This window comes from Ambystoma mexicanum, chromosome 14, assembly GCF_040938575.1.
Source record: "Ambystoma mexicanum isolate Mex_15411 chromosome 14, UKY_AmexF1_1, whole genome shotgun sequence".
Lineage (NCBI taxonomy): Eukaryota > Metazoa > Chordata > Amphibia > Caudata > Ambystomatidae > Ambystoma > Ambystoma mexicanum.
The window spans coordinates 176,453,062-176,741,419 of NC_090940.1; the positions used below are offsets into that span (position 1 = coordinate 176,453,062).

General features: G+C 46.5%; 1 protein-coding gene across 1 annotated transcript; it reads right to left on the reverse strand.

Annotated features, from left to right (window-relative positions):
- Window positions 1-16,669: 16,669 nt before the first annotated feature.
- CHP1 (calcineurin like EF-hand protein 1) lies at window positions 16,670-241,724 on the reverse strand. The gene is made up of 7 exons (XM_069638857.1): window positions 241,454-241,724; window positions 218,740-218,812; window positions 124,242-124,322; window positions 79,446-79,573; window positions 62,617-62,678; window positions 61,776-61,898; window positions 16,670-19,036 (listed from the first exon to the last, which is right to left on the reverse strand). The coding sequence occupies exons 1-7, from the start codon at window positions 241,518-241,520 to the stop codon at window positions 18,983-18,985; spliced, it is 588 nt and encodes a 195-aa protein (XP_069494958.1). The 5' UTR covers window positions 241,521-241,724; the 3' UTR covers window positions 16,670-18,982.
- Window positions 241,725-288,358: the final 46,634 nt, after the last annotated feature.

A 288,358-nucleotide genomic window follows, 5' to 3' on the forward strand; every position in this document is an offset into this window, starting at 1 on the left:
CGCCACCAAAAAATGCTCATGTGTCCTCCCGGCCGGTGGCCAGGGTCTACTTGGCTCTATTGCTGGGGTGGGGTTGGATTTATACACAATTTGAGGGATTTGGGCATATCCTCAGAGAAAATAACAGCTGCTCAGTAGCACCTGCGGCTATTTTCTCTCAAATATTTCTAGCAAGCGTGGCAGGCATATTATCCGCAAGACAGTTTACATTTTTGTTGTCCAAAAAATTATGATGGGTGTCAGACTCAGGAGTGAGCGTTGCTGCCCCGCACGCTGGCGCGCGCTCCCGCTACTGGGCTGTGGTGTGCAGCAGAAGCACGCGCGCCCATGTAGGGCGCACCAAGGCGTGTGGCCTTCTGTTCACAGGTGAGTAAGGGGTTGGGGCACAGAGTGTTACTGCCACGGGTTTAGACACATTTTTTAATGCGCTCTTACTTCCCACTCTTATAATTTAATGATTATATAATGTGGAAAATACATGCAGATCGTATGTGCACATTGCCTCTGGACGGCAAGGACACCATAGAGATGCTCCTCGCGGAAACTTCATAATACATCATTGCATGCCGATAAGGCACATTTAATTGCATTTGAACGAGTGATGCGTCACATCAGATTTTTCACAATGCAGTCAACAATTGGTGATAAAGGCCTAACTTGTTTTCATAATTTCATTATTTACAATATTAAAAATTAACCAACAGTTCTGCCCATGGGCCATGCCTCCAGCAGGTTCTGTGTACCCAGTTTATCTCCCACAACAACCCCAGGCAGTCTCCTTCCCTCCCCTCTGCACAGCCTCAGGAAGAAACCTTCTTCTGTGCCCTCTCCCTGACCCCCCCCTCCCCTCCAAAGTCCTCCAGTTAAGGAACAAGTTACTTACCTGTAACTGTTGTTTTCCTGCATGGGTCTGGCATGGATTCACATGCTCATGAATATTCCCCATCGTCAGGCTGGGAATCCTCAGTAAAGAAAAAAAAAATCAGTTTCCGTTTCGTTTCTGAACTGTCTTTCTCCTAATAACCAATCACTGGTCTCTGGGTCATACTGCCCCCAGCCAATGACTGCCCTCTTCCTAAGCCCCTCTGGCAGCCATCTTCAGATTTGGTAGCATGTAGAGTGGCAGTAGGACCATGAGAAGAGCCGCAGAGCGGTAGGAGGGAGGGTTCGCATGTGAATCCATGCCAGACCCATGCTGGAGAACAACAGTTACAGGTAAGTAACTTGTTCCTTCTCCAGCATGGGGTCTGGCATGAATTCACATGCTCATGAATACAAGAATACATAGCAGTACACACATGCACAACCACGGGAGGTGGCAAGGCTCAACATTAAGCATCTCTTACCTCCTCACCAGGCCCACCTTCAGGCGAACAGGTTGCGCAGCACTGCCTGGCCAACTCTGGACTCCTCCCTGGAATCCCGGTCGACGCAGTAGAATCTTGTGAAGGTGTGCGTCAACCTCCACGTAGCAGCCCTCCAGATGTCCAGCAGGGGCACACCAGACAAGAATGCCGTGGTAGCAGCGATCGCTCTGGTTGAATGGGCTCTCGGACAGCCGGGCAACGGAACGGGTGACAGTGCATGATGCAGCCGGAGAGCCATCTGGAAATGGAAGCCTTCGAGATGGCCTACCCTTGGTTCACAGGTCCAAAGATCACAAATAGCTGTGATGTCTTCCGAAGGGTCTTCGTGCGGTCCACGTAGAACTTCAGCGCTCTAGCCACATCCAGCGAGTGCAAAGTCCTCTCGGCCAGCGACGAAGGCGACGGGAAGAAAACAGGTAACACCAAGGGCTCGTTAAGGTGGAAGTCCGATGGCACCTTGGGCATGAATGAGGGGTGCATCCTCAGCACTACCCTCATCTCGTGGAATGTCAGGTATGGAGGTATACAGGAAAGGGCCTGGATCTCCCACTCGTCGTGCAGAGGTGATGGCCACAAGAAACGCTGTCTTCCACGACAGGAACTTCAACGGTGCCAAATGCAGAGGCTCGAATGGCTGGCCCATGAGCCTGCTCAGCACCACGTTGAGCTCCCACGCCGGGGCCGTGGCCTTCACCGGCGGGAATGACCGGAACAGTCCTTTCATGAACTCCTTCACCAGGCGAGGGGACCACAGAGATGATCGCCCCAAAGTTCTGGTGTAGCGGGAAATCGCTGCTAGGTTGATTTTGATGGAGGCATGAGCTAGCCCCCGCCTTGGTCAGCGACAGTAGGTACGGCAGCACTTGCGGGGCCGTAATCCATAGAGGGTTAATCTTCTGTGCATGGCACCAGACAGAGAACCTCTTCCATTTGTGTCCATAGCACTTGAGAGTCGAGGACGCCCTGGCCTTTGCAAGCACCTCCTTGCAGTCTGCCGGGATATCATACCCTCCAAATTCTAGTACTGCAGGAGCCAGGCCTGCAAGTTCAGCGACCCCTGGGTCGTGATGGAGGATGGCGTCTCCTCTGGCGAGACGGTCCGCGTCCGTCGGCAGTTTGACTGGGGGGGGGGGGGGGGGGGGTGAGGGGGACGCGGACATGTGCAGAAGGTCCGGGAACCAGATCTGCCTCAGCCACGCTGGTGTGACAAGAATCATCCTGCACAGAACCGTCTGAGTTACAGCAGCAAGGGCAACGGTGGGAACGCATACAGGAACAGGCCGATCCAGGGGAATGAGAAGGCATCGCCCATGCTCCCCGGCTGGGGAAACCTGCTGGCGAACCTCTGGCACTTGGCGTTCGTCACCGTCGCAAACAGGTCGATCTGGGGATTGCACCATCGTTGGAATAGGAGATCCACTTGATCTTGCCAGTGTTCCCACTCGGGGCACGAACGCAGCTCCCTGCTGAGTGAGTCGGCGATGATGTTCTTTATTCCTGCCAGATGGAAGGGTACCAGAAACATCCCTTGGGCGACGGGCCAGTGCCACAGATCCTGGGCTTCCTTGGATAGGGCTGGGGACGTGGTGCATCCCTACTTCCGGATGTAGTACATCGTGGTGGTGTTGTCGGTGAAGATCCTTAACACCTTGCCCTTGAGGGACAGAAGGAATGACCTGAGGGCCCAGAACACGGCTCGGAGCTCCAGGACATTGATGTGAAGTGACCTCTCCTCCGGGAGCTAAAAGCCTCTTGCGTGGAGATCTCCGGTGTGCGCTAACCATCCCTCCAGGGAGGCATCCGTTGTCACCGTCTCCTGATGTTCCGGGGTCTGGAAGTCCATCCCCGCCGCCAGATGCGCGCGGGAGCCCCACCTCCAGATCGCTTGGTGGAAGGTCTCGTTGATAGAGATCCTGTCTTCGAAGCTGCCCGCCGCTTGCATCCAATGGGCATCGAGGAACTCTTGCAGTGGACGCATCCGCAGCCTGCACAGGCGCACGAGGTAGATGCACGAGGACATCATGCCGAGCAGGGACTTGATGGACCTCACTCTGGCTGCGTCCATGGTTGACAGCCGTTGCACCTTGCCAGGATGGCCTTCGTCCTTTCCTCCGACAGAGAAGCCAATTGCGCTACTGTGTCGAGCCTCGATCCCAGGAACAGAGCAACTTGCAATGGCACCAGGTGAGATTTCGCTAAATTGATCGAGAATCCCAGATCCGCGAGCAGTTGGACCGTCTTCGCTGTGTGCACGATGGCGAGTTATCTTGTCTTTGCTCAGATGAGCCAATCGTCCAGGTAGGGGTAGACGTGGATCCCCTATAGGCACAGCCGCGCCACCACTAGTGCTAGGCACTTGGTGAACACCCTGAGCGCCGACTTCAATCCAGAGGGAAGGGCCTTGAACTGATAGTGTCCCCTTGGACCACGAATGGCAGGAACTTTCAATGTCCTTTTAGAATGGGGATGTGAAAGTAGGCATCCTCAAGTCCAGCGACGATAGGAAGTCACCTTCCTCCAGCTGTCCCAGCACGTGCTGAAGGGTGACCATCCGTTTTTTCTGGGACTTGATGTACGTGTTTAGACGACTAAGGTCCAGAATGGGCTGCCATCCGCCGGTCTTTTTCCTTACGAGGAAGTATCGCAAGTACACTCCGGAGCCCCAGAACCTCTTCGGGACGAGTTTGATGGCTCCCCTTTTCCTGCTTGGCCGCCGCCTTGCCGCCTTGGCCTCCTTGGTGACGATGAGATCCTCCTGTCTTGCCGCGTCCTCAGTTGGCCTCCTGAAACGAGGAGCAAGCTGCCTGGCGGTACGAGGAGCCACCGCCGAATCCTTTGGAGGCACCTTGCTTGCCTCCGGTGTTCGCAAAGGACGGCTGCCGCTGTTGTAGAACGCCCAAGGCCCGAGCCATCTCCGTGTCTGCCTTGATGGCCTGCAGTGACTCATCCACTGTCTTGCCGAACAGGTTGTTCCCGTCGAAGGACATGTCCAGAACCCTGGCCTGACGTCCAGGTGGAAATCGGTCGCCTTGATTCAGCCGCGCCGACAACGGCAAACGCTGTTGCCCATCTGGCGAAAACCGGTGTCAGCAATGTCCGTGGCCACCGTAATGGCATAGTCCGAGGCCACCTCGCCTTCCTGTAGGATCTCCAGGGCCTCAGCCCTCTGGTTGTCTGGGAGGAAGTCCAGCAGGGGAGCGATCTTAAACCACAGCTCCCTGTCGTAGCGTGCCACAATCGCGAGGGCGTCGGCCGCTTTAATCGTCGTTGCTGCAGACGAGATGACCCGCCGTCCCATGGCGTCCACTTTTTTTCCCTCGCCGTCCGGCGGGGAAGTCTAAGTTGAAGCTGTTGCCCCCACCGCTTTCTTCTTGGCTGCCGTGGAGACAACCGAATCCGGGGACGGCTAAGCCCTAAGGCACATGGGGGCGGAGTCTGGGACCTGGTACTTCTTCTCGTACTGGTCTAGCTATAGACAGGTTCTTCAGGAGCGTCAGCCCCTCGTCCCAGATGTCGTCCAGTAATGGAACTGAGAGGACAGTCTTCCTCTTGGCCTCACACCGTTGGTAGAGGAACCCTTTCTTCGTCTGCTCTTCGGGGCAGAGCTGGAAATGCTTGGATGCCCTGGCGATCATGGCGTGGAAAGAGCCAATTTCGTCGGGCGGGGAGGCCCGAGGGGGTGGTAAAGGAAGGTCCATTCTGTCGTCACCACCGTCATCATCCGTCCCCGTTGTCGCCGTCTCCGTTCCCGTCTCATCCCTCGGCCCAGGGGAAGGAGATGAAGGCTGAGAAGGCCGTGAGGGCTGGAAGGAGGGGGACGGGGGGAATGAGTTCTCCTCCGCTTGCTTGGTGGGCTGGTGGTAAGGGCAACCTTGTTCTTATCTCCGTACATAAGGCCTGAATCGCCATCAAGATTGCTTCGGAGTGGTCTTGTGGCATAGGCACCGGCTGCGACGGGAGCGACGGTTGGGGAGCAGGCTCCGTCCCCTCTACAGCTCGTGGTTCCTCGTCAGCACCGCCGTCGCTTTCTTCGTCCGCCTCGTCGGGATCCCTCCCGTAGGACCGGACCTCCTCGACCTTCTTGTTCAGGATCTTTGCGACGCCAGCCAGCTCCTCTTCAGAGGTGGTATCTGTGTCCGTAATGGCCACCGGGCCCCCCTCTTTTTCTGCCTGGGGTTTCACGGGGGTCTTATTGATGGGGTGAAAAAAGGATTCCCTCCGTGGTGGCAAGGAAACTCTAGGCCCCGAGGTCGCCTCCACTGGGGTAGCCTCCGCAGGCTTCGCCAAGGCCGCCACGACTTCCTCGATCGAGGCCTTAGCCGGGTGAATCAGGGCCTTTGCGACTTTGGGCGCGCCTGAGGCCTTCACCTTGGGGGGAGGGTCACCGCCTCGCTCCCCCTCGGCTGTCTTCATCGGGATCAACCAGGGCTTCTCCCTAAGCTTACCCAGGTTCTCTGATTTCCTCTTCCCCAAGCCAGAGCATTGGCTCGTGGGTGATGGCGTCGGATATAATGCGCCCTGCTTGGCAGCCAACAAGCCCGACCGATCGGCGCTCCTGGTGCCTGTGGACTCATGGTGCTTAGCCTTTTGTTGGGCCCCCGTCACCGGATGCCCTCAAAGGTCTTAGAAGACCATTCAGACTTCTTCTCACCTGCTGCTGGGCTCTTCCCTGCCAGCCAGTTCGTGAGTCGGATATGACGATCCTTCTTAGTCCTTCGGACATGCTCTTGCAAAACACACAGTCCTTCTCCACATGCGTTTTGTCTTCGTGAAGGCAGTAGAGGCCTCGAGAATGGTCATCCACCTTGAAGACATTCTTGTCATGATGCCTACCTCCAAGAAGCCAGGTCCGACCCAGCAACCCCAGAGGCAGGCATCATTTCCCCCAGGGGAGTGCCAGCGGGCCCAAGCTGGGGCCCTTTGGACACAGTCCTGGGGCCCTTTGGACACAGTCCTGGCGCCTTAGGCGCCAGGCTCATGTTGAACCTCTGTCCTGGCGCCAGGCTCATAAAACTATACATGTGTACAAGTGTTTTAATGTGCACTTACCTGATGCAGACCATGCTGCCACATCCAGGCCCTCTTGAGGCCTGAATGGAACTACTTTACCTGTGGGACTACTTTCCACCCGGGTGTGGTCGGGGAAGGATACATACCTAATCGGAGGAAGGATACACACTTGGAACTTCTTCCAAAGCTATTTAAACCACACCCGATCAGCAACTCACGCTTCGCGTTGTTCTGCTCCTCGCAGCTGGACGCTCACCGTGTCAGCTCCTGCATCTGGACCTCAGCCACGCCTGTCAGTATCCTGGGTCACCTGCAAAGGGAGACAAAAGACCTTAGCTGCTAAATCAGCACCACAGAGACATCACACCGATGATCCTGAAAAGGAAGACATCATTTTAAAAGCATTTCGCTACGATCGCTGCAGCGCTGCATTTCACTCACCTTGTCATGACTTTAGTCAATGGGTTTTTTTTTTTTAACTTGTTCTAAGCCATCTTTACTCTTTAGCAACTATGTTAAAACTAACAGATGCCTGGTCATTCTATGTTCCCTCTACCAGCTGGCAAGGGCCTGCCTCTATTTATTTCTGCAAGTTAAATGATATCTAGAATTCAATTCCTTTTAATCTTGTATGCAGTTCCCTAATATAATTTTGATTACACAAATCGCTATGTAAACGCACTTGGCAATATGTACAAAATCCTTACAGATGCAAGGTAAGCAAAAACAGCATGATTGTCAAAATTGCAAAATGATTACATGGCAGATGAGAAAAATGCATGCTTTAAAATCGTTTGCGTTGCACAGTTCTCCACAGCACCAAAATGCAGGTAAGGTAAGACACTGTGATTGGTGGGCTGTCCTAAATTCTAAAAAGTATTTCTTGATAAACAGGTATATGTGGAATGGTACCGCCTGGAATGTGCAAGGATTGAGATGTGCACCATGGGTGAAAAGGGTAGTGTACCCAAATGTTGAATATAAAATTCTGGCATACATTACGGTGCATGTGCGCCATACAAAAATGTGCAGTATTGTACGCAGACCAAGCGGAGCAGGGGTTGCGGGGGTGTCCCCCGCTTCCATTAAATGGAAAGTGGGGAACTAGAAAGATATATATATATATATATATATAGAGAGATAGAGAGAGAGAGAGAGAGAGAGAGAGAGAGAGAGAGAACAAAATAGCAAAAACAAAAAAGGACACTGCAGCACCAGCTCCGACCCACGTTAGTTGGTGGGAACTGACGTCACAGAGATATAGGGGAGTCGGTGGCACACAAGTGTGCCGCCGTAGGGAAATGGTGATGAAAAAGGTAAGCGGGTATGGGGAGTAGGTGATCTGTGATCACTGCGCCTCGCTGTAATTGCACTCTGCATTTTTTTTTGGCAGCACAGTAGTCGCATAGGTCCGGTGAAAAGCAATTGGTTCTTATTGGGAGCTCCACATCACTGGTTATCTACAGGGCCAGACAGAAAATCTGCAGTGCCACCTCTGAGGAAAGTAATCCACTCAACGGTATTGATGGATTTCACATCAGTGCACTTTGTCCTCTTCAGGCAACACATCTGTAGTCCAAAACCCCAAAGCATCTGCAAAGTCCATGACACTACCATTAAGATAAAAAAAATATAAGATTGTTGCTGCTATTTTTCTTGATGGCAGGCCTCGCAAATACTTAAAAATCACACTCGACTTGCAGGGCTAGTTACTTCTTTTATGTACTCTACGTAAGGGAAATGCAATTGCCCCATGGTGATGGGTGACAAAATAAATTATCAGTGATTTCTGTAAAATGGTAGTCACTTTAAGCACACTACATATGTATCGCCATGCTGCCACCCATATGCCAGTCCTATACAGTGAAACTTGTATTTGCCATTTACTGTAAAGTTTGTTTGCAGTAATCGTCTAAGTTTCAAACATCCCCATATTCGTCAGCAAGGTAGAGTACCATCCAAAAAGAGCTCGCCCTCCACGACTATGCGATTGGGCGAGTAGATTTTACAAGCCCTGGATAGACGAATAAAAGCACTCACTGATAGCTCCCCCATCCCTGCGTAGTCTGTGCCCCTTTCCACAGTGGTGTCTCTTTTCCCTGCAACCGTTGAGATATTTACCCTACAGTCTGCTTCCCCGGCAATCTTTATTTTCTACCACATTCACCTTCCCCTGCAGACAGCCTCTCCTAGTCTCATTATGCTGCTGCATTCTCTTTGCCTTGCAGCACTTTGCCTCCCCAGCAGGTTTGGTTTTTCTGACCTCCACCCACCCCGAAACCTCTCATAACGTTAATGGACCCTGAATGGGTACTAACGCCTCTGCAGACTCCTCTTTACCCTTTTGTCCAGGGTTGGACTGGCGGTATCGGTTGATCAGCCACTGGCCGATGACCTTTGAGGACCTGGGGTCCGGTTTTTCATGAGGCCACTTCTGGGCCATTTTTTTTTTATTATTAAAATGTTTATTAAAACATATGCAGACTCAGTGTGTCCGCTGCAGGCCGTGCAGCCCGAGCGGAGCCATTTCTTGTTTTTTAATTAATTTTTTTATTCAATTGTTTGTTGATGTTTTCACTTTGAGTCACTCACGAGATGTACAAAATGGATTGGCTCAGGCTGCCGATTCCTGCTATCGAGCTGACCGTGTGTGTGCAGTGGGGGCCTGGGCGCGGCCCGAGCAGCTCGCCTCGGCAGAGGCGCCGGAAAGGGAACTTCCACTCTCTCTGGCAGCAGGGGGGGGCCAGGGGCTGGAGCCTAGAGGATCTGGTCCTGGAGCATAATTATTCATCAAAGCAGGGTAACAACACACACGTTGTTACCTTGCTTTGATGATTTGCATGCATGATGCAAATGTTGTAGGGCCGCTGCGAGGCCGGCGGCCGTGCAGACACTGAATCAGCGCTGCAGTGGCATGCTCCTGATTGATGAAGTGCTGCTAATACGAACACCTACTGCAGCAGGAGGCTGGCTGGCTGCTCGCTCCGGCTCCTCCTGCCTGCAGGGCTGGGCTGTCCCCAAGTTCACAAGTTGTTTTCAACTTTGCAGGAAGTAGCAACTAATTTGCTGCCCTGCAAAGCAGAAAGCAACTTGTGCTCTGTGCTGGGGGCCGACACAGACTCCATGCCGCCATTTCTGGAGTGGTGTACACGTGACTCTCTGAGAGGATATTAGTGGGCCTCCTCCTGACACTGGGCATTATTTTTTGCCCACAATGAGGCAGCCAGCAGCAGTGCCACGAGTGACGACACGCACGCAGCACTGTACAGCCAGGCACTAGGGTAAGGTGGGGGCATGGAATGGGGTGAGTTTGCACAGGGGGTAAGTGTTGGGAACATGACTTCTCCAGCATGAGGTCTGGCATGGATTCACATGCTCATGACTATTCCCCGTCGTCAGGCTGGGAATCCTTGGTAAAGACAAAATCAGTTTCAGATTCGTTTCTGAACTGTCTTTCTCCTAATAACCAATCACTGGTCTCTGGGTCATACTGCCCCCAGCCAATGACTGCCCTCTACCTAACATCCTCCTCCTCCTCCTCCTCCTCTGGCAGCCATCTTCAGATTTTTACCGCACGTTCAAGTGTTGGGAGTCCTCGTGCTATAGCTCTCGGGCTTTTACTGCATTTTGTGATTTTTCAAAGAGTTAACCTCATTTTTTCGGTCAATCGAGCCTCAAGCTCCACCGTTTCTACTTCCGATCAACGGGGACCCGTTTCGGAATTTCCTACGCCCCTCAAGGGAGCAAGGTTTTCATCGAGTTTCGCTTCTTGGAGGATTACAGAAGATCTTTGAGGCCTACCCCGTGTGGACATGGCCCAGGACAAAGGAAACATGACGCCCGGATCCAAGCTGTTCAGGAGCTGCCCTGGATGCGGATTACAGAATTGTAACGCTCACCTGATTCCCACGGAGGCGCAGTGCTGATGCTTCTTCAATGGTGAAGCGCAGGACTCTGAAGATGGACAGGAAGGGCCCCTCTACTCTGGCTTCTCCGGCTCGCAGGAATATTCCCCTGTGCGTGAAAAGGGAGTATTACCTACTGACTGAGTTATGCTCAAGCCTCCCACTCTCATCCAACCCTCCACGATACCCTTCCACGATTCCCCGTGAAGTCTCACCTTAGGGTCAGGAAGGATTAGCTCTCCATCCTGCTTCTGATGCAGGGGCGCGTTGACACCCAGTTACTTCACTGGATTGAGGATTGAAGGGAGTTCAGGTAAGCTTGACTATTCAGGTAAGGCTCTGTAAAAGTTCTGTTGCAAGTTCAAAAGTCCAAGCTTAATGATAATGTTCATTGTCTTTTTCCCCTTAGGGGCCGGGGTTCGGAATGCCGGAGATATGGCGCCGACCCGAAGTGAAACGTGCTGTTCCAGTAAATGACAGGTAAGTTCTGGATGAGCGCTCGGGTAATGTCGGGTAGACAAGCGTTTTTAGACGCGATAGAAATCAGTTACCTACCTACCTACCTAGCTGCGCAGGGGCGAATGTTAAATGTTTGTGATGCATTAGAAGTGCTAAATGTCCAGACCAACTCTCAAATTGTTAACGGACAAATTATCATAAATACCTTTTCTACCTACATTATGCTAGCAGTAATTGCATATAAATCGTCTAACGTCAAATGTCATTAGGATGGATTAAATCTTGACAGTACAATTATTACGGGAACAATACACGTTCATAGTCACCTTCTTATTCATTTTATTGGAATTTTGTCCAGTGATGGCCCTACCCTGAGGGTCTTGGAGCACCTTACAAAGTTCATATTGTCAAAAGGTCAAACAGAAGTTGCAACATTTATTAGGACAGGATAAGAATATTAAGATAGGCCGGCAATGATAGGGAAGGTGGTGTGGCTAGATTAGGCGAAGGGAAATAGGTATGTCCTGAGGCTTTTTTTTAGAAAAGTGGTGATGAGGGTGTGGGAGTGAACAGATAGGGTGTTCCAGGCTCTGGGTGCCCAGGGGTAAATGCTCGTTTGTGTGCATTCTAGTGTACATAGTGAAACGTGCAGGAGATTTTGGCTGACTTGTCTGGTGTTTGGGTGGGTGGTGGGTTTCAGTTTGTTATGAAGGCAGGGCGGGGTTTGGTGGCCGATCTCTTTGTATACAGTGCATTGTCCTTTGAAAGTAAATCTCTGGCATATGGGGAGCTAGTGGAGTTGTTGAGAGCTGGGGTGATGTGTGAGGGTTTGGATCCGGGATGAGTCTTGCACCTTCGTTCTGTTTGGCTTACAGGGGGGGGCAAAGTTATTTGTTGGTGAGACCAGTGAGGAGAGCATTCCCATAGTCCAGTTTTGATAGAAGTGCTGAAGTCGTCAGGGGAAGGATGCGTCTTACCTTATATAGCAGGTGTAGATTGCATGTCTGGTCAGGGTAACTACGTGGATGTAAAGGTGTGGGTTTAGGAAAGGCCTAGGGATTTGACAAGTGGGGAGAGGGCTATGTGTGTTTATCTGTGGCAAGTTCTTAGATCCAGTGTGTGAGGTTGGGTTTGTGCCTGGGGTGGGGGTGGATGAGGAGGTATTCGGTTTTGGAAGGGTTGAATTTAAGGAGGTGGGTGGTCATCCAGATGGTGATGGTGGAGAAACCACATTTTAGGGTCTGGAGTGGAGGGGGATGAAATGTTGAATTATTTGTGGCTCTGTATTCTGGTGGAAACAGAAGTTGTTGTGGCTGCTTAAGGTCAGTGGGATTCAACATATAAAGAGGCTGGGAGACCGGAAGGATCCTTGTGGAACCCGATCCATCGCAGAGGTGGGACTGATGATTAGGGTGCACTTTGGCTCCATGACTCCCATCAGTGAGAAAGGAGGTGAACCTGTCTAGAACAGTGACGGAGTGTTTCGTCCTGTGGGATAGTATATTTAAGAGAATGATGTGGCCGATGGTATTGAAAGCTGCAGAGGTGTCGAGGAGTATGAGGAGGGCTGTGTGTACTTTGTCAGTGAGGTTGTGGTGGTCATCAAGGATGTGAAATGTAGCAGTCTCTGCTGTGGCTGGGTCGAAAGCCAGCTTGGATGGGGGGGTAAGGAGGTGGTTTATGGTGATGTTTTGGAGTTGGCTTGCGATGAAATGTTCCACGATTCTGGTGAGGTATAGTAAGATAATGATGGGGCAGTAGTTTTCCAGGAGCAAGAGGTGGAGGGATGGTTTCTTGAGGAAGGGGAATATTTGTATTTTGAGTGTGGAGGGGATAGTACTATGTGGAGAGAGGTGGTAATGTTGACTTGGTGTGGAGCCAGTGTGGTGATGCAGTTTGTTGCGACTCAGCGTGGGCATGCATCATCCAGAAAGTGTGCTGGTTTTGCTTTTGCCATGAAGGTGTCCCAGTCAATAGGGTGGAATGTGACATTTATTGGATGGGTTGCGAGTTGGAGGTGTTGGGACTGCAGAGGGGTGTCTTGTATGAAGTTTTGCTTTTTTGAGTTGATGTAGTCCATTCAAGAGTTACATAAGGAGGTGGATGGGTGGGGGTATGGAAGGTGTGGGCGATTGTTTGGAGAGTGACGTGATGGTTTATTGGGTTTTTGTTTTTTGAGGTGGGGCTAGTTGAACTAATGCCTGGGGGGGTGGTGGAAGGGGGGGTATATGTAGTATTACGGCTGGGTCTTGTGGTGGGCCAAAGCTAGGACTCTGACAGCTTGACATGTTTAACAGACCAGTTTTACTAACACAATAAAGAAAGTCCCCCATCTAGCATTACTGCTACAATGGGGTTCCCCATCGAAGAAAGTAAATACCAAAAGGTGCTTGTCAGAACAGCTTACATAATACAATACTATGCTTTGGCCAAACCTGAACTACCTAAATGTCCCTACAACTTCAAATAAAGGAAGCAAAAGTAATACTGATAAATATTCTGACTTCGTTGGTTTGTTGGGTGGTGCTCGACTCCATCCTACTAAATTTATTTCAAAACTTACTCCTCAGCTTCCTGGGTTTTTTGCTTCTCGTCACAGTTGCAACAAAGTCTGCTAAAAGTGAAATAATTCTTCTATGGTTTGTCTTCACAGTCTTTATAATCCACAGAAGAACAACTTAAATCTTCTTTCGAGACTCACAAATTGCTTTATTCATATAAACAGGACAAGATGCTGGGTCCTTACATATACACTCTTGACAACCTTTACAAGTGTACGTCCCCTTTGTTTGATTAGGTTTTGTAGCATTGAAGGTAATTTTTGTATACGCTTTGGCTCTCCCTTTCAGAACAGTTCACATTGGGGGAATTTCTGGGCGTCTCCTGTAGACCTATGGATTCTGCTTACCAGTGTTGATTAAAGTTCTTATGCTTTTCTAAATAGCTTTCATTATTTGGCCGACTCTGCCCTCTGTGTCCCGACCCCATCTCTCTTGCTGGCGAACAAGCCAGGTCGCCTAGACCCCTCCTTTTGGGTCTTCTCTGCTTGGTTTGACTCGTGCCTACCTCTGGGTATACTCCCCTGGCTCTCCCCTTTTAGGATATTTATATTGTGCTCTGCTTTCTAGGGATCCTTTTAGTCGTGAGGGATATTGGTTCCCCTTCGTCAGGTCTTCTCTGCTTGGTTTGACCAACACCCACTTCTTGGATTTACCCTTCTGACGTATCTAGTTTTGGCATTCTGAACTTCCCGCGGCTTGTTGTAGAGCTCAACCATCATCCTCCCGCTCTGGCTCACACACTGCATTCCTGCTGTTCCGAGGTCTTCTCTCCCGGAGGGCCGGTCGCTCAATCAGTGGCAGGTTTCCTTCTCAGGATGCAGATTTCATTTTTTACCACCGGGAGCCTGTTCTCCAGCATGCCGGTCTTGCACCAGGTTGGTGTTGAGATGACCCTCGGATAGAGCCAAGAGCCTTGATTCTGTGGCACTACTAGGCTGGACAGAGGCTCAGCTTCACCTTACCTAGATGGCCCTACAAAGCTGAAACACGTGTCTGGGATTGCATATGCTAGTCTTGTTCAGAGGATAATTGCCTGGCATTTCGGGGCTGGAATGCCCTTGTGGGTGGGACCAAACTGATCTGCAAATTGATATTTTTCCTATGTGAATGGTTCAATGAGCAGAAACGTGGGTGTAGACCCTCCGGAGTGGAAAACATTCCAAAGAACAGGTTGTTAGAAACCAGGTTCATCCTCAGTAGAGGGGAACCCACACTCTTGTTTACTGTGTCTGTATTTGGTTGGGTGGCAGGGCGAGCATGAAGGGGATCGCAAAATGGTCAGACAACAATATCCAGAATCGATTTTGCACAGAGATATGTTTGCAAGAAAGCACAAAATCAGGGGTGTTGCCAGCTGTGTGTATGGGGTAAGATGTGTTGGTGAGTTGATACGGATGAGCAGTGCGAGGATTTTAATCATTATAGGTTTGCTGTCTCAATGGGAAATGCCTGGGTTGAAATCACCAGGGTAAATATTGGTGCAGGGGGAGCTGTGGTTGTTAGTTATGAAGTCAAACCATTCCGTGTGGAAATTGAGGTTGTGGGTGGTAAATGAGGTGGATGAATGTGGGGCGCAGGTGCGATGAGGGGAGCAATTGGGAGATTTTGTTTTTATAAGCCATTAAGGTTTCATAAGAGGACCCTCTTGGCTCCCTGCCCTGAAGGCTGGGTCAGTCTAGAGGACTGCTCCTCTGACTATGCTCTGCGTAAGAGGAGAGAGTCTTGCTTGCACATGAGACCGAGAGGCTCTTCCCTACATGCTTTCATGGGGTTCATAGTTAAGCATTGCAAAATGCTTTGACAATTATTAACATACTAAATGTGGAAATTGAAGGCTGAAAAAACAGAGCAACGTACTTGTCATGGGTCACCCCAATCCGACGGAGTGTCTCGTCCCTACAGAGATCATTTGTGTTTAAAAAGGCATAGTTTCGAGGCTGCTATATAAATTGTGGGGAGCCACAGCCTAAGATTTGGTGCATGTTAGTTTGTTCTCAGGCCTGCCCTGATTTGAAGGTTAAGCTGCTTGGGCAAGGAGAGGAGACAACATCTAGGTTATAAATAAAGCCTTTGACGGCACAGCCATTTTTTGATATGCAGGCCTGTACAGAAAAATTAAATCTTACACAGAAAAAATGGCTAAAGCAGCATTTCTCAAAATCTAGTAACTTCACATGCTGTTCGGAGCAATGGCAAAGATTCAAAGGGGACCTCTAAATGGATAGTCTTCACTCAATATTTTCTATGGAGTCTTTTCTAAACAAACCACTGCAAAGACAGTTAAAAAAAATAAAAATTTAAAAAAGTGCAGAAATGGTCATAAATATAATTATGACTGCTTAAATTTAATTATCAGGCACAGCAAATTCTTTAAAATCCTGCTAGGCTTGCAGGTCGAGCAACGTAGGTTTACCTACTTGACCTCTGAAATGCACTCGACACATGGCGACCTGTGCCAAATTTTACTGGCTTTCTGTAAAATAGTGCATTTTACCATAAGCCTACTTCACGTTTGGCGCCCTTCTGCCACCCAGGGGCCAGTGATCCACAGTGAAACCTTTGACATTTACTGCAAACAAACATCCCTGAAATGTACTGTACCCACCAGCACAGTCAAGCATACTTTGCTTCATAAAGAAAATGCGAGCGGTCGAGCAGATTTTGATAGGCCAAACTATAGAAAATTCAAATGGCGGTGTTCATGTGAAATGCTTCGAGGAAGAGGAATTGAGGTTTCATGGGATCTCCTTCCTCTTCTGTGCGTGTTTCTTCACTCACCAAATCGGCACTTCCATTTTTGAGAGGCATTTGTATTTCATGTTGTTTGTACTTGCCATATGGAGTTATAATTTAAGGTATGTGTTAATGCATTTATAGAGCGCTTTCAGCAAAGCGATGCAGAGAGAATTAAACAAAAACAGATAAACAAGGTGGTGGATGAGATTAGAGTGGCAAAGGTCAACACGAGGGAAACAGTAGATGCAATCTAAGGATGCAAAAGGTAGAAGGGAGGGAGTGCTGAGCAGAGGGGGCATTACAAAGTGTGGAGTCAGTAAGTATAAGGGGGGGGAACGTGATTGGACAGAGGAAGCTCAAAACAATGGAAAAAAGAGGGAAACATGATACATAGGGCAGAGGGATACTGTGAGCACATTTAAAAAATAATGCAATGTATGGCGTAGTACATGCACCAAAGGAGCAGCTCAGCTGGCGCCATACATTACATACAATGTAATTGGGGGGCGGAAATAAGCCACCCTCATATCTCTCCCCATTAACACCACACAAGCTCACAGGAAATCTACTTCTTTAAAGACTTAACACGGTTTGCACTCCCAACACCTGATTGAAGTCCCATTCGGCCAGCAACTGTTTAAATAGAGTTTTATTTCAGCTAGTTACCGTGTTTAAATAAAATATGATGGATTGAAGCATTTTGGCGTTCAATCGGATCGGGCATAAGGCACGGCTCTTATTACAAACATTTTTTTCTGCAACACATAACATTTGTATGGTATGTCTGTATACTTTCAAAAAGCAAACAATGTAGACTACCAAATTAACATTTATATTGGCCTGTGCGTCCTATTGGTTCTTTTAAAAGTTCCTATTTAGCTAAGTGGTGATGAAAATCTGCATATTTTTCCATGAGTAAAAACAGTGTCCTATATTTTATTTCCTAATGTTTTCCAACTATGCCCTCCATCAGCAGCTTTGAGACATGCAGTGAAAAAAGAAGGGGCAATCCGATTATTGCAATTTTTACCTGGTGGAAAAATGTGTTAACATTTGCAGTAACTAATTACCCCATTTTTTATTAAATTACCTCAAAACTCGTATGCAGGGCCTTTTGCCCGTTTAATCCACTCCCAGTTTTGCATTTTGGAAGGTGATTTTTAACACATTCATTGCCAGAACAAATTCTACTTTTTTTCCTCGAGTCCCTCTCGGTTTGCACAGTTTAATTGGAATGCCAATAGTGTCGTGTCTAAAAACCTAGACCCCACACTTAGCCCTTCACTTTCTTCTCAAATGGAGGACGCCATCTCCAAAGCGGTCCACAAATAATCCTGTGTTTGTGGCAAAGCTGGTCTAGTCTACCATACAAAGTTAAGACCTCATTCTACAGCCAGCAGAACAGAACCTGTCCAGTTTGGACCGGAGGAAGAAACAAAAAAGAAAAAAGAAAAATTGATTTTGGCAACAAAACATCATTATGTTGCAACAACTCAGTTGCGAAAAAGGTTTGATCCATAAATGGAAAGACAGTATCCCAGCAAAAAGCAGCAGGCATCACCATCTCCAATTCAATACAGTAGTGAGGCCAGGGTGAGGTCTAGAGCAAAGCACTTAACGCCTTAGTTGGATGCCCAGCTTTCAGGCAAAACAAGCAATCTCCACCACAAATAACTATAGAAATAGTATTAGAAAGTACATTGGCACAACCAAATCAATACAGAACACAGCATTATCAGGGTAATCTGCTTTTCGCACTGTTCAAAATTCCCCCTTCCCGTTTAATAAACTGTCATTTACTCACACCAAAAACAGATTGTCGCTGATCAACTACTGGTCCCAAGAAAACCATGGGACAGAGAAGGCCCCTCACAAGAAAGATCAGTACAAGCCTTCACAAACACCAAGGGAACAGGTACTAGTGACAAAGTGCGCTCCTAGAGGAGACGTGTGCATCGAAGATATCGACGTTCCCACAAAGTACTCGGTTTTACTTCCTGTGGGCATAGAACACAACCCTATTCATAGGATATAGAGCTCTTTCCCAAACCTGTGTTGATAAATATACTTTGCCGAGTAAATCTTCACGATGGGCCCACAGTGCAGGAAAAGGAAGGGCACTTGCTAGCAGTAGGTCTCAAATTAACGAAAACCTCTAAATACTAGCGCATTAATGCAGGCTAAATAGTGTTTTGGGGTTTGCATATTTCATAAAAGTTCAGTGTTTCCACGTGGGATATTCTGCACTGCATATATGAGGGTTTTTATCCTCGCCAATTTCTTTGAGTAAGGCCTATGTGAAAGTCAAGCACCCTGACCGTGCCTAGTTTCAGCTACCATTCATTTGCACTGCAGCTGTTTCTAACACTCATTCATTAGCAAACATAAAATGAGAGCCTTGGACATCACAAAGACATTTGAAAAAAACACATTCATCATCTGCCCAATAAAGAAATCATCATCAGGTAAGCGCTACTTGGGAGGGGGGGGGAGGCCATGCTCGTGAAGGGCAAACATTCCTTATGCGTTTTACAGTTTTTCTTTTTACCACAGACATACTACCTATGCTCCAGATGCAGAACATGGATGTGGGCGCATTAGAGTTACTTCCTACTTCTTTCTGGATAACCAAAAGGAAGAAGCAGCCTTCCAAAGGAACTACTCGATAGACCCCTCATAGTTCTACAAGTAGTGGTTTTAGGAGACCAGCACTTGTGCGCGAGAGCCTCTCGAGAGATGGTTCAGCGCACATTTTCTAGCACCAAGTCTCTGGCTACCTTGTTGGCCTCAAAGATGACAGGTTGAAATGTTCAAATTTAATGGTGCGATGCGTTTCAAATTAAAGGCTTCTTGGTCTGGCAAATCAGACAATGGAGAGATGAGGTGAGGTGGCGGCAGAAGGCTTTCTTCCCCGGTCATTGACACATGCGTGGATTTCCTTCCATCAGTGTAGGAATCGGATACTCATTTTCTGTTCAACATCCACCTTCTCCAAAACCTAAAAAAAAAAAAATAGAAAATTGACAAATACCACGAGGCTGGGTTATTTCAGAAATTCACTCAGTACTAGAGTGTCAGTGCTAGACAAGTCAAGCTAATCCCAAACATGAAATGCTCATAGTTCCGGCTTTTTTGAGTAATGCACCAAACGAAAATGTAAATCCCCAAAACCAAAACCTAGAACCCCGCCTTTCCATCCCCCAACCCCCTTCATTTAGCCGAAATGTGCATCAGCCATCCTTATATACAATTGCCAAGTTCACCACAATTCGGCAGGTAGTTTACAAAGACTACTGAAAACAAGCTTTATTTGTGACACACCTATAAGCATCTATAATTAAAGTTGGTTATATTTATAAAACCGTTACCTTACGAAACGTAAGTTCAGCCTAGCGAGGTAAATCAGAGTCTGTGTTCTAAAAGCAGGGTTCACAGTTAAGTGCCTCGGTAGGTGTTTAATTTAAAAAGTCTCCCTAAAAGAACAATGGACTCAAGCCAACATGCAAGTTCAAAAAGTCAGACATTTTTGCAGAAAGAGTTTCTCAAAGAAAAGGTGGTTCCCCTAAAATTCCAACACATTGAGAGGCCCCAGGAAGACATTGCTGACCAGGACTCCACTGCCCGCTGCCAAGGAAGGGCAATGTTAGAGATTAGACTATATGCCAACTGCTTCCCCACAAGTTGGGTGAGGGTGGAAAGGGGGGGGGGGGGGGGGCACCAAGAGTAGTAAGTACACCTGGCCGCGGAACCTCAATTCGGACAACTACACCACAGGTCATTAGAAAATGCTGGGGACCACTACTTATGTTTTTGGTCAGGTTGCATGCAGTCCAGGCGTTGTAGGCGCAGTGGCTGAAGCAGGTGTTAGGTTTGGGTATGCGTCTGGTAGGTGACAGTTCTGATCTCCCAAAGTGGATGTGGCTTCAGATATTCACCATCTGGACAGAAACGACTACCATGCGCAACAACCACCAACTCCCTTGACAAAAGGATTACCCCCCCTCCCCACCCGCACACTGCATGAGCAGTATGTGGGTGAAGGCACCATGCTCAGGGTGTCAGGTGGGCTTGGCTGTTAGTGGAGATTTAACACAGGCTCCAGATAGGCCCATTTTCGCAGTAGAGAACAGATGCTGCAGGAGATGAGGTTCTTGGGCAACAAGTTGAGGAGATGCCAAATGTCGATCTAGGCAAATGTGTCCAATGTAGCACTTAGGCCCACCAGGCTGCAGGCACACTTCCCATGTTTCACTGACAGCGGGACAGGACATGGGACTGGTTATGCCCACTACTCTAGGGAGAAGATCTTCCCTGGTTGCAGACGGTCCAGATGTTCCACAGTGGTTGGCTTTGGTGATGCTTGTTCATGAGCAGCAGACGTTCTGCTTTCATATGCATGGTCTTCGTTCTTCGGACCCTTGGTTCCAGTGGGTGACCTCCAGAAACTATCCAAAAATCCTGGCTGGAGGCTGCTTCAGCCCACCAATTGGAAGAATCTGTGCTATTCAAATGGCTAGTGGCTTTCCAAACAGACAACCAGCTGCCTCGCGTCTGCCTAGCATTAAACCACCCCTAGGTGAAATGTAGATAGGGAACGGACCATCTCAATCCCAGTTTCAAGCTGTTCCAGTCACACACACTACTAACCAGGAATCCAAGACTGGATCCTGTGAAAGTGCATTACTTTACATGGGGGTTTCCAGCCTCAGTGAGCAAAGGACAGGACGCATACTTCGAGAAGCAGCCACTCAGTAAATACTGGAATTGGCTTATTGCTGTAAAAAAAGATTGTGCAGCAGAAAAAGAAATGTCCAAACACGGTTTGCACCATTCCAGTGAAAATCTTAAAAAGGTAACAAAATATACTAAACAAAAATAGAAAGGGCAGTGTCCCTGTAACACCACACAGAGTGGCTTGTGTTACAAGGTGCCTTAGGTACCAAATGGTACCCCCCCCCCCAAATCCCCAAAGTGCGCTGAACAGGTAAGTGTGGCTAAAACAGCCTCCCAGCCCAAAAGGAGCCAGAATACTAAGTCAAAGAAGTATATGATGGGGTTTTCCATTGAAAATCAATGTAGAAATTGTTCAAAAGGGAATAATTTCCCTAGCAACCACTTAAATAACATTTACTACATAAAATTGCAGTTTCTTCAATTAAAACTACATGCCAAAATGCAGTAGAGTAAACCTTTTCACACCTTCAAAAGCTTACAAGGAATAGTGGAGAGAAGATTAAATAAACTCCAACGTCTAAGAATCTAGCAATAAGTAGGTGAAATAACTGCCTCTCCAATATATTCACAGCATGGCTGGTTTTACAAAATAAAGAAAATAGCTTAGTTTCAGGACTGACCAAAATTGTGCACCTCACAAGTTCAAACAGGATACCCATCCAGTCAAAAATGGAATACAAAATTAAGTTCCACAGGCTCTGCCAATAATTACCTAGAAGAATTACACAGCGGAAGAACAATTTAAATCTACAACAAAAGTAAAAAAACTGACCCTTTTGATATTGGTCTTGGGAATGCAGAACTTCATACCAGTGGAATTTCGTATCCACGTCACCAATTTGTATCATGAACATAATTCTTTTTGCGCAGACTCCCAAAGAAATTCTGGTTGTAACATTGTTTCAATGATGGGGATAGGAAAGCAGTAATAGAGAGGACAGGTCTTTAGAAGTTGCGTATCAGTGCAAAATGCATATGACAATTATGCAGGAAGGTACATAATACCAAAGCATCTGAAACACTGGTGTTGGATGCCTTAAGGCCGATAGGGAAGACACCAGTCTGGTGTCTCAGGTGACCAAGATACATTTCCTAGACCAAACCGCCCTCCCCCAGCACCGCCGTAAAAAAAAAGGTGTCCAGCTGCCTGCGATATTCTTCAGTGTGGGTTACGGTTGAACATGCAGGACAAAAGAGGATGTTTCAAGACCTTAATTTTCCAGTCTAATGGGATGCAATGATTGATGGGACAGAATTTGCTCTGAGTGCGGTGGTATTTTAAGGCTTTTATTTCATGCTCAATAGCCAAGCACTCTAGTTCTACGACAGCATTGTTTTTCTCCTCTGTTAACAGCATGTGGCGAATATGTGGGTTGCATTGCTCGTGGCCCATTCTAGCCAGAGTTCTGTGCCCAAGCCTACTTTGGATGAGCTGGTTTGTAGAATAAACTTCAATGTAAAGTCTGCCATGACCAACCAAGGGGACTGCATAATGCAGGGGACTGAAAGGCTCTTGGCACAGACGGGTCCCAAGTTAGCCAGGAAGGCTGGTCTGATTTCAACTGCTCTGTAAGGGGTCCCACTTCTAGTGGATAATCTTTGAATAAACCTTGAATAGTAGCTCACCAGACCTAACAAGGCCTGTAGAGTTCTTTCTTGGTATCCGGGTTAGGCACTTTTTGAACTGCAAGGCATAAAATAAGCAGTGTCGCATAGCAATTTGCTATGCAATTCTGAAGGTTTGCTAATCAATTTGACACTTGTGTAGCAAAGCTTGCTATTTAAGTTGCCATGTTAATTCAAAGCACAGCTAGCCCTTCATTCTTCTTTTCTCTGTTCACTTCAAGTGCTAATGGAGAGAAAGTGCAGCAGTAATCATCTCCTCCACTCTTAAGTGGCCTGTGTGGGTGTGCTAGGCAGAAATGAACCAGAAGTAATATGGATGATGGCTTAATAAAAGTACCACTAAAGCTAACTATATCCTGTCTGGCAAAGACCAGTATGTGTTCACTTTATATATTTTTAAAAGGCAGTCATGCAATTCCATTCCTAAAAATGTAAATTACATAATGCATAAGTATAGTATTGACACTGTAAAACATTACATTGTCTCCATGCATTACAGTAAAGATTGGGTTAGTGTATCTAAATCTATATTGAATTTTGATGAAGATGCATCATATTGACAAGTGAACACTTCTGAAAATGTACATGATCACACAAGCTTTTAATGGCAAACCTAGTTCTGTAAATTGCTGGTTGCATACATTTGTGCAATTGCTGCTCGACCCATGCGCTGATACATACTCATTCACTTTCTATTGTATCAGCCTTTTGCTTTATACTAGCTACCCTGAAAGCGAGATGACAAACTACAATATGACATTTGGCACCTAGTCTGGTGTGCTTTTTAGCACTCACATAGCACTTTATGACGATTTGCACAATACAATCCTTTGGTACTATTTATTCTCATCTAGATTGCATAAAAAGTATAATTGGAAAGAAATACAGCTATTACCCCTGACTGCAGCAGGGCACACTTAATGAGGCTTAGTTAGAAATGTATGCTATTCTATAGTTGTACTCGCTCTTCAAATAGATAAATTATTCGAGTTTTAGGCAGCACCAAAGTTGTATGCGATTTACAATGCATTTCGATTCGTTTTATGATCTATCATGTGTCATTGTGATTTTTTTATACCATTGTGTGTAATTGATGAATAGAAAATATGAATATGTAACTTCGTACTGACCGAGCCGATCCCCTTTCTGAACGCACACCAGAGTCGGATTGATTTCTCTTTCTATTAGTATTTTTCTGTGCGACTACGTTCTTTGGTTTTTTGATTTCATACGCTCCCCAGGTCCACGATGAAGGGGTCAGCCATCCTTTGGTTCTAACACAAACTACAATATTACACCTAGCCTGCCCAGTTTTATGCTCGCTACGCATCCACTCTGCGTAGTCTCCCTTCTTTTCTCTTACATAATGAATACACAAAGCTGACTAGATGTTTACACAAAGTAGTGATCAGCATTTCCATCCAGTTGCTACATCTAACAATCTACTGCACTACCATACACCGTAGCAGGCATCCAGAGCTCAATGTGCTTTATAATTATGATTGAATTATATATTTGCACCTTCAGGAGACAGCGGGCCAAGCTTTTTTTTATCATTATCTATTTGTGTCCCTTCATCAGCTAACCCTTTACAATTTACAGACCCTCATTCGCGGCACAATCTTTTCGCCCACTCGCATAGTCAAGTAGATTTTATGAAGGGTTAGTACCATTTGCAAGGGATGTTTGAAAATTTTATTTAACATGTACTTTGTTTGCAGTAAACTTCAAATACAAGTTTCACTGTACATAGATGGCCTCTGGGTGGCAGCAGTGTGCCAACCATAAAGCAGATTTGTAGTGACATGCACAATTTTACAGATATTGCATTTGTTGTCATCCGTTGCTATGGGTTGAGTGCATTTCTCTTATTTTGAATAGGTAAAATAAGTTACCTGACCTGCAGGTTTAGCTGAATTTTAAATAATTTGCACGCTCCAACTGTTTTGACTAATGTCTTATTTCATCTGTATGCAAAAATGCTGTATTGTTGTTCATTTCATGTATACAGTACAAATAACTTCTGCCGACATTAACAATATTAGTACAAGATTGCTAATCAAATGGGTCTGTTTGCTAATGAATACAATTTTAGTTAGTAAACTCTGCTAATTATTTTTTGAAATCTAATTTATGCCTTGAACGGTGGTGCTTTTCTGCTTGGAGTAGCCTATACTTCACTGCACACAGAATGCTAGATATTTTAAAAAGGATTGTGCAAGGTGACATTTCGCCGTTAATTAATCTTTTATAACCAAGACCAGTCCTTAAGTGCAGGACTGGGATTCGAACCTGTGTTGCTATGTGATGTCTTGCTAACAAGACACGCGTATTGCCCCCGAGCTATCCTCCCAACCTTGCTTTTCTAAACACATGGGACGGCCAAGTAGAGGGGGCATATTATTTCTTCCCTAGTTAATGAGAATGTGAATAATGACATCATTATGGGGCAAAAAATGTCATTACAATCTAGTAGTCCGGCAGTAAAAGTAACTTGCCACCTCAATTCTTCACATGCAACACAGGACACAATTTTCTAGTCGCCAAGAGTCAATCCCTAGTCAATGGCTAGTGACAAGCGTAAAGTTTGAGGCTGCTCATTAGAGGGGAAATAGTGTCTTGGTACTCAGTCCATAAGTCGCAGAAGGTCACAGGAGATTTGTGCAACCCAAGACATGATAATTGAAACAATGATCAGGGGTAGAAAAGGGCACATTTGCTCTATCCTCAGGAGATGGAGACACTTGCCACCAACCACTGGTAATATTTCAAGGTGTATAATCACTGAGGAGGTGGCCAATCGTTTTAATCAATTCATCCACCTGCCGCAGGGGATATGCATGGAACTGTGACTGCTTGTTGACGTTGAAAAGGTCAATGCAAAATCACCTAAAACATTGGGGTTTTCGGCCAAGACTATCAGGGAGGATTGTTAACTTTGGAAGCGTTCTAGAACTTTCTTGGTTCTCCTCCTTCGCAAGTAGTCTGCAAGCTTAGAGTAAGCGGTCTAAGCAAATTACTCCAAGCTTTAATTCTAACTAGCTTCTCTGGGTTCGAGTGTACATGGCAGAGAAACATCCGATCCCTACGGGGCAGCTCTGAAAATGTAGAGCAATAGTCTACAAAATCTCTTGTTAAACAGCACAGAGATTCTTATATACAAGAGTGGAAGTCACTTGGTGGAGGTGACATGTGCTTGACCAATCTTGTGAAGTTCAGGACAGTCTGGTTGCCATCTTCCCTTTATGAATTACAGCCAATTAACATGATACATTGTGTCTCTCTTGCACCCATTGCACTGTTGAACTCTAGTTAAGGTCGCCCAACACCTCTGACTATATAGGGCCTATATCACAGTGCCACAAGCTTCTTAGCAGTAGGCAATAAACCAATGATCAGATTGCCCCCACCTGAAATTGTAGAAGTCTGCTTTTTCTGGTCAGAGGAATTTCCTTAACCCTTGGGATTTTCTTAGATTCTGCAGTACTAGTTACAATACCAGAGATATTCCATCCCTTGTTCCTTGTACAAAGTGAGCAGTTTTCGCACCTTGATCTCTCCATTCCTAAGCTTCTCTCATAATAAGTTTGTCCAGAGTTTGTCTTCCATTCACAAATTTGAAATGGGTAAATCCAGTGGAGACCTGCTGTGTCTTATGAACTGCAAGCAAAACCCAGCAAAGCAATTCTTCCCATCCTCCGTCACTAAATTCCTAACAAATCACTTTGGTTAAACATCTCTAGCAACCTAACAGTTTGTGGTCTATATACAGAGGTGTGTATGGTTTGAATATGCAGCAGCTCTTTAATCTCGCCCATAAACTTGGATAGAACGCTTGTGCCCTTGTCAACGAGGATTCCCTTAAGAAAACCTACCAGGATGAAAAAGGATACCAAGTGCTTCCACATTTGTTGGGAGGCATTCACTCCTAGAAGGGAGGCCTCAGAATATCTTGTAGTGTAGTCTACTATGATTATGCTATACTGGTTTCCGGTTCTTGAAGGATGTAGAGTCTGTGGTGAGGTCCCATGTTTGGAGTAAAAGAGGTGACTCCCCAGTCCATCTCTAACCTGGGGTTTTTACCATGGCCCAATCTGGGTTGTTCAGAATCATGGTGATCCCTCCATTCCCCTCACTCTTCTCAGAACCACCAGTATGATGGGGTCAGAAGTAAACTTGTAAAGGAGATCAACAATCACTGTATCCCTTAATGTCCCCAGTAGGGCAAACTCTGTGCAACAGATAAACAAACACTTTGTGGAAGAACTGATGCAAATGGGGCTACCAGAGAAGTCTCTTAAAAGGTGATTGTTACCTCCAGGACCTCTTGACAGACTCCCATTTGTAGGAGACTGCACACTTTCTGCTTAATGCATCTGCTATGACGCTCTCCTTCCATGGAGGATGAAAAGCAGCTAAGCAAATGCCATTGTCCAAGGCCCAGAACCATATATACCTTGCCTCCATGCAGAGAGTTATTTACACCATCCATCCCTTCTTCTTCAGGTAGTGCTTGGAAGTCAGATCTTCTCAAGTGCCACATGAATTTGTCTCTTATGGATGGCTAGAAGGCATTCAGTGTCATCCAGATAGTCTAGAGCTGCAGTAAATTGCTATGTGCTGTGCTGCTCTCAAACCTCCACTGTCCACTTATCGTAGGGTCATCCAGATGGGCTCTGCGAGGACTGAAGGCACTAACTATGGTCTTAAGACGCCGTTTGAAAATTGAAAAATGTCCGACATGTCACACACATTTGGACCAATGAATGCACAGTAGCTACTGGAGAGACCACATTCACAGTTTGGCCTCTGGTAACAGAAAAATACAGGAAGATAGGAGATGCAGGAATCAGAGAAAAGCAGACAGTGGAATCCAAGATCAGCTCTAAAAGAGTTGGAACATAAACTGGATGTTGGGGGGCGTGGGTGGCCTGTCCTGCATAGGAAAAGACTTGTTCACCCAATACAGCTGCCAATTAACTAGCATGGCTGAGATGGAAAGAAGTCTTACTGTAAAGCCGAGGGGAAATAAATTGCAGCTCCTTGAGCAGCTGGTACATTTCAACCAAATGTTCCAACACCATGTCTGGTGAACGAGCCAGACATTCAAATACAGAAAGTCATGGATACAATTTATTTTTAAGGGGTACCATGACCGCTAGGGCTGTAAAAGGAACCTCTCTCATTTAGGTGGATATGGACATGGAAATAAGTGCCCTGAAGGTCCAGAGATACCAAATATTCTCAGAGGGCCAGCACCTGCAAAGTCTGGGAGAGAGTCATATTTTTAACTGACATTTGAAAAAAATTAATTGAGATGTAAATTCAGCTAAGATTCACAGAAAACACACTTGTGGACTGGGTGGGTAGCTGACTTGTAACTGTACCCTAACGTTTTCACACACAAAACAAACAGGTCTGTGATTTTATTTACTTTCATTTGATGTTGTCAATATGTACAACCTATATTGCCCTCCAACCATACTAGCTATGCCCTCCTGAGGTGACTACGCCATAGGTTGCAGTGGTGGGCCGCTTATCTAGGGTTAGGGAGAGATGGAAGAGGCTTGCCGTGTCTAATCAAGGCAATGGGGGGGGGGGGGGGACTGCTCAGTAGCACAATTAAAAAACACACTTCAAAGGGTGCCAATACTAAACCCTAACAAGTGATGGAGGCCATACAGGTTGGTCATAATTAGCTTTAATTATCCTGTTTAGAGACCCCACAGTACATTTTAAAAACAAAAACTAAAAACGAGGCTCAAATAATTCACGAGCTGTATCTAGCGTGTGTTTAGTGTTCCCAAAGGCGGTCTCCTTCGTGTTCAGGCTACCGCAGGAACCACAAAAGGGACTACCGGTTTCAGTGGCATATCTAACTGTTACCACTTTCTACAGGGCCACGGTAGCATGATAGGAACCGAAAGAGCAAGCTGGGCTGGGGATGATCACTGCATCTGCATATGGAGAGATCGAGGTGGGGGTGAGGAGGTAAAGGGGTTGGGAGACAGCATGTTTGTTATTTTCCCTCGAGACACTTTCACAAATACTGTGTTCAACCCTCTGGGACGCTTTGTGATACATCCTTGCCCCATAGTGCAGCGTCATGTGATGCCTCAACTCTGCGTGGTGTTTTAATGCCTCTTCAGGATCGGGACTCCTTCGTAGTCCGGGAAGGACCCAAATAAATGTATTGTTGAGAGGCAGATATGCGTGATTCGTGGAGGGATATTTATCTCAAGTTTGTACTAATTTAGTCGTGCAACAACATTTATGTGCAGGTTTTCAGTACAGGGGAAGGGGGGGGAGAAGAGGAGTGGTCTCCTGCCCGCTCCCCCGGACAATGCAAATCTTACCTTCGATTTCAAAAAGAGGGTGCGGCGGAAGAAGGCTGAATCTCTGGTGCGCAGTTTTAGACAGTATATATATATATATATATATCCCTTCTGGGATAGGGTTGCAATCATGTGTGCGATGACGCGTTGCACTCAAGTCGTTGGATCCTCCATCTTGGAGTGTCCAAAGACTATGAGGTTCCAATGTTAGTCTCGGTGACCGGACATACTCGTTCTCGACCACCTGGGTCCTTCACATATCTAGTTATGCACTGCTGTGTGTCTGTTATGGAAGTAGAGTGTTTTGCTATTTTCAAATCTGCACACAAACACTCTGATTAAGTGTTACCATATTGGATTAGGATCCATATACTTGCTATGTTCTGCTGCTGTTCTGCTTAAGCTGTACTCTGAAAGGAGTTCCCTGGTTGTGTTAACGCTAGGGTTTGGGTGCCAAAGTTGCTAAAGGGTCCTAGTACTTTACTGGTATGATTGCAATCGCTGTCCCAGGACGCGAAATGTCTGCTGCAGTGCAGTGTGTCTTGAGACCATGATCCTCCTGCTGCGGAGCACCCATACAACATTTGATGCGCATCATGTGAGACGTGTGCCCTGCTTGTGAACTTGTTACACGCAGTTCATGTCTGCTTAGTTATGTTTCTCTGTTTGTTGGGCGATGTTGTTCCCAACAGGGTCATTGGTGGCTTAAGCTCCCGTCTTCTGGTTAAAAAGCTGTCCATCCATCTCGGAATACCAGGTTGATGATCCTTGATCATTACTAGTCATAGCCCAAAATAGTCAAAACTCTTACAGGGTTGCCAGGGTTTACCAGCTTGTGCATTCACGAAGGCCAAAGGTATCTGTGCTGAGGTGGAAAATCCATAACTGCTCTTTAAAAGAGTACAGCCTGCAGGTTGCCTCCTCTACAGGAGAGCAGGATTTGTTCCACTTAAGTCCAAGTAAAGTCAGACGGGCCATGGCCTTTGCGCATGCGCATAAAGTGATCTACCAGAGGTGCAGCGATTTTCTTCGTTCTAATACAAGACTAATGTTCCCCCAGGCAAATTTGCACTGGGCGGGTAGTCATGCCCACATATCTTAAATTGCATGGACACATAATCTGATAGACAACATTGCTGCTATTGCAGTTGGTGAAGTGTTTTTGTAGCCATGGGTGCCTCCAGCCTATATCTATGGTTGTGGACCTCTTGGTTAGTGAGCAGAAACTGCATTGTCCACACGGAGCGTGGCCTACTGGACCATGTTGGTTCCACAGGGTGTTTGGAGTTTATTCTATTGGCTCTTTAAAATGTGTTAAGCGTCTCGTAGATTGCGCTTCCTTTTGAAGGCAAATCTCAGAGAACCAATTTCTAACTTGCCTACATTAAGCAGTGGCCATAGTCTTGTCACTTCCTTCTTGATTATATTTAACCAAGGGAGAGGAACTGAAGACGGCTGTGATGGTGTCAGGGGCATCAGTTCTCCATTCATGTTCAAGGGTTATGTCTCTCGGGATGTTTTTTGTTAGCTTTTCCTCGCATGTTTGACTGTACGTCTCGGGTATCCCCGATTAATTAGCTTTACTGATAAGTTTGTTGATTGCGCGTCAGTCGCTCAGGGTTAGTGCAGTTCCATCTACATCACAGAAATTGCCTGAACGGGAGATTCTGTCTCAGACTCATGGGAGGGTAGCTGTTAAACAGTAGGAGAGAGTTTCCGGTCTGTCGGTTTGTTAAATACCATGCTTTTGATTCTCCGGTCTACGGAACCAAGGATCAAGTAGAAAAAGTTCACTTGGGATCTGCTGATCGTATCTGAATTTCAAGAACATATTTCGAGTTTGTCCACATCATGAATTCTGCGAAGTCTATCTCACTGCTCTCGAATATCATGAGGATGTTGTCGATATCTCGCCCAAAGTTTGTGTCATGATTCCTGCCCCTCCAAGATGTCAAGGCTGGAGCCAGGCCACAATCACCTACATGGCCTTCAAGGGCCTCTCCATCCCTCCAAAGACCCGCTTGGAGTCAGACTTGGCGCTTGTGGCACCAGACTCACTCACTCCCATAGGATAACATTGGGGATTGGACTTTTAGTGCATTGATGGGGACAAGATGGATGCCCCCACATATTTCGGTTCCCAGAACTGCATGTGCAGTCTAGTCTTTTGGGTGTGGTTCAGCCCAGAGGCACCTGGGATACCCAGAGACTATTTAAGCCACACCCAGGCTGAGAAACATGCTTTGCGTTTTCTGCACCTGCAGCGTGACACTCAGCGTGTTCGGATCGGTCTCCAGTAGGCCTGCATCTTTCTTCTGCGCTCAGCTCCTGCAAGAACAAGAACACTGTTAGGAACAGCCTTACCTTGCGGCGCTTCTGCCCATCAGTCATCGCTACTTCTGTTCTGCGGGCACCTTCGGCGGTGTCATTCCCATCCCGGCACGCCGCTTCCTAAGGAAAAGGGAAAAGAACAGAAAAAAGGCATTAGTAAGCATTCTGCAAATCTCCCGCTTATTTTTAAATACTGTACGAGTTTCAAACGCTTACCTGAATCCCAGCCACTCTGGGGGAACTCTGTCTCTGGAACTTATCATCCATCTGCAAGAGGGAAAAGACACTCCAGTTAGTGTGGAAACATCTAGAGGCGCCGCATACCGCGCTTACCCACCACATTTGTTCTTCATAACCGGCATCCACGCTGAAAACGTTGCCGCACCTAAAAGGCACAGAAAAAGAACTCAGTTCAATGCAAATACGAAAGGGGTGCATCGTGCTCTCACTCACCTTCAGTGCTACTCATCTCAGCAGCACGCCGCCATCCCCGGATTCTGGCCATCATCTAAGGAAGGAAAGCAACAAAGTTAGAGAACTGTTCAAAAGGCTCATTATACTTACCTGTCGGACTCTTGCCAGTGAAGTAACTAGGCAGCAACGAGCCCGCATCAATCAACGCGCCCCTGAGCTGAAGGCAGGACGGAGAGCACACTATCCAAGAAAACAAGGTGAGCTGTGGATGAAAGAGAAGGGTTGGACCCCGGGGAAGAAGGGGTTCAAGCACACAGAGACAATAGGGAGTTAAACTCTACCAACCCTGTGTTTCAGGCCCAGTCTCCAGTCGAATAGCCTCCAGGGAAGGGTTCGAGGTCGTAAGAGGTCAGAACAGGCCGAGTGACGTCCACGTGGATACCAGGTGAGTGTTACAGTTTGACCTGATCAGTAAAGGGATTATTGGCATCGAAGAAATCCTTCTCATAGATTAAATCATTTTTAATCAGGGCACTTTCTACTAGTTGCATTATAAATGTCACTGGTTTCTCTAGGGGGGGGGGGGGTTCCATCTGCGAGTAGCTTGTCATACTTCAACGTCCCGTCCCCTTTCCTCCATACGTGTGACATTTCCGTCCTTTGGGACGGGACCAGAGCACTTTTTTCCAAAAAGCATCAAAAATTGAAAGTGTGTCCTCTTTTTACGCGGAGTACCGACTGCACACGGCAGTAACCCCGCCCTCCTGAGCTCCGCCCCGCGCATCGCCCTTCAGTACTTTTCTCTGCGCGGTCGGGACTGGACGCACTTGCATCTTCGGGGTTTTTTGTTCCCGTTGTTCTCTCCTGCTGTGGTCATGCGGTCGCATAGTCCGTCTATGCCGGAGCGTCTGGGATTTGTGTCCTGTTCTTCGTGCGAACGTTGCTTCGCTAGGGCGGATCCCCATTCTCTCCGCTTGGAGTGTCTCTGTCTGGGCCATCGCTGGGATTCGTGCTTCTACTGCGATTCCCTCTTCGTCTGGGCACTCCAGCACCGTCTTCTCCGGTGGGAGGACATTTTTCACTGCATTCCTACGCCTCATCTTCAGCTTTTCATCGACGAAAAGCTGAGACGTCCGGTAAGTTCCTTACTTTTAAGGGCGTCCCATCCAGGGGACTCCTTTCCGGGGGTCTTCTCGGTCCGGAAGGGGCTCTAGTAGCTCTACCACCAGGATTTCTCCTGAGGTGCCTCACAGGCCTAATAGGCGTACCAGAGTTTTCTCAGAGGGTTCCCACAACAGGCCTGCCAAGACCGGAACATGTTCCGAGGTTCACCTGTCGGGTGCTAAACGTAGGCCCAGTTCGTCTGAGGCTTTGGACACAGGGTTCGCTCCGAGGTGTCCGTTTCTGGAGCTTTCCACACAGACATTGGGGTACGCTCTGAGGCTTCCATTTCTGGAGCTTTCTGTACCAAGCCACGGCTTGAAGCCCCTTACAAGGGAGTTATACATACCAGGACGAAACCAGAGGTTCGTCTACTTGAGGCCAAGGTCTGGACCAACAAAACCAAGAGACCTGCTCCTAAGGTGTTGTCTGTAAGGGTCATTCTTCAGTTTTCCCATGCTCATCACGGTAATACTGGTTCTGTCGTGGTGCAAAGAGGGCGGTCATGCACTGTAACTCCTGTTACCGGCTCTGCCGAGGTTCCTCCCTTGGAGGCTAATGTTGGGCCACCTCTGAGATGTCAAGCAAACATCCAAGACCCCCCCCCCCCACCCCCCCAGTACCGGCTCGGCTGAGGATCCTTGTGTCAAGGCTAAATGGTTACTTAAGTCCCCTGACCAGCCTGTGGAGACAATTGCCTCAGCTGTACATGTGACGCAGTTCTCTTCAGGCATCAACAAAATGGCACCCACCCCTCATGGTCCACGGCTGCCATTTTGCATCCTTCCTTTACACCTAGGTTCTTGACGGCGGGTGCTGGGAATCTTAGTTTTAGGGCCGAGCATCCTTTTTTGCCTTTGGTGGAATGTAAAAATCTGTTCCGCCCTTCTTATGACTTGTGTGCTCGGATGCCACTGCTACATACAGTCTCGCTTTCTACTACTTCAGCTCCGCTGATCTACGCGGACCCGATTGGTGGTGGGCCTTCCTGGCAACCTTCCTCATTGCGTTCGTGGGGGCACGCCCCTTATGAGAGGCCTCTGCCTACCCCAGCGCCTAAGCCTTCATCAGAGGATGCGTTTTTTGGGAAATTTCAGAGGCTCATCCATTCGGACCCTTTTAAAGGAATACTTTAAGGGTCTTTTCAAGGAAATATACCCTGATGCTACGGCGCCACCTTCCACTCCAGTGGCTCCGCCGGTTGTACCACCTCTCCCTATCGGTCCACCTCCATCTCTTCCGCCCCTATCCCAGTTGTCTCCAGTAGAGAAAACACCAGTGGAGCGTGATAGCAATTTAAAACCTCTGGCAGCCCAGCCGCCTGCCAACGATCCGTTGGATGACCCTCAGGCAGATCAGGATAGCAATGAGCAGCCCCGCTCTGTCAGAGCATTCCATGACCGGGTTCTGGATAGGATGGCCCCCCCGACATTCCAGTACCCGAGGCCCCCGCTCTGCAGGAAGAGGTGCTTTCCGGAGCGGTCACCTTGTCACCTCAAGAGCGCACCGGCCTGTTCCTCCAAAATAATGTTTTGGCTGAGACCCGTAAGGTCTGGGATAAACCCCATACCGGGTTACATATTAATAAGAGAATCGACGCCCGTTACAGGCTTCACACCTACGAGGAGATAGCCTTGGCGTCTTGCCCGCTTCCTTCCTCAACAGTGGTAGCTGCGGGCACGCTTCAATCTAAGCTGGCCTCTGTGAGCTCTACAGCTGCAGCTCAGATTCTTTCCAGGGAAGACAAAATTCTGGACTACTTGGACAAGAAAGTCTTTGCTAACTCAGCACTGCAACTTCACCAAGCAAATACAGAGCCGATTCTGGCAGCAACTAATATGAAGCTGTGGAGGGAGTTGGCTGATTTCCAGGAGTGCATTCCTTCGGATAGGCTGGACAAGGCCGGCTTGTCAGAAGCTAGGGTGTTGGCACAGGATATCCTGGAGGCTGCGGCACACCATGTGGATACTTCAGCTCGAGGCCTGATGGTGGGCAGCGAGACCTCCCGCCAGGCGTGGCCCCATGCGACAAAGTTTTCTAAGGAGGCGCAAGAAAATGTTCTGGACCTTCCGCCGGGCACGCAGAACTGACCCTCGGTTGGTGGCACCCGTCGAAAACAACGTGGTCAGTTTTTCTCTCGGCCTTCAGCCTCCTCTCCAAGAGCAGGTAGTCTCCCGGCCAACAAATCTGCAAAATGATATTTGTTGTCAGTCGCACAAGACTCTGGTGGGAGGACGAATCTCGTCTCATTTGGAGGCGTGGAAGACCATCACCGATGATCGGTGGGTTTTGTGCATCGGTCGGGCGGGCTTTCGCTTGCCCCTCCCCCTATCCCACCCTTCAATCCTCCCTCAGAGCCGAGGTTCAGAAGCTTCTAGACCTCAGGGCGGTGGAACCTGTTCCCCCTCGGGGAGCAAGGGGAGGGCTTCTACTCTCGACTGTTCACGGTGCCCAAATCCAACCAGGCTGGCCTGTGCACTGAAAGCGTTCCAACCATCCATCCATCCATCACGAACCGGGTGGTCTGCGTCCGCACAGACAACTCGGTATCCATGTTTAACATCAACAAGCAGGGTGGTACCACCATCCTCGACTTTTCCCAGTTCAATATTTCTCTTTCCCAAGAGAAATTCAAGATGATCACACCCTGCCAAATAAAATACTCTAACATGCACATCCTGATATGGGGGGCCACATCGAAAGTATCTGCGGTTCTCCCTGGGAGTGGAGCATTTTGAGTTCCGGGTGCTTCCTTTTGGTCTCACCTCTGCCCTGCGTGTCTTTACGAAGATGTCGGTCAACCCAGCTTTCCTTCGGCTACAGGGCGTTCATATATATCCGTATTTGGACGATTGGCTCCTACGTAGCCCTTGTCCACTGACGGCATTGAGCAGTCTCTCCTTCAGCTCTTGTTCCACCTCGGGCTTTTGGTGAACTGGCGGAAATCTTCTATGACAGTCCCACAAGACCAGATCTTCCTTGGTTTCTGTTGGAACACGATCGACTCCAGGGTGTATTTGACGGCAGATAGGATTGCAGATCTATTCAACACGTTTCAGCTCTTCATCCAGTCAGAGCACATGAAGGCTTGGTGGTTCCAGAGACTTCTGGGCCTCATGGCTTTGTGCGTACTTGCTCTTCTTGCTGGTCTCAAAATGAGGCGTACTCAGCTGGCTCTTCAGAGCTCTTGGTCTCAGGCTTTGGACTCTGATTCCAAGATGATCCCAGTTCCTTCCTGCATGATAGCAGACCTTCTATGGTGGTCCTTGACCAGCAATCTCATGGTGGGGGTCTCTTTTCAGGAGCCCTGCCCACAAGTGACTTATTACCACGGACTCCTCCCTCCTAGGGTGGGGAGCAACTCTGGATCATCTCCAGGTTTTTGATCTATGACACCGCAGGACAGAGTTTCATATAAATCATTTAGAACTCCTGGCCGTTTTTCTGGCACTGAAAGCGTTCCAACCATCCATCCATCCATCCATCACGAACCGGGTGGTCTGCGTCCGCACAGACAACTCGGTATCCATGTTTAACATCAACAAGCAGGGTGGTACCAAGTCACTACCCCTTTTGGACCTTGCCATTCAGATGTGGGCAGGGGCCATCCAGCACGGCATTTGGCTGCTGGCGGTGCACATTCCGGGGCAACTCAATGTGACGGCAGACTCACTCAGCTGGCAGACAGTGGCCCACTGTGAGTGGGAACTGAACTTGGATGTTCTCTCAAAGATCTTTCGCCAATGGGGCACTCCAGAAGTGGACCTTTTTGCGACTGTCACAAAGGGAAACTTCCTCTTTATGCATCGAGGAACGGTCTCGGGGCCTCTTCTCTAGGGTATGCTCTCGAGATACCGTGGCACAACATGAAGGCATATGCCTTCCCGTCTCTTCCGATTCATCCGTCACTCTGCAAGCTCAGGAATGCATCGAATTGCACTCTCCCGTTCATAGCTCTTTGGTGGCCAGCCAGAGTCTGGTTTTCGGAACTTCAGCATCTGTCGATTTGTCCTCCGATCAGACTGCCGCTGGTTCCCAACCTGCTTCACCAGTGTGATCAGCAGATGTGGCACCCCTCCCCACAATTATTCAGCTTGGCGGCCTGGTGCCCGAGTTCAAATCCCTAGCGCAGTTAAACCTGTCTGAAGACAATATGCGCATCATCCAAGCGGCCAGGAAGCCTTTTACAAGGTCTCAGTATAGGAGCACGTTTTACCGGTTTTGTCACTGGTGTCTAGCTAAACAATTAGACCCCAGACATGCTACGATTGACACTGTCCTTTCATTAATTTCTCATCTGGCCACTTCGGACATCCATGTCCTATCCTGTAGGACTTACTTGTCGGCTATTGCTGCCTACCTATCCACTGATGACTCCTTTTTCTTTGACGAATCCAGTCATTAAAAGGCATTTTGCGGGCTGGTTACATCTTTTTCTACCTGTACGCAATCCTCACCCAAAGTGGGATTTAAATGTGGTTTTGAACGCCTTATGCCATAAACCATTTGAGCCTATAGCCAGGACGGATCGGAAGTACTATTCTTGGAAGGTTGCCTTTTTGATTGCAGTGACTTCGGCAAAGCGAGATTCAAGCCTTGGCCGTGGAACATCTGTTCCTTACCTTTCATAAGGATAAGGTTGTGCTCTGCACTCATCCTTTTCTTCCTAAAGTGGTGACAGATTTTCATTTGAATCAGTCTATGTCATTACCTGTTTTTTTCCCGAACCCGGCCTCAGACGCCGAGAGAGTATTACACAATCTAGATGTCAGACACGTTCTGAAGTTCTATCTGGACAGAACATCTGAACTCAGGGGCTCCTCCCAACTCTTTGTTACGTTTGGAGACCCAAAAGGGAAACCCGCTTCAAAAGCTACCATCTCCCGATGGATTGCCACCTGCATCTCAGAGGCCAATACCATTCAGCGCCTTCAACCTCCGAAGGGCATTCATGCCAATCTTGTACCTGGCAAAGCGGCTGCTGTTGCTGCCTTCCAAAAGTATGTTCCCCTTTGGAGACCATTGCCAAGGCGGCTACGTGAGCCTACCCATCACATTTTTGTAAGCATTACTGCTTGGACATGAGTTCCAGGGCCAATACTCAATTCGGTCAGGCGGTCTCTTCCTCTGGATTCAACTTATGCTTGTCCAAAACACCCCCTCCCCATGGTACTCTGTAAGGCTAAATTTTTATTTTTTTGTATTTATTTTATTTGTATAGCGCACCAGGCCCAGGGGCATCTGGGCGCATATCTTACAAGGTTTCACGAGACAACCTCCAAATAGAAAGCTTGGGGTACAAAATACAAGTCAAAGTGGAGCATTAGGAATGGAAGCAGGCAGAATAGACACATGGAAGAACATAATGATGGACGTCAATATCTAGGAAAGTCTACAAAGTAGGGTCTAGATAGTGCCGACTGGCTTTCGTGTATCTAGTGAGAAGGGCCTGGCTAGAAAGCATTGGCTGGGTCTTGCTCCGTGAGCCAAAGTTTGGCCGTTTCCTTAAAGGTGTTGAAACGGGGTTCAGACCTAAGTGAATTAGGGAGTGTGTTCCAGAGTTTGGAGGCAAGTATAGGGAAGCTAGAGCCACCAGCGTTTTGAGCTTTGAATCTGGGTATGGTAATTGAGTGTGTTTGTGCAGATCTAAGAGGGCGTATGGCTGTATGGACAGTAAATCGGTTGGACAGGTATTTTCGGGGCTTTTTATATTATATAATATTAAGGGCTGCTCTGATGGCATTAGTTTGTGTTACTTGAAGCTTATTCAAGTTCTGTTGGCTCGTTTCCGAGATAGAGTGCATTGCAATAGTCAATTTTGGCCATTACAAGGCTTCTGGCCAGAATGATGCGGTTGGGAGCGGAGATGAAGGGTCTACAGGCTGTTCCAAGTTTGCAAGTGTATGCTGAGGCAGAGACCACTGAATTGATTTGTTTAGTCAGAGACAGGGTAAAGTCTAAATGGAAACCTATAGTTTTGGTATTGCTAGAGACCTTAATAACGTTGCGGTCGATGATAAAGGCTTTGAAGGAAGGATCCAGTTTGGTAAGACGTGTCTCGGAGCCTAGGATGAGTAACTCTGTCTTATCATTTAAACACAATCCGTGACATGCCATCCAGTCTTGGATGACTGAATAGACATCGTTAAGAGCCTTGAGATCAGTGGGGTAGTCCCCCGTGATAGGAATGAGTATCTGGGTGTCATCCGCATAGTTGGTGCAGGTAACAGCCAGATAGTCCAGGATATCGAATAATGGTTTGGTAAACACATTATATAATGTGGCAGACACACAGGACCCTTGCAGGACCCCACAAGTGACAGGTGAGGGATCAGCTGATGCAGTCGGAGAGAAAACACGCATGGATCTGTTAGCAAGGAACAATTTGATCCAGGATGAAGCCTCATCTGAGAAGTGGGCCGCAGTTTTAAGGTGGTGACAGAGAATATGGTGATCGACCAAGTCGAACGCTGCGGACAGGTCAAGTAATAGTAAGAGAGCTAACTTGCCTTTGTCTTTGATGCCCTGAATTTGTGTTTTAAGATCTAGGAGGGCTGTCTCGGTGCCATGTTTCGGGCAGAAGCCTGATTGTCTAAGGCCAAGCAGTTTATTAACCTCAAGGTAGTCCAGAATTTGTAAATAGGCTGCTCGGTCCAAGATTTTCAGGAGGAAAGGCACTGTGGTGATTGGTCTATAGTTGAATGGGCTGTTAGGGTCTAGTGTAGGTTTTTTTATGAGGGGGATGACCCACACATCCTTGAGATTGTCAGGTACAGTACCGGTTTTAAAGGAGGCATTGCTGAAGGAGGTGATGAAGGGGGCTAAGTCATGGGCAGCTTCCTTGATGATAGGTGCTGGACAAGAGTCTCCTTGACAGTTAGAAGGTTTTAATTTTTTTTATATTTTCTACTTCCTATGTATTTAAGGGCGAGAAGCTGAAAGGTTTACAAGCAACCATAGGTGCTGGTGGGCTAAGGGTAGGTAAAGGCGAGAGGGGATCCGTCAGGCAGGCCCAGTGTACAGTATGGTTGGGAGTGATTTGATATGGACCTGGATATGGTTCTTGGGTTGCCGGGATGGATCTCTCAGGATGAACCCTAGGACAGGAAAACAGTTGGGACAATAAACCTCTGCACTGCCACTCTTCCCCCAACACCTTCCCTGTTGTAGGATGTCTTACTGCTACCACCGATCCCTGCTCACCGTGACAGCACCTTGAGATGAACTCCTCCAGTTCCTTCACTGGATTCCGTGGCCCAGACCTGCTGCGGCGCACTCAGTGCTTGTAGGTAAGTCTTATGAGCTTGTGAATATAGGATTTGACCTGCGCCTAACAATGCCCTGCGGCGCCTTTATAGTCTTTAATATCTTGTTCCACGTTGGTTGCACTTGTTCAAATGAAGAAAAAGCAGATTGTTCTGAAGCACGTTATATTGCACGCATGTAAATAGAAGTTTGGTTTAAATGTCATTCAAAATATGTCTCTCTTACATTCAGGTCCAGAGTTGTTGCATCTGCTGTGTAATGCCAACCGAGGGATCCCAGGAGGCTCCCTGGTGTGTCTGGAACGTTGGACGGCCTTTTTACAAGTGAATATGGTTGCGGGGGAGGGAGCGGAGGAGAAACGTTGTGTCCGCTTTACCCAAGTCGGTCTGCTCGCTTACAGGTGCTGAGGAGGAGCTGCGCTGGAATCTGGAAAAGCTAAGCGGGATGAAACAAAAACGATCTGCACGGAAGCACGTTGGTCTGATGACAGGAGCAGGATCTCTTGCGTGCGCCGATACAATAAACCAGTTCCAATGCACCTGAAAGCCGGAGCTGGAGATGCAACATTACGCTGCCTGCATGAGCAGCCGAGGAAAACCCTAAGCGCTGGGTGTGGCCCAGGGCATGGCTTATATAGCCCTGGGCTGCACCTAGCACCACTAGACCACCATGGATATTGCTGTGTTGGAAAGCCGGTGGCCATCTTGCTTCCCACCTGAGGGCCAGTTTTGGGGGCCATCTTGGAAGTGGCGCTGGGCCATGCAAACTGCCTGTAGCCTATTCTGGCGCCAGCTAGCGACCTTAAGGGTCCAGATCTTGCCTGTGGTGGTCTGAGATATGGGGGATCTGGCTAGAGATCATGACAGCTGCCTGATTTTCTATGTTGGATCGCTCCCCAGTGTTCTATAGCTCCTTGGGTCATCCAGTAGGATATTCACCATCTTTTGGTATTCGGCAGTGTCCATTATTACCGTTGTTCCTCCCTTATCTGCTGGTTTTACGACAATGTTAATATTTTCAGACAGTGGGCCTCATCACGACTTTGGCGGTAACCCTTAAATCCAGCGGTAGCGCTATTACCGCCGGATTTAAGGGTCCGCCAATTCAGGACTTCGGCGGATTTCGCCCCAGCTCTGAGCTGGGAGGAAATCCGCCGAAATTTCGCGCCATTACCGCCGGCGGGAAATCCGCCGGCGGTAAGAGCGCAAATTTTCCCCATTGAGCCCAATGGGGAATAGGGCATTCCCGAATGGACTGAATGGGGAATGGGGATTTACTTTACCGCCGAACTCGTGATCCGGCGCTATTAGCGCCGGGGCGTTCGGCGGTAGGGCCAATACCACCGGCAGTAATACCGCCGGTGCTACCGCCCAAGTCGTGATGAGGCCCAGTGACTTAAGTGCAATTTTGTCTCTATTGGAGAAGTTAGTGAAACCAGGTATGTAATCTCTTTCGAATACATCTGATTTCTTGATAAATGCTTTCTCGAGTGTTATAGATTCTGTACCAATACTGCTCGATGGCGAATAGAAGATGGATTTATTCTTACGGTACGTCGCGCTAGACTGGGGAGCTGCTACTTGATCCTCAAAGAATGTTTTAGCTCATTTCTTCCGCACTAGTTGTGTTCTTTGGATCCTAGTTTGAAAGGGGTCATGTGTTGCAGTCGGTATAAAAAAGACAAACCTTTTTCTAGAAGGGCTAATTGGTCTTGGTTTAGTATAAATTCTGACAAGTTCACGACAATGGAAAAGGGGCTGACCACTCCTTGTTCTCTGGTGTGTCTGGCACCTGCTCGTGTCTCAATGGAAGTCAGTTCTGTGGTTGCTTCCACCCCTGTCCTCTGCTGCAGGGGACTCTGGGATATCGATTCTGCTGCTGGCTTTGCCATCTGTTCTTGCTTTTTGCTTTCCCTCGACCCTGGTATAAAAAAAAAGGACCCTAGTTCCTATTACCACAGCTATTACTCATATCTTGAAAGCAGACATTCCTGTCAGCCCGATTTGTTGGTGGCGGAACGGTGCTCGAGGTGCTTGGTCCGCTGTCATCAGTACTGGCACTTGAGAATGTCCAATTGTTGGGTCTGGGACAAGGTCCAATTGCTCAATTTTTTGGTGTCGGTCCATTATTGGCCCCGTCCGTGGCATTCTGTTCTTCATAATAGGCCTTAGTCGTGTAAGGATACACTGTCTTGAGTGAATGAGGCAAGGTCTTCGAGTTTAGAAATGTTATCGAGGTTAAACTCCTTAAAGTCTTTCATAGCCACATCCAGGTCCTCCAAACGTTTCTTTTATAATTGGCTACCGATCCGCCTGTTTGCAGCGAGTCTTGTTTTGCTTCGATCTCTTAGTAGTCTCTCAGAAACAGTTTTGGCAGTACTTATAATCTGTCCCCTACCCCTAGATAAGCGGCACACCACCACAACCTATGGTTTAGTCACCTCAGGAGGGCATAGCTAGTATGGTTGGTATGCTAAGATTCCCAGACCATCTCCCTGGAGTTATCAACATTAATCAGAGTAGATCTCTCCCTCCCTCCAGATTATATCAATTTGATCTCCTTGATCAGGAGCTGCAACACCTCCTCTAAAAAGCAGTCAGTAAAGGATGGGGTTATCTCATGGGTTGCATAACAATGGCAGGCATAACCCTCCTCAGAGGGGAAATTTGTTACTTGTCCACTCCTAAAGGTAAAAATGCATTTGGACCTCAGATTGTGTCATGCGTTTGAACCTTTCCAAATTAAAGAGGCTTGGAAGCGGAGGAGGGGGGGTAGGTGTAAACAGTCTGTTGAAGGAATGGAGTCAGGAGGTACGGTGCCCAGAGATGCACTCTACCTATGGTGGAGTGACCCCGTACCAGTCTGTGAAAAATCTGGGTGACAGAATAGTCCCTTTTGAAAGAGGATGTGCTCTGCTGCACGGTTATCCCCATGTACACAGCTTTGCTTTTACAATAGATTTTTTCAAACAATCTGCCTTAGCTCTAAACATCTTTTTTTAAAGGGTATGTCTAGCGCTTCAAATGGAAATCTGGGGAGGCAGACCACCACCTCATGCACACAGATCTGGCCATGCAATACACCAGTGTCCAATCTTGCCTACCACATGTCTTTGGACTTTTCCTTGCAGTCGCTGACCACTTTCACGAATGGCCCTTGCACCCTGGCCATAAATGTAGAGTCCGCTTCCTCCCCTATTCCATAGTATTTGGTAGAAGTGAGCAAGTGTAGAGGTTACATTAACCATACACAAGTCATATTTCCAAATGTGAAAATCCATAGCTGAAAAAAATGTACTCTCTTGGACCATCAAAAGGGAGTGATGGGAAGGATCTAGACCCTCCTGCTTGGAGGTGTAGAGCGGTAGAAAAGAATCCTGGCAAATGTGAGCAGGTCTCTGCTTCTCTCCAAGCATTTCTGAGGCCATAAATATGGACACAGATATCTCCCACAGTGTCAACTCTAGAATTCAGCCACTTCGGAACCAAAGAGCAGTCAGATCTCTGTTGGAGCCTTTTGTTCTGGAATTTCTGCTAAAGGTTTTAGCTTACACTGCATAGGAGGGAACCAAAGCCCAGCTACCCAAATGGGGCACCAGCAATCCAATCCACTTCCGGTGACAGGTCCTGCATGCTGGTTTACCTCAGATTGAAATGCTAAAACGTGGTGGCATGAAAGGTTGCCCAGATTAGTGCCAGTGGTTGATATGTATTTAAAACCTTCCATTGGTCACTTTTGTTGAGTTATTTGCTGTTTTTACTGGCCTCCAGTAACCAGAGCACATCTCAGAGGTCAGACAATTCCTTGGTTGAGGGTGTAAAACAGAATTCAATTTAGGTTAACTGCTTGGCCTTGCAATGTCCGCACAACCTAGCCCATCCATATCGATGCAAGAAACTGCAAAGTCAAAATAGTACTCACTCCCTGGGAAGTTCTTTATATCTCCTGATTTCACTTCAAACTGCCCCACAAGAGAGGCTGCAGACTTGCTGGACAGGCAGTAAAATCCTAAAATATTCTCCAAAAAGATCAAAAATCTCAGCTTCTTTGCATCCTTCAAAAAGCTGCTTTTTAAGATGCTTCTCTTAAAATGAACTGCCCACTTACCATCACCCAGATACTCCAAGATATTTATACTGCTCATGCACTTGCGACTCAGTCTCAGCAATGGAGTTGGAGCCCAGATCATTGCATTCTCTTGGGACAATGTAGGCCCTTCTACAGCTTGCTTTACTCTGGTTCAGGAGTGGGTGCTAGTGGCCCAGCATCAACTGTGCTACTTACTTTGGCTCCACAACACTGGCACCTTGAGCACTAGTCCTAAACTACTCGGATTATCAGAAAAGAATTCCCTGACTTTGGAGTGGGTTATCAACTTTGGAGACTTACCTTAGGAATTGTATGCTCCATGGTACGACACTGTCGGTGCAGAACATTCTGTCTGCGCCATTGCAAAAGGAGGCCAGCCATATGCAAATTAGTGAGGTACTGCCACCAATGGGAGCAGTCCAGATCCCCTCTGAATGAGAACACAAGTAACCCAGTACAACAGCAGCATTCTGTGCTTGCTAGTTGTTAATCAGGAAAGTAGAGACCTATGTAAAAGGCCATTGGCATTGTAGAGGTGAGCATGAACAGCAGCACCTACGACACGGCTTGATGTGGAGCGGAGAGCAAAAGGGATGATTTTTTTGTTGTTTTGAAAACCTTCAATTGGAAAAAGCTGCTTTTTACTCCATTGACCTTTGTCTCCAGTGCCATACAGGAGTCAAACAAGAAGCCCAGATGTCACTTTGGTGCTCTGAAAAAAGAAAGCGGTGATGGCTGGAAGGTTCAAAATGTACCTTAACCTCTGGCATTGCTCTGGGAAACCCTCCAGACAATTGTCCTTCGCCTGCTAAGCCATTACAGAAGGGGAAAAAGACAAAATCCAATTGAGGCTTGGTCCCACCCCATATTCGAATCAGGCCTGGTCCCATCACCTTTGTTTTTGCTTTGTCACCCTGCGTGGGACGGGTATGCCCAAACATGGGTCCCATGCCTGCTGGGCCTAGAGACCTAAGCTACTCCTCACTGATTAGGTCCAACAAGGCTGAAACATGTTTGGGGATGCTTGTGGTCTCGTGCAAAAGGGATGTGACCTAGCAGTTCGGGCTGGACTGCCCCTTTTGGGGTGGAACCAAGCCCGATTTGCAGATGGTCTTTCCCCTTCTGTAATGGCTTCGCAGGCGAAGAACAATGGTCTGGAGGGTTGCCCAAAGCAATGCCACAGGTTAAGATTCATTCTAAACCTTTCACCCATCACCTATTTTTTTTTTTTACTTTGGTGCTCTGGGAAAGCAGGTGGTCAAATAAAGTGTGTATTGAATCTAGTAGTTTTCTATTGTCAGTACCGAAAATAATAAATGGTGTCCTGACCCCACTGAGCTGCAGATGGTGATCTATAGAACATGATTTAACAATACCAAGACACATTAGCAGGAAGTAAAACAGATTACCAACACTCTACAACACTTACAGCTGAACCTGGGTGTTTTGTCGACATAGGATTGAAGGAGTACAGACAAACAAATCAATTACCTTCAGTGAAGTTCTTCCTGGTGTACAACATTCCTCCCACAGACTCCTCTCATTTGCAATATCCCAGTCAACTCAGTCGGCACCAGAAAACATTTTCAGCCACCAGGTGGTGCCATTCAGCTCCATTCTCAACCAGTTCCTCTCCTCTCGTCGTGTGCCTTGTGCCAAGGCAGCATCATTGGTGAGCAAGTACGGAGCCATTTCCTCAGTTCTGCCTTCTGTTGTTGCCACACAGGCAAGGGCAGGACAGCGAAACGGAGACAGTTTGGCTTGGCCACTCATTGGATGAATGTGTTATGCAAAGAACATTACCGAAGGCAAGCAATTTGTTCTTCTAATTGACACATTCCCCCCAGGATTCATCTTTGAAAGACTAACAAAGCTGTTGGTTATCCAAAGATGGAGTGTGCTGGGTAGAATTTCCATCTTCTGTGATATTCTCACCTGGTGAGACCCCCAGCCGTTTTTGCTGGACTAATGTATTTTTCTGACTCTCCTGATAAGAGTCGGAACATTTTCTCCCCCACCCACTCACTCACTCATTCTTGTTTTGTACCGTGGGCATCTGTTTCTATGGCACCTGTAATTTCTTATTGCAGCAATGCAGCATCGTATGTGTAGTGCTGCTGGCAGCTTCTTGAGCGTCCCTCTTTGGTTGTATTTCCTTGTGAGAAAAACTGTTCAAGGATAGGGGGATATTTTGTATCCTACCCAACTTTATTTTGTGGAATCAGCACACACCATCTTACGTGGAGTGCAGAGGGGACACACTGTATCCATTTTTCCACTTCTCCAGTAACTTTCTAGTTACAGTGATACATTCATCTGAGTGGCAGTGGATATTTTGTATCAACTTTGTCAGTATTTTACATGCAGGGTGCTGCCACAGCTGCTGTAAGGGACACATTGGTCACCACTGACCTACAACGGTGCAGTCTTTTTTCGTCAACTCATGATGATTTGTCCTTTTTTAGGCCTTCTTCTGCCAACCTGGGTGGGGAAGGTCTTGCTTGCTCTTTTGTCTTCGCCGGGGTCCCTTTGTGCCCACCCAAAAGCACCAGTGTGTCTGGGAGGACTCAAACTCCTCAGGTCGTTGTACTCTAGTATACCATACCCACAGAATTCTTGATGAGGCTGTTGAAGATTGCTCTGAAACGGAACTTCATGTTCTGCAAGAAAAGATATCTACAGCAAATATCCTTCAACACCAACATTTATGGTACATTGATGGGGGGGCAGCCTTTGCCTGCAATATCGCCCTAAGGAAGGCATGGTATCAATAGTAGACAGACACAATAGATACAAGTTTCAAAAACCTTTATTTGGGGGTTTTGATTGGGCTGGTATAATTCCTAACTCTAAAATAGGAGTAATCTCGACCTTTGAACAAAATACAAACCAGTCTAGTCAAAATAAAAGAACAAAACAAAACAAAAAAAACACTTGCCCTCCTTTTCAATTGACAAATGTGTTAAGGGAATACAAAAGGAAAAATAGCATCTTAAAAGAATGTCAGAATGGCTTGGGCAACAACTCTGCACCGGGTCTCGCAGGTTTCTTAAAAAGGATAGGTCGATGGCACAGTTCTATCAGTCTTGCACACTTTGGCTTAATGGTACAATTCAGGCTTGGGCTTCAAGCTTTTGGCTATGGAATTAATTCCTTAGGCTTTGTCCGCCTTCTCATAAACGCACAGTTCTACTCTCGACTTTTACTTTGCCACAATTCAACACAGGCTTCCCTCTGCCGGGCTCGAGCCAGTCTCTTTGCGAGGATTCCCTTCTCTTTGCGAGGATTCCCTTCCCCACGTGTTGTCTTTATATCTTTTCACTGTCGAAGACGGTTGAAACTGCAAGGCTTTTACATAGACCTCTGCATGACCACTTTGACCTCTGTTTAAACAATTCATCAATCTTCCTCATATTGCAATGCTTCTTGGTACTTGTAATTTCTTATCTTCACTTTGCCCTCTTGGCATCTTTCAAAGTTCATATATTTTTCCCTCTCGGCATATTCAGAGTTCACATACTTTGCTTTTCACTTATTCAACTTCACTCGGAATCAAATACTTTCTTGCCTTCAGTTCCCGTTTAATAACAGGAGTTACAGTTATGCAACTTGTTCCTTCTCCAGCATTGAATCTTTCATAGATTAACATGCTATGAATAGATTATAAATAACCAATAATAAACAGGAACTCAAAACATTTCAGAGACTTTCGAATTTGCGAGTCTGCCTCGCAGGACCTCTGTTACTTTGTATACTTTCTTTATCATTTAGATCATTCAGCAATTGTCCTTTCCATAGGCACACGTGCAACCTTCAACTTTTGGATAGTTACTTTTGTTTTTAACATAAACCGGGCCTTTTTTGTTTTCGATAACTCACTGATCGTGTTAATTGGGCTTCTCTCAACGCCTTTCATGTAGCAGTCAAGGCTGTTATCAACACCTCCTCTGCTCCGCCCCAACTCAGTCACCCGGGAAGGGGTGAGTGGGGTGGGAGGGTGACGGTGGGTGGGGGGGGGGGGAGCGTGGCAGGGAAGATCCGCACTCACCCAGGGACAAGGAAAATAAGTCCACCAAAACGATGTGGTGTTCACACAAGTAAGGAATAGTTTTTTATGAACATCTTACCTAACAGTCTTTAAACATGCACCAAGACAAAGTACACACAGACAAAGGCACACACAAGATTTACCACCTTGGAGTATCACTAGCTGGACATCCACTTAACCCAGTTGTTCTTAAACAATCTCAGACACACATTTATGATCAGTGGTTTTGCGGTGCACATGAACAGAATCTAACTTAATGTGTTTATTCCCAAGTCTGAAAAGGGCTTGAAGAAATGTACCCAGCAGTTTGCAGAACTGAAGTGTCATCCACCCTTGGATTATCCATAAACATAGCATCAGGTGCACACTTTATCTGGGAAAATAACAGCCACTTTGGGGTGTTCGTGCAATTCCAGTCTTACTTGCATTAGAGACTGGAGGCTGAAATGCCATCCTTGGTATCGCCCTGTGTCTACAAAGGTCAAATGAACAGTAGAAGGAACAAGTTACTTACCTTTAACTCCTGTTCTCCAGCATTGGTATCCTTCATAGATTCACATGCTGTGAATATTCCGTCAGGCTGGGAATCCTCGGTAAAATGGAGCAGTTTAAATTAAACTGAAACTTCAGTCCCTTTAGTGCTCTGTCGTCGTCGTTTTGGATCATACTGCCCACAGCCAATAGGGAACACTACCTTAACTCCTCCCCTGTCGGCCATCTTCAGATTTGGCAAGCGCACGTGAAGTGGCAGTAAAAGCCAAATGACGAGACATGAGGGGGACGTAGGGAGGGTCGCATGTGAATCTATGAAAGATACCAATGCTGGAGATCAGGAGTTTTGTAACTTGTTCCTTCTCCAGCATTGAATCTTTCATAGATTAACATGCTATGAATAGATTATAAATAACCAATGCACAAAGGTGGAGGAGCTTCTACTACAGGAGACTTGCCAACAGGTTTCGTGGCACTGCCTGGCCGACTCTAGACTCCTCTGCGGAATCCCTGTCGACACAGTAAAATCTGTGCACCGATCTCCAGGTAGATGCGTGGCTGATGTCTGGCAGTGGGATCCCAGTGACAAATGCAGTGGTAGCGGCCACTGCCCTAGTGGAATGCGCACGGGGTCTACCCGGGAGCAGTCTGCCCACCTGCTGGTGGCAGAAAGAGATGCAGGCCGCAATCCATCTTGCAATTGAAGATTTTGAGACAACCTTGTCTGGCCCAAATGCAACAAACAGTTGATCTGTTAAAAGGAATGACTTTGTGCAGCCCACATAGTACTTGAGGGCACGCACCACATCCAGTGTGTGCAGGGTGCGCTCTGACAGCGATGGGGGGGAGCCATAAAACTCTGGCAACACCACCTGCTGGTTAAGATGGAAGGATGAAAGTACTTCAGTATGAAGTTTGGATTGTCCTTGTGGAATGCCAAATAAGGCGGTTTTGAAGAAAATGCCTCCATCTCTCCCACCTACCTCACCAAAGTAATTGCCACCAAAAAAGCCATTTTCCACGACAGATGCTTGATGAATGCCTGGTGCATGGGCTCAAAAGGGGGTCTCATAAGCCTTGTGAGCAGTACGTTGAGTTCCAAGGCTGGTTCGGGGCAGCGGATTGGAGGGAATGAACAAAACCATCCTCGCAGGAATTCTTTGACTAGCTGATGGGACCAGAGGGAAGGCTTTCCAGAGGACTTGCAGTATCTGAATATTGCGGCGAGGTGCACTTGGAGGAGTGCATCAACCCCAACTCCGCTAGTGACAAGAGTTACAGCAGCAGTTTCTCTGGGTTGATGATCTGGGGCTGCAGTTGATGTCTTCTGCACCACACCTGGAAACACTTCCACTTGCTCTTGTAGCATTTTAGAGTGGCTGGTGCCCTTGCTTTAGCCAACACTTCCTGGCAAGCTTGCAGGAGGGAAAGGGTCCCAAATTCTAAGAACACAGAAACCGGCTGAAAAAGGTCTTGCAGGGGCTGTTGTTGCATGTGGAAAACAGGTCAATTCCAGGGGTGCCCCACTCCCGAAACAGGTGTAGCTGGTCTTCGTGCAACTCTCATTTGCAACTCTCATTTGTGACAAGAGCGCAACTCCCTGCTGAGGGAGTCCCCCAGGGTGTTGTTGATACCCGGTACATGGAGGAGAATTCTGTTGCAGGGCCCAATGCCAGAGTGATTGGCCTCGCTGGGAAGCTGTGGGGGCCTGTCTGCCCACTCTCCCCCAAACCGGTTGCGGATGTAAAAACATGGACATTGCATTGTTTGTGTAAATCCGAACCACTTTCCCTCCTAGCAGGGGGAGGAAAGACTTCAGTGCCCAGAATATCGCCCATAGCTTGCGCAGATTAATGTGCGGTCTTCTCCGCTTCGGACCACAAACCCCTGGTGTGCGGGTCCTGGCAGTGGGCTCCCCAGCCCTCCAGGGATGTGTCCGTAGTGACAGTGATCCGATGGTCCGGGAGCCTGAAGTGGGCACCTTGCAGGATGTTTTCTCTGACCACCAGAGCAGGCCCTTCCTGACGGCTGGAGTCAGCGTAATGCGATCCTCCCAGGAGCCTGAAGCTTGTACCCATCTGGCATCCAAGAACTCCTGCACTGGTCTCATGCATAGTCTGCAGTTGGTGACTAGTGGGATGCATGAAGACAACATCCCCAATAAAGACTTGTAGTTGCGGACTGTGGTTGTCCGGGTTTTGCTGAGGCAATGCACCTTCTGCAGAAGGGCTGTCACTCTCTCATCGGAGGGCCTAGCTCTGCACATGCTAGTGTCTAGTAGTGCTCTGAGGTACAGTGCCCTTCGAGAGGAGGCCAGTTGAGCCTTTGGGAAGTTGATGGACAAACCCAGTTGTTGGAGACATTGTATAGTGACAGCCGGTGTTGCACTCTGCAAGAGAGCAGGAGGGGGCTCTTATTAACCAGTTATCCAAGTATGGGTAGACGTGAACACCTTTCCGTCACATGGGACCCGAGGGGCCGATCAGAGGCCAAAGGGAAGAGCCTTGAACTGATAGTGCTCTCCTGCCACCACAAATTGAAAGTAACGTCAGTGTGAAGGGCAAAAAGGAATGTGGAAGTATGCGCCTTCGAGGGATGCTAGGAACCGCCCCCCCCCCTCGCAGCTGGGAGAGTACTTGTTGCAGTGTTAGCATGCGAACGGTTTCAGCGTTCTGAAACTTGTTGAGCATCCTTAGGTCTAGAATGAGTCTCCAACCCCCAGGTTTGTTCTGCAAACCCTTTTTCCTTACCAGGAAGTAGCAGGAATACATGCCTTTCTGTATCTCGTTCCTGGGGACCTTTTCTACAGCGCCGTTCCGTAGCAGAGACTGCACTGCCTGAATCAGCAGGAACTGTAATTTTTCTGGTCTTCGCACAGGGGCAATGTCTGGAGGGTACTTTATGAACTCCCGCGAATGCCCCTAATGGAGGAGGGACAGCACCCATTTGTTGGATGGTTACTCAAGTCCATTCGTCGAGTAAGTTTGATAGATGACCCCCAACTGGGGTGCTGAAGTGGGAGGCTACGGCTCTCGGATGGTCATGCTTGCCGGAATGGCCCCTAGGCTGGGAGGAGCCTCACCATCACTGGGAATCCTTGTAGTGCTGGGTTTGCTTCCTGTGCTGATCCCCTGATAAGTAAGGGCTCTTGTAGGACAACTGGTACGTATTGCAGTTGTCCCGCGAAGTTCGATTATACCACCCTTTGCCTGAACAAAAGGACTGGCACTTGTGTTGTAATGTGCTCAGGGAGCAGGCGGTTTTAGTGCGTTTATATGGCCTGTAGGGCCATGACCTTTTTCCCCGAACAGGTCTGTAGCCCAGGATTGGACATCCGGTCGAAGGTCCATGGCCTTAAGCCATCCCTATCTGAGTAAGACCACTCCATTACCAATCTGACGATAGCCAGTGTCGGTGAGGTCTACGGAAACAGTGATGGCGTGGTCAGATGCAAGCTCACCCTCAAGGAGAATGTCCAGCGCCTCTTGCTTCTTGTCCTCCGGTAGGAATTCCAATAGGGGCCCCAACTTGTACAATAACTCGCGATCATAGTATTGCCATAGCGTTAGCCGCCTTGATAGTCGTGGCATCGGTCGTGATGATTCTTTTGCCAAAGGAGTCAAGGCATTTTCCCTCGTCTGGGGGCATTAAGCAGGATGAAGATGGGTTGGACGATCTCTTCCTGGATGCTGCAGCGACTACGGAGTCTGGGATAGGCTGTGGGTGGAGACAAGCAGCAGCACACTCTGGAGCCCTGTACTTTTTGTTAAAGCAATCCTTCTTTGGAGGTGCCATGGCAACCAGACAGTCTTCCCAGATGTCCTCCAGTAGAGGTATTGCTATAATGGACTTCCTGCACTGCTCTCTGCCTGGATATAAAAAACGCTCTTTCCTTTGCTCCTCCGGGGCCAAGCCATCGTGGGCACCGTGGACATTAGCGCATGGAAATCTGCTTCATCCGGGGGAGAATCCCTGAGGGGCAGCTCATCTGGCTCACCATCCGCAGTGATGAAGTCTTCAAAATCATCTGTATTGGAATGGGTGGGGTTGTGACCTCTTCCGGCTCCGTTTCTGCTCCCTTGTCCGTCAGTACCTCCGGCACTGACCAACATCTTTGTGTCTAGGGGACAGAGGGGACAGGGAGGGTGAGGAATCTCATTTCGTCTCTGGAGGGTCCTGGGGCCTCAGACGGCATTGGTCTGTTAATGTTGGCCACCAGTGGTTTCAAAGGCAATGCATGCAAGGTTGCCACCATTGTTGTCAGTGTTGCCAAAAGGTCCAATGAAACGTTCCTTTGAGGGTACAGCTGCTGATGCTCGACTGCTTTTGACAGCAAAGGATCCCACTGGGGCAAAGGTTGTAGAGACTGTACCACCCCTGCTGACGACAAGGGGTTCAAAGGTGGTGGTCTAATGAGGCTTGCTTCACCCCAAGGTGGACGCCTCAGTGGCGATAGGGGGAGATGACAGCTGTGACACAACAGCTTCCTCTTCTGACTGCGAAAGGCTTGGTTCTGGGACTACGAGGCCACCTGGTAATAGAGCTGCCATCTCCAGGTTTAGAAACAGTTCTGGGTCATTCTGGCTGTGCTTCTGCTGTGCTGGTGTTGGTCTCTAGGCCAACAGCTGCAGTGACAACGGATTGGCAAGATTTTTGACTCATCAACGGTGCCGTCGACAACGGTATAGTCGATGAAGCGCTCATGGTTGTAGTCGTCGAGGTTGAGGTCAATGACTGTTATTCTTCTTGCTCAAGGACTGTGTTGACAGTTTCGTAGACTATTTCGTCGTTGACCATATTTCTTTTGTCGATGTTGATGACGAGAAATCTGCGGACGAAGACTTCGGCGTAGAAGACCTGGAGTGCGACGAAGGTGGCTTTTTAGCTTACTGCATTAAGGTCAGAGAGGAATGCTCACCAGACTTGGTGCTCGACCTTGAAGCAGATGCCTCCTTGGGTCGATGGAAAGGGCTTCGGTCCTTTTCCTGCCCTGCTTCTCCTTGGGTACCGACCTTCGAAGATGGCCAGTCCTTGTGAGACGACCTCGAGCAGGCGCCCAAGGCTCCCCTCTGCCTTTTTTCACTTATGACCTGGTCGAGGCATGACTTTGTACCGAAGCAGAGTCAGAGGCCTCACCGGCATCTTCCAGCCAAGCGACAAAGCAACAGTGACGGTTGTTACGCGTCTTCGACGAGAAAGACTGGCAGATCTCGCAGTCCTTGATGAAATGTTGCGGATGAAGGCAATAGAGTAATTCCTCATGGTGATCCTCCACATAAACGTTCAGCCCACATGGGCACACACCCTGAATAGGCACTTTCTTGTGGATTCCGCCATGAGGTAGGCCCAAGTGCATAGTTGACTTGTTTGACGATATCTGGCGGTGGGAATGTTTGACGGAGGTCCTGTTAGTACCGGGTGGCCAGTCGAGCGAAGAAAAAATTACTTTCTTGTTGAAATACAGAAATGTTATATAATTCGAAGAAAATTGTTGAAGAAGATTTTGAGGACTCCCAACACTAACATGCAGTAATAAATCTGAAGATGGCAGACAGGGGAGGAGCTAAGGGAGCGCTCCTATTGGCTGTGGGCAGTATGACCCAAAACGACGATGTGAGAGAGAAGTTTGTTTAATTTAAGCTGCTCTATTTTACGGAGGATTCCCAGCCTGACAACAGGGAATATTCACAGCATGTGAATCTATGAAAGATCCAATGCTGGAGAACTACCATGCTTGTTAGTTGCAACAAAGGATACTAGCAAATATCAAGAGGAGAAGGGGGGAAGGGGGTGATCAATTAGTTATGTGTGAAGGCTGTTGCTCTAAGAAGTAAAATTACCAAAAGGGAAGTAATTTGTACTTTCCAAGATAGTACGCACAAAAGGGTGGTCAAAAGGTTAACAGGTACCATGGCACTTACATAAACTTTTTAAAAAAAGGCATAAATGCGTGTCCTTTCCTAACAATAATTTCAGATCGTAATGGGCTTTCCCTTACAAAGACCATCAAACTCAAGAAAAATGTGTCCTATCTGGTGGATTGACCGAACAACACAGATAAGACATTTCAATAAGGCAATTGTTTGTAACAGGATGGGTAATGGGAGAAATGCCTTTAGCCTATAGGAGTTTCTATCTGAAGAAATGGGGTGCTCTCTCTGAACACTAAGCACAAGGAATCAAATATAGTGAGTTGGGGTTTCCTTTATTGCAGCAATACGTGTACCCTGCGCTACTTAATCTAGTTTGTCCTACAATCACAGGGTGGAATGCCTCAGTTTGACAACCAGGCAGAGTTTCTAGGAAGTAGCACCCAGCAGGCTCCTTGGCAGCCTAATTCTAAACCCAGAAGCATGTGCATAGCATCCTGCATGCTTCTTGAAATCAATCAGACACGGGGATATAATCTAGTCTAGTCTAGTCTAATGCACTCTCCACAGACTATAGTGCCCAGCTCACTAAATCTTCAGGAATAGAGTGCTCTGCTCAGACACCACCAGAATCTCAGCGTTGGGGTGTCCCTTGGGCAATGCTTCAGTATGCAGCTGGTTTCCCATATGCTTTCAGGCCTTCACAGCTCTCGGGCCCTCTGGCAGCTCCTGGTATCGGTCACCAACCCTAAAAACATGCTCGATTCAGTGACGTCTGCTCCTATAGGGAGGTGTTGGACGAGTATGTTCCTCCAACAAGGATTATTTTATTATACCACCTTGGCAATCTGCCTCACTGGTACCTTCTCCATGCGTTGCCGAGTCTTTACAGGACATATGGCCATTTACATGTCAGTCTGAAGTCCAGTCGCTGGTGTGTGGCTCCACTTTTACTTTATGCGGTTAACCAGCAGCACCCAGATCAGTATTTTCCCATGGGGTTTCTTACTGGAATTGGAGAGCAGGCTTGAGGAGAAAGTGCTGCGCTCCGGTCTTCATGCCCGCACAGTGAAGTCTTTTCCCATGAGCCTGGTATTCATAGCATTGAACACCTGCATTTAAAGTGTCTGCTTTACAATGCCAGAACTCTGGTTTGCACTCATAATGTGTATCAAGAGTTGCTGTAAGTGGCATCATGAAAAGCTAGTCACCTGGGCTAAGGAAAAGGGAAAGAGAAGCCTAACTTTGTTCAGAAACTGACGTAGATCTACTCAGATGGTCCTTAAGCCGGTACCGAGAGGAGTACTCCGACCCCAACCCTGTCCTACTCCTCGCAGCTCAGGGAACAGGCCCGAAGGCCCTGGTAGGCAGACTTTCCTCTTGCCGAGTCGACCTCCGCTCTTGGAGGGGGTAGGTCATAGTATCAATCTGATACGGATTGAATCTGAAGCACAACGCTTGCTTAGTATCAAGGCTCTTCCACACTTTCAATTTCAGAGAAGACCTCAGATAACGGGAGCACACATCGCCTGAAGAAAAAGCTAGCATCTCTGAAGACTGGGCATTCAGCATCCGGCCGTTCAAGTACGCAAACATTCTCTCTACAGGAGTGAGCAGCCTACACTGCCAAGAGCTTCATAAAGAATCTTGGGGCCGATACGAGACAAAATGCAGTGAGATTAAAGGGGTTGTCCGGCTAAAAATTTTATTTAAAAAATAGATAGGCAACATTAAAAAAGAAATACTAGCACTTTTTTTTAAAACTTCCTATGTAAAATTGTGAGCTATTCAAGCTCAAAATTCGCAAAAGCAAGCACATGGGCGCATCCATTTTGTGAAATGGATGCCTGCCTGTGCTGGCTTCTGCTTTTGCGGCACTAATGAAGGAAAAGCCAGCCAGCTGTAGTAAACAAAAGCTACCGCTGGGTGGCTTTTCCTTCATTAGTGCTGTACGCGGAGGGCGGGGACCGGAGACCAGAGCAGGAAAGCTGCAGCTGAATCTCGGTAAGTGCTATTTATTTTTTTATTAAAATAAGCACTAGCTGCGGTTTTTTTTCTAAGTTTTCAGGACTGGAGGAGCCCGGAAAACTTAGAAATAAAACCGCAGCTTTAAAAACGTTGTATTTATGTTTGCTGTCGCTTTTGAAGCGACCGCAAACATAAATACGTTATTGTGTTTGAAAAAGCTGCAGTTTTTCTTTCCAAGTTTCTCAGGCTCCTCCGGCTCGGAGGAGCCTGAGAAACTCGGAAAGACAAACCGCAGTGTTTTCAAACACAACCGCGTTGTGTTTCTGCCTAAATCCGCTTTCCCATTTGGGGCTCTCGGGCTCCCCATGGGGAGCCCGAGAGCCCCAAATGGGAAAGCAGATTTAGGCAGAAACACTGCAGCATTTAGCATTTCCCATTTGGGGCTCTCGGGCCCCCCGTCGGGAGCCCGAGAGCCCCAAATGGGAAATCAGCTGTAGGCAGAAACACTGCGGCATGTAAACACAACCGCGTTGTGTTTCTGCCTGCCTTGGCTCTCACTTTGGGTCTCCGGTGCTCCCTTGGGGGAGCACCGGAGACCCAAAGTGATAGCCACAGCAGGCAGAAACACAACGCGGTTGTGTTTGAAAACGCTGCGGTTTTTCTTTCCGAGTTTCTCAGGCTCCTCCGAGCCGGAGGAGCCTGAGAAACTCGGAAAGAAAAACCGCAGCGTTTTCAAACACAATAACGTTGTATTTATGTTTGCGGTCGCTTCAAAAGCGACAGCAAACATAAATACGTTTTTAAAGCTGCGGTTTTATTTCTAAGTTTTCCGGGCTCCTCCAGCCCGGAAAACTTAGAAAAAAAAACGCAGCTAGTGCTTATTTTTTTTTTTTTTTTAAATAGCACTTACCGAGATTCAGCTGCAGCTTTCTTGCTCTGGTCTCCGGTCCCCGTCCTCCACGTACAGCACCAATGAAGGAAAAGCCACCCAGCGGTAGCTTTTGTTTACTACAGCTGTCTGGCTTTTCCTTCATTAGTGCAGCAAAAGCAAAAGCCAGCAGAGGCGGGCATCCATTTCACAAAATGGATGCGCCCATGTGCTTGCTTTTGTGAATTTTGAGCTTGAATAGCTCAAAATTTTACATAGGAAGTTTAAAAAAAAAGTGCTAGTATTTTTTTTTAATGTTGCCTATCTATTTTTTAAATAAATTTTTTAGCTGGACTACCCCTTACTCTGTCAGTATGTTGCTAGACACTGATGGGTACATAACATTCCACATTCTGAATGTCAAGGGACATCACAATCTGGGCTAGAATAAACGTCTTGAACCTTTTCTTTTGCATACATTTTGTGAAGAGGTAAAGACCTAGAATATGCTATAACCTTTATTTTGGCCATAAAAAAGTAACTGGACTTCCGGAGCTGCTACTCTGGATTGTCCAAAACCAGAGATTCCCCCCATCACAAGAGGGAAACACTTTGTGACCCATATCCGCTGAAGAATGGGAATCTGTTCATCATGAATACTCTGCTAGAATTAAGAGTTTAGCAGAGATTGGGGCAGTATTCTGAAGAGGACCTGATGTGTGAACAGGATCTCTTCTGCTTAGTCTTCTAATCAAGCTCTGGAGCCACAGAGCCAGACTTCATTTCATAAAGGTGACCAAATATGCTTGCCTTTCTCTACTTTGCCATTTCGGTGTCATGAAGACTGTTGCAAATCCAAGCCTCCCAAATACTGTAAAAAAATAAATAAAAAATACATAAATTAAAAAAAAAAAATAAAAAAAATAAATAAAATAAAAAAAAAATCACATTAGACCTGCAGGCCAAGTTCATTGTTCATTAATCTACATACTCTACCTGAGAAAATTGCACTCACCCCATGGTGTCAGGTGACAATATATGTGCCTGTGCTTTCTGTAAAATGCGGCACGTCATATTAAGCACACTTCATTTTCTGTGCAAAACTGCCACCCAAAGGCTAGCCAAGCACATTGCAACTATTTCCCCATTTATTGCAAACATCAAATAAGGTTTAACACCCCCATACTAAACATTCCCATTACAAAAACTCCAGAAAATCCAGACTGCAGCTGTGCGCATTGTCCACAAATTGGCTTGGAACGACTCGGTATCTGCAGCACGGAAAGAGCTACACTGGTTACCAGTTTCAGCCAGAGTCTTGTTTAAGATACTGACCCTCGCCCATAAGAGTGTGCTAGGGATAGCTCCCCAGTACCTCAGAGAAAGGATGGTTACATACCAACTTACCAGAGATTTACGATCAGCCAAAGTACATCTCCTTAGACTTGATTGTATATAAAACAAAAAATAAAAAAATAAAAAAAAGAGTAGAGGGAAATGGTAGTTCCTTTCTGGTTCTGGCGGCGCAAGCCTGGAGCGAACTGCTCGAATCATTGCGGAAAGAGGAAAACCACATTGTTTTCAGAAAACTTCTAAAAACAAGATTTATGTAAACATCTGATCCCTTTAGAGTGTCTCAATCTTTCTGTTTAACCTTTAAGCGACTGGGTGCCCTCGGACTATGTCGCGATATAAATAAATTAACATAACATACTCGCGCCAGGAAGGTAGAGTACCATGCAAATGGTACATGCCCTTCATAAAATCTCACTGCCCAATGCAAGTGGATGGCACTGAAATGAATAGACTGGTGGGATGGAGAGGCATTGAAGTAATCTTCAGATGCACACATCGCAATGCCAGTGCAGGTCCCAAAAACATTTGCAATTTTCCTTCTTTCAAATACTACATGCCTGAAGTATCTGTGGGTAACATAATAGTAAAGTCAGTATGCGCAGAAAAAAGTGAATCGTTTCTGCAGCAGCCTCTGGCACATCTGAAAGACTTCTGGCACCACTGGTGCCAACTTCACAAAGGCAGCCTGAAGATAGTTTAACTATTTGCAGATTCATCTGCTGGAGTGGTTTCGCAAGATGAATACACTGAAGGAGTGTGTTGGGGCGGGTCAGAAGGAGGACATTTCAACTATGTATTTTATTAAATAACAAATACAACTCCTAGCTTTCCCTATCTCTATGGGGTGGTTCCCTGCCTATTAAACTAAGGTGCTAGACAGTCCCCTTCTGAATTTCCAAAAGAAAAGTGTCCACAGTCCAAAATAAGTGTAACTGATCGTACCACTATACCAACAATTACAGGTGTGTGAATGCCTCCCTTCTCCTTGAGCTTGCTTCTTGCAGGTTTCTTCTCCTCAGTTCTCGTCAATACGGTATCGTCAAGTCGTCTCTTGGGACTCCTTTATTCAGTTCATATAGTTCCATCATGACTTTATTACACCCGTTTCCTTTCTCACACGTTGGCCTCTTGAACCCTGAACAACTGTTTTGCTCCTATAGGGTTGCTTTCCCCCTTTCCCAGGGTTGTGATACCCAGTCTCTGCAAATCTCCCTTTTTATATACTCTCCTAAGGTCAAAATATTCTCTTTAGCTTCTTTGTCTTGACAGATATTCCAGTTTACCCTTTTCCTCAGACGTAGCTCTCTTTGTGCGCCTTAAAGTTCCTATTGCATTCGTATTTCTCTCATTAAAACACTGCTTTTCGCCTCAGGTGTTGGTTTTCTAAATTCAGTGTGTCTTTCAAGGTTTATTGCATTCAGGCTTCTCTTGTCAACATCATTCCCTTACGTTCTCGTACATATCATAGTCAGATAACGATTCTGACTAAGCCTTCAGTGTCTCCTGTTTTCCCCTTTTACCTGGGCTTGCCTGGGATAACATCACTGGGGCCTTTGTATGTTCGGGGGTTTGTTGCCTTCATTGTTTTCTCTGCATTTTGCTGCTCTCTGGCGTCACAAGCTCTGTATTCTTCCTCGTTATGGATCGACAGTTCTATGGGTAACCGAATTGGAGGAGATCGGCCCTCCTAGCAGTCCCAGCGTGGTTGGAGGATCTGCCAGTCCACCATGTGATTTCCATGGTCACGCCACCACTATTGCCTTCCCTCTTTTTCGTTCAAACTCACGGTCTTTACCGTCTGCAGTCCTTCCTGCCATCTCTGGTGTTAGGTATCTCAGCCCCCGCTTGTTGTGGCGTCTCTCCAGTTCAGCTTCTTCATCCCAGTTAAACAGGAACTCCTACTCAAAGAAACATTCATTTTGTTTGACAATATCCAATGGTAGCTGCTTCCCAGTCTCTATATTGTATGTCCTTTAAGTTGTTGGATATTTCCAAGTAGGCCATAAAAGAATTTGATAGTTCCTCAGAGGAGCAGGAGTCCTTGTCCCCACAGAGGGAGTCCCTCCTGGTGAGGTCCCACTTGCCTCAACCGCTAGGGAGGGTGGCGGAGTAGGCTCACCTACGTTGCCTCACAGGGGGCGGGGTGGGAGGGACTCCCCCATTGGGGACAGGGGCCAATTCCCTTGATTCGTCGCAGTGCCCATTTAGAAACACAAGACCTGTGCTCACACAACGAAAGATTACAAGTTTGCAAAACAGTCTATGGGTGATAATCCTAACAATGGAAAACCGAGAAAATAAAAAAGTGAGTCAAACACTTCAGTATTGGCATGGTGTCCTCTTGCTTATGCATGCTTGCACAAAAGCATGACCTAATTAGAACTGAGAGCCACAACAGTGGAAGGCCTGGTCAGCCTTGCTTAGAACACAACTGGTCAGACTTTCACCAAGCTCAGGTCTTGGATAAATGAGTTCAGAGCATCGTAGAACACAAGAGTGACTTTGCACAGTTATGGTAGTTACAAAATGCTTCTGCTTATTTTAGACACACTTAATTTATAGCCCCATATGACAAATAAATGAAACTAATCTGAATAAGCATAGCATTGAAGCAAATTGGTAACAGCAGATGGGTATTAAAGGAGATTCGTAGGCAGGACAAAAAGGTAGCGCTAAGAACACCAATAAGCTGATATGGGTTACCCATTTTGTCTATGAATTGCATTTCAATGCTCAGGTTCAATGGAACAATTTAAAAACGACTCCTGGTCAATCGTCTCTAGACACCTTAATAAAGGAGGCATCAACTAACCAGACCGAGTCATTTGCCAACAAGCCATGACTGAGAAGGCAATAGTAAAGATCATGCTTGGCCAGCACACGTTGCCATGAATAGCAGGGAGCTTTCTGCAAAGTAACTGGGTGCGCATGACCCCTAAAACTCCGTCGTCGCCCAGTGTGTATTGCCCTCTAAAAGCTACATATCACATCTGAAAAAATGTGTGGGTTCAGACTAATATTAGCACATATTAAACCAATCTCGTCTCCCATAGATCTGTGTTGTATGTTTGCTTCCAATATCCATGTGGATGCAAAGGTACACATTTTGTTCATTCTTATTTTTCTGCCTGCTGAATTTCAGAATGTTTCTCTTTCGAGCCACAAGAACATGGTCTCACCTTGACAAACTCTGTGAAAGAGATGGCACTGTCACCGTCCTGGTCAGCCTCTTGAATGGTCCGGTCAGCAATGCTGCCCAACTGTTCATCGGAAATGTTCACACCGACCATCATGCGCAACACCTGTAGGGACAAAGATTGGAATTGGGTGGAATACAAGGTGTAGGTCTCCAACAGCAGGGCTGCTGGACCACCAATCGCAGAAAGAGCAGAAATGCTGCACGATTCTCATTCTTGCTATTCATTCCTTCTAACCCAGGCTTCCACACTCCAGGACTCAACTTGTGAAAAATATTGCATCTTTCCCTAAGGTTTTACGCCCTGCCCATATAAATTCGCAAGTCCCCTTTTAAAATCATCATTAACCTTATTCTAAGGAAGCTCATAGCAGCTTCAAAGGTCTATGTCCAAAAGATACAACCTAAAGCGAGACTGCTTAAGAAACCCTAGCAGTGGACCTAGCTAAAATAACATAGGACCATAAGTAAAAGGAATGAGAAGTGAAACAAAGGACAAGGGTACATATTATATAAGTACAGAAAAGGAGTAGTGAAGGAGAAAGATGAAGGAGACACCCGTCATAATAAAATACAGTAAAAATCCCTTCAAAAATAAATAAAAAATAAAATCGTGACATTGTGAACATCAACAAGTTGACCTTTGGTTAGTCGACTTCCTGGCAGTGTCATTTTAGAGTGACTCTACCCAAGGAGGCAGACGTTTGGATGTGGAACCCTAGAGAACCCATTCTAGGCACACAAAGCAACACCGACAAGCAACTATACACGGCCAAAGCCCAAAGATCTGCGGAGTGCAGCAGGGTATCCTGCTGCAGAATTACCTGAAGGAGCTCATCCCGAGAAATTCGGTCATCCTTATCCAGGTCATAAAGTTGGAAAGCAACTGGAAGGGAAAGAAACAAACGTAAATCCTTTATCCACGTTTTTCACTTAAAGGAAGAGGACATCAAGTGTCAAGAACACAGGTCAAGAATCCAAAAAACAACAAATATGGCACCTATGAATTATGACTTGAAAGATAAACTCGCCATGATAATTCACAGACCATTGCAGCCCTTTATTATACCATCTCTCCCCAACGCCACTCCCGCCACCTACTACAGGAAATTTTTAAAAAAGTAGGCAATTGTTCACAGAGGAACACCCCTATTAAGCTTCAATGATTTGAATCAAATGATGAGATTAAAGGTATACTCTAAAAGCGGGGACAGCAAAAACTATTCCTGGCCTGCAAAAACCTACTGACCCGCATTACAATATTTTCCAAAGGATTACCATTTGTGGCAGTTACTGAATGGAAACGGTAGAAGATTTCCAGGAATACCATATGCATTATTGCTGAAACTGTACATACATTTATTGTAGTCAATTTCTGCTCTCATTTTGAGCATGGTAATGGATTGTATAAAGTAGTGGATTGAACTGCTGCTGTACATTTTTTTTTAAATGCAGAATAGGCCCATTTTGTAATGTTCAGTCATTAAATTGGAAAGGGGGTGCGAAAGGCATCAGATCCCCCCACTTTTTCATCCCCTTCGTGCCTACATAGAATGCATGGATTGCCGCAAAGAAACAAAATTCTTCACTAGACACCCTACAATGTTGAAGCTACAAAAGGAGAAGTGTTAGAAAAGAGGCACATTGCGCTCTCCTAAATCCTAATACCATATATAAGGCTTTTGGGAAAAAGGACCCATCCACTACAGCTGAAAAGGTCTGGAGGCTGGAACACTACAACCAACCTATGTGTGAAACAGTATGCACAAAAAAAGTCCAGGCGCAGGTTTTTATAGTGTGACAGTATTCAGTTCCTGAGATAAACACACTGTCCAACAGTCTTATGGTAGAGCCAAACAAAACTATTATAGAAACACACACACACACACACACACACACACACCCCCCCCAAGATTCTTATAACTCAAGTCAAAGGCCTTTAAACGGTGTGAAAGAATTGGTGGGAGGGAGTGGGGCATGCACTGCGGGAGCTGCAGGGGTGAAGTCACTCTCCTCAGCTGGGGTTATGACTGCCAGAGTATTTTTTTTTTACAATGGTGCATGAAACAAAACCCTACAGCCAGTAATTGCTGTGATCGAATTGATCGTATGCGCGGGGGCTGCACAAGACGGGAAACACTGGTCCTGGATCCGGACCCACTCCTGGGCAGCAGCCAAACTACTGTTGTATTGAGTCAAGGGTGGGCATGCAGAGCACACAGCCTTCCTTAAAAAGAACAAAGCATGTGTGGTCACAGCGAGAGCATGACGGGCACTGAACTTGCCTCAAAAAACCATAACAATAGCTTTAAACTTGCTTACTTATAAAACAACGGCCACTTAGACATCATTTAGTCTTGCCATCTGTGGAATGCTCTGGTGGGCTTTTGTGGGGCATCTTCTGGATACAGCGGGATCCACTTGGTATTGTTCAGAGTGAGCAGCAGCACGATTGGTAACCATTTCATAGGTACTCGCCGACACTGGCTTGTCATCTTGGTAATCTTGTTGGTGCCTCTTCCTCTGGAGGCTTGCTAAGTGGCTCGTTTCTGAGGGTCTTGGTTTTATTCTTCAGAACCAACTCTACTTCCAAGACTTCTTGATGGGAACTACAGACGGTGACCATGGTACTTTTGTTTTCGGTAACCTCCCAGGGCCAGTTTTCAACTGGTAAACACAGTTTGTGGAATGGAGTATGCTTTCCACTAGAACACTGCCTCCCCACTTCTGTATCTGTGCTGTCTAGTCAGCGTGGTTTACCTTTGTGTTTCATGGCCATTTCTTTCAAACTTTGTTATGGTGTCCACCTGTCAAATTGCTTGATAGATGACATGGAAGCATAGTCTTGATGTTGCGACTTTAGAATGTTTCAGCTGGTGCAGCATCGGTGGATGAGTGCGGCAAGTGCTGTAGGCCATTAGAAATGTGCATGGAACTTCTTCTCTGCACTCAATCCTGATTACCTTGTTTAACAGCCTCATGATCCTTCTTCCTGCTCGAGGCTAGCAGGACAGTGCTTGTGTTGCACCCAGTATCATTCCATGAAAGTCTTGACGTCTGCACTGTTGAATAGAGGCAATTATCAGACTTTACTGCAACTGATATGCAATGGGCTGCAAAATCTTCAGTACAGGTACAGTGTGAGCAACCGTGGTGTGGACGAACTCCACCTCTCAATACCAGGAGTTATCTATTATGAACAGAAAATATTGGTCAGTCACAAATTTCCTGTCACAGTACAATACTCATTGGCCGAGATTCTATTGGTTGTAGTCTATTCTTCGCAGCATTTGCTTGGGACCATGAACACATCTAGACGAGTTTCTCAACTGACGTTACCAGGCCTAGGGAACCATATCTTTTCCACAGTTGCAACCTTGTTTTCAGCATACCTTTGTGTTTGACATATGCCAATTGTGTTTTTTCCAGAGGCGAGAGAATGACATAGCTGGATCCTCGCAGCAGGTAATCATCACTTCTCAAGGACAGCTAAAAGCAGGCACGCCACAGGCTCTTCACTATCTTGGGCCTTATCCGTGCACATGATAGGAACCCTGCCTCGGCCCTGCACCACCTCTCCTCCCAGGATATCCTTCCATCATGCAACTTCGCCAGCTGCATCAGCAATTCTTTTTGTAGAAATGCCTTGGGGAGAAATTAATTATGTGGACGTGGTACTCTGTCCTGGTTTCCTCTAGGCCATGTAGTTCAGGAGCAATGTTCAAGTTCCGCAAAGGTTGGCAGACGGTTGTCCATTCCAGCCCTGAATTCTAACGATACTCTGTACTCTTCCAACTGGAGTAGCTGGAGGGTGCAGAGTGGTGCCCTCGACTGGAAGTAGTGGCTTATGGTCAATGAGCACAACCACTGCGTTTCACAAATGAAAGGGCCAAAAGCCTCAGAAGTGCCAGGGCCTTCTCCTTCCATTAGGGAATACATCTGCTCTGTGGGAGTGATCGCCCTACTGCCAAATGCAACTGCAAGATTATCACCTCCTTTGTTCACTTGGAAAAGCACTGCAGCTAGCCCTTTTGGGCTGGGATCAAGGAACACCACCATGGGGTCAGCCGTGGGGGCTCCTTTGTGCAGTCTGAATTCCACTTGCTCCTTATTAGACCATTCCAATTCACAATCCTTCCATGCAACAGGTCAGACTGGGTGGCCAGCTCAAAGATAAATCATCCACAAAAACGTATCATGCACAGAAACCGCTTCAATACTGTTGGAGACTGGGGTGGGTGTGCTCTATGTAGATCTATCTCTGTTCTCAGATCAGGTGATTAGCACAAGCCTTTGAAAATGTAACCAAATAACTACATTTGTGGCTAAAAACACAAACACTTACTTGGGTTAGGCGGTGATCTTGGAGGTGTTTGAATACTACCTACCAATACTAAGTCTTTCAAAGTGCTAGTGTGGTGGATGCATAGATCAGAATGTAGGCTCTGATACTTATTACTCCAGTAAGTCCACCCAGTACTCCACAGAGTATGGATACCATGGCTGCGGAGGGTATTCCAAAATCGGAGACGTTTGCATCCAAACAAACCAATGTGTGAGGAGAATGTTATTTAATGGGATTCCTTGTGCAGTGGAACTTCATGAGATCATACTGCCAGATGCATTTTTGAGAATAGAGTTGCACCTTGGAGGTTCGCCACAATATTGATTGTGGGTATGGGGTAAAACTCCCCTGTTGGCCAGTCTCAGGTCTACTGACACCGACAACTTCAGGTTCTTTTGATTTTATGGCTACTACAGTTCTAAACACCCTTGCTGTGGGGCCCTGAGCTTTGCCATCTTGGCTTCAGATTTCCACTTGAGTAGGAATAAGACATGTCTGACGGAGCACACCCGGTTGCAATGTGTGATCCATGGCTCACCTACTGATTCCGGAGACAGCCTATTCCTCCGGTCAAAAGAGAAATTATATCGTGCCTCCTATTGCAATAAATCTATGTATATTGGCCTACGCCAAGCTGCTCGAAAGTCGCTTGCGAAAGAATCTGTGTTGCAAGGTCCGAACCTTAAATCAATGTAAGCTGCCATTTTAGGCCAATCCGCCATTTTAGGATTCGCTTTGTAAAAGTCACCCTGTGAGTTAAAATGGTGGACGATGTCATTCCAAAAAAATACAACATGGCCATCTTGACCTCTGTACATAGCTAATATGTAACTTGCCTGCAGGCCACTTGTGGAGGTCGTGAACTGAGACCTTGTCCTTCGTTGACTTGTGTGTAAGGGATTACTTGTGTAAAAAACGAATCCACGAGTATACTATAAAAAGAATGTATTCAAATAACTGAACATAGAACACTTGTTTAACCACATTGTATTAATGTTTAAGAAGACTAACATGGAAAATCCCAGATTACACAGTTGCTGTATAGGCTTGTCGATACATGTATTAAAAGCAAACCAGTTATATGCAGTTGTTCGAGACTTGGCATGAATCCTAGATCGGTGATGTATTAAGTGGAATATTAACCCGAAGTGGGGCTGGACATCGTGCTCACAAAGTGTATAAAAAGCCAATGCATTCTAATGTACAGCATCTCTCACTGAACACACTGAACCACACTGGAGTTCCTTGTGTTGTACTGAGGGCCGATAGCTATCTGATTTTGCTCTGTTTTTGTATCTGGATTCAGTATCAAATAAAGTACTTTGTATGTTCCTTTGTAACCCGTGTTCGGTGTATTTCCTTTTGGGGTACTCAGCCTCGATATTTTGATTTGGTTTTCACAGTTGACCCCCGAATAGGGACCCTCAAGATTGATGCCGGATTGTTGAAGGTTGACACCCGCTATCGGACCGGGATCGGACGGTGTGACAAAAATGGGCCCCACTGAACGAGACGCAACACCTCAGCAGTGCTGCATGACCCGATCCCTGGACGATTAGCTTGTGGTCTGAGACGGCATCTTGACGAGGGTCCACGTATCGAGGCGGGCAGATTTGCCGAAATCACCATACACGAGGTAAGATTAGTTGGGTAAGATTCTTTGAAATCCGATCAGACCTCCTTAGGTTTGTTCAGGTGAGTCGTGACCCGACTCTTAATTCAACCCTGAAAATTAGAATTTGGTGCATTGTATCTGCAGACACAATTATTGACCAGGTAACACCAATAATTTGATATGCCTGGGAAATTGTCTACCTGCTTCAGGGCGTTGTTCCGCAGCGATAGACAATCTTTGGAATTTAGCCGTCCGGCACCACAGGACGGGTCGCCGGCATGTTCTATGTACTGTAAGCATGGCATTGGAAGTATAGCATTTAATGACATTTGGCACAGACAAACCAGACATGCCTCCGAACTTCAGTGGCCAATCAATGGTAGTTTTGAAATCCCTCGTATTGAGTATTTAGAGTCAATAATATTAAAGAAAAAGGCTAGACCTGCAGCATTTGATGTTTTGCAGCATTGGAAAAAAGAAGCGTTGCAACAACTTAAAAGTAGAGAAAAGCATGCGCGCCGTCATAAGACGAACGCCGAAAAAGCATTATTGTATGACCAAGATAAACATTCTGAATCGACTAGGAATATGGATAGGGCTTTCTCACTTGGAATTCAAAAAATATATCCGTCCAAAGACTTCCATGCTTCCGATGAATTTATAGATAAATTGTTAAATGAACGAAGGCCTGGTGCCTCTGTGCCAGCCCCGTATGTTCCTCTTCCTGCTGCTTTGCCTCTTCCTCTTGTTATTCCTGCTGTTGTTCCCGTTGTTCCTGCTCCTCCTAATGTTCCCCTTCCTCCAGCTCCTCCACCTCTTCTTATCGCACCAGTTACAGTACCTCCATTGAATTTGCCTGCTCCCTCTCTTCCAAGTGGTCCTGAGCCGCTTGTAATCGATCGAGGCGCAGGGTCAAAGGTTGTCACTCGCAATACTGTAGCACCGGAGAAGAAACATGAGTTAATTGCATGGGCTAAGCATTGTATGGAGAAGGATGAGCAAGCTAATGTTTTTGCCACCCTTTGTAATATGGATAATATTCCTGAGAAGGTGGTTTAGGGATTCAGTTGTGTAATGTGGGGAAAATTAAATAATACAGATCTCCCGCAAGGGTTAAGGGATCTAAATACTTTAGTGTTTTCTAGAGACACTGTCAAGAAAGTAAATGAGGATGTCGAGAGGTTATTTGGGTATAGAAAGGAGTTAGAAAAGTTGCAGAGTGAGGATGACAAGGAGGTAAGTATGTATGTACAGAAACGGTTCCTTCCTGGTCGTAAATCGATATCGGAGGAGGCACGAATTTGTACGAAGGACGCGCTTAGATGGATTTCGGATATGCCAATAACTCCAGTTGAAGTATATGACACATGTAGTCAGTATACGCCAGAAATGCAGAGGAAAGTGATACAGGTAATGATAGAGTACCTACAGGATGATTGTGTAAAAAGAAAGATTAGTTGTCCCACAGAGTTATTGAGCATTTACAAGAGAGCTTTTTCACTTGACACTTCGACTGCTTTAGCGCTCGACTTAGCTCTGTTGCTTAGTAAGCGTTTGGAGTCACCTACTTCTCAGTTGCCTATGAGAGAGGTTCCTCTGAGACATTTGTCCCGAAGGTTGAGATTGCGGCCGATGCTGCACGAGGTATAGTCGCTGTGGACATTCCTGCACATTATGTATCACAGTTTGTCATCGTCCTGTTCTCAAGACAGGAAGTCAATACTATTAGACAAAATCTATTCCTGATATTATGAAAAATCCGACAGGATTCTATAAAGAAATAGAGTCCGTCGTGCACTCCTCAGTGTTCACCTTAGTCGATATTGATTTGTTATTCCCTGTACTCCTGCCCGTAGATTTGTGGAAATAAGTTAGAACTATAGACTACGTGCCAGGGTTGGGAGATACATGGGTGAATATAACTAGACTCGATGGAGAAAGGCCAGCTGGTGAAAGACCGCCTCAGGTGATATGAACTTTGCCTGATAGAATCATTGCTAAATTGAAAACCATAATTCCAGAGAAAAGAATTATATGGGACAAACATACGGCCTGTGTCCAAGGAAAGTCTGAGGGTGCTACTGAGTTCTTTAATCGGTCCGAACAGGTATTCTCGGATTTCAGTGGACAAGACCTAGGCACAGAGTTTGGGAAAAGGTTGTTTGTGGACACATTTGTGCGTGGATTGCTGCCTGACATCCAGTCACAAATTATGTCTTCTGAGAGCGCTTGGCAGGCGAAGTCCCAATCAGAAGTGCTGCATATGGGTCAGTACTACGAGAACCGTGTCAATAATGAAAAAGATAGAGTTGAAAAACAAAAAGGCGATTTGAAAACTAAAGTGCTATTGCAGCAAATTGTTAGAGGCCCCAGAGAGGGTAGTTCTCAGATTAGAGGCCAGTATGTCCCGCAAGGGAATGTGCCCTTGGGTCCTGTGAACATTAACCAGTGTGCTTATTGTCGTCAAGAGGGTCATTGGAAATATGGGTAGACGATCCAGAGGTCACCCGGGTGTAGGGGGCCCTGGGAGAGGTCCGTTTGCACAGGATCCTCAGAAACCTTTTTCGCAGGATAATCAGACTTCGAGTGTGGATACTAGGAACATATTTGATCATCCTTCCGCTGCATATTTATCTGAAGAGCTTCCTTTTGATGACATTCTATTTCGTTAGGATTGCCCGAAGCAGGGTTTGGAACCTACACCTATTCCCGTCAATCAGAAAGGTCCCTACGTTGAAATGATGGTGGGAAATAGGAAACATCCGTTTTTGATAGACACTGGAGCACAGAAGTGTTCCATTGATCATTCACGGGTTCCAAACATTCCACTGGTCAAACCAAAGTTTCTGTAGGGTTTTCTGGCACACCAGTTTGTCCGGTTTCTTTGCCGGTACCCATTTCTTTGGGTCCCTTTACGGACCACTGTCCATTTCTGTTGACTTTGAATTGTGGAGAGAACTTGCTGGGGTTGAATCTGTTAAAAGAATTAAATGCAGTGATTTATTGTTCTTCTGATGGAGTGCGCTTGACGATTTCACCACAGCAATTTTCTGTCTCGCAATTCTTGACTAGACCTTTGCCGCCAGAATTCATTAATGTACCAGAGAGCTTGTGGGCTGTTGACGACAATGATGTCGGTGTTTTACAGATTGAACTGTCAAGATAGTTTTGAAACATGGAATTGAGCTGCCACGCATTCCCCAGTATAAGATTTCAGTTGAGGGCGAGCGAGCTTTGAAGAAATTTCAGGAAGTTTGTGTAATAGTCCGATTTTACCTGTGTACAAGAAAGGCGATAATGCAATTCCATTCCGTTTCATAATTGATTTACGTGCCATTAATAAAGTCGTGGCTCCACAATTTCCAATTGTGCCTGATGTAACGACAATCCTAACCATGATTCCAGCTACAGCTACTTACTTTAGTGTGGTGGATCTAAAGAATGCTTTTAGTATTCCCATACACAAGGATAGTAGATACTTGTTCGCGATCACCTTAGGGGGGGACGCTCGTTCACATTTCCTCGTGCACCTCAAGGGTACACAGAGAGTCCTAGCATTTATAGTAGGGCTTTGAAAGAACAACTTGATACCCTTGAATTGCCCTCTACCTGTACATTGCTTCAGTACGTTGATGACTTGCTTTTAGCTGCCGACTCTGAGAGCGCCTGCAAGGAGGGCACTGTGTTATTGCTTATCCATCTAGCTAAGCATGGGCACAAAGCTACGCTTAAAAAATTTCAATATTGTTGCCAGGAGGTCGCCTATTTAGGCTATCTGCTGTCAAAGGAGGGAAGAAGATTGACAACTGAAAGAATAAAACAAATTTCTGGCATGTCTGTCCCAAATACACAGAAGGAAGTTAGAGCCTTGATAGGTATGGCTTCTTACTGTAGGTTGTGGATCCCAAATGTTTCACTAGTGATCAAACCGATGTTGGCTTTGATGAAGAAGGGCATTTCTTCACCATTGCCATGGAACGCGGAACACCAGCAATCGTTTAACTTGCTTAAGACTGCATTATGCTCTGCACCAGTTTTGGGCACACCAAACTATGAAAAGGCCTTTGTGTTTGTGCATGAATGTGATGGATGTGCTTTGGCTGTATTAACGCAGGAACATGGAGGGAAGAATATGCCGTGCGGTTACTTTTCTTTCGTCCTTGATCCTGTAGCATACGCTTTGCCAAGATGTTTGCGAGCTGTCGCTGCTGCGTCTGTCAAACAGAGTGATGGAATGGTCCCAGGCCATGATCTAACCCTGATGGTGCCTCACTCTGTAGATGTTCTACTGAACCGAACTCAAACGCAACACATCACTTCTGCACGGTTGACAAGATATGAATGGATATGGTTTGCTCCTCACATTCAAATTAAGAGGTATTGTGTTCTTAATCCGGCTGAACTCCTACCTTTCCCGCAAGATAATTCTTGCGGAGATGAAGAGCCACATGATTGTCTGTATACTACCGAACAAGAGACAAAGGGTAGAATTGATTTGAAAGACACTCCTTTGGATAATCCACGAGGAGATCTGTTTTGTGATGGCTCCTGCTTCACACTTCCGGATGGTACATCCACAGCTGCTTATGCAATCACCACATTAAGCACGGTTGTAGAAACTAAGAATCACGCATAATTCTGCGCAGGACGCAGAGATTCTAGCATTGACCCGAGCTTGTGAACTTTCTGAAGGGCTTGCAGTAAATATATATACCGATAGTCAGTATGTCTTTGGGGTGGTTCACAACTATGGGAGACTTTGGTCAGAGAGAGGGTTCCTAACTTCACATGGCACCAAAATCCAACATGGCTCCCTAATAGTACAACTACTCTCAGCGCTTGCGCTCCCTACTCAGTTAGCAGTTATGAAATGTGCAGCACATCGAAAGGTTACAGATGATATAGGGAAAGGGAATGCTTTCACTGATCAGATAGCTAAACAAACTGCTACCGATCTCCTTACGGAGATGTATGTTTCAAGGGAGACTGTAAATGCTTATGCAATGGACGAGGGTGTTGGGTCTGTACGGGATATCCAAGCTGATACCATGTTAGAAGAATCCAAAAGGTGGGCTGAAGGCTTGGGGAAACTTGATGATGACGGGTGTTGGGTGGATATGGTGGATGGGAAATGGCTACTCCCTGACGCGTATATAATGATGATGTCATCATGGCCCTACGCATGTATGTGCCCAGAAGATGACAAAAATGTTAGAGAAAGTTTGGGTAAATGCAAAATTTCGAAAATTGCCCAGCGCTACGTCCAGGATTGCATGATTTGATACAACACAATGTGGGAAAGGGGACAGTAACTCCAAGGGGAAGTTTTGGGCCACCCTCTGTCCCCTTCGAAGTGATCCACTTTGAAGTTATTGAAATGGAACGATGTGAGAATAAAAAATATGTGCTGGTGGTTATCTGCGCTTTTAGTAAATGGGTTGAGGCTTTCCCGGTTAAAGATGCTACAGCCATGACTACTGCAAAAATCATGTTAAGGGAATACTTCCCGCGGTTCGGGCTACCACGAGTTATCTGGTCGGACAATGGTCCACATTTTGTCGCTGCTGTAATTCTGCAGATATGTACGGCATTACGAATTGACAAACGGTTCCATTCGGCCAGACATGCTCAGAACGCCCGACTAGTAGAAAGACACAACGGTATCATTAAGAACAAGCTCGCTAAGACGTGTGCCGGCACCAAACTTAAATGGCCGGACGCCTTACCGATCGTGTTGTTATCCATGCGTACAACCCCTCAAACTAAGACTGGGCTCTCTCCATTTGAGGTGGTAATGGGGAGACCTGCCAATATTTGTAACCTTCCTAAATGCAATTCATTGAGAAATGTTGAAAACTTATTACTTTCAGATTATTGCAGCCAGTTGACTAAAAGCCTGTATTTGATTTATCACCAGGTACGAGAAGCTTTACCTGTGCGATACGAGGGCCCGGGCCACAGCATACGGCCTTGAAGCTGGGTGCTCGGCAAAGCATTTGAATGCTCTTCCTGCCTTGCGCCTCGCTGGCGTGGGCCGTTCCAAGTCCTGTTGGTCACCCAAACAGCGGTGCGGGTCTCTGGGAGAAAGAACTGGATCCACGCGTCTCACGTGAAGAAACTTCCTCACCCTGTGACACACGTTACAGAAGAAACAGAACCCCTCGCTGATACTGCAACCAACGATCCCAAAGCAGTAAGTAGGACCGAGTGTGTGTCGGAGAATCTCTCGGAGCCTGTGAGGCTTGGGGAAGCTGCCATTTTGTCTCCACACTCTCCAAAAGTTTTGCATCTGGAAACTGCTATTTCAAATTCGGCATCTTCACTGGTTTCCGACACGTTGCTTCCAGCAGGAAGTGATGCCATATTGTTTTCGGATCAATCAGTACCGGGGAAAGTAAGGTACAATCTGCGTCCAAGAAAATAGACTTACGGCACGGTTCGGCTGGGCATTTGAAGAAGAAAAGGATCATCGAGGGCTTGTTTTTGCCCAAATTTGAGAGGTGATTCTGTTGGCTAGGGTTTTCGAAGGACTAAGAAGTCGCTCGACCGGTAGGTCGCCAGCAACGAACATTGGGATATCTGTTTGAAGACTACAATGCCTGCTACCACTACCGCTCGCATGGGACTTGTAAATAAGGGGGTGACCAACCGGGACAATGGACAAAATGCCTGGGCCCCGGAAATGTATTGCTGTATTTTTATAATGATATTTGGGTTTTTAATAGTCACTGCCTTAGGATTGTGGTACCTTGAGGAAACTCTTTCTTTAGAACTTTTGTTACCTACTGAAAGTATACCTATTTTTCCTACTCCATTTGTACATTTGCATACTCTATCCCCTAGGGACTCTCAGCATAGACAAAGGTACCACAATAACACTCTACTGCTTATCATGAATGCTACGCATGACATTTTTAATAAGTCTAACTGTTGGGTCTGCTCACATTTACCGCAACACAGGGATAAGGGGCTAGGTTGGTATATTAATCCTTTACCTTTGACAACTGCTTGCTATGCTTCTCTTAGAGCACTGTTCTTTGGCCGATGGAATGATAGCATCTCGGGGAACTTTGATGGCACCAATCTGAATAGTTTTGAGAAACGTGTTTTGACTCCCCTGGATGCTCGCTTTTTGCAAACAGGAGTAAACCTAATGTTGCTTCTATTAGGCCTTCTGACAGACTGTCTCGTCCCTTCCAATCTTTGATTTCCTTTAAGATGGCTCCAATAGGCAATAAGGCTGCCATGCCTCCTTCTTACACTTTTAATCATAGCCCTGATTCAGTTTCTTTTTGCATACAGAGGAATGGAACTCAGTCAATGGGAAATTTTCTAGGTTGTGCCAACGTTGCAAATTTGACTGGGGAAAACAGATCTTTGTATGTAGGCAAACCGGTCTACTTTGTCTGCGGTAATGTAGCATTCCCATGGTTGCCCAGGGATTGGCAGGGAACCTGTTATTTAGGGATCCTGTTACCTGGGGTGTTTATAGCTAGTACAAGAGAAGTTTCAAAGGCTCGTCCACGGCGGGACGAGAATGGCGACACTACAGCACAAATCTTGGGAGATATAGCTAAATCAGTTGTACCATTTTGGGGGCAGATAACGAATTCAGAAGATATCAAAAAACTAGCGAGAGTACTGGAGAGAACCATCAAGCGGACCACGGACATACTCTATAATATGACGTTAGAACAGAAGGCGATCAGACTAGTAGCACTTCAAAACCGGATGGCATTAGATGTCATTCTGGCTGAGCGTGGTGGAGTGTGTAAATTAGTGGGGTCCGCTTGCTGTGTTTTCGCACCAGATTCCTTCCCAACTATCTTCAAGGCAATACAGAATCTGCACGTCCTTAGTTCCGAAGTGCATGTTCCCGAGGGAAACTGAGATCTAAGCGCTTGGTTCTGGGACTTCTTGTGATCTTGGGGTTGGAAGGTACTTTCTGTTTTACGAATTATTTTGGGAAACCTGTTTCTTTGTTGCTGTATTCAGTGTCTACCTGGTATGTGTTCGATGCTAGGGGGATGTTGCGCACAAGCGATAGGTTCGATAGGACAAAGTGTATGCCCCAGATAAAACTTCCAAAGAATATGTGTTGAAAGAAATTTTAGCAAATTACCTAATGGCAATAGATATTTCCGACAGTGATTCGGGGTGCATGGACGATGATGCATGGAGTTATTTGTAAGGAGATCCAAAGTAGTTTTAGCACTTGGCATAGGCCAAAAGGAGGGTTTGTCAAAAGAGAAATTATATCGTGCCTCCTACTGCAATAAATATATGTATATTGGCCTACGCCAAGCTGCTCGAAAGTCACTTGCAAAAGAATCTGCGTTGCAAGGTCCTGACCTTAAATCAATGTAAGCCGCCATTTTAGGCCAATCCGCCATTTTAGGATTCGCTTTGTAAAAGTCACCCTGCGAGTTAAAATGGTGGACGATGTCATTCCAAAAAAATACAACATGGCCGTCTTGACCTCTGTACATAGCTAATATGTAACTTGCCTGCAGGCCACTTGTTGAGGTTGTGAACTGAGACCTTGTCCTTCGTTGACTTGTGTGTAAGGGATTACTCGTGTAAAGCAACTAATCCACGAGTATACTATAAAAACAATGTATTCAAATAACTGAACATAGAACACTTGTTTAACCACATTGTATTAATATTTAAGAAGACTAACATGGAAAATCCCAGATTACACAGTTGCTGTATAGGCTTGTCGATACATGTATTAAAAGCAAACCATTTATATGCGGTTGTTCGAGACTTGGCATGAACCCTAGATCGGTGATGTATTAAGTGAAATATTAACCCGAAGAGGGGCTGGACATTGTGCTCACAAAGTGTATAAAAAGCCAATGCATTCTAATGTACAGTCTCTCTCACTGAACACACTGAACCACGCTGGAGTTCCTTGTGTTGTACTGAGGGCCGATAGCTATCTGATTTTGCTCTGTTTTTGTAACTGGATTCAGTATAAAATAAAGTACTTTGTATGATCCTTTGTTACCAGTGTTTGTTGTATTACCTTTTGGGGTACTCCGCTTCGATATTTTGATTTTGTTTTCACACTCCAAAGAGATTGGAATATGTATCCATGAGTGTTTCCACTTCAGTTTTGGAACTCGTGTTTGTGAGCAAAGGAACGCCAGATGTCTGGATATGAACTTGAGACAGCAGTGTTTGCGTTGTAGACCTGTACTACAGCACTCTACTGTGGAGATAAACAAGACAATCTTAGCAGTTTTCTTCTTGATGTTGCATGGCTGCAACTCACGGCGACCTTGGACATGGGACTGATGATCTTTGTGGGCTATGTACTGGGCGACATGGTTTGTATACTTTAGCAAAGTTCTTTGGCCTTTGACAACTCCCCCAAATTTAGCTTGACACCGGATAAGGGCCTGTGTAGGCTAGCATGCTTCTCATCATTGTTCCACCATTCTAGTTTGTCTTCTCCAACTTGTATCTTTGTATTACCGAGCTTTGGGCCTGCTCCTGTAAGAAGGGCCTATGCTTAAGGATTTTGCCATCTTCTACCCATACTGAGCAAAATGCATCTTCCATACAGCCTGCCCTCACGTCAGCCAATTCATGGGAGTCACCCAGTTCTTAAATGTGATAGAGATATTCTTGGCTCCCTCAGGATCTCCCTCAGGATCTCCCTCAGGATCTTGCGCCTCACTCTGGTGGAAAATAAATTCTGAATGAGGGGGCGGGTGTCATCCTCCTCTGGAAGCATGCAGGCCTGAGCTAAATGCCCTAAACCCACATTAAACACATCTGTCAGCGTTCTCACAACAAGTTTCACAGTTTTGGTCAAGACCTTAGTCTTGTACATTTTCCTCAGATGTAATAAGAGGCACCTATTCTGCTGGTTAAACTCCAATGATGTATATTCCAACAGTTGTGATGTTAGTAATAAGGTGACTGTAAAAAACATAACATCTTTTTTTATATCATGGAACGTCATGATATAAGAAAGAGATGGTGATTGGACCAAAACTGTGAAACATGTTGTGAGAATGCTGACAGATGATTGTGTCTTTGTATCTTGTTGTTTTAACCAGACCACCAGCACATGATTTAGCCAGATGGTCGTTTTAACGATTTATAAAATTATTAAAGATGTTTTTTTTGCTAATACCTATGTCTATGTGATCCATGCAAACTAAGTGTATATAACAATCAGTTATGAGCACCCTCCACCTCTCTGACAGTGTGTAGGGAAGTTGGGTAGCAAGTGGTATATTTTTTGCTTGTGTTCCTCATAAAAGGTCTAAGACTGAAGCAGAAAAGTGGGCTATTTTTACTTTCTGGGAGTAGGAGCAGCACAAGCAGGGTGTGTATATGCAATTAACTTTTCTGACTTGAAATCTTTGTACAATAAACCTCTAATGTGGCAGGGAAGGTTTACTCGCAAAGGTTCACATTAAAGACTTGGCGGTAATGGTAAAATAGGCAGTATATTCTAGGTACCACCATCTGTTATACAGCCTGCCATTTTACAGGCATGGACAGTGGAAAGAATAACTGGAAGAGGTATTCGAAGGCAATGCAGACAGCAGTAAATACTATCCATATAATTCATTTTCACCCTGAAGACTAGGCTGAAAACGTTTTTTTAATTAAAATAAAAGACCAAAACACAAAAAAACAACGCAAATTAACCAAAATACTGCCAGCAGTATTTCAGTGAATATACATCCATCATAGCTACAAAAGCACTCTTTTTGTAATGAGTCAGGGCCACTAAGATTACCACAAAAAAGAACAGTAATAACAGTTGGCAGTAATCCAACCCAAAACTCCCCTCTTCCCCACCCCCCCCCCTTTAAAATATGCCAAAACTGTAACGAGGGCCAATCTGTTGCACATACAAGCCAGCAAACCTTTCAATTGCGAATCTTCCGCAGTATTGCAAAGAGGAATCATGGCATGGCAGTACAGCTAGGCAAGACTATCAAACTCCCCCTGCCAGCATCCGAATTGCCCTTCACAAAGGAATGCTTTGGCAGCGCAAAGCTTCTACAATTCCACGTTCTGCCTTATGTTTTGCATTCATTTTCACACACAGGTCAAGTTCTAAAAATTCAAGTGGGTGGACTCCTCAATAAACGCAATGGGATGCGACATCGCCAGAAATGAGCAGATCAAGGTGAAATATGCACATTTAATTTAACTGGCTTTGCATAACCACCCAAATTGAACAGGACGAATCGCATTTGCCTTTCATAAAATCACACAAAACCAAGACAGCATAATCTCTTCGAATAGTGTTTTTGGAAATGTTAAAAGGTGTGCATGTTTTAAACTCAAAGAACGAATACAAATATTTTTCCTGGGACTTGCAGTACCAAAATGGGATATTTCACCTTTAGGTGTTTGTTATTTTTCATCAGGTTATATAGTGCAGTGGTGAAGTTTTCAGCCTCAAACCTGATAACTGCGGTTTGATCCCCGAGGTTGGCTTAAATTCATAATAAATAAAGAACACATCCAATGTTGCTCTTAGCTGGGCGGACCGAGTCCACCCTCTGAATAAAGTGGGTGGACTCTGTCCCCCGCGTGTACCCTCGACTTGAGCCCTGTTTTCACATATGCCCTAAAGGACAAATCCAGTAGCGCATATATGATGGCAAAAGTAGCACCGATAGTGATTTGCAACAATTACAAAGGTGTATGCTTACAGCGTAACTTGTTGCTCCGGCTGTTAAGTGGCTCAGATCCACTACCATCTGGGTTCTTTCCATTGTCTTCAATAGGACGAAAGTGGGCCAAAGTTCTCATGAAGCCACGGAAATTGACTTGGTCCTCCCTGAAAGAGAGAACGTTTATAAGAAAAGCAAGATCCCAGCAATGGCACAATAGCATCTGAACCAAGACAGGGCTGGTGGACCTACTTCTGATAATGGTCATGAACACAGGTCTAAAAAACTACCACAAAGAGGGCAGAAAGCAGAAAACATTCAGGCATTTATTTAAAACCCAGAGTTTCCAACTTAATTGTGAAGCCAGTGAGGTGCACGATGACTGTGTGGAATAGGCCATTCAAAAAAAAAAAAAAAATACCAAACAGACTTTCTACACACAACAATACGAGTGGTGGCAAATATAGTGGGCAAATAGAAAGCTGTTAACTGACAATGATTGAGGGAGGGGGGGCGCATTCCCTAGGATGGAGAATGATTAAGCAAATCCACACATTGTTATGAGGACTCTTCTTAGCCCTGCATTCAGAGATTAATACCTACCCACAACTAGGGCGAGCATCCCTCAAATTCACCACACTTGTGACAAAGTAGGTAGGCTGATCTTATCAAGAGGTGATGCCCCGCCCCCAGACCCCTCATTCTGGGGTGGGATGTCTACTAGGAAGGAAGACAGAGCCATTCCTACCATAAGGGAGGGCAGTAGGAATGCCTGTCTTCGTTCCTAGTTGAGCGCCCCAGTTCCTGTCCCTTCCCTAATTGACATGTGCTTGGGCAGTACCACTGGTAGTCACCTCATACCTCTGTATGAAAATGCTAGCCAGTCTCTCATCTCCTTTCAAGGGATCCACACGGGCATCAGAGAAAGCAAGAGAGAGAACAGCTATGCAGCACAGGAGCAACCATATGCGGCAGTAAAAACTCTACACACCGCAAGCAGACACCAATGCACGAAACGATAGAGGTTGCAGTGCTGCTGAATTATACAGACTTTAACAAACTGCTGATCTGGGAGAGACTAGGGTAGCTTAAAAGAAAAAAGAAGCACACTAAACACTAAACATTCAATGAAGGGACTGTCTGACCACTAAATATGTTACAATTTCTGTGCAGGAAAAAAAAAAACAAATAGGAAATAAAAAATTTAACGTAGCTTTTCTGGCAAGCTACAATAAAATGGATAGTTAAGTGTCTTTGCTCATGACCCTACCAAGTTAAGTTCAACCAGGGCTTCTGCGCATGCAGCTTGAGCAGTTTAGGGTTATAAATATCTCCACATCTTTATACTCCAGAGAAGAGAGATCTGCCATAACGTTTAATACGCCGGTTGTCAGTAGGTCTACCGTTGCAACTCAATCACGAGTTGTCAAAACTTTGCGAATAGTTCGAAAAAGGCAAAGTTCACTAGCAGCAGAGTCTCTCTGGGTTTGGCAGCGAGGATTATGATGGTAAAAAGAAGAAGACTTCCACGCAAGCAGGTCGACTTCTGGGCCTCTGGAGGTGGTGCTAGGATGGAGAGAAGGTGACCTTATGCTAGGAATGATGCTGCTTTCATGGAGCAGACAACCTAGGTATGGGTGCCAGACCGTGCAGTTGGTGCCCAATGGCACCTAGTAGGCAAGCCCAGGGTTCCTCAGAGGCCCAGGAGTCTTTGTTGAATGCTCTTTGCATTGTAGGTCATTTTGGAATGATGACCCCTAGCTTTATCAGTTACAGCCCTCAACTGCCAAGTGCTCCCACATCGTCATGTCTTGTAGGGCAGGGAAATAATACAGGCATCTTTTCGAAGCCAATGGGTCTGGGAGGCGGGTGACCATGCTAGGGGGGCAGGTGGAGAGAGAGCACCAACTCCCCAGTTCCCTCGGGGCCTGAGAAGGCTGAAATCTGCAGATCCCAGATTCTGCAGTAGAGCTTTCTCAATAGGCTTTACAGTTTCAGCTAGCATAATGGGCACTTCCAGACTCATCCAAGTGATGGATAAAGCGTAGGGGTGGGTTTCCCTATCCTATAGAACATTTAGAGATCAGAGTAAACTCTGCTTCCAATGACAAATATGCACCCCTTCAGTCTTTGGGTTTCCACCAAATTATTGGGGGTCATTACATTCAAACCTTTCTAGATAAATACACAAGATGAAAATGTATTCTTGGATCCTACACATACACTTTCCATATCTGGTCCTAGTGGCCCTGGCCTCAAGCTTTCGGAGCAAAGAGTAATCATGACCATATGAGGCTAAATCTGTATCCGGTTAAACAGAGATAAGTAGGTTTAGCTGTAGGACAGGGGAGACATACATTCACACGCTTGATAAAAATTGTCAGAGAACCAGTAAAGGAAAAGACAATAGTCCAGGGGGGCTCACACCAGATTCAAAGCTTACGACTTTCGACCCAACACATGGACTGATGGCTGTAAAACGTAGCAACATTATTGTTGGCCTGCCCACATTATATTTAGATGGAAATATGGTTTTGGAATAATCATTTGGGAAAGGTTCTGGGCGCGCTTAATGCACATGGATTAAATATAGCAGACTTGGAGCAGAACAAAACAGACTTGAACAATGTTTCAGACACTGGTGAGGAGGATGGAGCAATTGTGATGAAGAGGATGGATTAAGATGGCAGGTAAAATGTAGTCATCAATGAAGAGGAATAGAAAATACAGTTATGGCGAGGATGGTTAACTGCCATTATAATCCAAGAACTTCACAAAGAATGTTTTATATGAGATTACTACTAACAAAAAATTGACAATTATTTCATCAAACTCAGAAGGATGGAAGGCAGAGTAGAAGGTGTTGGCATTCAAACCTGAAAAATCACATACCAATCTGAGGAATGAGCATTCAATCACCAATTCAGCCCTCAATAAGCAACAGATATTGCGCGGGCAAATAATGAGGTATGGTGAAGATGGATGAGGAAGGATGTAGACTCCTGTGGGTATACATGAATAATGCGGGAATAGCAGAGGACTACGGACAGATTCTTAATGTGGACATGATCAATTTGATCAATGGGACTGGATGGTTTCATTCTTTACATCCTGCACAAACTTGCATACCATTCGCCTAAATTCCCCCACAAAACACTTGTTCCTATAGACATAGTAGGACCCTTAACACCCTTTAGGAGAATGACCATGCATTACTTACCGTAAAAGCATTTCTGATGATTGTAATTGCTTAGATTCACATGCTGTGCATAGTCCAACATCCAGTGGTCACTGCGGAGTATTACATTTTGTTTTTCGTAGTCGAAAAGGGGACGTCAACAAGGCGTGTCTGTAACTCTATCCCTATAGTGACGTGCAGTGTACCCACAATCCCTCACGCGTTGAGGTCCCTCTGTTTGTATTTTTTCTGAGGGAGCCTATTAGACGTGAGTGAGTACAGAAAAGAGAGAGATAAAGGATGTCAATGTTCCTTCCATCCGAGCGGGGAGGAAGGGTGGGGACATGTGAATCTAAGCAGATACAATCATCAGACATGCTTTTACGGTAAGTAATGCATGGTCTTCTGATGTTTGTTAATCTGCTTAGAATCACATGCTGTGCATAGACTAGCGAGCAGTACCCGGAGTTGGAGGTGGGTTGTGAGAAGGAACAGTAGAGAAAAGATGTTTTAATACGGCTTGTCCCACCTGGGAATCAGATCTAAAGTGGGCATCTAGACAGTAGTGTTTTGTAAAGGTGTGTACAGAATTCCAGGTTGCCGCTTTGCAAATGGACTCAAGAGGGACATTTGCAATGAATGCTATGGAAGCCCCAGTGCCTCGAGTAGAATGTGCTCTCGGCTTGAAGGATAGTTCTCTCTTAGCAAGAGTGTAACAGAGTGATGCATTGACAATCCATCTAGATATAGTGGATTTTGAAACTGCATCTCCTTCTCTTCCTGCTGCCACCGAGACAAAGAATTGATTAGTCTTTCTCAGAGGTCTAGTTCTTTCCATATAAAACAACGGCTCTGCGCACATCCAGTGTATGCAGGCTCCTTTCTCCCAAATTTGAAGGGTTTTGAAAGAACGTTGGTAGTTCTATTGACTGGTTGACATGGAATTTAGAAATACATTTTGGTGCAAACCTAGGATGTATGCGTAGAACCACCTTATCCTTGTGAACTGTTACAAAGGGGTCTACTATAGAGAGCGCTTGTAGTTCACTCACTCTCCTAATGGAGGTGATAGCTATTAAGAAAGCAGTTTTAAGAGTGAGGTTCTTAAGGGATGCTTTGTGCATGGGTTCAAAGGGTGTAGCCTGGTAAGTACCACATTTAGGTCCCATCCGGGAGCTGGGTTAGCTATAGGAGGGTGTATCCTCTTTACTCCCTCCATGAAGTCTTTAATAACTGGGACTTTACACCATGACACTTATTGTGTTGAGAAGTGGTGTATGCAGAAAGTGCAGGTAGATGAACTTTAATAGAATTAAAGACCAATCCTGAGTCTAATAAGTGAGTTAGGTAAAGAACAATCTGTGTGGGAGAGCAGTCAACGGGGTTGATGTTCTTACCTCTACACTAGATGACGAATCTCTTCCACTTGCTAGAATAGCAGTAACAAGCGTTAGGTTTTCTAGCCTCCCTAAGAATGTCCATGCATCTTTGAGGGAGCTGTAAATGTCCAAATTCTATGACCTCAGGAGTCAGGCTGCTAAATTCATGGTCTGTGGGCATGGGTGTATCGTCTTACCCCTGTCCTATGACAGCATGTTGTACGGGCAGGGTAGTTTCACCGGTGGAGATGGAGACATCTCCATCAGGTGAGCGAACCATGGCTGCTAGGACCACATAGGGGCCACTAGTATCATGGTGACTGGTTCCTGGTGCATCTTGTGCACTATTTTGTTGAGAAGGGGAGCCTGGGGCGCATAAACAAATTTCCCTGACCATGTTATCCAGAGACGTTCCCCTTGGATTGGTTCTGGGGGTACCTGGAGGCGTAATCTTGGCATTGGGAGTTCTCCAGAGTTGCGAACAGATCTATTCCTGGGAATCCCCATTTTGTGAAAACGAAGACGATGTCTTCTCGTAACCGCCATTCATACTCTGCGGGCAGAGGGAAGTCTCTGCTGAGTTCGTCTGCTAGCAGATTGAGTTCCCCAGTACATGTTGTGATAACAGGAACATGTTGTGTCTGAGAGCCCACTTCCAGATGTTCTGGGACAGCTTGGAGAGTCCTGGAGAGTGAGTGCCCCCTTGCTTGTTCAGGTAGTACATGGCTGTGGTGCTGTCCGAGGACCATCACTGTCTTCCCTTGCAGGTGTGCCTGGAAAGCCTTCAGTGCTTTGAAGACCGCTAGCAGTTCCAGCAAGTTTATGTGTTTGGACGAAACACTCAGAGTCCGAACTCCATGTGCAGTCTTATGTGATAGGTGAGCCCCCCAGCCTGTGAGGGATGCGTCTGTGGTTAGAGTGGCTTCCACTGCGGGGGTGGCGAATGGTTTCCCTATTACAAGGTTTTCCTTCGACCACCACCGTAGCGAGAAAACCAAGGCCTGCGAGACCACCACTAGATCGTCCCATTGTCCACTGGCCTGACACCACTGGCTGTTCAGCCACTCTTGCATTGGGCGCATGCGCAGGCGCGCGTGAGGTACCAAATATATACATGACGCCATCATTCCTAGCAAACGCACTGCTTTGCGTACCGTCACCTCTCAACCGGCCACATATTGAGGGATCTGAAACAGCATATTTTGGACCCTCTCGTTGGAGGGGAAGACAAGGCCATCCTTTGTTCGAATTAGAACCCCTAGGAATTGTTGGATCTGGCTGGGGTCTAGGCTAGACTTCTTCTCGTTGATGGAGAAGCCCAGTTGGAACAAAAGGTCTACAGTCTTTTGGGTATTTGAGAAGCATGTCTCGTAAGAATCCCCGGTTATGAGCCAATCGTCGAGGTAAGGGTAAACTGGGATGGACAACCTGTGCAGGTGGGCCGCTGCCACTACTTTCGTGAATACCCTCGGTGCTGACGCTATGCCGAAGGGTAGCACTCTGAACTGGTAGTGTTTGCCCTCCATCATGAACCAGAGGTATTTTCTGTGCGCTGGCAACATTAAAGTATGCATCTTTCATGTCCAGTTTTGTCATGTAATCTCCCTGTGAAAGCAGGGGGATTACTTCCTGTTAGGTCACCATGCGAAATGTTTGAGGTTTGACAAATTTGTTTGCTCGGTGCAGATCTAATACAGGGCGCATGGTTTTTGGGTACAAGGAAGTACACTGAATAAATACCTTCCGTTACCTGTGATAGAGGCACGACCTCTATTGCTCCTTTTAGTAGCAGCAGTTCCACTTCTTGAAGAAGGATGGCGAGGTGCTCCGGTGATAGGTGTCGTCCCCTTGGGGGTCTGTACGTGGGGGACCGACTGAATTCTATGCATTAAGCGCGGGCTATAGTTGACAATACCCAGCGGTCTGATGTTATTCCCTCCCATGCTGGTAGGAAAGATGTTAACCGGCCCCCGACCGGCGATGCATGGGAGGGGACCTGAACCTTCGGGTCATTTGGTGATGGTAGCCGGGGAACCTCTGGGAGTGGGGCCCCAACCTCTACCCTTGCCACGGCGTTGTCCTCTTTGAGTGTATTGGCCACTGGTTCCCTGAGTAGAGGACCAGTTGCCTGCAGTGTACTGTTGTTGTTGACGTTAGCCTTGAAAAAAGCGTTTGTTGCCGAATCCTCGCTTATTGGGAGGCCTTGAGATCGGGTCTAAAGTCTTTAGGGTGTCGAAATCCTTAGCGGTCTCCAGTGCGTCGTCCACCACTTTCCCAAAGAGGTTAGAATCCTCGATTGGTTTGTTTATGAGTGACGCCTGGGTTTCTGGCTTAAAACCTGAGTTCCGGAGCCAGCCATGACGCTTCAGAAGTATCCCCAGGACTAAAGAACGGCCAGCCGTTTCTGCAGCATCAAGTGTGTTTTTAATGATGCTCTGGTTAACCAGAGTTACTTCCGTTACAGTGGTTAACAAGCTAGTTCGTAAGGGCTCAGGGACTTCCTCGAGGTCTTGGCGTAACTTCCCCCATTGGGCATCAGCATAACTTGCCAGTAAGGTATTTTTATTGGCAATTCTGGTGGAAAAAGCTGCCAAGGCTGTAATTCCCTTACCCAGGGCGTAGAGTTTTTCCTTCCTTGTCCGGGGGTGCTTCGCTAGTTGATAGCGGAACCCTTGCCCTTTTCCTTGTGGTAGTTACTACCAAGGAATCTGGTATTGAGTGACCCTTAACGTATAATGGGTCCGATGGAGAGGGAGTAAACAGTTTTTCAATTCTTGGGTTGACCCCCTCTAACCAAAGCAGGTGTAGACAGCGATGGGATGATTTGTCTCTTAACTGAGGCGAGGAGGGGAATGGTCTGGCTAGTGGGAGGTTTTTCCCTTAATGGTTTTTTCTACAAAATCAATAATCGGGAGTAATTTCCCCAGTCTCAATTTTAAAGTGCGCTGCTGCTTTCCGTAGTAGTGCGTTGAGTGGGTTGGTCATCTATAGGTGACGGGTTCCTGACCGGTGTGGTTTGAGGAGAGGAAAGGAAAGGTTCAGGATCTCAGGGTCTGTAGACGCTGTTGGGGACTGCCAAGGCTGTGAGCCACCTTCATCTGGGTCTTCTTCGAAGAAACCCCCCCCACCCATGTCAGGGTTTTCCTCAAAACCTTCTTGGAGGTTCTGTTGGTCTTCACTATTTAAGAACTCCTCATCCTCTTGGAAGTGAGAGTCTTCTTCAGTGAGGTCAAAAGTATTAGCCTCCTCTTGAAGGGGGTTAAATAGTCTAGGATATTTAGCCCTGGGGTCCTCATGAAGTACCTCTCTTGGCCTCTTGGGTGTTTTATGTTCAGGAGTGGACATAAATCTATCCAGCTTGTCCATACATGATTGGAATCTCTCAAATGTCCAATGTGGTAACCCAGAACGGTCTGGAGGCGTAAAGGGAAGCTCCTCTGCCTGTAGCCGTCTAGATCTGTCCCATAACGTCGAGGATAAACTCCCTTCGCTTTCTGAGAAAACTTCTCGTAGGCTAGGGCCTTCCTTCGACGGCGGGAGCGGTCCCTGCCTCCCTTCCGGCATTCTCAGCGTCTCCCTGGCCTTGTGAGCAGGGTTCGGCTCATCACTCGCCGTCCGTCTCTGGCCGTCAGCGGACACTATACGAGCCAAGCTCTCGACGATTAATTTCTCCGTCGAGGGTTCGTCTGCCGTCGTGTTGGGCGGTGCTGAGTCTCTTTGGGCAACGGTCGCACTCTTACGAGGCGCGTCGCCTGGCGTTTTGGTGGTAACACCCTTGTCTGCAGGTAGCCCATTCGCTAGTCGCGTCTGCCATGGCGGGGAGGGCTTGCGACCCTTACGGTCGGTGGAGGACGCTGGTAGGCCCGACGTCTCTGTTGGCGCTAGGGCTTTCTTCCGTCTTTGACGAAGAAGTGCCATGGGTTGTGTGCTTATGTTTATGTTTTCTGTGTTTGTCAGTGTCGCCGTGGTGTTCATCCCCATAATTAGGGCGTGAGCCGAACTTGTCAGGGCCGGGAACAGATGCTGAGGAGCGGGTACGCTCCCTAGAGAGGTCTACAACCTCCGAAACGGAGGTCGGGTTATCACTGTCCTCATCACACTCGGCGGCGGCGGGTGAGGAATCAGCTCCAGACATAGCGTAGGCTGCCCACCTCTTAACCCTGCGGTCCTTTAAAGTCTTTGGGCGAAGAAGTTTACAGGCCGCACAGCCGTCCTCGTTGTGGTCGAGGGGTAAGCAACGGTTACACCGCTTGTGCGTATCCTTCCATGTGAATTTGCCCTTACAGAGTGGGCAAAATCTAAAAGGAGTCCTTTCCATAGCTGAGAATACAATTAAAAGTGATCCTAGGGAAAGGGGGGTGAAAGAGAAAGGCATTCTTAGAAGAATAAGAAATGTCCCACGACCCCCACTCTCCATACTGTTTTAGGCCGGCGAGGCCGGGCCACGTGTTCGGCAGCGCCGAAGGACTACCTCCGTCTAAGTCACTGCCGTCGAAGTTCTTAATCGGCGGTGAAACAGCTTTGCCGTCGAAGGAGGGATCTGATGTAATGTATAAGAAATAACGGCCAAAGGTGGGTGACAGGGTGCGAGCCTGGGTTCTTATGCTTAGGCTCATCCGATGCAGGAACCTAGGCATGGGGTAGTTCGATAAATAATAGAGGGGAATGGGGGGCTGACGAAGCTTGATGGGATGGATGGATGGGAGAGAATTCTATAGCTACTGTACCTCTGGGGAGGGATTGTAGGTCGGTGGTGGGGTGGTTTACTGTAGGGGGGGAGAAATAGGCTGCTGTTTTGGGCAGAAATAGAGTGGGGCAAGGGAGCAGATGATGTCTGGGGCAACAGATACGTGCCAGGCCAGTGCCTTGGTGGATGTACACACCTTTTGAGCAGATTCTGGTGCAGGTGAGACTGCCGTCCTGTGAGGGGGCCATGATCAAGGGGAGTAGAGGGGGTGGGTTTGTACAGTCTCTATTATGCAGGGCTATGTTGTAGAGTAGCCTGGTCAAAATTATAGATTGTAACATTGCAATACGGACTTTGTGGGCTGGCACAGTAAATTTACAGAACATTGATTGGTGCAGACGTGGGAGTCAAAAGTAAACAGTGCTTCATATGGAGGAACAATCATGGAATGAACAAGGGTGGCCAAGTAAGCAGTAGTACTACTGAAAGCAGCTATTGGCCTAATCATACATGGTAGAATACACAATGATAGCAGGTATATAAGTTACAGTGTATATTATAAGCAAGTAAGGAAGACGGTGATGGCCGTGGGCCCCTTGGGGGAACTTAAGTCAGGCGGGCAGCAATGAATCGGCCACTTCCAGTAGGTCTAGCTTTGTGTTGTATGTACTTCTATGACAGTATAATTAAGGTCACAATGCTAGTAGATATCTGAAAAATATGGTCACCAGGTATACAGTGCCAAGGGCAACTAGCGCTAAGGTCACAACAGTTTTGATGAGATCATCGTAATATGGGGAGCAGGCATGGACATTGTTACTACACGACATACAGAATTCAAGAAAAAGGCGGAAAACAGTAAAGGTAATCTACGGCGATGTTGTAAGTGGAAGTTCATGTAGGTAGAAGTGGCACATCATACAAGGCGTTCAAGCGCACAATGAAGAAAAATACAATCTTGGGTTGTATTGATCGGCAGCTAAGCCGGCTAGGCTTAACAGTAGGGGCACGTTCAGAACAATAGAGGGTAAGCAATCGGGCGGGAAATTATTAGAGGCGCCGTTATGCTGCGAGTTGCTCATGCAGTGGGGCGGATGTGCACAGGGATAGCTATAGTAAGGTAAGAGACAACAAAGTGGGATATGGGCACTGTGTTCAGGGTAGGGCGTACATCAGAGAGGAATGCAGGGCAAAACAATCTCAGGAGGTAGGAGACTTGGATTGGGAGTCGCTGTGGATGCTGTATGATGGGATGGCGAGTTGAAAGGTTTGAGAAAGATAGATATGCTGTGTGATTGTAACACTCTTACCACAAGGTTTCCCGAGAGCACATATGAGTCAGCAAACTGCAGCCATAGACTCAGGTAGGTCTGGGAAGTAATTCAAGATGGGCAGAATGTCCAGGACAGTCCTCCCGGCACGGGACAGGGCCTTCTTCTAGGGCTTTATTCGCCGGCAGGCGGAAGCCGGCCCGACGACTTCGATTGGCCAATTATGTACAGCAGTTGCTAGGCAACGTGTACACAGCTCGAGGCTACAATCGCGCTGGCCATTTTGGGACCAGACAGGCTTATAGGATGCGTAGAAGCACTTGGTTAGGGACAATGGATGCCACAATCAAACAAGAACAAATTTCCTATCCGGAGTGACTCCATTTCATGCAGGAAGGTGACTGTTGGGTTGATGCACGTCGGGTGTAGCACAGGGATTTAATATGACCCGCAGAGGTCATGAGTAATGGGGCAATCAACGGTAAGCTGCTCCTGCGGCACTGTGGTGATGGAAGGAGGGCTCCAGCCCCTTACTCGCCGACAATAGGAGACTAATGTTTGCTGGCCTCTCTTAGCCAATTACTGGCATTGTTCACAGTATTGGGCATGCTGGGCGAAATGAGATCTTTAAAGGACTTGGCCTTAGCATAGGTAACCTGTGGCTCATCTCCTACGGATGTTGTTAAATCAGCATCTGCTTGTAAAATTGACCAACGTTTGCTTAGGATTTTTCTGATATTGTCAGCCTGAGCACTATATGTAGTAATGAATCTGATGGAATTCATTTCATTATTGCTGCTCTTGGTTTTCAATAGATCTTGTCCATCTCGAAGTGTAATCTGACTGTAGGCTTTAATGATATTATATTATATATACACACATATATTTAATGATATTTTGTCTGGTATAGCCTCTCTAAGAAACAGGCACCCATTGTGCAAGCTTTTTAGTGGGCCCGGCACGTCGCCCGCCATGGCCCGAAGCGTCCCTTGCTTGCGACTCCCCTCCCCTCCCTCCTCCCTGCCCGCCCCGTCCAGCGATTGGGCAGGTTGAGGCCTGTGTTGTGTGTGGAGTTGCCAGCGCTCCCGACACGCCCGATTCCATCTCGGCTTAGCAGGTGAGCGCGGCACTCCGGGTGAGACTTGGCATGGGTTGCCTTCATTTTGGCCAGTAGTGGACCCGGCACGTCGCCCGCCATGCCCCGAAATGTTCCTTGCTTGCGGCTCCCCTTCCTTCCCTCCTCCCTGCCCACCCCCCCTCACCCCTATTGGTCTATCAAGGCTCTTAAGATACCTTCCCAGGGCAGCCCCCTGCCCGGCAGCCCCTACGGCTAAGGACCCCGAGGCGAAGGACGGCTACACAAACTGTCTGCAGGTGTCCGCAGGGGGAGCAAAAGAAGCCAACAGACACCAACTAAACTGTAAGTGTGGCATGTGTGGGCAGTAAAGCAAATACTCTACTCCAGAAAGCCCTTGTCACTCTACATTACCTCCCCTAAACGCATACTGCCATAGAATCACACCATGCATACCTAGAGAGTTGTCATCTCCAGCTTAACTCCGTTCTTGGCTTGACTGTAAATGTTGTACTGCATTACGCACTAACACACTAGCCAATGTTAATTAGCGCCACATCTATGGAGAAATGTCAAGATTAGCCTGCATCACCTTTGGACAGGTGTAACAATGTTAGCATGTACCGCACCTGGATGGAATTCTCAATTTTAGCCTGCGCCGCATCTAGATAGAAATGTGAATATTAGCATGTACCAGACTTCGATTGAATTCTCAATTTTGGCTTGCGTCACATCTACACAAGATTATGAATGTTAGCATGCACCACACTTAGATTGAATTTGTTATTTTGTTTTCACCGCATCTGGATAGGGGTGTGAGTGTTAGCTTGTACCACACTTAGATTGAATTCTCAATCTTAGCCTGCGTCACATCTAGACAGGACTATGAATGTTAGCATGTACCACACTTAGATGAAACCGTAATGATGACAAGGGCAACACCCGGATGGAATCATGATCACTAGCCTTCCTCACATAGACAGAATTTTGAAATTAGCAAGCACCACACACTCAGATGGAATAGTGAATGATAGCAAGCATCACACCTAGACATAATTGCAAGGACAGAAAGGCCAACTAACCAATCCACTAACAATTTCACCCCTCTGCATACACAGCTCAAACTCTAACCAAACACAACCACAAGCCTAAAACGCAGCAATCCGCACAAACTTCACTACACTGCAACAACAAAACAAACCGCACATAGACTTGCACAACAGCACACAACGACTACTGATAGTAAAACACCCCAAGCCCAGCCAACGGACCCACCAGGCTGAGGATGCCAACAGCAAATCACTGCTCTCTTGCACTTTTCCAGCCTATTCCCACTAACTCAATCCCCCCACCCCTTCCTCTTTCAGAGCCGCCAGAGAGCCAGGGGACCACTCCGGTGGTGATAGGGCGTGGTACAAATATCCTTTAACATTAACATTGCATGAACAATTCCTCTTCGCTCTCACCATTTCACCATATGGAATGCTAGTTTTCAATTTTTGGTGACGGTGACTTTTGCAATCTGGAGTTAGATGCCACCCGTTTTCTGTGTAATTTACTGTTATGGCATCTTCAACAAATATTTCGAGATCCAGGAATACTATCCTGTCCTTAATGGTATCAAAGATAGGTTTCTGATTCATGTCATCATCATTTATATATTTTGTTAGAGATTCCAGGCTGCCCTTCCACAACAAAAAGACACCTGTGTCAGCACAAATAAATCAGACTTATGTATTCATTGTTTTTCTGTCTGTATAGGACATCTTCAAAGAGAAATATGTTATGTTCCAAGCAGAATTTAAGCAGTGTTAATATCACTCAATTCTGTTGCTTGTAACAGATCTCACATCGAGAAAACATTGACAAGCTTGTAGACTATTATGATGCTGGATAGATGTGTTTAGAGATGTCACATCAAGAGAAACCAATAATTAAAAAAACAATTCCCATTCTATATTCTGTATTTTGTTCAGAAGGTCAGTGGTATCTCCGACATATGAATTCAGATCTTTGATAAAGGGTTGTAAAAAGATATTTAGACACATTCTCCAGCAGAGATCCTCTACAAAAACTATGGGTCTACGTGGAAGCTCAATGATACTCTTATGGATGAAGTAAATAATGGAGCGAATGCAATTTCTTCACTCTCCAAAAGGTTAGCCAACTTGAATTCATTCAATAGAAAAAAGGTATCCAGCTCGATTTTAATTTCTTCAATTAATTCCAATTTTATGATTTCATAACAATCTGTGTCATCAAGTTGTTTATGTGCCTCAAATAGATATTTGGCTTTAGCCCAAACTACCACCCCCCCTCCCTTCGTCAGCTTGTCTGATTACAATAGTATCATCATTCTTTAAGGATTCTATTGCCTGTGTTGCAGAACTGTAAGATTAGATCTTTTCTCATTCGGCCTATCAGCTAGACATCTGAGATCTCTTATAACACATTCTTTGAAAACATTGATATTGTTAGAGATTATGGAGGGATTAAAAATGGATTTGATATTCAAACCCCTTTCTTCAATGTAATCTGTGGCTATCCCATATTTTTGCTTGATCAACTGATCATTCAGTAAGGAATCTGTACCATGATCCTGGGTTTCTTGTAGACCAGCGATCGTTCTCACTGCTTCCAAGTCTTTCACACTCAGAATATTAGGTTCTGGTATGGGTTCAAGAGAGTGAGATTCCCATCTACCTGTTTGTGTAGAAAAGATTATTTTTATTTGACTTTCCTAAGAAATTTGAAAATATCACTTTGTGTTTCTGCAAAGTCAAAATTCTGTGTGTGACAAAATGATAGTCCCAATGCAAATATTTGTTGTTCACTTTCAGTGATTATTCTTTCTGAAGTGTTAAACACTCTTGCTTTTAATTAGTGCTCCTCTCCCTCTGATCTTTTGTCCTCTCCCAGAACGTGTGATCCCATTCTGTGTTTTGGGATCCCCCATGTCCTCCCCCTGGAGGTTTTCTTGTTTGTCCTCCTCTTTTTCCTCCTGGTGGTCTCTCACTCGGTTTTCTCTAGTTTCTGTTTTCGAGGTGGAGTAGAAAAAAATCATCCTTATTGGTCTTAAATCAGGATGATGTGCATTACTTACCGTAAAAGCATTTCTGATGGTTGCATCTGCTTAGATTCACATGCTGTGCATAGTCCGACATCCAGTGGTCACTGCAGAGTATTGCATCTTGTTTTCGAAAGTCGAAAAGGGGATGTCGACATAGGCGTGTCTGTAACACTACCCCTATAGTGATGTGTAGTGTACCCAAAATCCCTCACACGTCGAGGTCCCTCTGTTAATTTTTTATGCCATGAGGGAGCCTTATGACTATCATGAGTGAGTACAGAAAAGAGAGAAGTAATAAGACTTCTATGTTCCTTCCATCCAAGAGGGGAGGAAGGGTGGGCACATGTGAATCTAAGCAGATACAACCATCAGAAATGCTTTTATGGTAAGTAAGGTTTGTAAACCTGCTTAGAATCACATGCTGTGCATAGACTAGCGAGCAGTACCTGGAGTTGGAGGTGGGTTGTGAGAAGGAACAGTAGAGAAAAGATGTCTTAGTACTGCTTGTCCCACCTGAGAATCAGACCTAGAATGAGTGTCTAGGCAATAGTGTTTTGTAAAGTTGTGTACAGAACTCCAGGTTGCAGCTTTGCAAATGGACTCTAGGGGAACATTTGCAATGAATGCTATGGATGCCCCAGTGCCTCGAGTAGAGTGTGCTCTAGGCTTGAAGGCAGTTCTCTCTTAGCAAGAGTGTAACAGACAGATGCACTGGACAATCCATCTAGAGATAGTGGAATTGGAGACTGCATCCCCCTCTCTTCCTGCCGCCACTGAGACAAAGAACTGATTAATCTTCCTTGGTGGTCGAGTTCTTCCCATATAAAACGTGACCGCCCTGCGCACATCTAGTGTGTGTAGGCTCTTCTCCGCCAAGTTTGAAGGATTTTGAAAGAACGTTGGTAGTTCTATAGACTGGTTGACATGAAACTTCGAAATGAATTCCGGTGCAAATCTAGGGTGTCTACGTAGAACCACCTTATCTTTGTGCACTGTTACAAAGGGATCTAAAATAGAGAGCGCTTGTAGTTCACTAACTCTCCTAATGGAGGTGATAGCTATCAAGAAAGCAGTCTTAAGAGTGAGGTCCTTAAGGCTCACTTTATGCATGGGCTCGAAGGGGGGAGCCCATTAGCCTGGTTAACACGACATTCAGGTCCCATCCGGGAGCTGGGTTAGATATAGGAGGGTGCATTCTTTTCACTCCCTCCATGAAAGCTTTAATAACTGAAACCTTACACCATAACACCTTATGTTGTGACATAGTGTAGGCGGAGAGTGCAGCTAGTTGAACTTTAATAGAGTTAAAGACTAAACCTGAGTCGAGCAAGTGAGTCAGGTATAGAACAATGTGTGTGGGAGAGCAGTCAACGGGGTTGATGCTGTTTGAGCTGCACCAGATGACAAACCGTTTCCACTTACTAGAGTAGCAGTAACGAGTGTTAGGTTTCCTAGCCTCCCTGAGCATGTCCATGCATCTCTGAGGGAGCTGCAAATGTCCAAATTCTATGATCTCAGGAGCCAGGCTGCCAAGTTCAGGGTCTGTGGGCATGGATGCAGCATTCGTCCCGTCCTGTGGCAACATGTTGTACGGGCAGGGCAGTTTCACTGGAGGAGACAGTGACATCTCCATGAGATGAGCGAACCAGGGTTGGCAGGCCCACATGGAGGCCACCAGTATCATGGTAACTGGTTCCTGGTGCATCTTGTGCATGGTCTTGTTGAGAAGGGGAGTCGGCGGTAAAGGGGGGGGGGAAGCATAGACAAATTTCCCTGACCATGTTATCCAGAGTCCGTTCCCCTTGGAGCGGTTCTGGGGGTACCTTGAGGACAGGTCTATCTCTGGGAAACCCCATTCTGCAAAAACATTGTTGACAATGTCTTCGTGTAATCGCCATTCGTATTCTGCGGGTAGAGGGAAGTCTCTGCTGAGACCGTCTGCCAGAAGATTGAGTTCCCCTGGTACATGTTGTGATAACAGGAACATGTGTTTGAGAGCCCACTTCCAGATGTTCTGGGACAGCTTGGACAGTCTTGGAGAGCGAGTACCCCCTTGCTTGTTCAGGTAGTACATGGCCGTGGTGCTATCTGTGAGGATTAGCACTTTCTTTCCTTGAAGATGTGTCTGGAAAGCCTTCAGTGCTGTGAAGACCGCCAGCAGTTCCAGCATGTTTATGTGTTTGGACGCCACACTCGGAGTCCAAACTCTGTGTGCAGTCTGATGGGATAGGTGAGCCCCCCCCCCATCCTGTGAGGGATGCGTCTATGGTTAGAGTGGCGTCCACTGCGGGGGTGGCGAAGGGTTTCCCCAACACAAGGTTTTCCTTCGACCACCATCGCAGCGAGAGAACCAAGGCCTGCGAGACCACCACTAGATCGTCCCATTGTCCGTTGGCCTGACACCACTGGCTGTTCAGCCACTCTTGCATTGGGCGCATGCGCACGTGAGGTACCAAATAAATTCATGACGCCACCATTCCTAGCAATCACATGGTTTTGCGTACCTCACCTCTCGACCGGCTACATATTGAGGGATCTGAAACAGCATGTTTTGGACCCTCTCGTTGGAGGGGAAGACGAGGCCATCCTTTGTTGGAATTAGAGCCCCTAGGAATTGCTTGACCTGGCTGGGGCCTAGACTGGACTTCTTCTCGTTGATGGAGAAGCCCAGGTGGAACAAGAGGTCTATAGTCTTTTGGGTATTTGAGAAGCATGTTTCGTAAGAATCCCCTGTTATGAGCCAGTCGTCGAGGTAAGGATAGACCGGAATGGACAACCTGCGCAGATGAGCCGCTGCCACTGCCAGTACCTTCGCGAATACTCTTGGCGCCAAGGCTATGCCGAAGGGTAGCACTTTGAACTGATAGTGTCTGCCTTCTATCATGAACCTGAGGTATTTCCTGTGCGCTGGCAACATTGAAATATGAAAGTATGCATCTTTCATGTCCAGTGTTGCCATGTAGTCCTCCTGTGTGAGCAGGGGGATTACTTCCTGCAGAATCACCATACGAAGTTTTTGAGGTTTTACAAATTTGTTCGCTGGGCGCAGATCTAATACAGGGCACATGGTTAGATCCTTTTTGGGTACAAGGAAGTACACTGAATAAATACCCTCCTTTACCTGTGACAGAAGCACGCCCTCTATGGCTCCTTTTTCCAGTAGCAATTCTACTTCCTGAAGAAGGATGAGAAGGTGTTCTGGAGTGAGACGTCTTCCCTTTGGATGTCTGAATGTCGGGGACCGGTTGAATTCGATGCAGTAACCGTGGGCTATTGTTGACAGTACCCAATGGTCTGTGGTAATTCCCTCCAATGTGCGGAGAAAAGATGTTAACCGGCCCCCGACCGGAGATGCATGGGAGGGGACCCGAATCTTCGGGTCATTTGGTGGTGTTGGCCAGGGAGCCTCTTGGAGTAGGGCCCGCGACCTCTTCCCTTGCCACGACGTTGTCCTCTTTGAGCATACTGCGTTTTATAACTACTAGTTCCCTGAGGGGAGGACCAGTTGCTGGCTGAGGTGTATTGCTGTTGAGTCTGTCGTTGGCCACGAAAAAAAAACACCTATTGCCATATCCGCGCTTATTAGGGGGTCTCGTGATTTGGTCCAGGGTCTTTAATGTTTCGTGCTCCTTCTTAGCTGTTTCCAGTGAGTCATCAACGGCTTTACCAAACAAGTTGGAATCCTCAAGGGGTTTGTTGATGAGGGACGCTTGTGTCTCTGGCTTGAAACCTGAGTTTGAGCCATGCATGTCAGTACGCCCTGGACTAAAGAACGGCCAGCTGTTTCCGCAGCATCTAGAGTATTCTTGATGATGCTTTGCTTGACTTGAGTGGTGTGTCACATAAGGGGGTAGCCGCCTAACTAAATTACACCATACTCTAACTTATGTATGTGGTGAGTATTATGAAGAAAAAGGGTGGTCTATGCAGAAGTAAACCTATGATTCATCCTAGTGATGTAATCTAACATCCCCTGGAGGTTGAAAACAAGACAATGTACTTTGTATTGTATAGGCAAATTCTATTACAAACAACCAGTTATATACGGTGCAGTTTATTTTTGATGCACTCAGTATTCTTTAACAAAACAACAAAAACGGAAATGCAGTGTTCCGATATAAAAACAAAAGAATTTTTCAAGGCAATATTAGAGCATCAGTCTCAAACAAAAAAGAAAAATTACTTATAACATCATCATTTGCATGGTAAGGTTCTTTTACCAGCAACAACAGGGTAACACTTGTTTTAGTTACAAATACGGTTTGACAGATTATTTAACAGATTGTTTTCCCAATTGGGGAGCTCTGTAGCACCAAATTAAGCAGGACAGAGTGGTGAGTGTTAGTAAGGTTGTGTACATTTACATATAGGGGGGCAACAGTTTGCCTCACAGTATTAATGGTGAAACCTCTATAGTTGTACACTATTATGCAGATCTATAAGTGACCAATCCTCAGTGGTTGACTTTAGTGCCTTCTGTGACGATGGCCAATAAGCAAGTACGAAAGGGCTCAGGGACTGCTTGTAGACCTTTGCGCAATAGGCCCCATTGTGCACCAGCGTAACTAGCCAACAGAGTGGTATTGTTGGCAATACGCGTGGCGAAAGCTGCAGAGGATGTAATCCTTTTCCCTAGAGCATAGAGCTTTTTCCCCTCCTCATCGGGAGGTGCCTCACTGGTGGACAGTGGAACCCCCGCCCGCTTTCTCGTGGTGGTCACCACCAGAGAATCTGGTATGGAATGACCCGTGATGTAGAAGGGATCTGAGGGTGAGGGGCTAAAAAGCTTCTCTATCCGTGGGTTTACACCTCTAACTAAGGCAGGTGTAGATAAAGAGGGAACATAATGGAGGCGAGGAGAGGTATCGCTTGGCTAGCAGGTGGCTTCCCTTTGATTATTCTTTCAACAAAATAGACTTCTGGGGTAGCCTCCCCCGTATCGATTTGAAAGTGTGCTGCCGCTTTGCGTAACATGGCATTGAATGTGGGTTGATCATCCACAGGTGAAGGTTCTCTGACAGGCGTAGTCTGTGGAGAGCCCAGATCCAAAGCATAAGGGTCTGTTGACGCCCCTGGGGACTGCCAAGGCTTGCCCATGTCGGGGTCTTCTTCAAAATCCCTTGCAGGGTCTTCTATATCCTCAGTGTTTATAAACTCATCCTCTTCCTGAAAGTGTGGATCCTCTTCAGTGAGGTCATTTGTGTCTATCTCTCCCTCCTGTGGTTCGAAGAGTCTTGGGAATTTGGATCTAGGGTCTTCAGGTAATACCTCCCTTGGTCTTTTAGGTGTCAAGTGTTCAGAAGTGGACACAAACCTATCCAGCCTGTTCATGCAGGATTCAAATCTTTCCCTAGTCCATTGGTATGACCCACAACGGTCTAGTGGCGAGAAGGATTGCTCCTCTGCCTCTAGGCGTCGAGATCTCTCCCATAAAGTGGTGGAGATACCCCTGTTGCCCCCTGAGAAACCTTCTCGTGGGTCCGACGTCTCTTTCGACCTAGGGAGAGGTTCCGGCGTACCTTCAATAGGTTTCGAGGTGTCCCTGACCTGAGCGTGCTTCGGTGACACCTTCACCACCCGTTTCTGAGAGTCCTGGGAGACTATCCTTGCTAAGCTTTCCCTGACCATCTTCTCCGTAAGGAGCTGGTCGTGAGTATTTTTCGGCGGAGCCGGAACCTTGCCATCAACAGATGCTTTCTTCAGGTCGTCTCGACGGATGAGGTTTTGGTGGTAACGCCCTTTGTACTAGATGGCCCATGCATGCGGCTGCGAGGAGGGCTGCCGACGCTTACGGTCGGTGGAGGCCGCCGGTTGTGTCAGCGTCTCTGTTGGCGCTGAGGCCTTCTTCGATTTACTCGACGAATGGCCGTGGGTTGTGTGCTAAGTGACTTTTTTGTGTCCGTCAGCATCGCCGGGGTGTACACCCCCATAAGCAGGGCCAGAGCCGAGCTTTTCGGAGCCGGGGACAGACGCGACGGAGCGAGAGCGCTCCGTTGAGAGGTCAACCTCTGTTATGGAGGTGGAGTCATCACGATCCCCCTCGGCGAGGAATCAGCCTTCAACATCCCGTAGGCTGCCCACCTTTTGACCCTGCGATCCTTCAAAGTTTTTGGTCGAAGGAGCTTACAGGCCGCACAATCGGCCTCGTTGTGGTCGAGGGATAAGCAGCGGTTGCACCACTGCTTGTCCTTCCACGGAAATTTGTCCTTACAACGTGGGCACAATCTAAAAGGAGTCCTCTCCATAGCCAAGGACGTAACCAGTGAAAACTACCCAGAAGGAAAGGGGGGAGAAAAGGAAAGGCATTCTAGAAGAAGCATAAATGTCCACCCCCACCCCCACTCTCCCTACTGTGTAGGCTGGGCCACGTGTTCGGCAGCGCCGAAAGGATCACCGTCCATCGAAAACCACCGCCGAAGACCTTGTACCGGCGGGGAAGTGGAATGGCTGCCGAAAGAGGGCCAGGTGACATAAGTTAACAATAATTAACAAAAAACAACCAAAGGTCAAGTTAATGGCAATGTCTCTTACGAGCTCCGCTTAAGGTGACCAGTATTCTGGGCGGAAAAAAAAAAAACTATGAGCGACCTCGACGCGCGAGGGATTTTGGGTACACTACACACTATAGGGATAGTGTTACAGACATGCCTATGTCGACTTGACCTTTTTTCGAAGTTTCGAAAACAGGATGCAATACTCCACAGTGACCATAGGATGTCAGACTATGCACAGCATGTGATTCTAAGCAGATTTACAAACATCAGAACTGACGATTCTACTTCGGAGGAGGTAGTCGACTCCTAGCAAACTGTAGAAATAGAAGGTATGCTTCAAACGGATTGATACACTTCACCTGAGGAAGTCCCTGCATAAGGGTGGAACGTGTGATGCACAAGATGGGCGTTTTCTGACTTTGCAAGTACTTTGTAAGTCCATGCTGGTGATTATATTTACCATTAACTGTTTTTAAAACTTAATAAAGCTGTTTTGCACATGTTAGTTGGATCGAGTGCTCCGTTATATTTAGTTTTGCCTAGTAGGCTGTGATAGTACTCTGTGCAGCGTACTGGGGCACAACACTTTTTTTAAAATGTATTTTTAAAGGTTCGCCCTTAACAGAGCACTGGCTGTAAGCAGGCTCAGTGCACCACATGACAACATGGTTATATATCTCCTAAGAGCTGTAAACTATTGTGAAAATACTCCTTCCAGAATGGGAAAATAAAAGGTATCCTGGAAGAAGACAATTGCAAATTCCTTTTCACAGCCAACTTATTTTCCAACCATCTACTTTCTCCCAAAACTCCACTAGAGTATCACAAAACCACTGGGAGACCCATAGTGGCACTAGTTGGCTCACATCTGTAGAAAAGGTCTAAATATATTGATGAAGTCCTTTTCCCTTCTGTATCTTTGCTTCCTTCCTTTCTTGGAGAAGCAAGAGATTTCCTCTCCAGATTTGACAAACTACCTTGGGAATCCAATTATACGCTGGTGACTATGGATGTTGTATTCTTCTACACATCCATACAACAGGATTTTGAAAAATGGGCTTGTGAACATTTTCCAAAATACCAGATCTCTCAACTACCTATGTCATACGGAAATGGTCCTTGGCATGATTGACCTTTGTCCAACCAATAATCCTTTCTTGTTTAACGAGTTCTTTTGACAACTACAAGGGACAGCCATGGGCACTCGGCTTACTCCCTCCTATGCTAATCTCACCATGGGATATTGGGAGAAAGTTGATGTATGGTCTGAACAGAATGAAGCACAAACGGAAAACATTGTATTGTGGCTTTGCTACATTGACGTTCCGTTTATCATTTGCAAAGGGACAGAAGCAGAGTGGGTAGATTTTGTGAAATTACTGAATGGCAACACCCACAATCTTAGATTCACTGAAAACCACAGTCAAACTTCAATCACTTTTCTTGCTGTCAATCTGAAAATAATCAATCAACATCTCGTCAGTGAACTCCATAGAAAACTTACAGGATCTAATACTCCCCTCCATGCCATGAGTGGACATCCCAAAAACATAATATGGAGCATCTCTTATGGTGAGTTAATCAGACTACGTAGGAACTGTTCCACTGATAAAGAAAGCAAAAATACAGCGTGGGGGGTTTCAACAGGCTCATCAACCTGCGTACATCAAAGCCTGTCTTTGTCACAGGCATAGTATCGGGATACACCAAAGAAAAGAATGCCAGTACAGACAAGAACGCCACATGCCTGATTCTAACTTTTGGTATACAAGCACAAATCATTCAATATGCCTTAAAGCATTGGAAAATTCTTTTGGCTGATAGCGATCTATCTAGCACACTCAAATAAAAATCCGGACATCTGTTTTTGCAAAAACTGCTTGTTTAAAGATACACTAGTCAGTAGTTTTGTCAACTGTGAGGACAGAAATGAATCCAGATAGTGGCTTAGCAACCATGTTCAAGGCTTCTTCAAAATGTACCAGGTGTACGATTTGTAATTATGCGCACAGTGGCACCTCACAATCATCCCATATTAGGTCATTCCGTCACTATTGCCGAAAAGATAACCTGCGAGTCAGACTTTGCAGTTTATGTCTCGAGATGTATGTGCAACAAATGGTATATTGGAAGCACTAAATTCAAACAAAGTTTGTATCCAAAAACATGTACAAGCTATCCTTAACAATGATACAGCCTATCCCATGGCCAAACACTTTGCGGAATTCCATGAAGGTAAGCTGGTGGGTTTTACTTTTTTTGGAATCCACAAGATTGAAACAGGACCCCGAGGGGGGAAGACATAGAAAGTCTACCTTTGACAACAAGAGATGATGCATCATAGATTTTCAAAGCAAAAACCCCATTGGACACAATATTGATGAGGAATTGTATACATTTGTAGGACAAGATTAGTATAACTGAACCAAGCCTTTTCCATTATGTGTGCTCCAACCGAACATCCGGCACCACCTACCCTTGGGGTTTCTTTGCCCAGTCTGACGTCTCTGGAATGCTCTCGACCAAGCTGTATCTCTTGCCATCTTTATTACTATTTCTTTGTTTAGTTCTTCGCCTCTTTCTCTTTACACTTTTCACACTCTTTCCACAATTTGTTTTACAAATACATTTGTTAGCTTGGTAATCTAATATGAGTAGGTTTAGGTTTTCTCCTTGGAGCGGTTGGACGCCCGAGTGGTTTCTCAATCCTTTTATTTGGCTTCTTTCAGTCTCATGCTCATTTCAGTGCACAGTACATCTTATCCCATGTCTATTGTAATGCCGACTAGGAGTTTACTGTGGTTGAATGCAACACAGTACATTTTCTTTTAGCCCTACATGGTCTTGAGACATTGGGTATTTTAGATTTGTAGATTTGCACATTGATCAATAGTTTGACCACCATCGATGCTGCTAGAGATCCAGCTCATTACCATGAGTTTACAGCACAAAGCACTTTCCATGGATTTTGCTGCTAGAGATCAAATGTTTCCAAGTTTACAGTACAAGCACTCAGCACTTCTTAACGATCATCGTTTAAAGATCGGCTTCTAGAGATTTATATCATCTCAAGTTTACAGTACTAAGCACTTCTTACTGACAATCACTTAAGATTTGCAGTAACCTGCACAGGGATTTATTGTGCAATTAGTGATCTGTCACAACAGCGTGATTAGTATTGTCATGACATAGACACATTCCCCCAGTCTAATAAACTCTATTTTGGACTGTATGCATGTATTGAAGAGTCTTTAAAGGAAGGAATAATGCTTCATTTATTCAGCATATATTTGTAAAATGGTACACAGGTATGCATATTGCCAACTCTGGCAGAGACTCATTCGGATGATTGACACTAGAGACTTCTCTTAACCGCATAGCATCAGGTTTCTCCATTGGATAGCCAAACACGAGGGTATGCACTGCATTTTAAAAAGTTCAATTACGATTATTTCAAAAAAAGGTAGCAGGTGCTCCTCTCCAGAAAGAACATGGCAGGATAACCTGCTCTCAGATGAGAGTGCAGCACACGCTTTTTGCAATAACGATTATGTACTGGGACTTGGTTTACTTTATGATTGACAGCATGGATTGCTCCACTTTTACATATTGTTAACACCACAGCAGACCCCCCACCCCCGTTTCCACTTCCAATGTCTTTGAAGAATGTGTTTGATTTCCTGTGTTTCATTATCAAACGTCAAAATTAATCTGGTTGTGTCTTTATCTTTTTCCATTCTGGCTATTGTTTTGGGACCTGTGAGGAAGTTCGTTCTTTCCTGCTTTCTAGCTTTTATATAAGCTTTCTCAATCACCTTTTTGGGATAACACTGATCAGAAAACCGTTTTGCTGCAGTTTTGCTTTCTAGATCATATGTCCTCAAAGTTGAGCTGTTCCGCCTGATCCTTATGAATTCACCATAAGGCATGCTCCAGATTAAAGTCTTTGAGTGGCCACTTGTTGCATGCAAAGGTGCGTTTGTTCCAGTCGGTTTTCTGTGCAGTTCTGTTGTTAACATATGATCCACAATTCTAATGTTCACATCTAAAAAAGGTTAAAAAAGGTACAGCTGTGTGTCTCTGTGAATCTGAGATTATGTTCATTTTCATTAAGCAGCTTCACAAAAATCGACCCATGCCTTCTCTGATTCCTTCCAAATTATAAAAAGATCAATGTATTTTAGCCAGAGTACAATGTTTTCAGTTAACATATGATCAGACCAGACATCGGAAGCCTCCCATGCCCCCATTGTAAGATTTGCGTACGATGGGGCAAATGTTGTGCCCATCGCAGTGCCTTGCACTTGTCTGAAAAATTCATGGTTAAAAATAAATACATTATTCTTTAAAACCAAGTCAATCATCTCTAAAACCATTTGGGTATGTTCTAGATAGTTCAGTGACCTGGTCTTTAAAAGTCTCACAAGCTTGTTTACCATATTCATGCCCGATCGAAGTGTACAATGACACCACATCCATTGTCGCAATGATATAGTCATGTTCCCATGGCACATTGTCAATATGTTTAAAAAAAAAAAAGAAAAATCAGTGGTATCTTTCATGTATGAGGAAAGGGAAGAGAAAAGAAAAAAGCACCTCGTCGATATATTTTGACATATTTTCCAAAACTGAACCTATTGATGAAACTATAGGTCTCCCTGGTGGTTTCCTTATGTCTTTATGTATTTTAGGGAGGAAATAGATCGTAGGTATAACTGAATTGGTTATGGACAGAAACTTACAATTATCTCCACTGAGGATGCCTTTACTCTTCCAAACTCTGAGGAAATCATTCACCTTATCTTCCAGCTCTTTAATGGGATTTTTCCCAATTCTTTCATAACATTTTCTGTCATTGAGCCGTTTATCTGCCCCCTTGATATAATCTTCTTTATTCATTAGGACAATATTATGTCCTTTATCAGAGGGCTTGATGACACAATTGGTGAGTGTTTGTAGTTCTTTTAAGGCATTCCTCTCGTTGTATGTCAAATTATCTTCAAGTTTCGGTTTCTTGGCCCTTCGATAGTGTTTCAAATCTTCAATCACAAGAGTTTGAAATGCTTCAATGTTGTTCCCTAGGTTTGCCATAGGGTTAAATTTAGATTTTAATTTGAGCTTACTCTTGGTGGTCCAGTCTGTCCTTATATCAAAATCTTCAAGGTCTATCGCGTTTTCTTCATCTTCATGTTGGGCACAGTTTCTTTTTCTAGATTCGCCAAAGTTGTTAACGCTTCCAAATCATTGAAAGTTAGATCTGTTTTGCCTCCTTCTTTGTATGTTTTTTTGGGGGCAAATTGGTTAATTGCAAAGAATTTCTTTAGACATAATTTGCGCATAAAATGATCGAGGTTAATGCGGGTTTGAACATAGTTAAAAAGGAGGCAGCTGGGCAGAAATTCAAACCAAGATTCAAAACCCTTTCTTGATGGCTCGTTAGGGTATGGTCTGACAGATTGATAATTTTCTGGCCCCCATTTCTGCCTGTGCTGTCTATTTCCCAGAGCGTAGCAATCTGTCCGGGATATTGTTCATGGCATTGGTTTCCCCTCTGCCCCCTCCTCGTTTTGCCCGGCCGCCTCTGCTCCCCCCCCCCTGACTCTTGTTTCCTCCTTTTGTTTGTTTTTTGCCATCTTGTCGCAAAAGTCTCATCTCGTCTAAAAAATGTAAACGTACAATTGGCTCATCATTTTCACTTGCTGTAGCATCCGACTCAGATGCTGAGGATTCCATATTTCCATGTTCATCTGTCAGAGTAGGGGTGTTATTTGCAGAAGTCAGTCTTAATTTCTCAAATCTACGAGCAAATGTATAAACACTCCCTCTCTCATAATCCTATATATATATATATATATATATATATATATATATATATATATATATATGGGATACATTACTCACTGTAATCGTATTTCTGATGCTTGTATCTGCTTAGATTCACATGCTGTGCATAGGCCGACATCTAGTGGAAGCTGCGGAGTATTACAGTTTGTTTTTCGAAACTCGAAAATGGGCGTCGACACAGGCGTGCCAGTAATACTATCCCTAGTGTGACGTCCACTGTACCCAAGATCCCTCACGCGTCTAGGATCCTCAGATTGTATTTTTTCTGACATGAGGAAGCATGAGGAGTAGCGTGAGTACAGATAATCCAAGCAGATAGACAGAAAGGTAAGACTACCAGCAATCATGCGCCTTCTCTCGGAGGGGAGGAAGGGTGGGTCGCATGTGAATCTAAGCAGATACAAGCATCAGAAATACGATTACGGTGAGTAATGTATCCCTTCTGAGGCTTGTGGAATCTGCTTAGATCACATGCTGTGCATAGATTAGCGAGCAGTACCCGAAGGAGGTGGGATGTGAGAAGGGTCATGAGCAAACAGGTGTCTTAGAACCGCTTGTCCCACTTGTGTATCTGACTTGGAATGAGTGTCAATGCAGTAATGCTGAGTAAAAGTGTGAATAGAGCTCCAAGTAGCTGCTTTGCAAATGGTGTCGAGTGGAACATTTGCAATGAAAGCCAGAGTGGCCCCAATGCCTCTAGTAGAATGGGCCCTTGGCGTAAAAGGCAGAGTTTTTTCAGAAAGAGAGTAACAGCTGTATACAGTTGATAATCCACTTCGAGATCGCGCCTTTAGAGACGCGATCCCCCTCTCTGCCTGTAGCTACGGAGACAAACAGTTGATCTGTTTTCCTTAGCGGTCTGGTTTTATTTACATAATAGAGGACCGCCCTACGCACATCAAGGGTGTGTAGTTTCACCTCAGCTGAGCTTTGCGGGTTCTGGAAGAAAGCCGGAAGCTCGATGGACTGGTTTACATGGAATTTAGATATAAATTTAGGTGAGAACCTAGGGTGTGTGCGTAAAACCAGTTTGTCTTTGTGGATAGTAAAGAAAGGATCCTGCACTGACAGAGCCTGAATTTCACTGACCCTTCTTATAGGAGGTAATGGCTACTAAGAAGGCCGTTTTATAAGTCAGGTGTTTGAGACTACTTTTATGCATGGGTTCGAAAGGGGGGCCCATGAGCTTAGCTAGCACCACATTGAGGTCCCATCCTGGCGGTGGGTTCGAAATAGGAGGGTGAAGTCTCTTTACTCCTTCCATGAAGGCTTTAACTACTGGTACGTTCCACCACGATACTTTGTTATGGGATGTGGTGTAAGCCGAGAGGGCTGCCAGGTGTACTTTCAGAGAGTTAAAAACCAAACCTGCGTCCAGCAGGTGGAGCATGTATGTTACAACGTTGGAAGGAGTGCAATCAACTGGGTTGATTTGTTTATTCTGGCACCAAATAACGAATCTTTTCCACTTGTCAAAATAACAGTGCCTTGTGTTTGGTTTCCTGGATTCTTTTAGGATGTCCATACACCTCTGTGGTAAATTGAGATGCCCAAACTCTATGACCTCAGGAGCCATGCTGCCAGGTTCATTGAGTTGGGTTCCTGGTGCACTGTTTGACCTTGTTGCTGGGACAGTAGGTTGTACCAGGCTGGGAGTTTGATGGGCTCGCACACCGCCATCCTGCGTAGGTGTGGAAACCATGGTTGTCTCGCCCACATGGGAGCAACTAGGATGAGCGTCATCGATTCCTTGTTCATCTTGTACACCACCTTCCTGATGAGAGGAGTTGGTGGAAAAGCGTACGCAAACATCCCTGACCAGTTCATCCACAGGGCGTTCCCTTGGGAGTCTGGCTGGGGGAACCTGGATGCAAATCCTGGGCATTGTTTGTTTTCGCTTGTGGCGAATAGGTCTATAGTGGGGAAACCCCACTGAGAGAAGAGATCTTCTACGATATCTCTGTGAAGGACCCATTCGTGTTCTTCTGGGAGGGAGTCTCTGCTTAGGGCATCCGCTAGGGAATTGAGCTCCCCTGGAACATGTTGTGATGACAGGAAGATGTTCCGTCTGAGTGCCCATATCCAGATTTTCTGGGCAAGCTTGGACAGATTTGGCGAACGAGTCCCTCCTTGTTTGTTCAGATAGAACATGGCTGTCGTGCTGTCCGTCCGGATCTGCACCGACAAGTTTAGCAGATGGGGCTCGAACGCCCGAAGCTCTAGCAGGTTGATGTGGTTCTTGCCCGAGACCACTTGCCTGAGACCACTGTTTCGCCAACCATTCCTGCATGGGACGCATGCGCAGACGCGCGTGGGGGACCAGGTAAATGCATGACGCCATCATGCCCAGTAACCGCATTGCTTTGCGTACCGTTATTTGTTGACCTGACTGATAATGTGGAATTTGCAGTAGTATATTCCGAATTCTCTCTTCCGAAGGGAAGGTCAACCCTTTCTGAGTATCTAGGATTGCTCCTAGGAACTGTTTTGAGGTGCTTGGCACCAGACTTGACTTCTTCTCGTTGATAGAGAAGCCTAATTCGTGGAGGAGGTCGATAGTCCTCTGAATGTTTGACCTGCAAATTCCTGGGGTCTCCCCCGTTATGAGCCAGTCGTCCAGATAACGGTACACTGGGATTGCCTCCCTGCGTAGGTGTGCAGCTGCCACCGCCAGTACCTTGGTGAATACCCTTGGTGCTGAAGCTATCCCGAAGGGCAGTACCTTGAATTGGTAGTGGCGACTGTCCACCTTGAAGCGCAAGTATTTTCTGTGGGCTGGGAGCATGGAAATATGAAAATAAGCATCTTTCATATCCAAGGTTGCCATGTAATCCCCCTTTTTTAGGAGGGGGATTACCTCTTGTAGCGTGGTCATACGGAATTTTTGGGGCTTGACATACTTGTTGGCAGTCCGTAAGTCCAATACTGGGCGCATCGTTAAATCTTTCTTTGGCACAAGGAAGTAAGTTGAATAGATACCCTTGTTTACCTGGTGTCCTGGGACGAGTTCTATCGCGTCCTTTTCTAGCAGAATGGCGATCTCCTCGAGAAGGATCTTCTGATGTTCTAAGGAGTGTACTCTTTGTCGTGGAGGGTGGTTCCGGGGACGCTGCAGTAATTCTATACAATATCCTGTGGACACTGTTGACAGCACCCATCTGTCTGAGGTGATCCCTTCCCAAGCCTGGGTGAAGTTGGAAATGCGTCCCCCTACTGGGGTTGCGTGAGAAGGGACCCTGAACTGAGCGTCACTGCTTTGGTGGAGGCGTGCCACCTCCCTTGTTGGGGCTGCCTCTGCCTCTTCCACGACCTCTCTTGTTACCCCTGCCGTAACTTTGGGTAGACTGCTGGTTGTTGTTCCATTGTGTACCCTGTCCTTGGGCATAGTTGCCTCTTTGTGAATTTTGGCCGCGTGGGCGACGAAAATTACTGTAGGGGGTTTGTTGGTAAGCTGGCCAAGGGATTTGAGAGTCTCGTACTCGTCCTTGGCATTCTTAAGTGCGTCTTCGACCGCTTTCCCAAACAATAGATCGGGTTCCACCGGCTTGTCTATTAATGAAGCCTGGGTTTCTGTTTTGAACCCCGACTGCCGTAACCACGCATGTCTCTTGATAACAGTACCTTCTGCTATCAATCTTCCTGCGTTGTCCGCGGCGTCGAAAGTTGCTTTTAATATGCAACCAGACACGGCTCTCCCTTCTGCCGAGATCCGAGCCAACTGGCCCTCTAACGGTTCAGGAGCAGAGGCTATGAGCGCCGCGACCTCTTCCCATTGATGGCAGTTGTAACTCGCCAACAGGGTGGTGGAGTTTGCAATCCTTGCCTGGTAGGCGGACGTTGAGGCTACCTTCCTGCCAAACCCGTACAGTCTTTTGCTCTCCTTGTCGGGAGGAGCTTCTGACGACGATAAGGGTGTCCCAGCCCTCTTCCGAGTGTTGGTAACCACTAGGGAGTCTGGTTTAAGATGTCCTCTTATATAAAGAGGGTCAGACTGGGCTGCCCGAAAAAGTTTTTCGACTCTGGGGTTGACGGCTCTGGTGAGGTTAGGATTCACCAGGGATGGATCTATTCTACGTTGGATGGATTTAAGGATAGGGATGGTCTGAGCGACCGGCCTCCTCTCTCCCACCAACTCTTCTGCGAAGTCCCTTTCCTCCTGTACACCGTGGGTGTCGATGTGAAAATGTTCTGCTGCGCGAGCGAGAACTTCATTAAAGAGGGGCTGGTTATCAACTGGCGAGTCGGTAACTGGGGCTTCGCTCTCTACCGGGGAATCTACTCTGTAAATTTCCTGCTCATCTTCTACCTCCTCCAGGTCCTCATCATCCGCATAGTATTCAGTCCCGGTTTGTTCCTCCATAATTGTAAACTCCTGGTCCCCTTCAGGGAAAGGCTGTCCTTGGAATCTGGGGTGTGTGAGTAGAGTATGGAGTAGAGTAAGGCTGCACCTCGAAGGGTTCAGGTCTTTCGAACCGGGCCTTTTTACTTAGGGGGATAGGATCAGAGGAGCCTGAGGGTGTGGCCCCTTGAGGGTCATACGGAAGGAAATGTTCTGGGTTTTTGTCATAAAAATCAGCTAAGGAAGACATCCTTGACATGACCCTGTCTATGTCTTCACTGGACCATTCTTTGGAACAGGGTATGACTTTTGTAGGCAACTTAGAGGACTTATCAAGGGTACCCTTGCTGGATGTTGATGTCCCAGTAGATTTATGTTTGTCTGTCTGCTTAGGGAGGAAGGATGGTTTTACAGGAGTGGAAGGCTGTGCTTTCCGCTGTTTCCCCCCCTCCCCGTGCGTGGAAAAATGTTTTCCGTGCCCCTTGGAGGCCCCAGAGAATTTCGACGCCTGGCGTCGAGGGTCGGGAGAGGTACCTTGTTTCGAGCGTGGGGCCTCGCTGGTGTTAACTGCGGCCTCGGTCTCCTGGAGCGCGGCCTGGGGGTGGAAGTCGTCTTCGTCTTCCGACGATCGAACTTCCGTTAACCTAGGGAGCGAGGCACTCTTGGCAAGAGTGGATGATTGCCTTGCGTCATGAGGCGATCTCGATCGAGAGCGCCCAGAGGACACCGAGTCGGACCGTTCTATCTGTGCCTCTTTCCGAGAAGTCGACGTCGTCGAGGTTCGGTTGGACTTAGTGTGCTTAGTGTGTGTAGGGTGTGTAGCGCTTGCGTCGCCGGGGGTCTTCCCCATAGCCGCCCTGCCGGACAACCTTCCGAGGTCGGGGACCTGCGCTCGGCAGTCTTTCGACGCCGTAATGCCCTCGCCGTCCGAAAGTACGGCGTCGCTGCCATCGCTGAAGGCGCCCTCCGCTGCCATGGCCGCCTGCCTGGCGTGGTGGGCCCAACGCTTTGTCGAACGGTCCTTAAGTGTCTTAGGCTTAAACCTACTACACGCTCTGCAGTTCGCTTCGGGGTGGTCCCTCGGCAAGCAGAGATTGCACGTGGCGTGCCTGTCGACCCAAGGGTATTTGCGGTTGCACTTGGGGCAGAATTGGAAAGGGGTACCCTCCATACGCACCTTGAGGCAGCGGGCTGGTAAGTGTAGGAAATATATAAGGTGTACCTATATACCAAGAGTGAAGAGTATGTACCACCCCCCACTCTCCCTACTTGCAGGGCCGAGGCCAGCGGCCTACTAGGCCCGGGCCGAGGCCAGCGGCCTTCCGAGGCCCAGATCCGTCGTGCAGCAGCCGACGGTCGATGTCTTCTCCAGCCGTCGTCGAGTGTAGAGGGTCGACGTTGGGGTGGGGAAGGATGTCAATAAATAATTTTAAACTTCAATAATTAGCAAAAGTATGGCTAAGGCCAGGGAACTCCGCAAGATGCTTCCGACCAGTATGGCGGAAAAAAACAATCTGAGGATCCTAGACGCGTGAGGGATCTTGGGTACAGTGGACGTCACACTAGGGATAGTATTACTGGCACGCCTGTGTCGACGCCCATTTTCGAGTTTCGAAAAACAAACTGTAATACTCCGCAGCTTCCACTAGATGTCGGCCTATGCACAGCATGTGATCTAAGCAGATTCCACAAGCCTCAGAAATATATATATGGTTGTATCTGCTTAGATTCACATACTGTGCATAGTCAGACATCCAGTGGTCACTGCTGAGTATTGCATTTTGTTTTTCGTAGTCGAAAAGGGGACGTCGACAAGGCGTGCCTGTAACACTATCCCTATAGTGACGTGCAGTGTACCCACAACCCCTCACGCGTCGAGGTCCCTCGGTTTGTATTTTTTCTGCCCTGAGGGAGCCTTCTATACATGAGTGAGTACAGAAAAGAGAGAGAGATGTAGAAAGATGTCTATGTTCCTGCCATCCGAGCGGGGAGGAAGGGTGGGCGCATGTGAATCTAAGCAGATACAACCATCAGAAATGCTTTTACAGTAAGTAATGCATTGTCTTCTGATGTTTGTTGATCTGCTTAGAATCACATGCTGTGCATAGACTAGTGAGGAGTACCCAGAGTTGGAGGTGGGTTGTGAGAAGGAACAGTAGAGAAAAGAGGTCTTAATACTGCTTGTCCCACCTGGGAATCAGATCTAGAGTGAGCATCTAGACAGTGTTTTGTAAAAGGTGTGTACAGAACTCCAGGTTGCCGCTTTGCAAATGGACTCAAGGGGAACGTTTGCAATGAATGCTATGGATGCCCCAGTGCCTCGAGTAGAGTGTGCTCTTGGCTTGAAGGGTAGTTCTCTCTTAGCAAGAGAGAAACAGAGAGTGATGCATTGAACAATCCATCTAGATATAGTGGACTTTGAGACTGCATCTCCTTCTCTTCCTGCTGCCACTGAGACTAAGAACTGATTAGTCTTTCTCAGTGGCCTAGTTCTTTCCATATAAAACATGACAGCTCTGCGCACATCGAGTGTATACAGGCTCTTTTCTCCCAAATTGGAAGGGTTTTGAAAGAACATTGGTAGTTCTATTGACTGGTTGACATGGAATTTCGATATGAATTTCAGTGCAAACCTAGGGTGTGTGCGTAGAACCACCTTATCTTTGTGAACTGTTACAGAGGGGTCTCGAGTAGAAAGAGCCTGTAGTTCACTTACTCTCCTAATGGAGGTGATAGCTATTAGGAAAGCAGTCTTAAGAGTGAGGTCCTTAAGAGTTGCCTTGTGCATGGGTTCAAAGGGTGAGCCCATGAGCCTGGTAAGTACCACATTAAGGTCCCAGCCGGGAGCTGGGTTTGCTATCGGAGGGTGTATTCTCTTTACCCCTTCCATGAAGGCTTTGATAACTTGGACCTTCCACCATGACACCTTAAGTTGAGAGGTGGTGTATGTAGAAAGTGCCACTAGATGGACTTTAATAGAATTGAACACTAGACCTGAGTCCAGTAAATGGGTCAGGTAAAGGACAATTTGTGTGGGAGAGCAGTGGACTGGGTTAATGCTCTTACCTCTACACCAGATGACAAATCTCTTCCACTTGCTAGAATAGCAGTGGCGAGTGTTGGGTTTTCTTGCTTCTCTGAATGTCCATGCATCTCTGTGGGAGTTGTAAATGGCCAAATTCAATGACCTCAGGAGCCAGGCTGCTAGGTTCATGTTCTGTGGGCATGGGTGTAATGTCTTGCCCCTGTCCTGTGACAGCATGTTGTCCGGGCAGGGCAGTTTCACCGGGGGGGACAGGGACATCTCCATCAGGTGAGCAAACCATGGTTGGCGGGCCCACATCGGGGCTATCAGTATCATGGTGACTGGTTCCTGGTGCATCTTGTGCACCATCTTGTTCAGCAGAGGAGTCGGGGGGGGGGGAAAGCGTAAACAAATTTCCCTGACCATGGTATCCAGAGACCGTTCCCCTTGGAGCGGTTCTGTGGGTATCTGGAGGCGTGGAAGCCCCATTGTGTGAAGATGTCAAAGACGATGTCTTCGTGTAACCGCCATTCGTACTCGGAGGGCAGAGGGAAGTCTCTGCTGAGTTCGTCTGCTAGCAGATTGAGTTCCCCTGGCACATGTTGTGACAATAGGAACATGTTGTGTCCGAGAGCCCACTTCCAGATGTTCTGGGACAGCTTGGACAGTCCTGGAGAGTGAGTGCCCCCTTGCTTGTTCATGGCTGTGGTGCTGTCCGTGAGGACCATCACTGTTTTCCCTTGTAGGTGTGTCTGGAAGGCTTTTAGTGCCTTGAACACCGCAAGTAGCTCCAGTAAGTTTATGTGCTTGGAAGCTACGCTCGGAGTCGAGTCTGATGGGATAGGTGAGCCCCCCATCCTGTGAGGTATGCGTCTGTGGTTAGAGTGGCTTCCACTGCGGGGGTGGCGAATGGTTTCCCTATTTTCAGGTTTTCCTTCGACCACCACCGTAGCGAGAGAACCAAGGCCTGCGAGACCACCACTAGATCGTCCCATTGTCCGCTGGCCTGACACCACTGGCTGTTGAGCCACTCTTGCATTGGGCGCAGGCGCGCGTGAGGTACCAAATAAATACATGACGCCATCATTCCTAGCAAGCGCATTGCTTTGCGTACCGTCACCTCTCGACCGGCCACATATTGAGGGATCTGAAACAGCATATTTTGGACGTTCTCGTTGGAGGGGAAGACGAGGCCGTCCTTTGTTCCAATTAGAGCCCCTAGGAATTTTTTGATTTGGCTGGGGTCTAAGCTGGACTTCTCGTTGATGGAGAAGCCCAGTTGGAACAAAAGGTCTACTGTCTTTTGGGTGTTTGAGAAGCATGTCTCGTAAGACTCCCCTGTTAGGAGCCAATCGTCGAGGTAAGGGTATACTGGTATGGACAACCTGCGCAGGTGGGCCGCTGCCACTGCCAGTACCTTCGTGAATACCCTCGGTGCAGACGCTATGCCGAAGGGTAGCACTCTGAACTGGTTTGCCCTCTATCATGAACCTGAGGTATTTTCTGTGCGCTGGCAAATCAAAATATGAAAGTATGCATCTTTCATGTCCGGTGTTGTCATGTAGTCCCCCTGAGATAGCAGGGGAATTACCTCCTGTAATGTTAACATATGAAATGTTTGTGGTTTTACAAATGTGTTCGCTGGGCGCAGATCTAGTACAGGGCGCATGGTTAGGTCCTTTTTGGGTACAAGGAAGTACACTGAATAAATACCTTCCATTATCTGAGATAGGGGCACGACCTCTATTGCTCCTTTCTGTAGCATCTGTTCTACTTCTAACAGGAGGATGACGAGGTGTTCTGGTAACAGGCGTCGTCCCCTTGGAGGTCTGTAGGTGAGGGACCGATTGAACTCTATACAGTACCCATGGGCTATTGTTGACAATACCCACCGGTCTGATGTTATTCCCTCCCATGCTGATAGGAACGATGTAATCTGGCCCCCACCCGGAGAAGCATGGGAGGGGACCCGAACCTTCGGGTCATTTGGTGTTATTTGCCGGGGTGCCTCTGGGGCTGGAGCCCCGGCCTCTGCCCTTGCCACGGCGTTGTCCTCATTGGTTATACTGGTTACTGGTACCCTGATTAGAGGGTCAGTTGCCTGCAGTATAATGCTGTTGCTGCTGCTGTTGGCCACGAAAAAAGCGCTTGTTGCCAAATCCCCGCCTGTTTGGAGGCTTTGAGATTTGGTCTAAGGTCTTTATGGTGTTGAATTCCTTCTTCGCATTTTCCAGTGCATCGTCCACTGCCCTTCCAAAGAGATTTGACTCTTCTATTGGCTTATTAATGAGTGACGCCTGTGTTTCTGCCTTGAAACCGGAATTGCAAAGCCAGACGTGACGCTTCAGCAGAATTCCCTGCACCAAAGAACGGCCAGCAGTTTCAGCCGCATCAAGAGTGTTCTCAATGATGCTCTGGTTGACCAGAGCTCCTTCTGTAACTGTAGCCAATAAGAGAGTTCTTAGAGGTTCAGGGGCTTCTTCGATGTCCTGCTTAAGCTTTCCCCAATGAGCATCAGCATAGGTTGCCAGAAATGTATTATTATTGGCAATCCTAATTGAAAACGCTGCCGAGGCGGTAATTCTTTTGCCCAAGGCATAAAGCTTTTTCCCCTTCTTTATCTGGGGGTGCCTCGCTGGTTGACAGTGGAACCCCAGCCGTCTTCCTTGTGTTAGTCACCACTAAGGAGTCCGGGACTGAGTGACCCCTGATATATAATGGGTCTGCCTGAGAGGGTGAGAACAATTTCTCGATTCTTGGATTGACCCCTCTTACCAGCGCGGGGGTGGACAGCGATGGGGTGAGTCGTCTCTTAACCGAGGCGAGGATAGGAATAGTTTGACTAGTGGGAGTTTTTTCTTTAATAATCCTCTCAACGAAATCAGTATCTGGGGTGACCTCCCCAGTTTCAACTTCAAAATGTGCTGCTGCCTAGCGCATTGCAGGTGGGCTGATCGTCTACTGGAGATGGGTTCCTGACCGGTGTGGTCTGAGGAGAAGAAATGTCTATAATGTCAGGGTCTGTAGACCCTGATGGTGACTGCCAGCCACCTTCACCTGGGTCCTCCTCGTAGCCCTCCTCACCTATGTTAGTGTCATCATGAAAACCTTCTTCCTCTTGTTGGTCTTCATTATTCACAAACTCATCTTCTTCCTGGAAGTGAGAGTCCTCTTCAGTGAGGTCGTAAGAGTTCATGTCTTCCTGTAGGGGGTTAAAGAGCTTCAGGTATTTAGCCCTTGGCCCCTCCTGGAGTACCTCCCTTGGCCTCTTGGGTGTCCTATTTTCTGGGATGGCTATGAACCTGTCTAGCTTGTCCATACATGACTGGAACCTCTCTACAGTCCAGTAAGGTAGGCCAGAGCGGTCTGGGAGTGAAAAGGGAGTTTCCTCTCCATGTAGTTGCTTAGTTCTGTCCCATAGCTTCGGAGATAGGGTCCCTTCGCCTTCTGAGAAACCTTCTCGCTGGCTAGGGTCTTCTGTCGACGGTGGGAGCTGTCCCAGCCTACCCTCCGGCGTCCTCTGCGTTTCTTTGGCCTGGTGAGCGGTTTTCGACATGTCACCCGCCGTCCGTCTCTGGCCGTCTTTAGAAGCTATACGCGCAAGGCTTTCGGCGATCAGCTTCTCCGTCGAGGGATCACTCGCCGTCGCGCTAGGCAGTGCCGAGTCTTTACTGGCAACGTACACACTCTTGCGAGGAGCGTCGCCTGAAGATTTGGGGTTAGCGCCCTTATTTACAGAAAACCCAGTCGCGGAAGCGGTGGCGGGGAGGGCTTGCGACCCTTACGGTCGGCGGAAGACGCCGGTGGACCAGACGCCTCCGTTGACGCTATGGCTGCCTTGGTCTTCGATGAATGCGTGCCGTGGGGTATGTGCTTATGTGTTTTTCTGTGTTCGTCCTTGTCGCCGGGTGTTCATCCCCATAAGCGGGGCATGAGCCGGGCTTGTCGGGGACGGACGACGAGGAGCGGGAATGCTCCTTCGAGAGGTCTACAACCTCCGTTGCGGAGGCCGTGTAATCACCGTCCTCATCACATTCAGCGGCGGCGGCAGCTGGCGAGGAGTCAGACCTAGACATCTCATAGGCTGCCCACCTTTTGACCCTGCGGTCCTTTAAAGTTTTGGGTTTAAGTAACTTACAGGCCGCACAGCCGTCCTCTTTGTGATCGAGGGGCAAGCAACAGTTACACCATTTATGCTCGTCTTTCCAGGTAAACTTGCCCTTGCAACGCGGGCAAAACCTAAAGGGCGTCCTCTACATAGCTGAGGGCATGAAATGTGATTACGACGTCGAAAGAGAGGGAGGGGAAAGAGAGAGGCATTCTCGGAGTCAAACAAAGAAATGACCACACAACCCCGCTCGCCCTACTGTGTTAGGCCGAAGAGGCCAGGGCACGTTTTTGGCAGCGCCGAAGGATCTCCTCCGCTCGTCCCTCCGTCGAAGATCTTGCTCGGCGGAGAACAGCTTGCAGCTACGTCGAGGGAGGGATCTATGTGATAGTTATTAATAATAATAAACGACCAAGGGTCGAGGAAATGATTCTGCAATGTCCCTCGAGGAGCTCCGCATAAAGGCGACCAATAACTGGGCGGAAAAAAACAATCTGAGGGACATCCACGCGTGAGGGGTTGTGGGTACACTGCACGTCACTATAGGGATAGTGTTACAGACACACCTTGTCGACGTCCCCTTTTCGACTACGAAAAACAAAATGCAATACTCTGCAGTGACCACTGGATGTCAGACTATGCACAGCATGTGATTCTAAGCAGATTAGCAAACATCAGAAATATATATATCTTTTTCTTTTAACCAAAGCACCTACAGTATTTCCTTGTCAATTACAAATACCAATATGGTCTCACTTTTGATGTCTTCACAACGTGAGCCACTTTGGAATAAAACCGATTGTTAAAGTTTTTTTTGTTAAATATCAGATTAAAACAAGTTAATTTGGACTTGTTTTGATACTAATTCCAATACTCACTGGATGTTGACTGGTTTCATATGAGTAATTAGCAGCATTCGCTGTGACCAAAAAAAGAAGGACCAGATGAGGATGGGTGCAGCCCACTCATCCTTTACAGCGCCTCCAAAACATGGCACTGATCTCCTGTGAAAAAACGAAACCAAAAGGGAAGGTGCTAATTCATACCTTATTGCACGTGTTTGAGTACGATGAACTAAAATATTTTTAAATTCAAATGGCTCCTTCTTGGAATCATGTATGCCGGTTCTTTAAAGACCTGGAGTGGCTTTCCACATAAATCGGAATTGGGCTTGTACAGAGAAAATCTATATGGCAGGGTAGGCTTCATCTGCCATAATTCTTAATCCGGTCGACATTTAAAACAATGCCATTAGTACTCCAACTGATCCAAGTGCCGCTGTGATCCCTGGAGGTAATGTCTGTGCTCGGAGACCTTAAAATACATGTAGGATGTGGCGAAACTTATTTGGTCATAACCTCCTTTGTGGTTTTTGTCTGGACTGCACAACTGGTGTGAGCAACTGCATCTTAGAAATCCAGATATATTGTGGATGCCACACCTCCAGGATGTTTTGGTATCTTGCATAGCTCGGGTGTCTGTATAAGAACAGCTTATACTATGATTCAATAAGTTTGCACCTCCTCGCTCAGCTGGGTTGAACTCTGCAGGTGCTCTGTGCATGCAGCCATGCGCTCTCATTAAAGCAGAAGTGCTCATAAAGCAGCGGTCTCTCCAGGTCATAAGTCATAGCTTGAACACTGAAACCTGAAAGTGTTCTGTTCATCCCAGAAATTTTAGGGTTTTCTATATTTGTGGTGGTGTAAGGCCTTTATAGAGTCATTATATACATGGTGTACCTTATTATTAAATCACATTGGCCACATTCAATTATTGGAATGTAGGGAAGCCCCAAGGATCAAAAGAAGGATTTGATGAGAAGGCGCTAACAGCAGTTCATGGCTATCCAGCATCCCAAAACACAAGGAGCTTTTGCTGGGCAACGAGGAGCAAGTGAGGTCTCAAATATACCAGTGGCAAACTAGACCCTTTTGTCTATTATATAGAACCCATTATGGCTTAACTGTCTTTGAGGTGTTTTGTAATGCTCCTTTAGACAAATTCCCAAACACCCAGAGTTCATGACACATGGGTATATTTGTATGGTGTCAGATGGTCTAGAAAGTCAAAAGCAGCTTCTGCTGTTGGAGTCAATCTAATTGGGCTCTTCTAGGCTACAAGCAGACGCTTAATAGCTCCCAGGACCTGGCAATTTCCAACTCTGCTTCATATGATGTCAGCAAACAAATATTCCTAGTTGCATGCTGTGTTCAACCATAGCCTGCATCGAGAACATACTTGCGAGATCATGCATACACATTTTTCATTATGGATCTAAGGTATAGGTTACCATCCAAATCAATATTCAAGGGGCAGGGGAAAGGCAACCATTGCCTTGTAATTCTTAAAACTATGGAAGCATTGCTAACCAATGCCATTTAAGGTCATAATTAATACCATGAATATGTGTTCTAAGGGGATGTATATACTGAGGTTCCCTCAGTAGCACAGGATTGTCAATACTTCCTCCTCACATTGTATTTTGATGTGTTTTGCAGTCCATTACAGGCATTCAGCCCATTTTCCTGATGTGTGAAATCTTGAACCAATGGGGACATTTAGGTTTTTATTACTTATACAGGGTTGGTGTTCTTTGAATCTGGTTTTGACTTTTCAACCTGTCAAGGCCATGTGCCAGACCAGGCATGGCATGTGATAAGATTGATAACTCTAGGAGTTGCAGTTTGTGAATGGTCGTTGGATCCATGGCGTATATAGCCCTAAATCTTGCTCCTTTGTTCTATGCCGGCCGCATACTACACATCCCTCCTACTGGACAATGTCCGCTAGGCCCCAACGTTTGGCACAATGTTGCCAGAGTGTTTCCTAGTGGACTGTGTGAACAAGTGTGTTTGTGGTGTGTCCCGCTCTTAGATGCAAACCCTGGTCTCAAGTTCGCTCATCACATTCCAAATGTGCCAGTGTTGGCTTATTGCTGGTTTAATGGTATTAGTCATGGGGGCGGGGGGGGGGTGCTAGCACACAAAACACTCTGTGCTGAATGTTTAGGAGACCATATAGTAGCTTGTTACTTTCCGGATCTTTTCTAGCTCTTAAGAAATTTATTTGGGAAGCCCTTTTGCCTTAAGTCATACTAAGTCTATACTTGGGCAATTCATGAATTGCCCAAATGGAAGGATCTCTCTATGCCCAGTGATGAGAACAGAATTCATATTGGTTGCGTTATACACCATGCTCTTCAGAGGTTGTGCAAGGACCTCGGACTCTAAATCAAGAAAGCACCTAGCAAGTGGCTGGTCATCTACAACAGAGATTTTGGAGCCAACAGATCGAGCAGGGTCTATACCAGAATAGCAATGTAAATAGTCTGTTCTACCTAGAACTCTGAGGTGGAGAACACCAGTATGTAAAGCAGGCAATCTAAAGTAGGCCAAGAGATTCCAATATAGTACACAACTATTTCCCCCTTCCATTAAGATAACCAAGCATGTGAAGCACTCACTTCAGAGACTTGTGTGCAACCTACAGCTCAGCGATCCTTAGCCCGGGAAAACCCAAATATCCTTCTATTTGAGCCTTGTAAGGCGCTTTGAGACCCTATGGGTAGTGACAGTGCTGATCTACCAAGGTTTGTAGACAGTTATAGAAAAGGTGAATAGTTGCATTGGTTTGTTTTTCTCCATGCTATGAGGTCAGTTTGTAGCTGTTAACTTCTTTGTACCATCAAAAGGCACAAGTATGTACATGCTGTCTCTCGCCACACCAAAATAAAAGATAAACAAAATACATTGTCCCACCACTCTACATCCAAAGTAACACAAAATAATGGCAGTGCCCTGCCTCTCACACCTCCCTTGTGTAACTTACTCAAGTTTACAATGGCTGTAATCACTCTCCTTGTGTAAAACAATAAAATAAAAATAGTACTGTTAATTAGCACCCAGTGCTGGGAGGGAGCAACTGAGCAGGTTGCTTGGAACGCGAGCTGAATCCCACAATCCAAGCCGGTTTCCAACCCGACAGCTCCCCCGGTCTGCCATCTTTCCTCCACCCTCCCATCAACCTATTTTCCCTGTTCCTCCCACCTCGACTTAAATGATGGTGGTGGCAGCCCTGCTGCTCAGTCTTCGTCCTTCTGGCCGCCATGGAAATGGAAGAGGGGCTCCACTTGGAGCCCAGTCTTCCAGCTCCATTCCGGCGATCTTGAGAGTCTTTTGTATGAATGGGATGCCACAAGGTGTCCCGTTCATTCATAAGACACGGCTATCAGCACCCCGGGTTACCGGATTGGCAACTTGGGTGCTAATAGCAATAATCACCCACTCCACGGGCTGGAACGGGTAATAACAGCAACAGGGACCCTCGTTAACTAGCCCCGGGCCGTTATCACCTGTTCCAGCCTGTGGAATGGGTAACTGTTGCTATATCATACTCTGAGCTTGTGTGACTGATCTGCTCCCCACCTTTTCACGAAGATGGCGAGCAGTCACTGTCATGATGCCTGCCCCCGGAAGACCAGACCAGACCCAGCAACACCGGAAGCAGGCATCATGCCACTTGGAGCATGCCCAAAAGCCCCAGTTAGGCGCCAGGCTCATAAAGATAAAGTCAGTCCTGGCGCCATGGGCGCCAGGCTCATTATTGATAACTCACGTGAGGCAGACCATGCTGCATGAAGACTCAAGCCAAATGAGGCTTAGGAGGGACTATTTTACTGAAGGGACTATTTTGTTACTTGGGTGGGGCTGTGGAAATATTACCTGGATCTTCTTCCAAGGCTATTTAAACCACGCCCGGACAGCCACACGTGCTTCGCGTTATTCTGCTTGCTGCAGCGTAACGCTCACCGTGTTTTCAGCAGCTCCAGTCTTCAGCCACGCCTGCTTCAGTCCTGGGACTCCTGAAACAAGAAGAAAAGAAGGATAAAGGTTAGAACAGGAGTTTTAACTTTAATCCTTACCTGAATCCTGATCCATTTCGCCACGGAGCTGAAAGACAGAAGTCTTTGAAGCATCGCTTCGCATTCCTACGGCGCCGCGCTGAACTCACCTGCTTGGCGGTACTTCAGCATTCCATCACGCTCTCTCCATCTCGCGGCCGCCCTCCGACACCTAAGGAGACAAAGACAGCAAGGTGAGCAAGGGGACTCTCTAAGGCTATACAAGCTACCCCCAAGGACTTACCTGATTTACCACGGGGGGTACTCACCTCATCTCGGGTCGCCCAGTCAACTCTGCTTCATCGCCGTACCCCGGCCCCTAAGGGGAAAACCACAATAGACTTACCTGAATCTTACCAATTGCCATTTGGAAATCTTCGAGTGGATTAATCAGCAACCTGCAAGGAATTGGACAGAGTGAAGATCACACATTTGAACTCTTATGAACAATTGGACTTTAGAGTCAATACTGGAACTCACCAATTCCTCTACGCCAGTGAAGTAACTGGTCATCAACGCGCCCCTGCGGTCGACGCAGGATGGAGAGCTCATCCTTCCAAACCATCAGGTGAGACTAAGGAGGGGACATCAAGAGTGATCTGTGGGAAGACAACGTGAGTGGGGAAGGTGGGTTGACACTCAATTCCACGGGTGGTTAATTCCCCTTCTCCTTTGCAGAAGAATATTCCTGCGAGCCAGACAAACTAGGCAGAGCGGGGCAGTCCAGTCAGTCATCTCGGCGCTACACGTCACACTGGTGGAAACAACAGCGGCCCAGTTCCGGTCGACGCCCCCGTGGGAACCAGGTGAGCGTAACAGTCACTGCTCTCAGCCAACACTGTGCCCAAACATTGTGCCGTTTGCACACATGCCTGCCTTTTCTCCAGTTCCCTCGGTACAACAGTTCAACGTGGAAGACACAGAGACTAGATCAAGCAGCACAACAAGCTGCAGACACCCCCTTTCAGAAGGCAATAATCCATGACATAGCTGTTAAATAAATGTCACTGTTGGCGCCGGCTGAAAGATTGAGGTCCTTCACTCTTTACAGTAGCTGCCCTGCCATGTGGAGAAAACTGCCTTGTTCCAAAAGAATGAAGAAAAAAAAAAAAAAAAAAAAAGAAAGTGATCGCTCCTGTACACTACTGCCAAAGACAGACCTCAATCCCTGGACAAGGCCCTCAGCCCCTTTTTTCTTTCCTTCCTGCTGTAGTCTCTGCTCTGCTGTCATTCCAAAGATCGTGCTCAGTACAAGCTGCTGTCAATTATTCTCTTCTTAAATCCTCAGTTTAGACCGCCAATTCATCAAGCGTTATGCTGCTGTGAGCAATGTGGCCAACATAACCAATATAGTCTATGCAGTTTCATATATAATTTACAAGTACAAGTAAAATTACTGCACGTCCAATTTAAACAGTGTAAAAAAATAAATAAATAAATAAATAAAATAAATAAATAAACTCACCCTTCTGGGAAGAAAGCATTGATTATCCGGTCTCCTAAAGGGTTGATTGCAAGCTCTGGAATCCGCTGGAAATCTTCACGGCTGGCGATAGAAGAAAACAAGGACACTTACAAACTAAGACATGGGCCCCAGACACAGAAGACAACCTCAAACACTTTAGTTGATGTACACATCTTGTTTTAGTCCCCTCTTCAGTAGTGGGTTTGTCATAACTGATGGCTTTAACAAACTATCCCACTGAAACATTCCTTCAGCTATGGAAGGTGTCTGCAGCATTTGGCTCTTCAGATGTTCTTGACTGAAACTCCCATCAGCTCTAGACAAAACAGTAAATGATGAGGAATTAAGTGTTAGTCCAAAACATATGGAGAGCCAAAGGTTGCAGACACCTGAACTATGTGGTGTCACAATGTTACCATTTTTCTTCTCAATATGTATGCTCTTCAGAGCATCTTACAGCACTTTGAGGTCTAAGCCCATCATCTCCCAAAGCCAAAAGACAATTCACAAATGTACTTTTTCTCCAAGTTTGTCCAGGTCCACTGAATCCAACACTATAGAAACCTAGGCTTTTTTCCCCAAATCCACTTTTTCCAATGCCACCAAGAACTCCAATAAAATTTTTTTTTTAAAAATTAAAAAAATAAAAAATAAAAAGTTCAAAGAATAGCCATAATCCACAAAGGGGTTGAGAACATATCTTGAAGATCTATTTTTGGCTTAAGAACAGTCACGTTCTGAATGCTTCCCACCTTTAAACCTGTAAACGGCAGGATGCAAAAATGAATTTGATTTAATTAACCCACTAACCCGCAGCTGTGCTAAAGTGTTTACTGCAAGCTTCCAACGGCTCCTCTTAGGGTCTGGAGGCCTTCTGTAGGTTACCCCTGGAAGCAAGATTCTGAAGGGAGACAACAACGTGAATTCCTGGAGGACTGCTGCTGAAGGAACCAGTGTAGTCCAAGAAAGTCCTCATCTCCTGCTGTCCCCTCCTCTCCCCCCTTGGCTACTTTGCCCTCTCCTCCTCCTCCGCAGGGCGTACCTCTGATCTGTACCCCTCCCTGGAAGGTCTTCAAGGCTGGCAACCTTCTTCAGATTGACAATCTCAACTCTTGCTCTACTGTCAATCACTCCTCTGACATCTGCCATCTCCTTGAAGAACTAGACACCAATGTCCTTGGTCTTACTGAGACATGGTTCACGGCCAGTTCCATCACAAGCTTTGACACGGTCCTCCCGGATGGCAACTAGATCCTATCCGCACCCAGATCCTCCCGGTCCAGTGTGGCGGCGGGCAATTTCGGGGAGGGTTTGGCGGTGCGGGTTTTATCCCTGATCTTTCCTGAGTGGATTCCTGCCTCTATTATTCCCCCTCAGACCTACTCTTTTGAATTCCTTGTCTGTAGGCTCTCTCTCGCCTACACATTCTCTTACTGTGGCTACCATTTACCAGTCTCCTGGTCAAATCACCTAATTTCTCCGAGTGGGCCGACCTCTCCTCCTCCATCCTGGCCTCTACCACTCAACTCCTCCTCCTCCTCCTCTGTGACCTCAATATACATTTAGGCTCTTGTTGTTCCTCCTCTGTATTCTTCCGTGACCTCTGTGACTCCTCTCCCTATCCATCCTCCCCTCTGGCCCAACTCACTCTGCAGGGTACACACTCAATGTCTTGATCTCCTCTGACCTCCCCCTCTCCATCCCTCTGACCACTCCTCTCTCCTGGAGCAATCACTCCCTCCTCTCATCTCTCCCGCCCCCGCCCCGTCTCTGCTCTACTCTTCAATTTCTGATACTCTTGATGCTGTTGCCCCTGTCATGAGAATCCGTTTGAAGTCCAAAGCCAAGTGCAATTCCTGGTACGACTCTGACCTAGCTACACTTAAACATAAGTGTAGGGCGGCTGAGAGGAAATGGAGGGCTTCTTGTTCATCCTCTGACAAACTGGCCTGTCGCCCGCTACAAAGGCAATACCGACTCTCTGTCCTCACCAAGAAGAGAGTCCACATTCAAGCTTGCGTCTCTAACATCCAACAACTCGGCCGAACTCTAAAATCTGCAGGGAGCTGGCCAACCCTGCTGCAGTCTCTACCCCTCCTGTTGCCTCCCAGGCTCTTTGCAATGCCCTTGCCTCTCACTGATCTCAAAAACCCAGGACATCCTGTCTACCTTCTCCACATCCACCCCACCCCACCCCTCCTCTCCTCTCCTCTCCATCTGTGCATGCTGACCCTCCTTTAGCCACCCCCCACCATCCCTCTCGTCCTTTCCTCTTTTCTCCCCTGACAAGGTCACCAGACAAGTCCGATCTATGAACGCATTGTCAAAACAGGTTAATCCCTTTTCCTCTAAAACCATCAAGGACCACATTGACACCCTCGCTCCAGCCCTAGCTGATTTTTGCAACCACTCCTTTGCCTCATGATCCTTCCCCTCCCCTCTGAAGCACTCCCTTGTGCATGCTCTTCTCAAGAAACCCACAGCTGATCCTTCTTATCCAGCCAACTATCGCCCAATTTCCATTACTCCCTTTCTGGGCAAACTCCTGGAAAAGTTGGCCATCTCTGAGCTTAACCTTCATTCCAATTCTGTTGGCTTTCTCCATGACCACCAGTCTGGCTTGAGAGCTGCCAGAAGCATGGAAACTGCTCTCCTGAACATCCGTGAAGATCTGCTCTCCAACATTCCCTCTGTCCTCATCCTCCTCGATCTCTCTTCTCCCTTTGATGCGGTCAACCATACCATCCTGCTCAGCCGTCTCTGTGATAGCCTGGGTATCACTGATCAAGCTTTGGCCTGGCTGAACTCTTTCCTCTCCGATCGAACCTCCCAGGTCCAACTTGGGTCCTTCCAATCATCTATCGTCCCCGCTACCTGTGGTTTTCTCCAGGGGTCTAACCTCTCGCCCTGGCTTTTCAACCAATACCTGGCAACTCTTGCCCATTGCATTGCCATTTTCTGCTCAAATTTCCAGTGCTACACTGACGACACTCAACTCATTTTCAGGCTGCACTCGGCTACCTCCTCTCCATCTATCATCTCGGATTGCCTAACTGCCATTCAAGATTGGTGTGCCACCAATGATCTTGGTCTGAATGCCAGCAAGACAGAAATCCTCCTCATCAGCACACCTTCACCATCCTGTCTCCTCACTCTCTGGCCGGCTTCCCTTAGCCCTCCTCCTACTCGCCCCACCCCACCCCCCCACCTGCAAGGCTAAGAACCTCAGGGCCATCTTTGACTCCACACTTTCCTTCTCCGCCCACATCTCTGAGGTCTCTAAAAAGTCAAACTTCCTACTACACCTCCTCAGAGGTACTCTGCCTTGCCTCTCCTTCCCCCAGAAGCTCATGGTCTCCCAAGCTCTAGTTCTCTCTAGTTTGGACTATTGTAACAGCCTCTTTCTAAATCTACCTGCCTCTAATCTCCGCCCTCTGCAACTAATCCAGAACAGGACTGCAAGACTTGTCCTTGGCCTCAAGCTCTCCAGCTCTGAAATCTCTCCATTGGCTCCCAGTGGATGAAAGTATTAAATTCAAAACCTTCTGCATTGTCCACAAGGCTTTCTGGGGCCTGGGTCCAAAATACCTTCAGCTATCCCTCAGAAAATACCTCCCCTCTCGAGCTCTTCACTCCTCTACCTCCAAATCCCTTAGGGTCAGCAGTTTTTCAAAGAAACAAGCTGGGGGTAGATCTCCGTCTTCGGCTGGGACCTCCCTCTGGAACAGCCTCCCTGCCACTCTAAAACTTAAAGAACCATCTCCGGTTCCGAAAGCACCTCAAGACCTTTCTCTTTTCTTCTGCCTTCGCTCCCCCTCTCCCCTGCTGATCTGATCTGTTCTCTCTCGGCACTGTGCACCTGGCCACCCTCTGTCCTCCGGGCCCAGGTACCTCCTCACCCTGCAACCCTCCCACACTGCCTCCGGGCCACCCCTTGCACTGGGGTCTGTATCTGTACCTATACAGCCCCCCCTTTCTTCCTGCACTTATCAGACCTACCCTGTCTGCTGCCTTAAACCTAGCACTTCCAAATTGCTGGCTGCACTACCACTGCTTGTTGCCTTTATTATTTATCTGTTTCTCCTTTGCTTCACACTTTCCACTAATCCCCCTTTCATGCACTTTTCCCCTCCCCCCTCTCCCATGCACTTGCACGTTCTCAATGTCACTGGGCCTAGTAAGATCGTTGTTTTGTTCTCCCTTGCCTTGTCGCGCTCTGAAACACTGTGTACGAGTGCAATAGAAATAAAATATCAATTAAGAAGGTCAACAGGGATCCTCTGCTTCATCTCCATGGACCTGGGAAGACCTTAGTCTGTGCCTTCCTCCCCTATACTGGTGGGCCTAAATAGTCACGAGTCCTGCAACAAAGTCCTGCCGACTATGGCCTTCAAAAGTACAGGACATCTGCTGAGGAGGCCTTTCTGTTGCACTGGATGCAGTCCAGAACTGGAGCGCGGGACTGGGCAGATCATTTTGTGGCCCAGGATCCTCAAGCTGCTGCTCTCTGCCTTGAGCAGGGGCCTATCTGGAGCTAGTGCTTTCTGCCACAATCTGAACTTGCAGATCCAGGACATAGGTTTCTTCATTGCACCTGCAGTGTCCCGATGGCCCGCCTTCATGGGTGTAGCAGTGATCAACGTCATCTGTCCTGTCCAGTTGAAGCTTCTCTGTAAACCACATCAGTTTCAGAAATCAGAACCACTGCCTGGCTGGACCCAAAACTGACACCTAAATCGGCCACTGCACCTTGGACCTCCTGGGCCGTCTACAACGGGACCAGTGGCTTCAGTTGGCCCCAGCGATGAAGACTTTCCTGTGGAGGCCCTTTAAGAATTCTAGGGCCGGGTGTATATATCATTTGTTGCCAACCTCCTTCATCCCACAGGGATTGCATGGGTGCAAAGCCCACTCCCAAACACTACTGTGGCCATGAACAGTGGTGTTCAGACCTAGGATTTCTTCCCAGTAATCACCCCCCCCTCAGAGTGTAGGAATTGGGAGTTATGGAAGGTCAGAAGCAGGACACTGACTGAAATTCCATCTCACTGATGATTTGTATTAACTGAAAGGAATACATGCCCATCTCTCCTTACGGTGAGTGTTTTCCCTACCTAGGTGCTCGTCAGTTATCAGTGAGTTCCAATCTGAAACGGTCCACTGTACAAACTAACCTATTCTAACCCTACCACTATAACAAAAACCATGAGAATGACTGCCTTCTCCTGTAAAACTGGTTCTTGACCGATTTCAGTTCAGTAACATTCTCAAGTAATTCTTAGTGACTACTTTCATTATGTCCCACTGTTCCAATACTGGGTTCTTCAGGTTTTCAACCTTCTCCTTCACTGGATTACGCTTTCGTTCCTTCTTATCTTACTTCATTTGTATTTATTCTTTTGCATTCATAGGGTAACTTTATCCAACAATTAGAACTTTTCCCCCTTGGCTCCTCAATCTGTATTTGAGAGTTCAGTTTCACTTTTGACTTGGCCCTTATTCTCGGTGTCAATCTGCTCTTGAGGTTCTCCCCTGTCACAGCGTTTCCTATTTTGTGATATCTCAGGGTTTTCTCCTTATCCTCTTGGAGTGTAAACCTTCCAGTAAGGATTTTCATTCCATGTTAATGGTTTATCTTCACTGGTACGAATATGAGCGGTCGAGTAATTATCTTATGTAATCAATAATGAGTTACCCGTCATGCTCATGGATAACCACCAAGGTTTGACTGGTTGGGACCTTCTCTTCTGCTCGTCAGGTTGGCCTCTCGTAATTCCTGTGGTTTCATATATGATCTCCCCAGTGTCTCGTTTGCAGGTTCGTTCAGTGTTGAGCTAAGGGTATTGGTATTAGCATTGTTCACGGATGCACTCTTCCAACTCTGCTTGATTGCAGTTACGCCCTACTTAGCTCTTGCCCGGGATGAGGTCGCCTCACGCTAACCTCTGCTTCTCTCCCCTCTTCCCGTTTCTGACATTGCGCGTCTTAAGTTTCACTCTGGTTTCTCATTGACCCAGGACGCCACTTATCCAGCTTTCTTTCAACATACATCTGCTAGCAAGTTTGTATTTCATGGATTCTCTCGTAATTCACAGATTCTCTCTCTCCCTCTCTATTCTCCCATCCCCCTTTTCCGTCTATGTTCTATGCCACGCACCTGAACTTTCAGTTGGTTTCCTCTTTGGTATAGGACGGGGCACGTCCACTTTCTGCAGCATACGCCTGCAAGCAAATTCACAACTCGCAGGCACTCGCTCTTCAGTCTCCGCCTCTTTGTTTCATTACATTGCCATGGGACTTTCCCGGCGCAGTGTCGCAGTACTTTCTCACGGTTTTACGCGTTGTATTCCTCCACAACCCTTTTCCCTCGTCTCAATACAATGTAGTTTTTCCGTCAAAAGGATAAAGAGTTCCTTGACAATAACATTTTGGTATGTTCTTCATTAGATGTTTTTAGAGGTATATCATTGGTATGTTTCTTAGAGAGTTCCTCAATAGGAGTCCTTGTCCCGGTGAGGTCCAGCTTGCCTCTACCCATAGGGAACGGAGCGGGTTCACCTCCCTAGCCTCACAGGAAAAGGCTCTCCCTTGTGGAGAAGTGACAGATTCCTGTGATTCGTCACAGAGTGTCGCTCCCTCCACCCATCTTTTATAGAAACGATTTTTCCTAAAGCGTGCTTTGTTTTTTAATGGCCTTACCTTCTGGCTTAGGCCAAGCCTTCTGTCAGGATTACTTTTCAGACTTCCTAAACTTCTATCCAGAAACGTATCTGTGAACTCTACTTGTTAGGACACTGGAACTTATTGGATCTGCACTAAGTTAATTAACTGCCTTTTGATTGTAAGGTACATTAATGGTTAACAACTTCCTCGCCCCATAAACAGTCCTGCTTTTACTGTGCTTGCATTTCTAATGACTGAAGTACTGTAAATTGGCAAGTAGCCACTCTTTGGTGCAACTTACTAAGTATTAATGCAAGTCCGTTTGTAGAATATAGTATCCTAAATTTCTAGCTGCATGTGTTTTTGGCCTAAATCCTAAATAAATAGTTCATTTTTAGTCACCTGTTTGGAACTCTATTCCTTGACTAGCTCTGACTTAGTGTGGTTACCTGGTGAAGTGTGAGCAGTGCAGTTGTGCTGCAGGTCTCTGAACGTGCACTGTCTCGTGAGCCTACGTAATGGGAGGCTTTAACAAACCTTTCGAGCTTGTTTCCCTCGACTACTGGCCCCAGCGTGTACTTTCTAAACGAGCAAGCAAGGGGTTGAGGAAGAGAGCCCAGAAAATTAAAGAAATACTATGAGTTATGGTGCCTTGACATCCCTCCCCCCTACTGACTGAACACTGGAAGAATCCAAAGTTTCAGCAAAGTGATAGAGATTTCGCATTATTTTACTTTGACATCTACGAACATTAAAAGAAAAAACGCATTTAAAAAATAAAATCATGTTTTTCGCGCAAAGAAATCAGTGGAGTGCCAGCTTGGGCTATATACCTTCGGCCTCCTCTACTCATACAACCATCATTGGCCCACACAGATGGCCAGTCTAGTAAAAATATGGATTCTCTATCAACAATTCAAAGAGCTTCAGAAGATGAGAGAGAGGGAGCAGCCATCACGCCTCATTCATTAGGCTCTCTGTCCAACACTCCGGTACTGTTCGTGTCACCTGTGAAAGAGGATTTGGATTCCTCATTTGAATCCATGTCCACCACTAGGTCAATACATACAGATTTCCCACCTTCTAACTTTGGTACTATAAAGAATTAAGCTAGACCTCTATCTCTGCCCTTAACTTTGTGCTGTACTCCCTCATGAAGGTTTATGACCTGCTAAGCACTGAAGTAAAATTACATACTATGAAACTTGATGATATTCAAACAAAAGTGAATGAATGTCTATTGAACATAACTCACTATTGATTAAATCCCAACAGTAGAACCCTCAATAATATGCTTAGGGTCTAAATGTGCCAAGGGTTAACAATACTATCAAATCAATGAAGACAAAAAAAAAAAAAACAAGTAAATAGACGCTCTTCATTGACATTTGTCGAGTCACAGTCTTTGAAAGAAAAATAATTTGATGCCTAGGAGAGCTCTTTAAGGATTGGTTCTGCAATTACTGGAAAGCCTGACAACAGCCCTAAAAGCAATAATGCACAAATGCGACAACATAATACTGGAACAAGAAAAACAAGGGGAAAATTACTAACCAAGCCTAATCCATTGTTAGATGCATTGCATTGCATTTGGAGCCAAGCACTTCAACTGAAATAGGTAGCCCTGGGAACTAACGTGCTCCACATGGGCAAAGGAGTGATGTTAGGAAGGGGACACCTGCTAAGTGGCAATTCATACAATCGGACTAGAGTGTCAGGTGTGGTGGCAGAGAGTTGCATGGAAAGACCAGTCAGTAAATCATCGCTGAGGGCGGAACTTTACGAAGACCAGTTGACCCAGGCAAGGGGAGTATAAATAATTGCCATTTAATAGATCCAGTGCTACCATTAGGAGAGAGGGAATTTCTTAATCTTGGCAATATTTTGTCACTTCTACATGATATTCCATCGCTTTAACTAATTACCTCTAGCGATATTGAGCAAGAGGAATTCATCAATGATCAGAGAACAGACATAGTATTGGAAATTCCAACACATATCAAGGATGAAATATTAATGACGGCCGTGGATGACTAGCAAGGTTTTGAGGTCACTAGATGGACTTGAAATAAGAGATGTGGAGGTGAATAAACCAAAGATACAAAAGAAGATTTAAGCCTCTATAAATCTTATGTAGTCCATTGTCATCACAGAAAGTGAACTTTATGGAGTCTCACTCTGGGAGAGAGGAAACGAGCAGAGATTGGTCATGGCTGACAAACATTAACTGATACATCTAGGCATTCTCTTTTGATGCGGCCAGAGATTTAGCAACAAGTCCGTCTTACGGAAAGTTTCCTGGCACTGAAGAGGTCATTTTCATCTTTTACATGATTCCATGCTATGTAATAAGTTAAGGGAATTCACTATTATGATCCAATCAAGTTTTCTTCTGCAATACGCCACATAAAATGGATATTTTACCATTGTTCAAAAGGCTACACGTGCCCTTAGGGCTTGCCCCCATGGGGGTGGGGCGGGGTCTTATAATAGCAATTCAATCTTCTGGGCCTCTCGGGTTTTACTGGTTGAGGACTCTACGTCGGGCCTACTAGCCATACACATCACTACAGGAGATAATGGAGATGGCCTTGTGGTGAATATATATATTGGAATGAAGCCTCCCACCCATTACATGGTTTAATTGTGAAACTTGGAGGAGTTTTCTCGAGACGGCATAATGAACTGAATGATGATTACATATTGTTGGCAGGAGATTTTAATGGGGATCGTCTAGGTGATCATCAGGAAGCGAGACAAAGAGCCAGAGGTACTAATTGACTACACTAAAAGAATGGCAATGTTCTTGGTGATGGAGAGGGCCCCATGGCAGAGGAAATGGAGAATCATGCAGCAACTACATTTTTGTCTCTGAAATAGTTTTTTTTGATGTGCCTATTTCGCAATTTTAAAGAACTGAATTTAGTGATTAAAAGATTTTGTGCTATTCTTAAGGGCTTTGATAAATCATACCAAAAAAAGTCTTCAGGAAGTTTGTGTATCCAATAGAGGCAACGTCTCACATTTGGCATCCTAAAAACTGAGCATTTTAATCTCCTACACATTTGATCATTATCTGTTAAAGTGGGGGGAAAAACAGCCTTTACCCCACAATGTTTGCCTACTTTACTTGGTGACAAATTGGATACGAATTATTCAAAATTCAATGAGACTTCTAAACACAATCGAGTATTTGACCCCTGGATTCAGCAGTCCAAAAGAGAGATGAGAGATGAGAGCCTAATTACATACAGTGCTGAAATCAAGCTCCTTCAGTGAAGAGAAATCAGCACAATTAAGAGCAAACCGACAAACTTATATCTTGAAATGAGCTCTGACATTTGATTTGGATGACAATTGTATCCAAAAAAAGAAAGTGAGGTCCCCGGTCCCCAACGGCCTTTGCAATAGGATTCTTAAAAATAACGCAATAGTCTGGGCAAACACACTAAATAGACCTTATGCCAAAAGCTGAAACACAGAGTACAACACCAAGCTTGTGGAAAGTATTGCATGTGGTCCCGATCTTTAAGAAAGGCGATAAATTGGATCCAATGAATAACAGGCATCTAGCACTATTATACGCTGATGCAAAGCTATATTATGCCCTTGTTCTAAAAGAACTACATCAGTGGGCTACAACACAGGGCATCTATAAAATATACCAAACAGGTTTTAGGCACCGACCTTAACGGGTATATAATTAATAGTATACAAAAATCAGCTTGGGCAAAAAGATTCACCATCTCTATATATGGCTAGCAGCGATTTGTCTATGGCCTTTGACAAAGTGAACAGAAATCTACTTTGCTCCAAATTAAAAACCATGGGGCTGCCTTCACACTTAATTATATTAGTCCATCTACATAAAGATGCACTCAAAAAATGTGACTGAATTTGCAGGGACATTTTACAAAGGAAATTAGAACAAAGAGGTCTCAGGCAGGAGTGCATCTCAGCCCCTTGCCTTTTATATCTCGCGGATTTGGGCAAAACGTTGGATTGAAAATTATTTATCTCTCTGAAAGCGGATAACCAGAAAATATCCTGGATTTCATACATAGATATTTTATTTGACTCCACACAAATCGGTCTACAACGTCCACTTAAAGGATTCCAGGAATATTCTCTTGCGAAGGATTTAGTGATCAAGTATTAAAAAAAAAAGTTTTTTAAAAATCCTACATGTGACAAGAGGAAAGTCAAACTCGAGGCAGAGGCGGTGGCTGGGTCCCCCAGTTAGAAATGGTCAATAACTTAAAATATCCCGGCCTGAATGTTAGAGCTAGGCCAAATAGGTTTTACTGACCCCATTGAGGGAGAAAGCTATTCAATTAGCGGCCCAATTGAAACACTACAACGGTAAAATTTGGGAAATGTCCCTGCTAGCGGCCATCAAAACGTTATCCCTGCTCACATATACGCATTGGAATGCCACCATCTCCTTTTTGATATGGACCTTTTCTCTCTGAAGGGTATTTTCTGGAGGAAAGTACTTGTTCCCCTAAATCAACTATTAGTTTTGAACTAGGGATACCTTTGGCGCACATGAAGGAAACTAATAGCACCACTCAGAATTCCCTATTTGAGAAATGTAAGGAAAATCTAAAGGAGAGGAACTGGTAAGTAGATAAATGCGAACAACTTAATACAGACATGGGTATATTGTTTGAGGAAATCATTAATCGGGAAGTGCGAAACGTGTGAAGACACCCAGCGCTAAAAGATTTTTTCAATCCTTAAAGAAACCTGTAAAAGAGAAGTACCGCACTACTTTATTAAATGTCCCTCAATTTGTATGCAAAATGTACCAATTAGGTTCAGGGGTAAAGTCCTAAAAATGAAAGTGAGGGGAACTCATCAACAAACGCAATGGGGTTTGACGTCGCCAGAAATGAGCATATCTAGCGAAATATGCACATTTCAGTAAATTGGCTTTGCATAACCACCCAAATTGCACAGGATGATTGCCTTTCATAAAATCAACACACAAAACCTAGAGAGGATCTTTTCTTCGAATAGCGTTTTTGAAAACGTTAAAAGGTGTGCATGTTTTAAACTCTAAGAACCAATACAAATGTTTTCCCTGGGACCTGCAGTACCGAAATGGGACATTTCACCTTAAGTTGTTTATTTTTCTTCATGTTATATAGTGCATAAATTCGAAGAAGACATCCAATGTTGCTTTTAGCCGGAGGGACTGAGTCCACCCTGGGAATAAAGTGGGGGGACTCCGTCCTCCCGCGTGTACCCTCGACTTGAGCTTGATTAGGTTTGATCTATTAAACACTAGAGAGAAAACCTGCAAAAGGAAACGCCCACACTGAATGCCACCTGCCGTTTTTGTTTGAACTCATGTGGAGAGTTTAAAACTTCTTGTGTTGGAGTGTGGAACATTGATTAATTTATGCTTAAGTATATTAGGACAATGTGTAGTAAATGGAGCATGTTTAGAGATTCGTTGTGGAACCATATTAATCAAGGTGTCACTGGCCTTTTGCACTGCTTAGATCTTTACACAGAATAGATATATCACTGTTATGTAATATAGGACAGCTAGAATTAAGGGTTTTGGTAACATTGCAATCCCGCTTTTAACGTGGAGGATGGTTACTGTAAGAAAGACTAAGGAGGTTCAAACTACAAGCACATGCATTTTAATGGATGATGTGGTTTGTTTAATCTAATTTGTGTGTAGGTTACATTTTATGAATATAAAATTGAATACATTTTACCTTTTTATTAACATAATTTGTACAAATTGTGCAAGGTTTCTAAACCATGAGCACAAATAAAGTAACTGAACTTCCCTATTAAACCCCTGATCCAAGTCTACCTTATTGCTCAGCCTACACTACACAGAGAATGTGTTAGCACAAAGCATAAAAAGCCCTTTCCCATCCACTAGTTTGGACTCTCAGAACCCCCTCCCAGTGGTAGGTCTGAGCATGTCTCCCAGCACTGTGGATGTGGACATGCGCTGGAAAAAAAAATTAGTCCAGGAAAAGCAAATGGTTTAGGCCACAGGTAGAAAGTAAATAATTAGGATCCTATACAACCTCAGTGTGCATGGGCATTAGGGAACGAGCCAAAATGGCTTCCCCCTGATCGTTCTTTGTCAGAGTAGCAAAGAGTATGGAGCTCCACCAAGTACCATAGCCAAAGGCAACTAGGAATACCGTCATCAATGTGGGTGCCCATCTGTACTTTAGGGGAACACTACATCGTCCAACCGAGAGCTACATTGGATTTCTGTTCAGAAAAAAAGTAAAGCCTAAAAAAATAAAAAATAAAAATAAATAAAAGGGCTCGCTAGCCTTTGTTGAGGGTCTACTATTTCTATTGGGGTGCCTTTTGTCCGATCCTCCTCAGTAAATCTCAGGATTCCTCATGTTTAAGAGTCCTTTTCAAGTGGACTACCTTTTCTAGTTCAGCTTTGTGGAATAAGCTTCCCCATTGTTAAGATTTTCAGTTTAGTGCTAAATCTCCCTCACTTGTTGGACCCCCACCTTCCCCTCCCCCACAGAACATTTAGCTGGACTGGTGGATTATTTTTCCTTTTACCTCAGTGAGTGGGAATATTTTCACACTCACCCTTTCTTTTACTCTTTTTATGGATGTCATTTTTACGAATCTCCATATTGGCCTTTTGATTTGATCCGGTTGACAACTTTTTGGCATATATGCCATTATTGCTGGTTTGCCCTTTGGGCTCCCTTTTTAATTTTCTCTGGCTTACCTTGTGAGAACTACCGTTCCCAAGGATAGGTTATCCCCTCCACACTTTATTTTGGTGAGACCAGTACACCCCACCTTATGTGGAGTGCTAGGGAGATAGTGATAGTTAGACAAGCTTAACCTAAATGGCTGGTGGTAGTGAATCTTTTTATTAATTCGGTGCACTTTACTCGCAGGCTGTTTCCATAGCTGCAGTAAAAGGCACCCATGTGTGCCCATTTTACCAAAAGTGACCCAGTCTTTTTTTTGCCATTTTAGAGGGGTTTGGGCTTCGTTCCCCCCCTCCCCCCCCCCCCCCGACTCTCGAGGGCTGGAAATACCTTTGTGCAGGTTTTGTCTTCGGCAGGAGACCATGGGCATGCCTACCCAGGCTCCATGTGTCTGGGATGGCAGGAAGCAAGGGAGGAGTCCAAAACTCTGCAACCCTTTGTGTTCCAGCCTGCCTGCTGGGATCCAGTGCCAACTGGGAGGTTGGCTGTCCTGAAAGAACAGCCAGACCCTCAGGTTTGAAAGTTACATGCCTGTCTGATTGGCTGGGCTCTATAAAGTTCTGATCCTGGAAACTGAAGCGGTAGTCGAACACTGGAACCAAATCCAAAGAGAAACATGAACAGCCGGCTGAGAGATTTCCAGCAACCGGAGAGCCTGCGGTTAACCCATCTTCCAAGCGACCTGGGGATCCCATAAAGGACGCCCAGAGCCTCGTGTGATCCACTAGACTAAAGACGGCCTGCATTTTGAGCCATTCCACAACGTGCTGCGACCTTGCTGGACTGCACTACAACAATACCCTGGGTCCTCAAGCCATTAATTTAGCTGAAACTTTGGGGGCATCCTGCTGGACCTCCAGAGACTTCGTTTGAGTCATTAAAGTCCCCTTACCAGAGCTCTGGACCAGATTAGCAATGAGAATCCGAACAGCGATATTCAGTCTTCTCCTGGCTCCCAAAAAAGGGTGCCAAAACCTCAGCGCCGTGGCCAGCCTCAAAGAACCTCTTCCCTGGAGCCTTCCGCATTGGTCCCTGCTGCAAATTCCCTTCCAGTGTCCTGTCTTCTATCACCACGACAAGGAATTCAATGACTGGGTTTTCAGCTGCAGATCCTGAAGACTGCCTGCCTCAAACTCCGGTTGGGAAGGGGGAAGCACCGTCCCACACCCCCCTAAGCACTTTAGAGTGAGGCAAGATTTATTCGAAACACTGATGGGCCAGGGTGGAGGGGGGGATGGCGAAAGGACCACCTCCCAATATAAATGGACCCCACTTCAATATAAATCAAATATAATCAACCCACATAATGTAGCCCAGGGCGCGAGCAACATTGCTAGTTTGCTTAGATATTAGTAATCATAGGTAGAAGGTAAGGTATGCGCAGTGAATTCGGTATTGTAAGCACAAGGCCCAAATTGTAAGGTGAAGGAGATCTCCAGCCATGCCCGAGCTCCCATGAGGACAGCCCACACCCCCAACCGCCACAACGCCGATTCATTGTTCTAACAGTGTTGCAAAGATGTGTTTTAGTACTCAAGAGGAATGAGCCCTACAAGACTGATCACAGAACGGTGCCTGGTGTGCATGCAATCTCACACTGGCCAAATCATGAACAGGCAACCAAAAGTTATAGCCCATGTAACTGACTAAACCCTAAGATCCCAGAATACCATGGCACCAGGTGCCCTTTGTGTAGAGAAACGCACTGGAGGGGGGGGGTTTGTACTCCTGCTCTCTATACGCCAGAGGAGAGGCACAGAGGACCCCAGCCAAGATTCTCTATTACGGTAGCAATGGACGAGCAATCAAGGACTAGCTTCTCAGGAGGTGATGCAGGCTGGTTCTTAAGTACAGTGTAGTCCACAAGCACCCACAAAGGAATGTCCACACACTATTAGTTAAAACAGTCTTTATATAAATAAGGTTCAATATTATATACACTATCATGATAATACACTGTGCTCTGACAATTCTAAAATGGTAAATATATACAGTTCTAGGTGGTACCACGATACTTCTGATTCCATTAACAATGCATCAACTGTACTCAATTCAAAATACTACACGAATCAACACAGCAAAACGATATTAACCATAGACTTAGGAGAAAGATAAGTTAGACAATTGGCAGAATACTGGCCCCTACCCCTAGGCACAGTTCCGTATGAGGATTCCCCCCCACCTGGGCAACCTGTAAATAAAGATATATCGTACAAGCCCAGTCCATGTATTGTCTATTAGAATCTTTTCTTCTATAGTACTGCAACCCAAATATACCTTGTGTTGTAGAGTTCGTCGGGGAATCGACGGGCCCTTCGAGTGCGCTCCCTTTCAAGCGGGAGCCACGGGTCATCGAACCTCCGAGATGAAGAAATGGTGAACGTTGTCGTTGAGGCAGCAGCTTCGGTCCTTGCGGTGCTCGTTGGAGTGATCGAAAACGTCCTGCAACAGGTGAGGCGTGTGGGGCACCTCGACGACGATGGTTTGTTGCCTCAAAGAGTTAGTGAAGAACTTTGGCCTAGCAAGGGTGCCGAGTCGTCGGTGTCTGCGAACGGGACGCGACCATGGCTGGCTTCAGTAGCTTCGTCGGCATCCAAAGTCTTTGGGTGGAGGGAAACCCACCGGCGGAGTCTCATCGGTCGTCAACGACCTCGACTTTCTCCGGCAGGACGAAAGTGGTCGCCGGTGATGAACAAGGGAGTCATTGGATCAAATTGCTCTTAGGCAAACAGGAGCACGGCGGCTCCGGTGCTCCTCTTCGCGATTCCTCAGCGGTGTGCTTCTCTGGTCGGCAGCCTTTCGTAGGTCTGTCTACCAGGGAGCTTTGGCAAAGATCAGCTGGTGCACGATGGTTCCTCGTAACTCAGCGAGAGGTCTCCTTACCAGGTCCTCTCTTGGATCAGTTCTTGAAGACACAGCAGCTTTCAGATTACACGGAAGGGACCAGCGGTTCACCTTCTTCCGGCTCAGCTTCGAGAGTAAGCATTAAGTATCAACTTCAGCTTCTGAATGATTTCTAGCAGTGAGAGGCCCCCCAAATATACTGTTGATCTCCCATTCACTCTGCTGGGTCACACCCAGGCAACCAATCACTCAGAAGGGCATTCAGGCAGTCAGCCAATCAGGCGCACAGTGCATTCAGGCCATTCTCCTCCATCCAGACGCTCACAACACAGCATGTGGATTTGGGAAAGTACTCTGCCATTCAGCACTACACACTGCATTCATACCAGTTTCGGGCAGGGCTGTCTCAGTCATTGTGTCAAACACCAGATACTAGTCACCCATAACACAGAATGCGCATTTGTCACACACTCCATTCACCCAGGTCCCATCCAATGGGCGTACCTACAACATACGATTGTTGGGAAGGCTCAGCCAGTCTGGTCGGCACTTCCCGACACTACCATGTATGGAACTTCCACCCAACAGCCAGTCAGGGGGGAAGTGACAGAGTCAGGGCTTCCAGGGACTTTGGGAAAACAAAGGTAACAGGCGATGGACGGCAAGAGGCCACGAGGGCATCTCGTCTCCATCAGGAATCCACTGATTCCAATGACAGGGCATCCCAAAATGGAGGACGCTCAAGGCACCTGTCAATTCAGCACAGAGCTGCCACCAGCCCATGCTCTTCTCTGTGGGTCACACATAGGTGCCCAAAAACATACACTAGGAGTACAGGGTCGTACTCCCACCCATGGGTGCCATGAGGGTATCCCAAGGGTCTGTTCACCAAACCAAATACAGGAAGTCCCACATGAACTCCTGTGCGGAAAACAAGTCAGAACATACATGATAAAGCAATAAAGGACAAGGATTTAGAGGTGTTCCACTGATGCATTTCCAGCATCACACTTTGACCATCAATTAAATAATTAAATCTGTGTTTGAGATTAAAACTGGTTATCCTTACAATATCGACTTGGGTCTTTCTTCCCTAGCGGGTTGTATTCTCTCTGATGTGAGTGTTTGGGGGTGTACCTTCACTCCTCTTCTCCGCTGAGGTACTGTGTTGGCTTGGGAATTACCTACCTTAAGCCTAGTGCGATTTCTACAAAGCTTTGCGGGGGTAGGCAGGGGGGGGGGAAAATGTGTTTGATTGCGAGTCCTTTCATCCAGTACGCCCAGGCCCAAGGCTGAAATCCTTCTAGCGTCTTCTCTGAAGTCCCTGGAACTGTTTCTGCAACTCAAAAGTAAAATACTTACTTGTTTTAAACAGCTTTCCTCAGGAACTCTACTTTTTCTACATCTGCGACTATCCTGACCTGTCTGTTGGCCACTAGAGACTTGGTGATGCCCTCCTGCCACTGAGAACACTCATGCTTCAAGAATAGGGAAATACATTTCTTAGGTAAAAGGCCAAAACTGTAACAAGTGTTTAAAACATACTTGTGAAAGTGTTGACTGGCAACTGTCCCTCTGAAACATACGAGCAGTTACACAAGTTCTTACTATCCTTTGAATGTGTTCTGCCATTCTTAAAAGTATATATAAGGTTATTGTACTCACCTGTTAATTGGTTCCCCACTTCCCATAAGTAATGCTGTTGGCTTCACCCAACTATTTTTTTCAGAAAATAAGTAGATAAGTTTACCAACTGGGTCTCGCTTCCCCTGACCTGTTGTATAGCCTGTCTAGAATAAGTCTGCCTTGGTTAGCTCTGTGCCAGTCTTGATAAGAGTAGTTTGGGTTTAAATAACCTTGGTTTCCCTGGTGCCATCCTACAATAGTGTAAAAATAGTTATTGATTACCTTAGGCTGTGTTCCACTGATCTGAAAAGCAAATGTAACAGTTTATTACAACAGCATTAGGCCTTCCTCGCCTGATACAAGTGAGGGTTATGCTGAACGTATTTAAAGGAAAGGTATCCTGGTAACAAGGTTGGTTTACTATGTGATTTCTTAACTCAGTTTCACTGCATGACTGACAGGGTCTACTACACTTAAATTACTTTAAGTAATCTAAAACTAACTTGTGCTTTTACTCCCCCTTCCCCCCGAATAGGTGTGTCCTATTCTAAATGTGTATTTTTTAGGTCCGACTTGCCTAGACATACTGTTAGTTATTCTGAACAAGGTCTATGCTTTGGTCTGTGTACCATAAGCACTGCGTTGTGTTTTCATATACTGTTTATGACATAGTACATACCCACCAAGATTACCTTGGCATATTTGCATTTATAATAAACATCTATTTTTATAATACTTCTGGTTGTAAAATGTTTCTTCTGAACTATTTGTATGCTACAGATACTTTGTATTTTTCTACAGACCTCTCTGCCTTTTAAGATAAGTTTGACTGCTCGGTCTATGCTACCAAATACTCAGGTGGTACAGCCTTATAATAAGAATTGTTTGTACTGTCTCAGTTGTATGGTTTTGCTAAGCCCTTAGTTGGACTTCAGAAAACCTGTCCTAACACCCATCTACATTAGAACTATTCTAAATGCTTTACATTTTAGGTCACCAACACTGGTCTCTTCCTGTACAGTTTTGCCATTCTTTAAAGTTCATTCACTTTGCTTTTGATTCGTCACAATGCCCAACTTGAAACACTCTGCCTAAACTCCCACAAAGTCCCATACTGACCATATTTTAGGTGCTCAAAATGGACACTTGCAATCACAGATGATGCACTTAGTGAAGATCCACCTCAAGCCCCAATCCTCACTGCGTTCGGCCCATTTATGAGGAGCTCCATTTTTTGTGACTGGGTCTCCAAGTCATCATTTCCATTTCTCACCTGCCCTGAAAGATGACTGTGGGCGTTTTGGTGGATCAGAAGAAGAACATGGACTCTGATCTTCCATTTAGACTTGTTCTTCATTAAAAGAATGTTGAATACGCCCAACTTTACCTAAACTAAGTGGTTTCCCTAGCTAACCAAACTAACTAGGGTGCTTGTCAGACGTCAGAGAGTCCAAAAGAAAGTCTTCCGTCCAAAGTTAATCTGACCCCACCACTTTCAAAATAAAGGCTGTTTTCTTAGTAAATTCAAGTTTACTGAAGAATTTGTAGGTAGTTCTTTCTAACTATTTTACCAAACCATAACTTTCAGATATTGGGCTTTTCCACTTCTCTCCTTCTCCTATGACCTTTTTGGTGTGGTTTTCTCCTCTCTCCTGAAGCACTTGTGCCCCTCGTTATACAAACTTGAAACTTTCTCTTGACTTAATTCCAACACTCGCTCTTTACTGGCACCAGTAGGAGTGCTCCAGTAACGATTCCCAGTCTTTTCCAAGATTTGCCCTTTATTGGGACGAGTAGTAATCTTCCAGTAGTGATTCTCACTAAACTCTACAATTGGTTCCTCACTGGGACGAGTATGAACAGCCTGTTATTGCCAGTGCCCCCCCCACCCCCGGGTCTCCCGCTCTTCCAGTTACCTTTCTGGCATAGGGATCACATAACCGGGCCTGTGGGTCAGACGGGGTTCTCTTCTCTCGTTGTCAGGACAACTTCTCAGTTCGTTGCTTTTTGTTCTTTCGGCACACTCAGTGTTGCTCTTTGGTAAGTGGTCTCTGCGTCCTTGCATACTCGGTCACACCACCACTTCTTATTCAGTCCCTCCTGGAACCTTTCTCAAGTCCTTCGGCTTCTCACAACGTGGGTCTCATTGACTGCAACCAGTTAGTTTGCATACACCAGCTTCAATTCAGCATCGGAAGCCGTGCTTCCCAGTTTCCTTCAGCTTCTCTCAGACCTCCGATTAGTAACTCCTGGGCATCTGCCCCCTTTCATGTCTCCTCATCCTAGGTTTTAGGAAGTTGTGCTGGGACTTCCCCCGTGTAAAGTTAAAGTCCTTATTCTGCGTTGTACTCTGTATTACTCCAGTGGTTTTCTTTGTCTCAGTACCACATAAGTAGTTCTTTTTCAGGCTTTCTCCGGGATTCTGTATGACGATAAGAAATTTCAACATGTCCTTCATGGTTTCTTCCGAGACTGGGCTATAGGAGGATTGGTTAGGGAGTTCCTCATGGGGGTGGAGGTGGTGGGGAAATTGTCTCTCCCGGCAAGGCCCAGCTTGCCTCTAACCCTAGCAAGGGTAGGCTTCCCACCCCCCCCCCCCACCCCACCCCACCCCACCCCCCCCAGGGAGAAGCGACAATCCCAGTGATTATCACAGCGTGCATGCCGACAGGCTCGAACTAGCCTAGAGGGCAATGCCTGAAGTGCAGGCTAGAGTTCCACCAGTTTTTCTTTTGCTCAGAATGGGGCAGTTTAATGATGATTGACTACATTGTGCAGGTAGCAGTTTTGACCAGTATGACAGAACAAATATCCTTCAAAATGCACAATTTGCCACATGTTGTTGGGTTTTGTAAAAATACCTTGTGTACTAATCTAACAGTTGCTCACAAAACGGTATGAATTGCCATTTGCGATTGAGAGCCATCTTTGTATTAGGGTCAAAGCAAATACTATTCCCTAGTCAGACCCTGCATGCAGACTAGGAATGTGCGACTTTCCATTGATCTGGCAATGCATTTATTAAGAGCATTTCTGCACAAAGAGGCCATTGAGCACCAAATGTAATTTAGTAACATAAATCCAGTGGAAGCGGAAAGCATGGGCTGAAAGGGCAGATGGCAATGCTATCCAATGGGAGACGCAGGTGCTCTTGTGGATTGGCTACAAACATAATTCAGTCTGTACTGCTCGAATGGCTTGCACAAAGCCAGGTACCAGGATTTGAAATATTAAAAAAACAGTCTACTTTTCTTTGTGTCAATGTTGCTTGCCAGTTTTAATCCTTTTTCTTAGCAGCAAAAAGGCTGGGTTTCAGGATGACCTAGGATTGCCCAAAGGGTTTGGGGGAGGAGGGGTGGCCCTTCACTAAAAAGAAGAAGGCAAAACACAAGGCTGTAAAATATTTTGGTCATCAGTAAACAAAATCATCAGTTTTGGTACCACAGATGTACAAGACGTCACTTTCCGTGGACTAGAGACGTTGCACCTCTACCGCACCTCACTGATGGCACCCAACCAGGTAGTTGCATGTGCCTGGTGTGCTGTTGCCATTCTTGTTCAGAGGAGAACTGCCTGGCGTTTCAGTACTGGACAGAACATACTAAAAAGAAAATCTCTTAATACTCTGATATCACAGTAATAACAGGTACCGATTGGATCACAGCGGTTATAACACAAAGAAAATGCAGTGATATAGGCAGATTAAATCATCATCATCATTACGATCCTTCAATTAGCTTTAAAATGTTGACCGATTGGGGGTTAAGTATATTGCTGGGACCAGTCGTATCTCTAATGTCGGACAGCAGACATCAACCAACCTACTCCACCATGCCTGCCAAGTAATGCCAAAAGGCTAACAAAATGTCCTCTGAATGTGGACGAGGTGGCATAAAGTTCCATAAGTTGCTCTCCATGTCACAGTTCCAGATGAGGTCCTTTAACCAGCCATTGGTGAATGGTCGGGGTTTGCATATCCAAAACAGAAGAATTGAACACAACCAACAAAAGACAATGCCAACACTTTAGTAGAAGTCTTAGAGCACCCACATGATCCCCAAAGCAGGCAGACCAGGGGCTTGGGCAGGATAGTCTGATCCTTTACCCTATTTATTTCAGCAAGAGTTTTGAGCCAGAATCCTTGAATTAGTGGGCAAAACCACATTAAATGGTGTGACGAATCAAGGGAATTCATGAGGGTGGGGAAAGTGAGCCCGCTCCGCAGTACCCTCCCTAAGGGTAGAGGCAAGTGGGACCTCACCAGGCGAGACTCCTCCTTTGGGAACAAGAACTCTAGCTCAAACGAGGAACTTCCTAGAGAACATAGCAACAATGCTGCTTCAGATGTATCTTATAAAGATTTATGTAAAGGAAATATCAATGTGTGTTACTGTCAACTGGAAACACTGAATATTCTTCCAACTAAGGAATTACCATTGACTGCGAAGAGAAGCCATAAGAGACAGAAAAGAATACGACAATACCCCAGGGAAGTCCCACGACTACGTAGTGTATGAAAGGCTAAGAGCCTGGAGCATTAGGAAAAAGGAAAAGAAAAAAAAATACAAGTTACAGAATGGCACGCACAACAGCACGGAGCAGAGATGTGCTGCTCGATATCCTAAACGAGCAAGGAACCAGACCGAGACGGGCAGCAGCTCATACTGACCCGAAGAAGAGAACCTGAGATTGATGTGCAACATCCCCCGAACTGAGAAAACAAATGAGACGTTAAGTGGTGGCTTGTCCACAGAAAACCTGTGGTGAACCAACGGTCCTTTATACGACGCTGATACGACTCAAGCAGAATGGAACAAACCATTAATTGAGAGACCGGAGAACCTGCAAATCTAGAGACGCGGAGGAGACATGAAGGAAATCTCCAAGGCCAACATGACGAAGCAAAGAAGCTCACAAGAGAACAAAACCCCTGGTGAGGTTTTCCATACGAATGGCAGGTCACTGAATACAGGAGACCCGGCAGGGGGAATGAGATGCCTTATGGGAATGCTCATACTTGCCCAACCATAAAAGACTATAATTTTAAGAACCAGTGAATCATTATTGGAATATTCCTACTCGTCCCAGTAAAGAAGAAGCGGAGGATGGATAGAAGAGTGAATGAGAATCATTACTATAATGCTCACACTCATCCCATTAAGAGAAAAGAAAGCATCACAAGAATACCCAGTAGAGGGAATCTTCATACTCAGCTTAATCGAGAGACGAAGACCAGAAGAGTAATCAAAAACCAGGCAAAGCATCAAATGAAAGATTTGTAAATCTCAAACAACCTTATCAGGGGAAAGGAGGGAAACCCTTATTAATAAAAGGAAGTTACAAGGTAAACAAGCAAGAAGCCGATAACTATAATAGAAGAGAAAAGAAAGGAAAGACCATGAAAGTTCTGAATGTACTGTATGAATTGATACAAGCAGTCACCAAAGACTATTTGAAAATATTCTACTGAATTGAAGTTTACAAGAAGTGAACATACCAGGGGAAGGGAGTCATGCTCTTGTCCTTAGTTATTAGGTTAGTGGTAGAGTCAGATAAGGTTAATTTGTACAGTGGACTGATTTTTCACTGACGACTGACTAGCACATTAGTTTGTTAGGTAGGGACGTCTCGTAGGATAGAGACAGACAGACTTCTCCTTTTCTTTAAATAAACTATTCAGTGAAATTAATTATTAGAGTTCGCATCCTTCTGACCCGCCACAACAGAGAACGTCTGCTTCATCACTGCCACGGTCCACTATGGGATGGATTAAACTTGGCCTGCCTGGCTGGGATGACGTACGCTTGATGTAGTACTTTGAACTGAAATAAATGTATATCTGGTGTTCAAAGAGACTTTGCTAGTGTAGGAGCACAGACTTTTCCATGTGGCCTCATCGAGTTCAACACGCAGACTCCGTTCCCATTTAGATTCACTGTTGGTATGTTGGGGAGAGGTCCTGTGCCATTTTACAGAGTGAAAAAACGATGGTGTTTGCATCCCGTGGATACTGCATTCTATTTTAGTAGGGGAGAGAACACTGGCTCGTAAGGGTAATTCGGGACACAAGCGCAAAAGGCTTCCCCTGTGCAGTGATATTGAAAAAGGTATCCCAGGTTCCCATCCATCTTGGCAACATACTGATCTCTAGTGACAAAAGCGCCACCTGGGAATATGTCACTGAATCGGGTTATACCCACTTTGACCCATGAGTTAGCAATCCCCTGGTCACACATCGGGCCAGTATTTGGATCCCCCACAAGCCGAACTTTGGGGCATAAGTGAATGTTATCTGCATGTGCCGGTTTAGTCTGGCCAAAGCATCTGCTTTGCAGCTTAATGGGTTGAATTTGCCTTCATCCCTTACCTGCAGGAGAGGAGTAGTGATTGCAGAGGATGAGAGTGCACACAGGTCAGCTCTGCTCTAAAGTGCAGGTGTGGTAAATTACCAGGCATCCAGTAAGATGAAAATTGGACTTGCGCTGTGAGGTGGCAAAGCTATAGATGGGGTGGCTAACTCTCCTTGCTCAAATGGATGAACCAGTGTCTCCCATTTGATGTGGGGGCACTTAAAGTAACAAGTCAAATATCTGGAGAGGGGTAGGTGAGGGGAGCACAGTCGATCAAAGGAAGCCGTACCCGGATACACCAGAATATCCTAAAATAGATAGCATTTTAGGAAGGATAAGCATTTTAGCCACAGATATCTTTCCCCATGTAGACATTGGGTGGGGTGCCCACTTTGCAGCTCTATGGTGGAAGGAGCCAGAGCACCTGCCATTGATCTCCCTGTGGCTATGTATGGTTACAACTAATAGCGATGCTCAAGTACATAACCGAGTCGACTTTCCATTTATGGTCCCCTATAGTTGGGGGGCAGGAGGTGTTATTGTAAGTGGTAACAGCTGTGATGTATCCAATTAATTCTCTGCCTGGAATATTGCCCAAATAAAGTCACTGCATGTGTCAGAGGTTAGTCTGTGGGTGTTTTATATATAAAACAGAACGTCGTCCGCATATACAGATAGTATTTCCCCCCCCCCCCCACACTCCACTCCACAAATCGCAAGTCCCCCTCTCTGCATGGTGTTGTATTTTAATAGCAAGGGGTACCATTGAGATTGTGAAAAGGAGTTGCGATAGTGGGCAGCCGTGTCCAATACCCCTCAATGTCAATATCAGAAGGGTCGGTCCTGCCACCCACAGCACTGACTCGAGCTGACTGGTTCGCATACAGTAGACCTACGCAGTCAAGAAATTAGCCAGATAGCTCCATGGGTTCAAGGATGGAAAACGTGTACTGCCACGTGAGGGAATCTAATGCCTTCTCAGCATCTAAAAGGGCAGCAACCACCTGACTCTTGGGATCAATCTCAGCTAAAATTGCTAAAGGTCTTCGCAGATTCAGAGGAGTTGACCTGCAGGGAAGGAACCCGGACTGGTCCAAAGGATAATGGGGGGGGGGGGGGCAGCATGCTCCAGTAATCGTGAAGCTAGGATTTCAATGAATATTTTAGTACCAAGGTTCAACAGAGATATGGTCCAGCAGAAGGCGCACATGTAGGGTCTTTGTTAGGCTTCAGAATTAATGTTATTAGCACCTCATTCATTGATTGGTGGGGAGGTGGGAGGGGGAAGAGTTCCAACTGCAAGCATCTCCTCCCATACCTGCACAAGGTGAGGGACTAGTCTATGCGCAAACTCTTTATAGAAATCAGCACACAGGGAGTCCGAGCCCAGTGACTTTACAGTAGGGACGTCACTAATGGCAGCAAGGATGACAGTAACGGTGATGGCTGAACGAACAGCTTCCAGAGCCTCGTCACTCAGACAGCTCGGGTGGGAATCTGAAATGTAAGCCTTCATCTCTCGTGCGTGCATTTGAGTTTGTGCTACATAAAGGTCAGCATAGTACTTACAAAGGGTTTCTACTATTGCCTCAGAGGATGTTTGCAGTGTGCCCTGGTCGTTCTGGCTGCTATTTCCAGGCCATTTCGCTCTCCCTCACTAGCCATGCAAGTACTGGGCCTTGAAGAAAGTGTACGTCTCTATCTGCTGCAAGTCCAAGTTTACTTTTGAGCGGGTGTAGCACAGATGTATCACTTGTTCGGGCTATACAGAGATCAAACTTGGAAATGTCCTGTCTCACTGTGCGCAGAACCCCAGTTGCAGTTCCTCTACCCACCCGACGGACATAGGTCTTGAAAGAGTTCCATATAGTGGCTATGTGCGGAGTTGAACCCACGTTACTGTCAGAGAAAATAGAAATGTCAGTTTCTAGCTCCCCTTTCAATGCCACATCTAGGAGAGCTAGCTGGTTGAACCACCACAGCGGGGGTTGCCTGGGTACATTATCAAATTTAAGGGTCCATTTTATGGGGGAATGACCAGAAAGGGTCCTGGGCAAGAGAGTGCATGGAGGTAGTTTTGTGCATCATAGCGGGAGTAGTAAGTCAATGCAGGAATACATGTGTATGTGAGGGGTAAAATGAGTAATCTACTGATTCATGGTTAAGCATATACCAAACGTCCAGGTGATTGAACAGGGCCATCATTTTATGTATTCCATGTGCTACTAATGTGGGGTTCCTGGTTTCGTGCCTGGACAGTATCTAGTATGGTGTTAAAAGTTGCCTGCCCAGACTAGCCGCGTGTCTGTATTTTAGGCACTTACCTGCTAGGGCCGAGAAGAATTGAGGATCATCTATATTGGAGGGTGTAAATATTCACTATTGTGAGTTTTTCACCAAACAACGTGCCACAAAGTAGTACATATCCCCTTCTGGGTCAGCTCCTCACAAATCAAGTTTGAAAGGAAAAGATTAATGAGATGATTCATCTCGAATTATAAAGAATGTGGCGTAGAATCTGGAGGAACCCCCAGGACCTTGCAAATAAAGTGGGTTCGGAGCCCCTGCAATGGGACTCCTTAAACTAAATATTTGCTCCCAGTCTGAAAATAGGCCTGCACCTTCCCGGCTTTGATCACGTGGAGGTCACGGACATTGCAGCTAATTATGGTACATTGTTCGTCCACAACTCCCATCGTCAATGTCTAAACACACATGGGCGTAGCGTCACAAATAATTCCCTACCGCGCCCACTCTCACTGCCCGACCCCCAACTAGCATTGCCAATCCTGAACAAACAATGGGCCATTGCCCTAGGGCACAGAAAGCCAGCGCCATTATCATTAAACATGCAAGGATGGACTGACCTAGCTACGGAGGGTTATAATATCGACTTGTGGTCAGGAGTCTCTCACGTAGGAAGTGAGATAGGACATAGAACTGTTTTATTTTTAAAGTGTCCATTGGGGAGTGTACCGGTTGAAGATTTGTCACGTGACCAGGGAATCCAGGCAGAAATGTGCTTCCTTGGGCATTGTGAAGAAAGGAGTTTTATTATTGTGCACCACTATGCTTTGTGGGAAATGACAGGGCATACTTGATGCCCCCGTCTGAATTTTTGTTTGGCTGCAGCGAAGCTCAGACAGGCTTTCTAGGTAGCCGCAGTAGGTCAGGGTAGGAGATTCTAGCTTCTTGGAGTCTCAGCTCACCAGGTTCGAGCAAGGCATGAGATGATATCTTGGTCGCTAATTCAGCAAGCAGACAGCTATACATTGAGGGTTCTGCCTGTGCTTCTGCACCAGTCAAAATCCATGAGCCTGTTCCACCAGTAACTGCTGGGACGGGGGCAGGGAGGGAGGAGTTTGGGGTGCTCAGGAAGACCAACGACTCTCACATTGTTCGAGGGATCTCACTTCATGGTCCTCACCCATGGCTTGGACCACCTTCATCTCAGCTTGTAGTAGGTGTAGGGTACACATTGAGTAAGGGTCTTGTCCCCCAAAGTACAAATGTTAGTAGTCCTTCCATCTTCCCAATGTGTTGCTGCATTAACTAGACTTCACACTTAAGATGGTTAAGTTTGCCTTTGACGGAGTGAAAGCCCATCTTCTTCTGGGATAAGAACAGTGCAAGGTCTGAGGTAAAGTAGATTTTCTGCAGTCATGCCGGGAGACGAACTAGGAGAGGCCGACATTTCTCCAGTCGCAGTGGCACCCTCCACCATCACTGAGGTTTACACCAATGCAGTGTGGCTTTGAGATAAAGTTCAGCTGGGTTTGACCTATATATACACACCTTAGCCATAGGAATCAGAGCAAACCCAGGGATACAGCAAAGGTCTCAAAGCGCCATTTTGAGCATGGGGGGGGGGGGGGGGCACCTGGTGTCATGGAACAAAGCCGCTACCAGGATCAACCCATCAAACTCAAGCCAGCTCCACCCAGTAAGCTCTGTTCAACTATCTACCTTAAGAGCCTGTATGTTCAGAGGTGGTGTTGGCCTGCTCTGCTCCAGGCCGCAGCTAGGACCGATTATCCCCAAGTTCGACTTTGTCAAAGGCCTCAACATCCTCAGGGGTCAGTTTGGGAGCAGCAACACTCAGCTTAGTCTGCAGCACAGAGTCGGCAAGCGCTGGCTTCAGGGTGGCACCGGTTGCCACGCCCTCCTCACCATTAGCCCCACCGGCGCACTCAGCAATCCAACCGCTGGAGGGATCAGAAGGAGGTACCAGACTCCGCCTAGGCCCTCACCAGGCGCAGGCAAACACTGGCGGTGGATCTGCGCTTCAGTCGATCAGCCTCCCCGCCTCCAGGCCAGGTAGTAGATTCCCCATACTCTGGCAGCCAAGCTCTCCCAAGGCTCTGGAATGGTAGAGTTTCCAGGGGGTCAGGCTGCTCCCCGCCGGTTCTGCACCTGATTCCACTGACTTCAATCGCCACAGGCCAGGTAAGAGCGTTTTTAGTCCCCAAGTACTGTCTTTGCCCAAAGCTCCTCTATCTTGCTGCCATTTCTTCTGCAGCTTCTCCAGTTAAAGAAATATCACCACTTTGAGTCAGTCAGACAAAGGATTTGGGAATATGGTATTCAAGGATAGAAGCAAAAACGGTGGCACTTTCTAACACTTGAGCTGGAGCACATTAAGGACAGAATTAGTACGTTTTCACTGAACGGGTACTATAAAAGCTCTACCAACATGGACAGCAATAAAACCAGGGGCTGGGGTGTTCAGGAGCATTCAGTGACAAGCGCGCCGGGGGTGGGGGTGTGATGCATTTAGTGACAAGCGGATGTGAAGGGGGGGGAGCGGGACTGGCCATGACAACTTGTAACATTGCCTTTCTGTAATCCACACAGTATGAACTTGTGCTTGTACAAGAGGCATCGCCAAAACAAATCCTGTACTGCTCGAATGAGCACAAAGTACAGCAGCAAAGGAAACCAATTAGGCTCTAAAATGAAAGCACAGCATTGCAGGTGCCAGAAAACCCCTTCTCGCTCCTCACATTGGAAACAGTTATCAAATCTAAAATTACCTCAAGTTAAATCTTGGAAACTGCACCCATTCAAGCACCAGAGTAAATCATTTTCTTCTCCACACACCTTAAAAAGAAAGCAAAGGCAACAAGGCCCTCTCCAACCTATGGTAGGATTCAAGTAAGGGTTGGTTCTTCACTACTAAGTAAGTGATCGAGGCAGAAACCAGCCCCTGCAGGACAGGCTTTTCTAATGCCTATACGGTCTGCTGACATCTAGCTTTCTCAAGACAGAATCGTGTCAGAAGCCACATGCTAGCTTATGAAAAGTAACTGTCCACAACTCTTACAAAGCAATATCAAATCCTGCCATACAGACATGGATCACAGAACAGTGCTCTACAACCAACTAGCATGTGATGTTGACATTTTATATAGCAACTTCACCACCCGTTATAAGTACAGTTTCCTTAGTTAAAAGTTGCTATTTGTCATGGTCTCTGCTTCCAAAAGGTCAGGGTTTTCCCAACTCCCTTGGAAGCAGATCCATAACCCAGGTTCCGAGTGCCAACCAGTCCCAATTGGGACCTTTTGGACCCAGTCCTGGCGCCAGTGGCACCAGGCTCATAAATATGCCCAGTCCCAGCGCTGGAAGCGCCGGGCTCATAATGCTTGGGTGGACTTACCTTCAGCAGACCATGCTGCTTACTTGCCTGCCAGTTGAGCCTCTGATCCTCTTCTGTTTGGAACTACTTTTCCTGTTGGGTGGGGCTGGAGCCACTCCCTAGATTCAGAACACTGGAACTCTTCTGGAAGGCAGGAACTCTTTTCTTACTTAGGCGTGGCTGTGGAAGGAGACACCTAAGCACTACAGGAGGCTATTTAAACCACACCCGGTGGATGAATCTTGCTTTGCGTTATTCTGCAACCTCTGCAGCAGAACGCTCATCGTGTCTTCTGCATCCGGTCCTGGGCCTAAGGAAAAAGGCTTACCATCCTGAATCCAGTCTTCAGCAACACCTATAAAGACAAGAAAGAACAGGTTAGCATTCCGGCATCTGAAAGGCAAAGGCTTACCATCCTGAATCCAGTCTTCAGCAACACCTATAAAGACAAGAAAGAACAGGTTAGCATTCCGGCATCTGAAAGGCAAAGGCTTACCTACTCTTCGTGCGCTCCGGAGGTCTTCACACTGCATTCCGGAATCTGAAAGACAAAAGTTTACCAACTCTTCGCACGCTCCGGAGGCCTTCGGCGCTGCATCCGCATCTGAAAGACAAAACAAGGTGCGTTTAAAGACATTGGGGAACTTTAATACTCACGTGCCATTACTCCTTTCCACATCTAATCCAGTGGGTATTCCGGCACCCTGCAGCCGCTCCGAACTCGTACCTGCAAAATAAAAAGACAGTTAGAGCGCATAGTGAAGCAGGCAACAAGCGCTTACTTACGTGCTTCCAGGCGCTTCTATTCATCACACGGGCTCCATCTTCAACTCACTTCAGCCCGTCATCCGCCATCGCCGGAACCCTGCAAAACAAGAGACCTCATTACTAAAGACTTTAAAGACATTTGAATGACTCGAAACTTACCGTTCGTGCAGTAAACGACGGACAGCAGTCCTCTGAAGTCAAGAGGCCTGCGCTACCTATCCAGTGAAGAAACTGGTTACAGCACCCTGCCCCGAGGCAGATGGAGAGCTCGGCATTCACTTACCTAAGGAGAGCGTTAACCTTTGGGGGTCTACAGGAGAGGAGAAGAGGAAAGAGATAGGGACACCCCAATAACCCCAGTTCATTAACCCCATATTTTCTATCTGCAGACATCTTACTCTACACGTCAGGCATACAGTGCACAGAGGTCCAGCCCAAAGAGCCAACCGGGTGCTACACATCACCTTTGAAGATACGGTAGTCGCCCAGTCAAGACCGGCGCCTCAGTGCTCTACAACCAACTAGCATGTGATGTTGACATTTTATATAGCAACTTCACCACCCGTTATATGTACAGTTTCCTTAGTTAAAAGTTGCTATTACATGCATCCTCAGCAAATTATATAAGTTCTAAAAAAGAAAGTGTCAGGCCAAAGGCTGAGAATGTCTAGATTTGAAGAAGGTATGGCAATTGGAGAGCTCTGGAGCCGCTTTATTGAACATACTTAAATGAAATAAATAAGTTTGGACACTGCATCTGTCGTGTGTCCCTCACTTAATACTGGCAATGGGTATCCTGAACAACAGTCCCAGACAGAGCCGGGATCGTGCTGCCATGCGATACCTGTGCTGTTGTGACGGATCTGGATCGCTTTGATGCAGAGTGCACTCGTGATCGCACTGGCGTGCTGCGTCTACTCCTGGTGACTCTTGCACGCAAAGGAGCATGGGGCGCGTTGATGCGGACTGCAGTGTTGCCAACTTAGCGACTATGTCGCTATATTTAGCGACAAACGGCAGTCCCCTAGCGACTTTCTTCATGGAAAGCGACTAGCGACTAATCTAGCTACTTTCATTGGTTTGAAGACGTACACTATTTTCTATTGGTTTGGAGACTTGCAAGTTTCCAAACCAATAGAAAAGGGTGTATGTCAACAAAACAATAGGAGTACCCCCAATCAATGCCCCCGTCCTTGTAGCCAGGCTCCAGCACAACAAGTCACGTCATGTCACTGATGCCCCCGTCCGGCCGCGAGAGGCACGAGAATGCTGCGAGATTATGCAAATCAGGTGGTGATGTCATTTAGCTACTTTTAGGACAGCCTCTAGCTACTTTCCGGACTGAGGAGTTGGCAACACTGGCGGACTGTGCCATATGCAATTGAGGGGGGAGCGCCAAGGATTAGGGGAGCAGTTGGCGATATCGGTGTTGATGTTACGTCCGTGGGCAACATCTTGGAGTCGGGTAACCTGAGAGATATTCTCTGCAATGGTGAAAGGGGGGGGGGGCATTTTGGGTACAGGCTAATCATTGGCCTGAGTGGCGGCCACTTGGGGGGTCTGGCGACGCGTGGGACATCCACATATTGAGTGGAGGTGAAGCTGCCATTTTGGGGACAGGCTAACCATTGGCCCGAGCAGCAGCCATCTTGAGGCCAGGCGTCACTCAAACGAACTGTGGATTTGAGGTCATTGCCGGGGCCTGCCGGAGCTGTTAAGGGACAGTGCATCACAGAGCTGCCTAAAAGGGTGTGGATACCAGACTGCTGTCTGTGGGAACTATGAATATTTCAGGACCTGCTCTAATCCTACCTACAGCAGGTGAGCCATTGATCAAATGGCGTGATTTGAAGGAAAGGTTTTTAAAATACTTGAATGGGGTGCATGGGACCCAACTTCACCACGGACTGGAAACATTCTTTGCTCCATCATTGCTTAGGCCAAGAAGGCCAAGCAATATATAGAAAATTGCCCGATTTGCCGGCCACTGATGGGTTGACCGCTTTTGAAATAACTTTAGCGAAATTGGATAAGCATTTCACTGTAAAAGACAACACATTTTAGACAGATTACTTCTCCATTCGGGAGCAGAGACAGAATTAGTCCATTGAGAAGTTTATAACTGCACTTCGTAGTTTGGCCATCAAATGTGATTTTGATCACTGTAGGGATGAGCATCTAAGAGACCAATTGATTATACGATTTAGTAATCACAAGGTGAGAGAAGTATTGTGGCGAGAAGGTGGTTATGTTGAAGATGGTAATGTTGTAGATCTCTCCTTGGAGGGAGGGATAGAAATTGCAAAAACGGTAGTGGAACACTGAAACCTGCATTAAGGAACTTGATGTGGAAGCTGCGAGGTCCGCAGGGCCAAGTACAAACCAGATAGAGGTCGGAATTTGGCAAGGATCCAGGACAGAATGAAGAGGGGAGGGCAGCTTTTAAAAAACGGTTTGATGGGAAAATGAATGCAAATAAGTGCAATCGTTGTGGAAATGTAGACCATTTGGCCAACAACAAGCAGTGTTTTGCCCAACACGTTATTTATAGGGAATGTGGACGGAAAGGGAATTTGACCTGTTGCTGTAAACAGCGGGCCAAGTTTGGAGGTGTGAAATGTGTGCAAGAAGACATGGGATATTGGTATGACTGCAATGAGAAGGATGAGGTGACTTGTGTGGTGGATGTGGTAGATGCATGGCCCAAAAGAATAAAACGCAATGCTGAGATCGAGGTAAACAATGTACCTGTGAAGCTTCCCACTGACAGTGGGGTTGATTATACCCTCATCAAAATGGACACATGGAAATGTAAATTCAATTGTTGTGACCTGCAAGAAGCCACAGTGATGGCTCACGTGTTTGGGGAGGTGCACATTGATATTTTGGGAGAATTAAAGGGTGCAGTGCAAGGGGCATGGTGAGTGACCAGTAAATGTGGAAATTTGCCATCCTGTGATATGCAGGATGGTTTGGGATTAAATAGCGCATCTCATAAAACTGAAGATGGGCTATGCCAGTTAGGGCCAAGGCTAGGACAATGCCCTTTGCTTTAAGGGCAAACATAGAAAAGAAGCTCAAACAGAAGTTAAGTGAGGGCATCATAGAAGAGGCAGAGTGGATTAGTCCCATTGTGGCAGTGCGAAAATCAAAAGGGAAGTGTAAGATGGTGTATAGATCTCAGGGCTTTGAATAAGTGGTGGTACATGACAGATTTAAATTGCCAAAGATAGGGCATTTGCTGGTGCAGGGATATTTTCCACATTAGATTTAAAGGCAGCATACCATCAGGTTCACCTGCATCAGGATCTGTGGAGTTGACATCTTTTATTACGCCGGTTGATCTATACCGGTGTAGGACGATGCCATTTCTAATGTGTTACAAAGGGTAACGAATAAATTGTTCAATGGTCTTGATGGCGTTTGCGGTTTTCAGGACGACATACTGGTTTGGGGAAAAGGTTTGGAAGAGCATGATGCTAGATTGAGGAAGGTTGAGAAGATTGTGCAAAGCTGGTTTAACTATTTCAATGGAAGTGTAAATTTAGAGTGAATATGGTCCAGCATTTGGGTCATGAATGGTCGGCTCAGGGCATAAAAACTAAAATGGCTACCATGCAGGCAATAGAGCAAATGAAACCGTCGAAGACAAGGAGGCGATGTCTTCCTATTTGGGATTGGTGGAAATGCTATGGCAAATTACTTAAATTTTGGCAGAGGGAACCAAGGCCATGAGACAACTTGTGAAAAGGGGTGCGAGGTTTTTGTGGAGTGGAAGATGTCAAAAAGTAATTCAAGGACATAATGCGGTGTCTTTCGGGTGCCCCGATGTTGAAGGGGTTTAAAGAGGATTGGGAGGGGCATTTATACACGGATGCCAGTGAAAATGGGCTGGGGGGTACACTTATGCAGCAGAGGGAATAAAACGCAAACTGTGGCATTTGCCTCGCGAGTGTTCAAAGATGCAGAACGACGATACGTTGTCGAAAGAAGCCCTTGCATGTGTTTGGGCAGTAGAAAAATCTAAGAACTTTGTATGGGGAAGAAAGTTCTTCATAGATACGGATCACAAGCCAGCCATTGGTTGGCATCTAATAGGAGATGTTTGGATGGTGTGTCAAGAAGGAGAATTAGGTGGATAACAGGCATGCAAGAATTAGATTTTGAAGTAAGTCTCATTAAGGCAGAACAATACGATTGCAGATGTCTTACCACGCAATACTATTGAAGACAATGAAGGTGTTGCAGGTGTATTGGAGGGGAGGCGTTTGTTAATTACCAGGTTGGCGATCAAGAGAATTGTCTTGCACGATGTGCTGAAGATGAGCTTTACAAGACCGTGGTAGGGTTTGTGCAGCAGGGATGTCCACTGGAGGAGATGGAAGTGGTCTTGAAAGTGAACAAGAGGATTAAAAAAAAATAAAGAAAATGAGTTGAGCGTGGATAGGGGCATGCTAGAAAGAGGAGATCGGGTGGTGGTGCTGTAAGGTGTGAGAGAAACTAAAGAAGGATGCCATGAAGGGCACTTGGCAAGAAAAAGGGTTTGATTCGACAGGGATACTGATGGCCGGGAATGACGACGACAGAAGGAAGTTTGAAAGAGTGAGAGAGATGTCACAACAGCGACATGGTCCCAATTGAAGGGCACCACCAATGGAGCCACCAAATTCAGTGTGGATGTGGTGGAGGTGGACATTTTGAGACCTATTGCCACAAGAGGATGGCAAGGCAGCTATGTGATTGTAGCGGTGGATATGTTGTCAAAATGGCCTGGTGTGTGTGGGATTAAGGACATCAGTGCACGGAGGGTCGTGAAATTCTTGGAATCCATATTTTGCAGGGAAGGATTACCAAGGAAAATTGTGTCAGATAATGGATCATAGTTCTTTGCCAAAGAAATTGAGGACTTTCTGGAGGAATCTGGTGTACAGCATCTGACAACTGCTTTATATAATCCCAAAGAGATAGTTGTGGTGGAACGATTCAACAGGAAATTAATGGACGTGATAAGGATTGCTGTTGCAAAAGCAGGAGTTGGTGTGTGCGGTGATGGAGAGAGTAGTACAGTACAGATTGGCACTGCCTCAATTCACTGACGTATCGCCTTTTGAGGAGGAGGTTGCCAATTTCAACATTGCATCAAGGATGGATGAGTAAGTATAGGTGCGAGAGACCGATTGTGGCAGAGGATGTGGTGAAAAGGAAGTTTATGGAAGGACAAATCAAAGCCAAAGAGGTAGGACTGGAATAATGGTATCAGAGTTAAGGGCAATGCGGAGAGGAACGTGGGTAAAGGTGAAGCTTGGAAGGACAGATGAGAAGGGACGGATGAAGTATTGGAGACCGATGAGAGTGGAGGAAGATGTGGATAGTGGTGCACAGTTGTTCAATGGTGAGAAGTGGTGCAAGGACAGGGTGGCATTTTTGAGTGAGGTCGGTGGATGGGGCTTAACAGGGTTCAAAATTGAGGGGAGTTCGGCCAACTGATGTCGAACCATTTAACTCTGTGCATGTTACAATCTTTAAATAAACATTAGGACACATATATACAACATTTCAAGGATGAGGTGTCATACATGAGAGATTTTTCCATTTTATGTGGAAAGTAGATTTGCAGAACACTATGTACTAGCTCCTGGTTCCCCAGTGGTCACTCTTGGTCACTGGTTCATGCTGGATAACCAGGAGCTGCTTTTAGCTCCTACCTATCCAATCTCAATTACGAGCCCTGAAGAATGATAAATGGTGTGTGATGGAAAAGGGAAGGAGGTGCGTTATATGTGATGCTGGCAGTTTATATGATAACTTCACCACCTGTTATTTGTATATAGTTTCAAAAGTTGCCATTACATGCATCCTCAGCATTTACATGTATACAGTTCCAAGTTCTAAAAAGAACGTGTCAAGCCAAAAGTTGAGAATGTTTCGATTTGAAGACCAGAGGGTGGTTGGAGACTTCTGGAGGTTTGGGGCTGCTGTACTGAACCTACTTAAATGAAATAAATACGTTTGGACACTGCTTTTGTCGTGTGCCCCTCACTCAATACATAGCTCTGCCCCAACCAATGCACCAAGGACATACGAGGATCCCATCCAGACACAAAGCCTCAATGCCCTCGACACAGACCTGCATACGGTACCTAGGTACTTCCTAACTGCACACATCAGCAAAGCTATTTAAGCGTTCACCTCCCTCACTCTCCCTGCGATCCTAACCCCTTCCCCCCGCTTTCATATCCACAGAACCCCTGGAACCAAGCACATGGCGGCAGCACACAGTATAAATCCCTGTAACATGCCTTTCCAAATGATTTTCCAACTGTAAGCAAAATAGAACAAAAAACAAATCGCTCCACAAACACTTCCCCTTAACTCCAAATGTGTAAACTTCGGTCCCCTAAATCATATAGTAAGATTCTAAGGCAAAGTAAAAAAAATGTACAAAAAACACTGCAGTGAGGCCCTTTCCTATGTAAAGCTGTTCAATTTATCAGGCAGACCTGGTTTGCTAAAGGTTAACAAAAGAAAGCCCATTTGCTGTCACTCTATGTTCAAAGTGATGCAGGTATTGTGTAAACTGGAACTGCCTCAACGCCGCCAAACCCTGTAGAACAGGTCTTATTTACGAATTAAGCACACTCAAGGACCTTTGAGGGAGTGTAACTCATTGTAGATGTGGCAGTTTTAGGTCTCCAACAGATACACTTGCAAGCTTGTTTTCCTTGAAAACTCAAGTACCGTTTGGAGCAGGAGATTGTAACGAACCTCATTTTGGGCACAACACATGGGTCCATTATACAAAAGTCCTCTTTTCAGGTGAACTTTGTTAAGGCTCCTTTTCTTCACACTCCAAGTACCTCCAAGTCTGTGGGCCTAGTCCTGCAAAATATATGTGGTCAGACAATGGCGGCTGTCCATTTTGGTATTCTGCAATGTTCATGAACGTAGCAAGAAAACAGCATGCTTTTAGGCCACGCTTTCTGCATGCTACATTTATATCGCCTACACCCCTCCATTATCTGCTCCTCTGTTAAGCACAACCAGACCTTCTCTAGTCACACTCAACCCTACTTTTCAGAAAAGCCTCAACAACCTTCACAAGCCTTAGGGTGCCATAATCTCTCACCAGTCCAAGTGGCATCAGTGTGCCATTCGGGCATGAAAGCATATTTGGCCAATGATCCAGTGTTCAGACAAATCGATGCCTAGTAGAAGGACAAGCAGTGGGCATAGGAACAAGAGATTGACACCCCCACCCCCCCAATTAACCAAACGCGATATACAACTACATGAGCAAGACATCAATATTTCAATTTTGATGTATGCATACTAAAAGCAACATACGAATAACATGGAGAAATGGGCAAATACCCCTAAACAAGGTTCGGATTCTTAAAAATATTTACCCAGCAACACTTCCTATACAATGGAGAACATGCAAGACAAAAAATCCCCTGCGTCTAGTGCATAGTAGGACTAATCACAATGAGTGTACGAGGCCAATGGGCTTCTCTTGGTCGCGTTCAGTGCATTCTCCACAAGGTCTCTGCTGTCCTGTAAATGCAGTAGTAACCAGTAAGCAACACTCCTACTGGGACAGCCTCAGTACCAATATATTCCGTATGCAGTAAGGTCCCACAAATCCTTGCCGTCCCCGAAACGAGACAAACATAAAAAAGGAAATCAATGGCAAAACACCCACTCTTGAACGCCCCCCCCCCTCCTTACCACTCCAACCCCCCCACCCACCCACCCCCCAGCACAGCTGGAAAGATCTCACAAGTCCAATTCAATTTATAAATAATTGAGTTAAATAAGCATTTACTTTCATTAGTAAAAATCAAATATTCCATTTCAAATCGTACACATCTACAGTTAATTATTTTTCTTTACTATCAACTCATTTAAAGTTAAAAATTACACTCGTCTGTTAAAAATAATATGCTCATTATGCAATGTAACATCCGATTAGCAGATCTACATCGTTACTGACCTCCTTATTCAATCCGAATGTGTAGCGTGCAGTCAGTAACTACTGCTATTGACTGCATTCTGAACATTCTGTCTTCAAAAGCAGGCAGGGAAACAATGCAATCTACAGGCAAGATTTCTTTCAACCAGACATTTCCTCTCCGAGAGGACTTTGTTTTCTGCAACATCCTACTTAAGACATTAAAGAGCCATCTTTATAACGCGCACTCCTTGATGGATTTGTCTCGTCACCTGCACCATCTGCTATCCTTATTGCCTGCTGCGACAATGCAGTGCGCTTCTCAGATTAGCCAAGGAACTGTCTATCAGCATGTGTGTCTTGTCTCCAGCCTGCAGGAAAGGCCACATACTTTCCTGCAAAGAGACACTAGTCACAATATCCGGCAGCTCACCACAGGTCTGCCTTTACTCCGTTTTGTGCTCTTGATGTTTTTGAAACTACCGTCTCACCTTTCCTACTGGCAACTGCACACTTGATATTGCATGTTACCTACCTGTTAACTGCACACTTGATGTAGTCACACACACCCGTACCATAATGGGGTGAGGCTTTGCCAGCCTGTGTACTCTCACCTATCCTGTCGCAATTTACTTGTATGCAGGCCTGATGTAGCCCCCCCAGTATCATGAGGTGAGGCTTTGTCAGTCAGTCCTTGAACGTGCACCCATCTTGTCCCATATGCTTGTGTGCTTGCCGGATGTAGCCCCTGTACCAAGAGGTGAGGCTTCACCAGTCCATGTACTTGCCCCTATCGTGTCCCATATCTTTGCCTGGTGTAGCCCCCCCCCCCCACGAGCTTAGGCTTTGCCAGTCTGTATACACATACCAATTCAGTTTGTAACCCATATGCATATCCTTGCTCTTTAGTAATGTACTATGCACTTTCTGTAACTAGCGCCTAGATGCCACAGGGTTTTGTGTGCTGAAATAAATGCACTGAAATAATTAAAATCTGGAAAAATGCCTTTGCTTTCTTGTGAAGTAACAGTTTACTTTTACATGCCGCATAATGCATGCTCCTGTTAAACCGGTTTCATTTCAACCAGGTTTGCTATTAAAATGCTTAATTTATGAGGACACCCATATTATTTAAATACTACAAAATAAAACCACATTTAATTCAGTAACTCAGCTGCCCAATTACTTCACCTCGGGCAATCGTTTTGTGGCCGTTCATCATCCTGTGTAACTGACCGCTCCCTTACTCTATGGCTACATTAAAATTAAAAGGAATGATTTACTACCAGGGTCAGCATAGTGAATGATCAAACTGTCAGCATTGTGGTCCACAGCGATTATACCTTTTTCTACACTCGATGGATTCACCAAAGTTGCAACACCATTGCTAGGTCTCCTCCCCCACCCCGACCATCAATAAAAGAACCACTTGTTTGATGCAGCCTCACGAAGCTGCTTTTCAAGCTCATGCCTGAATAGAGCAAACCTACACTGGAAAAGGCTTCCATGCTTCGCTTCTTAGCACCATGTAGCCTTTTGTACTTTACAGGAGTAGATGGTGCTAAAGTGCCACCTAAAAGTCAAAACCATTAACTGGAGTACGGAAAGGAGAGGGATGGGGTGTGCGGAGGAACATACCTTTGAGGGTGTTTGGCTATTTACCCGCCCATTGCCATGTAATTAGTTATTTATAATGCGCTTAATACCCAGAGGTTTCTAAGCGCGGAACTGGGGAAAATCGAACCTGTGTTGCTTTGCGTCATCTTGCTTCCCAGGTGAGCCAGTTGCCCCAGAGCTATCCTCCCGGCCCATGTTAATCCCTATGGCCATTTACATCCACAGCACCCACTCCTGGGCTCTCGGAGAGAACTCTTGTACAGTAACATTAAAGTGAGCTATAAAGGGCCTGCCAAGGTCACTTCCGAGCAGTCTGCCGGGAGTAAATGACTTAATTGAATTTGTAAATGAGCTGTTGGTGTAACACAATTGTCTTAACCATGCTTGCCTTCAGCCACTTGATTTGTATGCAATGTGTTTCTCGCATGTTCTCCGCACTAAAGTCCCGTTAAAAAACAAACATTGACAAATCCACTGGTTTTGGTTTGTGTATAGGTAAAAGATAGAATAATAAATAATTTAAATAGCGCTACGAACCCTCAGGCATCTGAGCGCTGTTTATTATTACACACGGTGTGTGGTGCTCATTTATCGACCTCAGAAGGATGAAAAGCCGAGTTTGGCCCTGCAGGGATTCGAACCTGCGTCAGCAGGCTCTGCACAGATGTCAAAGCAATGAGCTCTTCTCTGCTGTGCTATCGGACTGGCCATGTCTGGACAATATGCATGCATTACAATGACATAATTTGCCCAGGTAGGCCTACCGTTTCCAAGCAGTTGCCATGTTATGGAGAGGTAATCCCATTATGAAACTGCCTGGCAAAGGCCCAACCCACGCCTACTAAAAATCCAAAACTATCGACTTTGCCCATGTTTGGTTTAAGAGATGTTAGTGCCCGTCTTGCAGTGCTGTAGGATACTTCCTAGAACATCCCCATGGTTAAGGGCATCAGGTCTTCTGAACTTGAGTTCTCTGCGTGTTGGCTCGATTTGAGTTTATTTCTATCATTGGCCTATGGCCACAAAATTAAGGGAAAGTGCTTGCTTGCTACCAAAGTTGCCTTCTTATTGCAACTCCCATGGTGCCAGCTGTATCGCTAGGTGGGATTCAATGGCTTCCTCTAGGACAGGCGATGGTGCCATGCAACTACTGCAGCCTGCACATCCCCCATCCCAACATCTGCATTGCTTGGTCTTAGGAGACTACAGCAACCTTAACACGTCTATGTTTAACAACAACAAATTATTAACGAGCACTAGGTCTGGAGGCCTGAACGGATTCCTTTGGTGTTCTGCAAACACCACCTTCGTTAGCCTTTCTGACCGCTTGTGTAGCTTTTAAAGAATGAAAGTAGCAAGAAAGGACACTTTCTCATTCGTTTTAGAGAAATACAAGTCAACATCGTAAGAGAAGACTGCCACCTCCGCACGTTAGACACGGCTTCCAGAGGTTTCTAAGCCCTTCGTAGACTGCAGCATCTTCAAGGTTTTTTTTCCACTAGAGGGATACCATTTCACTGCTAAGGTGGGTCCGAAACACACAAATGCGAAGGTTAATTAGCTTCAAGCTCTAGCCGCACAACTGCAACACTGCTGACTTCCAGCACAACGCTACGGTGCTTTAAATACAGCCAATCAGCACGCTAAGGTGCTTTAAATACAGCCAATCAACACGCTAACATTCCTCACTTCCAACATCATATGGCCCTCCTCTCGGGCAGCCCTACTACTTTTAAACCCCATCAAGGCACTCATTGTTCGTCAAATGTATAAGGCAAAACAATGTGTGTGGCGCAGCCGCAAGTACCCCCTGCAGATCTCAACTCTCCGAGACCCAACTCAATTAACATTTTAACATGTTGTTCCAGCCCATTAAATGGCGATTGTGCTGCGGTTATTTTAATTGGAACGAAAGGAAACTACCATAATGGGATTGCTAAAATAGCTGTGGCCAGCCAGGCAAATTATTAGTACAAAAACACCCAGGATTCTGAGCCTTGCACCCTGCGGCAAAGGCGGTGAGGGGGTTTACCCAAATGGAAAGGAATACATACGTGTGCCCCTCGCTGGGATTTCAACTGTAAAGGACTAGTCTACTAACGATTGACAAAAAGCAGCATTGTGTTTAGTAGGAGTTGCGAGTCGTCTGATTGAATTTCACTGTGGCATAGCTAGGAGCAAGGAATTCTCCTGTGGCAACACTAGTACAGCTCCCCCCTCCCCAACTGGGTCTTTGATACAGTTTGATCTTGTTCATACCATCGCCCCGACAAATGCACCCCAGCACCACAAGCACATGCTCGACACAGACCAAGAAACCAACTTCCGAAACTGCATGCATCAACAGAGCAGAAAAGCAATCTTCCATTTCTCCGCCAAAACCTAACCTACCTACCTCCCTCCCTCCCTCCCTCCCTCCTTTTAGATCCATCAGAGCGCCTAGAGACCAGCGAAGCACTGCATAAATCCCAGGAACAGAACATTCATAGGCAGTGCTTTAAGTGGACCAAGCCCAGGCAGTCTCCAAAGGTGGGGCTGAGCCAGGGCCCTTGGTCCCACCACACCATGGCCACAGAGGGAAATGCGCCCGCCACTTTGATGTCAGGCAAGCTGTGACTGAAGTGGCAGCCAGCCACAGCGTTGCTCAAAGTGGTTGCAGTTTGAGCAACGCTGTGGCGGGCTAGCACTTCTGCCATTCACTCCAACTTCCTCACATGACTCCTCGTGCCAGGGGTCATGAGAGGAAGTTATGATCCCTTTGTTTCCCCCCCCAACCCCTCCACAAATCACTGAGGCATCTTTGACCCTCGGCGCACCTCGGGACTCCATGATCTAATCTGCTCTAAAGAGCAGGTTAGATCACAGAGCCCCCAGATTCGCCAAGGGTCAAAGATGCTTCAGTGATCTAATCTGCTCTACAGAGCACAGATCACCGAGCCCAAGGCGTCTTTGTCCATTGGAAAAGATGGCTTGAATTGTGTACTTTTCAAGCCAAGCCATGTTTTATAAACAGATATAGGTTAGATATTTCTACGTTTATAAAAGATGGCTTGAAAAGAACACCATTCAAAGCCCTGTGTATAGGCGTACATACTACAACTGTGTGTTGTGGTGTTTCCTGCAAAGAGGCAAATGCACAATTACAATCTGCTTCAGCACCGCAACTTTACACCCTGCAACTAGTAGCTTTTCTTTTGCTGGGGCCCACTGTCTAGCGTTTTCCATCAGTTTCTGCGTTTGCTCCCTGAGGCGACGAGGTAACAAGGTAAATGCTTTGAAAACCAAACAACAGGACGGAATTCATAAACCGCACCCATCAATAGGGACAGTCCTCAAAAAGGGAAAATCTACTCTTGGCGTGTGAGAGAAGTGCACTGCGTGTGTATAGAGACCTGAAGGGAGCCGGGGGGCAGGGGTGGATGAATTTCAGTCTGGCTTGTAGCTTGAAATTTTCACGAGTCAGTAAGTATACACTAGAGTTGTACTGCACTGGAGCCTCCAAGGTGTGGCTGGCTCATGTGACCTGGGTCTTGTTGTATATTAAAGGTTCTTACAAAGAAAAGGCATCTATGAACTTCTCGCTGACAAGGAACTGACCCCAGAGGTACACTGGGATCCCATAGCCCTCTGCCTGTTAACATACATTCACCACCTTCAACAATACATTCACCACCTTCAACAATAACCAACCCAACACCCATTAAGATTTAAGAGTCAATGTGGAATGGACAATTAGCTCCTGCTTTAGCCTAGCAGAACCTGGTTTGCTTGACAACAGCTAATAGGAGCTGTTTTTGGGTCCCCAGCCCACCGGATGCCACACAAACACACCGTGTGAATTTAACTCTGTGCGTTTGGGACAAAGAACAGCTTTAGAAACGAGCAGGTGGCAGGCAAATAGCCATGGCTAAATTGAGCGGTGCTTCCACTGATCCGTGCAGAGATCACCTTCAACATTGCAGTCATGCGGCTGATCAAGCCAAAGGGGGACCTAAATAGGTGGCTGCCAATAAAGTGAGAAAAGTGAAAGAAAAATTACTGGACGTTAACCTACAAAGCAAACGGGACTGAATGGTATAAAACAAAGGACTGGGTTTACAGAGTAGGGGGATCAGAGTCCAGATCAACTACAAAACCAACAGTGATAGGTCTTCGGGTAGGACTGTAAGAGAAGGTACGGAATACTTTTCTTCAAGATTGGCTGGAAGGGATTTCCCACTACAGAGAACGAGCACAGATCTTGGGAAAGCGGGAAGTGATAGCAACAGCACAGGATCTGCCATGAGGAATCATGGTAGATTCTGAATCCCATTCTTGTCAGCATCATCGGCTGATGGTGACCTGGTTCCCAAAAGTAGAACTGCATCCATATTACTCAGCCTGTTCAAAAAGGAGGGCTAATACTTCAAGAAAATAGCAAGGCATAGAAAGTTACGCTTTGGTTTTCAGCTAAAAAAAAAAACAAACAAAAAACTGTAAAGAAAAGCAAAGGTACTTCTTCAGATTTATTGAAGACTTTGGTGTAACTGATGGATTGGGTTAGGACTCGAGTCTGAGAGTTTTTGAAACTGTGGCATCAGGACGCTGTGCCCACCCCTCCAAGGAGGGTCGCAAATACTGCTCACAGCCCCTACACCCCCCCCAAAAAATAATGCAGCGATAGTACAGCTTTGCATCTCGGCCACCATGACGACATGGTCTATCCCTCTGTTACTCGCCACTGCATAGTCTTCAATGGGACATGCCAGCGCTTTACAAAACAATTCAATAGATTGTAATCTTTGCAGAAACTCTCTGGAATTGATACATGAAATAAGAGGAGTGTCATCTTGCTAAGAGAAGGCCTCCAGCTGAGGGTGGAGGAGGGAAAAGGTGCAGGGTACAATTGGGACCTTATCTAGCCATGCTTGCCAGAGATATGGTCCTCCAAGAACAAATACTACTTGAAGATTAGCTCACTGAGCAGGTGGGAGCCAAACCCAACATGTATGTTCCTTAATACCCATGTCAATTTGATCAAGTGGTATCTTGATGCAATCATATTTACCCTTTACTCAGAAAGTGGACAAGAAATGTGTGTTGGATGGAGTAAAAACATGTAGCACTACTTGTTATGAAATTATTGCATGAAATAATACATGCTCCACTCAGCAATGATGGGCTCAGATCCACAGGTTAGTTAAGTCAGTTTGCCTGGCCCAATTCACTGGAAAGGGGCGCACGCCTCTCCTGAGGAGTCAAATACTAGTTTGTATTTAAATTCCCTTAGAAGTGCACCCTTTATCCATACTCAAATCCAGGCTTTTTTTTTTTTTTTAAAGGCCTATAGTTTTCTGTTTGTTTGGTGAAGGGCTGGATGATGGGCAACTCCACACCATTTGGTTCCACTTCCCTGGGATGATGCCATCAGGTTGAAGGATCAGGTTCAGGGCTCACTGCGTCCCATTCATCTTCAGGCAGCAGGCGTCATCGCCCAGTAGTAGTTCCATGAAAATTATGTGCATTTTGTTGGCCTGTCCACGATGTAGCCATGTATCAAACTGCCGCATACTGCGGCGGAAGTCAAACAATCTGCGCACCGTCTACAGTGAATTCCTTTAGAGTACCGACCAAATGCATTAAATAGATTTGGGATTAGAACCCAAAAAAATAATAAGTGGATGGTGCGTCTGAAATGCCCACAGGTGTCGCTATGGTGTCCAGTTCATTCATTCATTGGCAGTAATTACTTAGTGGATAATTTACTACAAAGTAATTACTTCGAAATGACATTGAAATATATCGGGAGTTAAGGGGTAAAAAGGGTGTGCAGAGGATTTTGGTTAGGTGTACTAATGAAGAGCAACAGGGGCATGGAAGGGCACCCCCTCACTCCCAAATAAAAGCATGCGATGTAAAATGTCAAAGTAAGTACTTCGTAGTAAATTACCACAAGGTAATTAATGTCGATGAAATGACATGGAACTGTTGCTACAGAGTGGTGATGAACACAAATGATTTCTAAATTTCAGACTCACTCAGAAAATTCTGGATTTTCTTCTAAAATTCTTTAGCAGGACTGCATTGCAGCAGACTGCGATTTGAACATTGAAGCTATGTGCCAAATATACAACACATTTCAGCCACGAGCAGTGCCAGCCTTAGCGGCTGCAGGGCACCCGGCTGTGAAAGAAAATGTTGGCACCCCTGCCTCCCTCCTCCCGGGTGCGTTCCCCTGGTCAATACCGTGGATGTCATTTTTGTTTGTTTTTTTTTGCCCCGCTCCCGAGCAAGGAGTTAATCACTGGAATAGGGTGCCGATGCGAAAGCATCAGCACGCTATTGTGCCCCGCTCCCACGCTGGGTGCATTTAATTTCAACAGGTTACCTGCCATGCCTTCTCCGTGGACGTCATTTTGGGGTCTCAGCTGCGACCCCCATGTCAATGAGGACCATTTTTTATTCTTTAAACGAAATGAAGAAAAAAAAAATACACCTTTTTAAAAACTGGAACGGAAGCTCCAAGACTGCCTCCAGCTCCATGGCTGCCTCCTGGGCTGCGGAGCCACTCTGGAGACTTGTGCTTTCAGAGTTCTGTAAGCAGCCATGAAAAGTTACAGAACTGAAAGCAAGAGCCTGCTTTCACGCACCCGCCACCCAGCACTGGCGTAGCGAGGGCCGGGTTCCTGCCATGTAAACAAAGCCTGCCCTGCGTATACCTTTCTGGGCATGGCTTAGCACCTGCGGAGCGTTTGAGGACCCGTCCCCGCTGCTCAAGCATGAAACAGCCTACTGTCTGGGGCAGATGATGGACTAGAGGACCGGGGACAGGAGCCAATGGTGTGGCATGAGGCAGGTAAAACACCCTAAAACGGGGTGATCATGCCTACCTCTTGGGGACTGCTTTTAGAACCACAATGCCACCTTCGTGTTGCACAAAAAGTACGGAAATTACCAATACCACATGAGGAACCACTGCCCCTATTGTAGTAAATCCTGCCTCTTTTCCAATCTACTATATAATCAGCTCCTGTTGGACTGTTTGTTGCCACACCGCTGTCTAGATTTGTATAATAGCCCAAGGCACAGCTCATGTGTATGTCATTTCACGTTTTACTTTTTAACCCCTGTGCTCACGATGGCCAAATCTCCACAAGGACAGAGCCAGAAAGGAGACAGTACAGAACAAGTAATTGTTATATTGAAGTGTTGCGACTGGTTAGGCGTGAGTCAAACAGAAGTCAGGAGGCAGGCGAAGACCTCAGCTAAGCTTCTTTATTAGATGAATGGTGCATGCAGCCAGAGAAGACTAGAGTTTAACACACCGGTGCCCCACCACCCAGACAACTGTTTCGATGGCCACTCTTGGAACGCCCTGGTAGGGACATTTGTGGTGTCACATTCCACTGAAGGATATAAAAAAAGGCAGGGAATCCGTGTAGCCCTCATAACAAGGTTTCCCTCATCCGCGAGGGCCAATGTAAACTGTACTAGGTCTCCAGCAGGAGCTGCCCTTGCAAAAGTTGGCGTGACCATCACATCAGCAGGGTCCTCCTATAGGAGTGTAGGCACGAACCAACATCAATGCCCTTCTTACACCACTGAGAAACAGGACCTCCTGCACCAGTGTAGTGACATAAAGCACAGCCATGCGCCCTCACCGTGGTAACAGACGGCTCACAGGCCAACAATGCAAACCTAACCAGACTAACGTGGACATTGGGAGAATTCGGCAAGTCTCCCTTAAAGTCTATATGAAATAAACGCAGGTTAACAACTTTGTGTATACTAATAATCAATACATGACTTTGCTATGGCAAAGCTTAGACAGTGAACATATAAATATCTAAACTAACATTTTACTGTCACGTTATAAACACATGCACAACCAAGCTCTCATGCGAAAAAATGAGAACGTTCCGCTAAACTTCAAAAGTACAGTGCTGTCTAAATAACACAAGAGGACGGGGCTGCGAGTAAGGAACAAGTTACTTACCTGTAACTGTTGTTCTCCAGCATGGGTCTGGCATGGATTCACATAATCATGAATATTCCCCGTCGTCAGGCTGGGAATCCTCGGTAAAGAAAAAAAATCAGTATCAGTTTCGTTTCTGATCTGTCTTTCGTAGTAGTAACCAATCACTGATCTCTGCGTCATACTGACCACAGCCAATGACTGCCATCTCCCTAAGCCCTGCCTCTGGCAGCCATCTTCAGATTTGGTAGCACGTTAAGTGGCAGTATGACCAAGTGAAGAGCCGCAGAGGGGTAGGCAGGAGGGTTCGCATGTCAATCCATGCCAGACCCATGCTGGAGAACAGTTACAGGTAAGTAACTTGTTCCTTCTCCAGCATGGGGTCTGGCATAGATTCACATGCTCATGAATAAAGAATACATAGCAGTAAACACATGCACAACCACGGGAGGTGGCAACAGGCTCAACATTAAGCAATACAACAACTCAACATTAAGCGTCTCTTACCTCCTCACCAGGCTCACCTTAAGCGAACAGGTTGCGCAACACTGCTTGGCCGACCCTGGGTCCTCCCTGGAATCCCGATCGACGCAGTAGAATCTCGTGAAGGTGTGCGTCGACCTCCACGCAGCAGCCCTGCAGATGTCCAGCAGGGGCACACCTGATAGGAACGCCGTAGTAGCAGCGATCGCTCTGGTCGAATGGGCTCTCGGACGGCCTGGCAGCGGTCGGTTAGTCAACCGGTGGCAGTGCATGATGCAGCCGGAGAGCCATCTGGAAATAGAAGACTTTGAGAGAGCCTTCCCTTGATTCACAGGTCCAAAGTTCACAAACAGCTGTGATGTCCTCCGAAAACTCTTCGTGCGGTCCACGTAGAACTTCAGCGCTCTAGCCACATCCAGCGAGTGCAAAGTCCTCTCGGCTGGCGACGAAGGAGACGGGAAGAAAACAGGTAACACCAGGGGCTCGTTAAGATGGAAGTCCGACGGCACCTTGGGCATAAAGGAGGGGTGCGTCCTAAGCACCACCCTCGAGGCATGGAAAGTAACGTACGGTGCTTTGCAGGATAGGGCCTGGATCTCTCCCACTCGTCGTGCGGAGGTAATGGCCACCAAGAATGCAGTCTTCCACGACACAAACTTCATCGGTGCGGAGTGCATCGGCTCGAATGGGGGCCCCCATGAGCCTAGTCAGCACCACGTTAAGTTCCGGGGCCTTCACCGGCGGGAACGACCGGAACAGTCTTTTCATAAACTCTTTCACCAGTCGATGGGGCCACAGGGACGTCCGTCCTGTGGTTCTGGTATATCTGGAGATCGTCGCCAGATGAATCTTAATGGAGGCATGGGCTAGCCCAGCCTTTGCCAGCGATAGCAGGTACGGCAGCACCTGAGGGGCCGTAATCCGTAGGGGGTTGATCTTCTGTGCTCGGCACCAGATAGAGAACCTCTTCCACTTGTGACCGTAGCATATGAGAGTCGAGGACGCCCTGGCCTTTGCAAGAACCTCTCTGCAGTCGGCCGGTATATCGTACCCTCCAAACTCTAGCGCTGCAGGAGCCAAGCCTACAGGTTCAGCGACGTCGGGTCGTGGTGGAAGATGGCGCCTCCTTCTCTGGAGAGGAGATCTGCGTCCGCTGACAGGTTGATGGATGGCGACGTTGACAAGTCCAGAAGGTCCGGGAACCAGATCTGCCTCGGCCACGCCGGTGCCACGAGGATCATCCTGCACCGGGACCTCTTGAGCTGGTTGATGAGTCGAAGCAGCAACGGAGGGAACGCATACAGGTATAGGCCGTCCCAGGGGAACGAGAACGCATCGCCCATGCTTCTCGGCTGGGGAAACCTGCAGGCGAACCTCTGGCACTTCGAGTTCGTCACTGTTGCGAACAGGTCGATTTGGGGTTTGCCCCATCGTCGGAAGAGTTGATCCACCTGATCCTGGCGCAGCTCCCACTTGTGACACGCGCGCAGCTCCCTGCTGAGCGAGTCGGCGATGGGGTTTCTTTCTCCTGCCAGGTGGAAGGGAACCAGGAACATCCCCTGGGCGACCGCCCAGTGCCACAGATCCTGTGCCTCCTTGGATAGGGCTGGGGATCTGGTAACTCCCTGCTTCCGTATGTAAAACATTGTCGTGGTGTTGTCCGTGAAGATCTGCACCACCTTGCCCTTCAGCGACGGGATGAACGATTTGAGAGCCCAGAAAACGGCTCGGAGTTCCAGGATGTTGATGTGCAGGAGCTTCTCCTCCGGCAGCCAGAGGCCTCTTGCGTGGAGATCTCCGGTGTGGGTGCCCCAACCTTCCAGGGAAGCGTCCGTCGTCACCGTCTCCTGGTACGCCGGCGTCTGAAAGTAATTGCCCGCCGTGAGGTGCGCTCGAACGCCCCACCACTGAATCGCCCGCCGGAACACCTCGTTGAGGGGGACCCCGTCTTCGAAGGTCCCCCTCGCCTGCATCCAACGGGCGTCGAGAAATTCTTGAAGAGGGCGCATCCGTAGTCTGCATAGGCGCACCAGGTAGATGCAAGAGGACATCATCCCCAGGAGGGACTTGATGGACCTCACCCTGGCCACGTCCGTGGCTAGCAGGCGCTGCACTTTGCCCAGAATGGTCTTCGTCCGTTCTTCCGTCGGTGCCGCCAGGCGCCTCACTGTATCGAGCTTCGCTCCCAGAAACAGGGCCACCTGCGACGGCACCAGGTGGGACTTTGGGTAATTTATGGCAAATCCCAGGTCTGGGAGTAACTGGACGGTCCTCGCAGTGTGTTCGACGGCGAGTTCCCTCGTCCTTGAGCAGATGAGCCAGTCGTCCAGGTAGGGGTAGACGTGAATCCACTGCAGGCGCAGCCGTGCCGCCACAGGTGCTAGGCACTTGGTAAAGACCCTGGGGGCCGACTTCAATCCGCACGGCAGTGCTCTGAATTGGTAGTGGCGTCCCTGGACGACGAACCTGAGGAACTTTCGGTGACTTTTGAGGATGGGAACGTGGAAGTATGCATCCTCCAGGTCCAGCGACGATAGGAAGTCGCCTTCTTCTAGCTGTCCCAGCACGTGCTGAGGGTGACCATCCTGAACTTTTGTGACCTGATGTATTTGCTCAAACGACGAAGGTCCAGGATGGGGCGCCAGCCGCCCGTCTTCTTCCTGATGAGGAAGTACCTGGAGTACACCCCGGAGCCCCGGAGCCTCTTCGGGACGGGCTCGATGGCGCCTTTCCTGAGCATCGCCCGTACTTCCAACAGCAGTTGCGGGACGTGATTTTCCTTCCTGGCCACAGGTGGAATGTGAGGGCACTTCTTCAGGAATTCGATAGAGTGTCCTCTTGCCAGAGTATCCAGCACCCAATGATCGGTGGAGATGGACTTCCATACGCCGCCGAACTTCGTTAGCCGGCCTCCCACTGGGGTGCTTCGGTGGGGGCCCGAGGCCACGGCCGGTTCAGTCCTTCTTGGAGGAGGTGGCCTTGCCGCCCTGGCCACCTTGCCGACGGCGGCGAGGCGCTCCCTGCTTGCCGCGACCCCTGTAGGCCTCCTGAGACGAGGAGCGTGCCGCCCGGCGGTAGGACGACGAGCCCCCGCTGGATCCCTTGGAGGCCCCTTTTCTGCCTCCGGAGCTCCGAAAGGGCCGTCGTTGCTGAAGGGCTCCTAGGGCGCGGGCCGTCTCTGTGTCCGTCTTTATGGCTTGGAGGGATTCGTCCACCGCCTTCCCGAACAAGTTGCTGCCGTCGAACGGCATGTCCAACACCCTGGTCTGGACGCCCTGACGGAAGTCGGTCGCCCGGAGCCAACCCCCGTCGTCGTAGGCAAACTCCGTTGCCCAGCTGGCGGAACCCAGTATCGGCAATATCGGTTGCCATCGTTATGTCGTGGTCCGACGCCACCTCGCCTTCTTGAAGTATTTCCAGGGCCTCGGACCTCTTGTCGTCCGGTAGGAAGTCCAATATGGGGGCCAGCTTAAACCAGAGCTCCCTGTCGTAACGGGCAACGATCGCCAGGGCGTTGGCCGCTTTGATCGTCGTCGCCGCCGCCGACATGACCCGTCGCCCCATGGCGTCCAACTTCTTTCCCTCGCCGTCCGGAGGGGAATTCGACGTTGAGGCTCCTGACCCCGCCGCTTTCTTCTTCGCCGCCGCCGAGACGACCGAGTCTGGCGTCGGCTGGGCCCTGAGGCACAGGGGAGCGGTCTCGGGGACCCGGTACTTCTTCTCGTACCGGTCCCGTTTGGCTGGTGCCGTGGAGGGGTTCTTGAGTACCGACAGGCCCTCCTCCCAGATGTCATCGATTAGAGGCACCACGATGACAGTCTTCCTCTTGGCCTCCCGGCGCTGATAGAGGAAACCTTCCTTTTTCTGCTCCTCCGGCCAGAGCTGGAACAATTTGGACGCCCTGGCGATCATGGCATGGAATAAGCCAATCTCGTCGGGCGGAGAGGCCCGTGCGACGGGAGCCCCGTTCCGTCACCCTCAGAACCCGTCGTCGAGCCAACCGCACCGTCATCTCCCGACTCGTGGGAGGATGAGGAGGGAACTGTAGGCCTTACGGGGGCGAGTGGGGTAATCTCGTCCTTATCTCAGAGCATAAGGACTGGATCGCAGACAAAATGGCCGCCGAGCTATCCTGAGGCATAGGTTCCGGCTGCGCCGGAAGGGAAGGCTGCTCTTCCTCGCCATCGTCGTCTTCCTCGGTTATCTCCCGAGGATCTTCCTTACAGGATCGAACCTTCTCGAATTGGACTTCGAGATTCCTCACGGCCTCGGTCAGTTCCTCCTCCGAGGCTGACTCCGAGCTCGAGGAGGCTACCGTGCCCCCCCTCGCTTCTTCCATCATGGTGGCCATGACGATGGGCTGAAAAGCGGATTCCCTCCTTGGCGGCAGGGAAACTCTAGTCCCGGAGGCAGTCTCCGCTGGCGGGGTCTCTGCTGGCTTGGCCAGAGTCGCCGCGATCCCCTCGATAGAGGCCTTTGCCTGCTGGGTAGGGGCCTTCACCACCTTAGGTGCATCCTGGGCCTTCTCCTTAGGGCCTCGCTCCCCCTTTCCCGTGATCGGACGGGCTTCTCCCGAAGCTTACCCGGGGTCTCGGACTTCCTCTTCCACCGAACCAGAGCGCTGGCTCGTGGTTGACTGTGCCGGGGAAGGCGCGCCCTGCCTGGCGACCGAAGAGCCCGACCTTTCGGCGCCAGCGGACTCGCGGCGCTTGGCCTGGTGTTGGGCCCCCGTCGCCGGGGTGCCCGCACAGGATTTAGAAGCCCGCTCTGACCCCTTCTTCTCACCCGTTGAGCCCTTCTCCAACCAGCTGGCGAGACGGTATCGACGGTCCCTCATGGTCCGCTCCGACAAGTTCTTGCAGAACTGGCAGTCCTTCTCTACATGAGTCTTGTCCCCATGAAGACAGTAGAGGCATCGCGAATGTTCGTCCTCCTTAAACACATTCTGCAGCCCGCATCCAGGGCAGCTGCGAAACAGCTTGGGTCCGGGTGACGAACTCGCATCCTGGGCCATCTCGAAGTAGGCCGCAAATCTGGAATCCTCCAAAAGGTTGATTCGACGAAATCTTCACCCTTGAGGGGCGTAGGAAAATCCTGCAACGGGTACCCGTTAACGGGAGTAGAAACGGTAGAGCTTGAGGCTCGATTAACCGAAAAAAATGTGAAAATTCACCTGAAAAAGCGCGAAAACGCAGCAAAAGCTCGAGAGCTAAGCACGAGGACTCCCAACACTTGAACGTGCGGTAAAAATCTGAAGATGGCTGCCAGAGGCGGGGCTTAGGGAGATGGCAGTCATTGGCTGTGGTCAGTATGACGCAGAGATCAGTGATTGGTTACTACTACGAAAGACAGATCAGAAACGAAACTGATACTGATTTTTTCTTTACCGAGGATTCCCAGCCTGATGACGGGGAATATTCATGAGCATGTGAATCCATGCCAGACCCCATGCTGGAGAACCCTAAATATGCACATTATTTTGCTAACATTGAGACTGTCCACTCACCCAACCACAGGATTTCAAAGTTGTCATTATGTACTGGACCAAAGTCGTTGAGGAAGTCAGCCTCATCAAGCAGGTTGACCTTACCAGCCCTCTTTTTTCGAGGTCACCATGAGCAAAGCAGAAAGGGGATGGCTGCAAATCATTCACAACCACTAGCACAGCTCTGGGCAACCCTCCGGACCATGGTTGTTCTGGTTGGACTTGTGCTTGCTAGTTGCCGTTTCCAGTTTGTGCCCAGACACTTGGGAGGCACTGAATGACTGTCTGCGCTTTGGGGTTCAGGCCTCTTCGAGATGCGGTCTGCTTACAGTTTAGCCCGAGTGATGTAGAATAGTGGAGGTTGTTGTGTGGGACATCTGCTTACATTCGAAGTCATTTGGTAATATGGGCCTTTACACACTCATTAATGCTACATATGGTGATCCATTCTTGTATGAAATGTATATCATGTTACAGTGATATTGTAACCATATTTATATGATATGGCATTTATAACGCACCTATACACAAGTGTTTCAAGGCGCGAAATGACACTTCCCGTTTGGTCAAGGGGTGAAAGGTTGTGTGCCATCACTTTCCATGATGTCACTTGAAGTGGGGCCAAATTATCACTTCCTGTGATGTCAGGTCAAGGGTCATGTGATGTCTCTCTCGCTACGCCTGGCATTTTGGTGAAATTAAGTACCTTGCCTTCTCCCAGCATGCCAGCTCTGGGGGAGCCCTTGAAAGACTCACTCGAGCTGGGCTTGGGGCCAATGGTGCCCAGACAGACGCCCGGGCAGCTCTGCCCCAAGGTCAGCCCTGGTCACAAGGGCAGGCTGGGATTACATTAAAGAACCACACCAAGAGGCAGAGGTCATACTCCAATCAATGACACACTTGCATGCAAATTACAGTTGATAGAGGCCCCTTATCTTCACTGGCAATCGATCAACTGTTGGGTGCCAGCATCAGCAGAACGGTCGATTCACGCAGAACAATTTTAAGGTCTATATGCAGACGAGTGACCCATGTGCGTAGTTTATTTTAATTGGAGGGCTCTTTACTGAACGAATTGGCATCTTTAGTCCTGATGCGTTCCACCTACCACCCAAGAGATCAGACTTGGTGCTGCATCCATTGCTGGGAGGCCGTGCCATCTTGCGTTGCCCCAGAGTTATGGAATGGTCTTCCCACTGATGCACAACAACATTAGGATTGCTCTGAGCCTCCATTTTGCTTGGCTTTTGCCATTCAATGTTGTTCTGAATAATGTGCGCTTTTCTGGTTGTATCTTATGCAGTGTTGTGTGCCCTGTTCAGTCGCATTTCCGTCAACCATTAAGTGTACACGTGTACGTGCACACACACACACACACACACACACACACACACACACACACACACACACACACACACACACACACACACACACACACACACACACACACACACACACACACACACACACACACACACACACACACACACACACACACACACACACACACACACACACACACACACACACACACACACACACACACACACACACACACACACACACACACACACACACACACACACACACACACACACACACACACACACACACACACACACTTCTGAGGCGAATGCACCGAGGTACCTTAAGGGAAGGGACGAGCGTCTACGCATTGGATGGGGATAGAGGTGATCTACAACATATGAATGGTCACAGATCTTTTATAGGGGGTAATATTAGGAGCGATGCGCCCATGTTTGCTGAAGGACTACTCATGTTGGCAGATCGGGCACAGCGAGTAAAATCATTTGTAATGGGGCACAGGCTTTGGTTAAGTGAAAAGCCAAGACTTGTGACCAGTCTAACAACTCAGGTTCCCTAGCTATAGTTGCTAGAAACAGTCCACTCTTGTTTTTGTAGTGTTTCACGGTTGCATTTGCATACACACACACACACACACAAACTACGAAAAGGCATTTATTTTTGACAGTCAAAGGAAAGGAATCTCCACGCAATGTATATATATATATATTTTTTTTAATCAGGCGAGCTACTTAACGTCTCCTTTGGTGGCTGCAGATTTCAAGGATGTCAGGACTCACCCTCTCTGCCCCCTTCATATTGGCTTTCAAGAATACTTACTTTACCACTACACAACTCGTCATAAAGTACGCGGAGAAATATATAAACGCTTACATAACTATTAAGCAAAATAATAAAATAAATAGTACACTTCTAACGTAACCCCCACTCTTGAAGACTAGAAATACCAGAATGCAATTAGGCGTGAGCTAAAAACAAAAAAAAAGTACTGGTGCGACTATTATCGTCTCAGAATTTCAAGGGCTCTGAGTGACTATGTGTCCCCTTGTTCCCACCCTCCTTGAGCTCTTCATGTGTATAGGCGCTATATAAATAAACAATACAATACTTTAATGTACTTTCGAGACCGATAACAAAAGACAGTTTGTGAAAAGCAAACTTCGTTGTTCGCTCCATGGCAAAGATATGCTTCATATATGTGTGATCGTCTACAACAAAACCTTTTTGGCTTGCGAGATAAGCACACGTGAAAAGAAGGGAGATATGCGGCATTTCAATTTTATTGAAAGAAGGCATATATATTAGTGGCGTTTGAAAAATAACAATGCTTCCCCTAACTAACGTAAAAGCTGAAGGTCTTGGCATAAACAATGGTTACTGAAAAGAACAATTGCTTAGAATTATCATAACATTTAAATGCAGTGGGACCTGTAAAGGGCGACACGGGGGCGGATTTTGTTTCCAGAGCCTTTGGTGATAGGCAGGAAAAAGAGCCGCACACCGGAAGCAGTGAAGTCCCTCCAGAACACACTTTTTTAGTTGGTGCTGGTGTTTCCGGGCGCGGGGTGGGCACGAGCACGGCGCCCTGGACGATGGCGCGTTTATGACTGGCTCAGTTTCGATGGTCGCTATGGAGACCTTTAAGAGAACTGCGCAGCAGCGCAAGGCGTCCCGTGTAGCCGTGCCAGGCGCTGTACTCCGAGGTTACGTAATGGGGCTTGCAACATATAGACACTCAGGGTCTCCGTGCCAGCACAGCAGAGTGCACTAAACTGAATTTTTTTTCCACAGGAGAACAGGAAGGTTTGTCTTGCATCGCTTGGGCAGGCTGCCATGCAAGTGGAAGAAGGTACGGGTTAATTTATCCTATCATAGAACATTTAAAGGTTGGAACTCATTATCGGCCAAACCTTGATTGCACAGCTAACCGAACAGTTGCAGTCTTATTTTTACAGCAGGCAGGCCATTGACAAAGAAACCTTATCTTGCCAACTCTCCTTGCCACTTCTAACTTCTAGTGAACTGCGACAGGAATGTGCAGAAGAAAGCATAACGAGCTTACTGCTGGCATGGATTTACAGGCCATAAACGACGGGGCAAATACACAAAAGGAGGAGGTTCAAGGGCGGGGAGGACGGAGAAAGGTAGAGGGAGGAGTCTGCTTATCTGTTGCAAAAGCCTTACCCCCTCACATTCGGCCCTTCTATTCAGACCCAAAAAACCAGTCAACGGTTAGAACGCAGAAGATAAACTACCGAGCAGAAGCCAAGACTGGCTCCTAATCCGGCACTGGCTAGAAGGGTTGCATGTGTTGGTTCCTGGCTTGAACCTGGCCAGGGCCACATACCATCGTCTTCCGTGCACAAAAACGCTGTTCTCTGCCTGCTAGTTGGCTTGGGCTACAGCATGCCGAATAGGCAGTAACCAAACAGTATTACCTACTAGATTCCACGACCCGCCATGGACGTAAACATGAGAAAACTCAGGAGGATCTGTAGGTGCCAACCCAGCACCTCAAAGTAAGGGATCCATTACCTGACCCCATCCATCAAAGCTCATTTGGATCCCAGTTCTGCGGCTTCAACCCATTTACATGGGGAGGCCAGGCCGCACAAGTCCCATTTAGATATAGCATATTCCACTCCACTGCAGCTTTTCTGCCTCTTATTTACCCATTGGCACGATCATCAACTTCCAAATAATGCAGTGAGGGTGATCAGAGAAGGAGTTCCCCACCCATTGCCGCTTCCACTATTATTATCATCATCACTACTATTATTAAAGTATTAACTGAGCGATCACCTACCTTCAAGGGGTGGGAAATCACCCACTCTCCAGTTATGTGGGGAGTAGAGGCGTGGCAGACCTAATATTAAAAGAGGAGCCCTTCTTTGAAGAGCCCCGACCCCTGCAACAGGGAGACAAGGTGTGGAATTTCAAACAGTAAACTGCTCATACAGAGTTTGCGGCCCCAGCGACCTCCGAGCGGTACCCAATCATTTTACCAAAAATAAACCAGTAGTAAGTTTAACCAAAGAAAAACGGAGGGGAGGGCACACCAAATTAACAAAAAAAATGTTTTAAAAAATATTTTTCGGTGTTTTGACTGGTGAAATGTTCACATAACCCTCGGAACCAGGGATTGGGGCGTTTGTGTAGTCGGATACACATATAAACATATTGTACAGTTGTGCACGGGTCCGCTGAAGTTAGAGAAGTGTTATGGGGTGCTAGAAGATATTTAGGAAGAATCATGTATTAAACAAAAAGGTGGGAAACAGAAAAGTTGAGCGGGGTGTGGGGGGAGTAGGCAGAGGAGGAATACTACAATGGAGATCAGGCCAGGGAGTCTGGTCCGCCTGGGTTTTGTTCCCCATGAGACTAGTGGTGAGACAGTAGTTCGGATTGGGTTCCAATTTTCCCTGATCCCCCGCCTCAGCAAATGCTGGGGAAGCTCTGTGGTGGTGTCTAAGCCCTACAACATCAGTGCGGTTGGCTGAACTCCAACAGTGACACATAGATGGAAGGGAGGGCAGTCAAGTCACGTGTCTGTGCAATGGTCGGTTTCGGTTGTCCTTAGCCCAGCATGGTTCTGTGCTAGAGGAATGGCATGTGTGCCCCTGCCTACTATGCTGTGTGCTATGGAGGGAATATGGGTGAAATCAAAACTGCATTGTGTCTCAGGAGGGCTTGTGACAGAATCCACAGGGGGAGGTGGAAGTGATTTGGGTCATCCTTTGAAGCAAGTGCATCAGTGCCATTTACTTTAGGGTCTATGCACATCTTGGTTTTAAGGGACTGTCAGGGGGTCATTTGGTCTTCCAACATGCAGAGTTGCCGGGCAAAGATTTCCAGCAAGGACTGAACGGAGTGAACCTCTTTGGGCATTTCCAGTTGAATCGGGGGACAGTCACTAGATCTAAGAGTTTGTTCCATCTGCACTGTTAGAACTACTTACCGTAGTTTCTGGGCTCCTTTGCGTGGAAGGCACAGCGAGTGATGAATATGATTTTAAACTGGACTGCATTTCACTGCGTGTCAAAGGAGTGTCCAGAGCGCTGTGTGATCGGTTCCCACCTTTCCAGTCTTAGTAGGAGTCTTCCTACTGACTTCTGGGTTTGTAGGCTGTTCAGCAGATCGGCCAGGAGGCCCAAGTAAAGGCCTTCAGTTTAATCCAGTCTTGAGATTATTAGGACGAATGCCTTGTTCCTGTTTGCAAATGTCAGGTACAGGATGATGTGAGAAATGGATCTTTGTTGTAATTATCTATTCAGAATCACTGCCATTACTTTGGGCAACTTTCCATACCATTGTTTGTTAGTCAAGTCTGCACTGCTACAGAATAGGACCAGCAATATGCAAATCAAGGCTTGGTCATGAAGAAGTCCGACCCCCCAAACTACATCATGCCCCTCCCAATCTATGCGAAGCCCTCTTTGCAGCATTTAAGACACCAGCCCATTGCTCCTCCCCAATGTACAAACGGAGGCCTGGACACTCCTAAAAAGGTTCAGATCCATCCTATCTGACACAGCAGCACGCAAGACTAGGGAACCACTCCTCAACAGCTGTCCAGGTCGAGTTTCCCCAAGACCGCCCCCCTCCGACCCAAAGCACAGCTACATAAAGGTCACTCGTGACCTCCTCTGAAATATCTTAGATTTCCACCGATACGCCAATGACCACCAGTGTTTGCCATGGTTTAGTAACACTGATTCTCCTCGGTCTCCAAGATTCTAAAAGACACAGTATATTGGATGCAAACAAAACAGCTGAAAACCAAGTAGCTCAAAGATGGAGGTTCTGGTCTAGGGCACCAAAAACCTCCTAACCAAAAAGCGATATTCTATGCCCCTTGTTGACCTTCTCCATGGGGGCATACAGGGAGAAGCCCCTAAAATCTCAAAAGGCAGAAACATTTAGTGCAGTGGGATACAGACCTCCGCCTCAACTCTCAAGTGGCATAACGGTAAAGTCAGATTTCTTCCAATGCAAGCTGTTCAAGGAAATCCGAATCTTTATTCCATATGATTACCACCCTATGATAGTTGATGCGCTGGACAAGTCTAGATTGGACTGTCCCAATACACTACGCAGGATTCAGACTTTGGGCTGGACAGGCTTAAAAATAAGTCCAGAAAACAGCAGGAAGTCCGACCTTTGACTTAAGGAGAAGGCAGTTAAAACACCACAGAAGTCTTCATTGGACCCCAGTAAAGATTATCCTTTACAATTCTTGCACTTCTCCTTGCTACAGCCCCAAGGAGAAAGTCGCCCCAGCACAAACTAATCATGGAATCTCGCTTGGACAGCAATAACCTGCCGACTGTCCCCAGAACGAAATTCACCAGAGGAGACAGACGATTCCTATGCAAGCATCCAATCATCATTTGGAACTATGCAACTAAAGGTCATAATGACATTCTGTGGAAAGGTCAACATCCTGCTCCTCCTAGAGGACCCCACTAGCTTCAAGCCTGGCTACAGTCACTCTCAATGTCACAGCACCTGGGTCCTAGCTACTGCTCCCCTTCCCATGCTGCCACATCATCCTGATCCTGCGCCTCCCTTATAGGCATACATGCATGCCCCTTCACGGATGACCACCCAGCAATTTTAAAGATGCAGAACATTTTTTCCATGCCAGATGCTAGCAAAGGCCACTCTGTGCGGTTTAAACAGAAAGTACTGCCATCATCTCCAAGGCCGAACGTAACCACAGCCTGAAACCCTGCATGCAGGCCAGTGCTATGGTGACAAGAAGCAATTTGGCTTGTGGTATTCACAATATAAATACAGTGATCATCTCACTACCTTAAACTGAGGAGACTGGTAACTTAAGGAAATGGTAATGCAAGCTATTAAGTACCAGAACAACGGTTAAAAGCCTTGAAGGTCACTAAAAAAAAAATAAATAAATACATTAAAAAAAATGAGGACAAAGGAGGATTTTGTGATGCCAACTTTAAATGGTTCCGATATTTGTTTAGCTTCCTGCAGTGGCCTTAAATAAATGCTACAGTGCAGCCGATAGCTACACCACCCAAGAAAGGGACAGGGCTGCAAGGTGAAAGACAGCCCCACCCAGAACATACCATTTAGGAGGGGAGAAATATATACACATACATACATACATATACACACACAAACGTTATTAAGGCGGGAAATACAGAAACTAAGATTGGAAATGCTTTCGAGTTCACGTAGGCAAAAATTCAGTAGGCTCTCAAACAGGAAGCCCTGCGGTCATTCCACCTAAGCAGTAAAGTGCTGGGCTTAATAGATCAGATTAGCTCCCAAAAGGTCAACTCAAATAACACATTTCAGTGTCTGGGGGCATTCAGATACACATGGGAGACGAGAAAAGTTAGACCCATCTAGTCAGTCCAGAGTTCCACACATACTATAAAGAAAAGGGCTACATGGTACACTAACTCTTTAAAAGTGTATTTTTATCCAAGACCTTTTTGCTTCAGGTTACCATCTTGTCCCCACCACTCTTCCCGGAAGACATACCCAAGCATTACACAGACTGCCTTTAATTTAGAGTTGCAATAACAAAAACAGAAAAAAAAATACAAAAACCCCACAAAATAACATTTAATCGCTTGAGGGTTGTAGGCCAGAAATGCGCTCGAAACAATAGGAGATCCGCAGAAACGGTGAACGCACCGTTTATAGGCAGAACAACAGGACCTTTAGTCCCACAACACGGGGAGCATCAACCAGGACGGAACTAGATCAATGCAGTTCTCAGCTGGCTGGTTTAAACTTTAAGCCACAAAAAAGAACATTACAGCAGCTGCCAATTAATTTCAACACATCGCCGGGGCTCCGCCTGCATGTGAGGAAAGCATCCCCCACGGGCTGCGTTTAATTCCTGTTGGAGGACTCCATGAGAGAACCAACTCTCGGGGCAGTTTCTTCAGAGGACAGACTTAACAAACGTAACGCAAGTTTGCTGACTGTATATATGTAAAACTTAACTTGGTTTGCCGAAATGTAATGTTTTTATATTCATATTGTGCCTTACCTTGTAACTAAGCTTTTAAGTATTCCTATTTTCCTGCGCTCTGTTGCGCCCAGTTACCTTTGGGTTTGGCGCGCCATACAAATCAATAAACAAAGTTTAATAATTAGCCAGTAATAAAAAAAATTTAAAAAAACCAATGACTCAGGTGGCTGGCTCTTGGAATGGGATGAACACGTTATGAATAGATCCTCGAACAAGATGGCAAATGGCACCATCTATATAATAAGTGGAGGCCCTTAGACTATAGATATTAAAACTGCCAAACCAAACTGCCCCCACCACGCATTATACGCTGTACGTCAGTAACAAAGGGAAGCTTGAGGGCCTAAAGTTTGGGATGGGCGATCCCAGGCATTAAACATGCCCCAATGTCTGGAGGCTGTTGATGTGGGAGGAGACGCTGTAGGTGGACGACCCCGCTGCAAAGTGATTTGAGGGTCTTGGGCGAAGCATAAACGAGGCATGGAGCTCAAGATTCCCTAAACCCAAGAGCAGACATTTGGGGTCATTATGAGTAAGCCGATCTGGGAAAAATGCAGTTAAAACATCTGGTACTACCGGCTCTAGCATTTTTCCTGGACCAGCTTACTCCAAGTCTGTTAGTAGGGGCAGTGAACAACCGACAGGCCCAACCTTCCGGGAGTTCAGGCTCCTACCGGCAGAGAAATCCCTGCAGTACCAGCACCGTTAACAGTGCTGGTGCTTCAGTAGCTCCCATCCCATTCTATGGGACTCCTTAATTCTGTTGCCGGCACCCACAATATCCCAGTAACACCGGGGTATCATGCACCGGTAAGGGGAATATGCCGGTAACCCACCGGTAGCCCATTGTCTCTATTGTGACCACTCGCAGCTTGGCGATGCATCAGTCTGACCGTCTCTCCTTGCAGCACAAACCTGCGGTTGGTGACATCCTGTCAAAGGTTGTGGAAAAGGTTAACAAAAAAAAAATCCTGCACAATGACCATGATTTAGCGACTAAAAGATTAGTCAATCAACGCAAAAAAGTACTCCTAGATTTCTGAATAAAACCTTTAAACAAAATTAGCTAAATTAGTATTCCGTTCAGTTGTGTCCTTTTTAAACTTCCTGGCATTGATTAGCAGCTTCCAAAGACTAGAACGTGGGATTGGCTTACCCCTCTTTTTTGTCTCAGTATCATAGAAAGGTGCGGGTGGTTGGGGGAGGGGGGGAGAGACAAATAAGGTTGTGGACTAAAAACTTGGGAATTCTCGATCCACATTACAATAGGACTTACAGGCATGTTGCAAAGGCACATGGTTGTCATTAAGAATTACAGCTGAACAATTAATTTGATCTAGTAATTTCCTGCCTCTCTAGAGTTTTTCCTCCCCTGCGAGGTCCTCCTGCAGGTAGCCACCCCCTGAGTCAGAGTCAGGTAGCTTCTGCCTTTCACAGGCCACGTAAAAGAAGCTGCCCTGCAGAGAATCAGTGATGTTTGTTAGGCAAAGTTTGTATGCAGTACCCTTTGGGACCACTACACGCAACTAGGACTACAGGTGTAAGCAAAACCAACCTTTGGTATACGTCTGTACCACACAGTTTTTGGTAGCAAGCTGAGCAGCCAGGCTTATCTCAAGAGGGAATGTGAGCTTGTAATGATGTAACACAGAGGTCTACAATCACAAGTATTCAGACAAACACTTCTACTCAAGGTTTCTTGGTAAAACAATTCTTAATTTATTACAGTCAGTTAGAAAACATTCACTAAAAGGAGGCAATCAATATCACACAAAAATACTACAATACTTCACACTAACCGGTTCTGAAACATTTAAACTACTTTGAAGGAGGAGCAAAATCGCATTCAGAGCATATGAAGTAGGAGCAAAAAGGCATAAGTTAATAAAACAAATATTACAGTTACTCTTAAACAGTGCAAATAGTTTGAGTTCACCAAAGGAGATGATTCAATGCAATAGGTAGGCCTATGCCAATGTACTAGAGTCTTGTATAGGTAAAAACGGTTCTGGTATTTAAATGGCAAAGTCTTTGCCACGGTTCTCAGAAGTAGTTCACGGAAGAAAGGTTCATATGTCAGGTCACAAGCGGACTAGGCCTGCAAGTTGCCAAAGTTCCACTAACTTTCGCAGTGAGAGGCAAGTTCTCTCTGTCGGGTTTTCACAGTACCTTAATTTGAAGAAAAAGATGCAGCTGAAGACTTCTGTTCCTGCAGATCTCACTGTTCCTGGGCCTCAGTCGTGAGGACAAGAGGGAGGACATCAGGGGACTCCTGCACTGCACGGGGACTGGTCACAAAGCTGGCAAACTAGCAATTCTTCGATTTCGGCATCTGTCTTCAAGCACACAAGCTGGTGTCCTTCTCCCTGGGTATTCGGTTTCCTGCAGCACTCTGAGGAAAATACAACCAGCTCTGAGAATGGTGTCCAGGTGGCTTACGAGTTGATTGGTCCTACCAACTCAAGTCCTTGAAGGGCTTCTCTGTCAAGATGAACTGGGCGATTCGAACCTGCAGCAGGACTCCACCGGGCAAACCAACGGTCCAGTAGTTGCAGCAGCCGTCCTTTTCCAGCTCGTCTGCAGTTCTTTTGTTCCAGTGGTCAACTCTGCCTTCCAAGCCAAGAGACTCACCTTTTAAACAGTTTTCTCCCATTCATTCCAGCCTAGCTGCCACTCACCCAGCAGGGTGGCTGTCCTTGCCGGACAGTCAGCCATCCAATTACGCCAGAGTGCATTTGGGTCTCCTAGGAGACTAAGCACAGGGAGTTTCGAGCACCTCCCTCACTTCCTGCCCACCCCAGATTCGGGCGCCGGACGCGGTCTTCAGTCCTGAAGCCCCCCAAAGGCATAGGAACAAAGGGACCAAACCTAGTTTGGCGCGCAGAGACACACTCTAGAAGGACCTTTCCAAAAAGAAAATGGTGAAAAAAGAAGAGCAGGACCCGTTTAAACAAAGGAGGCTGAGGCGCCATCTTGAAAAATATGGCTCCTGCGATTTAACGCTACTGGTGTTCGCGGTCGGGAAAAATCATGGTAGTTTGTTGTAAAACCACTGCCACCAGCATTTCGCGAGGAAAAGGTAGCAGGGGACTGCTACACGAGTTTCTAGACGAAGGGGATACTAGGTAACCCCTCCAGCACTCTATTGGAAGATAGGGTGTGCTAGGTCTAGGAATTTAAAGAGATTAGTAAAGTCAATTTAACTTTACTTTCTCTAGGAAACAGTAGTCTATCCCAGAGAAGGTACTTAAACCTTGGGATAGCCTAAAAGGCTTCCCTGTGTCACTGCACTGAGGGTGCTGTGTGACACATGAAAAGATGATGCTGATGGAGTCATCTAAAACCCCATAATCAAAGAACACAAGAGTAAAACACACATCAAAATACACGAGAGTGGTGAAAAAAGGCTCACACTCGCTCCAGGAAAAGAAATCAAGTCCTCAAAATCCAGCAAACTTGCTGGGGGTCCCTAAGGTGAAGGGAATTAGCACATTTATGAGAATTCTCCCTAACAACGTTGCTAGATTCGTCACAGTGCACGCTCATGTGATGGGGGCATCTTGGTGCTAATAGTATTGAGTTGGCTAACAAATGCCTGTTCTATTAATCTGATCAATCTTTGTAGGATGAAGAAATGCTTTAAACTACTGGGATTTGAACCTGTGACCAGGAGTTTCGATACTGATCTCTGTAGTGTATACATTAGTTTAATGAACCAAAGGTCAGACTAGAAATGGAATCTAAACCTGGCATCACTGATTAAGAATATTGTCAACCTCGCTTAAATCATTTGGTAAAGACCAGCACTGTGCCCTCCCACGTGTATATAGAAAGATTGTATCCTTCAATATTTATTCTTATGTTGAAATTCATTTATAAAATATGGATTTTCAGTTCAACTAATGCTTGCATCTCCCAGGCCCAGAGCAAGTGCATCAGAAGTGTAACGAGATCTTTAAAAAAGTGAAGGGACAATTGTGTGAATACACTGAAAAACATACAGAAAAGGAGGATTTTACTCAATTTGACGAGGAAGAGCGAAATTTTAACCCAAAATTCCACTGGGTACTGATCAACCCCAGTTTATCCACCAACAAGTCCTACAGAATATGATACATTTTTACACCCAGATATCTAAAACTAATGACCACACACTGCATCCCTGCTGGAAGCTGGCAAGAAGGGATTTAATCAAATTAATGCACGATTCTGCTGTCATCAAAAAAAAAAAAAATTCCATTTGCTCCAAAAAAGGAGAAACATTCTGTGGATTCATAATAGAGATTAAGGGGTAATCTGCATTTAGTGATACCACTGGGGGCAAGGGAGGGGTGGTGACAAGCCAATTGTAATCCCCCATTAGGGAACAACAATCTCAATATGGACGCTACAGGAGCAGTGAAAGAGGGCAGCCCTGCTGCATTATCCTTTGCCGTTCCCACCCATTCCAGGGAGTATACAGGATACTGGGTGCGTGCATATTGCATACATTACTTACCGTAATCGTATTTATGATGCTTGCATCTGCTTACATTCACATGTTTTCCATAGGCCGACATCTAGTGGTAGCTGCAGAGTATTGCATATGAATTTTTCAAAGTTCGAAAAGGGACGTCGACTGGGCGGGTTTGTAATCTTATCCCTAGTGTGACGTCGACAGTACCCGTGATCCCTCATGCGTCGGGATGCCTCAGATTATTTGGTTCCGACAAGAGCGAGTGTAAGCGTGGAGCGTAGGTAGTGATAATGAGATGTCTGAAATATCTATGCCCCCCCCCCAACCCCCAAAAACATTCAACTCCAAGAGGTAAGTAATGTATGTCTACTGAGGCTTGTGAATGTGCTTAGAATCACATGCTTTGCATAGATTAGTGAGCAATACTTGGAGAAGGAGGTGGGTTGTTTGAAGGTAGCGCTGCAAATAGATGTTTCAACACTGGTTGTCCCACCTTTGCATCACCCTTAGAAAGTGTATCGAAGCAAGAATGTTGGGTGAAAGTATGCACTGAACTCCAGTAGCAGCTTTGCAAAGGCATCAGAGGGCACATTTGCTATGAAAGCTAGGAGGGGTGCCTGTGCCGCGAGTTGAGTGTGCTCTAGGCTTGCATTGCAACGTGTTCTTAGCAAGATAATAGCAAAGTTAGATGCAGTTGACAATCCATTTTGAAATTGCTGATTTGGAGATAGGGTCACCCTTGCTTCCTGTGGATATGGACACAAAAAAAAAAGTCTGTTTTTCTGATCGCTTGAGTCCTTTGTAGGTAATATCACTGTCCTCCTTACATCCAGAGTATGAAGGCTTTTTTCTGCTGCTTTTGTGGTGTCTTGAAAAAAAAACCCAAAGATATACTGACTGGTTCACATGGAATTTAGATATACATTTTGGTGAGAATCATGGGGTGTGCGAAGCACTACTTTGTCTTTGTTTACAACAAAGGGATCTAGTACAGATAGTGCTTGTTCACTGACCCTTCTGATGGATGTAATAGCCACAAGAAAAGCTTGTATGTGAGATGCTTCAGACCGGCTTTGTGCATAGGCCCAAAATGGGCGCCCATAAGCCTTGAAAGTACAATATTCAGGTCCCAGTCAGGAGTAGGATTAGAAATTGGAGGGTATAATTTCTCGACACCTTCCATGAAAGCCTTTACTACAGGCACTTTCCAGCACAAACCTTTGCTTTTTGAAGTAGTGTATGCTGAGGCAGCAGCTTGGTGGGTTTTTTTTATTGATGCATTTTTGTTTTACATAAAAACTTATACAACATTTCATACACAATACAAATATACATTTCATTAGTTTATAAAACAACATATACAATACTGGACTAATCGATAAAAAGAGATTTCATACAGAAAAATCACATAAATATACAAGTATTCCTAAAAAATTTCAATAAAATCCTCTCTCAGCCCTTAATTGATATTGTTCTCTATTTACTTTGTACATTTTTGCATATTAGATCCTTAGTTTCCAATTCCTCCATTATATTTTGAAGCAATGGATATCATTGCTAGGATTAAAGAAACATTTACTCCCCACATGCAACGACTCCAAAACAAATGGCTAGACATCTCAAGAAAAAAAGAACAAGGTGCTTTAAAGTTTCTAACATGTTCATTTCTTCACAGAAGCGAGATTTAGACTAATACGATTTTGGTTAAGCACCTCTTCTTTATGTCCCCAGTGCTGAATCCTTTCTAAAGTCAGCATCTGGTTTAATCTAAAGCGCATATGTGTTAATCTTGCCTTATCACACAGGAATCTTTGTAAGTAGAGAGGAATACATTCCCTTGCATGAACAAAGTTAGCATACTCCTTATATGAGGAGTAGGACTCTATACCGTTTACTGTATCCACCCAATCTGCCTTAAATAGAGATCTCTTGACTAGTCCGGGTCGCTCTACTAGATCCTCTAGGCAAAAACCTAGACTATCTAATAAACAATTAATTTTATCATCAAACTTTGATGGATTTTACTGACCCAGATTTAACAACCCTATTCAACAGCTCATAGAGGGTGTTTACGGCTGGATCATTTATCTTTCTATAGAAGGATAGCTGCCTCCATAAGTATCTTGCTTTGAGTGAAATAAGACAAAACTCATGTTGAATAATGGCATTGTGGACTGCCATAGATAGGCCCAGTACTTCTTTCCACATTTTCCCCTGAACCACATTCAGCCATGTGCTCATATCATAGGTGCAGATATCCAAACCATACAAAAGGACCGGCTCACATTTTGCAAGATAGAAACGTCGTATCGGTAGGAGCAAAAATGTACATACCCTGATCTTCAAAAATTTCATATGACCCTTTAGTTTTGAAATTTTCTCTTCCAGGCTCATTTTCCACATCTTCAAAGTAGATTTGTTAGTAAAGTTATAACCTAAATATGTTATTGCCTGGACCTGTTCCACCTGTTCATCTCCCATCTTCCAAATATAGGACTTATTGGTTCTTTTCTTAGTAACCACAATCGTTCGAGATTTGGATGCATTCGGGGAAAGGTTGTTCGCTATCGCGTACTGATAGAAAATATCCATCTTTCTACGCAGGCCACGAGGAGAACGATCAAAGAGAATAAGATCAGCAAAGACCATCCACTCAATAGCCAAGCTCCCCAACCTAACCGGCGCAATGGAAGGGCCCTGCCACATGTCCTCCACATCGCTGACATAGGTTGAAGAGCGTGGGAGCAAGTGAACAGCACTGCTTAACCCCAACCTTAGTGTCAATGGCATCAGATAACGTACCTTCCTGAGTCAAACAAACCCTGACCGAGGTATTGTTATGCAGCAAAGCCAGGAGTTGGACAATCTTACGGGGAAAATGAATTCCTAACATTTTAGTCCACAATCTTGTTCTGATAGCTCCGTCAAAGGCATTGGAAAGATCCAAGGATGCCATAAAAACTTCACCCATGTTAGTTTGATGGACAGTATCTCTCAGATGGGCCAGAATGTTCCCATTTAAATCTGTTCCTAAACCCTCTCTGAAGCCCACCTGAAATTTACTAAAACAGGCATTTCTTCTAATCACTTTATTAAGATCCCTTAAGAGAAGAATGCCAAAGATCTTACTAGCTGCATCTAAAAGTGCTATGGGTCTATAGTTCTGGGGGTTGAGAACATCTCCTTTTTTGAATATGGGTACAATAATACTTTGGGTCCAAGATTTCGGAATGGTATGGTTTTTAAAAATATCATCAAATATGGGTTTCAACAGTTTAGCCCACATTTCAGGTGCTGTCTTTATTACAAAAGGAGGAATACCGTCAGGGCCCGGTGCTCTGGATGGTTTGAGTTTATTGATAGCCCACATAATGTCCTCAAAATCCCACGGACAATCGCCCACCTCTGGAGGACCTAAATCCATGTCCTGTTCCCTAGAGAGGGCAGAAGGCAATGCAAACCTTTTCTTGTAATAAGAGCACCATACCTCTGCTTGGATAGGGCAATCAAGTTGGTCTTTAGTCGGCCTCAACATGTTGTTAATAGTAGCCCAAAATGTAACCTCTCTGCCCTTACAGAGATTGTGCATCATCAACTGATGAACTTCAAGATGATGATCGATTTTCAGGGACTTGATCACATTTTTGTGTTTCATGATAATTTTTTTCTTCCTGAGCTGTAACTCAGCAAAAGAGATGGGTAGTTTCTTCAGAATCTTTAGTTCCCTATTTTTGATACACTTGGATCTTTGAACTCTAGGATCACTGATCTTCTCCGTAAATTTCAGCTTCACCATATCGCCTATCCTATTTTGTAGACACATGACAATATAATATTGTTGTAGTGAAATCCCCTAATAAGGGATTCTCTTCCCCACTAATTCGGTGAGACTCTAGGGTTAAGTTTTCTAACACCAAAGTATTAAATTTCTTAATAATTTTCTTATTCCATACAATCCTTCTCCTGTTATTTGAAACCTTTGCGCCCATCGACATAGGATTAATGTGTTTACCAAAACCTAAAAGCGATAAGAAAAAGCACAGGGGGATGTGATCACCCAACTCTACCTCCATGAGTGTCAATTTTCCACAAGCCTGTTTCCAGCTATTGGATACATAAAAAAAGTCAATTCTGGAACTGCTACTTCCTCTTTTCCAGGTATATTTGGGTAAATTCCAATCCGAGGCATGATCTAAGAGTCCCAGGTCCCAATGGTCAAGGAATTTATCCCACCATATACCTCTCTTGAGGTTAGTATGAAGTATTTTAGGGATAACCCCTCTTTCATTTAACATGGCTCCCTCAGCACAGGCCGAATTGAAATCACCTCCTATAATAATACGATTACCATACCCCTTCTCAAACCAACCCCCCCAGGATCCCTCCAAGAGAATCCTCCACTGTATCTATGGGCACCTTTAGTGGATTCCAATATATATTCAACAGGAGGATAGGATCTACGCTATTCTCCAACGATAAGACAATGCCTAGAAGCCACTCACTCTTAAAAATCACAGAGCCGTGATACCCCAAATTACGATCCACAGCAATAATCAGACCACCACTTGGCTGCCCGGTAAGCCCCCCTCGAAGCTATTGAGGAGAACGTATAAAAACCTTCTATATACACACACATCAGACAACATCATAGTTTCCTGGAAAAAATATATACGGGGGCAGGTATAATTTTCCCCTTTAGTCAAAAACGTGTTTAGATGAGATCCCCCGCATGAGTTCCAGGAAATGACGTCAATATTAACATAGTTAGGAACATCCATTGCCTTGTCTAAGGGTATCTAAGGTTTTAAGCACTGGTTGCACCCATGACCAATCCTTACCACTGTTTAGAAAACTGGAAATTAGGGCCAATCCTGGATCTAAATTTTCTACTTTATTATCCAGATGGGCGATTTGTTCTATTTGGGAGTTACTTGGTTCCTTATATTGAAGGAAATTGTCGGCCTCTTTATCGTCTGCTAATGTGATTAGACCATAGCCCAAAGAATTAAGATTTTTTTTTTTTTTTAGGCACGTACCATATCTGCAACCATCACTGAATGAAAACAACTTACCATTCGATGGTTGTTACAATCAGGTAATGAAATAGCTTCTATTTCATCTGTTATAGCCCGCAATAAAGGATTTTTTTAAAACAAATTTAAAAGATGTGTTCTATTTAAATTTGCCTGGGGGTCAATTTTATTATTATTAATCCAACCCAAAATCTTACCTGTATGGATCCTAGGAAGTGTCTGGGCCAAAGTCGATTGGATCTTAGTATTATCTACAGAAAATTTTGCTAATGCATTTCCCTTACAATCTTGAGTTTTAGAAGTCTGCGTATCTAGGGGACTTAGCCCCACATTATTAAGGGTAGAACCACTCCCACACTCGACCACATCAATCGCTCCATTAGAGGAGGGCATATTGGAATATAGTATCAGTGCCATTACTTGGGCGATGGGAGGAGGAATAGTTTGTTGCGTACCTATTGATGTTCTAGCATGTTTGGTGCTAATTATTTTACCAAAAGCTGTTATCTTGGTTTGCTTAGTTTGTGGGCAGTCTTGCCTAATTCTCAATAAATTGCTCTCTTCTATATTAGGGTTAAAGTTGTTTTCCCCCCCTCATCGGAGGCCCTCTATTACTAACTTCCCCCTGCACCTGGCCTTCTTCCCTAGTTAAGCCCTTAGCTACCCCACTATTATTGATCTCTTTTTGGATAGAAATATTCCCAATTGCTTTAAGATTGGAATTTCTGCCTTTAATTTTTATGTTGGGCATATTTTTAGTTTTTTTGAGCATCCTAACTTGTCTTTTTGTTTTTTTACGTCTATACACAGGGGATTGGGATACCTCATTGATGTCACAGTTAGAGCTATTAACAGGACATACTTCATTGGGCTCCGTTGTTCTACCCGCTTCCGATATCGGATCTACTAAATTTTTCTCCATACGTTTTATCTTTTGTTTACATTTTTGCCCCTTTTTAGTGGGGGTTTGTTGAATAATTATGGCATCTTCACTACTAATATTCAAACATTCCCCCTCCTTGGACATTCCCCTCTCATTCTCCTGAGCACTAAGATTTTCTATATCCTGTTCTTTATTATATTCCCCTGTTCCTTTTACAATAGCATCCAATAGAACCAAATGGACTTTCTGGACAAATCAAATCCTTTCCATAGTTATTTTGTAATTTTTTACCTCCTTGTGTAGGGAATTCTTGGTCCACTATCCCTCTATCTGATAAGGTAGGGCAATCCCCGGAAAGCATAACTTCCAACAAAGTGGTAATTTTAGCATCCATGGTTGCCAACCTCCTATCTTGGTCCTCTCTGTATTTCTCATATTGGTTCGGTTCTTTAATGTTATGATCCTTATCAGTCTTACCTTCCACAAGGCCCTCCAAAAATGCCAAACGTGTAATTAATTGATTGAAGGCGGCTTGTTGGCCCACCATGGTACCACCGAGCATCTTGTGGGATTCACCCAGGGTTTTCAAGGCCAAATTCAAACTAATGTGTAGGTTAGATAGGAGTAGAAGAGAACCGCCTCTATCCTCAGTATCCAAACATGATTTTTCATGTTTATCCTTACCTACAATAGGCCTATCCGATGTTATGGGATCTGATTCAGTGGCACTATCTATTGTTTTAAATCGATTGTGTCTTTCCTTATCAGTTTGAGTAGATGCTATCTTCTTATGTATGCAAATCTTGGATGTCTCTAATACTGGACTAATATAGGTTTCTCGTTTACCCCCTTGTTGTTTTCCCAACATAATAGTATCTCTATATTCTAATGGTGGACCACTTAAAGCCCCCTCCGATAGACATCTCCCTTCCTTACCCTTAGTTTGAACTCTCCCTGACGGCATATCTAAGTCAATGATTTCTTTGAGCAAATCACCAGTGGCATCTGCCATAAGCAAAAAAGAGTTGTCTAAATCGGCCTCCTCAATCGATTGATTGAGCTTATGGTTTAAGCAAACAGGAATTCCTTTAGGATTGTTCTCCCCCATTGGTATCCTTAGATATTATTGGGCTAGTGACATCTTGTAACTTATCTTGTGCACTTTTCCCAAAAATGAACACTGCTGGCGAAATATGAGCAAACTGGTAATTACCCTTATTACCGGTCATATTCAATCTAGATTGATCTAAACCAAGGGTTTTCCTAGCTTTCAGTTTTTCACTAAAGATCATTTTCTGAAGAGGGGTGGATGCATGAAAACGAACCACCCTTTTAGTACCACATAAACTTTGTTGTAGACATTCTTCGTCTGTAAGGTCTTCTCTACAGTCCAACCTTTCCCTATAAGTCCCAGGAGCATCTGTGTCTAGCATAACTTGATTCCCCCTCTTAAGTACTCGCGTCTCCAAAATTGCTAAATCAGTGATGGGACGTCCATCCCCACTCACCTCCGTTGTGTGATTTGTCTCTCCACCACTGATATGCTAGCGGCAACCCTGTTTTTCATAAAATCGATGTCAGGAGGCACCTTGCTATTGATCGGCGAGCTTGATTGCACCTCTATTACATTATACTCTTCACTTTCCACAGTTTCGAATCCGCTTCTAAGTGCAGGCATATTCAAATATATTAATTGTTTTCAAATAAAATAGAAAAAGGAGAGGAGATTACAACTCGCAGCCTCTAATTAGAAATCAGCGGAGTAAAACCTTAAACTTTCCAGCAAATAAAACACAACCTAATAAAGCAATAGTGAATATTAAAAAGATACCCCACTGTAGAAATTGGAAATAAGATGCAGAATAAAAGCCGAGATGGAAAGAAATTTGGTTAAATATATATCACATTCAACACATTTCAGAATTGCTGTAACCTAAATTTAAAATATTCTTATTAAGTATTCACTGCCTTGGGAACGCCCGATGGCTTGAGGAGCCGCCTTCGTCGGTCTCTCCTCCCCAGTGTCCAACTAAATGTAGCAGTCAACTGGCTCTAGTATCCTCCTTCGGAGTTAAATAATCATGAATCCTCCCAAATGACAACCCTCCAAAACAGAAACTAAAATAGCCAGACAAGATGGACAATGTCCAGGCTTACTAGAGGTTCCTGCCCAAAAACTCAAAATCCTGGTAGGAAGGCTAATAAACCCTACTACAACCAATTTAAGTAGAACACATTTGCCGGATGTTAATGTTACCCACAAAGGCTCCTGCCAAGGCGGGAGCCTACCAGAGCCGAACAGCAGCCAAACAGTACAGTTAATGCTGCCCCCTTGTCCCCGCTGCGGGCTTAACGGTGGCTGGTCCTCCAATAAATGGTGGGTGAAACTCACGTGATCGGTCACGTGACCTGGACGAGGTCCGCCTCCTCCAGGAAGCACCGGCCCCACAGCAAGAGCTCTCGAGTGCTCGCAATGCTGTGGCACACGTAGATGAGCAGGTAACGTTCCTCTCCAGCAATGCGTTCTTTTAAAATGCAGCAGAGGCAGCAGCTTGGTGTACCTTTTGTGATTTAAAGACGAAGCCTCAGTCTAATAGTCTAAAGCAGATTGTGTACTATATTTGACGGTGAGCAACCAATTGGGTTGATTGAACACGATTTGCACATTAATACAAAATGCTTCCATCTGTTAAAATGACAGTGTTCCATGTTTGGTTTACGTGCCTCTTTAAGAATCTCCATACATCTTTGGTCTCAATTTAAGGGTCCAAATTCTATGCCCTCAGGAGCCAGGCTAAGTTCAATGTCTGAGGGCACGGGTGGAGTGTCGTCCCTTGATCCTGTGACCTGTTGTCTAGACACAGTAGTTTCATGAGCAGACACATGGACATCATTTGCAGGTGTGAGAACCATGTTTGACATGCCCACATAGGAGCGATCAGGATAAGTGTCACTTGCTCCAGGCATAGCTTTTGGACTACTTTGTTGGGAAGAGGTGTTGGTGGAAAAGCGTATGCAAATTTCTCTAACCAATTCATTTGTAGTGCATTGCCTTTGTAACCTTTCTGGGGCAACCTGGATGCGTAGTCTAGGTACTGTGCATTCTCTCGAGTAGCAAAGCTTGCAATTTCTGGGAACCCCCAGTCTGAGAAGACTTTAGTTGCCACTTGTGTTCTGAGGGTAGCCATGCACTTCTGCCTAGTACATCTGCTAGAGGATGGAGTTCATGAAACATGTTGTGCTAGAAGAAACATGTGTTTGGAGCCCACAGTCAAATGTTGTGGGCTAGTTTGGACAGCCAGGGAGAAAGTGTCATCCCGCGCCCCCCCACCCCCGCCATTTATTAAAACATGGCTGTGGTGCTGTCAGTCAGGATGAAGACTGTCTTGTGTTAGCAGAGCTTTGAATGCTTGAAGTGCTCCGAAGTCTGCTAGCAGTTCTAGAAGCTAGATATGCTTCTTGGTTAAGGGGAGTAGTCGGAGCACTGGGAACTGCGCCTAACTTATTGGTGAGATACCAGATGTGTTTGAATAATCAGCCGGTTTGTAGGAACCAAAGGGCACATGCTCTAGTGCCCCACGTCTGTATTGGGCACGTTTTTTGCTGGGTTCCTACCTTGGTGGCGCTTACAATCATACGTTTTTATTCTTTGTTTTTGCCATTCGATGTTCCACATCATCCAGTTAGTAATTCACACTCTTATTTTGATACCATTGCAGTTTTTTAAATTATTGAATTGATTGCCATAGGTGCCGACACGTGTTTCGACCAACAGAAGATCTTTATCAAGGCTTGAATTACAGTGTCTGAGGTGTGGAAATTCTGAGGTGCCCTGTGGCCCACAGTAAGTGATGATTACCAAAATTGGTATCTCACTAATACTGTGCCTGGATCCACTTATTTTTTTCCGGTCAATCCGTCCTTCTTGGTTAATAGTTGTGTCCACACCCTGCGTGCAGTGTGATGGAGAATGTAAGCGCCTCACCCTGTTAGGTATGCGTCTGTTGTAAGAGTGGCTTAGATTGCTGGTGTGTTGAAAGGTTTTCTCTGTAATAGATTGTCTTTGGGCCACCTTTGCAGCAACCACCACTAGATCATCCCACATACCGCTTGCTTGCGACCACTGTTTGTTAACCACTCTTGCATTGGACGCATGCACAGTCGGGCGTGTAGCACTAGATAAATGCAGGAAGGGGTGCATTGCCTTTAGCACTGTTACTTGACGACCGGCTACACACAGATGTTTGAAACAGCAGGTTTTGGACCCCTCTCATTGGAGGGATACTTGTCCTTTGTTTTGATTAGTGCCCCAAGGAATTGTTTTACTTGGCTGAGCACTAGATTTTTTCGCGTTTATTGAGAATCCCAATTGGAACAGTAGGTCGACTGTTAGCCGTGTGTTCTCTAGACACCTTTGAGGTGCGTCTCCTGTTATGAGTGAGCCAATTATCTAAGTAAGGTATACTGGAAAGGACTGCCATCACAAGTGGGCGGCCACTACTGCTAGGATATTTGTAAACACCCTGAGGGATGAGGCTATGCCGAATGGTAGCAATTTGAATTGGTAATGCATGCCCCCCAACACCCCCCCTCACTTTTAACAGGGGAATTACGTAGTCATCCAGAATTTTTGAGGTTTGACATACATTTTGGAGGGGCGCAGGTTCAGCACTGGGTGCATTGTTGGATCTTTCTTTGGAACAAGGAAGTACACCGAGTACATACCTTGAGGTTGTACCAGCTCTATTGCTCCTTTTTAGTTTGAGCTATTTAGGTGTCGCTTGCGACACCTATAATTCAGCAATAAGCCCTGAGCAGCAGGGGCATTACTGATTCAGGTAATGGCCCGAGGCCTTTGTTAAGGCCCTCGCTTCGCTCTGGCCTATAACTATGGGCTCCGGGGCATTATGCTCCCGCAGCTCGGGGCTTATTGCTATTAGTACCCTGGCCCACAAGACCGGGGTACTAAAGCATTGTTTTTCTGCTCCTTTCAGAACAGAAAAATAAATAAATACGTTTTTAAAAAATGACCGCTGGGGGAGGGAAAACAGTCTGTTTTCCCTTTCCATGGCAGCCATCGGGAGCGGACATGCTGGGGACAGAAGCGTTCCCAGCGCATTCGCTCCAGAAAAAGGAGAAAATAAATAAAAAATAGTGTAAGTGGGAGGGGGAGGGGGATCGTTGCAGGGGAGAAAACACTTACCCGAACCCCCAGTGGGGGAGGATGGCAGCCTCCAGCCGTGTGGAGGCTTGGAGCAGGCATTTCCCCGTTTCGAGCCTCCTCATTGGCTGAGGGGCTGGCATGCCCCCCGCCAGGAACAAAGGAAAGGAATCCCAAGCGAGGGATTGCCAGTCGAGTAAAGCCCCGGCGAGGGCCAATTAGGATTGTTACATTCTGATTGACCCTCGCCAGGTACTAATGGGAAATATACCATGCATCTTCCAAATAAAATGATACATTTACTGGATTTCTTCCATATATATTTTTCGTTTATATGTAAAGCAAACTCGTTCATAAAATGTTTGTTAAATTAACTTTATAAAACCATATTACAATTTAAAAATAAATGATACTAATGGCAACTAGCGCTTGTCTTGGCTGAGAAGGGCTGTTTTATTTGGTTGCCGGAGAACTATAATGATGGCCTTTGCTTCAGGCTGATGAAAAACTATTCAATTCTCACAGCAGCTTCTTTAACTGCAGCCAACTGATATCAACATGCGGAAGCTCCCCCAGTGTCTACAGAAGTGCTTGTTGTTCCTCGTGAGAGTAGTCGGGAGCATGTGCTGCGAGAAGCACGAGGCACACTCAGTGGGGATTTTCCTCACTTCTTCCGTTTGCATTCTACAGTTAGTCGAGGACCCAGACTGAACCAGATAGTGAATGAAGAGTTCCCGACTTTGCTCCCTCGTGTACCCAGAAACAAGAAGCTCATTGCTTTTGTGCGGTTTGGATAACCTAGATGGCAGAGCAGTCATTCAAATGTTAAGCTTCTTCTACGGGCAGCCACATAAATAATGTTGATGTGATAAGTATCCCTGTGTGATAAGTATGCCTGTGTGATAAGAAAATTGAAAGCAATTATCTCGCTTTTTGGATTGCATTAAATGAAGATTCAGATAGAGTAATGTAGAAACAAAACTGCAAAGGGAAAAGGACTATGGGCTTATCGAAGTATCAACACAAGGGGAGGCGGGGGGGGCGTCCTTCCCTTGGAGATTTAGGCTGCTTGTTATTTATGTAGTCAAACGGACTAATGTCTTTGTCATGTGTGATGGTCACTTCCCAAATGTCAGTGTACCAAGTAAATCATTTTAATCCATATATAGTCAAAGAAAGGAACGGAGAGCAACAAAACACAGTCTCGTATGTTCATTCAAAAAAGGGGGATAGCATTTATTAGTTTGCTTCCTTCAAATCTTTTTTCATTTTCTGGTCTTTAAAAAGGCAGAAGTTTTAGTGGTATAGTCTGTATACAATTTGGATCCTTTTACCCTAAAAAACATCAACTTAGTAGTGCAGAGTGATAGTGTGCCTTCACCTCCAGTGACTTGTGAAAAGTATGTAAAGTAATACAGATTCAATTTATAGTCACATTACAGCAACCTATCCGGGTACATGGCTGCAATGCCGGACACATAAGGGTGACCTATTGTTAGGTCAACGTCAGGTTTTTAATCTGTAAATTACATATACACAGGGCAACCTATATCAAAACAGTAATAGGTCCCCGACGTTTCGGCAGAAATTATTTGATGAGCCTTCTTCTCTGGACTGAGGAGGGTCTCCCTAAAGGAGGAACATTTAGATAGACTTGTTAGTGAGGATGTACTTTGCTAGGCTATTTATCTACATGACATTTAAAAAGTAGTGTGAACTACTGACACTCGGGCCCTAATTTTCACAGCGGAATATGAATCATGTCCTAAACACCAACAATCCCTTCCATGAAAAGATACATCACTGGCATCGGTACATAGATGATGTCATTCTGATCTGGAAAAGGGGAACAACAAAACCTGGAGGACTTCCTCACATGGATCAATATCCAAATACCGGAAATTAAGTTTACCATGACGAGTAAGAACACAGAGATAAACTTTCAAGATCTTATCATCAAACCGACAAACTGATATCTCACCTGTACCTTGTTTTCCAAAGACACAGACAGGAACACCATCCTGTACTACAAAAGCAACCACCCTAAGAACCTCAGGGATAACCTTCCATATGGCCAGTTCTTGCGCCTTCGTAGGAACTGTACCGAGATGACTCAGTATCAAAAACATACGACCATCCTTCAAGAAAAACTACAAATAAGGGGATATCCCAAGAAACTCCTTAGCCACACGAGAAAAAGGGAAAAGTACACACCGAGAGAATCTCTAATACTACCCAAAGATACTAAAACAGAAAATGATGACATCCTGACCTGTGTGTCAACATTTAGCCCTACAACTACAAAACCGAAGGGCCTCATTAAGAAATTCTGGCCAAACGATCTAAAAACTTGAGACAAGCTCACCAATGCAAGAATGAGCAAGAGCAACTCTAGATCGCTCATGTGGAATAGGAGAGAGAGACAGAGATCATAGGACACCATCCATGCGGGACCTGCACCAGCTGCAGATTCACTTGGAAATGAAAATCACGAAATTGCAAAACTGCCAACATTATCTATGCCATAGAATGCCAGTGCGGGCTGAGATACTTTGGGCAAACCAAAAGAAAAAGGAGAACACTGGTCCAAAATCAGATGTAGAAAATTGACAGCCCCCTAGTGACCCACTTTGTGGAATTCCAGCATAGCCAGGATGATTTACTATGGTGGGTCTTAGACATCGTACCCTCCTCATCCAACACCACCAGTGCCCTCAACCACAAGTGAGCCTGTTGGATGTTTAAATTGAACTCAATAACGCATCGACTTAATGAGGTGGAACTCTATGGCCCGTATGGTTAGAGTCCCTTGCCTACAGATACAACAGCATTGCCCACCATTCTACTAATGTATTTATTTAGAAGAATCCAGAACGTATTCCAGGACCCTGAATGTTGGTCGCAGAACACCCTTGCCATAGTTCTTCCACAGGATACATGATTTGACACTTTAGCAACACTGGCTGCTTTACGCACCAGTCAAGACGGGGAGCCAGCTCTTTCCTCATTCATTGAGCTCCCTACACCACTAACAAGGCTCTAGCACCCAGAGCAATATATTGATCTCTCACATACATTACGTTATCACTCGTAATAAATACTGCCCTTTGCTTTACCTTCAGCGCCTTACTTGACGCACACGACCGTACGACCACAAGCTCCTACTCACATAGTGAATGTTTGTTTTAAAGAAGTTTCGGCCATGGTAACCCATTCAGTCCGCACCATGGCAACAATACGCGCCTGTAGTACCCATGCGCACACCTGAAACACTACACTGGCCGGAGCATGCGCACAACTACGCATGACACCGCTCCTCTTTCCCTTACATTAATGTACGAAAAGCAGACCTGAATAGACACACGATACTGAAGCCTCACACTAAGATGCATTCCAAGTACCATTGAGGTAAGAATGACATATCAGAGGGGCGCAGAAGCTTTACCCCAGTACACCGCTTTTACAACGTATTTAAATATGGACCATTCCCTGCAGGATCATGACATAATGCACCTCTATTGACCGAAAATACCAGCTAGACGGCTCCACACCACCACACTGCGAGCAGGAACACTGCTGCAAGAATCACAACAGCAAATACGCCCGCACCTTAAGCCACTGAGCTCACTACCAGCGGAAGACAACTTGGTAACATGTTACCTAAATATAGGACTTGGTACTCAACCTTTATGCAAGAGTGACCTAATTCTCTGCTCAACATATTGCCCCACAGTACTGAACCAGCAGAGCCAGTCCAGACTCTATCCAACCACCAAGAATATAGAGAATTTATGTCACACAGATCTCAGAACGTGGGTGTGTGTGTGTGTGTGTGTGTGTGTGTGTGTGTGTGTGTGTGTGTGTGTGTGTGTGTGTGTGTGTGTGTGTGTGTGTGTGTGTGTGTGTGTGTGTGTGTGTGTGTGTGTGTGTGTGTGTGTGTGTGTGTGTGTGTGTGTGTGTGTGTGTGTGTGTGTGTGTGTGTGTGTGTGTGTGTGTGTGTGTGTGTGTGTGTGTGTGTGTGTGTGTGTGTGTGTGTGTGTGTGTGTGTGTGTGTGTGTGTGTGTGTGTGTGTGTGTGTGTGTGTGTGTGTGTGTGTGTGTGTGTGTGTGTGTGTGTGTGTGTGTGTGTGTGTGTGTGTGTGTGTGTGTGTGTGTGTGTGTGTGTGTGTGTGTGTGTGTGTGTGTGTGTGTGTGTGTGTGTGTGTGTCTCTAGCCCTGCCCCTTCCAATTCACACCATGTACCCAGGTTGCTGTAATGTGACTATAAATTGAATCTGTATTACTTTATGTACTTTTCACAAGTCACTGGAGGTGAAGGCACACTATTACTCTGCACTACTAAGTTGATGTTTTTTAGGGTAAAAGGATCCAAGTTGTATACGGACTATACCACTAAAAACTTCTGCCTTTTAAAGACAAGAAAATGAAAAAATAAGATTTGAAGGAAGCAAACTAATGCTATGCCTCTTTTTGGAATGAGCATACGAGACTGTGTTTTGTTGCTCTCCGTTCCTTTCTTTGACTATATATGGATTAAAATGATTTACTTGGTACACTGACATTTGGGAAGTGACCATCACAGATGACAAAGACATTAGTCCGTTTGACTACATAAATAACAAACAGCCTAAATCTCCAAGGGAAGGACGCCCCCCCCCACCGCCTCCCCTCCCCCGTGTTGATACTCAGAGTAATGGACAGACACAAAGGACAACAAAAAGGCATCTGTAGAGTTTGTGGCCACATCTTCTCCATTATACCATATTGAAATAGAGGTGCCATCACCAAGCACGTTTCCCATGTAACGTCTAGCCAGCAAAAGTAATCAATGAGCACATGGCCACACAATCCCAGCTGATCATTTAGGATTGGCAGAGCTTTGCAAAAAAAAGGTATAAATAATGTAGCCGAGTCTCTTTCTCTCTGTCCTTTAAGATAGGCCACTTCGCACGTGTTGGTATGAACGCTGCAAAGTTCTTCTGCAGTCCATCAGCACGTTTTTTTGTTGTTGCTTTAAACAACAAATGGTAGGCAGGTGGCTCATTTCAGTGTTAAACCCAGCGCGGTGATCGTTTCTCAACATGCGCATCAGATGGTGTGTTGCATATGCGCGAGTACTACGAAAAGTGGTTTCCCAGAAAGCGTGGGCTTGTTACGCTGCCAGAATTCCCCCTTTCCCTCTGCCGGTTCTTTTCTTCCCGCTTTTTTACGTTCATGGAACGCAACGTAACACCGTGGGAACGAAGGTGCAGAGTGAACAGCCCCAGCCCGACGCGTTCTTGGTTGGTCATTTGAAAAGTTGTATGTGATTTATTTACCTTTTGTAGGTTAACGTTTCCACACGAAATTGCCGTAGGTCGGTTTAAGGGTACCACCAAATAATGCGGTGCGAGTTGCAATCTAAAAAAAAAAACCTTTTAGTCTTATTTAGAAGAGGCGAGTTAGGTTTTACTCTGAAATGCGATGCTTCCTGCTTATAAATGCTGCTATGTGTTGGTTTGTATGAACTCTTCATTAAGGAAGTTCTCTGTAGAGTGCGCTTGCATTGCAAGCAGCTGAAAGTAAATCTTGCCAATTTACTTCAGAATTGAAAATGTAGGTTGCAGATTCGAACAACGCAAATGTGCCTCATGTCTGGATTAAGGACCTATGGCATTTTGAGTTCCTTAAAAGTAGTTTGGTGGGTAATGGTTGTAATGTTTCATTGATACGCAATGCAAAGTTGTAACTTACAAAAAGATATATGGAAGTGCTGTTATTTTGATAATTGGGACTGTGTTAATCTGTGACCACAGTTTAATTTGATATGTCTTGCAAAAACGACACAATCCACAAAAACACATACGCAGCCACTAAGTAAATATGTCAAGTATAGTTTCGAGGATCCAGACTGAACCCAATAGTAGCAGAGTTCCGAATGAAAAGTAGGTCGTGTTTAGAAGCGATAGTATCCGGATGTGCCCATGTGCCCTCATGGCATGTATGGCAGACCTTGGCTGGCACTGGTAGTCAGGCTTTCAGGAAGACAAACCATGACACCGCTCACTGAAGGTAGCAGCTGCAGAAATGTCCCCTTCTTGTAGTGGATAGGGTACTTTAAAAACGTTGCTTTATTAGTCAAAACTTCACTGTATTAGTCGGCGCACAAATTCAAGCAATCTGTACAGGCGGTCTGGAAAATAAATAAATACACAAACCCATTAACTGCGTGCGCGAGCAACACACACTCACACTCTCCCTCTCTCACCGTCGCTCTCTTTCTCGAGATGTGCAAGATCAAGCATCTTTCTTTAGGACTCCGTCTTGAACTTTGTGAGAGCCTGGCAACATCAGCCACATACTCTATATTATATCCCCTCTGCGTATTGAATGTTCTCGGCCCGGCTGCAAATGCCAACATTTGAATCAATACACATCAATATCAGTCTGGTGCTCAGATGTACCAGGTCGGGTATGCCCTCTTTGCGGATTTCAATTGTCATTCTTTGTGTAAAGGGACTGAACAGAACATGGAGATGGGAGCCCATGGAACTGGAGCAGTGGCAGAGAGAAGAGCCATTGCCACTGCTTGCCTCCCATGAGCGACCCTTAGGGAGCTAAGGTGCTGATCTGTGGCCAGGCTGGTGGCACCGCCAATCGGGTATGTAAGAATTGCTTACAGGGGAGTACCTCGAACTTAAGTACTGGATATTTGCTACAAAGAGTGCCAGAGAACTAGTGCATTATACGCAAGTAAGCAGTTATGTTTCAGGGGGGTCGAAAGCAGATCCAGAGAGCCCCAAAGCACCCAACTTGGAAGAACTGTGAGTGAGAAAGAACCGTAAGCCAAACAGAAGAAGGCCCCGGGAAAGGAGTTAGTCCCCTGCCACGGTGGAAGCATTGAGAACAAAATACCTGGAGAAGGGAGGCATTCTCCAGGAACCCAATAGGGAAGAAAACTATAGGCAATAAGGATGTTTGAGTTGGAACTGAGAACTTCACTGCATCACAAGCTGAACTTTGTTTCCTTGGAAAAGAACTAAGACTTGGGGAAGGAGTCACTCTCTCTGGCAAAGTACCCACCTACAATTGGAACTGTGGCTCATTGTCCAGAAGAAGGGAGTCATTCTTCCAGACAAGGAAAATCGATTACCGCTTTAATATTAAACAAGTGTGAGGGATAGAAGTAGGTATTTTGACACAAGACGGTTGACTTTTTGGCCATTCTGACCGATTCCTTGGGTGAGGCAGAGAAACTCCTCTTAAGGCGAGATGGGTTTCCTCTTTTTTTGACTAAATAAAAGTTTATGCTAACAAGACTGCCACCTATGTGTCAGTCTCCTCCTTCTGCACCCTTAAACAGCACTGCATGGAAAAATGAAGACAGCTACGCACAAGGTGAGGCACAACAACATATCCCACTATCAAAGCTGCAGACTATCCACCTAGAGACCACCCAAATGGAGGAACAGACACTTGGCAGCCAGCCCAGTCTGCACTAGGACGTTTTTCAAGAAGAAAGGCAAATCTTGAGAGCCCCTCCCACCCCCCACCATAAAGTCAGTAGACTTGGTAGCTGAAGACAGACCTTTGGTGGGGCTGGCCCAAGGGAAACGGATCTTAGGAGACCAGGATCAAGGAGTGCCAACAAGAAGGATGCACAAAGGCGAAGCTCTGCAGGGGAGTGTACTAGGGGGATACGCATGGGAAAGCATAGAACACACAAGTTGGACAGAGATAGAACTACTACAGCAGGGTACTAACTTGCCAAGAGAAACCATATGGTAAATACAAGCTAGCATAGATGAAAAGGAAGATTTAAAATACACCAAGACAGTGGGAGAGGATGCTTGTGAAGAAAAACCAAGTCTACTATATTTGCATTCATTTTAAGAGTATGAGAATGATTTTCTTATCTGAAATGATTCACCAATAACAATAATAGGTACTAGTTAAATCTTTTGTTTAACTTAAAAAATCTGAAAATGTAGACAATAAGAGATCCATAGTTCATTGAATCTTGAGATCCGTGGTTAAATGAGTTTCAGGATCAAATCATGTAATTTTCAAAATCTATTTGCATTAAAGATAGAAAGTGTTTTAATATTGTACAAAAAAATAAAAGCATAACAGAATTCAGTAATGGTTCGCCTGTGTGCAATGGTAATGTACTGTTTACCTTTAAAAGGGAAAGGTTCCTTTACATGACTAGAAGAACAGGAGCTAATTCTGATTTAGAAAGAAAGCAGGAAAAGTGCAGCTTGCAGTGTCTTAAATACATTATGTATATACTATAGGGCACCTGGCGGGGTCCTGATTTACCCAGGTGGGTATACGTATAATAGACTAATATTCAGGATGAAGAGATCTGACAGAAAACAGAACTTGTGTGTGTGTACTTATTTTGCATCAACACAGAAAGTTTCGGGTGACTAGACAATTTATTTTACAGTTCTTTCGATAAGCACGAAAGGTAAGTGAAATATAAACAGACAAGGCTTGTTATGGATAGTGGTAACACAGATAGGCGTCGACCTCAGTGTTATGGAGGTCAAAACTTCATTCGGATGCACATTTCCCACAGATGGAGGGGGTATAACAACCCTATAAAGCAGGGAAACATGCGCCTGAGACTTGCATTGGTCCAAGTCATAGTTTACACATGGTGCACACAACAATATTTCCATATAACATACACGAGGGGGGGATGGTATAGTTGTGTCACAGGGATCGACACAGGGTGTGTTTCGGCCAAAAAAAAGGGGCTTGATTAACGCCTTTCTTTGTGCTGGCCTTCGTCAGGAGAGGCACCTGTGTGTCAGCAGTGGGGACAACACCCCGGACTGTCGGAGACTGCCGCAAGAGGTGAGACGATTTACGTCTCCGGGTCCGTAAACTCCTCGCACCCGAGCGCAGCCAGGGGCTGGCCACAGGAGGCGGTGCCCCATCATCCATAAAACTGCAGCCATGGGAGAAGACCTGTAGCACCGTCATCCACGGAGAGTATTGAGGAGGAGTGGGAGGTGGGGTCTGAGATGCAGAGACGGGAGCAGCCACCACATGGCCCAATCCACCTCATGGCAAGATGCACACATCAATGACACCAGTCGCACCCCCAACATGTCCATGCCCGCCATGCCTACATCAACGCACACAATGGGAACAGATCACATTGACAATCAAACCCCACATGGCACACAGACCCTGTGGCATGGCGACAACCCCCAAGCCACCAGTACCCCAGCCAACAGACAATGCACACTCCATGCCCGCACCACATCGATGCCCCCAGACTGCATCCCCTACACATTCCTGTGTTCACCATGCCAGGCCCACAGACACGTCCATGACAATGCACATGACTCTAAATCTACGAGCATTGATGAATGTCAGATGGATGCACACCCATTACTAATGTTCTGCCTCACTGTCCCCCACAGGCAACTCAACTGACAATGAGGGAGCACTAGCCACCCCACCCCGTTCCAGATTTGCACGTCGCTGCCGACGCAAAACCACTGACTCCAGCAAGGTGCCAGGCACCTCGACCGCAAGGCACGGGCGTGCCACTACATCGACCGCACAGGTCCGCAGCCACCAGGAAACACAGGCTGGCTAGCAGACACAAGCATCACCTGCCAGCAGGGAGCCCCAGCAGTCGACCACAAAACCTGAGGCCAAGTGGGCACATCAGGTGGTAGTCTGATGCACCAGTGGGCAGCGAGCTGGAGTAGGCCCATACACCAGTGGGCACCTAGCAGGAGGAGGCTCAATCCCCAGCACCCAGTCAGGCAAACATCAACAGATGGCTCTGATGGAGCGGTGTTCACTCTCCCAGGCCATTGGAGCCCGCCTCCCTTGCCACTACCAGGACTCGGCCAGATTAGAGACCGTGAGGCACAGCTCACATGGATGGAAGGCCAGCAACAGGCGATGCAGGCCTTGGTCACAGAGTACGCGACAGAGGCAGAGCGCGCAAACACACACACCACACCATGCAGGAGGCCCTGCAAAGAAATGGTCAGCAGAGCCGTGTACTGCGTGGCCAGGCGTGTATAAGAAGGAAATGCCGTCATGGCTGCAATGGCACAGTTCATCAGCCAGTTGGCAACTGCGGAACAATGTAATGTCACCACAGCCCCCCAACCCATCATCCAGCACGACACCGGCCAGTTTGACGCAAATGAGCCATGTGCGTCGCTCACAGTGACTTCTTCACCCCCCCCAGAGGATCATCCCCCCCCCTTCAAAAAGTGGGCGTGAATAGGAGAATTAACAAGTGCATGTGAGGATGGAGTAGTTGTGAAGTTGTCATGTGGGTAGTGGGAGTTAAGTAATACAAATATGTACATAGCTATTCATTGATTAATACAGCTGTTTTGTGAAAGAAAAACACACGACTGGACATTGCTTCTTGTGTGTCATTATGTACAGTGCCCAGTGTGACCCATGCTCTGTGCCTTCTCTTTTCTAGTCCATCAGAAGTAGTGGTCAATTAAATCTTGCCGTGTCGCATGTCCATCATTTACATCGTGCCGCTGAGGAATTCCATCTTTCTCATCATCAGGTGGCATCATGTCAGGGGGCCATTGCGCCGAATGCACATGTTCTGTAGCATGGCACATACTAACAATTCTTCCCACTCCCACCTTCTCTGGCCCGTAAAGGAGTGCCTCCCACCCCCGATCCTGCCGAGGCCTCAGAACCAGGCCTTCAACAGGCCAAATGTCTGCTCAATTGTGACACAAGTGCGTGCATGTGCACGGTTGTAGTCCTCTTTGTTCCCGTTGACTGGTTGCCTGATGGGGGTCAAGAGCCAGCCCTTCAGCGGATGCCCGGCATCACCTGCATGGGAGCAAGAGAAAGGGTACTTGCGTTTCATTTTGTAATCACATGTTAGCACTGCTTGTACAGTGTTCATGATTAGATGCAACTAAGGATTCATAACTGCACATGACACATACCATGTTAGATGTCCCGGGTGGTAAGTGTATTTAGGGATGGTCCATGGGTGAGGTGCTGGGAAAAATGGGTGCAGTTGCCGCCCCCCCACCCCTCAAGGAGCATTCAATGTGAGCCTGCACTCTCACAAATCAAGTCCAAATGTCCATGATGACCTCAGATTTCATTGCTATGTTAACAATGAATATGGACAGTGGATAATCACACATTTGCCTGATTGGCTTCATGTAACACGGTGGCATCCCCAGTATGCATTATACTTATTCATGTCTCCATGTACATGTCCATCGACACCGGCTCCCATATGACTAGGTCAGATTTACATTGGGGGTATGGCCCACGGGTGAAGGGTTAAGTTTACGTGATACGGCTGGGTGGGGGTTGGCCTGGTGGAACAAAGGTACTTTGGTTGATTCCTGCTCCTCTCAATGATATCTTGGTGGTAGTCACTGATTGCTGATTTTGATCATTTTCATACTTGGCCCATTGTACTTGGAGGTGTCCCTTAAGGTGTCATGACAGGCAAGCTGATCTGCGGTGTACCTGTGGACTGAGTGCAGTGACTGATATTATTCAGTGTGGCAGATGTCTTTCTCTCAGGCAGGGCTGCACGACTCGCGATTTTCTTGGCCGAGATCAAGTGTTTCATGCATCGTCACTACAGGCTAGTGCATTGCGGTACATGTTTTCTGATGTTCCGGATACGTGTGCACTGTGTCTGTTGATTGTATGTAGACACAGCTGTGTAGGCCTTGCACATCTGCAAGCATTGACTGTGTTGCACAATCTTTGTAATTTGCTAAGGTCACAGTTGAAGGCACCCAGGACACCGTGTGTGGTCTTGTTCCATTCTATGTGTGTGGTTTAATATTGTGCAGGTTGGGAATGTAGCGGTTGCAAGTTTTGATTCCTCATCCAAATTTGCCTTCTATTGCCCAACACAGTCTCTCTGCACTTCATTGCATGACTGGTAATCTTTTCGGCTATTTGCAGGAGTGATGATGGATTAATGCATGCAGTGTGCACTTGTTCTCCTGATGCATGCAATCCTATGCTATGTTCCCACACCCCTCATGACCCAGCCAGCAGACACGTTGCCCATGCTTGTGAAATCTCACCACAAATCAACACCCCTCATGGCCCTGTGGTTTGACTCACCCAGGTACATTGTGCAGAGTGTCATACCATTTAGCGGAGAAGTGTGGAGTTCAGCAGCACCATAGGGTCATGTGTGGAGCCAGGGTAACTTGCACAGCAATGCGTGAAGATTTTGCGTGCATCGCACACCATCTGTACATTCAGGGAATGGTACAGCTACCTGTTGCGGTACACTCCCTCCACAGCATGCCAGACAACCAGCTCCACATGTGTACAGTCGAGGGCACCGATTACATTTGGCATGCCTGCCAGTGCATAGAATGCTATTTTGGTTGAATTCAGCTCCTCCGCAGTCCGTGGTAAACAAATGTGGTTGCTTGCGTGTTTCAGAAGTGCAACTAGCACCTGGTTGTCCACACGGGAGAAACAGAGTTGTGAGATTCCATGCAGCTGCCCGACTGTCTGCTGAGAAGTGCCTGTGTCAAGGAAGTGTAGCACAGACACTACCTACAGCAGCGGGGGGTGGGGAGGTGTTCCGGAGATTGATCATGTCATCATGAATGAGGCCCACTATTGTGGTGATGGTGTCCCTGTCCAGCCGGTACAGGGTGTGGATCCGAGCAGGGTTAGGTTGAATGGGCTGGCCGATCTCGCCCTTCTCCTCCTGCGCCTCCGCTGCATTCTCTGGCTCACTGCCGCCTCAAAGAGTAGCAGTACATGCATGTCTTCCAGCTCCAGTACTGCAAGTGCTAATGGTAGCATTGTGGGTTTGGGAGGGGTGTGGAGTGCTCCTTTTGTGCTGTGCCAGACTCCATTGTATCCACCTGTGCTGATTGTGTACACCTGTGGCATGTTGCTACACACCAGATTCCTATTAACGCCTGCAACACGATACCGGTATAAACAGCATGATTGTATCTGTTATTACTGGCATGTCCATGCCGGTAATTGCATGTCCGTACATCTCCTAATGTGCACTTAACTGCGGCATGCCAGTGTCACAGGCACGGCTGCTGCGTGTCGACGCTCATACAGGCAAGGGTGAGGCCGATGACAGCGGGTCCCTGCACCAGCATCGCAGCTCATAATACTCTGGTCCGGTAAACGATGCTGGTACGGTAATACCGGCGTTCATTTTACCAGACTGGCAACCTTGTAATGAGGCTCCTTGGCCTGGTAAACTCTCCTACCAGGACTAAAAGCTTCCAACTCTACTGCAAGTACTTCTGTGGTAAAGTTTGTTTCAAACAACTTGGTAAAGTCTTTTGACTTCCAACAACTTCATTAATTTCTTCTAGAAAGACATGAACCACATTAGTGCTGTTTATGCCACATGAAATGCAGATTATGCTCCTCTCCTTCTGAATTGTCCCACTCCTCCATCAACCAAATGTTGATAATGGCTTTTTATTCACACTTGATCTTTGGCTTAGACAATACTTATTTGGATCTTTAATAATCGCTTCTTCTCGGACAATAAGGTTTACAATTGGTCTGCTTCTTAATTGCACGCTTCAGGTTTTGCCACAACTGGCCGTTAAGGTCTTTTATAATTGCCTTCTCTTGCCTTTGGCAATGGTGGTTTCTGTCATCTTTGAAATTATAATTGCTGCCTATGTTCTCATTCTGCCACTTAAACTGGTAAGCATCAGTTTGCTATGCAAAATTATTCTTAATCTGCCAAGTCTGCTTCTTTACATTAGTTCGGTATTCAAAAGTGTTAACACGGGCTAGAGGGTGCTTACGCAGCATTCCGGGGGGATGGGTCACATAAAATTAGTGAACTAGCCAGGTGCTGCATACGCGTTTGCTTGCTCTGCTGCCTTCCACTTCCTCTTACAAAGGAGCAACGGATTCTGGTTCTCATGGTCCAAGCCAGTCGGGAGAGGAGCGTTGCTCGCTCCACAAGCACTCTGCTGCTTGCCTGCCACTGGAACAAGTTTCTTGTGTGAAAGCTTTTCAGATAAATGTGCCCTGCCGCGCAACCTCTGCATACAAAGTCTTCAGTGGGAAAGCTCTCTGAACTAACGCTTCCAGTTGCGCAACCTTGGCATACAAGGTCTCGAAAATCAGAGACCCTCACAAAGCCGGCATCCGCTTCACACACACACACAGCAATGGCCCTGGCGTGTTGACCTTCCTGCAACATGGAAGGTCAACCATTAAGCCACCTCCTGCTTCTCCTACTGCTACTTCCTCTGGCCTGCATCCGAGGGGGTCTTTATCTCCACCAATCCCTCTCAGGTGTGGGTCATTACAATCACTAAATCCATCTTCCAGGCCCCAATACTTTGAGCATTGTGGGACTTGAAGGTCCCAATGTTACAATTAACCTTTTATCTCTGCACGTTGTGTTAAAAACGGATTTACTTTACCTCCATTATTAATCACGTTTTCAGGAGATTTTAGAAAGGAGTCAATGATTTGAAATCAAAAGAGTACTAGCTCTATAAGAATTTAGGACGGTATTGTTTTTATATCCACATTTAACTTCCCCTTGTATGTGACAAAAGTCATTATGGATGTGGGCAACTTCATGAGGGGAAGCTCTATGTCTGATAAATGATTGGGACCAGTTTTGAGTAGTTTTAGAACAGAGAATCTCACTTTGACAACAAGCCATTATATATTCCGGCATCACTGACAAGTCTTCCTCTGAGGAAAACAAATACTGCATCTCACCCAACATAATCCTCCCATTCCCCTGGGGTCCTGATCCTCCCTGCCAATAACACCCCCAGGGTTAGGATCAGGTAGTGGCTGCCTTCCTTTGGCCACCTGGGAGGAAACTTTAGGTAGGGGTTTTGTGACGATTCATCACACTGTGCTGTGGAAACAACCAGACCTCTGTCGCGAGGGAGGAAGGTGGTGCTGGCCAGAGACCTTAAAGGAGACGGAGGTTGAGCGGGGGGTGGGGAGGGGGGGGGGGAACCCAAGAAGAAATAGGTGAGAGCAGTGGCGGGACCCTGGATGGGTGGACCACAGGGTCTGACCAACTACACCGAGATTGTTGAAGCCTGAACACTGCACAGTCTTGGGGAGAAGTAAGACGCCAATGGAACGAGAAAGCAAGTCATGGGAAGCCACTCGATGCCAAACCCTTTGAAGAAACATTTTTTTAAAAAAATATTTTTAAAAAAAGTTACTGTGAGAGACCCGGGAGGGATCACAGCACCAGAGAGTGCAGCCATCCTACTCGTTGCACAAATTGGCCAGAGGTGAAGAGTAAATACTACTCAGGGAATTACCCTACTTGTCCCATTAGTCAAACAGAAATTAAGAGTAACGAGTACCCTAGGACTCAGCCTACTCATCCCAGTAAGTGGCTAGAGGGTAAGAAAGACCACATAGAAGACCGTGAGTCTGAAGAAGGATAATATGACACTCACTGTTTAATACAAAAGACGTGACGAAACAGAAGACATGACGAAACAGAACAACATTAAATATAAGATGGGGAACACTAGAGACTTTTGCCCAGGATTCCTAATGCTCACAAGTCTAAAGAGGAGAGGCCTAATCAGAAAGCAAGTAGGGGAAAATGACTGAAGAGTACCATACAGCAACTACATCAGTTACTTTGAGAAATAGCTGAACATGAACTGAAGATTGCATATAAAAACCAAGGAGGATATCTAGGAGAAGGGAGTCACTCTCCTAGACATTTGTTGATTGAACGCGAAGAAGCTTATTCAGGAAAACGGGGGGGGGGGGGTCATTCTCCTGGACACCTGTTTTATTCTAGTAGTAGGGATGTAGTGGCTTGGAGTTGGACGCACGACAGACCATATTCTTTTGGACTTCACTAAAGACAAGGTCCCTAGTTAGTAGGAAAGGTAGGCTAGGGATAGCTAGGAATTTCTTTGTTATTATTTCAATAAAAGACCCTGAACCGAGAAGCACTGGTCTGTCTCCTCCTTCTGACCTACCACATAATGATGTAAACCCAATAAATCGAAACTACCAAATTCACCTTTAAAAAGACATTATAAGTAGGTTGGAAATCTGAACACCGGTTTCACCCCAGAGGTATTTCCACAATGATTGGAGAGAAACAGACATTTTGAAATATGGCTTAAAGCATGTGGTTAAACCAGTACCAACCCTGTATGCCATAAATGTCAATGAAATACTCGATCCTACCTTCAAGAAGCCAATAGTATTACCAAAATCTACCCCTTCTAAAAAAAATGTTTTTAAAAAGAAACATTCGAGTTGTACATTGCAACTAAACTCTGTAGGAAGTAATTGCATGATCCATCTACAGAGTTGAAGCTAGAAATAGTACTGCTAGAGTTAAATGTGCTTCTTTCTCAAAGCCCTGCTCTATGAAACACAAACATCGGTATTTCTGCTCAGTTTGCCCCTAAATGCATTAATAATGGCCTCAAAAAGTAACAACACTTTGCTAAAAATGCCATAGCACACATTGTAAAGTTAGTAGGCACAAGGTCACACCAATTAAGATGTGGCACATACCTGAGGGTCCCGTTTTCTCCTTTATCCAAGCTGGTGAAACGACTGTACAACCGAGTTATCTGACTGTGGGAAACTAGAGAGGAAACGAGCAAAGACATCAGCCAGCCTGCAAAACAGTTACAGTCATTTAAAGAAATACATTAATTTAAAGAAATACACTGACCAAGGAGGACCCCATCGGAGGTAGCAAGTCCACCAATTAAAACAGGAGGGGTTGCAGGGTGTCAGCAGGGTAGACTAAAACAATAAATACGGGCTACAACATTAAAACTGGCAACACAAGTCGCCCAGCAAGGTACTCCGTATGAGATATACGCTACAAACAAGTGCCAGCATAGCTAGAACCTAATGCATTGATCAGCATTCTGCCAAATACGTTTCCTTCCACAGACTAAGGCCAAGTCTGGGTGCTCAGAAACTAGTGCGGTGTTGATTTGACAGTAGAAAAACCATAATGTAGCAGGTCTACCTTGTGCTGTAGGAGACGGGCAGGACTCAGTGAGGTGATTTGCTGTTACCATCTGCTTTTGACTGAACCAACACTTCTTGAAAGCAGTGCTTCTTTGTATATGGAGTACTAGCGTTTTACTTCACACTGAACATTTGATCGTCTTATCTTTTTGCTTCCAGGTAGGGCTTATGTGTACAGAAATGAGTTACTAGTTCCGGCAGTTGTTGCGTGTAATGTGACTGAAGAAACAATGCGTTTCCCCCACTACACTACATTCCCAACATAGTCTAGGACTGCAAAATTACGGAAACAGCTGCATTCTTTGTGGGGAGAGTGAAAGGGAGGGCGCAGGGGACAAAAAATAAAAATAAAAAGACTAAATACCTCCTCGGCGCTGTTAAATAGGTGCGATGTTTACACATGGTAAGGCTTTGCCAGGCAGTTTCACAAGACATCACACCAAAACTGTACACCAGGTGTTAGGGCGGGGGAGGATGCTGTCCGTGTTCCACCATACACACTGCATTGTCGCTAATTTATGGACATCATTTTATTCAGAGAACAGATCTAAAAGGCCAATGGCAACTAAACGAATACAACAGTCTGTATGGTGGTGCTTCATCAAGGGTTAGAAAGTAGCTTTAGTGTCCAGATTAAGGTTTTAAGGCCCCATGGCACAGACTCATTGTGTTGGACTGCTGCATTTTTTTGCTCTCTGGTTGCATTTAAATGCAATGTTAAGTTGCCGTGTGAAGCCAGCAGCGCAGCACAAATCGTGGGAAAATATGGAATGTATTGAACTGTCTTCACATCCAAACAATAGGAACTTGATACATTACATGTCAAAAATAAATACGGTACCTCAAGCCCAGCGTTCATTATGCACCTCACTGATGAGGTCCAACAAGGCTGAAACACGTCTATGGGCTTACTCTTGTTCAGAGGGGAATTGCCATAGCATTTCGGTGCTGGACTACACATGTGGGCGGGAAAAAGACTGATATGCAAATTGATATGTCCCATCTGTGAAAGGTACAGTGAGCAAAAAGCAAATGGCTGCGAACTCTCAAAGTAGTTACAAACCACTGAATAGGTTATCATGCCTTGTTCTTTCGAGAGAGGGGCGGCTGCTACCTTTTTTTGTATGCACGGGAACCAAAGCGCAGTGTGGCAGAGAAATACTGAAATGTTCTTGTGGAACTGAGAATTCTACAAACCCCACAGGTGTGTGTGATTGCATGTTGTATACACACACGTGAGTGGAACATTACATCATATTTCAAGACACAAGGGTATTTTATTTATTTTTATTTTTTTATGATTTTTTTTTTAACACCGCTTAAAATATGCTACTTGTGTACTGCACCAGCACAGGACTGCTACAGCTGAGTGGCTGTGCTGAGACAGTTTCAAAAGCAGTATTTGGAAAGTACTCCCCCGCCCCCCCATTAAGACTCCAGCTCACTTTTCTTAGAGAGGCACAGCTCCACGCTACTGATGAGGTCCAACCAGACCGAAACACGTGTCTGGGGTTGCTGTTGGTACTCTTTCTCAGAGCAGAATTGCCTAGCATTTCGGGGCTGAACTGCCCCAAGGCAGGACAAAAACTGATACGTTTACGATATTTCACCTCTATGAAAGATAGTGAGCTAAATACTCTGGGTAAAACTCTTGTAACTGGGACTAATGTCCGGCAGAGGGACGGACTCCCAGGACCCCCTTGCTTTTTAAAAAAAGGACAGATATCTCAATTTGGACCTGTAAATACTTGACTGGCCTTGAGAAAGCACCTGTGTCACAAAACAAGGGTCAGCTATTCGAACATAGCTATAAATGTATTAACGCTAACTAGTTCACTACTTAATAGATCATGGCGAGTATGAGCCACGTGACTAGAAATGTGTTCGTACAGAGTAAAGTGTACAGAGCACAAAGCACAGAGCACAAAAAAACCATCACAAAAGCTCAAGTTCAGAGCCCGGTTCTGCACAAAGAAAGGAATAGTACTTCCCTATGACTAGATCAGCAGACTCAAGAAATTAGCAAAGGTTTAGGAGGCAAGACGCATGTGTTGGCAAGGTAATTCCTATAGGTGCAAGGGGAATTAGCAGCTGCCATTTGAGCAGTTCCCATGCCACATTTGCACTTGAAGCAACCGTGTAACATCTGCCAGACCATTGGTCTGCAGCCTCTACCCATTTTGAGACTGGTTAGCCATCTCTCCCGCTTCGCGTCACCGCCTCTCTGGTTGATTACGGGCACAAAAATGTCAAACAGTGTAGCAGGGCAGGGGGGCGGGGGGGTTGGTGCTGGGAACCAACTCTAGTCTCTGGAAAATGTCCAAGAAACCTCCAGGTCATTATACCGATAGCAACCCTCAAAGCCCTGTTAATGTTTGTACCTGTGGTATGGCTAAAAGAGGAACAATGACATTGTGAGCTCGTATGTGGCCTGCTGGGGTGGTTACAGGCCTCTCTACCAGATTGCCCAAGAAACAGGTGTGTAGAGAGAGTTGAACCACCCATTGAGTGTGAGCTATCTCTTGGGGAAAGAGAGTGGGGCTGAGGAACTTCTGAGAGGGAAGTTGCTATCTTACTACTCCTCTACACCTGGAATACAGGGTTTTCAATAGTTGAGGGAAAGCAGATGAACATGAATCGTCTGCTTCACTAGCCAAGTTATACTAAGCTAAACCTCCGACAAAAAGCTCACTGCAAAGTAGAAAGGCTGCTAGATGAATGGACTACCTGCAACTTAAAGGTGTGGGGGGGGGGATGTGACCGGTGGACAGGCCACAGATGTTTTCCAGGTGCAGAAGAAGCAAAGTGGGGTGGGTGGGGGCTGGCTTGCTGGGAAATTACTCAAGGTTAAAGACCAGGAGGATCTCCACTAAGATTGCGGCATAGCGAAATTTGTCAACACTATACGCGTTATTGATGCCAAACCCTTTGCAGCTCTGTGGCACTGTAAGAAACAAATCAATCCAACCATCACCCAAGTACCCGTTACTCCATTGATCCAATTTAAAAAGTTGGAGACAGTTAGCCTTGTTGGTTGGCATTCAAACCTGTGCCCTGGAGGGTGAATCACTGCAGACACTACTTAACTCGTAAAGCAATCGGACCGTAAAACTTTGAAAACAAAGTACGACACTCGATGTATCTGGAATTCAATGTTTTCCAGCAGAAAAAAAAAACTATGTGGTGCAAGAAATGATAAAACATGCTGGTCACCAAAATGCAAGAACAGTAGGGTAACTGCAAGAAAATCCCACATCACCTTAGTAGTTGAGGGGTTCTGAGGGTCAAAGTGGGCAATGAAATTATAAAAAGAAAAGCAGGTGGTATAGACCTCAGCCCCGAAATCTGGGGACATGGCGACTTCCTGCTTGACATAGCGACTGAAAGCAAGGATACAATTGACGATTAAAAGTAAATCAAGGAACTAGCCTACCCCCAACAGCAATGGCCATCATGGATTGGTGAAATGAAAGACATGGCCTAAAAGCAAGGAAAGGCTGCTAACTGGGCATCTTGAAGGTAAAGCCTGGGTGTTCCTGCAAGCCGCTTAATTCCCTCCAGAAAGTTAAGCAGTGGCGCAGCACAGAACAGATGCCCCAGAAAAGTGTGAACCAACAACACTTGTGGGGCGGGGAAGCGCAAAAGTACAGGACACCATGAGGAGGTACACAATGGCTAGTTCGCGAAGGGGCATTTGCGTGACGCAGGAAGATTTACCACATACCTTTACAAGCCACTCCACAAACCCAGCAATGCACCTTTGTAACCAAAACCGGCTGTAAAGCGACTTTGAACATAATCTTTATGACCATCGTCGCTTTTGTGCTGTGCACAATACACAAGGGTATGCATTTGCTGGGTAAACACTGGGCGTGGCAAAGAAAAAACCTCTGCCCTGCAATTACGAGACTACAACGCAGGAGTGCCAAATCGCACCATGCCAAGATTGCCAAACTCCTATTCGCCATTTCCCTCACCAAGAAGTGAGTGAGCTTGGCAGGACAGTACCACCGCAGTTCTAAATACGCTCTGTGAAGATCTGCGGCCCGGGTGGAACTGGACAGCAGTGAGCAGTGTTAAACGGAAGTGGCAGGCCAGGACGTCGTCTATCAGCCAGACAGACAGACCGCAAGATTGCAGGATACAAGCGGGTCCCCTTAGGGCACAGGTAGCATCGTAATGCTGTCAACGCGAAGCTGCCGCATACCGAGACGGGAGATTAGCAACCCAGCGAGGGAGCAGGCGGTAGACAATCACAGCGTGCGTTTTAGGCCACAGCCTGGCGAAGTGGGTGTGTGGTGTGTGTGTAACCACCACGCCACGGAGACTCGCAATATTTCTATGCACGTTATTTTTTAACTCTAGCTGGGACCAAACTTCGTTTTTCTACAAGGTTTGATGTGCCCAATCCAGCCACCGACCCCGCCGCCCCTCCCCCCCCCCTTTCCCGATTTCCCTGTGGTGGGGTGCACACTTATTGCGAGAGCCCACTTCTTTGAGAAACACTTCGCTGCCTACAAATTAACAATTCTTGACCTGAAGTGTGGACTACCCAAAATAAAGTCATTCGTATTTAATTCTGTTGTGTGGAGGCGCTATGATTTTTTTTTCTTCGACAACTAGCAACGCTTTGAGTGCACTGCTGACAGAGCTACAATCAGGGGATCTCCAAGTGGATTCCAACACAATGGGGCAGGGGTTTCCCCAATAAAAAGCCCAATTAAGAAGAGTCTCAAAACGAGAGGGCTTGGCCACTTGAGTGCATTCTCTATTCAAAGGCAGACTGGATTACAGAGGCTGGGATAACATAGTTGATATAGCTACTCATCTACAATTCTAAGTGGACAGATGTAACACACCGTCTGGTGCAGTGCTGAGGCCACTTTCAACAGCTTACATTGCCCAAATTGTTGGCAAGCAACCAGAGGGCTTATTTTCACTCATCTGCAGTGTAAAAACAATGCGTAAAAAGCTTGTATAAAAGTGTTATGCCTGGTTTGATTTGTCTAGATTTGTATGGCGGAGAACCGGCGCAGCGCATAATGTCAAATCCCAGCAACCCATTCCGATCTCTGCAGCAGCCCTCATGGATATTGTATGGACTCCCATGAAACCGGTAGCAGACAGATTGCCTGGAAATCCGTGTAAAAGTATGCGCATGGTGGGAGCAGCAACAAATGGCTGGGAATCCAAGCGTGTACAAGCAATCAAACCTGCACAGAGGAGTCTGTGTAGCACATGTTTGTTGTCCACTCTCTGCAGTACTCGGGGCATTGCAAAATGAAGGCCGTTGTGAAACGGCAGATGAGATGGAACGAATACAAAAGGTTTGGACTACTCTGTATACGTAGTTAGATCTGCTCCCCCTAACCATCCGCTACCCCTGCGCCCCTACTTGAAATCCTGTAGGTGTGTCCCTTTGTACAGCGCTACATTGCTTCCAAGCTCGGTTTGGGATTCATAAATCCCATACATACAAGCCTACATCATAAGCATGCAAGTCAACCTCTAGAACTCAAGATCCTTCACTGTACTTCACCGCACAGACTGAACAATTCATGCAATGTAAGGCGTTGATATAATATGGAAAGCAAAACAAAAAAAAAACAGGTGATGGCTGGCAAGGTTTAAAATTATTCTCAAACTCTGGCACAGCTCTGGGCAACCCTCAACACTGTCGTCATGTGTTAGCCTGCCTGGTGGCAGTACCCGACTGATCTATGGCATGGCCCCTTTTGCAATGGTGCAGACGGGCTAAGAAATGGTGTTGTAGAAGGTTACCCAGAGCAGTGCCAGTGGTTGAGATAACCTTCTACCCATCACTTTGTAGGTTATAGTTAGTTTCCCTGTGTAGAAAGGGTATGCCCAAACGTGGGTCCCTTCATCGCTACGTCATAGGGAACCGAGTGGCACCTCACTGATGGGACCCAACAAGGCCGCATCTCTGGGGTTGCTTGCTTTTCCGTGCGGAGGGAACCTGGCCTAGCAGTTCGGCTGAGCTGTGCCCACTGGTGGCAGTACTTGATGGCTGGACCTCTTTTGCAATGGCGCAGGCGGGCTAAAAACAGTGGTGTGGAAGGTTACCCAGAGCAGTGCCAGTGGTTGAGATTAATTCAAAACCTTCCACCCATCACTTTGTAGGTTATAGATATAATAAGGCGGCCATAGCACTGTCACACGGATGTCTCGCCTGTGAACAAACGTACTTATTTGATACAATGTTGCATCCAAGGTGTTGCGTTGTACCCAAGGTGGCAATCCTACAAACTAAGAATTTGTATGCTTCAGAGAGGTATTAGAAGCATGCAATTAAGCATATAAACTGCAAGTCTGCCTATTGTACTAATAGGATAGATGCTATTTCCATGTACAATTCATGTCAGTCCTGTTATTTGGTAGCAAATGCTTCTGGTTCTTCAAGATGGTTGCAACAGGACCATATCTCACAGGGAATGGTGTGGGTACTTGGTGTGCTTCACTCACAAAGAGACCATGATCTTACAGCATACTTGATACATCATCTCCCCTTAAGATTTTACCACCAACCATGGAGTTGTCCATCTCCTGCAAAAAGTGATTCTTCGTGAGAAATATGGAATTAGAGAAAACCTCAAACGCACTCTGGCGGGATGGAATTCCTATGGCTGACCAGGCTTCATCCAGCCAGGTAGACTGGCTGTCTTGTCTTCTTGAGGCAACCTCATGTGATGCCCGTTCACAAAGACCTGGTGACGATTGCCCATTTAGACAGATCGGATTGTTGGACGAAACATCCAGGATTTGCTCTGAACTGGAGAAGCGGCCTGGCATTAATCCTTGGGACCAGGTTGAGTCCTGCATGGAATGCAACACAGTGGACCATTGTTTTCCTCTAAGGGAGGCTGTGTTAGGGCTTAGTAAAACTATTCAACTGAGGCAGTACAAGACTCCACTTTTAGTATAAGGCAGTAACTTAACCTTCTATATAGTTTTCAGAATAGTGCAACACACATTCAAGGCAAGTAAGAACTTTCGTAACGGTGCACTCTCAGAGTTACAGTTACCAACCAACTTTCTTTACAAGGAAGTAACTTTTGCACACTTGTTATTCTTTTCAAGGCAGAACCCTTTTCTTATCTAGTTCTTCCCATAGTCTATAGCATGAGTTCACTCGGAGGCAGTAGAGGGACCCTAGTGGTCTAAGTGCCAGCTGTAGGCAGGGTGAGATATGGTTCACTTGCGGGTAAATTCAGAGTTCCAGAGGAGGACTGCTCAAACAAGTAAGTATTTCACTTTAAAGTTAGTTGAGGGTCCAGGGACTTCAGAGAAGACACCCTAGGAGGACTCCTCAGAGGCCTGGATGAGTGGCATCCCAATCACAGAAAAGAAAACCAAAGATTTACAGAAATCACAAAGGCTTAAGGTAGGTAAAATACCCCAGCCAACTTAGCACAGAAGAAGAGTTGCAACAGGAAGACTACAGGATATGCAGCAGAAAACCTGGTTGATGGATTCCTTTGTCAAGAAGACGGAAGACAGGGCTTAATGACTTTTGCAGCAGAGATCACAGAAGAAGGCTCGAGGCAAGAGTTTTCGCAGCTGGATGCAGCTGTGTGGATTTGGCACCTTCTTCAGGAGCACAGAAGAAGACAGAATATTGCCGGTTGGTTCTTGTCATTTGCCCTGTCCAGCACACTGCTGAGGGGACTCGGACTGGAATCGCTCCTCTGGAGATCCAGCAGGATGCCCACGAAGTTTCAGCGAGAGTCGAAAGACTGTGCACAATGGCTCAAGGTCCCAGGGTATTGCAGCCCTGCAAGGTTGCAGCACGGCGTGGGATGGCTCAAAATGCAGGTCTTGCATTTTTCGGAGTCCCCAGGTCGATTGAAAGGAAGGGCTACGCCAGTCTCAGGTTATACGGCAGGCTCTCTGGTCGCTGGAAACAGTCAGCCCAAAATTCTTCCTCTTCGGTTCCAGTGGTTGATTACCTCTTCCACTTTCAGGTTCAGACTTTTATGCAGTTACCCAGCCAATCAAGAGTCTTGCAACATTCAAACTTTGGGGGTGGGTGGGGAGCGGTTGGTTGGCAAGCCTTTCCAGACAGCCAGCCTCCCATTTCAACTGGATTCTCGCACTCAGGCTGGAAGACAAAGGGCTGCAGAGTTTTGGACCCCTCCCTCGCTTCTTGCATACACAGACACTCGGGAGCCTGAGCGTGGACAGGACTCCCGTCGAATATAAAAAAAAAAAAATTATCACACAGAGGGATTTGCCACCCTGGATGTCAGGGGGAAGGAACAAGAAAGGACAAGGGACACTAAAATGGCGAAAAAGGAAGACAGGGGTCATTTTGGTAAAATGAGCATCCACGGGTGCCTTTACCAGTGCTGTGCAAACAGCCCGCAGTAACAGTGCACCCAATTCATAAAAAGGTTCACTGCCACCAGCCATTAAAAGTTAAGTTTGTGCTTGTAACATACATTTTACACTTAAAATGAGAAAGGGGAAATATCTCACCAGTATGCCACATGAGGTGGGGGCTGCTGGTCTAACCTAATAAAATGTAAAAAGGGATCCAAAGATCCTTTCGACCCTAGGGAACTGTAGTTCTCACAAGGTTAGCCAGATAAAGTTAAAAGGGGAGCCCCTAGGGCAACCCAGCAACAATCGGCAATTTTTGATAAAAAGTTGTCAAAAAGGATAACTTTTAAACACACTATGTAGAGTCTTAAAAATCACACCCACAAAAAGAGATTGTGAGTGTGGGAAAAGATTCCGACTCACTGAGGTATAAGGAAAAATAATCCACCAGTAAAACAAAAAGTTGTGGCAGTGACCCAGGTCAGGAAGATTTATCATTACTATGAAAATCTTAACCAATAGGCTGTACGGCTGCTTTGTGGACTGTGAGGACTGTTCAGGTCTATCGGCCGAACGTGCGATCCTGGGCCACCCCCTCCCCCCAATCAGGATCCAGGCAATGTTACACTTTGATACAATTGATATCTAGATACAATGACTCGCACAGAGAACAGACTTAAGCAGGGGTGTGTATTTGCCTGCACCTCTTGGTAGCATAAAAGCTCATCTGCCTCTTCTCGGTGTACATCCACAAACAAGTGCCGATGTAGACAGATAACATGTCCTTTGTAGATGAGAAAGGTCTCCAAATCCTTGGCTGCCTATTGCTGGGAAAGGTGCCTGCGGTAAGTTCATAAAAAACCAAAGTGATCGTCCTTAGCGTCTGAAATGTCACCTACTCTCGAACCTACGCAAGTCTCCAACTAGAAATATTTTGTAATATTTATAAGCCCTCCCACCCCCCCCCCCACATTGGATTCCAGGTCGGTTGATCGTGACACGTATACATGACAGAATTTTGTAAATGTGATTTGTCACCAGGCTGTTTTCCTCATGCACTTCATTGACCCAGTTACGAGAACTCTTGCTTTGGATTGTTGAAGCTTCACTTACTTCCATTAACATGGCGAACATGGCGAATACCCTTACAGGGGGCCCATTCTGTTCACATGCCGAAGGTTTGCACTCTTCTCAGCCCAGTATTTGTATTATAGTAGCACGATATCCTATTTGAGGATAGTATCTAAATGAGTTGCCCCATTCAGTCTCATGGTCCTAGATGTTAGGTTGATCAAAGTACCCACAGAACTTAACAGGTGGAGATGGAAACAGTAAACTAAGGAGTTTGTAACACAGGCCATGTTACAATTGATGACACAACATGCAAGGTCGCTGCCTTCGTTTGCTAGTTCCACGGCCGGCGGGAATTAAAACAAATAAATAAAATACCCCAAAAATAAAAATAAAAAAATCACTTACAAATTCAAAAGCAGGCCTACCTGTTCACAATGTGCAGTCCCCATTTGATTGGAATAACTACTTATTTCTGACGCAGCCTCTCTTAAGTACGGTGCCTGGTGCAGAGTTTGTTTTGTGATCCCCATCTCTTTTCGTGTAATAGGAACCAGGTGTCTCTTGGTACGGCTGGATTTGCTCGCATACCAGCTATGCACTGTAACCATCTTGATGCACACGATCACCAAATATTTTACGATGGTGCAATTTGTACAGGGCTGCACTCCCTCCGCTGCCCCCCTTAATCTGTTGGTGTGCTTTTAATTGTAAATATTAGTGTTTCTTCAAAACTCTTGGTGTACATCTTGCACAATCTTAGCTGGTACAGGTGTTCCTGTTTTAACCAATTTGTGCTGCACTCTCATGGCTACTGTCGAATCAAGAGGAACGAAAATAAGAAGAGCATGTATAAAATATTCAAATTACAGTTTAAACCTGGAATAAGTTACTGCACTACATTTCACACTTTATCGGTTCCCCACGATGTTCCTGTATTAACGAGGTTACTTACTAGTTTCCCGAATGTGATGGAACTGTTATTCCATTTATAAACCCAACACTGACCTAGGGCATGAATAACCCATACATGTGCCTTATCAAGATACGCCAAGACCCCTTGGAGTCCTGAGACCTTACAAAGTAATTAAGCCTATTGCCACTACTTGGTCCCAGCAATCCACTGCGACTTACGAGATCCTACCTATGTAAGATATGGAGTAATGCAACTAAGACGTTCTAAGTGCATTAGGCACTTCTGAGTTCTAAATTAAAGTGGAGTGACAGAAGCACAACAGCAGGGAGCATCTCACAATCCACTGCCAAGTCGATAAGCCATTAAATAAAAAAAAAAGTTCCTTTCATAGATCTAAAGCTAATATTAGCACCACTGACTCATCTTAGGCAGGCCATGCACGGGGAAGGGCTGTAACACAAGACACGTATCCAAGAAACAGAAGAGGAGCTACAACCACCATGGCTCATCTCCTGCTAAGACACGACCTCTTCGAAAGATATGCAGCCATCTGTTCATTTTGGTGTGGCCGTTTTAACTCCGTTCCGAAAGAGGACATTTTGCTGCATTTTACTGCAGTATTTGGAAGGGTGATGAACGGTCAGGGGTACTAATCTACGGAGTGTAAGGGTGGGAGGTGTATGTGGGCATGGGGGTATGGTGGCCGGGTCACCATAAAAATATATAAACACATTCACAGAGGTAAAATGCTGTGAATGTCAGATCCAAACTAGAGGGGCTTCAGAAAAGTTGCAACCTCCAAACACTATCTATCCTCCCCTAAGGAAACCTATGTGCCAAACATCGTTACCGTGGATAGAGGCAAAAGCAGACATCATTGGAAGAAGTTCATCATTTCTGCACCAGGACATACCACTGTACACACAGTGACTGTGTACTAGCGATAGTGGTCTAGCCTGTGCCAGGTGGGGTGGCCACCGTCCTCACAGTATTTAACTGGGCCCTACTTAACCTACAGTATCATGAAACCAGAGTACCATCCTGGGACCTTTCTGTCTCTTCTCACCAGCATATACGCCCAGTCCTTGCGTGGGTTTCCAATATCTTCGTGCTCACCCACCTGCTCCTAGGCCCCTTAAACCCTCTTGTGCCAGGCTTGATATGATGGGTTATTTGTAACGCGCTTAATACTCAGAGATTTCTAAGCGCGGTCCCAGGGAATCGAACCTGTGTTGCTCCGTGTCATCTTGCTTCCAAGGCGAGCACATTGCCACCGAGCTATCCTCCCAGCCTTGTCAGATTAATGCACACAGGAGTCCCAAGAGGAGGCTATTGCAATAGTCTAGCTTTACGTGGATTGGTGTGTTTATCAGGGACTTGTCATAAGTGAGAGAGTGGATTTTGAAGTTGAGGAGACTACGATAGCAGGCAATGTGTGGTGTATCTTTAGCGACATGAACTGAAGCAGAGAATGAACGAGAAACCGAATTCTAGAGTTTGTTTAAATAGATGAATAGAAGCAATGATCTGAACGGTAGCGGGCAAGGTATCAAGCAGCACAACATCATCCAGCACTAGTTGGCAGAGAGAGGTTTTCCTAAGAACACCAAGGACCACTGAAAAACGGCTAAAAAAGAAGAAGATTTGGGCTGCAGGGGCAAAACAAAAATAAAGGAAAAGGTCTTGAGGAGATGATAGGGTCCGGTGAGATTTGGGTATGCAGAAGGACTGGCATCAATCCATGAGGTAGAAGAGTTAGGAGTTGGCAACGCCAATGATGCTCAAGAGTAACTGTTAGCAGTGCGTTGTAACTGACTGCATCAAAGGCTGCCGAGAGGTCGAATAGGATGGAGGAGAGACTGTATGACCATAGATACATTGGCGACAGCCGTCTCGGCAAAAAGCGTGCATGGTCAGCATGGTTGTGGAGGTAAGGACTAAGCAAGTCGGTTGAAAGGAAGTCTTTCAACGTTTTAGAGAAGTGGAGATGGGGCAGTAGTAGAGTCATGGGTGATAAAGCGGTCTTGAAGCATGTAAAAAGACACAAGTCGAAGAACATCCGACAGAATGAATCGTAAAGAAATGGGCGAAATGGAGAGCCATTGAATTAGTGGGGTCATGGAAAGAAGAGGGCACAAAGAAGCAGGTGGCCAAACAGGATCAAGTTTGCGGTGGAAAAGATTGTTCAGAGGGGGGCAATAATGCGTACAGGGACAGGTCTGCAGAGAGAAGATTTGCCTCCTCATACTTTGAGAAAAGTGTGTAACATGTGGAGTCGAGACATAGGGTCATAGGATAGATGCATGGGTGAGAGTGACGAGAGGAGTAGCTGGAAGCAAGAACATTTGGAGACGTTCATGGCGTAGCGTTCAGTGGATGGAGAGTTTGGAAGCAATTAGGGCAGTACCTTTTGCCATTTTGAGAGGTCATCGGCATGTAAGTGCTGAACAGTGGGGTTGCTCCACGGTTGCAAAGTCGGGTGTACAGAGAGTATTGCTAAACAAGATGAATGATACGGTTGAAAGGCAAGTGAGCAATTGGCTGATGCGATCCAGGTGTAGAGGGAGGGATGAAAATAGCAGTGTAGCATGTGTGTTCTAGGTTGGAGGAAGGTCTTGCCATTAGGGGTTAATTAGTGGGTGAAAATCTTCATGGCATTAAAGTAAGACCTTGCGATACTGTACACGTCGGAGCAAAGAATACTGTAGCTAGTTCATATGCCTGTGCATGGATGTCAGTGTCCAAGTTAAAAGGTGCCAAGAAGACTAAGGATTGCCCAAAAGTAATGGTTAGATGAGCAATAGATGAGGGCAGTGGTCAGAGGGTTAGGAAACTCTGGTGGATTAAGAAGCTCAAACGCAGAGTGGGACCTGTGGCAATAGGGATGGCTGTGGTATTAAGGGGTTGTGAAGGAGCTCCGCCCCACCTTGAAGTGAAAAGAGTAGGTGATGGTTGTACTGCCTGTCTGGTGGGGCTGCTAGTGAGAAGGCACTGTTAGTTTTGTTCCACTTATAAGGGTAGAGTTGTGGGGCAGAGGGGTTGATGACTCAGGAGATAACTTTCTTGGAACAGGATTATGAACGTGGGGGGGGGTCGGATGGAGGTAAAGTTCGAGGGCACAATTACAGGGGCAAAATATTATTCAGCTCCTCTGCTGCCACCTCAAATATCGTATTTATTAACATAATAAGTGGAAAGTGGGCGACAAGTGGTCTGTCGTGGAGTCGTGGGACAGTCCGTTTACCGCTTTCATTGCTGAGGAGGCAGAGACTGACTCACAGAGTCCTACAGAGACTATTTCTTAGCATTTACAGCGCGGAGCACGCGCGGAAAGTGGGCGACAAGTGGTCCGTCGGGGGGCGGAGGCGCCCCTCAAATAACATCGGCAGGGTAGAACAACGAGCCAACTCTCCACCCATACACAATCAACCACGGTAAGTGGTTTGAGTGGAATTTGCAACGCACTGACCGTCCCACCCCCACTAGGAATCCAGTACGTCCCAAAGTCAATGGTGACTAAATACAGTAGAGCTAGGTCAGCCACCCTGGGGCCCGAAGAAGAGGACGGGTGTTGCCTCAGAAGCTCACGTCCGAGACTTGCTGGAGGCAAACCCTGCACCAATCATTTAAGTGAAAAGGGAACCTTCAACCCAAGTTCGCATGGTCTCCAAACCAGTAATAAACATATACGACCACATAATCAGCCGAGCGGTCTGCAAAAGCCGTTAGGCTCACCTATCAGCACAACAATAAACACATGCCCTCCCCACCACCACAACAATAAACACATGCCCTACCCACCTACCTGGAAGCCTCGGAAATCGTGAAGAACCGAACACGAGCTGCCTGCCCGCACGGCCGCACTCCCGATAACACCAGCGCGGTGAACACCCTGCCGCGGCCCGACGTCTCTGCAGCCGCCTCGCTGACACCCTCCAGAGGGAGGGCGGAGCGCGCCGATGCAGTTGGCGTCGAGCTGGCTGGCGAGTGGTCCGCGGGAGACTCGCTGCGGGGCCCGGCGGTGTGCTGCCCATTGCCCCAGCCGTCCTCTTCGGGCTCGGCACGGGTGGGGGGTTCGAGGTGGGGGCGGAGCATGCCCACGCGTATGCGGCCGCACCAGAGGTCTGCGATGTGCCTGTAACAGAAGGGGAGCGGGCGGAGCCAAGCTCCATGATAACAGCTGCACAAATACACGCTTCAGCAGGCAGCTCATCAGAGTTGAACAAAGTCACTACACCAGATCTGTCTCTCACAGTGCTCCCTCTGACAGAGGCATCTCCAACTCACAACTTTAAAAAGAGAGCCAGAGAGGACAGCGGGCAGCAAGTAAGACCCAGGAAAGTGAACAAAAAAAGAAACAGCCTTTGCCCGGAAAGAAATAGTGGGCGGAAGAACCTGCAATTGCAAAATAAAAAAGGCAGAGCAACTATCACCACAAGTTCCGGAGCCTCAACAAAACCAACCACAATGCGGATACTAACTGACTTTTTTAAAGCACAGCTGTCAACAAAAAAATAGAGATTACAGAGAACTCTGAAGCTGAAATGCTTGCTGCTGTAAAGGAAAACTTCCCTTGCCCCAAACATCACAAAGTTGATGATGGAAAAATTGTAACTCAAGTTCCTCTGGTGATGCTGCAAACTCCTCCATTAACCGCATCAGGTGCGGCCTCGCCAGAAGTACGACCAAGGACAGACTCGCCTCACAGGCATAACAGCGATATTGATCAAGAAACTCGCCCAGTCAATTCACAACAACAGTCTCTGGCTAAGACTGTGACAGATGACAAAGCAGATAGCAACACCGCTGGTAACAAGGATAGCACAAAGGAGATGTGGCCGAAACCAACGGAAGCCACAACGGGCTTGGAAATAGCCACTGAGAAGCCCCGGCTAACGACTGAAAACGAGGAGTTAGCCATCCCACACCTCGGCAGATCCTTGCACCTACACGACAAGCAACAAAATGCAGGATCTTGCCCTGCTGAAGACATCCATAATGGGCTGGCAACCTCAACACCACGGCTAGATGTAGACTCGCCTGCAGAGAAAGCTTCTACCATCACAAACTTACCCGTTGGAAGATTACGATGGGATGAAGAAAACTAACAACTCAGAACCCTTGATAAAAGGAGAAACTCTATAGAGCTCCCTGGGCATAGTTCAGTCCACAAACCATACAGTTCTACTAACCAGTTCCAAATGCCTAGACAAAGATACAGTGACCAGCCACACACCCCGGGAAAGGTCCACTCTTCGCAGCCTGCCCTGCCCATTCCCGAAACACCATCCAAAAAACCAGACTTGTTGAGCATAATGTCCGCCATCACAATAGCCCTTGCCCCGTTCTGTAAACTTTACGAGGCGATTAACGACACCACAAAGGATAAACAATCCATGATAGCTATGATCCTGACCAGAGTAACCTACCTCGAGGGCTATATTGCAGCAAATAAGGAGCATAACGCCCATGACAATAGTCTGGACAACTTGGTGTCTCGTCTAATAGATAAAATCACAAAAATGGCAAAACAAGCTGCACATGAAAACAAGCTGATTACCACAGCAGCAACTAAGGATTCAGGATCCCAAACGGCACCATTTATTGATCTAACCAAAGACAATAAAATGAAACTGACGCCCAGACTGAACTCTACAAGACAAGGAATTGAAATCGAATCAACAGCTAATGCAGCTATCATACGTAAAACACCCACAGTGTTATTAGTTGTAGACAAAAAAAACGACCAACCTCAAGTCTGTCATTGAGGCTCCATAGACGGCATATCAAATTTTTGGAAAAACAAATCCAAAGCTCAAGGAACCCACAGCTCACATCAGCAGTACTCTGCATGACGATGATCAACACGCAGGCTCAAGCGCAACCCATGACCACTCCACACAGCAGCGGGGTGCCACAATCTACATGCAGCAAGGACCTCCATTCCAACTCCGAGCAGCTGGAACCAGTCTCACCCAAATCAGTAGCAGACTTTCTAAAAGACAACATTCTAATGAATGTCAGTGTCTATTCAGATGACGACGTACCGCAAGTCATAACACCTGACAGCGAAACACCATCAATCCCAAAAGATTTTAAAAAAGCATGGCATATTGCAACCGTGATTTCGAAACCCTAGAAGAAAGACGAAACCGTTTATCACATGAAATACTTCAAAATTAAAAACAAGAAGGCTCAAGTTCATACCCCCAAACAACCTCGAGAATCGGAAGCAAAACGTTTTGCTTCTCAAAAAGAAAGACAAACTTCAATCTAAAGAACACGAAATTAGACGATGCTCGAAGAAGCGGCCCAAATAAGGCCCAGTGAAGATCCAGACAGGGCCACCAAGAAAGTTCATTACAGATCAAAACAGAGGTTCACGAGAGACCCAACGATAAGCGCATAGAGGTAAAGTGGACAATAAAAAAATGGAACAATGATCCAGTTACAAGGATGAGCTCACCTTAAATAGAAGAGCAGTCATGTCGATCTTCCACCAGATTGCCAAATTAAAAGACAAAGTCAGAAGATCTGCTCATTGTCGAACCGTGGCACGACAAGTACAAAGCGGCAACACTTCTGTACACTGGGTCCTCTACAATTTACAAGCAGATTTATAAAAGCAAACATGAAATCTATAGCCTTGGCTTCAATCTAGAAGTTATAACGCATCGAGAATCATGCAAAAAGAGAAATTAATTGGATGCACGCAAACAATGATAATCGAATATCAAGTACGAGCAACCATGACAGAAATCATCGGCACAACTTCGAACAAGGGCAGGAAAAACAGCATACATCGAAAAAGTGCCATAAGGTTACAGAATCCACTAATGCAAGACAGGAACAACAAAAAAGCAAAGACAAAGTCACGAAGGCGGAAAACCTGAAAAACACAAGTCATTCCCACAACAACCGAGGCGATGGAGTACAGAGCTCACAAAATAAACTCAACGCAACAACAAGGACCATCTCACAGACAGTGCATAATAGTTCCACACAACTGGATTCGACCCACCAGGCAGAAACAAGGAATCTGGGCCTGGTTACCAAAAGCTCTCACAATGCATCGAAAAAAATAGCAATCCGTCCATAGAGAACACAAGTCAACATCAACGTTACAGGAAGAAGACGACCTTCACCGCAAAGTAAAATTATGCTTGTGGAACACAAGAGGGCATTCGCATTTAACAGTACGAGGAGATGTCAACCTTGGAGAATATGACATCATATGTCTCCAGGAGACACTCCCCCAACCATAGAGGGATACCAAATTGCATTAGCCCCAGCAGCAAAGGGCCATCTAGGACGTCCAATGTCAGGGCTCATGATTGCTTGCTGCACCGGATGTGGACTATCTATTGGACCTACTCTGATCGCAAACCTGTCCATCTTGGCAGTAAGCGTCACTTGGAAACAAAAAAATAAATCCAAAGACACAGAAAACACAGTAGTCATTGCCAATACATACTTGAAACCCAGCCGCAATCAGTGAAGAAAGATTCATCACAATGTGCGAACATGTAATTGACGTCGCAATGTCCAAGCTGTTGGTGACATTACTAATGATATGCAGCGATTTAAATGCAACCTGCAAACCACAAACGAGAACTCGAGTGAACAAACAGCCCTCAGCAGCTGAACAGTGTGTTAGAGCATGGCTCGACCTAACTCAATCCCGTGAACTGCATAATCTTGATACCGCCTTCCCACACCAAATAGAATATCCACCTGGGAACGTGCAGACTTGGGTGAAACAATTGAATACATATTTGTCTCCAATCCCCTACTAAGCGCCACCACCTTTTTCAACGTGAGACACACAATTGCCAGTGATCACAATCTCCTGGAGACCTGCTGGCTAGTTCCAAGTGTAAAGAATCTTCGAGTAGGCATGGACATTGAGAATAACGTCCAGGGAACACGGCTTAATTTAAATGCTGCAGCGATTAAAGACCTCACACACAGATATAAAGGAGACGTACAGAAAGCATAAACCAAAGCAGTTGGATTACCAACCACTGCTAGTGGCATACGCAAAACCAAAAATAACTGAAGACCAGAGGTGTTATCAAAAAACACAATTACAACAAAGAGCTGGTCGTGAGAAGACGCGAGTACAGAAGAGCCACAAGGCTCATAAAATTTTTTTTAAAAAAACACCATCCTACTGTAGAAGGCATTGCTATACTCAAAGTTTTAAAATCAGAATACAAAGCCTGGGTACGTGCCCACCGAAGTAAACTATACCAGTCGGATGCAGAAAGCATCACCAAAGCGCTAATAACGAACTCTGCCAGAGATTTTTGGTCCTTATTGAGAGCCACAGAATAGCCAGTGGAAAATTCGATAAAAAATATCCCTCAGCTCACCTGGGAAACACATTTCGCTGAAGTGTTCAAATCCGTCACACCAGAAAATTCAGGGGAGCATCAGCATAACAAACGCAAAATGGATTAATCTTGAAGACATCATGGAAGTCATCAAAAACTCCCGAGCTCCCGGAATCACCAACTTTGAACTAAAAGCAAACCCTGCAGAATGGGCTGCCCTGATCAGCGAAATCTTTCGACGCTGTGCAGAGTCAAGTTCAGTGCCCAAATCATGGACCACAGCAACGATTCCCATCTATAAAAAAGGGAGACATAAAGGACCCTCGGCCGATAGCGCTGCTCGACTGCATAGGAAAAGTCTACGGTTCTCTACTCCTAAAGAAATTCCTAACTTGGGCTGCTTCTGCTAATTGCAATGACCATCTGCAATCAGGCTAAAAAAAAAAAAAAAACGCTGTGACAGCAGGTAATATACTAACATTCAGTATACTGAAAAGCAAAGCCCTACAACTTGGTCAACGCTTATACATCGTGTTCGTTGATTTCACACAAGCCTTCGACCGCATTGAGAGACATCGCCTCTGGGTGAAATTGAGAGACTGGAATTGTCCGGAAGATATACTGGCTCCAATACAAGCCCTGCATCATAACACCTCGATGAGGGTGCGTCTAAGCAGCGAAGGAGATCTATCTGACGAAGTTCCGATCACACAGGGAGTTAAGCAGGGCTGCCCATTAGCGTCAGCTCTATTCTTGGCCTATATAGGCTACCTCCAAGAAAGCACAACCATCACGCGAGCCTTCCCGCCTAAAATTGGAAACACCACGATAGATCGACTTCTTTATGCTGACGACCTTACATTATTCAACCAGACTCCAGTAGGCCTCCAACAGCAACTTAACAGTCTCCAACAATACGCAAGTGAAAACTTCTTGGAAATCAACAGGAGGAAAAACCAAGACTTTGATTCTGCAGAAAAAAAAAAAAAAAAAATCGAAAACCTAAAATGGTTTCATGGGGATTCAAAAATCGAAATCGTTCAGAACTTTAAGTACCTTGGGGTCCAACTTGATAGCACGAAAAGTGAAATCACAATGCGAACCGTACTGGCCAAAAAGACCAAAAAAACTAGTTGCTCAGGCCAAGACAATTGACCGTAAATTTGGGAAATTTTCACTACAACCAACAATCAACTTTTACAAAATGAAAGTGGTGCCTGCTGCAACATACGGCGCTGAGGCCATGCCGACCATCCCAAAGAATATCTGGCTGAAATTGGAAGCCTCATTTTGAAAATCAGTGCTCAAGCTTCCAAACTCTACCTCGGGAGTAGCAATAAGATGTGAGCTGAGCCTCCAGTCTTTGGAGTGCACGGTGAGCTGCAACATACTAATGCTCTATAGGAAGTGCAGAATGGTCGACACCAATGAAATTTACAAAATGATCAAGCGCGAGATGGATGCAGGCAAATCAGGGAGGTTAAGAAATTGGCAAAAGGAAAACATCTCGCTCCTGGATGCCATCGCCTCGGAAGAAGAGCTCATTCACAATCCATGCAGAATTCTGCATAAATTGAAGGAAGCAGATTGGGCAAAGACAACCTGAATCAGCTGTGAAACAAAAGCTCACTTCTCATCTCCCCGGAAACACAAAAAAATTGAACGAGTTGCAAAATTTCATAAAGAAATTTCCAAATAAACATGTACGCAACTTGATACTAAGAGCACGCTTAAATCTTTTACCAACAAATGAAATCCGATACATAAGAGGTTTATCATCAACAGCTAATTGCCGTTTCTGTCAAGACATCGTGCCGCCTCCACAAGAAACAATTTGCCACCTCTTTATGGCCTGTCACGCAACGCGCAAAATAAGACTATGGTACATCAGACATGTATCAAGACCCGATCCACTGATGGAAGAACAAACGTGGTGGTGCAGGCTCATAGGAGGCGACAGAACGAGCTGGCAAATAGCTACAACAAAAATATTGGAATACATCGTGAGCAATCTACTAAAAGACGAGCAGTCACTCGACGGCCATGACATTGCCTAACTACAACAGTAAGTGGGCCCAAACGACAAGAACTTAAGTCAGCCATGGGGACAAGTGTTGAGATATATGAAGAGACATTTATATTGTAAAAATCTTGTTTTGATTAAACAATAATAAAAAAATTAACATAACCGAATAGCGGTAAAGAGATTTACATTTGATTAAAATACTGCCTTTGAGTTTTTGAAGATAAACTAAGTGAATCTGTAGGAATTTGTCACCAAATAAGGTCTAGAGATCAAAAGTCTCATGTGTGGATTAACTACCATAAATCAGGTATCTGCAGCGTTTGGGTCGCAAGACGTTTTGTACTACAACTCCCATCAGCCCTAGGAAAGAGTCAATGGTCATTTGAAGAGCCACAGGTTGCCGAAGTCCCCTGTACCAATTAGAACGGTGGGAAGAATATTTGCAGCACATTTTATTTGCAGTTTGATTGTTTATTACCAGGGTACCATCACTTCATAGGGAGATATCCGAATCCTGCTGTGAGAAGATATGTTGTAGTGGGTCCGTGGTGGCAGGGGAAAAAGAAAATTCAAACCCTCCTCCACTCAAGGGGGGGCGAAATTGCTTTGAGGCTTGCTAGCGGGCTAGAAGAGCCTGTTAGCTTGCTACCAACAGCTACTTGTCTTATCCCCTTGTGGCTCTACAAACATGTCACATTAACTGTGTGTTGGAGAACATGTATAAAGGAGTATTGGGAATTAAAGTGTACCGACAGCTAGCTTTGGCTGAATACTATTATGTCACACCAAGCTGAATACTTTCTCCTTCAACAGAAACTAAGCATGCTGCACAAGTCATTTCAGAGGTACATCAAAAGGATCAAGAAGCAGAGGCTGCTGTTACTCGTGTGATTGAATGCTGCACGAGCAGAAAGCAAGTTATGTCTCGCCTTTTGGAAGAGCCTTGCGTCTCCCCCTCCCCCCCCTCCCTCCCTCCATCCCTCCATCCCTCCCTCCCCACCCCCGGGTGTCCAGTCCCACAGTTTGAAGACCACTGGTCTACATTTTTGCCCTTTCCATGAGAAAGGACACAACAACTTGCTTACCTTAACACCCTTACACCTGCCACATCACAACCCTCCCTTTGCGCCCCGCAAAACACCTATAGGGGGATGGGGGGATGGAGGCTAATGCGGTTCAAAAGGTACGGGGATGCCAGATAGAGGTCACGGGAGGGATGGGACCCGTCTGGTACCCGGAGTAGATAGAAGGGTTCCTAGATGAAATCGAACTATCAGCCACATAGAATAAAACCCGTCTGTGGTGACGGGGAATGAAGGTACTGGACAAAATAAACAGGAGTGGCGCAGACAGTTGGGGGGGGGGGGGAGCAACATCGGTCTGAAGATGCCGGGGACGGAGGGGGCGGGGGGCAACATCGGTCTGAAGATGCCGGGGACGGAGGGGGCGGGGGGCAACATCGGTCTGAAGATGCCGGAAAGGGCGAGCTGAGATCGGTTTGGGCCACTGGAGATGGCTCAGTGGTTAGCAGACCAAAAGGCTTCAAAAACTCACAGCCTGTCTCCTTCTTGATTTCATCGATCTCCTCGTCCCTCAGCAGGGTGGATGCCCTCGAGCCCATGCTGACCGCAGCGGACTCTCCTTCGGGACCCTGGACAGGCTCGGAGACGGCTGGTGGTTCCTACCGCGAACACCCACTGCCGGTAGAACACACACACAAGACACTCCAACCAATCAACAGACAGATTCCGGCTCTAGTCTCGCAATCTCTTGAAACTGTCAGACCAATCGATATCCAGGCTGCAGCTCGCTTTGTGGGCAGACCAATCCGCATGCCAGAATTGTACTTCTCGTAGCCAAGCCTATTCTCATTCTTAGCCAATCAAATGCCCAGTGGGAGTTAACCGAGCTGTCATCAGAAACCACTGCACCAGAGTGGACTAAGAGCATCAAGTGAATATTGCTCAACGCTAGACAGCTTCTTACTAAATAAGCATTCTCAAAGTTTAGGCCAGCTGGCGGCCATGTTAGATGTAGATTAACCCATCAACATCCAGCAGTGAAAAGGCGGATCGTTATCTCGCTATCTACCTCACTATGATGGGTTCACATAAAGTTGAGCCGTGTTCGCCAGGGCCGGTAGGATTTGGAACACTGTGCACAAAAGATGTACAATACCCCCCTTACTTTGCTTTTGTATTGGCATCACCGGGAATGACAACACAGAAAACGTTTTGGGGAATAACATCAATCTTTCATAGTCAGTGTATCATGGGAAGGTACATTACTTGTATTTAATAACAAGACACCAATACCTTTGGGGTGTGCTTATGAATGGTCACACACTAATAATAATAATATTACTGGATCAACACTGTTACAACTATGTGTGCTTTACAGTTTTCTCATAGCTCTCAACCATTTGTAGTGCAAAGGCGGGTGAAATCACCCGATTTTGTTTTTGGCGGGTGAGACGCGCATTGGAATGAATGGGCGTGCAGGAGGCTTGGCGGGTGAGTCAGCCCTTTTCAAGGCGCGTGACACCCGCCAAAAGCGTGTGAGTTGAGAGCTATGGTTTTCTATCTAGTTTTGTCTTTATAGAGGTTTATAGAGGTTCCTTTTTACGCTCTGCATGCTTGGTCTCAATTTTGTGAAGTATAGGCTTATTTTCTAGCGTCTGTTACATTTGTGAGTATAAATACCAAACCCCATGATTAAGGTGGGAAGCTCCCGTTTCTTCTATAATATTTTTTGCTGTTTTTTTTCTTTCTCCTAAATTAATTCTAACCCGATTGCAAACAAATGGCAAATGTACTTCTCCCGCTTTCTGTGACAAAAATTCCCCCATAGGTGCTCTACAATCTTGGCATGTGTGTATGGACTCAGGAGTGGAGTCATGCTTGTGTATGCCTCCTCTTCACCCTCTCACATCTACTACACTCTGCACAGCAGTCAAAGTGTACACCAACACATAGTGGAACTATTTCCCCTTCTGCCCCACCTGCTCCTGCTACCCATGTTCCCATACCCCATCACTCTCTCTACCCCAATACAAAGCCCATACATGGGTCCATCCTTACCGCCAATCTACCACCTGTGACGATTCACAGGATCTTGCCACTTCTCCCCAAAGGGTTGCCCTTTCCCTGTGAGTTTAGGGAGGTGAGTCCGCAACGCAACATTCCCCCTAGGGGTGGAAGTAAGTGGGACCTCACAGGGAGAGACTCCCATATTGGGGACAAGGACCGTGAAGGAACGCCCTAATGCTCTTATGAGACCCAAAGACCCTCAGTGTTCCAAGAAACCCAACCTAGACAGACTACTTTGTGCTATTGTAGAAGGCAGAGGGTTGGTGACTAACTAGCCATGGAGTAGGACGTGCCTGAAGAGAGTTCCTCCAGAGATCCGACGTCGATCCGTGGAAACATGCATTAAAAATAGAAAAGCGTCTGCAGGACTGGAAGCACTGGAGTATTAATGTGTGCCCTTGCCACAGCCACAGAATCCAAGGGAATTGGGTTAAGCAATAGAAGTGAAACTGACATCGAAGCACTCGGCTGCTCCGACACAATGTGTCCAAAATGGCGGACAACAAAGGAGATGCGTCCGCGGCGGTGAAAACAGCTGTACGGATCTGAGCGTGCAGTGGATAGATGAACGCTGTCCCTTGAGGTTGTGCGGATTTTTGCGCTTGAAGCGGTGGGCTGGGTTCGCTGACGGGGACGCAGAGCTAGCGTGAAGAGCCCGAGGTGACGGACGGACCCGGTCGCGAGGGCGGTGGTCGCATGGACAGATTGGTGGGGACCGGCATCTGGAGCCCGCGCGGCCCCCCCAGCCATACAAGATCATCGAGTGTGCGGCTCCCTGCCGCCCACGTGTGACGGGCTCCGGAGATACAGGGGCTGCACGACGAGAGCCGGGGTGTGCGTGTGACCTGTGTGGACAACAGCTGCTGGGCGCTGGGCGAAGAACGGAGGCTCAATGACTGTGCTCTGAGCGATCCGGAAATAGGGCTTGCTGACTTGAATAAACACCAGGAGTCAGACGAGACCGAAAAGGGGATCGGCGCGGCTCGCAGGGCACTCCTCCCGCATGAAGGCATATAAGTGGGTGCACGACGGCGCGGCAAACAAGGCGCCCCGTGCCCTGCGCGACCGAGGCTAAACATTGCATTGGGGAGTAACGTGCGTCCCCGGGCCCGCGGCTGCAACCGCCCGTGGGGCGCTGCCAGGTGGACTCCAGCCACTGCGCTCCATCGATCCATCGACGGGTGACAGAGCATGCTGGACAGGGGCTGCATAACGCAGTCTCAGACTGAGCAGAACCCCGGCAAACACGAGTGGCACGCCCGTGCGGAACGGAAGAGGGAGACACCGGATTCTGCAGGCTAAAGGCGGAATAGGAGCCGTACTAAGGGAGAGGATCTGGCGTGGCCCACTGGAAACAATATCGCCTACAAGTACGCATGAAATCGGGGGCCAGTGGCAAGGCTCGAATTGTGGCAGCTATTAGCCAGTGGGGCGCCAATTGAGCACCTAATACAACCTGAGATATATCATTGTGTCAACAAATACAAGTGCCAAAGGCAGGTGGAAAGGGAAGGCCTCCAGCTCTGCCTGAGACATTGCTAATATTAGAGAGAGCGAGGTACAAGGCTGGGCGGGGTGGCAGATGGCATGGGTACTGCCTCAGGAATCACGTACAGTAGGCACAGAACACAAAGAGCCCAATAGACTGATGGCCCAACTGAGACCAGCAGCAATCCACAATAAGCAGTAAAGCCAATTGAGAACGTGGGAGGACATAACCCACCTGAAAATATAGCACAGCGCACACGGATCCATGCAGGGCACGCAGAGGATGACAGCCCAGGCCTGGAGTGACCCACCAGCGTCACAGTGTGTTAGAGAAACAGACTTGCAACACCACAGCCAAAGTGGCCCTGGACACTTGATCAATTTGTAAGATGACGGGGAGAGTGGTCAAGGGCAAAAGCAAACAACCCACGATGGATGCATTTGCCAAGACACAGCAGTCTCTGGCGGCGTCGACGCACACTGGTGCAAACGCACCCACGGAAAGTTCCCTGGGGACCGAGAACCACCAGATACTAACGGCCATAACAGAGCTAAGAGACTCATGGAGGATAGCAATGGTGGATTTGCGAACCTCCTTGGAGGCTAAAATAGACGCAGTTGGGATAGAAGTCAACTTGCTGCGACAAGACTTCAGGGCGCTGACAGACAGAACGAGCAGCCTGGAGAGTGCGGTCAAAACTAACACGGACACCAGCACTGCAAATGCAAAGGAGGTCCACATACTAAAACAGCAAGTGGCTAACCTGGAGAACCGTGTGGAGGAAGCCGAAGGAAGAGCGAGACGGAACAACATCTGTGTGGTTGGCCTGCCGGAGGGAGAGGAAGGCCAGGACCCTACGGACTACGTGGAAAATATGATCCTGCAGGAAATAGGGGCCGATAAACTTTCGCAAGGCTTCACAGTGGAGCAAGCACACAGAGCTCTCATGAGAAAACCGAAGCCTGGAGCCCCCCGTGCAATAATTGCTAAGATATTGAACAATAAAGACCGCAAGAAGATTTTGGAGTATTTTCGAAAAGGTGGTTAATTCCCTTTCTCCATTTGCAGAAGAATACTACTACGGGCCAAGCAAACGAAGCTTGGTGGGCCAGTCCAGTCTGTCATCTCGGCACTACGCATCACATTGGTGGAGACCGCAGCTGTCCAGTTCAGATCAACGCCCCTGTGAGAGCCAGGTGAGCGTAACAGAACGTGAAGCCTACCCACAAATTCCCACCCGGGCGTTATGGATACCTCAGAAACTGACCAATTGGCCCATTTATTAGGGGAACTGAGGGCTGAAGTGCATTCCGCTGTCAAGAAACCAATGCTCTTAGGAGAGAACTGATTTTGTCAAAGGAGCGAACTGATGACCTTGCTAGGCAACTGCTGCAAAGCCAGGCTGGACAAACACCCCTAACAGGACTCGGGGGAAATCCAGCTCCTGTGTCATCGAGTAACCCTGTGCAAATAAACCTACCAGGAACTATTCCATTAGCTCCGCCCGAACGCTTTGCCGGGGACCCCAAAAGGTTTGCCATGTTTATGAACCAATGCCGCTTGCACTTTTTATGCAGACCTGGAGCCTTCCCAAACGATCAAGCCAAGGTAGCCTTTGTATTGTCATATCTCAGCGGCAGTGCAGCTGATTGGTCAATTCCACTAGTTACTCAGGATGACCCAATTCTTCGGGATTTTCAGGGCTTTCAAATGAGCATGGAAAGACTATTTGCCCGGCACTCCCAAGGACAGGCCTTGGATAACGTAACAAACTTTTGTCCCTACGACAGGGTAACCAGGACCTCCTATCCTACATCGCAACCTTTAATAGGTTGATAGTGGAAACTGGATGGGCCGAGGTAAAACGAATCATGTTATTTCATCGAGGGCTTCGAGGAGAACTCAAGGATGTCTTGGCTCAAGTTGTGATCCCACCTCAAGACTGCGCTGAATATATAGACTTAGTGGTCCAGTTAGATCACAGACTTCAGAACAGAAAGGCTGATCGAGCCAAGTTTGAGAATCGGGTGTTGGTCAAAACCCACGCTAACCCCAAAGGAGCAGATGCTTCAGAACCCATGCAAATCAGAGGGGTTAAAGGACCCTTGACCCAGAAGGAAAGAGAAAGGAGACGGCAAATGCAATTGTGTCTATATTGCGGAACTTCTGGGCATTTTCTACGGGATTGCCCTGTAAAACCACCCAAGAAGGTGGTAGAAGCTGCTGATAAAAGCCATATGAAGTCAGACTCGGGAAACAACCACGCCCGACAAGCGTAGAGGTCCGCTTGCCGAGCTTGAAGAAGGATACTCACCTCGCATTTCATCATACCAATGGTCCTCGTAGATCCAAGGCAGCCATCACGTATGCACGCAGTAAGGGCATACATTGATAGCGGGGCCATAGGAAACTATGTGGACTACGAATTGGCTTCCAGGATGAATCTACCTCTCTGCCAAAAGACCACCTCAGATGTCATCACCACAGTCGATGGAACTGAAATTGCTTCTGGGCCTGTAACTCATTCCACCGCAGAGATGACACTATTGGGTCAGGATGGGCATTGAGAGACTATTGTGTTTGATCTAATCAAAGCCCCACAGTTCCATATAATATTGGGGATACCTTGGTTGGAAACACATAATCCTTGTATTGATTGGCAAGCGAAGAGAATAACCTTCCCGGATTGTGCACAAACCTGTTACCCAAAGAAAAACTTGAACGAAGGCCTGGCCACAGTGACCACATCAGTCGTGCAATTACCTCCAGAATATCAAGAATTCCAGGATGTCTTCCAAAAAGAACAGGCAAACACCTTACCACCTCACAGATCGTACGATTGTCAAATTGATCTCATACCCGGTGCACTACCCCCTTGTAGCAGGATCTATGCCCTTACGGAACCTGAGAACCTTCACCTACGGCAATACCTAGACCAGTGCCTTGCTAATGGCTTCATTCGCCCATCCAAGTCCCCTGCATCTTCAGCTTTGTTCTTCGTGCCCAAAAAGGAAGGTGACCTTAGAATGTGCATAGACTACTGCGCATTGGACCAGATCACTGTTAAGAACCGATACCCATTGCCTCTGATCCCCGAACTACTAGACCAAGTAAAGGACGCCTGCATATACACTAAGTTGGATCTCCGGGGGGGCATACCATCTGGTACGTGTGAAAGAGGGCAACGAAAGGAAGACTGCTTTTCGCACTAAGTACGGGTTATTCGAATACCTGGTGATGCCCTTCGGGTTGTGCAGTGCACCAGCAGCCTTCGAATACTTCATGAACAATGTCCTTCGTGAAATCATTGACGTTTGTGTTGTCGTATATATCGATGATATTCTAGTATACTCCTCTTCAGAATCTGACCATGTGAAGCACGTCCGAGCAGTCCTTGAGAAATTGCGCCAGGACAAACTATATGCAAAACTGGAAAAATGCGTTTTTCATGCCACGGAAGTTGAATTCCTTGGGTTTATCCTGAGTCCAAAATGAGTCCGAATGGACTCACGAAAGTTGGACGCAATTCTTAAGTGGCCATCACCGAGTTCAGTTAAAGGAGTACAAAGTATGCTCGGCTTTGCCAATTTCTACCGAAGATTCATCCCGGATTTCTCACATGTCGTACATCCCATCACAGCACTCTTGCGAATAAAAACAAACGCTTTATGTGGACTGAAGAAGCTGAAAATGCCTTCCAAGAGCTGAAAGCGAAATTCACGTCTGCACCTGTACTAAAGCACCCACGCCCTGAACTTCCATACATAGTGGAAACTGATGCATCCAGTTTAGCCATGGGAGCTGTCCTGTCCCAAAAGGACCCTGACACTGGCCAGCTTCACCCAGTAGCATTTTGGTCCAGAAAGTTCTCGGCACCCAAGTTAAACTATGCTGTTACCGACAAGGAGTTATTAGCCATTAAATCCGCCTTCAAGGCTTGGCGGCACTATCTTCTCGGTGCCAGACATACCATTACTGTGATCACCGATCACCGAAACCTGCAGTATTTAAAGACAGCCAAGGCCCAATCATCATGCCAACTCCGATGGGCATTATTCTTTGCCGAGTTCAATTTCGTGATAACCTATCGACCAGGTTGCAAGAACGGTAAAGCAGACGCCTTATCCCGAATAGGGATGGGAGAGGCAGAAGTGAACCTAGAACCAGTACCTATAATTTCCGAACAAAGGATTCTTGGCATGACTACTCTACAGACACTAGAGGACATTCAGGTAAAGATCCAGCAACTCTTTGATTCCACAGCCCTGCAGGACTGGGTAAAGAAAGGCCCGGACTACTCTGTCACCAATGACCTGCCTTATTACCAAGGGCGGCTATTTCTGCCACACAAGGAACTACAAGAGCTAGTCATTTCCCATTATCATGACACCCTAATGGAGGGGCACCCAGGTATCATAAAGACTGAAGCTAAAATTAAGAAACAATTCTGGTGGCCCACCTGGCGAAAGGATATTAAATCATTTGTAATGTCTTGTGGCATTTGTGCCCAAAACAAAACTCAGAAGAGAAAACCAGCTGGACTCTTACAACCTTTGGACATTCCGCCTACACCATGGCACACCTTATCGTTAGGCTTTATTACTGATCTACCTCCATGCAATGGTTTTAACACCATTCTAGTTATTGTGGATCTTTTTTCCAAGATGGCCCACTTTATTCCTTTACAGGGGTTACCTTCAGCTTCAATCCTGGCCAAGGAGTTCCTCGAAAACATTGTTCGCATACATGGATTTCCGTCCGTATTGGTCTCTGACCGGGGCAGTCAATTAATTTCACATTTTTGGAGGAAATGTTGTCAATTGGTGCAAATCGATGTGAGGTTATCAACCAGTCACCACCCCCAAACCGATGGTCAAACGGAGAGGACCAACCAGACTCTTGAACAATACCTGCGTTGTATGTTACATCAGACTGAGAGTAATTGGAAAGACATTCTTTGGATCGCCGAATATGCATACAATAATTCAGTACATTCTGGAACTGGACAAAGCCCCTTTTATACCTTATATTGGCACCATCCTCAAACCTCGGACCTTGACTCACCCCAACACTTAGAAATGCCTGCAGTGGACCATCTGCACGCTACGATTACACAAGCCTTTAAAGGAATGGTTCGGTCAAAATGTTTTATTGCCCCTACGGGGCGGCCATGTGTTTTTAAGCCTAAGTCGCTCGATTTTAGACAAATTTCCTATGGACCTTACCCGAGTTTTCGTCCATTAAACGCACGCTAAAACAGGCATCAGGGAGCTGCCATTTTGTGATAATCCTATCATTTCCCCCATCGCCCTGGCTGACCTGCTTTTGCGGCACTAAATCATATCCCCCGCTCCTGCGCCTGACATTATCAAAACATTCATATTCCCCACCTCTCTCCATGACGTTTCTGTGCTGCGTAGGCAAACGCGCCCAGTCGTCTTCTACGCGACTTCACACAGAACCCGGAAACCAACACAGATCAACTCACAACACAGCGCGCCACAATTTGAAATATGAAACTGTACTTTAAAATCAAACAGCAACACGGTACATTTGGTAAAGTACATTTATGTGACATTAAATGTTTATACAATATTCAGCATTTGCCATATGAACTCCGAAAGCCATTTATTTTCTTTTATCTCTATCTGCAAATCCGTAAAAGTTTATCGTGAGTCACGCGCTGTTCCTTTATGGTACACAGGGTGTTGGTTTTCGTTAAAAGAAGCACTTTTGTCGCACGTTGAACCACAAGGCTGTTCCATCAAGTAGGCACTAAGCCAGCGTAAAGGTTGATATGTTGCTTCTAGACGCTAGTACCGCGTAAGGGCATATGGGCCCTTGTCGATCGTCCCATAAAATCATCAGAATTGTGCAGTTGTTTACATTAAGCTGCAGCTGGCGGTTAAAAAAACCATCTGCCGGTGTCTGAAACTTGTGGCAGTAGCAAAAGGGAAGGATATACCTGTTTTGAAAACATAAAATTTATAATTAGTCTCGCCAGCCGATCTTTATTAATATTGTTAATTTTATTTATTACGGCCGAACTGAAACTATTTGCTTTCAAGGATAGTGCAATGGAGTATGTTCGGCTCTAAAATCAATGCGAAAAGTAACTAAATAAATCGAGGTTAGCACACAATGAGAAACGACTGTTTGTCTACATGCGTGTGGAATGTGGACCTTCATGCCCATGTGCCCGCTACAAGGACGATCCCACAAACGTTTTCCAAGCTCTTCATTCATTCATTTATTCATGCATCCATTCATTAATTCTTCATTCTGGTATAAAAGCGTCTAAAGAGTTACTTACATTATATTTGCAATTTCCATTGTGTCTCTGCGTAATGCAGTCCGTAAATCCCACTGTGCTCTTGACAACGATTTTTCGTATACTGAACTAACATGAAACTCGGTCTAGTTTCAGAATTTTCTGCCTTATCGTCTCTTACGTTATTGCACCACCCCCCTTCAAATGAAGTTCTTTCGGCATGGTCCCTGTCTCTCAAGGTAAAAAAACAATAGAACCTTATACTGCCAGTGCGAGTTGTGGGCCTCTTCAGGGCGCAAGCTGAAAATCAAAGCCGCTGACCTCCACTAGAAATGAGCATACATTCTTTCTTTGCAACATCCCGTAATAAAGCCATCTGTGAGAACTTAAAATTTCGAATCCATCTATGTACTGCGCCTCAATGTGCAAATGCGAACTGGCTTCTCTCCCATCTGCACCGGCTCGCTTGGCGCGTTCTAAGGGCCCCAATTTTGTCCTCGTTCTCTGCGAGCTTTGAAGCCCCAAAGAACCATAACTATGACACTTTTAATTTTTTGGGGAAGGTCAGGGAAAGTATAAAGTACCCGAGGAGTTGAGTTGAAAGTGAGATTTATTGTTTGTTTGTTTTATTATTTGCAATACGCAAGCCTCCCCTCGGTTAACAGTGCGCAGCATTTACAAGAGATTGCGGAAATTAGTTACATCAACAAAAATATATACATAAACATATAGACAAGGTCAGCAATATGAGGTGAATAGAGAGAGAATTCAAAGATGACACCCAGGTTGTTCGGCACCCAGGATGGTGAAGGTAGGGGTTAGGGTTAGCGTACTTTGTATGCACACTGTACAATAACATTTATTTACAAAAAGACAATCGTATTACAATTATTTAAACCGGGATTTGTACTTCACAACCAGCTCTCCTTTGGGTGGACATGGCACAGTGGCAATGTTGGGTGGCAATGGATCAGTGCTCTGCACAGAAACGTTCAAAATTCCATATCTGTGCTTCTCTAATACAGCAACAATAAGGCTTTTGACAAAGTCAAACTCCATTTCCTCATAGACTGGTTTGATCACCTATTGCTTACTTCTTTTTGAAAAGGCCTTAGTGTAGCGAGGCATCCTTACATTACCCTTAGTCCTAGATTGTTCACGTCCAGGATTCTCGTTATGGGCCAAGACCGCTAGTAGAGTCCTATGTCTCATGCCCTGTATGCTGAAATGCAAGCGCTTTGGCCTGTACTTTAGGCACATATTGTGGAACACCTCCAAACCTCCTGTGTGACAGAATTCTGTCAGTCCCCTCAAATCTCTTGATAGAGTTTTATCGAAAACAATCTTCTCAATGGCTTTGTGTGTCAGTGAAGATGGATTCAACCACTTCTTCTTCCGTGCCTCCACTGGGGACAAAGGGCCATGTTCACATTGGTGGAAATGTAGGTTTTCTGACCAGCGGTGCACGTTGGTACAGTGGTGCATCAGTGACCGCCATTTTTCAAGTAGTATTTCCACTGACCCTTCACAAGTTTTGGAGCTCCACCAAAGATGGTTGCTGATAGACTGGGACCACTCTGAAATACTTTCCAAACCTTTCTTTTCCCCTGCAGCCGAGATTTTCTTATTGATTGATTTAACAAGATGCCATACATCAAATTGATGTTTAATATGTGGGAACTGCTCTCTCATTGTCTTGGCAATTGAAACGTGTCTGTCCGTGGCTATGAGGTCGATGTGCATTCCCCTCGATTGCAGATATTCCACTGATTTTATAAATCCTAGTTTCTCCATGGCCAATGAGGATGTACATTGTGTTACCTGCACGACCACTGAACTCACAATTTTCTTACTATCCATGTCCTTAAAGTGGTAGGTGCAGTACTTGGCAGAAAATCCAGGGCTGTCGCACTGTCCATTACTGGCTAGCCTGAATCGTTTGCCTTCGAATGTACTTGCTAGAGACAATTGTTCAATTTTCCAAGCATCACTAATGGCCGGAAACAGATAATCACGTTGGTATTTGTAGTACTGCGTTTTTTAAATGAAATGGAGTCCCACAAACTGAAAGAAAGACTCTACCTTTCTAAAGCTGGAGCCACTAAAAAGTAATGCAGCTGCAGACAGTAGATTGCCTGCTGGCAGTTTCCCCAGCATCGGTTGTGCAGACCATGAAAACCTATGATGTAATGTACAGGCGGCATGTATTGTGACGTTACTGCCTTGTTTTTGACGAGTCACATGAATCAATGGCTTCCCATATACTTTCCCTCTGACGGAATGCCCACATTTCAGCATACTTATAATATCCATCAAACAACTGTCGAATGCTATGTATTTGCCCTCTTTCATTAGACTGTCATCCTGCGTCAAAGTTGTTTCGGCCTGTGACGTTGAGGACATATCACCACATTTGAAAGAAATATCGCTGCTATCAAGTTCTGATGTGTCGATGAATGCTGCTGCTGGTTCATTCTCTGTCATTTCAACATCTGCTACTTCAACATTGATGGGAGAACACAACAATGTTGACAGCTTTTTTGGTGGCAATATTTTGGCGGGTGTAGATTGTGTGAATTGATCTGCGACTACTTCAGAGCTATCTTCAATACATCCAGTATCATGTTGTTGTGGTGGTGCGTTTGTACTGTAGCAATGGTCCAATACAACTTTGCTGGATTCTCCGGACACATTCATTTCATTTTCTGTACATTGGACATGAGCATCCCGAGTCTCAACAAGCCGCGTCTGAATTAATAGTTCCTCCATAGCCTCCATAGTGTAAATGGTCTGGCAAGCAACATCTCTCATTCGCTTCACTGTCTGTGTATGTATAGTTCGTAGACCCACGGGTAACTAGAGGACAGATTGGAAAAGGGATGTTCAGTTTAAACACAAGATAAAGTATAGTACAATTGACTGGAAAAAAACATAAAATAGTCTCCAGCACAAAAAATGTCTACAGTTATGAACTGTTTGTAACTAACCTTATTTTTGTTTCTTTTCTTTGCAACTTTTTTGACTCGACCTTCAACATCTGCACGCTGTTGCTCCGATACGTATCCGCATGTCTCCCCTTCCTCTTGCACTGCAATGACTATATTTTCTGTATCCGCATAGACAGCACGGAATGAGGCTCCATCGACTCCCTGAAACATAGTATTTTCATTACTGTGTATCAAAATATTGTTAGCATAAAACACACGTGAGGACGAACACACATGTACATCTCAATAGCCAAACACGATTTAAACATTGTGTGGAACAATCAAACAACAAGTATTCGAGCTCTGATGACCTAGTTCGATGGAGCTGTCAGTATCCATACCTCTGGCTCTGCATGGACTGCCACGAATGATTGTATTGAAGAGGAGGCATCAGCAACTCCCTGAAACACAGTACTTGCGTTAGAATGGTTTTCAATATTGTAAACATAACACACACTTGGGATCGACGGCACAGGTACATCTAAAGAGATAACCACAAATGTTGCATTGTCTAAAAGAATCAAGGAAAATTTAAATATGATCAGATTTAATCGACTTATTTCTCCGATTTCTTTACATCTGCATCATCTAACTGGGATCTTGTGATTGTAGTGGAAGCTCCATCGTCTCCCTGAAACACAGTACTTGCGTTAATAGGGAAGAAAGTATGGCAAATGGAATCAAGTTATATGATCACGCTCGATGGAGCTGTCAGTATGCATACCTCGTGCTGCTGAAGAATATCTAGGGCTGTTGTCAATGTGGTGCGCACTTCCGAAAGCTGTTGCGCCGATTCGTATCCGCAAGGTCCCGCTTCCCCTGGAATTACTTGAATGTCAGGCTCCGCATCAAGTGCGTGGGTTGACGCTTCAACAACTGCCTGAAACATAGTATTTGCATTAGTAAGGATTACAATATTGAAAACACAACACACACTTGGGGTCGACCGCACAGGTACATATCAATGGCTAACCACGAATGAAACATGGTGTAGAACAATCAAACGACAAGTGTTCCAGTCCTGATGATCACGGTCGATGGAGCTGTCAGTATCCATACCTCGTGCTGCTGAAGAACATCTAGGGCTTTTGTCAATGTGGTGGACGCTTCAGCATCTCCCTGAAAGACAGTACTTGCATTAGTATGGATAACACTAATTATAACTGAAAACAAACACCAGGGGATGACAACTAAGGTGTATATCAATTGGAAAGCACTAACCAAACAATTGGTAAAATAATCACACGATACATAAAAACTATTACTTGACATGCATAAAACAAGTCTGTATCGGAAATAGCCAAGTATGATTACCTGATATGCGCTAGAAGTGGTTGATAACTGCGAGCACGTCACGGAAGTAGAATGTTCTTGCTTCAGATTCAAGGGATAGTCAAGAAGTTGTAAAGGTAAATTATTGTTTGATAATGAAATGCCAATATTTAAAATTGCCATGTAAGGAGACAGAATACTTGAGTAATGCGCATTATAGCACAGTTCCCTGAGCCCATATATAGATTTCGTTTGTGGGTTATGAAATCTAAAAATAATATATTGATAAATGTCATTATTCAAAAAGCTATACACTCATATCAATGTCGAAAGTATTACAAATTGGAAACAACACCTAAAATATCAATGAATCCATTCGGCTACCTACACAGTACCGCAAGGCCTAAAGGTAAAAACGGACACTTGACTCACCAGTGGCGGAATGTGGACGAATAGAGTGGGAATAGCGTTTGCGAGCAATTATCGTGTCGATCGCCGTTTTTTCTTCTTTGTTACCCAAGGTGTGGTGTACATGTTCGAGGGAAAGTGCCGGCTGCAGATGCGGTATCGATCGCCCCTCTTGTCCACAAAGATTTGTTGGACTCTACTTTCCAGCTCATCCAGTGGATTTCCGCAATGTCTGACCCATTCTCTTATTCGATCAACAGTTTTCGGGAATACATGCATTGTAGTGCCTTCAGATTTAGCATGGGTCTTCGAAGGGCAACCGCGAATCGAACAGACAGGCATTGTTGAAAATTCTGAAAAGTAAATATCAAGATTATTATAAAACCTTGATGAATAAAAATGTCATAAAAAAGTAAATGAACCATACCATGCTCAATGCAAGGTTTGTTTTGGTCGCCGGAACTATACCAGTTCATCATGTGCGGCTTAGTATTTGCATAAGTTACAGAAATGTTTTAAATTATTTGACTAAACTCTGAACATGTGACTCGTCCCTTGGATGTTCTGTCTTGCACGAAAAGGAAACATGCTTACATTATAGACTGGACCCCCGAAGGATGCAATTCGATGACAATTGACACAGATGAAAATAAATAGATCTATTGATAGCATAATAATTGAAACTGAAGTCAATAGCAATGAGACCAATGACCATAGCTCTATTGGGTACTGTAATCGCAAATAGATAGAAATGTAAAAATGACCGAAATATAACTAGGATACATGGCCTTACCTTGACCAACAAACAATTGGATTCAGCAGGCCGAGCAGTATGTTGCAGGAGAACAGGTAGATGGCCAAAGGTAGCACACTGACGAGTTTGCTCGAAGCGGTCACAGATAGCACGACGACGAGCAGATTAGCATAGATCTCAGTGCTTCTCAGGTAGAAGGTTCAGGAGTTGACTTGCAAAGCACAAAGATGTTCTCATGAGACATATCAAGTGGTTTATAAAGTATTAGAAACAGGGGTGTGTTTGTGAATGAATGACGTGTGTATGTCGTGGTATTATATGTTTTCCAGGGGGGCGACCTGCCTCAGAGAGGCCTGCCTGGAGACACGGGGTCTGAGGAGGCCATGTGAGCGATGGCCCCCGGGCGTGGGATACCTTTTGAAGTGTACATGCTGTTTGGCACCTTGGCCGTTTGCGCCCGTGACAGCCCCCCATGCCAGCGCTCATCCCCGGGTGCAAACTGCCTTTGATAGAGGGGGGTGGGATGGATGGGCCTGTGGCGTGCAGATAAGGCACAGGAAGACTGCTGAATGGAGACACACTTATGTGGATTGCAGGGGGGCGGCCTGCCTCAGGGGAGGCCTGCCTGGAGACACGGGGTCTGAGGAGGCCATGTGAGCGATGGCCCCAGGGCGTGGGATACCTTTTGAAGTGTACATGCTGTTTGGCACCTTGGCCGTTTCCGCCCGTGACAGCCCCCCATGCCAGCGCTCATCCCCGGGTGCGAACCGCCTTTGATAGAGGGGGGTGGGATGGATGGGCCTGGGGCGTGCAGATAAGGCACAGGAAGACTGCTGAATGGAGACACACTTATGTGGATTGCAGGGGGGCAGCCTGCCTCAGGGGAGGCCTGCCTGGAGACACGGAGTCTGAGGAGGCCATGTGAGCGATGGTCCCCGGGCGTGGGATACCTTTTGAAGTGTACATGCTGTTTGGCACCTTGGCCGTTTGCGCCCGTGACAGCCCCCCATGCCAGCGCTCATCCCCGGGTGCGAGGGGGTTGGGATGGATGGGCCTGGGGCGTGCAGGCAAGTGTGTGGGAGCGAGCGGCCATCAGGCCCCTCTCATCCTTTACTTCTCAGTAGAAACTCGTACCACGTGCCTCCAGTAGTGGGTTCGCCCCTTGCCCTTATGTGATGTTAACATTGGATGACATTCGCGTAGATGGGACCACTGAACAGGACACGGGGCATCCATTTTTGTACCCCCTTTCCACTCCATCTTGGTGACCAGGCCTCACTGCGCAGAGCACATGGCCCCCACCCTCGTTCCTACTCTGACTGGAAAACTCCAGAGGTATTTGCAACAGCTAATAAATGTAACACATCACTCTTCCTCTGAGATCACGGTCCTGCATGTGATCCAGCCTGAACTAAGCACATAGCTCGTTCATCTCCACAAATGTGTCCTTGCCCACGCACCCTCGCCAGTGGAAACTTACTGCCATTCTGAACCTGTGTCCCTGTGTTCTCTTCATGTGCCAGACCACTGGCCACGCCATGATGCCCACCTAGCAGATCCCCAACTAACATTAGACCCCTACTGCAGTATATCGTTGCCTATCAATAACAAATGCCCCATACCGGAGATTCTTGTGAGCACAGACCCACATTCAAACAGTGTATTATAGTGGTCAAGACCCTTAACCTAAGGCCTGTATAATCCAATGTTAATTGATAGTATAGATATATGTGTGACTTTTATAGAGACATAACCGACTGAAAGACTTTGAACAAGTGTTATTTAGTGCATGCATTATTGAGAATATATTATCTTAGCTTAGATAGTGACCACCCTGCTTCACAGCGACCTGACCTTCACCCACTCCGAGCACAGATGTCTGACGTCCATCCTTGAATGGAGACACACTTGATTCATTTAAAAAATTGAAACAACCGTTGTAAAAATATATGTGGTGTTTTATTTTGTATCTTATTTTGATGACACAAAAATACAAGACTTTAAACATTGTACAGGTCAGGTTGCAGCACAGCGAGAGAAAATCCCCTGTACTGACCGCTGTCACTCGGGAACGTTTCTCTTATGGCACGAACGGCACAGGCGGGTATCACTCTTCGAACGCGGTGTCCAAGCCTCTCGTGGAACCACCATGTAAAGGAACGATAGGCCACCAGCCGGTACCACCTGTGAAAAGGAATGAAACAAACTGTTTTTAAATGACCAAGATAAGTTTAATAAACGTTTGTTGTCAATGACAATTCTTGTAACTAATGGCATTCTGCTTGGACAAATGCTATCTAGACACTGCACACTATTGAACGACTTTCATGCGTTACAATGATATATATATGTAATTTTGGATATAGTAGAAGACCATGAAATAGGAGTGTCATGACAAACAGAGTATACTTACTCGTTACTCGGATTACGAGGACGAACAGTTGCGCAAAGTTGGTGCATAAGCACCATCATTATCCTCAACACGGACCGTGTGAGGCAGGCTGCCCTGAAGTCTGGCAGCTCGGTGATGCTTTGCGGTCGTGGCTCGCCTTCCGAAATGTAGGCCACGCATCCCGAGTTTTCACAGCAGCAGCAGTTCTCGTCCTCGGTTGGCATTAGCTCGCACCGATTGCATGTGCACCAGGTGGAAACACCGTCCATGCGACTAGGTCCAGGCTCTTCAGCTGTTGAATCGTCCTCCCAACTGCCGTCCGAAGACCCATCGGTTTCGCGTGTTTCCCTTTCCAGTAGTTCCTCCTAGGTATACTCGGGCTCGTACATGTAGGGCATTATTGTAGCCATTGTGTGTTAAACAAACTAAAATAATTTATAGCGGTGGTACTGGTATCTGTTCACACGGGCTACAAGCAACGAAGGTAGCTGACCAGAGCACAGAAACGAAAATCTGCTGCTGTGTGTTGTGAAACAGTCTGTTTATACTTATTGAGGAAAGAGGCGTCCTGCCATTTCCATGGCGACACATCATTAGCTGAAGCGCAGCGAATGTTGACACGAGACATGTGTTGGCGTTGTGAAATGGGCGGTACGCGTCTGCTGATGACAGGCTCAGGGGCGGGGGATATGATTTAGTGCCGCAAAAGCAGATCAGCCAGGGCGATGGGGGAAATGATGGGATTATCACAAAATGGCAGCTCCATGATGCCTGTTTTCGCGTGCGTTTAATGGACGAAAACTCGGGTAAGGTCCATAGGAAATGTTTCTAAAATCGAGCGACTTAGGCTTAAAACACATGGCTGACCCGTAGGGGCAATAAAAATGTTTGACCGAACCATTCCTTTAAGGAAGCAAGTGCACATTTAAAACAAGCAAAAGAAAAATACAAGAAAAATGCTGATCGGCATAGAAGTGATACTCCACAGTACCAGATAGGGGACCAAGTATGGTTGGCCACAAAACACATACCTCTAAAGGGAACACGGACCTTTAACCCCAGATATTTGGGACCTTACTCTATTAAGGCCATTATCAACCCAGTGGCCGTCAAGTTGGACTTACCTGCTAATATGAAAATTCACCCCGTCTTTCATGTGTCACTTTTGAAACCAGTGCACCCAGGGACAAGACTAACCAAGCCACCAGACCCCATCCTTATAGACGAGGAACCCGAATTTGAGGTTAAGAACATCCTGGACTCCAAGCTGGTGAAGTCAAAGCTTTTTTATTAAATCAGCTGGAAAGGTTACGGACCACAGGAAAGGTCATGGGAACCTAGTGACCACGTTCATGCACCCCGATTGGTGAAAAAATTCCACCGAGATTTCCCAGACAAACCAAAACCACGGGGAAGAATGACTTTAGGAGGGGCCTTGGGGGGGAGTGCTGTCATGATGCCTATCCCCGGGATCCAGATCAAGTCCAGCAGCCCCGGAAGCAGGCATCAAGTTATTCCAAGCAAGCCCAACAACCCCTGCTAGGGGCCATTTGGGTGCAGTCCTGGCGTCTATGGCGCCAGGCTCATATGGAGAGTCAGTCCTGGCGCCATAGGCACCAGGCTCATAGATTAAAACTTACCTTATGCAGACCATGCTGCAAACGTACCTGATGCAGACCATGCTGCCAAAAGAGGCTTGGAAGGGACTACTTTACCTAGGGACTATTTTTTACTCGGGTGGGGTCGGGGAGGAATACTTACCTGGGACTACTTTGGAGGCTATTTAAACCACGCCCGAAGAGCAGCACACGCTTCGCGTTATTCTGCATCCAGCAGCGTAACGCTCACCGTGCCTGCAAGTCTGCATCCAGTCTTCTGCCACGCCCGCCTCAAGTCTGGAGCTCCTAGAAAAAGGGAGAAAGAAGGAGAAAAGGTTAGAACAAGAGCAATACCTTTGATCCTTACCTGAATTCCCGATCCACCGTCCCTTCGAGCTGGAAGAAAGAAGTCATTTTATGCTTGTCGCCTCGCCTGCTGCAGCGCCACGTTGAACTCACCGGCCTTCGCAGCATCTTCACTATTCACTTCATCCTTCTGCATGTACCCGCTGCACTCCGGCACCTAAGGGGAACACAAGAACAGCAAGGTGAGCCAAGGGAATAAACAGAGGCAATATTAGTTACCCCCCATAGACTTACCTGATTTTACCGCCGGGGGTACTATTCCTCTTCACGGGTCGGCGCAGCTTCCACCGCATCTTCGCCGTACCCCGGCCCCTAAGGGGAAACAAAAGGACAGCAAGGTGAAACAAAGGGACAAACAAGGGGAATCCTCCTCGCCACAATAGACTTACCTAATTTTACCGCTGGAGGCATTATTCCCCGAGACTTCATAATTTCTCTCAGCACCTGAATAAGGGAGAAAGCAACAGGTTACATACTGACATTATTTTATCGAACTGTGTTGGATAATACAAATCCTTACCTGAATGTTACCGGTTGCCACGAGGAACTCTTCGCTAGGGTCAAGCTGCAACCTTCAAGGAATCGGACAAGAGTGAAGTCAGACATTTGAACTCTTACGAACTATATACCTACGGCATCTTGCCGGAAATTTCAGAGTCAATATTGTTCTGCAACTCACCTATTCCTTCGAACCAGTGAAGCAACTGGTTATCTACGCGCCCCTGCGCTCAATGCAGGATGGAGAGCTCATCTTTCCAAACCATCAGGTGAGACTATAAGAGGGGACATTAAAGGTGATCATTGGGGAGAACAGCGGGGGTGGGGGTTAACGCTCAACTCCACGGGTGGTTAATTCCCTTTCTCCATTTGCAGAAGAATACTCCTACGGGCCAAGCAAATGAAGCTAGGTGGGCCAGTCCAGTCTGTCATCTTGGCACTACGCATCACATTGGTGGAGACCGCAGCTGTCCAGTTCAGATCGACGCCCCTGTGGGAGCCAGGTGAGCTTAACACTATGTCCCAAATAGGAATATAACTAACAATCATAGACGACTCCAACGGGTGATTGAGTTTGGGAGCGAGAGCGAAGGCGAAATGGCAATCGTGTCCTTGGACGCAGTAAAGGCTTTCGACTCGGTCAAGTGGCCATGGCTGCTGGCAGCCCTGGCAGGCTATGGAATAGGGCCGGGATACATACAGTGGGCGAAGATGCTATATAGTGAACCGTTGGCCAGAGTTAGAACAGAAATGGTGACATCGGAAAGATGGCAACTCCGTAGAGGCACCAGACAAGGATGTCCATGTTCCCCAATGCTTTATATATTAGTTCTGGAACCCCTGGCAATATACCTTAGAAAACAATATGATACCATAGGCATTGCCGTGGATGGGGAACGACACCTGATCTCCTTATATGTGGACGATTTGCTGCTGTACCTGCGGCACCCAGAGGAAAATCTCCAGTACATCTTGGAAGTGATTGAGAGATACGCGGGGTTGTCTGGTATAGCGGTAAATCCTCAAAAATCCAGCATTTTCCCATTGGGCGGCTATAGGGGGACTCCAGTGGGACGGCTACCAGTGTTACAGATACCATGGGCGGTTAGTACTTTTCGCTATCTGGGGATTGACGTGTACCACACAGTGGAAGAGGAGCATAGACATAATACCGAGGTGGCCATTAAGAAAATAGAGAGTTGTATGAGATTTTGGGTGAAGCTGCCCCTAGCAATGATGGGACGTGGGGCAATGCTAAAGATGGTGGTTCTACCTAGGCTCCCACACTATTTTGGGAATATACCATACCTGATACCCAAGAAGTTCTTTATTAACCTGAACAGTATGTGCAGGGATTTTTTGTGGCATGGCACGCGGAATAGAGTGGCACTATGGAAGTTACAGAACTTTTATGAGAAAGGGGGGATAAAACTGCCTAACTATGAGGTCTATTATGTAGCGAGCCAACTGCAGTATGTGGCCAAATGGCTTTCAGATGAAGAGACCTCCGAATCCAGATTGTTTGGACAAGATTGTGCCCCATTTTATTTGAAAGAGATGATGTGGTTGCCCAAGACAGAAATGCAAGGGCGCCCCAATATGATGGTGCTGGGGTGGAAGATGTGGCGTAGGGCATGCCTGATGATGGAGAACCCATCCCCATGTTCCTCGCAGATACCATTGGTTGCACTAACAGGGGGAGACAAGCAACTAAGGATGATAATCAGGAACCACTGGGAAACAGTCGGGCTAGTAACAATGGGGGGCATCTGGCGGGAGGGGACCATTGTAGACTTTGAAGTGCTGGGGGAGGAGACGGGGTTGCACATGGGCCACTATATTACGTATCACAGAATGGTGCAAAGAATCAGGAGAACATGGTCCAACACGGTATTGGAAGAAGGATCAGATGCTATCATAGATGTAATATATGATATAATGGAGGGCGGGCACGAGATCTCTAATTTGTACGAGATGATGATGTCTAAGGTTGGGAAGGAACTAACACAAGTGAGGCTAGACTGGGAAGAGGAAGTAGGAGCCTCGATGGAGGATGGGATGTGGGAACGTGCCCTGGGGTACCATAGGAAGGTTTTAAGAAATGCGAGACTAAAACAGATACAACTGTATATAACGCACAGGGCATATATGACACCCCAGAGGATATCTAGGTTTGAAAATGCAGGACGGCAAGCATGTCCCAAATGTGATGAAGAAAAGGTTGGCATGGTACATATGTTCTGGTCATGCCCGGTTATCGAGCGTTTCTGGGGTGAAGTAGCACAGAAATTGGCAGAGAAGGGGGTCAAGATTATTATAGATACAGCCTGGGCCTGCTTGCTGGGGGGGTTCCCCAGATCGCAGAAACTCAAGCATGTGAGTAAAATGAAGGACCTAGCATATGTGCTCGCAAAAAGGAGAATTGCCATGGGGTGGAAGACATGTCACAGACCACGGGTGGAGGTGTGGTGGAAAGAGTTGCAAAAATGGGCGGATGCAGAGACGGCGGTATGGCTAGAAGCGAGCATTGTAGGAAGGGAGGAGGAGGCGGGAACCCTGATGGCCTGGAAATCATTGATAGTGGAATTGTTTGGGTCAATACAAGACCTGACAGAACCCATGAGTGGGGAGACCCCACCAAGTGATGCAGAAAAGGAGTGTGGGCAGGAATAGGCTCATGTTGGGGGGTGGGATAAGGGGAGCAGTGACTTGAATGAAGCTTTGTACAACTGAGCTGTTGATATATGCACTGCATGTTTGGATTGTATTGTTTTTTTTTTGTTTGTTTTGTTGTTTGAATAAACCAATAAAATTGTTTTAAAAAAAAAATTGTAGAAGGCAGAGAAGCACTCCGTGAGTTGACAGGGACTTTCCTGCAGATTGTGAGAACCCTGGTGGTGGCGTGACCTCTAAGAGGTGGACGTATGGTCTGCAAACCTTGCCAAAACCACTGCAGCAACAGCTTCGCGGAGTTGCACCGGAACTAGAGAAGCTGACGAGACACACGCAGGGAACGTGTATAGAAGAGCGGACCCGAGACCTCGGGAAGAACTGGCGATGTGCCCCACCCACAGACAAGGTAACGGGAGCAGCGGGAGACGCAAGTGGGGTCCGGGAAGTACCAAAGTAAGAAAAGAAGTAAAGAATAATTCAGGAGTAAACTTGCTCGTCACAGTGAGCTTCAAACTAAGAAAAGCAGTCATGAATCATTCAGGAGCATTCTTCTTCATCCCAGTGATTAGAAAATCAGTAATAGAAGTGAAGAAGCATACACAAGTAATCTCCTTTGTCACAATAACTGGGAAACCCTTAACTCCAGTGACATCACTTATAAATCCTTGAAAGGAGGGATCGCCCTACTATCGATTGGAGTACCGAAGAGACTTTTTTTAAGACACCAGGAGAAGGGAGTCATTCTCCTAGTGAGAAGAAAACTTTACTTTTGATTAAGACTCTTTAGTTATAGTGTAATGGACAGAAGTAAGGTTTTGACTCAGGACTGTGGCCTTTTCAGCCTATGGACATTCTGAAAGATCCATTTGTTTTTAGTTTGAGGCAGGGAAACCCCTCTCAAGGTTAGGGATAGCTAGGTATTTTAATTCAATAAAAGTCTTTGCCAACCACTATGACACCTCCTGGTCAATTCCCTGCTTTTGCTCTCTTACAACCACATTCTCCCACCAAAGTCCATGTATGCTATTTGTGTACAGAATTTGGTTATTCAGCAATGCATTGCCCCCTAAATTTGAGCGCTTCTTCCTCCTCACCATCTACACAAAACCCCAAAAGATCAGGGTAGTCCAGGAAGAAAGTGAGTGGTTTGCCACACAATGATTGCACCACACACAAGTTTCAGAAAAAAGAATTTCTTTATGTTTTGTGATTTGATCAAAAGAAAATCAATGAACAAATAGTGAAATTTTCCATTTATAATCACGATGCCCTATGGTTTACATGGGTTTCGGCTGCTCAAGAGCCTTTTTCAAAACAAACAAGTTGGGTATTAAAACAGATCATTCATATTCATGTTCATGTTCTTGCTCCATTATCTTTCACAAAAGAAGTCCTGGGTAAATCCCTTGCATCTCTTCCTGTCCACGTTACTCACGACGGCTCTGCACTGCATGGATGTGACACGGCTGAAAGGCTGAAAATAAACAAAGTCGCTGACAGAAGACGTTGTACCCATACCTATCCCCAAACAATTTCTATATTTAGTCCAGGAACAAAGCCCTAAGCTGTCCTTTGCCACTTCCCTCTATGCCCAGACATCAACCCCAATGACAACTTCCGGAAAAGAGGATTCAAGTTATCCTTTCCCTAAGGAGAGAAGATCAAGGAAAAAGGGCAAAATCAAATATTTCTATACAGAAAACCAAAACATCTATAGAGTACCCGCCACCATCCAACAACAAATGTTTGGGCCCATCTAGATAGTGGGAGTAAAGGATGTGCCATATGTCCCAAATTAATACCCTTGGGGTGGAAGGTAACATGAAAAGAAAAGGTTTGGTGCATCCATGAACACACGGAAACCTACCCACAAACTAAAATACTTGTAACCATCTTAGAGACGGAGGTGTGGTTCACAGTCACAGTAATTCCTCACCTACCGGCCCAATTGGTCCCACAGTTCCATCAATGGTTGTCCCACATTACCCAGATAGACCTTAAGATAAAATCCCTAGGGTACTGTAACTAGAAACCTATGAATAAAGAACCCTCTATGAGGACTCCAGAAATCCAACCTATCTGTAAAGAGTCTTATGGAACTACTTTCCTCGTTCTCTGCGATCGATGCCCAACCATCTCGACGTTCATCGAGCTTTGAACACCTATGGGTTTTAAATTAGGCTCTTCCGCTCTGTTCTTCTGAGAAGCGCCAAGATACCTCTGTGGTGAACGTGCGATTTATAAAATAAATTAACATAACATAAAGAAGGGGAAAGCAAGTTTGTTAGGGGAGGGGTATGTGACGGTTCACAGGATCTCGTCATTTCTCCCCATAGGGGAGCCCTTCCCTGTGAGGCTAGGGAGGTGAGCCCGCTATGCAACATTCCACCCAGGGGCAGCGGTAAGCAGGACCTCACATGGAGAGACTCTCCTCTTGGGGATAAGGACTCCCGGTCTGTGAAGGAACTCCCTAATCCTCCTTCATATGAGACCCAGAGACCCTAAGTGTTCCCAGAAACCCAATCTAAACCAAATACTGCTATGTCAATGTCTCTTCTGTTACTCAATTAAGGCCTAAAAGTACTAAGAAGAAGAAGAGCAAAAGAAGCATAATCCGGAAAGGATGGAGTTTAAAAGTACTGGGAAGAAGAGTGAAGGAGTACTAACAACCACTCCTTCGGTGGAGGTCAGCAGTAATGGGAAGAGTTGGCCCCAGATGGCATAAAGAATACAGCTGAGACACAATAGGACGATGGCCCTCCACTTGGGGTGACCCAACAACAACAGATAAAGGGTTGGGTGGTAGCCCTTAAAAGTGGCGGTAATAGGGTTACTGCTGCATTTGCTTCTCTGCCCAATCTCAGGCCCAGCGTGTTTAACCCCAGCTCAGAGCTGAGGGTAAACACGCTGGGAAAATGGCAATTTTTGGTGCAATTACCGCCTGCAGTATTTGCGCCGAAAATTCCCAAATTGGAATGGGGAGTAGCATTTAGCAGCCAACCCATGATCCGGCAGTAATACCGCCCAACTCGGGATGAGGCCCAAAACTTGAAGACGGACTTGCCCAATGGAGAAGCCGACATCGAGCCAGCACATCCTCAGAGATTCAAATCCGGGGCAGAGGCAGTCGTGGGAAGAAGTTGGTCCTCGGTCGAGAGTCGAGAAAACAACGTGCAGAGGGCAGAGAAGTACTCTGTGACTCGGCAGGGAACCGACTTCCCTCCAGATTGTGAGGAACCAGGTGGTGGCATGATCTCTAAGAGGTGGACCGTGTGGTCTGCAAACTGCGCCAGGACCACCGCAGCAACGCCTGAGCAGAGCTGCAATGGAACCAGGGAAGCTGACGAGACACACTTGGTGAACACATGGAGAAGAAGAACCAACCCGAGACCCCGGGAAGAACCAGTGACATGCCCCAGCCACAGACAAGGTAACGGGACCAACGAGAGACCCGGGTGGGGTCTGGGAAGTACCAAAGGAAGAAAAGAAGCGAAGAGGCATTTGGGAGTAATCTCCCTTGTCACAGTGATAGTGAAACTAACAAAAGAAGCGAAGAATATTTTGGGAGTAATTTGAGAAACCAAAAGGGATTCTCACACCTGTTTCCTTTAGATCTTCTATTCAGGTTGCCAGGGAAGAGCCATCACTTTTGGTTCCCCACCCTGGGGGTGGGCAAGCGAGGGAGGATCACCTGGGTAGAGGGTCTCTGGGAACTGGAGATATAAAACTGTGAGAGTACCTTACCCGTTGACAGCATACGCAGTACTGCGAGGAGGAAGAGGCATCTTCGAGTGAGGAAGATTACCTATGAAAGAAAGCATTATAGTACTGAGAAGAATAAGATGCGAGCAGAGGCAAACCAGTACTTTCAATACATGTGTCCCACTAACAAGGTCAGGCTAAGTCAGTCACTTAAAACTAACTACCATCACCTGCAGCCTATCAACCTTTGCTAGTAGAATAACATTGACATAGTCAGACAACCCAGAGAGAACGGGGAATGCAGAGTGCGAGGAGCAGCAGGAAGTGGAGTCGTGCCTGAGAGCGTCCCTGAGAGAACAGAGTGGCGAGTCCAGTGATCCGGAATGAAGAAGTGCAGGAAGCCGTGTTTGCAGGCAGTCCCTGTGATGAACACCCAGAACTGCTCATTACCCCAGCTAGAAGCACCAGCCCAGGGTTGTCAAGAGGGGCAGGTGGAACAGCCATACCTTTTTTGAAGAACAAAAATGCCAGAGATCCAGATGCAAACACCAGTGAGTTTCAGAAGCTGAATGAAACCCGGCTTGCGTCTAATCTGAAGATACATTGTGACCATGTAGTCGCAGGTGGCAGGCTACTAAGTTGTACAAATGTGAAACTGAAGGAGAGCACCTGGCCGGTAATAGAAAGTAATGTAACATTGTAACAGGGCTGAATCTCCCGAAACCGCTGAGTGAAAAGCTGCAGAGGGAAGCTAGCTTACTCAGCGGTTTCAGGAGATTCAGCCCTGTTACAATGTTATGTTACTTTCCATTACCGGTCAGACACTCTCCTTAAGTTTCACACTTGTACAATTTAGAAGCCTGCCACCCGCGACAATGTGGTCGCAAAAGCCATCGAAAAATATAAGAACGGCTGTGGGAATCATAAATGGGCAGAGAAGCCTAGCAAAGTGTGGGTCTGATGAGAGTGGCCCGGGGATGGAATAAAGAGAATGATAAAGACTGTAGAAAGACTGAAGAGCTTGAATCATTAATAGGGTCAGAGAAGGGCCCGGGATTATATGAAAGCAAGTTGTCAGAGTGAAAGAAGAAGCTGAGGGCAGCGCTGGGGTGACTGGTTGCGTGACCTGTAATGGGTGGACCGTGTGATCTAAAACTGCGCCTTGACCAGGAAGCCCTAATATATAAAGAAAAGCCCTAAGCACAACATTATGGCAAGAATGAAGAGCCACTGGTTGTGCAACCTGTTATGGGTGGACTGTGCAGTCTAAAACTGTGCCACGACCAGGAGGGGGCTCCAATGTAAGAGTTGTAAGGTGAGAAGAACCTGTGAACTTTGTTGTATGATCAATGACTGTATTGAGTTTGGGGAGGGGGAACCCGAGCCTTGAATGAATACAACAAAACTGTTTCTTGTGAAATTTGTGAACTTTTGATAAGTGGATACCTCATGAACTGGTACCTGAAGTTTGAGGAAGGGAGCCTGAACTTCTTATGAACCTTTTTATTAACTGAATGTTTGCCAGTGAACCTTGTGTGGATTTTAACCAGAGACTATACCCCAGAGGGTGTGAGCTTTGCAAGATCCTACTATTTGAACTGTATCCTGACTTGGTAAAGGGAGCTAGCCAGTGCTCTGAACTTTTTAGTCCACTTCTTCAGTTGAAGAGAGACCCTGAATACATTTAAGTCCAGGATAGAACCAGAAGTCAAGAAAGAGATATTTGTTCAGAAGAGTCATCAGGCTCTTGAGAAGAATCGGAAACACCCTATTGTGGAGCTACAAGGGCTGATCAAGTATCTGGCAGAAGACTGTAAGAACTTTATTCGACAAAGATGAGCAAGCCTGTCCAGGAGATGGGAATCATCCTTCTGGGCCCCTTTTTTGTTTTGCTGAATACTTATTGTTAGTGGTAGGGTCAGAACAGGATCTTTTTTTTGGACAGAGGATGGGCTATTACTTTGGACCGCTACCTTGACAACGAGCACCCTTGTTAGATTCAATTAGGTAGGGCAATCCATCTAGCTATAGTGTAGAGAAGGAGTCAAGTACCCCCACCAAAAGCTCCGTCCCATGTTGCCTATATGTTGGGAACAGGAAATTGCGACAGGTGCAGTGCCAGTGACAATGCCTGTACCGCTGTCAAGTCCGGGAGTAGTGGAAATTAACTTGGGTTATTTTTATTGTCTGTGTTCATGTAAATTCTTTATGTGATGTGAACATGTGAAAATCTGAAGTTTAATTTGATTGCCAGTATTAATGAGGTCAGGTTGGTTTTGGCCTTAACCTTGTATCTTCAGAAAGAGGATTTCCCAATCCATCATGTAGGTAATGGTGCTGAAAGCTGATTGGTGGAGAGATGTTCTTTTTGTCAATACAGGCATTCTAAACTGCCTTTCATTGTCCCTGTTTAAGTAGGAAGGTCCTTTTTTGGTGGAGTTCCAGGTTTTTAGGCCCAATTAATTAACTGCAGAATTTAAAGAAGATTGAAGACTTCAAGTTACTAGATCCAGGTGGTCAGCAACAACGTGGGACAGGCAAACCAGTACAATTGGTGGGAGCGCTGCGCAATTGAGAGTGTTTAAATTACTTCTGAGACTTTGTTCAAGTTTACCCTAGGTATTTAGTTAGGTAATTCGTTTTGAGTCAAGTTCAAGGTTTTATCCGGCAAACTGTGGTTCCAGAGCATTGTGCTGCGTTATTGAAGTTAACGCGATTTCAAACTGTCAGAGAAAAGTAATTGTTTTTAATGCACATGTGTGAAGGAGATAGAGACTCACAGCCGCGCATTTGCAAGAACGCGTAAATATAGCCTGTTATATCCGCCCTACGTCCCGCAGCGCGGTGACGTAGGGCATGTTAATAAAAGCCCCGCCCCCTGAGTGGGAGGCAGTTCCGGGCGAAGCTGAGCCAGCGTGTGTGTGTGTTTTCTTTGAGCTCCCCTGCCGAGGCCGCGCCCAGGCCATGCGGCCTTCTTGGACCGGAGCCAGCCCCTCGTGCTGGGCCTCCGGCACAACGCAGGACATAACAATGGCGACGAGGAAGTGAGCGAGCATCCACGCGCTCCGGAGACCACACGGTCGCTCCGTATACATTTTTGGACACCCGGTGGGGGCCTCACGACCACGTGACCCCCACCCCCAAAAAAAAAAAAATAAATAAATAAATTTTTTTTTTCTCTTTTCATCCCCTTTTTCCACACCTCATCCTCGCAGGGTGAAGAAAAAAAAAAGAGAGTTTTTTTTTTCACGTGTCGTCCCAGGCACCACCAGCACGTCGTCTCCTGCACCAATCCATCGGAGCACATGTGCCGGTAGGACGCTGCATCACCACAGGGCACGCACGAACCTGAAAGGTAGACACTCGGCGACTGAGCGCACGCATCACCATGGCGACTGGGCTATCTACCCCTGGACCTTCCACACCGTCCAAAATGGCGGCAAACCTGTCCATGGCGTCACCACCGCCTCGCACGCAGGGAAGTTCGTCGACGTTGATCCAACCATTCGACCCATTCACGGACCCATCGTCCAGTGGGCCCAGATGGCAGCTATGGCTACAGAAGTTCGAGATGGCCATGGAATGTAAGGACGTCACGTCATCCAGAAAAATGAAGGCTCATCTACTCCTTAGTGTGGGCGACGAGGTGCTGCGCATCTTTAACTCCCTGGAGGTGGACGACGGCCAAGATGCATACCAGAGCGCGAAGGACGCTCTGACAGCACATTTTCTCCCGCAATTGAATCCAGACTATGAAACCTTCATCTTCTGCACGACCATCCAGGCCACCGACGAGACCCTCGACGCCTACCACACGAGGCTGAGGAAGCTGGCCATGTCGTGTGAGTTTACGAACACTGAAAGGGAGATTAGGAGGCAAATCATAAATGGAATTCACTCGGAGAAGCTGAGGCGTCTCGTGCTCAGTGAGAAGGGTATCCCTCTACAGCGCATCCTGGAACTGGGCCGACAAAGGGAGCTTGCCCACTCCAGGGCCGCAAACATGGAAGTGACCCTACAAAAACTCCAGCCGTCACTGTCCACAGCATTGGTGGCTCAAATCTCGGACAGACAATCAACGAGGAGCGAATATGGCAGCGGTTACACCCAGAACAGGTGGCAGCCTCGAGCACCAGGACCAACTGAATGTGGATGGTGTGGTGGCCAAAGGCACGGAAGGCGAAATTGCCCGGCGCAAGGCACCACGTGTGGAGCATGTGGCCGGAAGGATCACTACGCGAAAGTGTGCAGATCCGTGAGTACGCCGTTGCAGCCCCCACAAGGATCCCAGGAGAAAGGGTCATCGAAGAAAAAGAAACAAGCCAGCGCGAGGAGGGTAGCGGTAGTCAACTCCTCGACGGAAGAAGAAGGAGATGATCTCTCAGCCCTACGACAAACAGCAGGCACGGAGAACGAAGGAAAGGGCCGAAAGGTATACTTAGTATCGACACTAAACCAAGGACCAGCCCAGTCGAAAAGAACCGCCAGGCGACGAAAATGCATGGTCAACATACAAGGCCAGGACATACAAATGACCATCGACACGGGGGCGTCGGTAAACGTCATGCCAACCACCGTTTTCCGAACCCTCGTTCCACGACCCGAGCTAAAATCCACAGACACTCGACTATTTGCCTACGGCAGTCGAAAACCTCTACCAGTCATCGGGAGGTTCCGCACCACGCTTGAGCATGGTGAACAGAAGTTGTGGTCGAAGATCTACGTCTTCAAGGCGGGAATTGAAAGCCTGTTGAGCGGAGATGCGGCTGAAGACCTGGGCGTGGTAAAATTCATATGCCACGTTGACGACACATCCGAGGTCGAGAACTTTCTCAGGCAGCACCCCATGCTACAGAGGGGGATAGGCTGTCTCAAAGGAAAGACCGTCAAACTACATATTGATCAGTCAGTGCAACCACGCGCAGTAAGACACCGACGGACACCTTTCCACATGAGGGAACAAGTCGAGAAGGAGTTAAGGTCACTCGAAGCCGCTGGTATTATCGAAGAAGTCACGGGACCAACACCGTGGGTTTCCCCGATGGTGGTCACCCGGAAGCCCAAACAGCCAGGGAAAGTTCGGATCTGCATTGATATGCGCCTGCCCAATGCAGCCATAAAGAGAGAGCGACACATAACGCCGACAATCGATGAAATCATCACTGACCTCACGGGATCGTGTGTGTTCTCGAAGGTAGACCTAAAGGCGGGGTACCACCAGCTGAAGCTACACAGAGAATCGCGCTACATCACCACGTTCTCAACCCATTTGGGCCTGAGGAGGTACAAGCGCCTGAGTTTCGGCATATCGTCGGCCGCGGAGGTTTTTCAACAAACCATCCAGGAGGTCATCAGAGGCATACCAGGGGTACTGAACGTGAGCGATGACATCCTGATACATGCACCGGACATCAAGGAACACATCGTGAGACTGAAAGCACTACTGGGCAGGTTGGAAAGCGCCGGACTCACAATCCATCGAGAAAAGTGCGAATTCCTAAAACCAGAAATTACGTTTTTTGGATACCGGTTCGACCGCACCGGCATATCGCCTGATCCCCAGAAAGTGGCGGACATACAAGCTGCCAGCCCCCCCATGACTCCCACCGAGGTGCGCAGTTTCCTGGGTATGGCCACCTACTGTGGCAGATTCATTCGGAACTTAGCAACACTATCCGAACCACTGAGGGAGCTAACAAAGGCCAGCACCAAGTGGGACTGGGGACCCGAATGCCAGGAGGCATTTGAGAACATAAAAGACTCCCTGTCAACGGACACCAGGATGGCCTACTACGACACGGATCTCCCGACAGAACTATTTGTGGATGCCAGCCCGGATCCGACACAGGGTTTGGTTCCCTCACATTGACGATCGAGTGGAGGACTTAGTGAACACATGTCTACCCTGCCAAATAACGAGTGGCCCCCCTGACCCAGAACCGATCCTATCGGCCGAGCGTGGCCGGGCACGATGGGAAGCGATCAGCATTGACTTTTGCAAAATCAGAGAGGGGCTACATCTACTGGTGGCAATCGATGACCACTCACGATATCCAGAGGTCGAGATACTGGAGTCCACCGCCGCGGAAGTGGTCATCCCGGTGATAGAAAAGATGTTTGCCACCCATGGTCTGCCCACGACCATTAAGAGTGACAATGGACCCCCATTCACAGGGGAGGAATTCAGGTCATACCTACAGGAACTGGGCATCAAATACCACCATATCATGCCAAGGTGGCCGCAAGCTAATGGGGACGTCGAGCGTTTCATGAGAACTATCAACAAGGTACTCCGAGTATCTAAGGCAAACGGCAGCCCATGGAGGATCGACCTGTTCCGTTTCCTAAGGAACTATCGTGTCACCCCCCACAGCACCACGGGCATACCACCCGCTGACCTTATGTTCGGAACTGTCATCAACTCGTCGATTCCCCATCATCCAAGCAGAACCCCTGATGACATCGACCATGCACGTGTGGAAACGAGGAGAACACGTGCCAATGCTCACATGAGCGCCAAGAGAAGAGCAAGGCCCTCGAACCACAGAGTGGGCGACCAAGTCATCATGTTGCGAAACCCCACAAAATCCAAGATGGACACCAGGTATGACGAACTGCCATGGACTATCAGCAACCGGCGTGGGACCATGATAACGGTCACACGGGGAGGTCGGGAAGTAACAAGGAACGCCTCCTGGTTCAAGCCCGTGCCCCAGCACCTCTGGACGGATGGCGAAGGGCACCACGACGACAACGAGCAACAAAGCAGCGACGTGCCGGCGCAAGACCCCCAGGAAGGATCTGCGGGGGATTGCAGCTGGCAATCACCGAGACTACCCAGCAGTGAGGACACATGTACTGAAGGTGAGCAGACTGACGAGCCGAGCGGGGACAGCCCCCAAGCGAAGCGGTACAGCCTGAGAAAGGCCACGCGGCCGCCTGCGAGGCTGAATGACTATGTATGCTAATTTCCCCAGCAGTGGCAGAAGTGTTATAGTTGAGCATGCGGTTTACGTTGATGTTGTTTACGTCATGTTGAAATAAAGGAGGAATGTTATATCCGCCCTACGTCCCGCAGCGCGGTGACGTAGGGCATGTTAATAAAAGCCCCGCCCCCTGAGTGGGAGGCAGTTCCGGGCGAAGCTGAGCCAGCGTGTGTGTGTGTTTTCTTTGAGCTCCCCTGCCGAGGCCGCGCCCAGGCCATGCGGCCTTCTTGGACCGGAGCCAGCCCCTCGTGCTGGGCCTCCGGCACAACGCAGGACATAACATAGCCCTACAGTCAGTTGAGGGAATTGCTTTCCAAAAGGCTTTGGGAGAGTAGTGTTCAACGCGCATTAGTTTCGGAGGGCCATCGGCATACACCGAGGGGGATAAGCGTTCCGAAGTGCACATGTTCTTCAAATCAATGAACGAACTGCAAGAACGTTCAATTCTGTTATGCACATGCTCCGACGATCATTCAGCAGTGTTTCAGGGAAAGTAACGGAACACAAGTGAAGAGCAGTAATTATAAAGCAAGGCGTTGACAGGGATATATTTGAAGTATTCCTTCTGTGAGCGAGAAAGGGTGCGCAGAATCAGAACCTTATGACTCTGCCAGTGAGTTACGTTTCTTTTTTGTTCGCTTGAACGCAAGCTGTGAGGAGTTTCTGCCTTGCAGATCACATTTAGGAGGGATCAGTGTTAGCGTTCTAAAATACTGACAAGATATGTTTCCTTAAAAAGATAGGATGAACCACGCACCACTTTCAGGCTACAGACTCATTTGTTTCTTGAGCAGCAAGTCACTGAAAATAAGGAATGGCAAAGAAGCTTTTTGAAATAAATTTGAACATTTTAGATGTCATTAATATTTTACTTTTTAACTGTGAATGCTTTTCATCTGAGGTCAAATTGTAACTTTAAAGCAAACACTTGGGAAAGCAATTTATAGGCACAGAAGACTTTAAGAGTGATAATTTGGAGAGAGTTCAGTGACAAGTCAGCAGTAAGCAGATTCTCCAAATTAACCCTTCTATTGTCAACACAACTTCAACCTCCAGGCTCAGAGATAAGGAAATACAGGTACTGAATTCATGATAGTGATTTGGTAATGTTGTATAGTTTTGGTTATAATTGTAGGCGTTCAGTATAATCCTAACCAGATTGTTCTTATTCCCTCGGCAGCATTCTGAGAAGCCCGAGGACCGAAATCTGTTTGTTATTTTATCCACTTCCCCTTTTCTTGGAATTCCTTGGAATTGCAGCTGTGCATAATATCAGTTGTGGATTGAATCTCTTGGAGGGATCTGTGGGGTTCAGCAGCTCCTGCAGACAAGAAACCATCAGGACTGGTCAACCGCAAATAATTCTTGAAACAAGGTATCCACTGAGAAAACCCTATATGCATTCACAAAGATATGATGGCCTTTTGGACAAAGTCCTGGAAGAAGTGTGAAAATAAGTGAGAAAGAAGACTGTGACATCACATGAAGCAGAACTGACGCACCCTGAAAAAATGTACCAGGCGAACGAACAAACATTCTATAAGATCTGAAGAGGAGGTGTTAAAAATGAGCAACATCTAGGGCTCGAGATGAAGATGCTCATGCTACAGAAACGCTGAAGAAAATAAAAAATCAGTTTACACTTGTACAGAGTCAAGGCCACTTTGAGCCTGGTTGTCCATCCAGTAGTCACATGAACGTGGGAAAGAAACAAACTTCTGTTTGAGGTGGAATGGAAAAACACTGACGGCGTCAAGAGTTCATCATTTAGTCGAATTAAAAGCAGCAAGGATCCCAAAAATGCAGTCTCCAGTCACATGGTCAGATCAACATAGATATTGGGTCGAGCTACACCGAGAAGATACTCCCTTTTATTCTCAGGCACGGAGAGCTCCTACAAGGCCAAGTTCAAAGCCTTAATTGACTGGCAGACTGCAAAAGTGATGAGATGTTGGGCTAATTGGGAGGGGAGGCATGATCACGCAGACCCTCCCTGCACCTGGAGTGGTAGCCTGCATGCTGTTAGCTTGTGGAATATTTCAGAAGGGTATAAGGGTGCCAAACCAATTGTAGAGGGCCACGTAACAGAGAGCCCTATAGTTTGTGTAACCAATGGATTGTGGTATATTTTGTGACAATGAAGATGACTTGCACTAGAGGAGGGCTTAGTTGTCCACCTGATGTTAGATACCCAATCACTTCCCCGTCAGTATGGAACGTATACTTAGATGTTTCCTGTAAGCCTATAACATCCCCAGGTGGGTTTTAGCAGTTTGCCACGTAGCGCAATGTCACATATGACGGGTTTTGACTATAAAAGTTGTGGTTTTTATAAAGTGATTTGAGAGAAATCGAGCGAACGTCCGTTGTAACTCCCTGTTTTAGATAATTGCAAATAAAACAGACAAAGTTTTCCCAACTTCCTGAGTCGGTTTGGTTATTGATGTTTGAGTAACTTCTGCATCCACATCCATCTCTAAGTATTGCTGCCTCGTCTTAAAGGGCCCTAGGACTATGGTTCAATAGGGATAGATAGATATTTTCTTTCTTATTCTTTGAATAAAACTTTGCTAGAATGTCACCCCTTTGCCCGCCTCCTCCTTCTGACTCCCCACACTATGTTTTACAATGATACTATCAAAACCTAAAGAAACACAGTAGAAGAAAATGCATTTTAAACAACCACCCATTACTGTTAGTGATTGTCACCCACACAATTCAGCTTTATGCACCCTCCCCTTTCTATTCAGTCGCCATTACCCCCATGTCCCTCTTCCTCTTCCCTGTACTTAACTATGCGATCCTGACCTCCATCTTAGGAATTTAGTCCATCTTTTTATTATAACATATAGCCCCCCATCATTCCCTTGAGAGTATAACACTCCCAGCCTCCAACAAATTGCCAGTTTTATTTTTCCTGCCTTTCTGTCATCCTGGGTGGGTGGCTGCGCCACCTGCTCCTCTGTCTTCCCTCTCCTTGCACAGCTGGGCGGGACCCTGTGGAGTCTGTTTTCGGTGCCAGTACAGCTTGGTGTGGGTATGTAGTTTGGGGCTCTGGTGTGAACAGCACAGCCTGGAGAGGTCCAGGGGGTGCCATGGGCAACTTCCCTGGCCTTGTGGGGGTGCTGGCGCTGGCCAGGAATCCTGTGGTGGGGCCCGGGTATTTTTTAATAAAAAAAAAGTATCATAAAGTACGTAAGACATGTAAGAGGTATTAAGACTACAGTATGCCTTACCTGTGCTGGCCAGACATGGTCTTACTTCCTCTGCCTACTTCTTGTCCTGCTGGGCGGCAGCTGCTCGACTGCATCAGGCAGCCGTGTGCTTACCCAGATGCTTGATGGCAGGGCCCACACATGTGGGTGACCTGATTATTGATGCTGTACACCTACTTGGACCTTCTTTTAAGTGTGGGCCATGCTGGTTTCCTATTGGTTGCTGATGCTTGGCTGTGCTGGTGGGGTTTGCCTTGTGCTCTCCAGCTTTCTGGCTGCTGTCCTGCTGCTGCCTGGCTAGTGTCTTGCCGTGGTGTTGCTGCTGTTCTGTCGGTCCCCTGCTCCTGGGTTGCAGTGGTCCTGCTGGTGCTCGGCTGCTGTCCAGCTGCAACCTCTGTCTAGCTGAGGACCTCTGTGGGCGGCCATGACTACTTGTAAGAGGCTGTGTAAGCATAAGCATGTCTTTTCGGTCAAACGACACAGCAAGTTCTCTGTCTTCCTCTATGGATGCCGTCCAGCAGACCTCTACCAAGCGTAGGAGAGGTCTCTTGCAGTGTCTGATATGAGATTGATCTACATATTCTGGAAGGCCTTGAGGTTGGAGGCTGGTGTGCTGGAGAAATCTAGGCAGTCCAGAGTGCTGGTGTAATCTTCTTCAGATGGGGAATCATTGTCTTCTTCAAGTGCAGAGCCTTGTAATGCCAAGGAAACCAAAAGGAAATATCTGGATGAGGAGGCGCTGGCAGCAGTTCTTGTGCAGGTGCCGGACTACATGGGTTTTCAGTGATGCCACCGGTTGGTGCTTTGGAGTCCTGGACCCGGCTCCTCCATGGCAGTTTAAACATACTTTCAAGGTGGGGCTGCTGTTGGTTCCGAAGATTAAAGAACAGGTGATAAAAGACTAGCAAGCTGGAGAGGGTGGTGTAAGGAAGGCATGGTATGAAACAGTGAAGACAGACACAAGTGATCACAGTTCAAGGGTGTTTATTGAACTCCAAATGGGCTGGTTAAACGCCTATCTAATCCTAAATCTAAAGATGGGAGCAAGCTACAACCATCAAATAATAATGTAGTCCTAGTAGAGTCTCTGTCAAAATAAAAGGGCCTATACTAATAAACCTATTGCCAATCCCTACTTCTAAATACAAATGGTGTGGGATAACAATGTAGCCAAAACAAAAGTGTTCAAGAAATGATATGTCAGGATAGTTGAGCAGTTGGCTTCCCTTCCCCACATTTTCAGCATGGGACAAGGCGGCACATTTGAGCTTCACACACACTCTGGCTTCTTGGCCACAAGGAAACAGTTGAAAGCACAGGTATCAGCGCCTTCTGCCAAAGTCTCTCTCCCAATGACAGTCTCTTATTGCAGAGGGCCTGACGTGGCAAAACAACACCAAAGTTCCTTTCGTATCAGGATTGTCAGGTTCAATGTTTGGGCCAGGAGGAGGCGTGTGGGGCTACGGAAACATTAGTAAAGCATGTATTGAGATAAGGAACTACAATTCCAAACAGCATTGGGAGGGAATTGTAGTCCTTCTATGCGCGCCAGATCCTAATCACCAGGGCTATTTACACGCCGGCCGCCCGTGCTCAGGTGCGGATTATTAGAGCATTAGGCACGGGTGGGCTTAGCAGCATGCAGGAAGATTTCTCATAATATTTCTGACACCGGAGGGCTGCTGGCTACACTCCTGGGCCGCGGCCAGTCTTAGCAGAGCACAGTGCTGGCGTGAGTTATGGTTGCTTAGCTTACCATAACTGGCGAATTTCTGGGGGTTTTCGGTTTTACTTGTAAGCATAGTATGTATAGGTTGTGGTTAGTGCAAAGTAAGTGTAACGTCCCTGTAACAAAAGTTTTTGCACTGAATTCGTTAGGTTGTTCTTAGAGCAACATAAGCATAACGTCCCTTTAACAACGTTTTTCCAGTGAATTTGATAGGTTTTTAGTAGGGCACTGTAACCAGAACCTTCCTGTAGTATAGTTTTTTCAGTAAAGGGGATACGTTTTTAGTAGCGCAACTTAACCATGACGTCCCTTTAACAATGTATTTTGTTAGTGAATTTCATAGGTTTTTAGTAGGGCACTGTAACGGGAACGTTGCTTTAGCATAGTATGATCTGTAAAGGTGATAGGTTTTTGGTACCACAACTGAACCATAACGTCCCGTTGAGAACGTTTTGTCACCGATTCCTTGTCTGCCCTCATGACGAACTTGAGGGAAGGCCAAATACCCCTGTGTATGTATCCATTTGTGCTACCCCTTCCCTTGCCTAATAGTGTTGGTGTATCTTAGAAATTAAAGGTGTGCATGTTAAGGGTTGGTGGGAGTGTGAGTGGTGTTTCTTTTTGTGTTAACATTGTATGGTGAATCTGTGCCGCACAATACTGTCCGAGATAGCTGCAGGTAAGCAAAATGGAGGTTTCCTAGGGAGACTTCACCTGGCCGGCGTATGTGCAATGACAATGCAGGTATCCGTAGGACTGCAGTACTGGCTGCATGGCCGCATCTTCTAATAAACTTTTAATAAGTTGTGGGAGTGCACGTCTATCCATTGTACAACTATGCCCATGCCTACGGCATACTCTGTGTGCTGATAACAGCGCCCCTGTCGCCAGCCCTACGGATTGATATGGTAGGCTACCGCATTTGAAGTAGTCCTGATCAATAAGTGGGTTGCTCTGCAAACCTACCAATCTATCGGTGCACCACACCTGGCTTAATGAGGCCCACTGGAAAAGAAGGAACAGCAACCTCCAGTGTACAGTGGGTGTGTTAAATGTCACAATAGTTTGATTGATGTGCTGCTTGCCTTTCCATGACCCGTGAAACAGACACACCGTCTCTGCACTGAACACTGTGACGGAAGGTGTCAAGGGTTTGCTTGCGAGTCGTAGAGTCGGAGAAAAGATTTAACTGCAGGTGTGACAGTTTGTAGTGAGTCTGCGAGTCACGAACATACTAGTGCATGTTAAGAGAAGTAAGCAAACAACTGATTCTTCGGAGCTCAAAGAATATCAGTGGTGGTTAGAAAAGTACTGTAGCCGCGTGGGTCTCGCTTAATAATTATCTTCCTGCTCCACATATTGAAGCAGCGTTTCTTGTTGTTGTAAGCATTCTTGTACTTGAGAATTCATTCATCTCCGTGCATGCTAGTCCTATGGCTAATGGCGTACCATGAAGTGTCCGTACTGCGTTTGATGAGAACTGCAATCGAAGCATGAGGGACCAATGGGCAGGGTACTACCCTTCAAACAATGCAGTCGGGTAATTTTGTGTACAGCATTCTCCACATAGGCTGTGGCCAACAACAGGGACACTCCTGTAGGGCAACAGAGCTTTAAAATATCCTTGCAAAGCATGTGCTGCGCTAATGGCCCTTACCTGCAAAAGGGCATTGTACCGTGCATGTACTGCGACGCGCTACTCTGCAGAGGGAAGCTACTTGGAAGTGCTTGGGAAGCGTCCATCCGGGAGCATCACAATGACTGGCAGCTATTTAAGTGAGGGCCGCCCAACATTGCCCTCTCTGTACACGTCCCCTATGGTATCCCTGTAGGTGCTGCCCCTTCCATACCGGCTCTTGCCTTTCGTTCCTTTGGCGGCATGTGTTACAAGAACAAAATAAATAGAAATGAACTGGAAAAGGAAAAAAGTTAAGTAAAGAAAGCTCCATTCATAGTTGAACAATGGAATTGTAACGCTCACCTGATTCCCATAGAGGCGCCGGTCTTGACTGGGCGTATACCGTATCTTCAAAGGTGATGTGTAACACACGGCTGGCTCTTTGGGCTGGACCTCTGTGCACTGTATGTCTGACTCGAAGGGTAAGATGTCTGCAGATAGAAAATATGGGATTAATGAACTGGGTTATTGAATGTCTCTCTCTTCTTCCCTTTCTCTTCTCCTGTAGAACCCCAAAGGTTAACGCTCTCACCTTAGGTAAGTGAACGCCGTGCTCTCCATCTGCCTCGGGGCAGGGTGCTGTAACCAGTTTCTTCACTGGATAAGGGGAGCAGGCCTCTTGACTTCAGAGGACTGCTGTCCGTCGTTTACTGCACGAACGGTAAGTTTCGAGTAATTCCAATGTCTTTAAAAGTCTTTAGTAATGATGTCTCTTGTTTTGCAGGGTTCCGGCGATGGCGGATGACGGGCTGAAGTGAGTTGAAGATGGAGCCCGTGTGATGAATAGAAGCGCCTGGAAGCACGTAAGTAAGCGCTTGTTGCCTGCTTCACGATGCGCTCTAACTGTCTTTTTATTTTGCAGGTACAAGTTCGGAGCGGCTGCAGGGTGCCGGAATACCCACTGGGTTAGATGTGGAAAGGAGTAATGGCACGTGAGTATTAAAGTTCCCCAATGTCTTTAAACGCACCTTGTTTTGTCTTTTAGATGCGGGATGCAGCGCCGAAGGCCTCCGGAGCGTGCGAAGAGTTGGTAAGCTTTTGTCTTTCAGATGCCGGAATGCAGTGCGAAGACCTCCGGAGCGCACGAAGAGTAGGTAAGCCTTTGTCTTTCAGATGCCGGAATGCAGCGCGAGGCGTTGGTGACAGCCGATGGACCAGGTAAGTGAAGCGCTGTCACTGAAGACCGTAATGCTAACCTGTTCTTTCTTGTCTTTATAGGTGTTGCTGAAGACTGGATTCAGGATGGTAAGCCTTTTTCCTTAGGCCCAGGATCAGATGCAGAAGACACGATGAGCGTTCTGCTGCAGAGGATGCAGAATAATGCAAAGCAAGATTCATCCATCGAGTGTGGTTTAAATAGCCTCCTGTAGTGCTTAGGTGTCTCCTTCCACAGCCACGCCTAGGTAAGAAAAGAGTTCCTGCTTTCCAGAAGAGTTCCAGTGTTCTGAACCTAGGGAGTGGCTCCTGCCCCACCCAACAGGAAAAGTAGTTCCAAACAGAAGAGGATCAGAGGCTCAACTGGCAGGCAAGTAAGCAGCATGGTCTGCTGCAGGTAAGTCCACCCAAGCATTATGAGCCCGGCGCTTCCAGCGCTGGGACTGGGCATATTTATGAGCCTGGTGCCAATGGCGCCAGGACTGGGTCCAAAAGGTCCCAATTGGGACTGGTTGGCACTCGGAACCTGGGTTATGGATCTGCTTCCAAGGGAGTTGGGAAAACCCTGACCTTTTGGAAGCAGAGATCATGACAGTACCCCCCCTCAAGGCCCTTCCCAAACCGGGCTTCTCCGGGGGTTTTGGCTTGTCAGGAAATGTTCGATGAAATCTTTTGATTAGGCGAGGAGCGTGGACATATTCAGCAGGTTCCCAGGATCTCTCTTGGGGGCCGTAGCCTTTCCAGTCAATTAGGTAAAATAGTTTAGATTTGGTGATCTTGGAGTCCAGAATGCTTTTGACTTCAAACTCGAGCTCTCCATCAACTAGGATGGGTTTTGGAGATTTAGTTAGTCGGGTTTGAGGTTGCACGGGTTTTAATAGAGAGACGTGGAAGACCGGATGTATCTTCATGTGCGGGGGCAAGTCCAACTTGACCGCTACTGGGTTTACTACGGTAGTGATGGAATAGGGACCAAGGTATCTTGGGTTGAATGTGCGTGGACCTTTTAGAGGTAGATATTTGGTGGATAACCAGACTTGATCCCCTACTTGATATTGAGGGGCTTCCTTCCGATGTTGATCTGCTCCTTTCTTGTATTGTTCTTTAGCCCTTTGAAGGTGAGAAACAGCTTCCTTAAAGGCTTGGGTGATTGTAGAATGCAGGTAGTCTACTGCTGGTGTTTCAAGATCTTGGAGGGGATCCAACTCCGAGGGTGACTGCCGTATAAAAGAAAAAACAGGGTTTTCCCAGTTCCCGAATGGACAGAGTTATTGTAGGCATATTCGGCTATCCAAAGGATGTCTTTCCAAGTTTTTTCAGTTTGTTGTAGCATGCAGCGCAAATACTGTTCCAGAGTTTGATTGGTCCTCTCGGTTTGTCCGTCGGTCTGAGGGTGGTGACTGGTCGATAGTCTCACATCAATTTGAGCCGACCGACAGCAACTTCGCCAAAAATGAGAAATAAATTGACTACCTCGATCCGAAATTAGAACCGAAGGAAAACCGTGCAGTCGGACGATGTTTTCGAGAAATTCTCGGGCCAGAGTTGCTGCTGTTGGCAAGCCTTTGAGCGGAATGAAATGCACCATCTTGGAGAATAAGTCCACGATTACTAGAATCGTATTGTATCCGGAGCATGGAGGTAGATCGGTGATGAAGTCCATAGAAAGCGTATGCCAAGGGCGAGGTGGGATGTCAATAGGGCGTAAGAGGCCTGCTGGTCTTTCCTTTTGACTCTTGTTTTGGGCGCATACTCCACAGGACATTATAAAGTCTCTGATATCTTTTTTCCAAGACGGCCACCAGAAGTAGCGCTTGATCTTTTCTGAGGTCTTGGCCATACCGGGATGTCCTTCCATTAAAGAATCGTGATAACAAGAGATTACTTTTTTCTGTAAATCTGTGCTGGGCAGGTATAATCGTTCTTGGAAATACAATAAGTTGTCCTTTACTGCAAAGTCCTTTCCCTGCAGATGCCAATTCTGTATGTCTGCTGGAGTTACAAGTTGCCTGGCTTTATCCTTAACTTCCTCTATGGATTGTGTGGCTAATACACCCAGAATTCTTTCTTCGGGAATGATTGGTACAGGTTTAGGGTTGATCAAGTGTTCTTCCACTCCCATCCGAGAAAGGGCATCAGCTTTACCGTTTTTTGTACCAGGTCGATAGGTAATTATGAAGTCAAACTCGGCAAAGAATAATGCCCAACGGAGTTGTCTAGAGGATTGGGCTTTTGCGGTTTTCAAATATTGCAGGTTTCGGTGATCCGTAATCACAGTAACGGTGTGTCGGGCCCCCAGCAGATAATGCCGCCAAGCCTTAAAGGCAGACTTGATAGCCAGAAGTTCCTTGTCAGTAATCGTGTAATTGATTTCAGGAGGCGAGAATTTGCGGGACCAAAATGCCACGGGATGCAACTGATTGGTTACCGGGTCCTTTTGTGATAGAACTGCCCCCATGGCAAGGCTTGAAGCATCAGTTTCCACGATGTAGGGGAGTTCGGGGCGAGGGTGTTTTAAGATTGGTGCAGAGATAAATTTAGTCTTCAAATCCTGGAAAGCTTGTTCCGCCTCGGTAGACCATTCAAAACGTTTGTTTTTCTTTAACAAGGCAGTGATGGGCTGGACTATTCGAGAAAATTCGGGGATAAACCTGCGGTAAAAGTTAGCGAAGCCTAACATGCTTTGCACACCTTTTACGGAGGATGGTGATGGCCATTTGAGAACTGCATCGACCTTCTTTGAATCCATACGCACTCCGCTAGGTGATAATATGAATCCCAAGAATTCAACTTCAGTCACGTTGAAAACACATTTTTCCAACTTAGCGAAAAGTGTGTGTTGACGCAATCTTTCGAGGACCATTTTCACGTGTTTCCGATGTTCAGATTCCGATGAAGAATAAACGAGGATGTTGTCAATGTAAACAACAACACACACATCTATGAGCTCTCTGAGGACATCGTTCATAAAATATTGAAAGGCGGCCGGGGCATTGCAAAGTCCGAAGGGCATGACCTGATATTCAAATAGCCCATATTTGGTCCGAAAGGCCGTCTTCCATTCATCGCCCTCTTTTACTCGTACCAAGTGGTAGGCTCCTCTAAGATCCAGCTTTGTATATATGCATGCGTTTCTGACTTGGTCCAGGAGTTCAGGGATCAAAGGTAACGGATATCTATTCTTGACGGTGATCTGGTTCAGGGAGCGATAATCTATACAAGTTCTAAGGTCTCCTTCCTTTTTTGGAACGAAGAACAAAGCTGAAGAAGCAGGGGACTTGGAAGGACGAATAAACCCATTTGCCAAGTATTGATCCAGGTATTGTCGAAGGTGAAGGTTCTCAGGCTCGGTGAGGGCATAAATTCTACTACAAGGAGGAGTAGATCCAGGTATCAGGTCTATCTGGCAGTCATAAGACCTATGAGGAGGTAGAGAGTTAGCCTGATCCTTCCGGAAAACATCTTGGTATTCTAGGTATTCGGGAGGCAACTGGGGAGTCTCTGAAGAAATTGCTGCCAGTGCAACACCAGGTGGAGGGTGACAAGTAGAGACACATTCTGGAAACTGGACCGTTCTTGCTCGCCAATCGATCAGAGGATTGTGTTTCTCTAACCAAGGTATTCCTAGAATAATCTGAAACTGAGGAGCCTTGATCACATCGAACACGATCTTCTCATGGTGTCCATCTTGACTTAGTAGCGTCACTTCTTGAGTGGTATGCGTTACTGGTCCGGAGGCTATCTCCGTTCCATCCACCGTAGTAATGACGTCCTTTACAGCCTTGGGACAAAGAGTTAGATTCATCCTCAAAACCATTTCATGATCCACATAATTGCCGATGGCACCGCTGTCGACGTAAGCTTCAATTGCATGTAATCAATCCGGATTATCAGGGCTAATGAGGACCATAGGTATCACGGAATGCGAGGTCACGGAACTGGTTTTCACGCTCGGCAAGAGGACCTCTATTCTTGTCGGGCGAGGTCGTTTCCCTGCTCAGAGTTTGTAACTTTGGTAACTGCAGCTCCTACTGCCTTCTTGGCAGGTTTCACCGGACAGTCTCGAAGAAAGTGCCCTGAGTTTCCGCAACAGAGGCATAATTGCAACTGTTTTCTCCTTTCCCGCTCCTTTTGTGTTAGAGGACCTTTCAGGCCCCCTATTTGCATGGGTTCCCCGGAGTCTACTCCTTTGGAAGGAGTTGGCGGTTTGGAAAATACTCGAGCATCAAACTTGGAACGATCGGCCTTCCTGTTCTGCAGTCTGTGATCTATTTGAACGACTAAGTCTATATAGTCCGAACAATCTTGTGGGGGATTCACTACTTGGGCTAACACATCTTTGAGCTCTCCACGTAGACCTCTATAAAACAGCGTAATCCTTTTGTCCTCAGGCCATTGAGTTTCCACTATCAGTCTGTTGAAAGACGCAATATAAGCCAAAAGGTCTTGATTACCTTGTCGCAACGAAAGAAGCTCATTGTCCAAGGCCTGCCCCTGTGAATGTCTTGCGAACAGTTTTTCCATACTGAGCTGAAAAGCTTGAAAATCATGGAGGACCGGATCATCTTGATTTACTAGAGGGATCGACCAGTCTGCCGCATTGCCACTAAGGTACGAAAGCACGAAAGCTACTTTAGCTTGATCAGTTGGAAAGGCTGCTGGCCGGCATAAGAAATGCAACCGGCACTGATTGATAAATACTGCAAACCTCTTTGGGTCACCAGAAAATCGTTCGGGCGGAGCCAGAGGTACATTCCCAGGTAGGTTGATCTGCACTGGATTCATAGAGGATGTAGAAGGAAGATTTCCCCCAGATGCGGGTAACGGGGTCTGTCCGGCTTGTGACTGTAGCAATTGTCTAGCGAGATCATCTGTTCGCTCCTTGGAAATAATCAGTTCCCTTCTTAGAGCGTTCGTTTCCTGACGGGCTGCATGCACTTCTGCCCTTAGTTCCCCAAGTAACTGGGCTAGCTGGTCGGTATCCGAGGTTTCCATAGCGCCTGGACGGGAGTTTTGCGGTAGGCTTTGCGTTCTGTAACGCTCACCTGATTCCCGTGGAGGCGCCGGTCTTGACTGGGCGTATACCGTATCTTCAAAGGTGATGTGTAACACACGGCTGGCTCTTTGGGCTGGACCTCTGTGCACTGTATGTCTGACTCGAAGGGTAAGATGTCTGCAGATAGAAAATATGGGATTAATGAACTGGGTTATTGAATGTCTCTCTCTTCTTCCCTTTCTCTTCTCCTGTAGAACCCCAAAGGTTAACGCTCTCACCTTAGGTAAGTGAACGCCGTGCTCTCCATCTGCCTCGGGGCAGGGTGCTGTAACCAGTTTCTTCACTGGATAAGGGGAGCAGGCCTCTTGACTTCAGAGGACTGCTGTCCGTCGTTTACTGCACGAACGGTAAGTTTCGAGTAATTCCAATGTCTTTAAAAGTCTTTAGTAATGATGTCTCTTGTTTTGCAGGGTTCCGGCGATGGCGGATGACGGGCTGAAGTGAGTTGAAGATGGAGCCCGTGTGATGAATAGAAGCGCCTGGAAGCACGTAAGTAAGCGCTTGTTGCCTGCTTCACGATGCGCTCTAACTGTCTTTTTATTTTGCAGGTACAAGTTCGGAGCGGCTGCAGGGTGCCGGAATACCCACTGGGTTAGATGTGGAAAGGAGTAATGGCACGTGAGTATTAAAGTTCCCCAATGTCTTTAAACGCACCTTGTTTTGTCTTTTAGATGCGGGATGCAGCGCCGAAGGCCTCCGGAGCGTGCGAAGAGTTGGTAAGCTTTTGTCTTTCAGATGCCGGAATGCAGTGCGAAGACCTCCGGAGCGCACGAAGAGTAGGTAAGCCTTTGTCTTTCAGATGCCGGAATGCAGCGCGAGGCGTTGGTGACAGCCGATGGACCAGGTAAGTGAAGCGCTGTCACTGAAGACCGTAATGCTAACCTGTTCTTTCTTGTCTTTATAGGTGTTGCTGAAGACTGGATTCAGGATGGTAAGCCTTTTTCCTTAGGCCCAGGATCAGATGCAGAAGACACGATGAGCGTTCTGCTGCAGAGGATGCAGAATAATGCAAAGCAAGATTCATCCATCGAGTGTGGTTTAAATAGCCTCCTGTAGTGCTTAGGTGTCTCCTTCCACAGCCACGCCTAGGTAAGAAAAGAGTTCCTGCTTTCCAGAAGAGTTCCAGTGTTCTGAACCTAGG

Coding starts and splice junctions, on each gene's coding strand:
- CHP1 (XM_069638857.1), bottom strand. CDS start 241,520: ATGGGCTCGAGGGCATCCACCCTGCTGAGGGACGAGGAGATCGATGAA. Junction 61,899..62,616: donor CTCGGGATGAGCTCCTTCAG/GTAATTCTGCAG, acceptor TTGTCCCTACAG/GTGTTGCGCATGATGGTCGG. Junction 19,037..61,775: donor CTTTCACAGAGTTTGTCAAG/GTGAGACCATGT, acceptor TTTTTTTTTTAG/GTTTTGGAGAAGGTGGATGT.